The sequence below is a fragment of the Apteryx mantelli genome, chromosome 2 (genome assembly GCF_036417845.1).
Source record: "Apteryx mantelli isolate bAptMan1 chromosome 2, bAptMan1.hap1, whole genome shotgun sequence".
NCBI lineage: Eukaryota > Metazoa > Chordata > Aves > Apterygiformes > Apterygidae > Apteryx > Apteryx mantelli.
Window position 1 is genome coordinate 110,396,308 of NC_089979.1, and position 226,014 is coordinate 110,622,321.

Consider the following 226,014-nt stretch of genomic DNA (forward strand, 5'->3'; position numbering starts at 1 on the left):
ACCCCAGCTCTGCCAGGCACGTGCAGCTAAACAAGGTGAGTTGGAAGCGTCTCCTGTTTTAATAACTAATTCTGGCCTTGCCACACTTTTTTTTTATAACTTACAATTGGAAATCAAATAGGCTTTTATTAATGTTTTTCCCTGGTAATTTATTTTCTGGCTTTCACTTCCAAAAATGAAATTACCTTTACTTACTGGTGCCTGACAGTTCTAAATAGTTTGCTGTTTTCTGATGGGCACATCACTTCCTCATCAGAGCATTCAGAGATGTTTGAGAGTGCTCAGAAAACAGTAGCCTACTTCCAAATGACCATTTGTTTTGGGTGCCCAGTTCAAAACATATGTTGGGTATGGCGTTTTGATTCTTCAGAAATTCCTGACATGCCCCTCTGAAAGTCAGATGTCTCAGATGGGTCATCCAAGATCATTGGCTGCTTTTCTAAAAAAGTGAGGCCATGGGGTACCAGGAATATATTTAGTCACATGTGTATCTGCAGCACAGAAGAAATACCGTTCCTACCTAAAGAGCTTACTGCTGCAGACTGCTGATACAAAGGATGATCGTAATTAGTGACTGCAGGCACTGTTAGAAAGCATCATAAACATGCACATACAGAGACTTGCTTCTCAAAACTGGTTTGGATCTAAGTAACATCATCTTTTGTGCTAACTCAGCTGCGGACTATTTCCATACGTTTTCTGATCTCAGAAAGGGCACGACAGTGCAGAAAAAGGAAAATCCAGGTGGAAGGAGCAGATGAACAAAAAAACCCACTATACCCTGGTGAAAAATATGCTGTTGTACTTGCTGGGAAGAACCTCTCTGGCTCCTTCCTCAGGAAGCTAAAAGCTTTATCTCTTACTGAAAGAGAGCGGGAAGAAAAGATTGTGCTGAACCACTGAGAAAGTCCAAGTGGAGAAAATGATGTCTTGGAAGAAGTGATCTACTGCTACCTGGGACTGGTAGCTGGAAAGGCTCTGGTGTTGTAGAGCTGGACTCCCATCAACACTTCTGGGAATTGCACAGACAAAATCCTAGAAAGGTAATGTGTTGGGGCAAAGGGAGAGTTGGATAGACAACTGCTTTAGCTTTCCTGGATTTTGCAGGGTGTGAAAGGTCTGAACAAAGCCTGCGTGGGATCCCTGTGCGTAAAGTTTTGAGGAAAAAAAGTGGCACACCTTATACTTACTGAAAAAGTTTCTGACTGCAGAAATTAAGGTTTCATCATCACAATACTTCAGTCTTTGATATCATATATTGTGGTATTCACGGGTAACTCTTGAAGAAATATACAGTTGATAATGAATTGCAATTGGGTTCCCTCAGATAACTTCCCTTAACCTTTGAGCAGAGGCATATGTTGCCTTTGAATTAACCTGAAAGCAGGCAGAAAGGGAGGCTGCCTCATGAGATACCTTCCACAGCTTCTCTTGCAGCCCCGGGAGTAGCTCTCATAGGGTCCATGAAGCGAGGATCTGAGCTCAGCAGTGCCTCACCAGCCTTGCCTGCCCTGTGGGGACAACAGGAGCTCTGGGGCAGAGTTGGGCCAAGGGCAAGCCTGTCTCTCTATTTATTTATAAATTTTTCAGAGTCCTGAGCATCCATGCTTCACAAAACACAGGGCCATGCAGGTACTTCCCTTTGAGGTACATCTCGGGTGCTATTGTATGGGCTTTCTGCATGACACTAAAATCTTAAATAAGTTTTTGACTATGGTGGGCAATAGATTATAGTAGTGAGTATTCAGATACTAGTTTTATAGTGTTGTAATTCACATGGCAAAACTACAGAAAGGGAACGGATGCCCCTGAAATAGAAGAGTTTACTGCCTGACCCTTTTTAAAGCAATTGTTGAAAAGGACAACTTCCTGTTTTGATTTCATTTGAACTGAATGAATGTTTTTTGGTGGCTGATTCACTCAAAGACTGACCAAGGGTGCTTTACAGCTGAGCAGAGGAAATTTGGGGGGATGTGACTGTGAGAGCAGGAGAGAGCCCCCGAGAGAGTCATTCTCTTGTTCCAACTTTTCAGGCCTTTCCTCCTCAGTAGGTCTCCCTCAAATTGCTTTGTATTTAGCTTTTGGTCAAATCTAAAGTACATCCAAAGATATAACCTTTCTCAGGAAGAAGCGTAAGGCAAAGAACGGTTGAGCACTTGGACTGCAAATGTACAACTGCTTCATTTTATTCCTTGTGGGTATGTTAATCCAAACAACGTGTTAAAGAGCTGAGTGAGTTCTCACATATTTAATCATATGTCTTATTTAAGTTTCTGTTTTGGTGGTTTTTTGCTCTGCAAGTCTGAGCAACTCAATCTCACCCTTTTCCTGTTCATGCTGGTCCTGACTTTTTCCTATGAAGCATCTCTCCCTTCTGAAGTAAGTGGCACATTAAAGGGACTTTTCTAGCAGAAGCAGAAGGGCAAAAACTGTATCGTTCATCTTTATATACAAAATCAAACTCCAAAAGCACTTCTGCAGAAATTCTTAATATCTGATTGCTTCTCCCATCTTGTTTCCTTGGGTACTTTTCTTCAGAACTCCCCCACCCCAAGGGGATTGATTATAAAAATGCCAAAACATTGTATTCTTCTCGTACCACCAAAAAAGCAGTGTGTGTCCTAGTGATTATCTGCTTTAAGTGTGATACTTTAAAATAGTTTGCATACTACATAGGAGCAGAAAACCCTCTGAGAACATCTTTTGAAGTGGATAAACTTTTCTCCATCATTTTCCACAGGCTTTGGATCAAACCCACACGCCCAAAGATGCCTCCTTGTTGCAGTGGTGGCTGGCAATCATAAACTCGTGGTAAACTGGGTCAGCTTCTTTGGTGAAATGTGTTTAGTCACAGAGTATATCTAAAAGGTAATACAACTGCTTTCATCTTCCCAGCCTTTGAACTTGGAGCATGGAGTGGTCAAGGTTTGCTTTAAAAGTGTGTGCCCAAATACACATAATTGCATTTTAATAGCATAAAGCAAATCTTTGATTCTGCTGCACCCTTACTCACTTGAGTAGGATTTCACTCCACCAAGTCCTGCTCATTTTGATAGAGCTTTTTGTTGGGTGAAAAACTAAAGAATATGAGTAAGGCTGAAACACTCTGCTTCTGAACCTGTATTTTTAAATGTGTATGGCAGAAGCCCATACTCACAGAACAAACCATTATCACAGAATCATAGAATAACTTAAGTTGGAAGGGATCTCTGGAGATCCTCTAATCCAAAAAATTGGCTGGGTAATGCTTTGTTATCCAGTTTTAAACTTGACTCTATATTATTTTCCCAATTCCTAGAAAAACTCAGATATCACATTATTGGGCTAGACCATGAAAGTCAGAAAATGAAGATGTCTAGAAACTGATTAATCAGAGCTTATTCCCATCTGTGTTAGTGCTTCACAGAGTCCACTCACGAGACATTTTAGTGTGAGAACACAATAAAAAAAGGCAGTGATGAACTTGAACTGCATCAAAACATACCTGAATGGGCTGGCTATAATTCAGCTCCACCAGAATGAGATTGGAGTTTGGATCCTCTGAGAAATTACAGATGAAATGGTAATATTATCATTGTAAAAATTCTTAGCAGTTATGTTATTGTGTTCCACATGTGATGACAAATAACACAGAAAGCCCCTCTCATTTGGAAAAAATAGGTTTTTTAACTGGTATTCTCTATTTTTTGTGAGTATTTGTGAGCAAAGCCTTTTGTTGTGCTATTTAGCACGTATAATTAGAAGGCTGTTCTTGGTTACACTGTTGCAACCCGAGGTTTTTAGTGGAGTTATATTAGTATATCCAACAGATCTTTGACCTCAGTTTCCTGTCAGATGTACTTAAAAACACTTACTGTTCAAACAACAAGTGTAGCCCCAAATCTCAGATTTTTGTTCTAGTGCTGAATTGTCACCAGCAACTGCTGGGACATATTCCTTTGCAACCTGAACACTCCTGGGCAGAAAGCTTCATGTCTGCCCAGCCTGTGATTTTTTCTGATTCATGTGTGAAGTGCTAGAGGGGCTAACTGGTTTGATGGATGAGAGATGTCAAAGTTAGACCATATGGCCTGCTTGGTCTCTGCCTGTGTCTGCAAATGCAAACAAAAAATATGCTGGGATTTCTCTCCCTTTGGAGCTTCATTCAGGGATCCCATTACAGTGTGTGCTTTTATAGAGTCTATAATAATGGAGAGGCATTTTAAGTAAATCCATGGGGTCTGAAGCTGGCAACTAGAGCATGCCTTTATAAAGAGTTATATGTAATCTAGGCTTTCTTCCCAGGCTTGATGGCTTGACATCAGCTGAGGATGCAGCTCTTGTAGTCTTCCCTCCCCCCCCCCACGATTTCTTCTGACTTTCTAACCTTAGTTCACTCAATGATGATATCTTTGTTGCCTTAGGTCAAATTTTTTTTAATCATACATAGATCCCTCTGTCTCATGCCAGACAGTCGAAGTGTATTTAAAGGAGTTTGTTGTAAATAGCTGTCCAACCTCCACTACTTTAACTGGTTTGCAGCTTTTTAAGTCAAAAGCAGGCTTCATGAAGGACAGTGATGAGCAGACCTGCCCCCTCAACCTTAGAAGAGCTGTGGTGGTCATGAGTGGGGAGGCATGCCCTCAAAGGGGAGAGGGCAGGCTTTCTGATCATGTACACCTTCTGCAAGAGACTGGAATCAGTGGATCAAGCACATGAACATAAGCAAACCCTGATGTGCTCACTGAGATAGTTGTAAAACTCAGAACATTAGAAGCATTTATATGTCGGAAACTGCCAGATTCTGGCTCACAGTGATCTGATAGTTCTCATATGGTAGTGGCTCCTCCTTCTCTATTCTGATAGCTGTCCTACAGTGAAAGGAGGGAATGTATCACAGAATGGTTGAGGTTGGAAGGGACCTCTGGAGATCGTCTAGTCCAACCCCCCTGCTCAAGCAAGGTCACCTAGAGCACGTTGCACAGGATTGCATCCAGGCATGTTTTGAATATCTCCAGAGAAGGAGACTCCACAACCTCTCTGGGCAACCTGTTCCAGTGCTCTGTCACCCTCACAGTGAAAAAGTTTTTCCTTGTGTTCAGATGGAACTTTGTGTTTCAGTTTGTGCCCGTTGCCTCGCGTCCTGTCACTGGGCACCACTGAAAAGAGTCTGGCCCCATCCTCTCGACACCCTCCCTTCAGATACTTGTGCATGTTGATAAGATCCCCTCTCAGCCTTCTCTTCTCCAGGCTGAACAGGCCAAGCTCTCTCAGCCTTTCCTCATAAGAGAGATACTCCAGTCCCCTAATCATCTTTGTAGCCCTTTGCTGCACTTGTTCCAGTAGTGCCACATCCCTCTCGTACTGGGGAGCCCAGAACTGGACGCAGTACTCTAGATGTGGCCTCCCCAGGGCTGAGTAGAGGGGGAGGATCACCTCCCTCGACCTGCTGGCAACACTCTTCCTGATGCACCCCAGGATACCATTGGCCTTCTTGGCCACAAGGGCACATTGCTGCCTCATGCTTAACTTGGTGTCCACCAGCACTCCCAGGTCCTTCTCCACAGAGCTGCTTTCCAGCAGGTCAACCCCCAACCTGTACTGGTGCATGGGGTTGTTCCTCCCTAGGTGCAGGACCCTGCACTTGCCTTTGTTGAACTTCAGGAGGTTCCTCTCCGCCCACCTCTCCAGCCTGTCCAGGTCTCTCTGAATGGCAGCACAGCCCTCTGGTGTATCCGCCACTCCTCCCAGTTTGGTATCGTCAGCAAACTTGCTGAGGGTGCACTCTGTCCCTTCATCCAGGTCATTGATGAAGAAGTTGAACAAGACTGGACCCAGTTCTGACCCCTGGGGGACACCGCTAGCTACAGGCCTCCAGCTAGACTCTGCACTGCTGATCACAACCCTCTGAGCTCTGCCATTCGGCCAGTTCTCAAGCCACCTCACTGTCCACTCATCTAGCCCACACTTCCTGAGCTTGTCTATGAGGATGTTATGGGAGACAGTGTCTGAAGTCTAGGTAGACAACATCCACTGCTCTCCCCTCATCTACCCAGGCAGTCATTCCATCAGAGAAGGCTATCAGATTGGTTAAGCATGATTTCCCCTTGGTGAAGCCATGCTGACTACTCCTGATCACCTTCTTGTCCTCCACATGCTTGGAGATGGCCTCCAGGATGAGCTGCTCCATCACCTTTCCAGGGATGCAGGTGAGGCTGACTGGCCTGTAGTTCCCTGGGTCCTCCTTCTTGCCCTTTTTGAAGACTGGGGTGACATTGGCTTTCTTCCAGTCCTCAGGCACCTCTCCTGTTCTCCGTGACCTTTCAAAGATGATGGAGAGTGGCTTAGCAGTAACTTCCACCAGCTCCCTCAGCACTCGTGGGTGCATCCCATCAGGGCCCATGGATCTGTGGGTGTCAAGTTTGCTTAAATGATCTCTAACCTGATCCTCCACAACCAAGGGGAAGTCTTCCTTTCTCCAGACTTTCTCTCTTGCCTCCAGGGTGTGGGGTTCCTGAGGGCTGGCCTGAGCAGTAAAGACTGAAGCAAAGAAGGCATTCAGTAACTCTGCCTTCTCTGTATCCTTCATCACCAGGGCACCCACCCCATTCAGCAAAGGGCCCACATTTTCCCTAGTCTTCCTCTTGCTGCTGATGTATTTGAAGAAGCCCTTCTTGCTGTCCTTGACATCTCTAGCCAGATTTAATTCCAAACGGGCCTTAGCCTTCCTCGTCGCATCCCTGCATACTCTGACAACGTTCCTATATTCCTCCCAAGTGGCCTGTCCCCCTTTCCACTTTCTGTAGACTTCCTTCTTCTGGCTGAGTTTTGCCAGGAGCTCCTTGCTCATCCAGGCAGGTCTCCTGCCTCCTTTGCTTGACTTTCTACTCATAGGGATGCACCGCTCTTGAGCCTGGAGGAAGTGATGCTTGAATATTAACCAGCTCTCTTGGAGCCCCCTTCCTTCTAGGGCCCTCACCCATGGCATTCCTCCAAGTAGGTCCCTGAAGAGGCCAAAGTTTGCTCTCCTGAAGTCCAGGTTTGCAATCCTACTCAGTGCCCTGCCTCCTCCTCGCAGGATCCTGAACTCCACCATCTCATGGTCACTGCAGCCAAGGCTGCCCCTGACCTTCACATCTTCCACCAGTCCTTCTTTGTTTGTTAGTACGAGGTCCAGCAGCACACCTCTCCTTGTTGGCTCCTCCACCACCTGTGTCAAGAAGTTGTCACCAATGCTCTGCAGGAACCTCTGGGACTGTTTGTGCCTAGCTGTGTTGTCTTTCCAGCAGATATCGGGGTGGTTGAAGTCCCCCATGAGAACCAAGGCCTGGGATCGTGAGGCTACTTCCAGCTGTCTGTAGAAGGCCTCATTGACTTCCTCTTCCTGATCAGGTGGCCTGTAGTAAACACCCACAACAGTGTCACCCATGCTAGCCTGCCCTTTCATCCTTACCCACAAGCTCTCGACTCGCTCTTCATCCACCCCCAGGCACAGCTCAATACATTCCAGTTGCTCTCTCACATAAAGAGCAACTCCACCACCTCGCTTTCCTGGCCTGTCTTTCCTAAAAAGCACGTAGCCATCCATGACAGCACTCCAGTCATGCGAGCTATCCCACCATGTCTCTGTAATGGCAATGAGATCATGGCCCTGCGACCGCACACAGATCTCTAGTTCTTCCTGTTTGTTCCCCAAGCTGCGTGCATTGGTGTACAGGCATTTCAGGGAGGTGATCGAGCATGCAGGTTTCCCAGGAGGGGTAAAAGAGGATCCTCCATAGCCACATCCCATGCGCACTTCCCTGGCTGAATTCACCTGCTGGAGGCATCCTGACTTGAGCAGTCTTTTGCCAACTACCCTGTCACTATAACTCTCCCCTTCCCCTGTCTTTCCTAGTTTAAAGCCCTCCTTACCAGGTTGGCCAACCTGTTGGCAAAGACCCGCGTGCCCCGCCTTGTGAGGTGGATCCCATCTCTCCCCAGCAGTTGTCGATCTTCAAACATGGTCCCATGGTCGTAGAAACCAAAACCCTGTTGCCAACACCAGCGGCGCAGCCAGCCGTTAACGTGGAAAGTCCATCTCCTCCTCCTCTCATCCATCCCCCTCACTGGCAGGATTGAGGAGAAGATGACCTGGGCTCCCAGACCCTTGACCACCATGCCCAGAGCTCTGAAATCCTGCTTGATGGTCTCCAGTTTGCCCTTGGTGTCATTAGCGCCTACATGGAAGAGCAGCAGTGGGTAATAGTCCGAAGCATGGTCAAGCCTTGGCAGTCTTTCCATGACGTCTCTCACACGAGCCCCTGGCAGGCCACAAATCTCTCTAGACATGAGGTCAGGTCGGCAGATAGGTGCCTCCGTCCCCTGCAGCAGGGAGTCCCCCACAACAATCACCCGCCGCTTCTTCTGGGCGTTCCGGCAGGGCACAGGGTCTGTTGTCCCAGGTACTTCCCTGGCAGCCATGCCCATCCCCTCCTCAGTGGAGGGCACTAAACCTGTTCTTCAGCTTCAGGTCTTTGGGAGGAGTAGGAGCCTTTCCCCTCCCACGAGCAGTGACCAGTTTCCAGCCTTCTTCTACAGTGTTATGATGTACCGTTTCACACGGCACAGAGCCCTCTGGCAACTCTACTGCTGCAGGGGGTTGGGACTCCTGGAGCTCCACAGTCTCTGAGAATACCCTGTCTATCTCTTGCTCCGCTTCTCAGATGCTGCGCAGCCTACTGACCTCCTCCCATAACTCCCTTACCTGACGACACAGCTCGCCAACAGCAGCACACCTCCTGCAGGAGAGCTGACTGCCAGCCCAGGCCTCCCGGAGAGGCCCCAAGCACTCCCTGCAGCCTGAGACCTGTAGAGCCACATCAGCTATCAGAGGGTTGGTCTGGGTCCCAGCCTCTGACACAGCAACTCCAACAGCCACTGGGGAATGTGCTCTGCAACATGTCATGACCATACTTGAGGAAACCTACACCACAGGGAACAGAAAGGAAGGCACCTTCATGCACCCTTCTGCCCAAACTGCTGCACCCTAGGCCTGGCTCTTATATAGGCCTCTCCCTAGCACTGGCTAAGAGGGTGCTTGACCTGCCCTAATCAAGGGCCACCTGGATCAAAGGCCCCAACTCCCTCTGGTCAGGGGCAACCAAGAGAGCTCATTAGCAGCAGCCACTCCTAGCTAGAGCTTTTCCCAGGAGAAGTCAAGGCCTCCTGCAGTTGTCCTTGCCTAGCTTCCCCTTTCCTGTTCACAGCAATCATCTTCTAGTTCCTCGGGGGTCCTCAGAAAGCCCACAACTTCCAACAAGATCCTCAAGTTCTAGTCAAAGCCCTAACACTGCTGCCTCTGTTCACTGCGCTCTGTATGTATATATTTATTTATTTATTTATTTATATTATTTTCTATTTATTATTTGAGTGTTAATTTTCCAGATGCTGACTTGTGCGTGGTCCTCAAAGGCTGAGGCAATGTTTAGTGCTAATATAAAAGTCTGGGAAAGGGCCCAGGAACAGCGGCCTAGGACATCTGTTGTGAGATTGAACTGAGCAGTGCTCTGCCTACTCCAGAGGGAGATGGGATATAAAATACCTGCAAGAGCGCAAGGAAAATTCAGCTAAGGCTGGGCTGAGCCTTTCCTGCAGCCTGTCTCCTGCTGTTGCCTTCTCTCAGACATGAGGGGATTCTTTTATACAACAGAAATTCAATGAGAATGTATATGCACTGGCTACCATCTTGGTTAGCCCTACAGTATCTACAACCTTAAACTAAAGAACCAGGGCATTTTTTTCAGGGCAAAATAGGCTCATCTTCATAGTGGATTGGACTCCAAGAGAGAAATGGAGTGAAAGGGAATTACATGCATGTATATTAATTAGAATTGGTCATGCCATGGAGTAGTCCAGGAGAGAATACCTAATGTTTAACTACCATTTTGTCCAGAATGATCCATGTTTCATGGGCTCAACAGTGGTTCATAGCCTCAACAGTGGCTATGAACTGGACAGCAAAAAGATACTGCCTCAGTCTAGTTAACACCAGCCTACAGAGTTTTGCTTATGCAGGGGCAGGAGTCGTGCTGGGACAGAAGGATTAACTGAGCTCTGTAGAATTCCCTTTGATCTGCTCTAGAAATGCCCAGTATAACACCTCTGACTTGATTATATTTTAAACCTCAGTTCTTGGAACACTTGGGCGCTGCACTGTCCTCCCAGAGCAAGAATGCAAGCTCAGTACTTGTTTTGCTTATATCAGCTCCTTTATTTTAACATCAGTTAACTATTACCTGGCCAATCTGCTGCTGTGTAGTGTACCAAAAAGATGGGGCTTGTGCTTAGAGAGAGTGCTGTTTGTGGTAATTTCATCCATCACTTTGGCACTTATCCAAAAGACACAATTAAATCTCTATTTAAAGCATTGGGACTCTGGAACATTGATCTTTCACAGATCATTTCATCAAAAGCCTTAATGAACTAATTGTTTGTAAAGAGGAAGAGCCAAAGCTTCTGGTGGGTATTTGTATGCGTACAGAAGAACGATGCATATGGGATTTTCATGTTTTCACAGACAGACTTTTAAGGCTCTTCTTTTGTAAGGGGTTGTGCATATGTTTAACTTCATGTGTGTTTATATGCTCTTAGCAGTTCCACTGAAATAAAAAGCAAAAGAAAGTTTCAATGGAATATTTTCAGCCAGCTGTAGTAATTAAAAAAAAAAAAAAAACTCACATTTTGGTTCTTTAAAGATTACAAGTTCAAATAAGTCAACTTCTGCTACAGGAAACTGTGCAGATTTGGGTAAAATAATTTTTTAAATGTATTTATGAGAGGGGGAAAAGACTTCAGCAAGAAGAAAAAGTGTCTTCATACAAGAAACAAAGGAGTGGTTCATAAAACATCATTATATACCTGTGGTCAAAAAGAGTACCTCTTCAGTGTTTGTGTAAGTAACAGAAAGATGTAAAATGTTTTATTCTCCATCCCACTAGGTAGAGAACCCTTCATCACTCTCTAATAGTATGGAAATTTAATTTTCTGGTTAAAGTCCTAAGGCAACAAGTGGCCCTAATAACATTTACTCTTCTACACAAATGAGAACAGAGATTTCATCTGCACCCATATGAATGTATTTACAGAGTGACCATTTTCCTTGTGTTCCCTTACACAGTTCTTTCTTACACAGGACATGCTCAGTGCACATAAATGCATATATAGGCAGTGGTTCACAAAAGGCGTGAGCAAACACATGTGGAGGGTGTCTTCTGAGAATCAAACTGTTAGAGCTTCAGCCTCTTGGGAACTTGGCAATAATACACAATGCCTGACTGATCTATTTTTGTGATGGAAGTTACGCCCCAGTGCCTGAATGTCAGATTTATGGCTACTTTGTATACATGGTGTGATTAGGATCACAGAAACAATGAAATGTATTTACATGTGTGTATGTAACAATGCGATTTTGATCATGCGCAGTACAATCTTGCTGTAAAGTTCTTGCCATGTGACTGGGAGCTGGTCTACCTGTCACAGGAATGCAGCAGGGGTCACAACATAGTTTTCAAGTGCGGCACTTGGGGGTAAATAACATTAAGAAAGGACTGGTCCTAGACCCATTGTGATTTTTGTTTAAAAAAATGGTTTTCTTCACTCAAAACAGGAAATTTGCCACTGTCACCTTCTACTCATAGAAAGCCAAAGGTGTTGTACTCCATGCATAGCATTAGGAAAGTAAAAAGAGGGGAAACTTGGGAAATAATTGCTTTAAATTATTTTTAGAAAACATGGGGCTGAACTGCCAACTCTGGTGTTGGTAATGGATGAATCTTCAAAGACATGGAAAGTGGGTCTGCTCTCTGAGAGGAGAAGTGGTCAGAACTGATGGAGATTTGCATCACCTCCATGCAACTTCGCATCTCTTCTTTCCAAAGTGCCTTGCAACTCCACCTGTTTAAGAGGATGCCAGCAGGTATAGGTACAGAGAGGCATCCAAACTCCTAGTCAGTAGAGCACAAACCACTTAATGCCCTTCTGACCAGAAGATGTAATTGTCATTTTTTTGTGTTCAAAGTGTGTGAAGTAATGTAAAGACTGTCTTGTGTTCTGCCAGAGCGTGTAGCCCATGTGAGGGCATTTGTTTCACGCCCTGACAAATGGCAAGAGGGCATGTAGAGATGTTTAAGGGTATAAAACCAGTGTGGATGGTTTGGGAGTGTACTGCGCAGTGAAATTGGTGCAGTCTCAACTAGATTGGCTTATGGGAGGGACCCATCCCCCAGACCTTGGGAATGGTTGGTTAGAGTAGTCCAAAACAGAGCAAAGATGTAACTTAACAAGTAATGATTAAGGGTCTGGTAGTCAGGTTTGCTCCTGGGCCTTTTCATACTTAGCATTGAAAGCATTTCCACAGTATCCTTATCAGACATATTCCAAGCCGCTCCTTCTTGGACATGACAAAGGCCATGCTCTTATTACCATTGTCTGCACCTTTGAGTGTAGATTCAATTTCTGTCAGCCAGATGCAAAGGCACTTGAGACACAGCACTGTCTTCCTTGACTGGCCTGCCGTGATGATGTGCGTTGCTTGTGCGCACAGACTTCTTGTTCAGGCTGAGTATTCCCAATTCTGTGGCTTGGTTCAGTTCCCAAACCAAGGTTCAAACTAGTTACTCAACAGAATAATACCTCATTGTACTGAGTCTGTATGTTGGCTACCACTTTTAGAGCCTCTCTGAGATAGGTTAAAGACTTATTTTTAAAGTCACCTCCCTAATGTGTCTGGCAATTGGCACAAGCCATTTGACTCGCCAGGTTATCAAGATTACTTGTAAGGGTTTGGGGGAGGCTGCTGCTAATCTGTCCCAGGAAAGTCCCTGAGTTTACCTCCTCTTACATCGACACTATCGCATAGCCTAGGCAGTCCGGTCTGTCTTTTGCATATCTTTCGGCATGCCTATTTGAGGGGAGGAAAGGGGCAATGTTGTTCTTCAAAAAAGCTGACAACCTGTCTCTGGGGCATAGTCTGAAAGCACTTTGTGCACCAGCAGTTCTCTTGCTTAGATGCTCACTGATTACGCAAAGGTTACATGGTTTCAGGTTTCCTAACCAGAAGCCTTTCTGGGTTTACAGAGCCAAATTTTTGTCTTAGCCAGATTACTAAATTGCCACAGAAGTCAATGAAGTTGTGTGAGAGTAAATGAGGGCAGCATTTGATCTACTTCCCATTACTGATTTTTATTAAGAAAGTCATCTCTCAGATATTAGGTTCACGTGACTTTCTGGTTAAATACACATCTAAAGAACAGAAGGACATGAAAGCTTCTTAGTGGTTACAAAGTAACTTATTCAGTAAAAAACACCCTTTCTATGCTGACGTAAATCTGAAGAAACACTGCACGGTTATGCACCTGGAGATATCTTCAGACTCTTAATGAAAATTGGGTCCTACAGCTTAAGTTACTCAGGCTTCCCTCATGAATTATGATTTGCTTTGCAGTGAGCTAACAAAGCTCCATTACCCAAAATGTACATTAATAATGTCCTGGCTAAGTAATGATAGTCCTCTATCATCATGCTGACCTAGGTTTGCAGAGGGAACTTTAGAAAAAAGCTGTTCAACAAAGTGGAGTATAATGTGTGCATCTTTGGGCAACCTGTGTATGGTAGATTCCTGAAGAGAGAGTCTGTCACTTTGGTAACTTACTTTTGAATAAGAAAAGAAAGTAACTGGCATCCCTATGCCTCCTATACTTGCCATTTATTTTCCATCAATGGCACATATCTATGTAGATCCTCACAGTCTGTATGTGTAAAAATGAGTATGTATGAAAGAAAATAATAATAATAAAAAAAAATTGGAGTGTGATTCTCCAAAGACCTCTAGGTTTAAAGGGTACAAAGAAATGCTGTTGTAGGCCTGAGGATCTATCACATACCACCAATTCAGGACATGTATTTCCAGTTATTTCTGATCACCCAGTCTGGTAACTTTCATGTTCTTTCATGCTTTGCCTAAAGGGAAAAGATTATTCAACTATTTGGTCATCTCCTAGAACTGCCTTTCTTTCTCAAGAGTCCTCTTTTCCAGAAAAGTACTTCAGCCAAAGTTGTAGCAGATGTTCCTAAACTGATGAGATGATACTGCTCAGAAGCGTACAGGCAAAGCCAGCATGCCCTAAAACCCTGTCATGTCATAACACGAAAAAAGGCAACTTTATTTTGCAGTTGCTCTATGTAGCATCTCTATAGAGATTTCCTGATAGAGGTTGAATGGCAAAGTTTCTTCTCTGCCTTTTCAGGGTTTGCATTCACACAAGTATTTTTGTACCATTAGCTATTGTGACAGCAAAGCACTGATGAAGACAATAATCCTGAAAAAGGAAGATGTCCATTTAGATGTATGGATTTGCCAGACAAAGCTCTAAGATAGCAAAGAGGATTTTGTGCAGACTCTTATCACCAAGCAGACATGATATTGCCAAAAAGGTAATTTCTGCTCTGACCTTTAACCTCACAGCAGTACCATTTTAATTATAATAACTTTAAGGTTTAAAGACTAGGAAGAATCTTGCTGTGGCAATACTTTAGGATGTAGGATGTACTCAGTAGGTGTCATGCTTCACTCCATATTGATACAGCATCAAAGTCTGGTAGATAAACTTGTTTTCCTAAGAATTTTCTTCCTGCGCTACTAACTTTGCAGACTAGAGTAGCCAGATATGTATTGCTCCCCATGGTTTGGGGAGCAATACAGGAGACCAAATTTGGGTTATTTTTTGCTGGTTACTCCCCACTGGCTGTGCTGTCCACCGTGGAGCATGGCAGGAACCATGTCTCTGTCCGTAGCACCCAGAGCACTTCCAAGCTCCCTGGCATGGGCAAGATCTCCACCACATCCCGATGCTGAGTCCCAGCAGGACATGGGTGTACATGCACTCTGCCCCCAGCTTCCCCTTTCCTCCCGTCTCCACTCTGCTTTCTGTGGCAATATAACTTGTGTGTGCAGGCTAGAGGAAAGCCCTGGCCTGTCTGATCTAAAAAAAAACAATCAGTCACCAGCTGCTCTTTGGGACAAACCTGTTCTATTGGCTGACCCAGAAACCAAAAACTATTTCATTTATCAGTTACGGTTTTGCCTTTGTCCTGTAGGTGCTGTATGGTGATCACCTTTGAATCATTCTTTCTTAACAGGTGTCACTATCTGCGGCTGCACCCGTAGTTTCGGTGGTGTCTTTTTTTTAGTGTCAGAGCACATTGTGATTCCCTCATCACTTAGTGTGACAGTGTTAGCCTTGGATGGTGCAAGTTTTTGTGTGGGAGCTACATCTGGGGGGAGAGACAGGCAGACAGACAGACAGAGGGAACTGCATGATCAGCAACAGACATTGTCCTGATCCCTGACTGGAGTCAGTTTTGCAAGCTCTTTGTCAGGGCCCTGAGAGCAAGAATAGGCCTTAATAGCCCTGACCAGCCTCAGCTGGGGCCTCCACCCACACCCTCTGCCCACAGGGCCCAGGAGACCTATTTAGGTTTGGGCCTCTACTGCTTTCCTGAATGATGCTGTAGGTGTGCCTGTGCTCAGCCTTGTCTCCTGGGTGGACCTAGGACCTATACTGCAGGTAGCTTGTCTCCCACCCTGTCTCCAGCTGCTCCTGGATAGACCCTGGACCCGATTCACCAGCTTGCCCTGTATGGGGTTCTCAGTGGATCCTCTTATCCCTATCCTGGCTCTGCCAACCCTGTTCACACCTTGTGGGATGGCACTCCAGTTGGTGAAGGTACTGCCTGTGCTGGGGTTACCCTTGGCTCCTGGCTTATTCTCCCTTGTAGAGCAACTCCACTCTTGCTGCTTCCTGGCACTCCTGGATCTTGGCCCTAATGCTCATTTGAAATTTTGGGAAGGGGTTATCTTGCATGCTGTTCAGTTGTCTAATTAGCATATTTTTTAAAAAAAAAGCAAGTTGTGCTTATCTTAAAGCAATATTTCACCTCTTCTCCTCTTTGGTGATTTGATTTGCAAGGCCAGAACATTTCCTTCTTTCTGTATAGAGGCAATGGTATTATCAGAACAAGCCACTTCCATGAACAGTATATAGAAGGCCATGTTTGCTGGTCTAACTCTAGTCATCATTTTAGAAAGATAGAGCAATTCTTAGCTGCTTGGGATATGAGGGAGTGCTGCCACTTGATCAGTTGGTAGGACTTCTTGCATGCTGTTTTCCTGGTTGTAGCTGTCTGCAGATGGGTTGGCTGCTCTGCTAATTGACTGGAGTGGCCTCTGACCATGGGTGGAGCAGCCTGGTAGCACAAGAGAAAGTACAGTGTTGCCTACTGATTAGGAAATTGGAAGAAAGGGCATTTTAACACACCAGCTTATGCACAATATACTTATGATAGAGTAGTCAATATCTTGAACTGCAGGGCAAAGCAGAATAGAAAGAAAAGTTATGTATTCTATGTGAGTTACCTGTAGACTTAGGTTTATAGTAGCCATTGACCTCTAAGTTTTGCTGCTAGTGCATGCAAGGGGTGAATGGTCTTTGCTCTCCTTCCCTCTTCCCACACCATGGATCCATAGGTAGCGAATTACTGAGCTTCTTAAAAGGAAAGGAAAAGGGCGTGTACCATAAGAGATTAATATGCAAAGTATGATGGCCATTGGGCCTACAGCTGTACAGCTTTGTTGATGGGGGTTATTTTGGGGTGACTTGCTCAGCAGAGAATTCCTCCCCAGTGTTCAATAGGCTGCAGTGTCACAGGAATTAGGTTAGGTCTTGACTACCATGTTACTTGTCCAGGGCCATGTCTTGAGAGACAATCTAAACCTTAACCCTTACCTAGTTGATACCTAACTAGTAGATTCAAGAGCTGTGGAAATGATGGAGTCTGGTTTCCTATGGTTTTGTCTTGCAGTGTGATTCTCTGTCTAATTAGATGCGAACCCCTGTTGTGTTTCACTGTGACAGAGTACTTCAGGACATTTCTTCACTGTGCTCAGCCAGGGAATCTCACAGTGGGAGAGCCTGTGGGGTTTTCTCCTCTCTGCCTGCCTATTTATCTAGCTGAAGGACATTGAAACATTTGAGACTGCTGCTTCTCTGTTAAATTTGACTGGCTAGCTAGCACAAGCAAAGATTACTGGGAGGAGACTGACTCAAGTTATGTATACACACAAGCATATACATACAACATGTAATTACACTAGCCTCATTTCCTTGGGAAACTAAGTGATAAACAGCATGTGATAGATTAGGGTTGTATGAAAAATGGTGTTCTCCTCACCTTGCAAGACTATATGGGGAGTTAATTATGTTTGTTTGGCCAACTGGTTTAGTGACACTTGATTACACACGCTTATGTGCATGTGCATGCACCAACACTTCTAACAGCAGAACAAAAGGGGATGAAAGAAACCCACCTTGGAAAAAATACAGATGGTTACAAAATATTTTTAAATTGTAGGTGTATTTGTACTACAATATACATACACAGGTGTATTGAGTAGCAGATGATTTAAGGTAAGTAACTTCAGGCAGGTGGAATCACTTTTATTCTCCTTGTGGAAATAAAAACCAATATATTTAAGATTTGCAATGAATTATGTGTTTAAACCTACCTAGCTGAGTACTGTATTGGCTTTGGTGACCAGTAAGTCCATTCACAATGTTTTCTTTAAAAAGAAAAAATCCATTTTAAATGTCCAAAACATAACCATCTAACCATGGCCAAGTCAATTTGTTCTAAGCATCTCCTTAAGGATGATTATAGGCTACATTTGGCTCTGCTCCTCATTTCACATGGAACAAGATACTGTGGCTGCTCCTCTAACCTTTACGCTGTAGTAGTGGTCACAACATGGTTACAAAATTCCTCACTGCTCCAGATCTTTTGTGTGGATGTTAGATTAGGATAAGAGGCTGTTCCCAATGCCAGAGTTGTGCATCATGCCAATTTTATTTCTGGGTTAGTTGCTCAGCAGTGAATTCCTCCCTGAAGTTCAACAGGCTTCGATGCTGTAGGAGTCTTACTTTGTAAGAGCAAGGATGGCAGCATCTAGCTCTGAATTATGCCTGTGGAGCTATTTCTTCTCTTTGAAGTATAGGTATTGAAAGCCCTAAGTACTTGTGCACAGCTGAGTTCATCTTAGACACTTCTGAGAGCAGCTATGAATATCCTTACTTCTCCAGACTTGAAAAAGCCTCTTGTTAAGTGCAAAATATTACAAAGTCTGTGTTTTACCTTCTTACAGTTAGTTCTGATGTCTGCCTTTGGCTTTATGCTACCATGGAGTTGGCAAGTCACAGACAAAGCATTTTTTCCAGCTCCCAACCATATTCTAAAGTCAGCAGGCTTATAAGCAGCATGTACTCTAATGGTGTTTGCTAAAGCACAGAGTGGAAAGATGCCTAACAGTGAAAATGAGACCTGCATCTCTCAGACAAATTTAGCACAGACAATTGCTAATAAAAGAATTTTGCCATATTGTGGGAGAAAAGCTTTGAAGTCTAACTATCCTCAGATTGTCATTGTTCTAGTGCAAAAGCTGCTTTGAACTGTGCATGACAATCTGAGCCCTTACTTGGGACTGCTGCAATTTAGCCATGACTCCATGATATTCCTAGGGGGACCATTTGTGGCATGTCCTGCCCTCAGCACCCTCTAAGCCTGGCCTTCATGAAGGAGTAGTGCAGGAAAGGATAGGGGCATCTGCCTGAGGTGTTTTATGCTATCCTACAACTAAATCGAACTCTCTGCAGGAGCTGAAGAAGTCTGTGTGGAAAATGACCCAGAGCACCCAGTGCTGTGCTGGAGCCCAGGGACGAGGGACCACAGTCCCCTTCCCTCCTCCCCCTCCTTCCTGTCTCCCCAGTAAATGTGTATCTGGTATTTCAAGCTGCGGGCATTCACAGCTCTCAGACACAGAAATGATGCGATTGGTTTTTAGGAATCTTATCTTAATAAATGGGATCTGCTTCTTTGCCTTTTGGTGGTGCCTCTATGGATCACCTTTTCAGGCTTTAAGTGTGTTTTTTTAATGTTGAAGGGATGAGGATTTACTTTTTTCTTTTTTTAATGCCAATCACTTCAAATTTTTCAAGTTTTTCTCTGGCACCAATGGGCATCACATATTCTTTAAAAATATGGAATGGAATTTTCCCACAAACCAAGGTGGAGGATTTAAAGATATCAAATATCACAAGTTTATACTACAAGCATTGTTCAAATTATTTATAAATTTGGACTAAGTGATTCCAATAAACATTAAAAGCACCACACTGATAATGTATGTCACAATTGGATAGACTTCACAAACTGATGACAGAAATCAAATAATTCCATCAGAATTAAGTTAATAGTCACTTATCAGATGAGAGCATCATAAAAATGCACTGGCAGAAGGGTTTCAGGACCCTGGAGTACTGAACACCTGTGAAAAACTACAAGTTCACATGGAATATATGGAAACAATGAAAATGGTCAGAGCCTACATAGCCAAGGAGAAAGGAGTTGTTATGTGATACTCCAGAATTCACAACAGCATAAAGGAAACTCTGTAGTCAACCTGCAAAAGCTCATTTAGGAGAATTCTTCCTATGCCTTAATGTGCTACAGACTAGACTCAGCAAACAGCCCATCTTAACTCAAGACCCAAATGATTCTCAGAGGGTACAAATTATCTCAGCCTAACTTTAGTGCTGGACTGAACGCTGAAGTTTTAACAGTTTGTGCCATTTGAATGAAGTTCTGTGAATTCCCCTACAGCTGGCAGGCAGCTTCTCCAGTGTTCAAATCCTGCTGTGGAGGAGGACTCTGCTGGGTCTCCTGGGCTTTGGTTCAGGCCCCAAAATGATCTGTTACTTCATTTTTCTGCTGTCTGTTCTCATCTCAGGCTTCCGGAGCTGCGTGGTTCAGGGCATGACCACCAATACTGAACATGTGTGTCCAGCTCACCACAACCTTCTCAGCACGAAGCTGAGCAAGGATTAAATTTCCTCGGTGGGGCCAGTAGGGCTATCTGCAAGCCCTGTGCAAGAAGTGTAAGCATTCTTTATGCCTCATTCATATGGAAACGCTTGGCTTCTGGGAAGCAAATTATTGGTCTGGGCTGGTATGCAATTTCCTTTTAATTGAGTGACCAAGGCTTCATTTTTGCTTTTTGAAAACTCAGGCATGGTAATGAACTATAGTGATTCACTGAGAGCACTTTTCAGGTAAAGGTCTCAAGCAGCATATTTAAAGTTTCACAAAACTCTTGTGAGGTAAGAATTAATAACTGACTTTTCAAATGGGTATATTTTGCTCCAGGAAGGCAAGGGGCCAATTTCATATAGACGATTAGGTCCCTAACCCCATGGGTTGTTGGTACCACTAGACTTTGGCTAACAGCGGCCTCCGTGTTTTGCCCGCTGTGGCAGCACAGGGTAGCTGGTGCTGAAGTGGAACACATATTTTGCCCACTAGCCATGGTCTTTAGCCATTGGGCTCTTCTGTCTGGAGCAACTGAGTGCTGTGGTCAACGTTTACTGCGGTCAAGGTGTACTGCAGGCTACTGCACATCTTTTGCATAAGAGACAGGGCAGCCCAGGTTTTGTTTGCTCTTTTTCTTCAGATTGCTTTTCTTTGCCCAGGTCCCTAGCTAACACCTGGGGTTATAACAACCTAGGCAGTGAACAGAGTCAGGTACAGGACTCCTAATAGTTGCATTGGATTGAAAAAATATTGGTTTTAATCCTTCTTTTTGTCTGTCTCTCTACTTTCCAGCATCTGTAAAACCTTATTACTGAAGTGTTAAAATCAGCTGTTGGTCAAATATTTTTATGGACTTAAGCCATCTATTCCTCCTGGAGTGGGAGGCTAGGGAATGGTAAAGCTTTCTTGGGTGTTTTATAAAGGCAACAGCCCTCAAGTTAGCTATTTAAGAGTGAGCTGAGTTCTTTGCTAAGATGCTTAGCAGTGGGAAGTCTGTACACAGAGGGACAGCAGGCTGCAGATGCTGGTGGTCTCCTGCAGTCATCACATCTCTTGGAGCTTGTGGGCTTAGCGGTGGATCGGATGTTATTTAGGAGTATTTGGTTTGTTCTGGTTTTGGTTTTGGACTTGGCAAACACGCTTGCGAGTTCACTTGATTTCTTGTGTTGGTGTGTGCGGATTGTCTGCTTGCATTCTTTATTTCATGTTCACCATGTGATTTTCTTCTCATAGTGCAGTAAGCAGCTTGTCTGGTTGTATCACGTTTGTGCACAGGAATGAGGGCAGCTTTATTTGTCCAGACACAAATACTAAGTCATTGATTAAATGCATTTACAATAAAAATGGGAAATTACTTTGTGCCAAGGAGGCATAACTATAAAAACTGTTGGTAAAGTTGAACAGTACATACTAAAAAAAATAAAAATCTCTGCATAAGGACATTTATATTCCTATGTGGAGAAAGTCAGTAATATTTCCAGAGCATGCTTAATGTTTTTGGAGAAGATCTAACTCTTAGATGTTTCTTCTTACCTTATCTTTTTCTATGCGAAAAGTGATGTTCTCTTCAGTCACTCTTCTCATATATACAGGCTGAGTCATGCATTCAGGGAATAGAAACCATGCTCACATGCTGAGTCACACTGGCCAAATACAGAATGCCAAGCATCAAAAAATGCAGAGCAGCATTTGCTTCAAGGAGCTTGTGAAAATGGAATGTTTCTTAACTATGACAAGCATTTGTTGAGCAATTCTGACAAATCTGTAAACTCCTATCTTGGGGATAGGAAAAGGAGTAGTTCCAAGAACAGAGGAACTAATGAAACCCGATTTCCTATAAATTTCTATTTCATGATTGTGTCCTTTGGCACTTGAAGAGAGCGAGAACTTCATTTGAAACTTTCTTCATTTCAGAACACTTCTGTCTCTCTGAGGAGACTCTCTAGTATCTAGTAAGACTTCTGTTCCAGTCTTTCTGTGGAGGCATCAGTGCGGTCTCTTCCTCTGCCCAGACAGAAGTTGCTTGAAACTGATCAACACACTCAAAAGTTAAGTGAGGAAGACAGATGGACACAGCACCACAGTTAGCCTAATCTATGTACTCTCTTTCTTTTCAGAAACCGGGTTAAAAGAAACTCATATTTCTGTAACTAATAGTCATCAAACTAGCAGTGGTGCCTGAAGGGTTAGAAGTAGCAGGCAGGTGGCTGCTGAGGAGGAGAGTGCGGCTGGAGGAGAAACATGGGAAGATCCCATGATGTCTAATATGTTGAAAGCCGGAGCAATAAAGTAAGTCAGAGTGATAAAGCTGTTTGTCTGCTTATGAATAAGCTTTAAGTCTCCTGTGAGTCTGTTTAGGATTGGATTACCTGATAAAGCAGCAGTTTTATTCAGGGTCAAACTACAGCCTGGTAGCCTGCAGACTGGCTTCTTGTTTAAATACATAAAAATAAGAATTTAGTGAGACTACTTGTCTGATTATGGAATGACTGCAAGCATATTGAGATGTCTGAGTTCAGTCATTGATCATTATTTGGATGCTTTTGTTTTTAATTTTATGTAAGTACAACAAATAGCTCTTGATTTTTGAGCAGTTTATGAAGTATGACAGGTCAAAAATTATACAATAGTATTTATGTTCCTAAATAGTGTTTTTCATAGATGACTGAATTCATATCTGGGCAGAAGTACAACTAGACAAAATAACAGGAGTGAAGTATCTTAAGTCTCTTCTGGGCTGGAATAACATGTAGCTTATTACACTAGTCAGAAGACTGCAGATATAGTGATTCTGCTAGTGTTGTTTATTTGACAAAGAAAATGTGTGCTGATTTGCTTGGCAAGACTGGTGCAGATTTGAAACAACGTGTGTACAATTTGATAATAGGAGCACAGCATGAAGAAGTCTGGAGGAAGGACCTGGAAACTACTCAATCCATGGACAGCTGGAGTGTCAATATGGCTAGTTCTCTTAATAAAGAACAGTTCAACTTCAAAAGTTTGGAGCCCTCTTTGTAGATCACCTCGCAAGCAATGCAAGGTTCAGTTATGTACACACATGAGCTGTTGTAAGCATTGCAACTGTGAGGTGTATGTTGCTCAACAAAATGAGTTATTGCTCATATAAAGCTCCGAACAGAGCTAGCTACAGTGCAATGTACTCAGGATATGACATGCCTGTGAGATTTGTTTCTGATAAAATAGTGTTAGTAACCTGATTTCTTGTGAGGGGACCCTGGAAGTGTGAAAATTATGAGATGTGGAGCCATCTGGAATAAACTATTTTCAGGTCGCTTCTAAAATTGCATGTAAAATCAGGGAAATCAATCTGCCCCGCAACTGTTGCGGGTTTTCTTTTCTTTCCTATCTCTTCCCAAGGTTTTTAGATCCTAGACTTCCAAACATGGCGATTTAAAACTATATGGAAGAAGATAGGCCATTTATCGCTGGAGAAACTGTTGAACAAGGTGCATTTCTGGAAAATGGCCATGAGCTAGGCAGCATTTAAAGTCTAGCAAGACTTGTATTGTTTTCTCAATATTGCCAATTACATAAAGGCTTTAAAGGACATAGTGACTGTTTAAAAAAAGAAAAATTCTAATATCACTGGAAAATAAGATCACTGGAAACTTTCCTTCTTCTGCTGTGAATATAAGGCTTATATATATGGGAGAGGAGCTGGCAATGCTGTGTGCCAGTTAGCATCCCTGGGAGCTGCCAGCAGCTCCGAACGGCTCCAAGTGCCAAGAGCATCTGAGCTAGGGCACATCTTACAAAAAGGCTGGCTGGCTGCGCTCGCCTGTGTAGACCTGTACAAATATTCAGATACGTGCTCCTGTGAATACCGGCGGTATCACCCAGACTTCAGTCATTAGCCTAAAGTCATCAGTGCATTTCTGTGCATGGGAGTGTCTGCATTTAATGTGTTACCATGGCTTGTCTGGGTGTGTATGTATTTGTGTGTTTGCCCTGTAATGATATGACCTATCTTCTAAGTATATTTTAAAATATTTCATAAAGTCAGGGTAGATATCATTATCTGTAGCACACAGCAGAGAAAAGTGAAGTACAGGGCCAGAGGTTGTGCACTTTGAAGGATGCAGAGCAAGTCGTCAACAGGGATGTGACTGGGACACCAGATTTCTGATGTGAAACCTGCAGTCTCCTCTCAGCAGCATTACTTTTTGCACTTATTTAGGAAGCGTTATGAATTGTAGATTATCTAGCATGCATCCACACTGCTGTGTTTACAAGACCCCGTGGCAATGGAGAGAGGAAACTGTATTTCTTTACCTGAGGACTCTGCCATGACTTTTACTGCTGGCAGCCAAACTTACTCAGCAACAACTTACATCGACTAAAGCCTGAACTACAAATAACAGCTAACAGAGCAGTCGCGTGCATCCTTTAACAAATGTTTGGTGGGATGACCTGCCAAGTTAAACTGCATTCATTTCCAGTGACTAAAGCAGGTGGTCATGGACTCAATTACGATCTGGAATGCAAAATCAGAGTCCTGAAGAAGACCGGATCTGACAATTAGTCCAACCCTCTGCTTTGCCACAGGTTTACTGACAATATATTCTTTCTTTAAATGATTAGCTGTGGTTAGCAGGGTAGAGCTTAATGAAGAGCAGGGGGGTTTGGTTGTTCAGCAACTTCCAAATTTTAAAAATTTTTTTTTCTGTTCAGAAAAAAATTTCCCATAGCTTTTTCAGTAAAACAAAAGTGTAGAAAGAACGTCTTCTAGGGAGTCTTCTAGGAGTGACACTTTTTTTTTATAAAGTGTTTTCTTAATCTTTAGGAACAATATTAAAGGAAATCTAGAAACAAAAGATGTTCTGAGCCAATAAATTGAAGCATTTCAATTTCAGAATGTTTGAACAGGTCAGGAAGAATATTTTAAATTAAAAATCACAATTTCTGGAAAAATTGAAACATCATGGTGCATTTTTCAGTGTGGCCTGTTCTACATTTCTTACTGGCAGGTAATATTTACAAGAAATGTGCCCTCCTCCAAAGTCAACTCTAAACTGAGAGAACCAACCAAATAAATCACTTTGCAAGAGACAAATACTTTCCTTTGGTCTTTCTTTAGACTGCAAGGCCCTTAGGGCAGGGATAGTCTCCATTTTATATCGTCTATCAGTCCAACACCCTGCTGAAACTTAAGAAATAATAGTTTCTACCAGACTCGATTCATATCATAAAATCAGCTCGTGCCCTCTTGTTCACATCTCAGTGTAGGACAAGAACGGAGTAGATACTCAGACTGGATGTTTCGTTTCAAGTGGAGTTAGTGAGATAATATGTATAGACTGCAGAATATGCTCGTTAAAATAACATGAATTTTTTTGTTCATTTTTCAGATCTCTTAATCACTTTCTCACATCTTACTGTAGATTGTAGACTGTAAGCAATATAGGATGCTGAAGTAGTTAAAGAACCTAAGTATATTTTTGCAATATTTCCATTCAGCTAGTCAATATCTCTGCTGCTGATTAATGGTGTTAACGTCAACACTTCTCTACATCTAGGCTATGTAGTTGTCTAACAATTCTGTTATGTAGCAAAAATAAGGAAGATCTTTTTTCCCCTCTATTGTTTTTTTTTATGTGAAAAGAGGCAAGACAAGCTTGAAGCAAACTCCATTCCTTCTCTTTGCCTGCCCAAAATCAACTACCAACATAATCCATAAGGTTATAATCTGAGTTTGGTCTTTTCCTTTGTAGTGGTACCAGCAGGTAGGTTGGATTAGCGGGCATACTGAAGCACATGGCAGAAAATGTTTTCTGTCTTGCTATATGCTCTGTTTTTCTACAGCAAAACAATGTGTCCAAAAGTCTTCAAAGATAAAATGATGCTTCTCATCTTTCTCGGTCATGATAAATTAATATAGGGAATCTGCTGCTTGGTGTGAAGGAAGGTCAGACAACAAATGTTTCTGGTCTTGAGTATCCTCGTCTTTTATGAGACTCTCCGTCGGGATCTGTGGAAGCCATATGTGTGCCTATAGAGGCTAGTTTCTTCTCCTAGTACTGTTCATCATTGTCACACCTCTGTACATGGAGGTACATACAGACAGATTTGATAAGCTCTTACTGGAAAGAGGAGAACAATCTTTAAATAACTTGTTACTGTTTTGTTCCCGCAATTTGCTGTGAAATAAGATCAGGAGCTTGTCCTACAGCTGTGCAAATCAACGTGGCTCTATTGACTTGGACAAACTTTAATACAGATTAAAGTGCTCTGCACAGCTTTTCTTGTTTTGCTCATTGTTATTCAGTGTTTTCCTAATATTATGCATACCTTGTATAGAGCAGAGATTTAAATATTCAGTATTACTTAGACAGTACTCCCTATTAAAGGCCAAATTCCAAAACCTTTACTCACGATGAGTTGGTCCCTCCTCCCTGAATAACACCTTGGAGAGGTGAAATGAAGCGTTACTTAACATGGGGCCAAGCTTTAGAGCCTTCCCCTGTAACATTAGGGACAGATTTTCTCTCCTTCTCTGTCTCTGGGGTGACCTGATCCTACACCTATAAATTCTCGTTGGGTTTATATCATGCATGAGCAATTTGTGCAGCCAACAGCCAAAAAAAATGTGGGTGGCAGCATGATATCAGAGCTGAATCAGGGGAACTCAACCCAAATATCGCCCACCTCTAATGGATTTCTCAGAGATCTGGCAGTCCCTAGACCCCAGTCACTCTGCAATTATTTTCTGTAGATGGACAGAGCATGTGGCCCACTTCATGAGCTCACAGAGAACAGTGCTTGAGCTGACGCCAGGAAAATTAACTCTCTTCTGCTCAGAGCTAGCTCTGGTGGTGGGGAAGGAAGGCCATTCCCTTCCCAGAGGAAAGAGAAGAGCTCTTCAGCATAAGTAAATGCCCACAGGCAGGGAGCAGAACCTGAGGACTTTCACTTTTGCTTTCCAGGGTAAATTCAATGCAACAGGAGATCAGCTGTACTGTGTTGAACAAAAAATGATGCTTCCATGATGTTTCTCCTCCTCCGTTCCACCTGGCTCACAGCAGCTGTTGCAGTGTGAGAGATTTCCTGAGATAGAGATTGTATCTATCTCTGCAGAGATTGTAGAGAGTCCCTGAATTTAATAGCCCTTAGTGGACTTCTCTTTCATGAACATATTTTTTAATTTGTATATATAACAACATCCTGTGGCAAAGAGTTCCACAGTTAAGCTATGAACTGAGCGGAAAAGCACAGCTTTGATGATATAATGTTGTTACTGGCTGCAGGCTATATGACCTGCAGTAGAAGTGTCTGGTGACCTCTATTCTTCTCGGACAAGCATTGGCCACACAAGTTTCCCAATGTCCTGGCCCTGTCCCCAACAAAATTTATGCCTGTAGCAATGCTGTTGCTATTTAGGTGGGAGGTAGTTATCTGGGTAAGACACAAATTTTTGAAGACATTGAAGTATTTAATTCCTACCAGAATCAATGTTAGAGTCCTTACTATCTTTTTTAAAAAATAAAGAAAAAAAAATTCTTGTCTCAATTGAATATGAAGCCTAATCTGCCAGCTTTCGGTTGAGGCATATTGGTGAAACGTTGGAAGAGAGCTTGCAGGACTTGTTTTACTTGTTCTGTGATGAAGACAAGTCTTTCTATTTCCCAGACTTTCTGGCAAATTTTACAGGCACTAAAATAAACAAATTCCTTTCCTAGAGAAATGCTGCTGTTAACAATACTCAAACTGGATTTTTCTTAAAAGAATATATATATATATATATATTCATTCCACTCTCATTACCAAAGGCAGTGAATTATTTGTCTGTTTAGAAATTGCCTATAGGCTCGCATGAGACCATTATGCAGCAAAACCCATCTGAGGTCATCACCTTTTTCAGGCTAGGTTCTGAATAAGTGTAAATGGTCCCACATCAGGGCTGAAGGGGAGTTTGAAGCATCTCTACCAGGTGAAACAGTGGTGGTCCCTGTTCACAACTTCTTGTCCCTGTTCCCCCTGCCTGCTGCACACATGCAAATAAATAGCCTCCCCCAAACTCCTACCCTATTTTTAATCCTTCCTACAAAATGAAGTGTCAGGTGTTCATTCATATTAATTTAGTGGTTAAACAGCCTGTGGTAAGAACTCCTTACTGGACTGGCTTGATTTATACAGCACTTGTCACCACACCAGGAATTAAGAGCATCCAGAGTGGCATGGCCAATGCTGTATCGCACCAGCTTTGCCATCTCTCAATTTCAGGGACAAAACTTGGCTTGAGAAATGAGAGTGCAGCTGGTGTCTCAAGCAGCAAGCACCTTCTCACATATACCAAACCAAAATCATGGTAAAAGGACAACATTTTAAGACTATTTAACACTGCTAAAGCCTGCCCTGGCTCCCAAGTACTGTGTAGTTATCAAGTAGTTATTCTTAACAGCAGCTGTTTGTGCTACCTGTTATCCCCATTGACAGAGGGGAAGTTGGGCTGAGATAGCTTTATAGCTTGCAAAGCCCTGACTTATAATTCAGCACCTAATTTTCCAAACCACACAGAGAAATTTGCCTACTTTGAGAAAGCTTTTTCAAAGTGTAAGCCGCATGGGTCTCCCAGAAAGGCAATGACCACCTCCATTAGTGTTTTTGAGACTTTTTCATTTTAATTCTTATTTTCTTCCTGCCTTCTTCTCTACTCAGATAAGCCTGGCGGTCGTGTCTAGTCAATCTTCTGCCTCTCGAAGCACTGAGAATGAAAGGTGACCTCTGTGGTGTCCTTTCCCTAAGGAGGTCTGTGCCAGCCATCCTGCTCGGCAGGGAAGCCCTCCCACTTCTATGTGGGCTTGTTGGAGTAGGTCTGGCTTCTGCTCTGCTTAATGTTAGCTCCGGGGTGAGATACAGAGATAAAAACAAAGGTCAGGAACAGATCTGTGAATGGTAAACATCAGGATCCTGCAGTGCATATGCCTCTCCTGTTAGCCATAACTTCTTTCTTAACCTCGGACCATGCTGATGTTCTGATATGGTCTCTTTAAACTCAAAAAAACCTTGAGACAGAGAGTCAGAGACTCTGATTCAAATAAGATCTTGGAGTTGCACTCTTCTAAACCTGCCATTATTCCCAAATGCTAGCAAGGACATTAAGGGCACGTTTCGACTGTTTCAAGTCAGGCAGTTGCAGCTGCTTTCCAGCTCACTACTTTTCAGCTTGGAAGCAAGGTTTGCGCAGTTGCTCTGTCTGTCAGTCTCCATCCATGCTAACTAATTTTGACCAAATCCCACGGAAGAGTGGGGCTCTCGCAAGGCTGGTGAGACCTGGCGGTCGGCAGAGGCGAGAGCCTGCAGCCTCAGCAGCTCACTGTCCTCCTGCCATCAGCCCACAAGGTCAATTAATGCGTGTTCATCACCACACTGGCTCCTTCTCATCCTGCTCGCCGTAGGAGGGTACAAGAGGGTATTATTGCAGGTAACAAACAATAAAAGGAGAAAGCACAAACATTTGTAGGAAAGTGGGCTCTGCCACTGCTGCTGTTGAGAGAGCAAGGCATCTGTTTGCTTTCCTTCTGGTGCAGTCATACAGAAAGTGAACAAGAGTCTAAACTGCTTTTGCATTTGCAGATGCGCCTGCAATTCTTGCAAGACCCTGGGCCCAAATTAATAGGCAACGCGCATAATGAAAGAGCTTGTATTCAGCCAAATAAACTAGAAAAGACAAAGTACCATTTTGCATGAGTAAGTGCTCCCTGGGTGAGTGAGGACTAGGCAATGTAGCGTGAATACATGAAGGAAGAAGATTATTGAACTTTAAATTGATAAAACCTTGAGGAAGAAGCTTGAGTCATTGGTGATAAATTTCTGTGTCTTCAGAGGAAATTAATTTTAAAGGAAAAGGAGATACTTTAAAATATGTATTAAAGTATCAGATTACACATATTTATGCTTAAGTCACTTTCCCACTCCCACAGAAAGGGTAATAGAAATTATGGTCCTCGCCTCTTGGAAAACTGCAGCATCAGTTCTTTTACAGTCAAATAAGCAGTGAGGTCAGGAAGCAGGTCTGGAGAAGTTAATGCTCTTGTTGAGGGGTCTGATTTTTTTAAATGAATTGGGTCTCTAGTTCTGCAGAAGTGCCTGGGAAAGGAAGTAATGCATAAAATCAAATGAAGAGAAGCTTGTACTTGGGGAGCTGCCTATGAAGATGTGGTGTTGGAGAATCTAAAATAGCCTACCCAATCCGATCAGATTATTCTTTTTTTCAGGAAAAAAAATGGCAGAAGACAGCTTGCTTTATTCTCATCTATCTTTTGGCTGTTTTACAGTATGCTTTCTATTATATCAGGCTATTGTGTTCTTACCAGCGGTGCAGGATATCACACAATTGTAGCTGGGGGGTCTGATGAGTGTGCACATGGGACTGATTATAGGTCAACTTCCCATTGGCAGTGAGTCATGTGCATGTATTTTTAATGTTTGAACCTGAGTTTGGATGAGAGGAAGCTGTAGAGACAGATATATCTTCATTACCTCAGGAAGGTTTTCTGAAATGCTCAGAGAATTGCTCATCGGTCTGAGCAGAAGGGGAGTCACTGCCATCAAAGCTGCTGGGAGCTCAAGAAATAAATACCAGGAAGTTGAGATCAAACAGATATCCCAAGGTGTGTGGGGAACCATGTTATAAACAGGAAGGAACAAAAAGTGCAGGGCATTCAGGTGACCCCTTTCCTACCCATCTGTGTAGCCATGTTTTGACGGCAGTGAAGACGTAACGTCAGCCCTTGATTATCTGGTTTGTGGGTTAACTAACTTTCCCTGGCGTGCACCAGCAGATGCTCCCTGGCCTGCTGGCATGTGCGGCTGGACCCGCTCTGTGCAGAGCTGTCCAGCTGAGTTGTCAAAGGTGGATGTGATTCAGTCTCTTCTTTTCGTTACAAGCCTTGCGTATGTTTTGTATTATCCATGGTTTTACCTCATGTAGCTTATCTCACAGCATCCCTGGGGAACAGGGAGTTCTCAGCATTCTCATCCTACTACTATTTTCATATCGAGTGATTATCTAGGTAACTCATAAAAGACTGGGTTTGTTTATTCTGGCTTTGGGGTCAACCCAGTCTGGAAATCTCAGAGATTTACGTTCAGATCCAGGTCCAGTGTTGACTTCTAAAGACTCAAACTTCTGTAAGAGCTCAAATATTTTTTTTGTTTCTTTTTTCTAGAAACAGCAGATTGTGGTCAAGGGTATCAGCAAAGAGATCAGAGAAAGCAGGACAAAGGGAAACAGGGACGAGTGTAAAGAAAACTCAGACTGGAGTAGGGAGGGGATGAAGTGAACAAGGGTCAAGAAAACTTGGCTTAGGATGGAAAAGAGATTGTGGGGGAAAAAGAAAGATGAGAGAATATATCAGTGCAGCATAAACCAAAATGCAAAGCAAAGAGAAATAGTGGCAGATATAAGTGGAAACAGAAAAGAGAAGATGTGACCACCATGGGGAAAGAGTATAAGCTATCCTGATGTGTATAATCCAACAGTAACAAAACTGTGCCCATGTTATAGATGTTTTGCATTATGCCTACAGGGACAGAGTCCTTCTCATGCATAGTCCTGAGACTGTTCTGGCAAGGATGGTGGTCATGCATCCAAGACTTTCTCCTTTCCTCCTTCACAGCCATTGTCCTCTGCAAAAATTAGTTTTCCCTCTCAGTGATCAGTTTTGAGCTTTTGTCCAAAACCCATGGTTAGCTCTGGCTCCTTCAGAACTTCTGGAATTCCTCCCTCCTAAAGTCTGCTACGCTAGATAACAAAAATCTACTTCCACTGTAGGGCTAATCAAAATGGAAGAGTCCATTTTATATGCATTGCTTTGAAAACCTGCTGTTTTAGCTTTGCACTTCAGCATGTTTTGGAATCACAAGCTTCTAACATGTTCTGTGCTGAATATTTGCATAATTTCCTGGGGTGCATTTATATAGGCATTTTGGTGTGGATCAGGTGTGCTTTTTGAGGCTAATTTCTTGATCATTCTCACTTATGCTTTGATTCACATCATGGAGTGGTCCTGGGGTGTACAAACTGGATTTCTTCCAGAGGAAACTAAAGTTGTAAGATGTTCTCCAGGTGCTCATGTAGCACACTCCATTGCTAATGGACAGTCTGTCCATCAGGCCAGGCTAGAGGCAGTCTGAACTAAAATGCTCAGAAATACATCTGGTAAGGATGTCAGGTCCTCTGCACCAGCCGTTGGCTCTACAGATCCACCCCTCCAGCACCACATTACTTGCTAATGGAGGCACAGGCAAAATTTCAGTTCAATATTGTCATGGTCTATCTGGTACATAGACCAAATTTGCTGCATTGACCAAATTACCATGAGGCCTTCTGTGGGGGCATTTACATTGGCTCCTCCTCATTAGAAAATAAAGAGGTGCCAGGTTGGACACTGTGTGGGCTCTCTGGCCTCCTGAACCGGCTCTTCCAGTCGGTCACATTTGGTGACTCTTTACAGTATGCTGTGGAAAATATCTATTTGAGAAGAATTTGGGAAGTTGAGGATATGCTAAAAAGAAAAAGGTAAGTGGCTGCCTGGCTATGTTCCTATGGAATTTATTTCAGCTCTGTTGCAATATATCTGCGATATATTTTAGATTAATCATGTTTAAATGCACAGTGTTTGCTACTTATGTCTTTATTATTTAACTATACAGTACTGAATAAAATGTGATAGAATTTATTTTTAAAGCATTTTGACTTATTTTGCTTCAAAACAAAATCACCATCTATTCCATGATTAAAGTTTGGGGACAAAACTTTAAAATACACGATAAAAAAAATTCTTTTCCCATTCTCTTCAGTGACAGTTTTGCTCTTGGGCCAAGTTTTCCTCTGGAAAAGGCAATGTTTTCAGTGACTTATCTCTGGAGTCACAGATAGACAACAAGCAATGAAGTGTCTCTGATCATTAGCTTGCTTATTAGCCTATAGGGCTGGGAGGAAAGAACTGATGAGTTCAACATTATGGACACAAGCTACTCTGTGGCAGTTGGTTTACATTCTGGAGAAGGGCCCTGAAAATGTTGAATTTACTAGCTGAGCTAGCCTCTGTGTGTTTTGTTTTTTGTTTTTTTGTTTTTTTTTTTAACTTGAGTAACATATATAGGAAATAATGCAGCAAAGTGAGTTAGAGCAGAGATACCTCTACAATACAAAATAATGAGTCACTGTGTGGATAGAAGGGAAGGCCGACTTTTTCCATATTAGTTAGCCCAAATAAGGACTGGTAGCTGCAGTTGTTCAGGAGAATCACGGTGTTGCAATCTCTTATCTTTCATATCTGTGTCCTCTTTGGATGCAAACAGCAGGAGATGGCTGAGTTGGAGAAACCCCTGTCTGCCGCACCCTGGATGCAACTCACATTCTTTGCGTGTTGACTCAGGGCTATCAGCTTTCCTCCCTCTGTCCTAGCCATGCATTTCATGGCGCTAAAAACACCTGAGGAGGCAGTATTGTGAACACTCACTTGTTGTATTTGTGCATACTATTGAACTTCGGCGGGGGAGCTGGGCAGGGGCAGATCAAAGAGCTGCATTGACTGTGAAGGGCAGGGACGGGGCAGGATAAGTGCACCCAGCTCCTGCTGGCCGGCACACCTGAGCTCAGCTTTGGGGCCCTTTTCCTCTCCAGAAAGCAAAGTTTGGGGCACGTCCCCATGCCCCATGTCCCCTCTCTTTATTTATGTCTAGGACACGTGGGCTAGGGCAGCCTACTCAGTTGGGGCATGAATTAGATGAGCAGAGGTACAAAGCTCCTTCTTCACCAGTGTAGGAATGTACAGGGAGAGCAACCTAAGCAGCAGCATTCGTGTTAATAGCCGGTCACCTGCTATTAATAGTTGCCGGTCTTGAAAAATTATGCATTGTGAACTGGTGATGGTAGCGATGCTTCCACTGACATCAGATGTACTGACAGCATGTTCAGATTGTATTCGATGCAATCATATAGAGATGTATGATTTCTGGTTGAGAAAAAGAGTAAATGCAGCACAGGAGTATCAATGCAAGTCACTCTAACAAAGTACAGAAATAAGTCAGAAACTTGTTTCTACACAGGAAGCTACTGCGATGTTTAGTAGCAAAGATTTTGTATATAGCTTACTCCACGTGTGCCAATTTTTATTCTCATATTTGCTTTTCTGTTGCCTACTTCAGTTAGTGAATAAGCTGGTGCTGCAGATCCCTATTCAGAGTTTAAAACATTTAAAAATCTGGTTTTGAATGAGGCAAAGTTTCCCTGGAAAATGCAGCATTGATGCTGACTAAGGGAACTGAGGTGACAGGTAAAACCTGGGTGTAAAAATGATAATAATAATAATAAAAATGTAAGAACTCTCCTGAGATAATGCTACGGTCACATGTCAAAATACTGGAAGGACTGACGGTGGAATTTACTATAACTAAGGTTTAATTCCAGCATCCTTGTGTGTGTCTGTCTTGTCCTTTCTACATGCCACTGTACAAACAAACAGTGGAAGGGAGCAAGAATCAGAGTGTGTAAAAAATATCTACATTTTAATCAGGGAAGCTCTCTAGCAGCAGCATGATCTGAGGAGGTTTAAACACAATAGTTAGAATAAGCAGCTCTTGAGTGATAACCCCAGTTCTGCCACTAACACTCCGCCCAAGGCAAATTATTTTACATCTATAAAATGGAAATGATAGTTACTAACCTGCTTTACAGGAGATTTGTGAAGATAAATTAGTTAATGTTTGTGCAATGTTTTGAACATGTAAAGTACCATAAAGCTCAAAGAATTATTACCTCAGTGAGGAGTCATAGAATACAAATGATAATGCAAACTACAATGTCCGCAATCTCAAATACCTTGCAAATGAAATCTGAGCGAGTCAGATTTAAAAACCCTGCTAATTCAGCTCTACCTCATTTCTTTTCTTCCGAGAAGCCTGCCCTTTAAAATCTCTTGTGCAAAACACAGGAAAGAACAGCAGTACCATCCACAAGCATTCACTTATGAACTATTTTGGAGGGGCAAATGCCCCATTTATCAGTGGATAATTGAAACCTATCCATTTTTTGTTTTATTCTAGGAAAGAATCGAGCTACAGGGACTTCTTTGCTCTTGAAAGGATTTTTAGACTTCATTCTGTTTTGAGGGACTGTGGAAGGGATAGGAAAATTAATCCCATTTTTTTCCACCGGTAGGGAAGTCGGTGGTTCATCTTCTGTTGGTTCCTGCTCTCCACTCGTGGCAGAGGGACCAGCTCAGTGACACGGGCCACAGGTGGTGAGCAATCACGGTTCTGCTCTCCAACCCAGCAGTATCCTTATATGAAGAAACTCTCACTTTAGATGGACTTTACTTCATATGTCAGTGTGTTTATGCTTCATATCTAGAAGACAGGAGACATGTATGCAATATAATGCAAGCAAGTCGCAGAAAAACTGAAGAAAGATTTTGCATTTAGTATGATATTCTCACTATGAAATATTAATTTAAAGCTAGTGGTCGAAAGGCTGACCTTTGTCTTGTGGCCTTTGATTCATGCATGAATGCAGCTGGTAATAAAAGTTTTGCAATGTGAAGGAATATTGCATGCCCATGCTCAAATTTGTGTAGTGACATTAGCCTCAAAGCAGTTATACCAAATGTCATATTTGAAATTCAAACTGTTCCAGAAGTCATTCAGTTGTGTAGAGAGGAGCCAACAGAAGGCCTGAAAGACCTGAATGTGATCTTAAGCATCCAAGACCTCGGGTCTTACAGTCTCTTTATGTATCTTGTGACCTTCACAAGTAGAGGACAAATGTCATGAAAATAATACATTTGGGCTCAAAAAGGTGGGAAGACAAAAGTGATGGCAGATTGCTGCACAGCCCTGTCAATGGTACTGCAATGACACATCAGGCTAGATTTTCCTATAGTGGATTCTTGCAGTGTGGGAAAAAAATTAAAGGGGAATTTGCCTAGTCTTCCCTTGCCCATCATGTCAGGAATGAAGGAGTTTAACTATGATCAAATATTCAGTTTTATATGGATTCACGTAAGTACAGTGCATGATGGGAGGTGAAGTGAGTATGAAAGGTTACTGCTCAGAATTAGCAGGTAGAATCACAATTGCAGGAAAAATTCTACAGAGAAAATATTTGTATGTTAGTATGTTAGGACAGGACTTTGACAAGTTTTTCCATTCAATTCATGCACCAGAGATATTTGCTTTTTTCCTATAATTAGTTTGTTTTTTTTCAGTTATCACTCTGGTTCCTTTCTTTTTTCAGATGTCAAAAACTCCATTGCTTTCAACAATTGTATCTTGATACAATGTGTGTGTCTAGAGGCACATGTTTTTGTTTAATATTTATCTATAAAACTGATTTGAGGTTTGTTTCTATTATGTCTTAATTGTACCCCTTAATCGTGCCCCTTTTAATGCAAGCTGCAATCTTCAGTATTTTTTGAGGTTGCTTTGCAGCCCTCCCTCCCTAGAAGCTGATCTCTTTTCCTTGGCTTGCAATTTTTTAAAATCCTCCTATTTTTCCAGACAAATGAAAATCAATTGTATACAAATAATGTTTATGAGGCTGCACTGTGTGAGCATCTTTGAAGCAAATTGCATGAATATTGTGTTGAAAGACCAAATGCTGCCCTCAGTTACAGCCATGAAACCAATCGTATGAGCAGAGTTGCACCGATGTTACTAATGCCTGAATTTACTTCAAAGTACATTGCATTATTTACAAAATATAATCAGAACAGAATGTCAGCTATAGCACGCAAAAGCTGCACGGTGAGAAACTTGCTTGTAACGCAATATATCTTAACAAATCATTACAGGCATGATGGGGTACATGGTTAAAGGCATCTGTTCAAGCATCTTTCTTGTGCCATATTATAAGTAAAATGGGACAGTTTTTCTGTGTGTAGTTGGGTCAGGAAGTAGTTAAACTATCAGGAAAAGATAGTGCAGAGGAAGTTGACCGGTAGAACAGTAATGCAGCATAAAACATGCATCACAGGGGAAAGTCAAGATACACTCAGTGGCTCTTTTGCAATCTACTGTGTTCCAACATATTGCGATAGACAGAGGCACTTAGCACATCATCTCCCAAAGCCTTTGTCATTATGGACCTCAGTGCTGGAGTTCCCAGTTAATCATAGCAGTTCCTGGGCTTCGTATCCTACTGCCTGTGTGACTGAAGACACCAGTCCTCGCAAGAGCGTTATGAAGAAATTAGCAACAGCATTTAACAAGTCTGAATGCTGACTCAGGAGGCCGCAGCAGATCGACTCGGAGAGTCTCGGCCGCGACGAGTGACACTTCTGCGTCCCAATTACATGCCCGTCTGACGAGACACTGCTTCCTCCCGGTTTTCGGGAGAGGTGCTCAGTCAAACCAAGATACTGTAGCCATAAGCAACATGCCAATAAAAACTGCACAGCGTGCTTTGCCGTCTTCGGGGGGAATTGCTGTGGCGGCGGGGAGGCGAACTCTGCATGTGAATTTCCCTGCAGTCCCCCCTCGCCTCACCCCCACCCCGGCACAGGTGGCGGAGCCGCCCTTTTCCCACCTGGGCGGGGAAGGCGCCGTCGGTTCCTCCTCCTCCTCCTCCTTGCTCCCGCCCTATCCTCCTCCTCCTCCGCGGCGTCCCCAGAGGGAGCCGCTGCGCTCCGCGGCCGGGCGGAGAGCGCAGCCGGGCGCGCGCCCCGTCCCGCAGCCGGCCCCAGCCGCTCCGCCAGCCCCGCGCACCCTGCACGAGGAAGAAGAGCAGGAGGACGGGGAGGAAGGCCAGGCAGGCAGCGCGCCCGCAGCGGGGCACGCACGTGTGCGCGCCGCCCTCGACGGCTCGGCATGCTGCGGGGGGCCGCCGCGGAGCGGGGCTGAGCGCGGCAGCTCCGCGGGAAAAAGCCCTCCGTGCGCCCCAGCCGCGCCGCGCCGCGGGAGCGGCCGTCCCGCAGCATGGGCGGCCGCAGCCCCGCCGCCGCCGGGCCCCGCGGGGCCGCTGTCCCGGTGCTGCTGCTGCTGCTGGGGCGCGTCGCCCTCTGCTCCGTCGTGGAGGAGAAGAAAGGTAGGGGCCGCGCCGGGGGCCGCGGGGGCGGGCGCGGGGCAGCCCGCGGGCGCGCCGCTGCCGCCGTTCGGGAGCCGCGCAGGGAAAGTCCCAACTTCTTTCCTTAAAAAAAAAAAAGGGGGGGGAGAAAAAAAAAAACCCAAACCTATAGCAGCGATCACGCAGTCCGACTTCCTGATTCTAGGCTTGTTTTCTTTTGTGGGGGTGGAGGAAATAAAAGGGAATAAACCTTGGCACATCCCATCGGTTGTACTTTTTCTTTTTTTTTTCCCTTTGCCTTTTTTTTTTTTCTCCTTGCTTTTCGGCTCCCCCCCTCCCCCCCCAATTCCCGCGTTGCCCAGTCGCTCCGCGGAGCGCGCTACGGGCGGCCCTGGCTCGGCCTCGGGGCTCCGCTCCGCACCGCGCTGCCGCTCCCCTCCGCGCCGGGGCCGGACCCCGCGGAGCGGCGCGGGACGGCGCGGCCGCGCTGCCCCTCAGCGGACACCGCTCCGGCAATGCCGGCCCGCCGTCGGGTCTGTCGCCCTGACCTGGCGTCGCTGCTTGTCCCGCGAAAAGATCCGCACCTGGTGGTGGGGGAGGTAGAAGCAGGGAAAACTTCGTGTCGCTTCTGTTTCTCCCCGGTAAATAGGAGTTATTTATCCCTGTGCCTCCCGGCCCGACCTGGCCGTTCTTCGTCCCCCCGCGCAGTGGCCGCCCGGCCCCGCGGTGCGTGGGAACGGCGCGGAGCGGGCTGCCGCCGGCTCGGGGAAGTGTTGTTGGGTGTTTTTTGGTTTTGGGGTTTTTTTTGAGAAACTGGTTTACAGGGTGAGAAAACGTTTCTGACCGGTCAGATCCGTCGCTTTTTCTCTGTGTGCGCTGTTCTCTTTTGTGAATTTCAAGAGCAGGCCCCGACTGCTGTTCCAGGCAGAGTGCAGTCTTCTTTATCTTGGAAATCTGCCAGCAGCAAAAAAAGCAGGGTTTTTTTCCCCCTTTCTTTCTTTTTAAATATAAAGCGGGAGAAGAGAATTAGCAGTTTTTAGAAGGGCTGATGATATGGCTTAAAAACAACTGAATTAGTCTTTCATGACTGTGGACAGAAACACACCTTTCTAAAGAGCTAGTTGCACAATCTTAAAAAAGTCAAGAAATTCTCTTGTTCCAGAAATCAAGTTCATACCTGTTGTTGATGTAACACAGGCAGTTTTTCTTTCCCTCGTTTCTTTTTTCCTTTTACCCTTTGAAAATGATGGGAAGCAAGCTGACTCCATCTGCTGTGCTTGTGTTCAAAGTCTTTTGAAATGCGGTCTCAGGTGCATATGCCTTGTAGAATATGTAAAGTGTGAAGAGGAATACTTTGCTTATAGTGCTTGATACTGTATCTCGTAATATTATGAGGGTACCAGTTATTTGAGGATTACTGAATAACCAACAGCTAAGTGATAAACTCACTAGGGTTTATTCTCAGTACATTCTGTTAGTAAATAACTGTTTGTATGAGAAAAACTTGCAGCTCAATGGCAAAGATGAAGGCAGAACATAGTCTTCAAGAAGTGTGAATTAATCGATTGGTCTTTATTGCTCCCCACTTGAGCAAGAAAGTAAGGCAGTGGTACACAATGAAGTTGCATTTGAGAGTCATGAGATACCAGTTCAAAGTGGTAGGTCCAACAGGTAGTAGACCATCCACATATGTCTAGACCCTGCCTCCTGGGTCAAGCGATAGGATCCCGGCATCGGAATTTGTCATTAGTCTAAAAGTAAACATGTTGTAACAAACCTGTGTCACGCTGACAAGTCACCAGATAAAATTCTGTTGCTACGAGAAGTTCAAATGACTTAGGAATTTATACTTTCTGAAACTGCAGAATTTTAGCCTGATTCATTTGATCACCCAAAAGAAGAGATACCTCAAAGAAATAGTACTGGGGCAAATATTGTTCTTGATAGAATAATGTCAAAATCACCCCATAAAATCTGATCAACATAATGTTTGAATGGAAATTTACGTGCAGTTGTGTCTTTTTCAAAACTTTAGAATGAGATCTTTGAATATGGATGAAAGAAAACTAGTTTAGCTGTAACACCCTAGTCATTAAGATGTTAAGAAAAAAAAAATCCAAAACCAACTGGTGTTGTTGGAAATTGAAATACACTTTCAAGGATCAATACCTGCTTTATCTGCTCTAATGTTGACCCAGATTAATAACAGTGGAACTAATCTGGATTTCCTCTTATGTACGCAGGATGGCCTGTTAGGTGGTACCTAAGATAAATACACGTGATAGCGGGCATGCCGCTTATTGCAGAACGCGTTTGACCAATGTCCATTTTGTGTGTCAGTGCTCAGTGATAACACTGCAATTGAAGCAAACTGCTTTTTGTTGGTTTTATATCGTTTGTTTGGATCCGTAGTTACAGCCGCTGTGGGTTGGGAGCACTCTGCTATGTGCTGGGAGCGCGCATGCTAACATGCTGGGCAGCTCCGTAGCTGCAGAAGTTTTCTGTGGTGCCTGTTTATACCTAATGCTTTATACTGCTTTTTTGAAAAACAGAGGAAAAATAAGTTCCTTAAGGGTATTGAAATATTCGTGTTCACATGAAATAAAAAATGTCCATGTGATATTCTGTGTAGTGTTTACCTATGTACTACTACGTGTGTGATGATATTGTGTAACGCTGCCATTGAGATTGCAGGTTCTGCACCGTATGTTATATTTCGTACATGTTTACGACAGATGCATATTCACTGCAGAGGTGAATACAGTTATAGGTATGAATATCTATCCACTGATAGAGTTCAGTTTGAAATAATGTAATTAAGTAAAGTCTGAACGTAGACTGGTCTTGCTCCAAAGCCTCAATGTGTGAACGATTAAGAACAAAACCCAGACCCTGTCTTTCAGGATAGTTTCTGATAAGCAGGGAAGGGAAAGTAAAGTAACAGCAGTGCGTCTCTTTATTTGAGCAACCTGCAAATACAGTGTGTGCAAAATGCTACAAAAGAGATTGGTCTCAACAAAGTGCTCGTGTGTGGTGAACAAACTGCATACAGAACTGACAGTAGTAAATACTCTTGATGCAAGAAATAATACATTTGTATGTTAAGAGATTTGCAGATAACCAAGAAATCAAACCGATGCCCTGGAGACTTTACAATCGGAGCAGTCCATTGTAATTCATTCCTTAATTTATAGAGAGAGACTTTCAGGGAGTGTCACACAATGCCATTATGTTCCTGAGGGCTTACTTTTTGCATTTGGGTATCCATATATCACTGAAATCATTGGGATATGCTAGCTTTAGCAGCAAGATAGCTGACTAGCCAAACCAGTTCCTTCACAAAGTGTCCTTATCTTTCTTTAGCACAAACTGCATTTGTTTGATGGCTCTTCAGAAATGAGCTTAGTGAAAGGTTGACTTCATTTTAGGGAGGATGACAGTACCTTGATGGAGTGGTCTTGGATAGAAACTGTTGATGTTCCTTCAAAGTCCTGGATCAGTCCAAGTTTTGGGATTACATGTGCATCAGAGGGTACAGCTGCCGCCTTTAAGTGTTGTATCCAAGAGAGAACTAACATATATTCCCAATCAGTAGTCAGTACGTTATACACTTTAATGTTTACAGATATGAGAACTTACGTCAAATCTCATGTTAGACTCAGCTCTGTGTTGCAAACATGCTTGTGCAATGTAGATGTGGTTATACAGTGAGAGAAGTACTTTGACTTATCAAACTTTCCTTGGGGATTCAGAATCGGCTGTAGTGGCAAACACGTCCTTGGGCTGATCTGTGTTACAAGTGCTGGTTAGGGAAACCCAGCTGACAAACCTTTCTGATTTAGACTGGTCAGAATAGGGAGGTTCTTACTCTGTAAAAAAAATGACCCACTTACTAGAACAATTGTTATTTAGGTAGTGTGTAAATTGCATTAGAAGTCTTTTATTTGTATGTTTGTTTATTGTTCATTCTGCTGTTCAGCTCTCCTTGAGCACTTGCTAGGGAAAAAGGCAATTCTGCCGGCCAGGGCTCGGCTGGTGTGGGAACTGCAATCAATCCCGCTAGGGCTTTGCTGGTTTGAGCAGAAAGGGGAAGCTATTAGAAAAGGCAGCGGAGTTTTCATTTCTCCTCAGTGGAAGGTGCGTGCTAGTTTTTCCTTGCCCGGACTTGCTCCGCAGTGGTTGCGGAAGATATGTAGCCTCTGATGACTGACTGAGTAGTTACAGCTATGAGTAGGGTACTTCTCTGTCTTGCTCTCACCTGGAGCTGAGATGAGCACTGTGTCCTGCTGTAGCTGTAGACTGAGAAGCATTTGCCCGTCTGGGTGCTACACGGTGCTTCGCCCAGCACCGTCCCGCAGGCGGTACAGAGTGGGAGCTGCTGCTTTGCCCAGGTTGCGTGAGAGCTGGCTGGGGCTGACACCGGGGGGACTAGTGGAGGGGCCCTGCACCCATCAAATGAGGCAGATGCAATGCCAGCCGGGTGACCAGGGTGGGCAAAAGCCTTGTTAGATCTGACCCATCAGAAATCCTCTGCTCCTGAGCAGTGTTGCTGTTTTATCCCTGTCTGATCTGGAGAGCCCATGAAACGCATGGGACATGGGGAGCCGACATGACTGTTTGATCAGCTTTGCATAGGTGTGGGTAGAAAGCATTCAGGTACATTTTGCTTTGCGAGGAGCTAATGGTACACAGTGCGGGAAGCCACTATTTGATGCTTCATGCGGACTCTGACAGTTGTTGTTTAAATTAGTGCAGTACACGCTCACCCTGTTAAATGCATATCAATTTGATCTCCTCCTATGCACCTTCACTTCCAGGAATGCTTTATTAGTAGGTGCCATGTGAGGTCTAGTATCGTTTCTGCCCATGCTGGTTATTGATGTGTTGCTTCTTGGCTTCCAACTATGTGAAACTGGTCTGTAATGCTTCTTTATTTAGGGCTGAATTCTGCAGACCTAATAGTATTGAGTAATATATATATATTTTTTTTCCTTCAGCAATAGTTACAGAACATTTGGCATGAATATGGGAAGCAAAAGTAGCTCCTAAAGGAAATGTGGAAAAAAATTGTACTGCATGTACAGAGAAGTTGTACCAAAATACATGTCTATTCCTGCTGAAGCAAGGTTGTTATTTATTAGGACAGCTGTGACATGCCTGAGTGGTTTGTCCCATAGGGAGAATGTATGTATGTAGGTATGGGTCTGGTGCTCTCTGTTTTTTTTAAACAAGGTTTGCTGGCATGGAAGAAGCATGAGAAACCCACTTGTTAGTTTTCTCATTTAAACAGATAATCTTTCTGATGACCACAGTGAAAAGACAAGGCAACATCACTTGGCCCTTGAGCTTAGAAGTACACTTGCTACCATATACTTTTTCTTCTTCTTTTTTTTTTTTTAAGTCATTGCTAGGAGAGAGCAATGATGAATATATGTAGCCTGTAAAGGGGCATGAGCTTTCATTTTGAAGTTTGAGTGCAAGGTGCGTTTCGCCTGTGGACAGATCCATGCGAGGCAGCTGTAAGGTTCCTCCTACAGCTAGGCAGCCTTCTCCAGCACAGCACATCTGTGTACATGAAAGTAAACATCTACGTGTTTGCATGCATGTCTCAAGATGAGATTGCATCAAACTCTGGGTGGTTTTTGTTTCTTTCAGCTGCTAAAACAAAAAAAAAAAACTGGAAGGAAAAGAATAGTTCCAGTCAAACTGAAACAAAAATGTTGGGGTAGTTCTGGTGAAGCAAAGAAAAGAAGAAAAAGAAGGAGGGGAAAAAAAAAAAGAAGAAAAGAAAAGGAAAAAAAAAAGAGAAACCGTAAACCACCAACCAACTAAGAAACATAATTCTAGGGTAATCTGGAACATTTAATTTGACCCAAGACTATTTGTTTTCTTCTTAAGTTGGCTAAAAAGGAAAATTAAATGCTGTTTGAAATGAAAAGCTACAGGTTTGTTTTAAAAATTTCAGAGCATGACTTAATTTTCCTAAACCTCCTTCCCACTCAATTTTTTGAGCAAAGCACATTTGCTGAGTATGGCTTAAATTAATAAATTAGCTTCAATTCCATTCTTCCCACTGAAAAACTAAAGTTTTGGAGGGGGGCAAACTGTCATGGGTATATATGTAGCAAGCTTAGCTCCAGTCTGTATAAACATTATGTGGACATGTATGTACATTACTTTGCTGGTCTCAGCATCTTTTGCTGACCTGAAACAGGGAAAAAGGCTTCTCTACACGTGAGTGTGCGGGATGGGACTCGGGACCGGGAGGGCTGAAGGTGCTGTGCAGGAGCTATGCCCCAAGAGACGCGGTGGCGATAGCGTGTGGGTTAAAAGCGCCGGTCCTTTGTGCGGCGGGGAAAGCTCTGCGGTTGCTTTCTGCTGCAGAAGTGCTGGCTGGAAGCGTGGCGGCTCCGTGGCCTTGCCGCTGTAGGTGTGCGCGCTCCCGCAGGCTAGGGCAAGGCCTACCTTAGCAGTGCTTGCACTCGGCTGCACGTCATTCCCTTCAACCCAGCGCTCACTTTAACTTGAAAAAGCTGCGTTTTTGCCAGCTCCCCACGTCCCAAGCCAAAAAGGAAAAAGCAGTACCAGCAAGAGCAGTTTTGCCAGAATAACTTTCCCTGCGTGGGCGGTGTTGGCCAACACGGCCATCGGTGGTGGATGGCTGCTCCTGGCGGTGCCAGGGCCAGCAGAGCCGTGCAAGTCGGCGGGGCTGGTCTTAGGCTAGATGTTTTCCAGGGAAATGTGGAAGGAAGGAGGAGAGGATATAAACCAGCCATTCTGATGACAGGATAGTAGTATTTTAGCTTAGGCTTTTATGAGAAGAAAATTATCAGTTTGTGGGAATGGGGGGTTGTGTGCATTGTGTAATCAAAACACAGCGCAGCAGTGCTGGATTTTACTTCACCGGCTTCAGCAGCAAACTTGAAAATAACCAGAGAAAGCTCTGGAAATCAGCTGCACTTGGCATTGGGGCGATGCGATGGGGGAAAGTGTTATTTTACCTGTTGGGAGCCACAGGATCCGGGCTGCCTGAAGCAATGTAGCTGGCCACTGCCAGCGCTGGGTTTCAGGATTTTGGCCGCTAGCCCCGTGCCCTGACCAACACTAAGCGCTGCCTGCAGTTTGAGGTCACCCACTTCCTACGCGGGGTTTGTTCTCAAGCTTCGAGATGATGTCTCGTGCAGAGACGTCCCGTTTCATGGGGGCTGTTTTGGCGCGTCCTTTCTGGTGGGTTTCCCACCCTGCGAGGGAGGCTGGCCAGCCCCGAGCGTGCCGGGGTTTTGCCTGCAGTGGGATCCTGCCTGCCCGCGATCGAGGTGGGGTGTCAGCTGGGGTTTCCTTGTGACATCTGGGTTGTCTCCGCAATCGGTCTTTCCGTGTTTTTGCAACGCAGTTTTAATGACAGTTGTCCTATCCGCGATGCTCTCTAACTGAAAATGCAAGCAGATAAAAAAAGGCAAAACCAAAACCTATAGCTGCTGCTGTCTGTGGAGGTTTATGAACACCCCTTGTTAAGATCTGAGAAATGTATGTGTGCTTCTGAAAGTCAAATTTGACTCGAATGTAAGGTAATTAATACTTCTTTTGGAGATTTGCGTACTTAAATTCTGCAAAGTGCTATTATGGTTGCACGTGTGATTTCCTAATGCTAAGCAGTTCCCTGGTCTGGGAAATTCCTTTTTTTTTTTTTTTTTTCTTTGATTGCATGTAATTAATTGTGAACCTCTCCTCCTTTTCTTTTTTTAACCCTTACATTCCAAATCCCTTTGCAGAGCAACCCTGTTTTCTGAAGTTCACCCAGGAGGTAAGGCTGAGGAAGGAGGCAGGGTTCAAGGAAGAAGCTTGTTTTAGCAGTCGGGTCAGTTATTTCAACAGTGCCCTTAGCAAAGAAGCAAGAGGCCATTTGCACAAATCGGTAACTAGTTCCCATGATTCAGACTGAATCACACAGTTCAACTCATTTGAATAAATAAATGACTTCTAGTAAACGAGACAACCTCTGCAATTAGGATGGCATGCTGCATATTTCATGTTACTTATTATGTGGTTTTCAATAGATATGATTAAGCTGGGTTACACTTGGAGTGCTAGGTCACATTTCAACACAAGCCGCTTAACCAAAGCTTACGTTAACCTGAAATATGCATTTGTTTTGTACAGGTGGCATTGTGCTGCATCTTTGACACTTAGCTTTTCTTATTAGTTTTCCAAAAGCAGACGCTTAACGGAAAAGGATTCCCCTTGCCAAGTGCACTTTTTTTTTTTTTTTTTTTTTTTTTTTTAAATCGTATTGGAGAGCTCTCAGGCAGGTGCTTCCCAACCATTTGCCATTTGCTTCAGTCGTGGCTCTCCTGCCTGTGTTCCTGGGCCATAAACTCCAACAGATGCGGCATGAGCAGGGATGCAGAAACAGCTTTTGGAGGATGTGCATGTGGATTGTGTGTTATCTCTGGTGTTTCCAAGGGGACGCACTCCATGGTTCGCTTCGAGCTTCTGCTGCTGCGTTTGGACTTCTGATGAGAGCATCGTGGTTAGGAGAAAACAGGGAAGTAAAGGTCTGCTTGGCCTTTGTTTCCTAATGTTATCTATTTATTAGTTTGTATTAATTTTTAGTAGTTCTATTGTGCTATTGAAAAACCCTATGTGGTTTTGGGCGAAGGTTATGAAAGTGGTATTAAAAATATATATAGTCACTTAAGTACTCTATCATAGCTGATTATATGCTGTACAAAGTAATATTGATTAATTAAAGAAAATATCTAAGGCAATAAGCAGCTTTGGTTGATGATGCGCTTTGGGGATATGGAGAACAGGTAAGATATGGGGACCTACTCTCCAGATCATCGTCCCTTATATTTAACAGCATGCAATTCTAGGAGATTGGTATCGTGCTTATTTCCAACTTTTTCACTTAATATAACATCAAAGATACTTAAGAAACTGAGGATACCTGTTTGATAAAAGGGTCTTTCAGAATAATAAGATACTGGATGTTCTGTTGTATGAAAGTACCTTTTTGCATACATGATCACTGTTTCTTTTGCAAGTGGAAGTTACTGTTCTCTCACCTGAGTGCCTTGTCAGCAAACTTCCAACTGTTTGCACAAACTAGGAATCTGGAAGCCTAAAGAATAATCTTTCTCCCTTTTCTTTAATCATTTCACTGGGGAGGAAAAGCTGTGGTAAAAAGTAGATACAATTAATGTTTGACAAGCTTCCTTCTACTGTGTTAAATTTGGAGGTACAGAGATGGTCTACCAGGGATGTGAAGACACAACATCTCCTTCCCCCCCTCCCTCAAATGGAAAATGTCCTCAAATTCTCAAGTGAAAGCCCCCCCACTGGTTGACACTACATTGTCAGGAGCTGTTGAACAGAAAGTGGTGCTTTTAGTCAAAAGCTATTTTATGCGTGGGGTGTCTGTTTCTATTATAAGTTATTTCTCATAAATGAAAACTTGACATTTCCACTTGTTAAAAAGGATTCAGTGTGTTTTGCTGTTGTTCAGACTAGTTTTGCAGTGATAGCCTACCTTTCTTTTCCTGTTAAAAACAAACAAAAAAACCCCAAGCGAAAACCCAACAAAACCCGAACAAAACAAGCAGATTTTTTGGAAATAGAAATTTTAGTCAGCAAAACCCTGGCGCCTTGTCAGAGGGACCATGATTTAAGCTGCTGTGTCTTCCCATAAACACAGGTTTTGCAGCCACAGAGCAGCGCGTGGGATTCGGGGCCTTTGACTTTTTTGCTGAGAGGTGGCGTGCTATTGGGATGTGGTGAAAGTGTGACTTCATTCTCAGAGTCAACCCAAGGAAGAAAAGTCACTGCCTGAAAAATAAGCCATCAGAAAAGCTAGTAACAGCCCCATCTCCCCTCCTTCAGGTACTGGGTCAGGTCTTCCCCAGTAAAGGCCAAAAGTAATGTGAACAGAAGATGAATTATGGCCAAAAGGGCAAATTTTCCTCTTCAGGTTTGTAATTTGAACTTGGACTAGTATCTGATCACTCGCTGTAAGACTGTCCCTACCAGGGTGAAGTAGCCGAGAGCATGCTGATTGCCCATACAAGTGGAAGACATACCGTCTGGCTTTCTAAAGAAAACTTCACTAGTTAGTCTTTGTTAACTTGTACATGTGAGCTGAGAAAGAGCATGGGCTTTTATCTGAAGTTTCACTAGTGAAGCTGAGGAAGGCAAACGGATGAGATTTTTCAACTGTGTCTCTGTGCCGCAGCCTGGATGAGATGCGTATGGCTTGCGAGGTTATCTCATGTCCACGTGTTGCATTTATTGTCATGGCTGCAGCATCTGGGTAGCTTTTGGTGCCATTATTGCTTCCCTGAAATTACTGGCAGAACCTCCTTTTTCAGGAGTGGGAGCAGGGGCAAGTCCTCAGCAGCAGGTCCAGAGATGGAAACACACGGGCCAGGTTCATGCCACATGCTTGACTTGCTCCCAGCCTCAGGTCCACCTACCTGCCAAGGAGCATGAGTAGTTGAGTTGCAGCAACTTCAAGTCAGTGTAAAAGCAAGGATGGGATCCCTCCCATTCCTAATTCATAATTTGACTGCTTTCAGTGAGCATCTCTGCAGTTGGAGGTGAAGGCAAAGCTTCAGCATCTTCAGTTATCTGATCAGACCTGATCATTTCTTAAAACATCTGTGTTAGGATATGTGTCCAATTACTAGATGAGTTTGATATTTTTCTTTTTGTTTGGGTTTTGAAAGGATTACCATTGGTATGCTCTCTCGTTTCCATCTGGACTTCAGTAAGTAATTAGTTGTTGAGCAATGGTATTTTCAGTCTGTTTCCTTCTTAATAAGCTCTGCAAGGTGCACTTGTTAATGATTTTATTATTTCAAAGCTTCTTGTTCTCTTTCTCTCCTTAATGAGGTGGATCCCATAGGCAGCATCATTTTATCACAGTTGTCTGCGGCAAATTAACTAATCCAGCAACGTCTTTCCTGAAGTTTCTGCTCATCAACGTGTAAGATGTTCCCAACAATGTGTGGGTAATTCTCCTTGACACTTGCAAGATTTGTCAAGCAAGAAAAGGGAAGAACAGACCATTATCCTGAATGAGGGGTCTTTTTGGTTTGAACAGTAGGAGTCTGTTTTGCCTCAGCGAGCACATCGTATTCGGTGAATTAGGAGTAAAACTAGCTAATTAATTAACACAGTCTCTGTTTCTTTGTCTGGTCATTACTATGAACCAAATTAATTCCTGATAGCTAGGGTATCAAAGATGCTACAAATGTCAAGAATTGGATTCCTTGAGGTTCTTGAGAGGAAACCTTCCCTCTTTCAACGTGTTGCCTGTATCCCAGAGCTGCCTTCACTTATCATGAAGTTTAATACATGTGTGCTTATGTGCTCAGCTAATGTCTGCATCTTGTACTTACTAGGTATCATATGAAATGAAAATCTGAACTAGCCATTGGCACTTGAAAGGGACTCAAGTCTATTTTCTCCAGTTTTAATATGGTACTAATTGGATCCTGTCTATGAACTAAACTCAAATACTGAGTTTAGAGACCTGAATCATTTCAGGAATAGTAAGCATATGACTTCTGAGTAAGCACCCTGGCTGTAATAGATTGGATTAGAAAATGTGGGCCAACGTTGTATTATTGAGAATGATGATATCGTACTGGTAATCGTAATGTGGGACTTAATGGCCCATAGACTTTGATAAAAGCTTTTGTAAAATTGTCAGCAATAATTCTGTCCGTTGTTAGATTACCAAAGAACTTCTTCAGCCCCTGGAATAAATTACTTCCATCAACTGTGTTTTTGTAATTATACAAAATAACACTTTCATTCTGAAGGTGTAATAACTCAAATGAAAAAAATACTGTCAGCCTAAAATTAATGGATCAGATCCACAATTGCTGTAAATACCCAGAACTCTCACCTGGGCTGGGTTGGGGTAGCTTCACGTCTGAGTTTTTGGTCCCTTGTGTGGAAAATGGGTGCCTTTTAACTACCTCTGCCAATCACTCCCTTGGTCAGTAGAGCTGGAAAATGTCATTGCATATTTTGTCAGAGAGTGAAAAACAGTTGAAGTGCACTATGTTTCTATCTTGTTGATAGTTTCCTTTTTTATTCTTTTTTAGTACTACAATTTTTTAGAACATTGACATTGAAAAGGCATAATTACTTTCTTAGTCTTTAATATGCCATTCTAAAAAAATGCAGAAACATTTTAATTTTGTCCATAAACTATGCTGTCTGTCAAGGTATGGTTGGCCACATGCCTTTCAGATTTTTCCACAGCTACTAACTTCCTAACTTTTCTTTCCCCCCCTTTATCCCTTTCACATCATTGGTTAAATAAGTTATCAGCCGCAGAGTGATGTAAAATGGGCTGTAATCCATAGAGGGAAGAGAAGGAAGTTCTCTTAAGAGAAAACAAACAGCACAGGTTATTTAACAGTGCATTAAGCAATGGAGCTCTTAGACTATACTTATCATACAGTGATGAGAGCAGAAGAACACTGTATGCCATTAGTTTAGCCAAGCAGGGAAATGTTCTGGCTCCGATATCACTGGTGATATTCAACATATCTAAAAAGGTGGCATTGATAACACAAAGCGTAATAAAGTGCTGAACCTTGGCTTGCCAGCTCTGCAGCCTGGGATGCATAGGAAGAGGCTGCCTATCTGCCCAGAGGTGGAGTTTGATTTTTTGGACTCTAGGGCAGAGGAGAACAGAAGTATGTCTACTGCTAAATAGATGAAGGATCTATCCTACTAGATTTATCACTTGCCAGTGTTTAGTTGCTCAGTTTTCTTTAGGGAGTGGGGGCAGAGGTAGGAACATATCTTGGGGGAATATATTCTTCAGTCTCCACCCATGCAGCTTTCTGAACGCTTTACCCCAGAAAAATGCAGATCTTAAAATGATCCTGCCTGGCACACTAGCTGTGATGAAAATTTCTTGCTGCGATCTCCACCTTGCTAATACATTTGGCAGCGGTGGTAAAGCGGCGTTCAGGGAAGGCCTTGAAGAGAGTCTGGCTGTCTGACTTCACAGCGTGCCACTTTGAAGAAAAGCACTGCAGCTACATGCAGGGGAGTTTATGGAAAAGGTGAAATTATGGAGAGATGGAGGAGAAAGAAGAAAATCTGGATCTCTTGCTTCTCAATTACAGTAATGCCGCAGTAGGGACATGCATCTCTTATTGAGGCTTGATCCAGCAAACCTTAGGCATAATGTTCCTTTGAAGTCTATGGATATTTTGCCTGCCAGGACTGCAAGATCAGTTTTTTATTACTTTATTTGCCTAAGAAAACTCTTCTCATCTAGTTTAAAGGGAAAGCTGATATAGAATACCATGCTATGTTATGAATTGCTATGCCAAAAAGTAATTCTTCTGAAACAGAAGGTAAGATTATAAATTATAATCGCATCACAAGATGTTGTGGTGTCAGTGTCATAACTTTAAATGAGTCTTTTGACTGGATATGCTTAAAAGTAAGTCTGGTAAGTACAGATTCTGGTAATTGCCATTCCCTTTTCTTTTCCTAAAAGATTGGTTCTAGATATATTGTTGCATGTGACTGAGATGGGTGAATTCCTTGGCTGTGTAAAGTGATGTGGCTTCAGTGTTGATTTCTGCTAGCCAAAGTGGTGGTCAGATAGATTAGCAAAAAGGAAATGATCCTAAACTTGTTGGAATTAACTTGATTGAGTTGAGTGACATGTCACTCACATGTTGGATGTGTTGGACCTGAAACTTAAATAGGAATTCTTACGAAGAAATATATATTTGGCAGAGATAAAATGAATCATTTACCATAGCCCTGAGACAATATGTTGATATGCAATTCTTGGTTTATACAGGCCTCTGGCACTCTTGCTTTATAGTTAAGAAAAAATGGTGTTACCACAGCAACTGCTATACCACTCGGTACTTAAGCAGCTCCTGCCTATGTAGCACTTACAAAAGTACATTAGACAGACTTTTAAAGTGCACGTAATTAAAGCAAGAGTAGGAACTTAACACTTACTGAATGTTGCAGTTGAAGGAGGGCATGAATTTGTTGTTCTGAAGTGAGAAAAGTTCTTAATGGAAATAATTAGCAATAGCTCTGATTCAGCGAGCTGCTTTGGCAAATACATAATTCCGAGTGTACGTGCGATCCATTTGAAAGCAGCAGAGTTGCTTGTAGGCCTGGAGTTTGTACAAGATTAAAAGCCTTGGTTCACAGGGGACAAAAATTGCATTGTTTAAGGGAGTGAGGATTTTGAGATGCCCAAGCGGCGACTTTTGCGAGGGATGGCTAGTGAATGCAGATAGTTGGCATTTCCTGGAAATGAACCACTTTGAAGACTGTTGACATTGAAGTCATGAACAAATGGAAGTATCAGAAACCACTGGAAGTTTAGCTGTAGGAATGTGGATTTGGGACAACATTTCCTGTTACATTTGTATGTCATGTGTGTTTGATAGCAAACAAGTTGTGTTTAGGTGTGTGTATAATGATGTTTTACTGTCTATTAAACCTTAGAGTAGTACAGTATAACTGTTTCTGTACAATAAAATTTAATCCATATAGGGGAGGCAAAAGGCATAGGAAAGACTAGGGAAGTTTTTAAAGTAGTCTGTGCTCAATGAGACTATGCCTTATCAGTGGTAACATAGTAGTGTAAGGTCAATATGTTGTTGCAGAGTGTTCTTGTTAAGCCACTGTAGTATAGGAGGACCTTCCACACTATTTAATTGCCTATGTTTCTTCATATTTTTAATCCTTAGCTCTTAGAAAGCGCTGAGTTCTGTGTATTAATAGAATTATGTGATTAGAAGAAAGCGTATTTGGGATTATGTGGAATTATTTATTATTCTTACTATAGCACTGTACTTGCAAGAAGATTATTTGTTTGCTCTTCTCTCACTGAGTGTATTTTTTTTCTTCTCACAACTACTGGTTTTATGACTGGATAAAATAAAAGCCTGAGTGCAGTTTTCTGATTCTTAAAATAAAAACAGAAAAATGGCACACTCGGGCATACTATGCGCCTGGTCCCTTTCCCTGTTAATTCCCAGGAATGGTTGGATGGCGCCTTTCATTCTCTGAAAGTGTTTTGACATCACTACCTGGAAAAAAATTCACCCTAGGTGCTAATCCAGGTCTGTTTAAAAATGGGTCCTGGTCTCTGCAGCCTGAATTTCAGTTTCTTAATGCTGACCAACAAGTGATCGCTAATCACAAGAGACATGATGCAAGGGGCTGGAGGGAGCGGCTTTTCCAGTGGTCTCTCTCTGCTTCTGCTGCTTGATTCTGCTGTGTTTTCCCCAATATGCACCAGGGCTATTCTTGATAACCGACTGAAAAGCATGGAAATTCAAATATACTAATCATGAGAAACTGCCAGTTTTGCATGAAAGCTGAAAGTCTGCTGGCCTCTTCCCCTCTTAGATGGAGTCAGGTAGCCATGAATGCTGAAGGACCATTTTTTGGACAATTTTTTGTGCATCTTCTCTTTTCCATCTTTACTGTGGTATAACCGCCGACACTTGTGCTGATATGCCTTCTCCACGATTCCTGTTTTGATCTGATTCACAGACCCTTTCCACTGATAAGTATCTTTATTGTCATGCATGCATTAGGATGGTGAAGAATATTTATACTTGATAGCCACCCTACAGCCTCAGTAAATTTTGTTGGAGCAAATGACAAGAGGGCTTTAAAGTTCACTGAAGTTAAAGGCAGCAGCGGCAGTGGCTGTATCCTGGGACTGAAAGCTTTGCATCTTGGAGGTGCTGCTCAAAGGATAAGGAGAGCTGAGCAAGGGGGAGCGAGGATCCCCGAGACTTTTTTTTTCAATAACTTAATTGAGATGTGTTACAGATATGCCAGGTGGCTTCAGTATATGCAAGATTCTCCATGTATTTTGCAGAACTGTATTAAATAAATAGATTTTTTTTTTTTTAGTGAAGATGCCCAGACACATAATGGGTGGTAATTTGCCTGAAATATAACAAAAAAAGTCAATTTGTAGTCTTTCATTTTTGAAAGATGACATTTCGTAGTTTGTATTTAGTGATTTGGATGCATTACAGCAACTAGTAGGCAGGCAGTAATTTATTTCAAGAAGGTATGAACACCTTTAAAAATGCATCACCTCTCTGCCTGATTTCTAATTAATCACTCTCCTCTGATGAACTTGATGTTATGTGAGGAGAGCTTTCCAACGCTGGCAGGGTTTTGAAAAGCTGTTTTATATGTATATTAAAAACGCTTTTGGAGGTCGAGAGGCAGAAAATGGGGCAACTTGGCAGTCTGATGACTGGTTATCTGAAAGAAGTTGCTAGCAGCCCAGGAACCAGGCTCCTGTTTGCAGTGGCTTAACCACGACGGGGATTTATTTGGTAGTCCGCTCACAGATCCACAGAAGGACAGTCTCTGCCTTTACAGTTATCAGCACATTGCTTTTCAGAGGCTTTAAAAACACAGCTCGGATGTAGAATGAAACTTGAATTCCCCATGTGTGACTGTCTAGAGAGGAGGGAACGGGCTGCCTGGGGCCAGCTACCAGCCCTTCGCCCGAAGGCTTGGGCTCTGCGCTTGCGGGGGCTCAGCCCAGAGACACAGCTGACCTTTTCTTGCTCTGATTCTGCCTTCGGTCGCTGCCGACAGTAAGCACCAGGTGGAGGAGAAAATGTGCCCTGTCCGGCCTGTGATGCTGCATCCCAGTCGAGAACCTGCAAGCTCAAGTTGGAGCAAAGCAGCTTCTCGAGGCTTAAGGTTACTTTATAGGCGCAGTGTTTTCCTGTGCCAAATTGGTTTATGAAGTTTGGCGCGCCTCCTTTAAAAGGGGTGTATTCAGCTGCTGCCTTTTCTGATCGCACGCGATGTGGTACGTTTAAAAAGCAGCAGATTGCTGTAGCTACGGATGGAGTTAAACGCCAAAGGTGTCTGAAAGTCCTATGGGAAAGGAAGTTCGTAGTGTGGCTGGGGGGAGCTTCTTCCCAAGGGAGGAAGGGCAAACGTTCGCCCGGGCAGCAGGCAGCTGCATGGGCTGCTCTTATCTAAAGCTAACAGTGCCATTAAGCGCACAGGAATGGAGCGCAGGATTTTAAATATCAGCAGTGTAGTGCTATGAAAACACGAGGTCGCAGCCTGCCCTCGGGTAGGCATCCACAGCCCTGTTGAAATGCCGAGGCAGTACGCTTGCAACCGGAGGCACACCTGGGTCCCCAAACGGCTGGGAAAAACAGCATTCGGGAGCACGGGCACAGGTCCCTCGGGGTCGCTCCTGGGGTGAAGGGCAGGTGGCAAAATGGTGGTTTGACCTTCATGAGGTAAAGCCCATGTGGAGAGGTCCTCTGCAGGACTGTGAAAACTACTTTTCCATGTGTTGTTTGTTTTTTTTTTTTTAAGGCCACTGTATACCCACATAAAGAATTCTGCATAGAAATGACAATCTGCTTCAGGTATTGCAGAGAATTTTGGTTTAGCGTCTCAGCAATGCTTTAGTGCTGGAAGAAGTACAGCCAAGAAGAAATACAGCAAGGAAAAGCTTAAAGGCAGCCTGAATTCAAGTATCACATCTTCTAAGTGTTTTCGGTTTGGAGGGGGGAAGGGTTTGTTGGTTTGTTTTTCTTGGTTTTATTTTTTATTTCTTGACTGTGTAGGGATCAGAATAACGGATTTCCTGTGAGATAGTCGAAAGAGGATTATAAAGTCAGGATCTGTGTATTATAACTGTCTGCACTATTATATAGATTTGATATGGCTTAAACCCTTTCCCCCCCCCAACCCCCCCCCCCCCCAAACAAATAATTGCACATGAACATGAAATTATATCCTTAAATACAGGATGCATGGACAGATTTTTTTCTTTTTTTCTCCTGTGTTGACATAAGACAAGGGGCAGCTGAATCCCCAGTAAGGTGTAAATGCTAGAATATTTGGGTCTTGGCAGCACTACCTCCGGTGCGCTGCCTGCAGGCTGGAGCTGCTCTTCCTGGGGTCATTTACCCTTTGTATAAAAACTGATTTTTTTTCCAGGGGCATGGCTTCCCTGGCGCAGCCCTGTGTCACCCCAAATGCGTGCCCTTGCATGTGCATGCTGTTTGCCTCAGCTCGGTTTCTGGTATGCTTCACGTGTTGGGATAAACCCAAAGGCTGTGTTTGGGTTAGGCATGATGCACTGCGTTAAAACACGGCTAGGTGAATAAATACATAATCTATTGTTTCATTAAGGTCCTTTTAATTCATCCATCAGTCCCATTTTTCTTTTTGCGAAAGCTTGCCAACATTTATAAGTTGTGGAGCAACAGAAAACAAAAGAAAAAAAAATAAAAGAAATCTATTAAGCTTTGAACTACACCTTGTCTGCAAAGTGCCACTGGCAATGACTGCATATAAAGAAGCATTTTATTAGTTCACAGCTTTGTTCTAATTAATACTGAAAATTAATCTGCACTGTTTTCTGCAGCCTAAACATGAATCCTGCTGCTGAATTCAAATTAGATTTTTGCTGCAGTCCAAATGCATCTGTAGATAAATATTTAAATAAGGTATTTACGGTGTATTTGCATTGTGCAGTGGGCTTTGCAGGGGCGGGGGGGATCATTCTTTGGGGTGTTTTTTTGTTTGTTTGTTTTCTGATTGACAGCACTCACTACTGAAGCATGCCAAGGCGGCAGGTGGGATGCTGCATCATCTTTCTTGTGCTTTTTTTTTTTTTTTCTTTTTTTTCCGTTGATCCCATAGAGGCTTGGTAGCTCATAGCTTGTTGCCATCAGGAGAGAATTTGGTCCTGTTCTGCGTTGGCAAAATCTCAGGGTAGTAGCTGCCTTGCAGATCTTATGTAACTCCTGAAAACAAGAGAGCTTTGTTATGAAAACCTAGCCCTGCTCTATCTGGGGAGCCCATAAAAGGTGCTGAACAACTCGTGCACCTGATTAAAGCGTTACAAGGATATGTGGGAGCTGGCAGGCGGCAGAGGCTGCTCCAGCTGGGGGAAGAGCAGCGCCAGGCTTGGGCCTGCTGTGTTTGTTTTGTTCCCCTCCTGGCTGAGTCGCGCGTGCAAAGGGCGGTTTTCAGACCCTGACGCGATGCCCCTTAGGAAGGAAAAGCAGCTGTATAAATTAGGCTGCCCTGCAGCCTTCGAACTTGCTTGCCCACACGGAGTACGACGGATGAATTTGCCACCCCCACGTGTGCAGGGATATGAGGTCTGTATGCAGTCCTTTTCTTTGGGTTGAGGAAGGGAGAGTGGCTTCATGTGACTGCTGTCAGTCATGTGATCTCATTCTGCAAGGAACTCCCTGGACACAGATTACTTTTTATTTATTTTTAATTGAATTTTTGGTAATGTATCCTGGACAGGCAGGAAAAGTCCCCTTAGTCTGCACAGCAGTTTGAAAACAAGTGACAGAGAAAGCATGTGTTCTTCAAGCTTTGTTTTACACCTCGATCCTAGGCCCTGTTTTAGCAGCAATTAAAATCCATTAGGAGAGAAACAAGTCTACACAGATCGTGCCACATACAATAGCTTCGCATCTAAATTTGAAGTGTAATCATGCACAAACATTTATTTGACCAGTATTGCTTGTGGCTTTAATATTAAGTGGATAGTTAAAGGCTTAATGACCCTTTTGAAACAAAGTGCTTTATGTCTATAGTGTATTAACAATACTATGCAATTGGATTTCCTTCTCAGTGACTCTAAAAGACCTTTCAGCTACTCGCACTATTTGCCGGCTCCATTTCCAGTGCTAGTTAGGTAGAGCTGTTTGAATAGGGCATGTGGCCGTGTGCCGCTTCGGACGGCATGGCGAGGGTTTCTGGTGACGTTTGATGAATGCAGAGCAGCTTGTTCGTTTGCTTTCCTCATCATCCTGGCAAGAAGAAAAATTGCCAGTTAGATGAGAAATTTATGTGATGCAAAGGAAAATCCCTTGGGCCTTGAACCTGCGTATCTTTGAATATATCTTTGGTGAACCTAGTCCCCAAGAAGTCTGCTTGTAATGAGCTCTGTGGAGAAATTAATGCAGAGAGGCTGTAACACTGACTTTCCCCACTAACATATTCCATAGTAGGCTTAAAGGTGGGGAGAGCAAAAAATTTGCAAAGTACTTGCTTTTTAAATATCTGTGGCAAGTGAAAAAAATGGTGTACAGAGGTCTAAAATGCAACTGCCTGAAAAAGCAACTGCTTTGCGGTTCGGTAATGAAACAAACTGCTGGAGGCTTTAGGATGAAATATAGACACTCACTTTTTATGTCACTTAGTGGCAGTTTAATACAAGAGTTTGGTGCAAGCCAGTTGCTCCATTCTTTTTACTTGGGATTGCCTGCTTAACACTTTTAATCTTTTGCTCCTAATGGGCAAAAGTCTATGTCGCACCCTGGCATTTCCCGAGACCTTGGGCTGCTGAGGGAACATCTCCAGTTAAACGCTGAGGAGCCTCAACACAAGCAAACGAAGTTTTTGCACCTTGCTTTTCATAGCCTCTCATCCCATTATTAATTATGTTAACATAATTATAAAGGCAGCTGGTAAAACCAAGAGTGTACTGAACTTGGCGCCAGTCGTCTTATGCAAGTTTGGGACTCATAAAAGTGACTTGGACATGTGAGGCAGCACCTTCAGCGAGAGCCCCTGGCCACTGCCCAGGACAGCTGTCGCCCTGCCAGAACGAGGGTGCTGCAACATGCATCCACGCGCGGAGCAAGGTTCCTGCTAGCTCTCCTCTTTCCATGGCAAAACGTGTATCCACTTGCTTTTGGTGAAACTTCTGGTCGCGATGTTTGGTGTTCCCCGGAGCTGCATGTGTGTGACCACAGCTGCATGGGTCCTCGTGCAAGCGGTGAAGGTCTCCTGCAAGATCTCCCTCTCACTCTCTTGCCAATGTGTGGCATACCTCTTATTTTGGAGGAGACTTGAGAAAGTTTATGAAGTTCATGGAAAATACAGGTGAAAGGTAGGGAAGGTTGTTGGGCTTTTGGCAGGCCTGTTACCAAATAGGTTTCTGAACTCCTGTTTTTACTTCTGGGAAGCTTCTTCTTATCCCATTATGCAGAATGAGCTCTGCTTATTAAGAAATAACTCTCTTGTGTTTCTGAAAATGCACAGTGTGTCTTTGTGCTTGGATGTTTGATTCAAAGACCAGAAGAGCTACGGTTTCTTTAGAAATCCTGAATTAAAGAGTAACTTTTATTTTTCTTCTTAAGCTGTGCGATATGACCATTTGTAGAGTAAAATTCCAGAGAGGCAGCAAAATTGCTGTTGGCTTTCCCACAATAAATCCTTGACCTCCCCTACCATTTAAGCATTAGCAGATTCCCCACACGTTATATGGGAGTGGAGAAGGAAGCTGTGGAGTTACACACACGCACGCACACGCACACATTTGTTAGCATCTTCTAGCATGCAGCTTAGAAATACATGGCCTGAAATCTCCAGTCGGTGTTTGGTGGTTTTTTTTAATCCCCCTCCACTCCCTGTTGTTGCACAATGATGGCTGTGAAACAGTTATGTTGCAGAACATGCAGCATTCAATGCACATCACATTCTGTTCTGTGCTTCCCTCCTGTATAACATAGTTGTTGGTATGCATTTGAGTATCCTTCTGTGCCTGGTCCAAGTGGCTTCTGTGGTTCCTGCCGTAAGAACCTGTCTCTTTTGTTCCCCCATAGGTGCTCCATCGTGCCCATCGTGGGGCGATTGTCACTTAAGCTAAAACCTCCTCTGTGCGCTGAGATGCTTGGGCACGATGCTCATCGCTGAGATCCAGCGGGAAATGCATTTGGCCAAAACTGCCGCTCGCTTCAGAAACAGCTTTGCTTTGCACACGTTTTCTTTGCTCTAAATTTCTGTTAATCTCAGACTTCAGAGACTCGTGAGCTTTATATAAGCTGATAGATGTGAAAGGAGCGGTGAGCACTGTAGGTGTTTGCAAAACTGTTTGGGAAAGGGATGGCGAAGATGATTTCGGTGTTGCACACATCTGTTATCTTCATGCGGTGCTTGGAACAGAGCAGCAGGGGTTTTTTGACACTTTGGATTTTTTCAGTTCAGTTGCTCAATACCAGCTTTTGTTTTGTACATTATTGTAGTCTCACATTTTGCTGTAAATTATTCATCTGCTGGGCCAGAAATAGGAAGCCAGGAGAAAATACCAAACCGTCCATGAGTAGGTTGAAGAAAATTCAACAAATACTTGTGTCGGAAGTGATTACCTCCATGAGTTATGGTTTCACTCAAACGGAGCAGATGAATATTGCATGGCATGTCTTACTGCACGTTGGATCTCGGCTTAGACGTGACTGGTATGACTTGCATCTTTGGGCAGATCACAAGCCTTTACCTTTGAGACTAAACCAGACAAAACAGTGTCTGTGCACTTCTAACGGCTGAATGACATTATGAATTACAGAACACTTTTATACAGAGTAAAAATATGCAGTGTATTACAATTCCAGAGAACTATTACTAGTTACCCAGTTTCTCTAGTCTAAAGTTACATTCTGGGATGGAAAAATAAGAGAGCCTCCTTATTCTGCATGTTCTGCAATAACATTTTATCAGCAGGCAAACTCTCATTAAATACACCCCATTGGCTGCATTCAGGCTGCCAATTTTTGAGTGGAAACATTGTATTAACTTGGCTGTTCCCTGCAGGATATTACTCTTGGAAAATTATAACAAAGTGAACAATCCCAAAATCAGCATTTTTCATTTATAGCAGGCCATAATTTGCAGTACAGTATGGAGCTATGACTGCATAGAGAATTCCCTGCGTACAGTGGCAGGGAACAGAATTAATTTCTGCATTTGCCTGAAGAAAGAACTTGTCTTTTTACTTAAATATACATGGCAGCTTTGATCTACTTTGCCCCTGTGTTTCAGAGTATGTTATGTGTAATGAGTCACACTCAACTGTATAATTCCAGTTTGCACATCCCTTTTAGGGCCACAGTTTAACTTTAAGTGCTGTACGCCTCCCAGTACAAAAAGTAAAGTACATGGTTGTATTTCTTTACCTGTCAGATCCCAGCCTACAATAACTCATCTGAAGTGAAAACTTTCCAAGGGAAAGGAAAAGAAGCTTTTGAAATTCTAAATAAAAACCTAGCACCAAGCATTTTTAAAGGGAATTTCAGGGCACTCCAACCAAGAAAGCTGGCTCCTTGCACTCTAGGAAGTTCGTACATGTAGCATCTATAATTGTTAACTTAAATGGAAATATTGCATTGTCTTTATACAGTTAAGTTTCAGAAGCTTTAAGTAAACAATGTCCTGAATGTCTATGAAAAGAGCAGAAAATTTTGTGTTGCAAGAATGGGAGGAGAAACCCTTTTTTTGCCCTGTAAAGCTTTCTCTGTCAAAGTTGAGCAATTTATCAAATGTTAATAAGTACAGTCCTCTGAGTAGGCGCTCCCACTTATTTGCATAATATTTGTATCTGCAAATGAAAATATAATTCAGGCTATTGAGATAGGCAGTTTCTTTTAATAGATGGAATGCAAGACTAAATTCTAGCGTGCTGAAAAAGTTCTGAGACTTAAATCTGTGTCCCCAGAGGTGCGGGTGTTTGTGCATTTATGTATGTGTTTACTTACATGTATACTTGGAAATGCATATACATGTATATTCATACTTTCACGCATCTGCATAGAAAACTTGATTCTTGAAAAATATTGCCCATATATTTTTTCAAGTGGCCCTAGTCTAACTTGGATACTGCTGATATCAGTGGTTGCATTACAATCAGGAGGGAATTTTTCCAGTGCCAATGCTTTTGAGAATGGGTGTGCAGCTTATGAATATTGTTATACATAAAACAAATATTTACTTGGGGGTAGTACACTTTTCTCAATCCAAAACAAATTTTTTCTTTCCTGCTGGAGCAATTTGCAGGGGCTAGATGCAAAGGCATGTTTCCCATAATAACTTTATAGATGGGGGAAAAGGGGGCAGTTATGGTCTGTGTTAGATTCATCTTTTCCCATAAGCTCCAGTATGGCCTCTCTCTTTCATATTCAGTTTTATTTGACTTAATATTCCATTTCAAAAGAGAGCAATTAAACAAAAGGTCTGTGCTTCATGCCAGAATGTTAAGCCATCATGAGACTCCATTCCCAGAGGATGAAAGATCATTTCCAAGCAGGCCTCTAAAATTCCCGTTGCATAAATAAAGAAGTGGATGGTTTTACTAAATGACTGTATTTATTAATAATTGTATTAATTGGCCAGTTATATGAGTCTACACCCACTGATTTTTGCACTTTTATTCTGGTAATCAGTTCAATCTTTTCAACACCAGCAAGGTTAAATGCCTGGGTTTCAGTTCTTCTTTCCCCAAATTCTTATAGGAAAGGAGGAGAAAGCAGGGAAAATTGGATCTGCCCCGCACCCTGACTTCAGCACGGGAAGCAACCACAAAACGAACTTAAATACCAAAGAGAGTCCTGTGTACCTGCCTTGCCATCTCTTGTGCTCAGCAGGTATCTTTGTATGGAGGTATAGGTGCCTTACGTGGTTCACTTCAGCCCGTGAGGATGTGCGAGGGAGTACAGGATGAAAAGAGGTGAAGAAATTGTAGGGACTGACCTTTTGGGGACCACCAGGAAGTCATGTAACTTTTGTTATTGCTCTGTAGTCTTGCCATTAGAGTGAAAGGACCTCTCTGCAATTTTCTTTTTTTTCCTCTTCTTTTTCTTTTTTCTTTTTTTCCTTTTTTACATTAAATACATTCACCAAGACTAGCTTTTTCATTCCAAATTTGTTATTAAGAGTCAGCATATTTGCTGCCTTTGTGGGTGGGCTCATAAAACTTGATCTCACTTCATATTCTTTGCATAATGAAGAATAAAAAGTAAAACACCTCTGGGGGATTGTAATAATTGAAACCTAATCCTCAGGTATTTAAGCATATTAATGTCTTAAGAGCAGAAACTGTCTGATGGGAACATCCAAGGACTTCATACATATTTGTGGAAAAAAAAAAATCATAGCCTTTACAACCTGTGTGTGTGTGTTTTTGTTTTTTGTGCTTTTTTTTTTTTTTAATAAGGTCTTCTCATTGTCTTAAAGACCTCTCAGAAACCATAATTCAAACAGTTAGATTAAATAAGCAGAAGCTGCATATAAAATAAGGATTTTGATTTTCAACCTTGCCACTCACTGAGGGAAAGTAGATGCTTTCTTTGTGGTTGTCTCTCCCTTGAAATTCACTTTCAGCTACATGGCTTATTGAGAGAATTACTGAGATTATTGAAAAGGAGAGATACGTTTACTTACTTCAAAGGAGGAAGTGAAATGACCGGAAAGGTCCACACCAGTGCTAACCCTGTTAGGCACATAGACTATTCACACAATTATGCTATACAAGGTATTCATGCCTCTTAAAGATATATGGGATTACTAAATGCAGATAAGGTTGATAACTAGCTTAGCATAGCCTGTTGACAGCCCGATTCAAGCCTGCTATACAAAGAAAGGGGATAAGAGACTTTCTTTCAGAAGAAGGAGACTTGGGATGGAGATGACAATGATGTGACTAAATGCACAGTAGATTTTGTTTTCTACTTTTCATCTGAAAGTTACCTCTACGTTTTGCCTTCCAAAAATGAAGCTATATTGCTTTGATTAGTCAGTGGGTTTGATATCTAAGCCTCAACCTCAACCACCAGCAGTTTAATAATGTGAGTTATCCTATATTTAATAAGATATGTGTGCAAAATAGAGCAACTTGCTTACAGAACCCAATTTTTGACCTTCCTCGTGGCAAATCAATGAACTTCTCTGCCAGTAGAAGTGCTTTATGAGTCATAAACTTCTCATATACGTGTTTTAGGTCCTAATCCTGCGTTTGCAGCACCAATCTCAGCTTCATTAAGTGCAGTTAGGATCCAGGTCATGTTCAGAGTCGGGCTGGACTGGTTGAAGTAGTCCCATTTCTGTCCCAACCAGAGTTGCAGAGGGAAAGGTGCCTCCGTTGCTTGAGTGCAAATCTAACACCTTAGTTTAAATCACCAGTGAGCTAACTCCAGATTGCGAGCGACTGACATCAGTATAATGAAGTAAAAGCTCAAAAAGCCTAGGAAGGCATTTCAGGGTTTCCTATTTACATTCAACACAAATCTTGAAGTCTTAGTGTAGGCTGCATGAATTAGAGATAGTTAGCAGTGTTGCCTTTCATGGTATTGACCAGTTGCCTCCTGGAGTAACAGTAGGGTTAACAGTGCATAGGTATGATCAAATTGAAATGATCAAGATCTGCACATGGCATATACAACCAACAGTCAGTAAGAGCACCCCATATGCAGGGGCTTTTGTTGTGATCTGAAAGAAATCATCATGCTGATGTGCAAGAGCAGGTTTGGATTAATGTGAAATTGGAGAAAGAAGGTACTGTGTGCTCACCATACCTGAAAAGCATGATATGACTTTAAGAGCACAACTGAGATGGTTGAGTGGGTGACAGTGCACAGAGTTTACTTTTTATACAAACCTCTAGAAAGTGGCAGATTGGAGGAACATCTTTTATCCCCTCATGATGTTGCTCATGGATCATGTGCTTGCAGTGGATCTCTATCCTTCGTTTGATGGAGAAGTCATTTGCTAGGCTTACTGACCCAAGTGAATGTGCCTGCTAGCTGTTTTAAAAGCATATAGGATTTCTGGCACTCATAAGTATAGATAGGATTTAAAGCCCCTCCAGAAGGGAGGCAGGACACCAGCTAAAGAACTCTTGGACAACTCCAAATGCTGACTGACCTTTATCTGTCTTCTGCCCCACCCCTCAAAAAAAAAACTTTTTTTTTTTTTTTAAACTCTAGCTTTGAAGTTGTTACTGGTTGCTCACTGTCATGGTGAGTCCTTGGATTTCTCCTGATCTTGTATGAAAGCTGGATGCTTGCAGCTGCACAGGTTGGCGTGAGCCTTTCCCAGAGGGTTCTTACTGAAATATCAGATATGTTAAGGCAGTTCTAACCCGTTGTTGGGATGTCTTCAAGCTCTTGTAGATAACATGGTTGAATTCCATACGTTCATCTTTGGAAGAGATTTCTGGGTCCTTTCCCACATTTCAAATTGGTATTTGCCTGCATATGGTTGAACGCCCGTAGCCACCACTGTGGACTGTTAAATCCCTTCTATGTAAATCACATGGAGGTCTAGGATGTAGACCTTGGTTGGGGGAATAAAGCTATATGTTCTGCTTGTTTTGCCTCATTTCTCAGCGCTTGCAAGAGCAAAGGGTTTTGGGGGCGGGGGTTGTTTTTTGTGGATTGTTTTTTGTATTTTTTGTTTGGTTTGTTTTTTTAATGCTCTTCCATGATCAGTTGATCTGGAATATGGAATCTGTCAGACATCTCTCATAACAACCCTACTTCTTCTCTATTAGCATTGGGAGTTATCTTTAGGTTTTTCAAAATGTCTGCCCTGAAGTCAGAGACTCCTAAGGCTGTCTGTGAAGAAGATTACTGTAATCAATCTTTTGTGAATGGGAGAGGGAGAAGTAAGGAGCGAGACTCTTACTCTTCTGGGACAGTTACTGGCTTTTTCTGTCTTTCACTGGAAAAACGTATATATTGTAGAAGAATGATCTGGCCTCTTGTGCCGAGGTGGTAGATGAGCAAATTACTACCTGGCAAGATTGTTGCGTGCAATTAGGAGCTATATTACTACTGCGGTGAATGCTGATTGTCCTATTTTGTTACATGTAATTGTACAGTCTTATATACTTCAGCTGAGTATTTCTTTTAAGGTTTACTGTTCCTGCGTGTCATCCTGTTTTTTCATTTAGTTCCTTAGAGGTAACATAATGTGCTGTGTTTGCATTACCAAGCAAGCATGAACTTTCCTTAGACCGAATCCATGGCGTAAGGACGGGGTGTCTGCTTGTATCTTTGGACTTCTGTAGTCTGAATGGAAAGTCTGAAACCAAAAAAGGTTTCAGACATTGTGGTGGAGGAACATTTTAGAGGAGACGTTTCAGCCCAGCCAGTCATTACTCATCCAAATTCGGTGGTTGCACTCAGTCCGTGTGGGGGGACGTTGCACTTCCGTACTGTAGTGAGGAAGCCCAAATAAAGGATACTGCCCCAGAAAGGAATTTAGGTTATTTTTATAGGGGAGCTGTATGTCTGGTGTTGACCTGTGCACTTCTGTAGCCTGTGCCCCTGATAAAACTGAAGGATGCAACTCTGATTATGTTTGACTTCAGCAGCCCTGTTTGCATGTGTGTGTCTAAATATTAATCTCTCCCTGGAAAAAGGAAACATGGAATGCCAGGCTTGAAATTTTTTTTTGTGTGTGTGTTTAATTTTAAAATGAAATTATAGGTAACTTTAAAGAACTGTTTCTGCGGCAGCTTCATACCCTGAATTCTCTGCTACTTTCATGGACACAGATCTAAAATCCATTCCAAGTTTCACCTGTGCTTTGTGAAAGCTTTGGGATCCTAAACACTTCTGAAGTTTGTTTAACGTATTTGTTTTCTTGAAGAGCTTAAAATAGGATATTGCATTTTCAAATGTCTTAAGAGACAGAAGGAGGAATGGAAGATAGAATTACAAAATGATTAGAAAACCATATGTTTAATGATGAAAACAGAGCCTTTTACATGGAAGCTGTGATATATGTAGCAAATGGCCATAGGTAAAAGTGACAGGTTGATTTAACTAAGATAGGAAAACCTGTCTTTTAAAAAAAATAATAAATAAATAAAAGAAAGCTGTGATGGGCATGTAGAGCAGACACGTCTTTCACTTCCTAATGAAGAGTTCAGTCTGCTTAATGTATAAGACTGGAGTGACTTTCCATCCGAGCGGTACATGCCAGGCCATGTCTGAGCAGGAATATTTTCTTTTGAGTTAATAAGCATTTGTTCTTTGCCTCGGGTACCAAACCACCCCGTCGTCCTGTTCCGCCATGCGGAACACCTCTGCAAGGTTTACAAAGGAAGCAAAAAATCCCAGCTGGGCTGGGTACAACGCCTCGTGTTTATATTAAAATCTGGAACAAATACACATTCCTCCTCCTCTATCTTCAACTTCTTGCGTGGCGAAGCTGCTCCCTGTGTTTCCTTCTCAGTGTCAAGTCGAGACAGTTTGTCAGCAGCAGCCGCTGCCGAAGCTTTGACTCCAGGATTCCCGGCAGGAATGTTGGAGGCGGGAGCCGATGTTTCCTTTGGATGGGTTGGCGGCATGAGGACCGAGCGGCCAGCGCGGAGAGTGGTGCCTGCAGCCCGGCCGGGAGGTGTCTGAAGGAGCCCCTGGCCTTCTGACCTCTGTATTTACGTTAAACGTCCTCGAATCTCACTACCAAGTGCTAGCCTGAAAAATTGTACGAGTTCGCCAAGGTGTGAATGTAAACCGATCAGTCAGTGTAACTTCATGGGTGGGCGCAAATCCTCTCTCAAAGGTTAAAGCAGATTAGAAAAGCCAAAAGCTGTCTATTTAAGGGAGAGCAGATACTTCTGAAGAGCGCAAAGTGTGGGTGGTGGCGTTGCAGAATAGGAGTGTGCGCATGGGAAGCTACTCAAGAATAACTCCATGTAAAACAGCATCCAGGATTAAAGCCTACGTACTAATGGATTTATTCTACAGCACTTAAGAAAGGCTTTCTCTGTTATTGTGGACATGGCACTAAGGCACAGCTGATACCATATACAGTGCTTTTGTCATTTTTAGCAGCACACTTTTCTGAAAAGATATTTTCTAGTTGAAAGAAAAGTAAGAGAAGGAGAAATAATTCTACAAAGCCATTACTAATGTACTGACTCTTTTTTTAAACTGCTCATGTCCTGCATGATGTGTAAATACGGCACACAGTTTAACATCTGTTGGGAACTTGTATTTGTTCCTTTCTAAAGAAGACAAACCGTGGGTTGATCCTCACTGTTAATTTAGGTGGAAGGCTTGAAAAAAATCAATGTTACACAAACTCAACAAAAATAATAAAGTTAATGAACTTTACAAATGGCACAAGTTTAAAAAGGAGCAGCTGCTCATAAACTTCTAAATATTGGTGAATCATATCCACTTAAAGTAAATTCAATTATGTCTTCTACCCTGGCGTCTCAATGGTAGAGGTTTAGGTTAGGTTATGTTGCTGTAATTCATATTTAGAACATAAGATAACTGCAGTTTTAATAGAACATATAAAAGCAGTTCACTTGAGGGTTCAATTCCAGTAATAAACTGTGAGTGTCTGCTAAGAGCATCTTAGCGTTGTTAGAATGAACTATGCTCTTTGTCTAGGTATTTTTTGTGCCTATAATAACAATAATAATAATAATAAACCCTATATTGAGAAAGATGGCCTGGTTTCACTTTGAATTGTAAGATGGCAGTTGGTAACATTATTCAAGAAAACTTAAGAATGAGGTGGTAATGTTTGGATTCTGGTCAGACTCAAAAGGTCCAGTTTGCTTCCTTGGCAAAGCTATCAAGACAAAAATCAGAATTTTGATGAAAAAAAATGTGTCCGCTGCAGAATGTAGAATATCTGGTTGAGCCCTTTCTGCATTTATTTGACAGCATTTGACAGAGGCGATAGGGCATTGGTATTTGGAGCAGTGTTGCCCTTCCCCACCTCATAAAGTGAATTTTTTTAGCGATTTAGATCGGGAGAGAATGTCCCTGAGGCTCCAGGGCAGCATTTGAGAGCTACATTCCCCAGCCCTTAATTTCGTGACTGCTCTGGGATGCTCAGTTGCACAGAAATTATCACGTTGGGTAGAAGCTTGGTGGGTTTTCCCCTTAAGTTTATTTACAATGCATCTGGAAGCATTTGAAATCTAGCAAGGATTTTCTGGTTGTGCCCCAAGCTCTGCGGAGCAGGGGAGCATTAGGGTTGCAGAAAGCTGTTTCAGCCATCAGACTTAAAGTAATTTTGCAGTGTATTTAGCAGTGGGAGAAAGATTCCTTCTCCCACTCACCCGCTGCACTCCCTTAGGAAGTTCACTTCGGGAATTGTATTACTCTATTTGGGCAAGAGAACCATTCTCATTATAAAAACATCCTGAAAATGATCCTTACTGGAATTTTGTTGCTATCTATCTGATATATATTTTTTTGGTTAATCTTCACTGCAGTTTCTTCTGAAATAAGATTGAGAGTTGAACTTTTGCCTTTGCTCCATGCCTGAGTTAAACATCACTTAACTCCTTGCTGTCAGATCAATGCTCAGCCGTTAAGCAGAATTTAAGCTAATTGCTGTGCTGATTAAACAGCAGTTGTCACCACTCCCCAAAGTGAGTTGCCTGGGAGATATTCTTGTAAAGTGATAATAAAACAAGCTCCCAAAAAGCGGAGGTAAATTAGCGTGCATGTGTGTAATTAAACATAGTTATTATGAAATCTGTAACATGACCACACTTGAATTTGTAATTTCACTAGAATGTATTTTTCTTATTCAGGTCTTTTCCAGTATTATTTTACAAAAGCACATGGATTTTATTTCTACAAAATTTGCAAACAGTATGTTTTGTGCTTGCTTGTTTGAAAGCAGATGAAATGGCACATGTAGTCTGATCATTTGCACGTGCAAATGTTTGAACAGAATGTGCCCATAAGGGGTGTGTTGGCAGTTGCACACATTCCTGAGTTAAAAAATCTGGCCAGTGGTTCATAAATACCACTTGCATCTCTCAGGATAAAAGATACTGGGTAAACAGAATTATTTTTGTAATTGCTCTGCAGTGTGGCAAAAAAGTCATTATCTGCTAATACTAAACAAGGGAATGCACTTAGAAAAGCCAAAAAAAACCAGAACTCTTAAACCTTCTGCTCTTCTTTGCTCTGTGTCACCTTCTCAGAGCAACTCCATGAGCACTCCTGGAGAGCTCTTCTGGAGGGCTTGAGGCCCTGCCTGAAGCGGAAGTTATTCATAGGTAAAGGTGGTCTTTTTCCCTGTAGTTACGTGCTTGTGACAGCATTAATTCGGGCTGCCTTTCCATAATTTCCTCCTCCTCAGCTCAGGGGAAGTTCTGGCAGTAGGCGGTCCCACCGCTTTGCTCCTCTGCCGTGTTTCCCACCCGGGTGTTTCCCACCGGGGTGTATCCGCCACACTGTGTGTGGCATTGTGCTTTGAACTGAATCACTGCAAAACAGTGCCTTAAAAGTAGTCCCTTACGCAAACAAACGCGCGTGAGCGTGGTGCTATGCCACCACGGGTTGGGGCGCAGCTGAGAAGGGTGCTGGAGCAAGAGGGCTGGGGAAGGCATGCAAGGACTCCTTGAAGTTCAATAAGCCGCCCTTGGTGTCAAAGGAGGGACTTTTTATATGTGGAAGGTGCTTGCATTGGGGGTAACACTCTGCTTTTAATTCAGGTCAGTTTTGCTATGAAGGAGAGGCTAAAGAGCTTTCAGCAGCACTGGGACAGTGGCTGGTTTATGTAATAGTGTCATGCAGCAGCATGTCCAGGGGCAATGGGGTGAGTTAAGAGTCTGTCTCACACTCCAAAACACTCTCATTTGGCAATTTTTTCATGTGTCATGATTTCATGGGACTTTTAGTTTAGTCGCACTCAGATCTCCAAGCATCTGCTAAGAGTTTGTTCTGTACAGTTGTATCTCAAGTACTGTTTGACATGAATCCCTCAGAACTCTTTTTCTTTGGTAAAATATACCAAAGAAATCTCAGATATAGAGCTCCCTGTGCTGTTAACAGGTGTCTTCGTGACTCTCCCAGTGTAAAGTTGATCAGGTTAATAACAGAGCAGGTTTGGTGTTCAGCTCCATAGGAGTGCTTTCAAATATTTTTCTCGGAGAGATTTTTCAAGTCACTTTTTTTTTTGATTGTTTTGACTACAGGAAAAAACACTGTACAGCAGAGTTTTGAAGAAAGCATTTGCAAACCTTTATAGTTGCCAATGTCCCGAGCTGTGTTTCCAAAACAGAACCGTGTATCAGCAGAGGCTTTTTTTGCCAAAAGGGACTTGGGTGACAGGCTCTGAGCTGAGACAGCAAAACAGGTGAATGCTTAGCGTTTCATGAAGAGGGCTGTTCCTTTGACCTCTCTTTGATGCTCTCTACCTTGCTGTGGGATCCAAATTCCACTGAAATTCATCCTTCTGCAAGTAGCAATTTAACATCTCCTTGAGAGGCCCCAGGTTGCCCAAGGCCATAACAAATACTGGGGCACTGACAGTGCCAAACGTTGTCCAAGGGTGATTCTTCAAACGTTTACCCACTTGCTTTACTTTAAGCATGTGAGGAATCCTACTGAAACTTAACTGGAGTGTAAAAGTTTGCAGGACAGGTCCTTTAATCACCCCTCTCAGCATGGCTCTGTGTCTCTAATGAGTTTCTTCCTGTAAGAGGGGTCGAGAGACAGGCCCATGCCTTCCCTTTTCAAAGAATACGCCAGTGTATTTGGGTTTCCTATTTTATAAATACCACTGTATTGGAACATTGCAACAGTACACTATAGTCTGTGCCATGAATTTGACAGCTGTATTTGAAAGTTATACTTGTATGAGCAGTCTCTTTACAGCAAAATTTTATTTAAAGCCTGGAACTCATTACCACAGTGTTTTGTGCATACCCAAAGTTTATGTTCAAAAAACAAGTAGAGAAATTTGCTGCAGAAAAATCCACCAGGTGCCATCAAACACAACTGTGCAACCTCCGGCTCAGGAGTTTGTTCAGGAGCAGGTTGATGCAAAAGAGAAAACCTCAGGAGAAGCATCCCTTGTTCTGCACCACTTTCCTGGGCACTTTCCTATGGTGCTGACCACTACTGGAGCAGGACACAAGACAGAAGGACACATGGTCTAAACATTAAGAATGATCTTACAATCCTGGGCTGTGCTGAACTTGATTCATTTCAGTTCTGTGCAGGTTCATGGGTATTTAAAAGAAGCATGTTTTGAAGCAGAAAAGGATCAACAGAAACATCCTTATGGATGAATCCAGTACTGAGTAAAATTGCCCTTGTCTTTTCTTCTCCATGAGTAGTTGTTAACCCATTTTTAGTATGGTAGTTCCCATGCACATTGAAACACAGGCTGTTTCATCTTCTAAGTATGTGTGGACATCAGGCTGGTAGATGACAGGGTGATTTGACAGCAGGAAACAGATGATCAAAACAAAGATTTCGAGGACCGATGAAACTTTGTGATGAATGTCAGAGAATTTTCAGAGAAGCCTTCTTTTTTTTTTTTTTTGGAAATGAAGCTCAATCTATCTATGTGAATGCTGTTGTTAAGTTTCCACCACCAGCCTGTCATATATCTATGCTATTTATAGGACTGTGCTTTTTTGGTTCTGCTGATCTGTAAAGCCTTCCATACAATCAGTCCATCTTAAAATGGTTTATAGTTAACCAGGGCATTCCTGAATGGGCTAGAGGCTATTAACCTGCAGTCCTTCAACTGGTTTGATGTGATCTGTGCTGATCTGGTGGTGCTGGCTAATGCAGTCTTCTGACCTCTAGAAGCTTCATATAGCTGCACTAAATGGCTTTGTAAAGCAGCTCCACTGAAGTTACTGGTATTCCCAGGAACAAAAATTCCTGAAACAGTTTTAGTTTTTCTCCTGACAGCCATATCCAGGCAGGCAGAAGAAAACCTTGCTGCTGTTATTGCACTCTTTCCCTTTTAGCACTGTGCATTTTTCTGTGTCAGTGGTTTCGAACATCTAAAAGGGGAGTCTGCACATATCCTTATTGTTCACTTGTGGAGCTCCGGGAGACCTTCTCCAAGATGATCATTCTGCACCTTTCAGCCAAAGCCACTTTCTTGGAAGAAAATCTTGATCTTCTGTGCACTAGAAAATCTCCAGGGGTGCTCGTGTGCTTGTTGTTTGCTTCAAATGCCTCCACTCATTTTTGAATGAGTGCTAATCACTCGAAGGAGCTGGGCAAATTGCCACCTTCTCATTTGCAAAATTCAGTAGATGCAATGAAGAATCAGCAGTACTGATTTAAAGAACAGGTCCTGCACATTTTTCGGTTCACTGACATCTACAGTTCAAGGATTTTAAGGCAGTGCATTTAGTTGTACATGAAAGATACCATCTGCTGTTTTCTAACAATAAACTGGTCTTATTATAATGGAATTTTCAGCATGGGGGTTTTGCTAAAAGCTGCTGAGATCAGTAGGAACCTTCTCTGAATTTGATATAGACCCCTGCATTTTGTCTCTATAGGTCTGATGAATCACAGAGTCATTTAATTAACTGCAGTAATAGCTGAGGATGCAGATACTGTGGAAATCCTGTGGATTTCAGCAGCACCAAAGCATCTGTGTTAAAGCTGCATTCACTCAAAACCAAACTTTACTGATAAAGTGAACTTCTCTTTCAAAAGTATGAAAGTCGAGTGTGTCACGGAAGTATTATCTGTTTATTTACTAACAGTGTCCTGGCTATAAGTACTTAAAGAACATTTAAAAGTGCAAAATACAGCTGTTTCTTAAGGCTTTCCTGGGGAGGATTTAAGTAACCTCAGTTCACATTGATTTGAAGATAGCAAGTCCATACATATGCGTGTGACTTTTGGGATCAGGCCCAGAACTTTGTAAATCAGATGTCTCCAGTATATTAATGAGTATTTACTTTAGTGTAAAGAAATAATGCAATTGTAGCATACTTTTTTAATCTCCATAACAACTTTTTTCTTTTTGAGGCATTTGATAAAGACATAGTTGGTGTGGCTCCAAAACCCCTATATAAAGTGAGACTTGAAGATCTGTTACAGTCAAATTAATGTTTAAAAACACAGATTTTTTTGTAATGCCTCTGCTGATGCCTGCTCCAAAACACTTGGGTTTTTTTGTTTTTAATAGTCAAAGTTCATGAATTGTTTGCATTTGCTATAGTGGTGGCGCTATATGTAACCGATGAGATGCTTCTTTGCATAATGAATGTGGTGGAAAAATCTGATCTGCCAGGCAAGTCACAGTTGTTCAGCTGTGTATTTTAACTATTAACTTATGTCCCTGTGGGTACCCAAAAGCCACAGTGAGGAGTTGGAACTCAAGTGTGAAGTGTACGTCTGTGTCCGAAGGCATGATTCCCCTTGGACAGAGGTAGGAGGCAATCGAATGCAGTCATCAGTGACAGAGACGGCAGTGCTATATAATGGCAGGAGAGGAATGTCATTGATGAATTTTGCAATCCGAACTCGTGACATCAGGACAGCTGCAGGAATTTTGTTGTTTTCTAAGCTGTGTCCTGATTCCAGTCCCGAGCACATGCCAATTACATTTTGTCATGGGACGTCTTCCTAGAACTATGTGGAAAGACACACGTGGTCTGTCAATGTGACAAAAATGACTCTTTTTGAAAGGTCAGCTAGTGCCTCCTTTGCTCCAGCGCAGGAGGGTTACTGTGCATGCGATACACTGAACTTTAACACGGCAAGTGTCAGATAAACACTGTTAGAAGAGGGCTTTGCTATTTTTGCCAATGTTATTGGAACGCATGATTCCTGCAGTTCTTGTTGTCTCCCTTGGTTCTTTTGAGATCTGTCACTGTTTTTCTAAAATACGTTCCCCAAAACTTTCAAAAAGCGCACAGCGGTCTCTGGTTATTGAGAGCTTTCAGATACTGATTCATACTACAACTGATCAGTTAATCTCATGGCCACTAATTCCTAACTTGTTAAAAGCTTTTCACCAGTTCATTGAGAACAAGATAAATAGTGTTAAGTGAATCCTTATTCACATAACTAATTACTGAAGGAATGCATTTTGGGTATTTGGCTCCTCCAGTTTGAAAGCTGCACTTGCTAATAGATAGACATGAGGTTGGATTTCCACAATTATATCCCTAAACCAGTAAATCCATTTCACGTAGCCACCTCAGAATTTATCAGAATGAGCAAATTGTTTACCTGAGTTGGAAATAACCTCAAATGTCAATGGTAATGAATTTGTGGGAAAAACAGCATGCATGTACAAGGTAGTTTACATGGTGTGGTGCAGATACAGATTTAATCTCAGCCGGTGACTTTTGGGCTTGCAGTGATGGTAGTGGCTTGTGGTACAGAAGGATAAATGTGTTTGCTCAGAAGAGAGCAGAAGGGACTAAAGTTGGCTTAGCCTCTCTGGTGCGTCAGGACTCCTGGTAACTTCAAGTCACAATGGCATCGTTAGCGTCCTCCTTTGATTTTAATCTCGAGGTTCGGTCAGTGGCTGGATTAAATGATGTTTGCAGTCATTAGGGATAGTGATTATTATGTTTAGTCTTACTCCAAAAAAGTAAAGGTAAACCCGTCTCATTCTTTTTGTCTGATAGTAACGACTAATGTTTTTATCACCATTTGACTTGGTGGGAAGAAGGGTTTTGAGGCTGGCTCTCTCATAAAAGTGCTAAAGTGTGTACCTGAAGTCATGCCTGACAAGGGTGGGCGGATGTTGAACCTGTGAAGCTTTGACTCGATCTGACGTACAGGTGAGAATTTCTATATTTATTTTCTAAACACTGACTAGTGCAGGGTGGTCTGTGTGATTTTTCTCATTGAATTACACTATGTGCCATGCTCCTGCTTTTTTCCCAAGATTTTCATGAATTGGGCCTGGAAAAAGGTGTGTAATAGGAGGCCTGTGAAGGAATAAAATGTGTTAGGGTGCTTGTCCTGCACCTAGGTCCTGTGAGGAACAGCAGGAATTGAGCTCTCTTCCTGATTCACATGCCATTTGGTCAGTCAAGACCTCTCTTCCTCTCCCTGTCCCTGTGTAGCTATCCTTCCCTCCAGTATGTGCTTTTTCCTCTCTGGGAACATCAAATAAAGTATCACAGATAAAGATGTTTTTTGTCTTGATGAACTGCACTATTAAATCTCCAGACGTTTTGCAGTGGAAGAGTTTTCTGTGGTTAATTGTCTTGAAGAAGACCCACTGATGAGTGAAGAATATAGGGAATCACTTAGAAATGCACTCATATGACAAAATATTTCTTTTGCTAATCTTAGTCTTTTAAAGTATCAACGTGGTAGCACACATGCAGTTCTGCTCTATATACAGTGGGAGAGCTCTTAGTGCTGTTTGAACAAGGTACAAATCACAGCTCTAATGCATTGATGTGTTTTGTCCTTGCCAACAAGATAAATACAAGCAGTTTTTGTTCCAGCGCTATTGAGCAAATAGTGCTGTCTAACTGTAAATTGCTTGAAGGGGGAATCAATACGGTGCATCCACTTTTAATAGCCCATTCACCAATGTTTTTTAAAATATATATATATATATATATAAAGTTTGGGCTTGGATGATTATTGTTCATTGTACTTCACAATATATTGTGTGTAACTAATGCTACAGTTCAAGGGCACAACAAGAAGGTCATGAGGATGTAAAGAAAATGACAACTGTGCATGGCAGAGGAATGCTTATTGTTTTACAGTGATTTGTAATTAATCTTAATAGAATTTTGCTGTCTATAAAATAGCCTGTCTTTTTTGAGTTGTTATGCAGTGACTTTTACCTCTGAGCACCCTTAAAGCACCTTCTTTCTATCCTTCTTTTATAAATAAAGTTTAGAGAAGAATAATTACCTGACAATGCTGCTTCCTCCCTTGTAACTATATATTTTTGCTGCTCCCGCATTTTGGCGTACCATTTTATTGCATGCATTTCCATTGCAAATACAAAGTATCAAAACATTTTTTCAAACTTGATTTTGTATCTTGTGTTTCTTTCATAACTTGCTGCATTCAACAATTGCTCCTGGAAAATAGGCAGAGATGTCGTTTCATCTCTCTATTTTTGTGGACGCAAACAAATCTCACTGGAGTAAATTCTACTATTGTTTGATTTTGTTTGTTTGTTTTGTTTTAGTAGAACTTGCCATTAACTTTGGCACCCTGTTGAAAGCAAAACAGAGTTTCTACTTAAAAATTGATTGCCTATTTAGTAAAAATATTTGTTAGTAACTGCAGGGTTGAAAGGGAATGCTCTGGAGGCGTTTCTCTGCAGGGTGGGCATGCTTGGCTGTTTTCAATTTCCACATGCTAGAATTTTGTCTTTCCAGAAAATCTAGTTTCCATCTATACTGATTGAGGCTTTTTGTAGTATCTGGGGGTTTATGGAATCTAGTGAAATATATCTGACATTTTTTTTTCTTTTTATGAGCTCTGTTTTCCCAGAAAAGTTTGTGATGACACTTAATGTCTGTGTCCCAAAGCAGATGGATGCAGTTAGATATGGCAAGAGCTTTCTCAAGGACCTGATGCTGCAATGTTTTGAGCCCATGTCTCTCTTCTGTGCCGAGAGCGGAAGTGGCAGCGATGTGCAAGGGGGGGATGTTGGCATCGCTGGCCGTCACGTAGCCTGGGAGTACGTGCCACACCGGCCAGCATGAGGAAAGGGGCTAAGCCCTTCCTCCTTTCTGCTTAATCCTTGCCTTCTCTTGGTGGCCTTGTTTGTGTTTATAAGAGCTGTACTTCAAAACAGATGTACTGTTCTTGACCAATTTCACCAGTGCATTCAGAACAAACAGATTTTTCCTCCAACATCTGTCACGTGTGTGTTTTCTATTTTATTCCTTTCTTTCAAATGTTTTTGTTATGAATCGGGTGATGAAAACTTCCTTTTTTTTTCTGAGCCTGTTTTCAGAGCTGGGTACCTTTCATACAGTATCCTAGGGGAATAAATCACTGTGTTATATGGTTGTAACCCCAGAATAGGACACCAAGATAACAGGGAGGGCTGACTGCCTTGGTCCCAAAGAGTGCGTGGGAGAAATGTAAAGGGCAACTTTCTGCGTTGGAGGGAGAGGTTACTACACATAGGCTGCGGGCAAGACTTGTGAGTAAAGGGAGTTCAGGACCTCTGAAATCCAGATTTGAAAGAGTGTTTGCCAGTGGAGCTGTTTTGTCCATACAGGTTTCAGTCAATACGCTTGTAGCTATTAAGAAGTCAGATTTCTAGTCTATGAACCTGAAAGCTTGTACTCAAAGATGACCAGTTTAAAAGCAGACTGTAAGATGGGCTCCTCTGAATGGCAGTGAAGAAGTGGATGCCTTTATCTGAATAAAGACTATGGCCTCATCCAGTCAGTGCTTCGGGTAGCTTCAATTTAACTCTATAAAAGAGACCTGGGAGCATTTGGCCATTGTAATGGTATGCTAAATGAGAACGTTATGTTGCAGAGTTGCTAAAGGATGGCTACAGATTTTCTCTTCCACAATGTTTAATTTGAAGAGATTTCAAAAGAATAATGGATATAGATTTTTTTAATATATATTATTCTTGGTTCATGACTTTTTCTGTTGTTGCAAATGCTCCATGGTTACCTTCAAAATTCACAACAGCAGCAGCGATGGGAAAGTGCTTGCAGCTGTGCTAGAACTAGCCTTCACAAGATACCCTTGTGCTTCAGTGTTTAATGTTGGATTATATTTGTTTTGTTCTCAATTCTGCTGTCAGTTAACTCTTATCCTACATGTCTCTGCAAAAGCAGATTGCTTGTCTCATGGCTCTGTTATGGTATTTCGTGTTGTGCCTTCTTCCTCTACTTTTTGGAACAGTTTATTGAGATGACTTTGAATTGCCAAGTCTTGTGGGAACTTAGTTCTTAAACTATGGCCCATATTCTCCATTCAGGGTTGAATGAAAAAAACAAATGGGGTCAATTTACACGTGAATAAAAAATTAAGAAATAAATGAACAGGAAATAACCACTGTACTTATATTGCCTCTTGCTAATTTCTGTTTTTTTCCCCCCTTACCACTTATTTCCCTGTGGTATTAAGTCTGGTTTGGGTTTTTTTGTGTTTTTCTCTTCACCCTAAGTACTCTCTCTGTTGAAGTCATCAACTTTTGAGTCACCATAGGTAGAGCTACATAATACCTTGCCACCTTCCTTTGCAGATTGATGGACAGGATGTTTTGGACAGTCCTTATAAAAGATGTGGGAAATAGGCTGCAGGGGGAAGGAGACTATTAAAAAAAACCCACCTGAGATCTACTTCATTGCCAAGCACTTTCTGGTCTGTTCCTACATGGATCACTCAGCTGTTACTGAGACATTGCTACCTCGGGGGAAGCCAAACCTGGTAGCCAACACTTTCAGTTGGATTGTTACAAAAGAAATGGAAAAAAAAGAACCTATCCTGCATAAAAGAGCAGGGAGAAATCACAGGTTGGAAAAAGCTTTTCTCTAATTACAATCTTGATTTTTCTACAGTAATATTCTCCTCTTGTAATGGTTTTAACCTCTGGTCTAGAGTTTGCTTCCTGCCAACATCTGCCAGCATACTAAGTGCACATTTGTATTAGGAAACAGGGATAAACTGGTCAGCTCTGGATTAACTCTGTTTCCCTTCTAGCACTTTCTGCTCAAGGAATACTTACTGAACAACTGAAAACATCTGAAACTCATGCTAAAGCTCAGTTAACCACCTGAAGATTTCACTACTAAATTTAAGTGGGGCTTACATTTTTTACAGGGCATCTGTGATTTTTAGCCCAAAATTCCAAATGGAAAAAGCATCATTTTAATGTTATCTTCTTAAATGTTTTTTTCAGTGCTGCTTTGCAGGTGAGAAAGGCCACCAGGTTTCTTAAATATGGCCCCATCAAAGGAGCTTGGTTTAGTGCTTTATGGTAAAACAATGGAGGTCTTTAGACCAGCAGTTCAAAAATACGAGGAGAAAAAAAGGAAATCATTTTAAGACAGATACCTTTCTCTTGAGTTATGTGAAACTATAGTACATTTGCTGTAATAAGAGGATCCTTTCATAAAATACAGGATATTTCCAAACATTTATAAATATTGCGCATGTAAATGTATTTGCATTTTGCAGTAAAGAGGCAGACCTTCACCAAAAACCTGGATCAAACTCTGCAGTTCAGGTTCATCACTAATTCAAATGCACAAAAGGAGAGTCCTAGGAGTTGAAAACTGTGACTATATATCTTGTCCCCTTGTCACTTCAGGCATTCTTCAGCAATGAGGTTGTGCTTTCAATTTGAAAACAATTGGTTTGGGGGCACAGAGGGGATTCCTCCCAGGCTAAGCCTTCAAACTCCTCTGTAGCGTTCTGTGCAGCTGTAGGAATCTACTTGGGCAAAATATGTACTTCCATTTCCTTGAGGATAAACATCTTCTTTCAAAGATCGCTCAAAGAAATGACAAAGTATGTTTAACAGAAAAAAGGTAGTTGATGTTTATGTTGTGCCTTAGGTTTGAGGCTCAGCAGTGCACAAATGATTACAGATTGCTTCATTAAACGGAATTATTTAACAGCTTAAGCTAAACTGAGGCAGAGGTGCAAATGATTTTACTGCACCAGTTGAAATAGGAGGCTCTCAAGTACTGATAGGAGAGCTTTGCTTCCTCAGCAAGGGATTTTGCCACCGATTTATTTTTCCAGAATACTTTGGAACAAAACCCATACTGGAACAGCAGAGTAAGAGGTCTGGAAATAATGCAAATGTGTCCATGGTGTGGAGGACCACGTGTGTACCGCGGTCCTCTGTCCCTATGCAGTGCTGTCCCGCTCTGGTCCTACCTGGCCCACGGTGGACCATGGTGTGCATGGTGGACCAGCACGTAGCACCCAAGAAACTCCCCCTTCCCACAGCTGCCAGTCCCGCTGCACGCTCACCCTCCTCAGAAGAGGTGTTGTAGCTGGCGTGTCCTACCATTAAGAGGGAAGAAATTTGGCAGGGCATCTCCCATGGGGCATCTAGCTGCACGTATGCCCTCAGCATGCTCTTGTTGACCCATTTGGCAGGCAGAAAAAGTCAGATTTCTTGTGGGAGGCTTGTGAGGAAGGATGGGAAGGCAGAGGTCAGGTACGTTATTAAATGGTTGTCAAGCCTGACGCCTGTATTTAGCCTATATTATGTAGACCCCACTGCTTACTATCTTTTACTGTCATGGCTGAGTGATAAGGTAAATCTCGCTTCAGTGTTCACATCCAGTTTCAGATTTCTTTAAAAAAAAAAAAAAAAAAAGGATTATGTAATTCAGTACCAGTTGGCTTTGTGCCTGATCAGATATTGCCTGTTTTTTCTACAGCTGGCATGAAGGTGTAGTAGTAAAAGCACCAAGTCAAAATAAATATATCAGGTGCTCTGGTTAATCCACCAGGTGCCTGTGGTGGATCCCAATGCTGCATGTCCTCCTGCGGGATGCCCACCACAGGTGCTCCAGGAGACATGGCTTTCCTTTACTGTCATAGTCTGTCGTTTTACAGTGGATTTGTACACAGCATGGAGACAATACCTATAGCATGCTTTCCGTAGGGTAACATTACCAGATAATCTACAGTCTTCCAGTGTATTTTTAGCCTGATGTCAGCCTTCTTATGTGCAATTGATAATGTATCCTTTTAGCTGTTCCCGCACCTCATGTTTCATTTCTGAACATCTGGCTCTGGTATCTCCTCTTTAAAACATATTGAGGGTGGGTATGCTGTGGTTTTTGAAGGAAAAATAAGTTGCTGAAATATTGCCTGGCTCCTGAACTGTAATCCACTGAAATTTTGTGGCAAGTTGGTTCTTGAGTGAGGACTAAATAGCTAGGCCTGGGTGGGGTTGTTCTCTGCCTTTGACTTCAGAAGTAATATGAATTGTCTGTGAAGCGCCAAGTGATTTTTGCTTCTTTGATGGGGTTTAGACTCGCCAAAGGAGCACCAGCCCTAAGAACTAGCCAGTTCTTGACAGCCTTAATTCTTCCTGTGAAAAATGCATTCTGCACTGGCACAGTTTAAAAAAAAAAAATCCTGAATTAGGCTTTGTTTCAGAGGTGGTTATACTCTTTTGTGATGTGAAGTATCTGGCTCTGGTAAAATAAACAAAACCAGTGACAACAAGAAGGCAAAAAGAAAAAGTCTGTTGCCACTTGGCTTCCCATTTTTGACTTTGCTGTCTGCCCTGATTACACTGCTTTGAGCCATCGTTGTCCCTGGGAGCATGTCTCCCGTATGCGTGGTGGATGCTGTAGCTTTCCTTAGGTACCTATGGGCGTAGTCATAAACCTGTCATTTCGGGGAGGCCCTCTTTAGCAGCAGTACTCGTTGCTGCTGCTTGCAGTATTTTATAGGAACTAATTTTGACTTTAAAAGAGGGTTAGAAAACTCTGCAATCTGATGATAGTGTTTTCACCTTCAGTGGTGTACCTCCAAAGTACCCTCCAAAGACCTCCAGGAGGTCTACCTGAGAACACGTTCATCTGTGCCATTGAGCTATTTAAGTGTGAAATGTCTTAGTGAGTTAGTATGTGCTTGAAGTTGCGCTTTTTTTGGGGGGGGGAATTTTTATAGAGAACAGCAAATCAAAAAAAGTTCCCTGCTGATCTTCAGCCCTCAGTTGATGATACATTATCTGACTGCAGTTCAGTCTAATGGCATGAAAAGCAACAGTAAATGAAGAGAAATATTAAAATTGAGATGAGAAAGAGACTTGCAGTACTCGTTTTTTCAGTCTGTGAGCTCAGGAGACGGTAGGGTTTGGGTAGGTATCTATCTTGCTCTTAGGAGAGAGCCATATCTCCTGTAAAGGACTCTTTTGTATGCAAAGTGCTTTAGTGAATGGTGGGAGTTTTCTACTGGAAAAGACAGAAAACCAAGGTCACTTCTACAGTCAAAAGATAATACGCTTTTCTGTTACACTTAAGGAAAAATCTTACTGAGCTTTCAGTCTTCATTTAACTGATTATTTGTGTATGGTCTAACTTTTTGTGCTCAGCTGATACTAGTTCTGCTGCAAGCTGAGCAGCTCTAGATTCCTGCAGTTCCTACTCCAGAAGATGCACCCCTGTATGTATGCACTTCCATTACACATTAGTGCAGTATGTCTGTGCCGTTTCCAAAGGGATTGCTGTACCTGTGGTTGAGAGCAGGCTATTGAAATTCCTACTGGGCTGCCATAATGGTGCAGGGTCAGTACTGAATGGGAGCTTTCTTGGCATCCCAGCATAATTCTTTGTCTTGTTGGTCATTTAAAGACATTTCTTTTTTTCCCCCCCTATATTTAGTATAGTGTTGAAATTTAAGCTAAGCTGGAAAATTAACAGCAGAAATATTCACAGTGCAGCTGAAATAATTTGTGTTGTTAATACAAAAGTAAACATTTCCAGTAAAGGATTGGAAAGTATAATTATATTTCAAAAAAACAGCAAGTGTGTTCTTTCTCTGCCATCCTCCAACCTGTCACTTCTGTTTGCGTCTCTCAAATGCCACTGACTGTTTGCATGTTTATTTAGATTAAATAAAACATACTGCTATCTGTTTCATTCTGGGTCAGAGAGCATAATTGGCACAATATGTAAAGCGTAAATGAAAAATATAAATATTTTAACAAGTGAGCAGCTGCTGCATTTCCACTTCTTACTGCCTGTACTGCTCTTGAAGGGAATGGGGAGGGAAATTTGACTGGAAGAGAAGTGGGGGAGGAGAGATGGTATGTAAAGAGAGAATGAGAAAAAGCATTAAAATGACACATCCTGAGAGAATCTGTTTGAATGGTGGAGATTTACAAAGTTTTGTTCTACTCCATAGCAACTTGGGTACACAAATTAAACATGCCATTGGGGTAAAATAGGGCAGGTGAGCCCTGTGCCAAAAAAATGAGGGAGAGGGAGAGATGTGAGGGGGTGGGTGAAGCAGGAAGATTTGTATGACCTCTGTTAGCTGTAAATCAGCAGCAGGCGCAATGCAGGAGTTAAGGGCAGTTTGGTGCCCAGCATGGGCTTATGTTTAGAGATTTCATTTGCAAAAAGTACACTGTTACTGATTTTATTTTTTGGCCAAAACCTTTGTAACACTGGATTAAAGCAAAATAGATCTTTGTTTGGTAATTTTGCTTTAGAGATGCGGCTCGTGCTTTACTTCCCTTTGGTATGACACGTATGTCCAGAATATATTACTCCACGTTGATTTGCTGTTCATTTTCCAGCAGGGTCTAAGATTTGTCTTTCACTTTGGGGCTTCTTTTCATTCTTGTATCTTTATTTTTCCTAATGTGTCTTGACTTGTTTATGCTGTGCTAGCACTGAACACCCCCCTGGCTGGTGGCCTAGACACTGTTGTGTCGAAACCATACTGAAATGTTCATGTAAATTTGGTGCTTAAAGGTCTTTTTGAGGAACACCAAAAGTCTTGAATCATTTCTAGTACTTCATGATTGATGGGGCCTCCCTTGAAATGAAGCTACAGTGTGAGATCACACTGCGAGAGCACAGATTTCTCATGGCACCTTAGCGTGTTCTCATCTCAACATAATTCCTGAGCTTGTACCACTCAATATATGCCATTATCTTAACTCAGCAGGTCTATCTACATGGACAGATTAAAGACAAATTGTCTGGTTTTGTTTGGTTTTGTAGTTGAGTGTGGGAATACAAAAAAAGATGAACAAACTTTTTAAAGTAGTCTGTATTGAAGCTTCATGTTCCCTGTGGCTAGAGAATGCCCATGAACTCAAGTGGGAAAATACTGCTCTCCGTGAAGCTGCTGGAGCTGGTGGATTAGTGCCACGGAAAGAATTGATGTGTGAAACTGCTTGCGTAAAATTGAGTCTCTCTCTGCTGTCTGAGAGTGAGGCAATCGGGAGGTGAGCTCCTGTTATGCTGATTTCTGGGGTGGATTACCCAGTGTGTTTACCATGTTCTTCCACTTGTTTTCTTTGCTGCTTTTGTGTGTGAAGTTTGGTCCTTTATCACAGCAGGTGTGAAAATGGTAACTGGTCATGAACTATCCTCAAAGCTTTTCATTAGGTGCCTGGAATAACTGACTCCGTTTAGAGTCATTCAGTTATGACTCTAAATTCCAATGGGAAAAATACTAAAAACAACATTAGTTCTTTAAAACATTAAGTAATTACCAGTAACAACTCTTTTTTTTTGCCCTAACAGAAAGGCAGAGGAGCAAGCTGGGCCCTAAGGACAATTATTTTACCAACCTTTCCTGCCCCTTCACCTGGGCAGTGCCAGTGATATGGAAGAGAATGTTTTGCAGCTCAGGAAGGTCCAGCTGAAGTGCGAATTGATGTCTTCATTTCTTTGTTGTTGTTTTTTTTTCTTTTTTCTTGAATGCATCATAATTTAAACAAATGACCAGAAAGAGCAAAAGATGGTTTTGTCTTTCTCTGAAATACATTGAAGTCCTTGGCTTATGAGAGATGCAGCATTCTTGCTCTATTCAGTAGCAACTGCAGAGACTAAGGCAGCTTTTAGGCAGTGAACAGGTGGCTGATGTTAAATGAAGAGAGCAAGGATGGAGACCGGCGTTAAAGAAGGACTGGGTAAGGCTACGGCACTTTTGCCAGGTTCTGCAAGTGGGTTATCATTGTTTAGTCTACACTGCATCCAAGAAGGTTCAGTCGTCTTATTCTGGGACAGACCAGCTGCTCAACCCCTTAATGTAGCAAAGTTAGCAATGTTAATCCAGAATATGAATGTTTTGTAAGACCGGTGAATGGGCTGCCTTGTTTACGTAAGTTTTTGTACCCTTTTCATATACTTTGAACAAAGTTCAGGTAGCAGATCAGCAGGGTGTCTTCTGCTGCCTTCCAGCAGGCTCACTCCTCATGAATGAGTAGCATCGTCTTTTTATAGTTGCACTGTGCTTTTGAGCAGTTAATTTTTAGCTGAATGAGACTAAGAGGAGGCATACAAGACGGGGGCAAAAATTGCTACAGCTTACAGAAGGAGACACTCTGCCTACTAAGTGCTTCATCTGAACGACTATGCTTTTTTTCCAAGTCCTTTAGCAATAGTTTTTCCCTATAAGAAAGTGAATCGGTTCTTTTATTTTATTTTATTTTTTAATCCAAAGCAATATTGTTCTTTTCAGTTCTCACCTTGGTCAGTTTCCATCAGATTTACGGTGGCTTGAATATTATAAATAGTAGGAACATTTCAAAAGACAGGCTGATCTCAGCCCCTTTGTTTCCTACTTGACCAGGAAGGACAAGTTACCTCCCATGCTACTGCTTATTCAGAAGTGCTGTGTGGTTGGGGAACTGTCCAGGATCTCTCTGTGACCGGAAAGGTAGCGGGGCTCGCTTACGGCCGGGCAGAATCAACAGTTCTGTTAACAGTGACCATGGAAAAACAATAATTATTTCTGCCTCTTCCTGTTCTTAAGAGTGAATGGGTTGGGCGAGAGAACACACAAGCTCGTTTCCATGAGAAAAGCATCCGAGTTGGTCCCAGCTGCTGGTTCCATCTGCACACATCGAAACTCCAGGCAAGGCAGGCTTGTCCCCAGCAGTCAGCGACTGGAGAAAGGCAGGAATTCAAGGGTGACTCAGATTTGGGGAGGAAAGTGAGAACAGCAGGGCTGACTCATTCAGTAGAGCTGCAATCAAGTGGGGTTGTTGGTATTAGTGTAATAGATGGAGGTACCTGTCAGCCCTCCTGACTTACTTTCATAGCGAGTGGAGTGGGAGCGTTGCAGCATGATGGAAGAAAACGTGATATATCATTGCTTGCGTTTTCCGTCAGAATTTTCATTCTTATTCAGAGCAATTCACTGGATTATAGATATAGATTAGCTTTGAACTGTGCTCTGCACAGTGTGTTGTAATTTGATACTGGAGTTGTATCTCCTTGCTCTTCCTTCAACAAATGCACAAAACTTTCAAGCTCTCAACACCAACAAAAGACAGCAAGCAAATAAATTTGCATGCATATTTAAGTGTGTTTTCTGGAGTGTGTTTTTAAGAGCAAAACTTCGTTTACTAATATTGGTCAAAGCCAAATAGAAGACGCTGTCCATGTTTGCAAATCCATTTTTTCATTGTCAGCACTGTCAACTAATGACACTTGACATTTTCTTTCAAGTCCAATGTCCTGGAGGCAAGTGGTTCAATGACAAAAGGACATTTAAAAAAACAAACCCAAACCCAGCCAAGCCCACCCAAAATGCTGATTTTATTCTTCCTGCTTGTAGAGAATGTTTTGAAATAGGACATCTATGCTTCCTACAGCTTAAAAATGTAAATAAATACAACTATACCCACATTCATTATCATGTATTTATTTTTATAAATCTCCTTTCTGGAAGCCTGTTTACTTTACAATTTCTGCACCAAAGAGACTGTACTGATCTTTATTCAAAGAGGTAGGTGGTTTTTTTGTTTTGTTTTGTTTTTTTGTTTTTTGCTGATAAAGCTTAACCAACTCCTGTCTTAATAGATGTGTGTGTAATTCTAATTTTTTTTTAATCCATATAATAGCTGCAGGTTTCTTTTTAATGGGTTTGAAATTTCCCCATATGAAATTAGGTTTATTTAATTATAGCTGGATTAGGCACAGGAGAGCCTATTGTGGAGCATGCTTGGAGGCAAGATTTTTGTCATTCCTGGTGGTGGTACTGAGCAGCAGGTAAAGCGAGCTGGAGCAGTCTCTCCTCCAGAGAACTGGTTGCCTCAATGCTATAGGCTGTGCGAGTGCCTCTGTAAACTCACTTTTTGCACTGCGTTGAAGATGACTGCCAATTTCTCTTAGATTGTTTATGGCTTGAAGTTTGTATCAGATCTAAATATTTTCTCTGATTCCCTGTTATGCTCAGAAGAAGGTAAGCATGCAGGGATGGAGATGGCTGGAGAACGGGGATTGTTACTAAGGGAGTCGAGCCTGGTGTTGGACTTTTTATTTTCCTTTTTTTTGGCCAGCTCCAGGGCTGCATGGATGAGAGCAGAGCTTGGCAGCTGTTCAAGGATAATGTGCCAGACTGTATTTTCCTTTCCCAAATTAAGCATGCTGGTAGCAGGTCTGTGAGAGGTAGTGGTGGCTCCTGGCTCTTGCTGAGTTTGGAAATCACTGGAAATCAGGAGCTATTGCGTGCCAGTCAAAACTGGCCTTTGTACCGCAGTGTGCTGGCTTGGTTTAGAGCATCCTGGAAATGATGGAGAGCCCTGTGTAAAGGCTACTTTTTAAGCTGTTTTTCATTGCCTCTTTTCAGACTTCTCCATTCCCTGTGAACTGTTAAGTAATTCCTATAGTTGCTCACTTAATGATAGCATGCTTTTCTCTCCAGATTTTTCCCCCTAAAATAAGTGTGCAGACATTATGTACACCTCTTCCTCAACCCACCAAGGTAGTTATTCAATGAGCAAGTACCATGGTTTCCGCCAAGTCTGACAGCAGACTGACTCGCTGTCTGCAGGACGCTGCAGAGGTGCTTTACTCCCAGCCATTTCCAAATCCACATCCTGAATCTTTCTAATTGACATGCTCATACTTTTCAGCCTTTTTAAAACTTGTGGTCTTTTAAAAAATTTTCTGTAGAGGAGGTGCAAGCCTCCGGAGTAATCTCCAAACTGCCAAGGTGTCACGCCACTGTCCCTTCCACCCGTCCTTTTTGGTGATGCTAGCAGGTTGTGATGCCCAATCTCTGCAACCAGTGCAGCTGCTCCTGGGACTCCTGGCTGCTTACAGATAAACAGTGGAGCCGGGATCTTAATCGCAGTTGTCAGCCCAAACCTCTAATTACTTTGGCTCTGAGCTATGCCCTTTCACTTCTTCTGTCCCTGTTAAACCTGTGGTGACTAGAAGCAGTTTGGTGGATGCTACTGCCGTCCTGTTGTTATCCAGGATGAGTGTTCAGATTTATGTTGCTGTGTTGATTTCTCCAGACCAGTTCTGAATGCTGCATCTGGCTGATGAAGCACGTTTTGGTCTCTGCTGCGTAGCCAGCTACAGGCTGTACCTAAAATCTTTTCTGTGTTTTTCTTTGCCTTTTGCTTTTGATTTACCACTGCAGCAGACGTTGGTGGCAGTCATTGATTTGCAGCTGGTTTCCTTTTATTCAAATTACGTGTATAAATTAGAAGCAGTAGTAAGTGTAAGTAGTGAGATCATGTGAATTCTCACAGCATGAGAACTCACTGAGCACTTTTCAGGTTAACAAAGCATAGTCTGGTTACTATTTTTGTAAGCACTCTTCCATCTGTTCCCATGTTCTGCCCTCAAACCCTCTGAAGTTTAATCCAAGCAGAAGCTACTTCTTTTAAAGCTACCTCTGAAGTTCTGGGTTATCTTTTTCCATACAGACTTTGTCAGCCTCTTCAGTAGCCTTCCACAAATAAAGACAGGAATCAAATTCTGCTCAATTTACAAGTAGGTCAACCTCATTGATTTCAGTGGGACTTCAGCAGACATAAGTCAGCGGAATATTTGGTCCATGTTTTGCTAAGTTGTTGGCAGAAGGCAAATTTGTGTAAGCTCACCAGAGCAGAGACTGTCCTTACATGAGAAAAATAACACTTTGTACAGCGGTCCTTAATTCCGTTTTCTCAGCGATGCTGCAATAACAAAAATGCTAGCCCCAGTTACCGGCACTTAAAAGGATAACCTCATCCATGTTTCTTCACACAGATGTAAGTGGAAGATATATTTAGAATAAAGTAGGTTTGTAATAAGCACCATTTCCCCCACTATCACCACATACAAACAAAGCTTTGCAGTTGTAGACATATTTGAGGCAACATGTGCAACTCATTCTCACTGGGTTTGGTAACTGCTTGGGAACACAGCGGGAACAGCTTGGAGGCAAATCCACCAAGACCACGTATGGACACTCATGTGTCACCTTTGCAGTAGGAGCCTTCTGGTCCAGCAAACTTTGGCTTTTGTAAGACCCTTCTAACACTTGTGATCCAAAAGAGAGAGAATTAGCAGGTAAAAAGAAAAAAGATCAAAAATCCTTCTCCCTTTTCATACCCCTGTGTGCCTGAGGTTACATGCTGTCCTCTTGTAGATGAAGTCACCAAAAGAAGAATGGGCTGTGGAAATTCCCAAGTTAAAATTCACAAAACTTCAGTTTTTCCCCTCTGCCTAGAACCACAAGAGAGACTTGGAGATGCCCTCCATGATCTTGGTAGCTGTTGAGTATGCTTTGGGAGCCCATAGCACTGATGAGGACCCCAAACCAGCCCTTTTTCTCCCACAAAATCTCCTTCCGGTCTAGGGCAGCACAACTCTCACAGGAAGTTACTCTGACAGTGGATGTCCTCCTCTTAAGAACAGGCTGCAGATAATTTCTGCCATTGCCTCTTCAGCAACTTGGGCAGTAGCAAAGGATTTGTACAAGCCAGAAATAGCCCTGTGGGCTTAGGGTAAAACAGGGACATACTGGACCTCTTGATTACTTTCCATACTTCTTCCCCCCAAATTAGATGAAAACAGTAATTGATTTTTTTCCCATTTATACTTCCCCTTACCCTAAAAGCAGGCCAACACTGAAGGCCAAAATTCATATAGATTATGCCCCCTGTCCAATTAGTGCCCTGATGGGTGTGTTGCACACCAACTCAGCATTATGTTGTTATGTCCTCACATGCTACAGCTGCCCCTCCACCCCCAAATTGCAAAACATACTTTGGAATTGGATTCTCTCTCCCCCCGCCCCTGACAGTTCAACTTGAGTAAATAACATTAGGCTAAACTCCATGTAAATCAACTGACTGTCAAAAGCAGTTCTTGCTGATCTGAAAAGGCCATTAAATTAGGTGCTGTAGCTTACAAATGCCTGTGTTCTCAATATGCTGCTGCACAGCCTTTCTTCAAAAGGCTGGTAAGCGTATTATGTGCTAATCCCAATTAAACTCAAAATATCCCTGGGTGTTTACCACTGTCACCCTCTCTTTTTCATTCTTAATTGCATTGTAGCTGAATAATTCTGTATCCACATTGGATTATTCATGAATAGCATATTGAGTTGTACTATTTTTGCTTCACAACAGGGATCTGCTTTTATATGACTGTTATAGTCTGAAGTTGAAAACTAATCTATGTATTTCAAGTCATTAACTTGGTGATGAACCAAATAACAAGAGTTCTTTGGTGTTTTTTTCCATATAATGTGTGGTTTCCCAGTGAGGTGCACAGCCTGTAGAACAGAAGCACTGTAAACAAGATCTGTGACCAATCAATATTGATTCTTCAGATTGTTTGAACATCTGCTTATGTCACACGTACATTATGTACTTACGTACACTGATGCTTTGCGGAGGGAAATAGTTTGCGTAAGACAGAGTCAAATTCTTTTGGCTCCAGTAATACCAATGGATGGCGTAGGGAAGGAATATTGGGGGGGGGGGGAATGCCTTCTTTAGCTTGTCTTGTTAAATCTCTAGATTACAAGTTCAGCCCTAAGCAAGATTATCACTGGCTGTTCAGGTGTCCAGCCTACGGTGGATGCCATTAGCATTGTGGTTAGCACTGCTCATTACAGCTGCCTTAGCGGAGCAGAGGAGTGGTCCTTGCTCCCAAAGCCAGGTCCTTCTAGCCCTGCCATGGGGCACGGTGGCCCAGAAAGCCAGGAAAGCTTCTGCTGAATCTCTCCTTTGCGGTTGTTGCGGAGATAAACTGAATTTCAGTTTCTGCTGCTATTACGATCTATCAGGTGTTACATAAGGGATTTTTTTTCGTTCTTTCTTTAACCATCCCCCGCCCTGCCCCCCCCCCCCCCCCCACACACACACTTTGCTAGTATGTGTAACTTTTAAAGAAATATTTGAAAGTCTGGCTTGTCGTCTTGTTACCCTATGGAATTGGGAGGAGGTTTGAATACAGCAAGTCTTCAAAATAAATACTGTGGGTATTTTTGTCAGACTGACTGGTGGCCATTCACATGGACGTGTCTCCAGTGACACTAATGAGCAGCACGCATTAGGCAGGGAGAGCAGGCACATCCACAAGTGGTGTGCAGACTTTGAGGAACAGAAAGAGCTGCTGCCTGGGTTAGCAATATTAAAACAACACCTATCAGCTTTGCTTTTCATTTATGGGTAAGACTAAGCTGTTCTCGTAAGCAGGATGGAAGTTGAAACTCCCAAGAATCTTGCAAATCTCAGTGCACTTTGGGTTTTGAGGGGGGGTTTTAGAGGAGGAGGATGGTTTAGTTTATTCTTGACTTCTAAGTCCTTAGAGAGTCCTTCGTCTGGTATGGTGTACAGCTGGCGTAAAGGATCTCCTTTCCGACTCGGGTGCTTTCCCATACTGTAATGGGGTTTATACTTGAGCTTCTAAAATGCACCTGTGAAGCGACCGCTAGTGAGTAGCACCATGGAGAGGCTCTCAAGACAGCTTTGGCTTTGTTGGGAGGGGGATGTTTTTCCCCACCTGCTCCAAAGTAAATACAGTGAAATTAAAAGGGCAAGGCAGTGTGTGCTGGCTCATGCTATCACATGTAACCACACACCTGGGACGCCGGTGCTACCAAGCTCCAAAGGCATGGGTGGCTCAGTGGAGCATGGGTGGACTCTGTGTCCGGTCTGCTTTAGCTGGGGCCGAGGATTTGAAGAAAAGTGTCAAGCAGGTTTTCAAGGTCATGCAGTTATGTGTTGCATATTGAGCTGTGTCTGGTATTTGATTATTGCAAATTGTGGTTTACAATGATAGGTAACAGACTGTGCTCCTGCCAGTGCTGATGGTGTATAGTGGTATAAAATCAAAAGTTTCTAGCAGTGGCTTATTTGGATTCTGTTGCTTAATGTTAGTGCTTAATACAAATTCTTCTGCTTCCCCCCCCACCCCCCATCATCCCCATTAGATAAGTCCCCTTTTTAAAAGTTTCTTGCTGCTTTTCATTTTAAAATCACTCTTGATTTAATGGAAGTTGTTTTCTTTTTCCCCTTTTGATGAGTGTGGCTATGTTCCTCCTAACTGAGTGGAGGAAACCTTTGCTTCCTACCCAGGCTGACCCTGGGTAACCCTGCAGCAGCTGTTCACACAAAAAGGCTGGGATTTTCTCATTAAAAGCTGAAAGACACATGCAGGAAAACTTCTTTTTTTTTTTTTTTTTGCTGACTAACAAAAACCCACTGGGGAGCTGGAATGTTTCCCGTTTGGTTTAGTTATGGAGGTCTAAGGAATTGCAAAAGTTAGAGGAGGAAGAGTTCTTTAAACAAATCTCAACTCTGATTTTTTTTTTTTTTTTTTTTTTTTAGATCAGAGTGTTTCTGTAGCCTAAGCAGTCAGGAAGAGAAAACCCTCTCAAGTGAGAAATGTAGAGAGGTATATCAGTGTATATTACTCCACTGAGCTTTAACCAAAATTAATCAGAAGCATCCAGGGGAGACTGCTTATATGGAAGAGAGAGTCTTAATTAAATAAGCTCAATTACTTAATTTAAAATGTATATGAATAAAGTGTATGAAAAATTGACATAGACAGTAGAGTGGAAGATACTGACAGTAAATGAAATGCCAATAGAGTTTGTTGTATGCATTTATTTAAGAAAGTGTTTGCTTCAAAAAGTGTTTTCATCATCCACAAATCTGGCTTAGGAAATGCTCGTCCTTGGCCTCCGTCCCCTCATTCATACCCTTGTGCTGTAGTTCACCACCACCACACTGTGTCTGCACAACTGTTTGTAAGGCTGTGCTAGAAATCAGGTCACTGGTCATTTGATCAGATTATTTGCTCTGTGTTTTAAATAATAATAATAATAATAGTTTTCTTTCTGGAGAATGGGGATGGGCTAGAGCATAGCCCAGGGAGGTTTTGCGCATCAGCTGCCCCCAAAATAAGCAAGAACTGAAAGTCTCGGAGTCCTTGCAAAATCCGACAGTGAGACGGCAAGGCACTGGCTGGAGTTTGGGGAAGGTTTGCTGGTGGAAACCAACAATTTTCGTTTCCCTGGTAGCCCAGCACTGCCCCTTTCTCCCTGCTTCTCTCTCCCCTATGCTCCCGCTATATACAAACACAGGCATATAACCTGCCCATCTTTTTTTCTCTCTCTACATGCACAAGTGTATCGGCTTACAAAGCTGAGAAAACCAACACAACAAGCACAGCCAGATGTAAGCAATATTTATTATTTATTTATTTATTTATTTCTCCTGTGCTGTCTTTGCTGTAGCTGCTACACACGCTGCTGCTGGATGGAGAGATTTGAATTTCCCAGTATCCTGTGACCTACTTATGGAATTGGAGTAGCTTATAGTCGCGATCCATTATAAAGCCGGGTTTTAATATCCAGAAGAACATGATGACTAATGCAATGTAATTTATATAATAGCAGTTGCTGATATCTGCAATACATCACTCTTGTCTGTGGAGTAGTGTTTCTGCCCTACCTTATAGTGTGTCCTGCACTCTCAGTTGTGAGTGCCCTTTGACAGCACTTAGTGTTTATCCGACATCTTCTGCTTTTTGATTAGACATAGCTATATTTATGCATTGATATACCTTTTTAGAAACACAGCCAGCAGTCTTTGATGTTAAATATGACTCCTATGGAGAAAGCTCATCTTTGTAATAGAGTTAGTTTTGTAAAAAGAGACCCAGTTTGAGAGGTTGCTCTTAAAACATGCCCTTTGCCCTTGGTAATTTCATGATTACTGTGGTATCCACAACAGTTCCTGTAAGGAGCGTTGAGGATAGCTAGGCAATATAACAGTAAAATTAATAAAAGGCAAATTGCGCAGTTTACAGAAGTGCTGATTATATATTGCATTTCTGGCAGAGGTTGCCATAAGCTCTGCAGGTCTGCTTTGCCAGGCAGGATGCCAGCTAATGCCCTTGCTGCTGAGAGCACCTAGGATCCAAATTTTCTTCTGGACTCACCTGTTCTTACTTTACTTCTTTGCTAGCAACAACTTCCTTAGCATTGACAGTAGAAAGTACGTAGAGAGAAGTTTATTACAACAAAGCAACGTAGCCTCTTAGGCTTCCTTCATTACGAAATTAGCCCGGTGTCTTTCATCGACATTGCACCTTCATTAGGATCGTTCTGGTACAAATACTGTGAGTGTTATTTTTGGCACCTCTGTTGTACTTTTATGTAAAACAAATAAACAAAAGCCTTCTGTAACACCAGAATAGCCTCATCTTTGACCTTGGTGGTAGTTGAGAAGAGCAAGGGGGAAGAAAACGGCCCAATGATGCAACTGATGCGCGTTTTCCTTGCATGTATTATTTGACATTATTCACGTCTCTGGTATGAGGCAATGCTATTTCGGACTGTGCAGTAGTTTTTGTTTTCCAGATTGCTTGGGTTTTGCAGTGCCTCATGTACGCCGACACCTGCTTTTGTTTCATACCGTTTCAGCTCTACTGTTCCTTCTTTCCTTCCCCCTCCTCTTCCTTCAGAAGTGGTAAAGGCCAGATGAAATAGCCGTTCCCATTCACTCAGATTAAAATCTCTCAGCATATTAGTGCACGGGGACCCTTTCCAAAACCTTAAACGGGTTATTGGCAATGCCTCAGCCTGTGCAAATCAGCGCAGCACCATTGATTTCTCCGTGGCGCTTGGCCAGCGTATACCAGCTGAAGGTCTGGCTGGGAAGCATAAATGATTTCTCATACTTCATTTCACCTTACTGTTGTGTCTGAAAAAGGTTTAATTCGCAATTGAAAACCTCCTGGAAGAAGGGAGGTCCTAAGAACTGGTCTGCTCCAAGCTGTACGTAACTTGTGGCCTTTTCTTAAGGAGAGCTAGCCCAGGCGTGTTTCTGCAGAGACAGCTAAGTGAACCAGCAGCCTCGAGCAAACAAAAGCAACTCTGCTGCCAGGCTGCTGGGGTTTTGGCCATATGTGGTGGATCAAGCGTTTTGCTGCTGAATTGCTCTATTCCTGTTAGACACATTAAAGACAAAAAACAAAAAGCTTCTTACCATGAGTTTAGGTACACTGAGGGTCTGATTTACAATCTCTGACCAACTGAGCTGGGATCACTGTGTAACTTTCATGCCCCGACTGCCCTTTAGTGTTTGCTGTCCCTATCACAGAGGTGGTAGAGGTAACGGCCATTGGGTTTTCAGCCCATTCGGCTGCCTGATCCTTGAGCGTGGTGATACTCATCAGTCAGCTGTCCGTGGGCATCAGCCATCCCGGCTGTCCCCTCTGTGAGGTGGTATCACAGGGAGGATGGGCCAAGAGGCTGGTGAGGCTTTACTATTACCAACCACCACAGTGAAGTCTTCCAGGGGATTGCGAGTGAGAGCCCTTGGTTGTTTTTTTCCCAAAGGAAAGGAGACTGGAGGAGACTGACTACCTTCTAGAAGTGTGTTTAACAGATTGCAGAAGTCTGTGCGGCTAACAACTGGAATTTCGGCTCTGGAATCAATACATTCCCAGAAGTTTGGAGTTGCATGACAGATTGCTTGTGAATGAAAATCCCTCCAAGATAAAGTGATAAATGTTCAGGCAAGCACTAGGTTTAGAAAGAGAAATAGCAATGAAAGAAATCCCTCTATGCTGCTTGACAGCCTTACACTGGTCCCAGCAATTTACAGCCTGGCTAGCATTATCAAAGTGCAGAGTAAAGTCCTAGCTGTTCCTCGCTATCGTCTTAGCAGAACCAGGGTTTAGGATTTTGGGAATCAAAGCCGACATAAGGCTCCGCCAGCATCTGGTTTGGCTTCTGCCTTTCTTCCTCTGGCTCAAATTCTGAGTCTGTGGGGAAAAAAACCCTCACACGTAGAGCCAGAGTGGCCGAAGCAGTCCAAAGGTGCAGCCTGCCCCTTCGCCCCAGCACGGGGTGAACACAGCATTAGCTGTGCAGTGGTGGTAGTGACAGGGACAGACTGACAGACGGGGCGCAGGGGTAAGTTCGGTCACTGGCTTCCTACATGGAGTCAGCCAACTCTATGTAAGGTAAAATTTGAGGTTGAATGCCATGGCGATGGATGGCATTTTAAAATTATAGACATATAGCAGACAGATGTTGAAAGCAGCCTGGAACGTCTAGGTTGCTATTAAATGCTTCACTCTTTATAAAAAGTGAACAAAACACATTGAAGTGAACTGCTATTTTAATTTCTCCAGCTCTGATAATGGAATCAATAACCTATCTTGCTGGATTTTCTTTTTAATAGCCTTGTTTTTCACCACAGAATAATTCTGCTCCTTCGAAGTGTTCTGTTGTCATTTACATTTACGGTCTTCCTGGCATTATGCACTTCCAGGCTGTTTGGGGGAAACTTCTGTGACTGTGAGTCACAGTGTAGCATGTTTTCGTTTTACCCCATCCTTACTAGTTGGCTGCGAGCAGCAACAGAGCAGCTGAAGGCAGAACTCGTAGCAGGCTCCGTGCTTGCAGAGCGCCTTCCTCCCCCTTTAGATGTATGAAAGCTAACAATGGAGAAAAATCATAGCGACACCAAATAAACTCCATTAATTTGCTCAGGGTTTCCGTGAGCAAATAAACATGGTGGAGCTAGAGATTTGCTGTCCCTTTTTAAGTTCAACCACACTGCATGGTGTGGAGATCACACGATGTGCAGGGATTTTCCTTTTCAGGAGTCAATGTTTATGGAGCTCTTAGTAGCTTCAGATGCCACAGGAGGAGCTCCAGACAAGGGGGACTGAGGAAAATAAAACTCAACATTCAAGTAGCGTAGCTTGATACTTCAGTCAGCGTGCCATAGGTTTGGACACCAGTTTTTGTTCAAATGTAGCAGCCAGTTAGCTTTGCAAAATCCAGGTCTAAATTCTGGCCTCAGTGAATTCAGAGGGAGTTTTGCTATTGACGCGGGTAGGGCTGGGATGCCATTCTTTGGACCAAAGATCAAAATCTTTACTTGTAGAATATTTTAAAATGCTTCCATGAGGACTTTCCCATGAAGAGTAAAAGCTGAGTAGGGACCTCTTTGTTATTCTAGGCTTTATATCAGCATAGACTACTGGAAGACATTATAGGGGAATTGGACTACGCTGGGGATAAATGAATCAAGCAGGGACCAATATTTTAAAGTAATAACCTTTAGTCCTGAAGCACAAAATGTTGCTGCATTAGAATTTACTGTTTTACAGCCCAGGGGCTTTAAGTTGGGAAAAATGTTTTATTTAAATCTAGGCTTTGCATGAGGTCAGGTTTTGACCTTTAAGTTGGTTGGAGGAATTTGCTACTCGGAGCTCTGTTTCAGGGTTTACTAGGTAGCATTTTGATAGCATACAGAACATATGCAGATGACTACTGTATGTGTGTTCAATAATGAATGTATATATCATCCTACCTGGATCAGCAGAAACCAGTGTGTAATAGATGAGGTCTTTTAAAATGTCTTTTAAATATCCATACTGATCTCTAAAGGTTCAGCACCCCATTTACCTTGATGTGTAAAAAAAACAATAAATATTTTAGTTCAACTACATTAGCAAAAAAAAAAAAAGGCAGTAGTGAGACAACTCTGAATTTTTCCCCTCATGTATTTTGAAAATCTCTTCCTCTTCCAAAAAGCAGAAAGAGATGTACCTCCAAAGTGTTGTATACTAAGCTTTTAAGTGATAGGCACTTTATTTTTCCTCGTAAAACTGCTCCTGTGGTTAGTAATGCCAGTTCATTTGACTGTGTCTTTACTCTGTGTCTGTGTGTTGCCAAATACAATGTATTTTTCCACAGCAGCTACTTTTAGACAATGTGATGATACAAATAATGGTCATTCCATGCCTGAATAGCATTTGATGTAGTGCTTGCTGGTGCCAATCCATACTAAAAATTAAGGAGGAAAAAAAAAAACCTACTAAAATTCTCTGCCTGGCTGGCTTTCTTTCAAGAGTTGGTAATTTGTTTGTTTGTTTAAATGGCTGTTTTCCTAAGTAGAAATTTAGAAGTTTTAGGAATTTATAATAATTTGAAACATCTACGTGAGCACAAAGGCTGCTATCTCTCCAAAATCAGGCTGTCCTAAAGGGAATGATAGACAAAGGGGCCAGTGTGAACTCTAATGGGAGAGAAAGTGAGGGCATAATTTCATTTGACAAAACCTTTCCTGATGTTACTAGCTAAATGCTTCCTCATTTTCCACCTGCCCTTGCCATGTGCTAATGAGTGCCACCCCCTCAGTTGTACCAACCACGTTGTGAATCAGATCTGGGAATTTAAAAATAGCCTGACAATTACTTCTTCTTTTTTGCTTTTTTTAAGCTGGACCTGTTAGTCCGGTTCCCAGAGCATGGCTGCTCAAACAACTGCGCTGGCGCGACGAGGGGGCGGGTGGCCCACAGCGTTGTGGGGACAGGCAGGGACAGGGCAGCGGCAGCACAGCACGGTCTCCTTGCGAGGGAAGAGTTCACCTGGAGGAGCCACGGCCACAGAGCATCCTCATTTCCTGCCTCTGCGCGGTCCCCATCGCGGTCCCCAGCTCTCTGGTTGAAGACCCCTCACCATCCTTTCTGAGGTTACACACCTGACCGTGTTTCTCTAGTTAGACTGCAGCCCAGACTGGTTTTGGGGGTGGCGACTTTTCAAATCATCCCCAGGCCACTTGCCTACATACCATCTGAAGAGGTTTATATCCAGGGAGAGCCATAGCCATTTCCATACCAGTCAGCCATCAGCCTGGGACCCGTGATGAATCACACAGATGTCTCTTCGTCCTGTTGGATGGGTTTTAAAAAAAAATCTATGCTTTTTTTTTGAAGTCAGTGCAGCAAATTAACAGCCACTTGTCCAGTTGCTAGTGCATAACACCCTCATGTCTCAACAGGCTTGTACTGAAGGCGAGAGGTGCTGGGGCACAACCAGGCTTCGGGGAAGCCCAAACTCCTCCCATGCACTTGCTCGTCTCTTACTGTGTGATGGGTGAAACCCCTGGTCTCCCCTCCCCTTTCTGGTAGCTCAAATGCCCACCAACCATGCTGAATTAGCGTTGAATTTCTGGTATGTGAGCAGAAAGTTCTGAGCAAAACAGGGCTGGACCCTAGGTAGCGTCTGCTGGTTTTGCTGCATGTGTTGACGGAGTGTGGGAAAACAGATGGAACCAACTTTACCAAATGCAATTTGGAAAGCATGTAAGCATGTAGGAACGAGCGATGCAGGCAGCTATTAATACTTGAAACACTGTAGTTAAATAAGACAGCTTTTTTTTTTTTTTTTAAACATGCCAGGGTTTTTTTCATAGTACCGCTAATTGTTAGAACGCACTTGAAAGGTGTTTGACTTGCTCCAGCCACTTCATAATGGCGTCTTTCCTACTAAGAAAACCTGAGGGAATGAGGCAGACTTGCCCACACAAGCTTTTTTTAAATTTAATAGTCTGTAGTTTGTTTTTCTGTTTCAAGATCTCATCAGTCTTTCACATGGTTTGCAGTTTGTATGTTCTGTTGCTGCCGTGCACTTAAACTGTGCTGATACTGGTTTGCATGGTTCCCTAGCAATTTGTAGGGTTTTTAGCTGAGCATGTTTAACATGATGAAATGAGATTTCTGTCTTGCATTTCCTTTCTCCCTGCCCTGAAAAAGCATGGCAGTACTACAGCACTTCTCACCTGAGGTTGACGAGATTTTTAGGTCAGCTGGTTATTTCATAAAGCCTCAGCTATGGAGGAGGAGAGGTGCATTTCTGCAGCTGAGCCAGTCATCTCTGTTAATAAAATATTAATAACACTTCTCAGCTATGATCAATGAGTGCTTTGCAAATATTAGTGAATCTAATTTCGACTCAAGTCTTCTGTGTCTGGCACTGCTAAGAGACAGGGAGAGTGATTTACTTACCCCAAGTCATGCGGGAGATGCATCATGGGGCCCAGACTGGAACAGAGTTAACGCTTCCCCATCCAGATCATTAACTAAAGCATTTCAGCTACTTTTCTACTGAGGTTGCTTAGAAAGAGGTGTTTCTTAGCTGTGAGAATAGTAAGGGGTCACACTGGTGCAGGATCAAAGCAGTGTTTGGACATAGGATGGGCAGGGAAAAAATAAATCTTTGAGTTGGGCTAGGGATAAGAATATGCTTCTAGAGAGATGCAGAAAAGACGGGGTCCTCAAAGGGTGGGTGTTAACCATACTCTGTCAGGGTAAAAAAAAAATCTGTTTTTTATACTGTGTAAAATCCTTTTGTTGCATAATTGGAAATGTTGATCAGAGCTATGGCTTCATTGTATTTTAGACTTGAAGTGAGGTGTTTACCATTCTGGGTGGTATGAAGTGCCTTGAGTGGGAGAGCAGTTACAGCGGGGAGAATAAATAAAACTCACACCCTTAACCCAGTAACCCCAGAGTCCTCACATGGGCTTGTGGCAAGAAAACAGTGGAAGAGCGTAAAACCTGTATTTTGTTGGAGAACAGGTCAGGACTTTAAAACACCAGTGATTCAAACTGACACATTGCCACTGTGTGGACAAGCAATCAGTAGACGTATAAACCATCTCTTTGCCAAAACTGGCAGTCTTATGTTGTTAGAGTCAATAAACCCTTACATTCAACATGGTCTGCAAAAGAAGTTTTCTCCTTTGGAAACAGCAGGTGAACAGTTTCATACTGGGGAAGTTTAGATAGAGGGTGAAGTCCACTCCCCAAAATATTTGGGTGTTGTTAGAAGCCCGCTGTGGCTGCCTTCTGCCCCAGTGGAGAAGAGGTGGACCAAGGTTTCCCACACTACCGAGCAGGCAGCGGAGCCCTCTTCCTCTGCTGAAAGTGGGTTAAGCAGGACTGAAACAAGTATAGTTTCTTGTTCACAAGTGTTCAGGGACAGGGATTTTGACTGTGATGGAAACTAAGGGATGTTGTATGTATCCAGGCATCAAAAGAGAAGCAATCTGCAAACATACCTCATATTCTTGCCGTATTATCTGACACCCTTGTCGTTTACCCTCAAAAATCTGGCAAGTGTATTTTATTCAGTTTTACAAGTTCTGAACTGAATCCCAAGGGGCCCTGAGCACTTGCATCTCTCATTGAAACTATTCATATGTACTGCTGTTCTTTACTTATCAATAACTGGGTCTGCACTTTTTTTTTAAATGCTGTTTCTTAAAAGTGGATGTGTAACGTGTTTCAGCTTTTTTTTAGCTGCCTTCTCCATGAGAAATATTTCAGATTTGTGCTTTTGAGTCAGATTTGTGCAGAATCAGTGAAAGGACTATTGAAACCTTCTGCAGCCCTTCCCATTACGATTTTATATTCAGAAACTTGTTTCAGGTTTTACATTCCTATCCAGTTTCTTATATTTCCTTTTTCTTTCTTCTGGTAATAGTATTACTTGGTGAAAACTAATATTGGGAATCAACTTCATTTGCTAGAATTATCTAGGTAAAGTGGTGATTATCCTGTGAAATAGGATACCTTGCCACTGCTTCAGTGGGCTGAGGATAGGAAAAGGAAGTATGTTGATCAGATAGCTTGAAACAAGAAATTCAAGTAAAACTTAGGATTTATTTCTTTGTTCATACATTTTGGGCCAAGTTGCTTAGTTATACACACTAATAGAACTCAGTAGAGTACTTTATTTTCATTTAAATGAGTGTACAGGTAAATGCATTCAACCAGAAAAATTTTATTATTAGCCAGTTCAAACCTATTTTCCTCCTACTTTTCTTCCTTCTGAAGTCACTAAGCTTTAGCAGTGTAATGTCAGAGCACTCCTCTTAGTGGCATTTAAAAGAAATTTCATTCTAAGTTCATATGGATGCAAAGCTACACAAAAAAATCCCACCCTACTGATGTGCTGCTCCCAGAAGTCAGGAGAGAGCACATCCTGCTCAGGTAGGTCTAAAATTGAACATGGAAACTAACTTTTTTTCCTCTTCTTAAGCTGAAATGCTTGCATCAAGAAGGTATGAGTCTTGCTGAAAACAACAGCTCTTTCTGAGGTCATTTCTTCCAAATTTGTTTATGCCTTTTCTCTGTGATGAGATTTTTGATTCAAAATATCTAGAGCTGCTGTCAAGTCATGATGGATGTATTCCTTCAAGACTTGAATAAATGGGCAACTGTCAAGGTAGGCCTCTCTGATAATCATTTACTGTGATAAAAGGCACCAACCCTTGTACTACACTCAAACATAGTAAAGGTTCTCATCTTTATGGAGTATTTGGTGCCACTCGTCTTCACAGGGATGGATTACACCCCTTTCCAGTGACCCCGTATTGCCCGTACCATTGAGATATCTTTAGAAGAGCAGTTTAACAAATGGCATATGCTCCAATATGCATTGGCCAAGCACTGGATGTGCTGTGTCTGTGTCCTGCAGCTCACACAAATGCTTCTGGCTCCTCTTTCTTTTTTTTTTTTAATTCCTCCTGCCGCAGGTCCATGGCTTATCAGCCAACTGCTTCATCGTAGATACTGTACGAACCCGTTCAAACCGCAGGCCATGTTGAGGCTTGACCCAAACCTACGTGACACTGTGATCATGCTTTTCACTAACCAGCTTCTGTTTCCTTTCTTTCCTCACCCATTGCTCGTGCAAAGACTTCGTTTTGGCCAGCAGGAATGGTTTATTTGCCCTGTCGGAGTGTCCCGTCGAGGTTGGTCATTAGGGCCCAAGAGGAACGTGTCAGGCTTTGGGTCACCTCCGACACCATCCTTATGTCTGTCAGGTTGGTCATCTGAGGAGCTTCAGGAATTGTCTCTTTGTTTAGACATGAAAGATATCTGTCTTTTAGTGCATGAACTCTATTGTTTGTTTAATTACAGCCTTTCTGAAAAAAAATTAAACAGCCACTAACAGGAAGAAAATTGTTTATGATCACAAGGGCTCCTGAATTACCTCTTCTCAATTCCCAGAAGAATGCTGAAAATGGGGAAAGGAAGCTTAGCCTTTTTTTTTTTTTTTTTTAGTATCTTAAAAGTAAATTAACATCACTTTTTCCAGTCATGCAGAATGACTTTTCTACCTCTTAAGGTTTTGGATGAGCTAAAGGCTAGTGAATATTTCATGCTGGAAGCTTTCTAGACTAAAAGTGCAAAATTTGCTTTTTCTCAGTTTTTTTCCCCTTTGGATGTTCACTTTCTGATCTAGATGCAAAAATTTTAGGTGGAAAAATTTGGGCGGAATATCAGAAAGTAGTTCTGAAAAATCTGATAATGACTATTTACACCAGAAATCTGATTAAGAATTATTTTCATCTCATCTGCCACAGGCTCACTTTGACTTTTAGGCAGTCTTCCCACCTTCTCTCTTTCTTCCGTTCCCATTGCTTCCACACAGTCTCCTGGGCCAGGAGCTTCTTTCCTCTCCTTTACAGTTCTGTTTTTATGAAACATACTTTCTGCTTGAGTGAGAAGCAACACATTAAACCCAGTAGGCCAAAATAGGATGCTTTGGGGGTTTGAGGGTTTGGTCAGTTTTTGAGGTTTTTTTGCTGTTTTGAGAAACGTACCAGACTTTGAATATTTGACCACCTGTATCTGCTGTTTGTAATGTGTGTGTCTGTGTTACGTGTGCATTTTCTGGTCAGTTCTAAGCGCGTGGAGATTTGAGGTCATTGCAGCCTTGTCTGTAGAGCTGTCCCCTTAACTCCAGGTAGAGATCCCTACTTTCCAGTCTGATGTTTCTCTTTGGTCGTCAGCATCAGTCGGGCTGGTGGCCATTTGTGAGATGAGACATTGAGCAAAGTCCTAAGCAGATCCATCACGCACTGCCCGTACCAAAGAGATGGTTGCTTTCTTTGGGGTTTCGTAGTGAATGCTGCAGGAGCAAGGCTTTGAAGTGGACTGTTGGAGAAGGAATGGGAAGTGTGTGCACCAGTAAAGAAAGTAAATAAAGCAAGCAGTGAGAAGCTGGAGAACTGAAAATTCCCACTTAAGTGAGTGGCTTAAACAAGAGCATGAACAAAACAAGGAATGGGGAAATACGTGGAAAACATAGGCGTGGTGTGACTGCATGGTGGCAGAAAGTGATAGGTGGAAAGCTCACGTTTGGTACAAAAGCCGACGAGCAGATTTGGCGGGGAGAGCAGCATTGCCCGAGAGGCAGCCTCCTAAGGTTATCCTAGTTGCTCCATTTTGTAGCAACTTTTGTGTAGCCCGAACAAGCTGAGCAACCAGAGCTGGAGCTTGTAGCAGATGGGGAGGACCAGATGGGTCAGGAGGAGGTGGAGAGGAAGAGAGAAGTTTTTGATAATTTGGGAGAGGAAGGCTGGCTAGGGCTCTGAACCTAAGCCACACCATCTTTCACACATGGTGTTGAGTGATCTACTTCTCACTGCTTTCACCTTAAAAGAAAGCAGTGAATACAAAAAAGCACGGGTTAGTGTTTTCCTGACAGTCCAGAGCATATGGTTTGAGCCCGAGCAATTGTAATTATACATTAGGTGTTTTCCTAAGTCTAACAGCTTTAGTGCAGCAGCAATATCATATATGCAAGTGAAAAGGTTAACAACACTGAAGATCCTTTGCTGGGGTGACTTAAGTGAGGAATTACCTTCTCCAAGTTCTGAAAGTGTGAAATGTCCTTGTGCAGATAGGCAATGTGCTGAAGGGAGAAAAGAAGATACAGGGAAGTGCAAAGAGTTTTTGTACTTGCCGACCAGTTGTTTCAATATAAAATTGAGGGGACAAAAACTGAACATACACAGTATGCTTTTTTTTTGCTTGCTTATTGTTAAAAATTACTGGATTTCCTCCAAGAGCTGTTTTTTTTTTTTTTTTTTTTTTGCCTTTTAGTTAACTTGACAACCTGGGATGCTCCTGTGGTCACTGTGGTCGCTGCCGCCCTTTCCCTTCCACCCAAACGCAGAAGGGCCACCGGGGAGCCGGGGCCATTGTCCCAGCTGGGCTTTGGTGATGCGGCACAGCCGCGGCGCTGCTGCGCCTGGATGCTGCGCACCGCAGCTGGGGCCGGCCTGAGCAACTGGCAGGCTGCGCCGGGTGCCTGTTCAAAGGGGGAGTGTTTCGTGCCCCGCTATAGAAAATTCAGGGAGGTTTGCAAGGGAGGAGTGGTTTTGGCCAAGTAAACAGTGCATTAAAAAAAATAGTAATAAAGAAAGAAAGAAAAAAAAAAGAGAGAGTAAGAAAGAAGGAAGGAAGGAAAAAACAGAGTTTTCTGTCTCCATACTTAGCACTCATCCTTGTTTTTCCTTTCCTTGAGCTAGGAACAAGAACTGTCTCTGTTTTTCCAGGCCATTCAGGAAGTCTTACAGAGCAATAATGGCCCTGTTATCTAATGGTCAAAGTTTATTTAGGCTTTCACTGCTTCCACTGCCCACTTGAGCCTCCCCCCGCTCCATGCAGTTTGCTGGGCTGCTTCAGCCTGATTTCAGTTTGACAGCCAAGTGGGGGAGGGAGGCTGCTGCCTGCATGTCATTTCCATTACACTCGCACATATTTTCATCTGGAAACTTCCCCCCCCCCCCCAAAGACAACAATAACAACAGGAAAAAAAAAAGACTATGGCAATAAAGCATCCTGTTTTATCTTCTCAGCGGAGTTTTGGAGACTCATGCATATGGGAAACGGCTGAAGCAATATGTGTGTGTTTGAACATAGCAGCACTGATAATTTTTTATGATGCTTATTGAAGAAGTGTTCATCAGTAGGGCTGTCTAGAAGTTACAAATATCAAATGACTATATTACTTGTATATCTTTCATAAAAGAGATAATCAGATAAGAACACTTTATTAATCATTGAAGAAACCCTTATCTTTTTCTCATTCGGTACTTTGAAGCATGCTGGCAATATTATGATAAATTTAGATTAGACAGTGGATGATAAACCCAAAAGGGTGTTTTGATTGCTTGCTGTGTTATATTTGCTTATAAGTTGTCATTCAAGTGTTTTGGGTGCTTAGAAGTAGTAGTGTATTGGGAAAATAGCTAATGCTGACTATGCCATGTAGTAATATAGGCACGGACACTGCACTAAGCGAAAAAAGCAAACATTCAATTATTTTCCCAACTTCTCTTTAGAATCCACTTATTGCTGGGTAAACTGACAGGATACACTGATCTACCACAGCAAAAAATGAGTCAAGAGTAATTTGAATCTCGTTAGCCCTAATTCCTTCCTGACTGTAATTACAAACACCAGAGCAAGCAAGTTTGGCTCTGAGAATTGAGGGCGTATTGTATAAAGTCTTGGAAAGAGCCTCTAGGTTTCTTTTTCAAGAGGGACTTGCACACTTATGAGCTTTAGCCTTTTGAAGTGGCAGTGGGATTTGAATTCTTACATCCCTAAATTGAACTTGATAATTTTCTCATCTTCCATTTTATTTCTTCATGCAACATAAGGATGGTGCTTGGCCAGCATATGATGCACACATTCCAGTGGCTTCTCTTATTATTCCATTTTCAAGATAATTCCTAAGTTTTCAAGCAGTCAGTGAGTCAAACAAATGTGTGGCTAGTCACATCAAATGAAGAAAATTTCACTGCAATTTCAAAGTGAATTGCAGGTCTTTTTACTTTAAAAATAAAATGAGAAGGTATTATTTTGTTAAGGTAATACTACATTATAGAGTAAATTATAGTACAGTGGAACACCTTCGGGCATGTGACATTTACAGTAAGGTCAAGTAAGTGCATTATGTTGTGGACTACCCCTGTGATTATCACATCAGTTGGCACTTTAAAGAAATCTTCCATTATGTCTGACGTGAAAGAAAATATCTAGTCCACGCCAATATGCTGATTAGAGTCTTTGCAGAGCTAAAATTTCAACTCATCTTCTTAAATGCTGGCATTATTGCGGTATTTAGATTATCCTGTGAAAGGACTACTTGGCAAGTCAAATATACAAAGGAAAGTGCAGGGTCCTGCACCTAGGGAGGAATAACCCCATGCACCAGGACAGGTTGGGGGTTGACCTGCTGGAAAGCAGCTCTGCAGAGAAGGACCTGGGAGTGCTGGTGGACACCAAGTTAACCATGAGGCAGCAATGTGCCCTTGTGGCCAAGAAGGCCAGTGGTATCCTGGGCTGCATCAGGAAGAGTGTTGCCAGCAGGTTGAGGGAGGTGATCCTCCCCCTCTACTCAGCCCTGCTGAGGCCACATCTAGAGTACTGCGTCCAGTTCTGGGCTCCCCAGTACAAGAGGGATGTGGCACTACTGGAGCAAGTCCAGCGAAGGGCTACAAAGATGATTAGGGGCCTGGAGCATCTCTCTTCTGAGGAAAGGCTGAGAGAGCTGGGCCTGTTTAGCCTGGAGAAGAGAAGGCTGAGAGGAGATCTTATCAACGTGTACAAGTATCTGAAGGGAGGGTGTCGAGAGGATGGGACCAGACTCTTGTCAGTGGTGCCGAGCCACAGGACGCAAGGCAATGGGCACAAACTGAAACACAGACACTTCCATCTGAACACGAGGAAAAACTTTTTCACTGTGAGGGTGACAGAGCACTGGCACAGGTTGCCCAGAGAGGTTGTGGAGTCTCCTTCTCTGGAGATATTCAAAACCCACCTGGATGCGATCCTGTGCAATATGCTCTAGGTGACTCTGAGCAGGGGGGTTGGACTAGATGATCTCCAGAGGTCCCTTCCAACCTCAGCAATTCTGTGATTCTGTGATTAAAGAGCTGTAGCTTCCTTTCTCTTCCTTTAGAGCCAGTGAGCTGTTGGGAAGTTTAAATGGCATTTCTGAGCTCTCTAAAAAATGCAGGGGATTGTGGCGTTTGTTTTGCAGTATTTCTATTAAAGATAGTAACCACCCCGTGGTATTAATCAAGCCAAAGAATGAGAAGGGTAGTAAAAAAAGGAACGCACAGCAGAATTATCATTTGTTTGTTCCTCCACATTTTTTGATCAAGACAGCAAGGGCCTTGGTTCTCAACTGAGAAGCTTCACCAAGGGTTTTTCTCCTGGATTTCCATGTCATTCCCATGTATCTGGAGCCAAGGTGGCCGTGGGCAGGACCCTGAGTTCCACTGTGCCGCAGGGCAGTGCAGAGGTTTGCAGTCCAAGAGCTGAACAGTGGCAAACAGAAACTGTTTTTTTTTTCTTAATTATTATTTTTAGCACAAAGGAAGACTGAAAATCCCCTCCTCTCTCTTCTCTAGTATTTACAAGATGTGTCAATGGGTTATGAAGTAACAATACTAATGATTATCCCCTTTTGAGGGTGCAGTTGCAGTATCTCTTTAAGATGTAGTAATGGGAGAATGTGAAAACTATTAGCAATAACCTCTTCAAAGTCCTAAAGCAGGTTTTGTGGAGAGTGTGCGCACGGTCATGGCAGGGTGGTATCAAGACTTTGTTAGCATCCTTTTGGAATAACTTGTGTTTTTGGTTTTGCCATTCAAAAGTAATGTAGGTAAGCCAGGCACTAAGTCACTCGTAGGTGAACCTTTAGAAAAATTTTCGTATATGAAACAAATCACAGTATCCAGCTGTTATCAGGAACTTTGTGCTGCTTATTGCAGAAGAGAAAGAAAGGAGGAGTAAGTTATCCATGTTATGGCAAATGGGCAGGAGAAATAGTTATATGATCTTTGAACCCTGGTTTGTGTTGTTCTAAAGTGGGTTTGGGTTAAGTTGCTGGACATCTTGCCCTTTAAAGCCTTTGCTAGTACATGAGCGCACATATGCTCCATCTCTTATTGCATATGTACACCTTTGTGTCAACCATGCAAGTAAGAAAAGCTCTACTAGACAAATAGGGTTTTTTTTGTTTGTTTTTTTGTTTTTAAATTATAGACCCTTGAATGAAGCTAGTGACTTCTATGGTAGCTCAACACTTCATTTATACAAGAAATTAGTTAGATTAATACTGGCTTAAAATGTTTTGAAAGGGTTGCGTAGAAGAGAAGGGGCCAGCGAAGGATGTAAAAGAATGAATCCCTCCCTTCCTCCCTCCCTTCCCCATGCGCACTGAAAGTGGGTCAGTAATACGTACATGGCAAGAAAGCGGCTGGTGCTTTGCCCCGGCCAGGTCCTCGGTGGTGAGGCAGTTCCGCTCCTGGAGATAGCCTGATCCCATCATGTGTCCAAAACCACCATGAGCTGCCGGGCTCTCAGGCACCTGGCAGGAGACATGATCCCTCTTAAGGCAGCTTTAATTGTCTTAAAAAGATATGCTTAAGAAAGCTATTAATTAAATTCTTACTGAAAATGTTTTGCAAGCTAGGCTGAACATGAGGCCGTGGAGAAATAGCCTTCTTGGATTTGCAGATCTTTCTACTTTATAGCACTCAAACCCATCTGAAGTACCAATAATAGAATGACTACAGTCACAATTGCCGTTATATTATTCTTAGAATTGGTCTTGCCTTTTCTTAAACACGTCCGGTTACAGTAGTGAATCCTCTCGTGTTCATAAGCCATGCTTTAGGATTTTGATAAAGCCCTCTGTGTGTATATAAAGAGAATAAGGTGAGAGACGCTTCAAATGCAAATCCTGTCATTTATTAAATGTGTTTTTCAAATCAATGAGAGAACATGCTGTCCACAGTGCTTCCAGAGATGCCGCATACTCAACAGCTTTCCACATTGCGAGAGGAAAACATAATTCCTGAGGCTGTGTCCCAGGGGGTGATGTCTGGTGATAACATTTATTCGTTTGGAGCTTTTGTTTCTGTACAAACGGCAATTGCCATTGATGGAAAAAATATATTGGTACAGTATCAAACTGCACACCCACTTAGGACATAACTCATTTCTTCTATTACGCAAGAATATTGTTACATTTTTGGATGTCTCCTGGAAATGACGGGCTTCACAATTCAGGGAAGATTTGGATTATTTTTACTGAACCAGATGCAATGATGAAATAATACAGAATTCATGTGTTATTGTACTTCAGTCAAAGTGATATTAACCACAGCCGTCTCCCAAGCATGAGTTCTCAGCTCATTGCTTAAAGAACATAATTAAATTTTTAAAAATGTAGTAATGCTTTTAATTTAAGTAGTGCTGAGTAGCATGCAATAATTCCTAATCCAGGGTAAAAACTCTGGGATATAAGCGGTTTGGTGCGATATGCTAGACTGAACTGCCAAAGGAAAACGTGTAGCACAACATTAACAAGGTGGGATGTGTAAAATGTGTGCTGCTACTCTTAGAGAGTATTTGCCCTGTGGGTTTATTTCATACCTGATAAAGCTGGAAGAGCATTGACGAATGTTTACTTTTGTCCATCTGCTCAGTGCATTTAAAAGAACCCGATTTTAAAACCGTAAGAATTTAATGTGGAAATAACTCATCAGCTATAAACCCTAGATTATCTAATGTTTGCTTAATAAAAATAAAAACGCTTATTTACAAGGTGACCTGGGTGCCATTTGCCAGCCTGGAGCCTGTTCTGATGAACTGGATGTTCTTACACTTGCCAAAGGAGCCTTTTATTTTGGTTTCCTGAGCACCAGAGTCTCTGTAACAGCAGTTGCATCTGCGCTGCAGTCCAAGAATGGGAAACTTTGGGAATACAGAGCAGCAAATGGGCCTCCTGCGCTTGAACAAATTGACCGCAGTTTGATTGTTGAGTCTAATCTTGTCCTTGGTTTAAGCCAACAGGAGATAAACCTGCAAAGCAAGGGCACAAATGGACACTCACAAGTTTCTGCAGTGATAAATGCTCTCTACTTTCTTTGATTTCAGAGGGAACTGGAGGCTTTTGCTGTCGGAGGCCAGAGTTTACAAGCCTTATCATCTTATACTCCACTTCACTTGCTCCCTGAAGTTCAGAGGACTATTTAAAGCCTCTAAATCAGGCAAATAAGAGCTTGCACACAGAGAGCAATAACATAAATTCAGACATGTGAATAGCTCCCAAAAATTTGTTCAACGTACACGAGTTTTCTTTCTGTAACCTGTTTCTCTTTTCTTATCCACCTGCCAATTACAAGTTTCTCCAAACTGTTTAAGCGTTGAGGATTTTTCTTCACTTCCTTAACAAAAGAACAGGCATAAATTTTGAAATGAGGTCTGAGATTGGTTAGTTGTATTGTTTCTATTCTCTACCTTGATTGCATATGTAAGCAGCCAGTAGACCACAGATTGCAACTCTCATGACTATGCAATTACCTGAACAATCTTATTTTAAAACGCTTTGTAACAAGTGCTGTTACAGTGATGTTCCTTTGATTCACTCAGCTGTGAACAGGATTGTCGTCACTTGCCATGGTTGCACTATTTTCCTTTCTTAGAGTACTACTTATTGTCTCTTTATTATCTACCACATGCCTGTGTCACACACTTCACAAAAATGCTGTTTCATTTTCTGAAGTCCCATTGAGTATGCAGCAGGACCATGATGAGGTTGCTGTATTTTTGGGTGCTTTTGCAGTGATTTAATGCGCCAAGTTATCTATTGTTCATTTGCATTCTTGCCTTGGCTTTGCTGCTGTTAACTACAATGGTGGTGACCATGGCATAACGTTATCCCCTCCTGGAAAATAACCCCCACTGACCAAACGTTCCTGGGAGGGATGGAAAGATGGACCGGTGAAAAGTGCGGCACGTGCCGGCTGTAGGGAGATTCATCTTATGCCCCCAGAAAATGAGGCTTTCATTTTGGTTGGTTTTCACCTTTACAGCTAGTAAAGAGATTAACATTTTTCCCTTTCTCTAATTAAAATTTCACCTCCTGGCATGGGGGCCTGAGCTAAGGCTCAATTGCGGTAAATGGACAGGCTCCCGCCAGCATCCCTGGGATTGGATGGAACCTGGAGCCGGGAGGCGCCCTATCTTGCATCCCGTGCTTCTTGGCTTTTGGGGGGAAAGCAGCATCTGACGGAGGGCTTCCACCTCGGTGTCCCATCTTCTGCTGCTTTTACTTTCTCTCTCTTCTCCCATCCCTCTCTGTCTCCAAGCAGCAAGGACAAAAGTGGCCCTAACGGAGGTGACAGGGAGTAATGCCTTGTGCCTCCCACCAGCTGAGCTGTGCAGCTGGAGCAGCCTTGGAGCCGATGGGGTTTCTCTTCTCCTGTTTAAGCTAGTCTGTCTGGAAGAGGGCTGGAACTTCAGAAAGGTGAAATGCATCTCATTAAGTGTGAGACTGAAACTTTTTTTGGAAACATTAAAAAGAATCTTTTGGTGTCTGATCTTTATGAAAAACAATGCTTTGCTCAAGCCTGTGTTTTATTAAAAAATTATACTAGTGGGTGTAGGATCTTGGAATTACATACGTACTGTTTCATTTGAGGAACTGTATCCATTTACTTCCAAAATTTCCATGAATAGGTTCATGCAGAAAGGGGAGCACCCAGGAAAGAGCATCTCCTCTTCCTAGAAGGTGAGCCTTGCTCAGGCTCATTGAGTTCACGCTGTTAGTAGGGGAACTGATAGAGGCAGAAAATGAGGATCTGACAGCCCAGCAAATAGTTGGTTTAGGTTTTCCTTTTAATTAAAATTAAAAGGATTTTCCTTTTAACTGCTTTTGACTTGTATTTTTGCTGCTATGCTTTTTTGCTTGTAAGGTTAGAGAGGGGTTTTTTTTGTTTTTGTTTTTTAACCTGTAAACCAGCAGCTGAACTTGACACATGCTTTCATGTGCTAAAAGGCTAAAAGAGGCTGTTACATCATTCAGAATAACACAGACCATTTAACTGCATCCAGTTACTCCTGAATGCATTAATTCCTAGATTTTGTTTTTCCCCTCTGAAGGTTACTTTTGAGCACAAGCGACTCTGTGAGTGGCGGAAATAATGAAGTTTATTCTCTTTGGGTTTGTCCCATGTCTCCTGAATGCAGTAACCCATCGCGGTAACCCTGCCTGCCTTCCCTGTTGGATTCTCGTGATTTCCCTTTCCACCACCACTGGCTTCCCTTCCATAAGCTGTAGCTTGCAGCTGACCAGGAGATGGTTTGTTCTGTTTGGCCAGTGTTATAGAAATGGAAACGGCGTATGCAATCTCCAACCTTACACTGGTGCCCAGGGAGAGGGAGGTTAAAATTCTCACCCAAAGTAAACCAAGGTCAATAGTAGGTTTTTTATTCACTAAGTAACAGGGGGAAAAATTGAAAAAAATGTCATGCGATGCTATGCCTTTTTCAAGCCCGTATGTATGTATGTTTTGTTATTACAGTAAAAAAAAGAAGCCCTGTATGAGGTCACATGCAGCAAGCCTTGCACTCATGTTTGGTCTGCGTGAGTGGCTTTGAGTGGAGACTGGTTTCTCCATCATCTTTGTTGTTTTTTTGCTTGTTCTGGGCAAGATGCAGGCAAGTAAACAAAAGTATCACATTTTCAAGTGCTCTCTAGCTTTGAGTGTCTTTATTGAATGAGTTTTCAGATGGAGATACCAAGAGCTGCTTCTTTCAGATGTTCTTTCCAATGCTACTGACTCGGTGACTGAAGCTGTTGGAAGCAGGCATCTTGGAAAATTGAAAGAAAGGTACCTGAAGCTGGGCATCTAAATATAGAAGCCTCCCAGATAGTGACTGTGTTTGAAAATTTAAGCTGTACCATTTATAAATAGAGGAGCGATGAAAGCAGAAAACTTGCAGCCAAGGATCCAGGGCAGAGCTCCAGACTTAATTGTCTTTGGCTCTTTCAAACCCATGCCTGAATCGGTTAGTATGTATTTATGAGTCTTCCCTAAGAGAAAACTCTGCAGTGGCTGAAAAAGTGGTCCCTGGGTTTTTTCCTTGTGGACAATTTATTAAAAAATAAATAAAAATAAAAAAAATAACTTTAGCTACTCAGGTTCTTTCTTACAGTAATATAAGGTCCTCTTTATTTAAGATTATTCTCCAAATGGCATTATTTGATACACTGGACATCTGAAACATAGCAAGAAAATCCATAAGCAAATAACAAGCTCTTTTCCATATTTATCCAGGAGCTCTTATTTTTCTTTAGCCTTTTGAGCTTTTTGGTGGGTTTGTATTTGTAGAGGACAGTGCAAAGAACAGTCAATATTTATTCTTGTGCAACTGATAAATAACTGGGTGATTCAGGGAAACTTAGTCAGAACACCCTTGCCACGGTCATTGCTGACGTCTGAAACATGACAAGTTTATTGCTTATTAGGTTTTTGTAGGAGCCAGTAATAAAACCCCTGAATATACTGAGAGCTCCCAGTATAGGAGCTGGGAGTGGAGTGCATATGGAGAGACTCTGTGATTGCAGAAAGAGAGAGGCAATGGATGGATCGGAGGTTCGTGGTCATGGCTTAACCTCAGCACTTGTCATCACCAGAAGTGATTCGGTGTTTGTAAGCTGCTCTGCTTTGCACGGACTGTACACCTGATTGCCTCCATAGCTTTTTAATTCTTCATCGAAAAGGCTGCCACTCCCTTTTGTACGTGTTATTCTTCACGCACCCACACGAGCAGAAAAGTTGGCATTTTTAGTACTTTCATTTAGTATACCCTTTGCCAAAGGAAGTTTGGGAAATATTAGCCCTCTGGGATTTTTTTTTTAAACTAGCTGTTTTTCTGGGTTTTGGTTTTTAACTAGCTGAAGCTTTTCAAGCAAGCTTTAACTGTTCCCTTGCCACCACCACAATTCTTTCCAGCCCTTTCTAGCTGTCGCCCTCAGCGAAGTACAATATATTCTGCTAGGCAATCTGCTGGTATCCTGAAGTTCCCTGCACTGAAGCTGCTTTGATTTCAAACAGCTGAGCTTCTAGTATGTGTTAGGTGCAGTTTTATAAAGCCGAACAGTGCCCTGGAAATTCAGAAGACTTAATTATAATGGAAGTTTTTCAGCTGTATCGAGACAATATAGTACAGTGGTAGAAGCTGGAATGGCCTCATTAGAATAGATCCATGTTTGAAATAAAGCTGCTAACAACTTTGGTGTGTAAGTAAAAGATGTGTGCCAGATGGTGTATGTTTAGTGCTTCTTTTCTCTAACGATATTTATGGTCCATACATTGAAAAAATAAATCTGTGGCTTTTTAGTGCAAAACACTCTGGTTATTATTTCTATTTGTGGTATATTCTTCAGCTTTTAAATAGCTCTGTGTTTGGCAGAGGGAAACACGATCCTGTTATTAAAGATTGGTTTTAGTCCACTCAGCTTGATAAGTACCTATTTGTAAAAATCATGTTGAAATGTTCTTATGATATTTTTTTCAAGAGTTTTCCCATGGCTTATATCTTTAGTAAAGAAGAAAACTGTGGTATGCAAAATGATAGCTCATTGCCTTCCTGAGAGCAAGCGATTACTCAGATTGCCATACCTTCCCCCCTGTCCTATTGCATATCTTCCCATGTTCTTGATAAATATAAACCTAAAGCTCTGGATATGGGTTGTTGGGGGTTTGTTTGGTTTGTGGGTTTGGGGGGCGGGCTTAATAAAACTGCAGCACATACTAAAATATGTTAACAGCGCTTATTTCAACTTGTGTCACAGCTGAGGGCTACCAGCTGGCATCCCACACTCAAATACAGTTTATCATCAGTTTCCATCCCACTTATGAATGATTTGGGGACTTCCACGTGCTCTTGGGCCCTGAGGTCTGCAGGGTCCTGCTGGGTGCTGTGACCAGACATGGCACGACTGGCCCATGAAAGTGCAGAAGTGTGGCAAGCCCTGATGCAGGGCCTTAGAAAATCATAAATGTCCTCAGGGTCAGCGCAGAGGCACTGCTCTGTCCTTCCACCTACATCTTCTGGCAGTCATCACATGCCTCGGTTTAAATTAAATTAAGAGCAGAGTTTCCTCACTGAAAGAGAACGATGTTCATATCTGGAGAGGGCTTATAGTCAGAGGAGTAAATTGTGAAATCTTTTGCTCAGATTTAACTTAGTCAAGGGGGACCGTTGCCTCAAGGTTAAAATTTGTAGCTTTCCAACAGAGGGCACTCAGGGGTGGCAGAAGGCTGATGCAGAGAGATTTGGGGACGAATATTTGCAAGCAGGAAGCCTGTGGCATGGGGAGAAAAGGCAGGGGGGGACTTCTCTGTCTTGGTTTGTCTTTTTATTCTTGAATTCTGAGTGAAAACCTAATGATTTAAAGGGTTTGGCCCCAAATTTTTAGGGGAAACATGAATTAGGGATTTTAGAAAAGCAAAACATATGTATTTTCTAATGTATGCCAGAGCTTCTCAGTTGTTATCCTTTGGCAGAAATATGCCTTTCTGGAGCAGAGCGGGAGCTCGGTGCTGTTCCCTGGGCAGACTCCTTCGTTTCCCATTCCTCATCATTAAATTCTGCTTCCGGCTCTAAGCCTTAGAAACAACACTGAAATTTTATCCAAATACATTACTAACAAGTACGGAAGCATTCCTGGAAAATCACTCACTGCCTATAAAATGTCACCTGACTTAATTCATCTGGTGAGGCATTTTCATAAAGGTTAATGAATACACTTGTTCTCAGAGATGGCTTTGGCAGTGGCTTCAAATGGCCCAAGCGGTGATGAGGAGGAAGAGGACTCAGCAGGGTGACGTAACAGGTTTGCTGGCGCATGGGGCCTTCAGTCCGGCAAATGCAGGCTCATCGTCTTAACTTTCTCAGCAAACCCTTCAGTGTGGTTATTGCTCCATTCTCTGACACGATTGCATGGACCATGTTTATGAGCAGTGGCTGAAAAAAGTTATTAGAGCGCAGGGGTGCTTTTCTCTTTCCTGCTTTCCTGGTCTTCCTTTTTTACTCTGATGTGTTGGGCGCTTGAGGTTGCAGGACATGACGGTTTTCGTGCAAGGGGGCAGGTTTCCATGCCGTGCGTGAGCTGTGGGAGTTTGTTTTGTGTTTGCACCAAAGATCTGCATGGGGATTTGGATGGGTTGCTCAACTCCCACCCAAAAACATAACAGGAGTTGCCTGGTAACTCCGTTATCTCCAGAGGTAAAATCCAGTGTGTAGCTTGCACAAGGCCTGTGCAGCTTAGGCTTTTAATGTGATCTGTGCCCCGTGAGCCTTGTACCATGCTGGATTGCAGGTTACCCTATGAACAGAGTAGGGGGAAGGCATTCAGCTTGGTTTTGGGGTAAGCTGCAAGTGTGTCCTATCCTCAAACCCTCAGCTTCCTTCTCCATGGTGGAGAAAAGCTACCCTGGAGTCCTCTTGTTCAGCCTCTCTGCTAGTCATTCTCCATTGTTGCACAGCTGAGCTACAAAGGCGCCATCATTTTTCTGTAGAAATATTTGGCTAATTATAGTGTCTTGGTTGCAAGTGCCTAAGAGAAAGCTTTACGCTGTCCTTTTTTTGCAGTCGTAGAATAACAGCAAGGAAAGCAAATCCCTCCCATCTGGAAGCTGAGTGGGGATAGAGCCATCAAACGTAAAATAAGAGGATGTGCTCTGTTTTGATTCCTGGACATGTACCAATGAACATACTTTTTCTCTTGGCATCGAGCAGTCTCCCTTTTTATTTTTCCAGGCATCTCCCTCCTTGAAGGAACTGCTCATGAGGTTTCTCTTTGCGTTGCTACATTTTTTGGATGTGTGTGACAAGGAGGAAGGAAAAGTTACAGTATAAGAGTTTTCCCCCAGCAGGCAATAGCATGCACATCTGGTTTACCCTGGTGCTGTTTAGGAGGAGGAAATCAGGGGGTGGAGGGGTGAGGTTTTGTTTGTGTTGCTTTTTCCTTTGGCTTCTCCTGTCACAAGCAGCCTCAGCCCCTGCCACTTGAATTTGCCAGGCCTATTCGGTCTGTAATTACATTGTTAAGGTTGAGGTCGTTGAGCAGCCGTGTGATTCAGTGACAGAAACATTTAAAAGCTCCGGTGGCTGGCTGCTGCAACAGGGGAAAGCTTGGAGCTTTTTTTTTTTTTTTTTTCCTCAAAATTTTTTGTGGAGGGAAATCTCAGAGTATTTGTAAGGCAAGAGTGCATTTTTTGGTGCATGTCAGATTGAGGGCCATCACACCACAACCTTAGCAAGCCCAGGAGAAATGAAGAGATGTAGTGGGTTGTGCAAAATGCCCAGTTTTTCTTTAAAATATATAGATGCAGATACAGAGACAATACGCCTTATTTTGCAAGTCTGAATAATTAGAGAATAAGGTTAGTAAACTCTAAAGAGAGGAAATCAAAAATTCTGATTTTGCTGTGTGTCAGATCTGAACTTAAAATGCATCAGCAAGCAAAAGTCATCCTTCCTGAAACTGTGGAAGATTTAGAGCCATCCTGATGAAAAACACAGGTATGGGTAAGCGCTGCTTGGGTCTCCCCATGTTCCAGCACAGTACCAAAAGTGTAAAATTAGTGAGATATCGGGATATGCCTAATTTCTGCTGGTTGGAAGGAAAAAAAAAAAATGAGTGGGGTTTCTGTTTGGGGCAGTTGGGAAGGGAAGGGTCCCCGAGAGGGATTCCCAGCGTGAACCAAAGTGGTTGACACCAGAAGCTTTCTTCAAAAGTGCATTCCTGAGCAGACCTGAAAACCAAACATAGACACACTATTTAAAGGGAGACCTATTCCTATCCAAATACTGCAGTGATTTGAAGGTATCTCAGTGGTTCGTAAGGTCACAGAGTGTGGTCTGTGGCTTTGCTATTAAAAAAGAAATTTTATAAACTCTTCACTCAGTTGGGGCTGCTCTGGCAACCCATGACATAAGCATATATGGTTGGCCCTGCCTGTTAGTCCGAAGTGTCTGACCTTCTTTTGGGAAAAGGATTTTCTCATTTATCCCTACATAACCCTGAGTATTTTGTTAGTGTTTGTTGTATAATACCACTGACTTGTTTTTAAAGGTCAAGCTTTATGAAAAGCCACTATACATGTGTTAGGTTTAATGGTGTGATGTTCAAATAAGGAGGGGTTGGTCTGGAGGCTTTTACAAGGACTTAAGCATAGGTCAAGCATTTCACTTTTTCCAGTAACGTTACTTTGTCATTTATCAAGATACTGGTCCTTGTGCTTGAAGCAGTGCAAGTGCTTCAGCTCTTTCTTTAAGCAATGGGCACATTATCGTGGCCGTTGCTGAGGCCGAACACATTAGTGTGGCAATCGCTTGCTTTCCCAGGACTTGTTTTCAGTCACGCCTGGTTAGGAACTGTGTGTACTGACCTTCTCCTGTTTTTTTTTCTTTGTTTTTGGCCGGTGCCCGACCTCACAGCTAATCACGGCTGCATCGCTTTGCTTGGGAGAAGGACAAGGGCTGTACTTTGGCCACGTGGTTTGTCGGCTCAATGGCAGAGGGTAGCTGAGGAGCGCCCTGTGGTCTGTTTTCCTTCTGCCTTCCTGCTCCTTTCAGACACTGCCAATTCCTTTACAAAACTGTGTTGCACCGGAAAGCATGCTACTCAAAAAGCAAAACCTGCCAAGAAGTCTGTTGCTTTCAGAGAAGAGCTTTGTCACGCAGTACCTCTAGTGCATGCGGTTAAACCGAAGGTCTCCCGTGCTGAAGGCCCCATGCAGCACAGCAAGCAGTCTTCTTGCCTAATAAACCCTGAGACCCAACTAGCCAGGCATCTTCTTTTTTATGTTTGCCTTAGATGTAAATTGAATCTTGATCACTTCAAGAATTTTGTGTAGATGCAAGCTTTCATCTGTAGATCATGAGATGGTAGTTGTGAGGCCGCCCAGTCTCAGCTGGGTTTTGCACACAGGGACTGCGTTTGGTTGTACAGAGGCTTTCAACAAACTGTTATCTCAGAGATAACCTCATAAGAACACTTGTTATAGTTTGCAAATCATTTTTTTTTTCCTTTTTTATCCCCAGCAAGATAAAAGCCGATCTGATTTGATGCATGAAAAGAATGTTGGTCCTAAACCAATTGTTTATTATTCTTTCCAAGCTGATGCCTGTTTTTCTTTGGGGTGTTCCTTCAGCATCCTCAAAGTCTCTGAATTTCTCCTTGGATCCAGCTCTTCTTTAAGATGAGGATAACACCTATCTCATAGAGTTCAGGGTTTTGGGCTTTTCTGGTAAAGTGTCAAAGAAAAGAGGACATTTTTGTTTATAATTAACATTTTGTTGCTGTTACACTTTATCACTGTGAAATATGAAGTATCTTAAAAGTGTAAGAGATTCGTTTCCAGCTGCACAAATAGATATGTTTAAATGGAAAATGGAAAAAATATCAGCTGTGGTTGTGCAGATTTCATGAATGTTCTTTAAAATTTATTTTCTGTTTGTAGTCTGTTCTTAGGATAACTGTTCTAAGAACAGATATGTAAGCACATCCATTTTGTGCTAAACCATTATGAGAAAGGCAGCTTAGTAAAACAATTTGAAGCTTCAACTCATAATGTACACGCTAGATGTACTTCTTACAACCAACTCCTTTATAAGCAGAATTATTAGACTCTCTATGAATGCTTTTTTTTAGTTTAAATTGTATTAGATGGTCAGGCAAGATGCTTAGCATATATATATGGGTGAAACTTTGTCGCTCATCATATATTGTCTAATTCTCCTCTTCTGAAGTCACTGGGGTCTTGGCTGTGTGTAAGATTTAAGTACAGTTATGAAGCTCTTGTGTATATATTTAAATATGTGTCTGATGAGACTCCTGGAAGTTAATTCTAGTCCTTGTTGTTTGGTATAAGATAACCTGTTGTGCTGTGTGCGTACTTCATGCATCACAATAAAAGAGTCAAAATAACACACCACTATCTGTGGAGCCCTAACCGTAGCAGAGCTTACATCTACTGTTTTCTTTTGCTGGGTGCTAAATTATGACAAACTCAAACAAGCATGAGCATATAATATCAATTCAATCTAGTCTGCAAATAACATTAACAAGGCAGAGAAAAACTGGTTTGTTTGATGGCAGTTTTGATTGCAGTTCTCAAATGGGCATAGTGGCTTTTATAGCTTGGTAGGCCTTTTTCATTATGACATCTGTATAGTTCAACCTTTGAGAAAGGGTGGTATGAATAATACAACCTTTTGAAGACTTTTTGTGTGTTGACTTTTAAAATATTCTATTGCTAAAATCTTTTTTTCTTCTTTGCAAATTATATTGTTTATGAAGACATGAGGTGATCACATACTTTTGTCAAAACAGCTTTTTGGGGGAAACTGGCTACACCCCACTTGTAAGCACATCTTCAGCCCCCAAACTGGCACTGGTGTGCCTGAGGTCAAAATCAGGTACAGATCTCATTCTGGGCAGTTTTCATTCTCTAGGATAATTGCATTGATAACAATAGTGTCATTGATTTGGGATTTTAATAGAATGTTTAGGTGATTTTAAGGGAACAATATAAATTTGCAACAACTGGAAGCATAATATTTGTATTCATTTAATGCAGTACACCATAGGTCCTTTTTAATTTATGTGGCCCCAAACACAAATTGTAGTTGGGAAGCACAAAGAGAGGCACACTCCGTCTTCATACTACAACGTCTTACCCTTTGGCTGTCCCCTATATATATATATATATATATATATATATATATTTAATCCATCCTGGTTTAATATAAAGTGTATTAACATAAAAGTCCTGTCCAGTCTAAGAAACCAGACCTCTGGAAAGCCTGGTTTGTTCATTGTCACTTCAGTGCCTTCCAAAAAGTTATTTGATAGTGAGTGGGGAAAAGAGGGAAAGGATGTTTATCAGCCTGCATATTTCATTAAGTTTAGGTGGAAAAGATTTCAACTGAACTTCTAATATATAGGACAAAAGCAAATACTGTGAACATCCTCTGGGTACTGTAGAGTGACGTGAAAGGCAAAAGAATAGTAGAGGCAACTTCTGTTTTTCCTTGCAAATGAAAGATCACATATACCAACTTTGAAATGCTTTGGGAAAATAAGTGATTGCCTTTTCATCAATTCTCAGGCCTTTGGGGAACTTTTTAATTTTGTTAGGCTATGGGGTCTACTGTATAATGACAGGTAATTTCTGCATACCAGCGGGATGTGAACTTTCTTTTCTTTTAGATGGAGTAAGAAATGCAACTCTGTATAATAATATGAGTGATGCAAAAGAGCCTGTATTTCTGGTTTTGAAGATACCATTTGACCCTATCTGAAATACTGTGCATTTCGGTACATTTCAGCAGAGTTATTCCCCTGCCTGAACTATGGAGTTTCAAGTGGATTTTCCAACAAGTTCCAGCTTGATCTGGAGTAATGATCGTCTCGTTGGACAGTAGGCAAATGCGGCCATTTGAGTTCTGCCCCTGTCTAGAAGCAGAGACTGGCCAGGACCCCAGTTCCCCAAAGTCAAACCCGCAGCGCGTGGGAGAGGATGCTCAGTTGACAAGCCTGCACTTTGCTCCTCTTTCTGGTCCAGCAGAAACTGGAGCTCGTTGGCCTTCAGGCTACAGTTTGGGCCTGTCTAGCTGCAGAGAGAATGCTAAGAAGAGACGGAGTATCATCACTGGGGGGAGGTTTTTGAATCAGTCAGCTTGTTGCTAGTTTGATAATTGGTAATGCTGTTCTTTAATAACTGGTGATACACACCCCGTGATGACCCTAAGCAGATGACGGAAATGGTAATTTGACAATTTGTTAGCTTTTCAGGATTTTTTGGTCAGTTGTTAGGCACACAGAAGTCGTCTCTCAGTTCCACTCCCAAGGCACTGACACAAGGCAATATGCTGCATTTGCTCATGTGATGACTGCCGGCATGTAAAGGCTGTAGCAAGTGACGTATCCCTCAAGACCAGGAGAAATGAATGGATTTGGATTCACCTCCACTTTAGATTAGATGCCTGCAATGGGTGCTTCCTAGAGTTTGGAGAAGGAAAGAATAGGAGGACCTGCACCCATGGTGAGAACAAGGGCAGTGGTCCCAAGAGTATCTCCTCCCAAGCTCCATTCAGAAGTGTGCCTCCATGCACTGGTGCAGTTTTGGGGTGAATTCTTTCCAACAGACTTGAGCTCTGGGGCATGTGTCTGGCTGTGTAAGTTGAGGACTTCATAGATATTAAAACAGGCCATATCCTTTCTGGTTGACTGATTTAACTGAGTTAACCGTAGTTGTGTTGCGGGTAGCTCCAACAGCTTTGTTTATTTATTATGTTTAAGGAAAATTGGGATCCTTTAGCCCAAGCTCTTTGACGTAGAGTGTGTTTGTATGTTTTGTTTAAATATCTTGTTATTGGGGTTCTGGCTTTGGGCTACTCTAGGAACATCAGTATGAACAGCTGGAAGTATAAGCACATCTGGAATTGGAATTTCTTGGGGTTGTCAAGTCAACCTGTTAGAAAACAGTAGAAAAAAATCTTGTCTTGACAGATGACTTACAAGAAGGTTTAGAGCCTGCAGTGCAACACTTATGTGCTTTCCAGTATCTGACTATGTTCAATTCGTTTTATCAGGATTTTAATTTCTTTAACAGTAGCAAGTATTCAGCTTTTGTTTTTCTAGGCAAAGAACAAAATCAAATGCTTACTTCAGTACTGAAGCCCAATTTCAGTATTCACATTTATCATGAGCTGAACCATGAACATTTTGCACCTACACTGGCTTTCTGTAAAGATGGACAACACAGTAACCCACAAAAATAAATCTTTCCTATTAAGAAAGAGGAGAGGGGGAGTTATTTTCTCATTAGTATACTTCTGAGATTTTCCTTTAGCAGAAAAAGGAGCCAGCAGGAAAGCTTAGGAATGTCTACCTCAGAAAATGAAATTGATATCACCTTAGTGGGAAATTATACTTTGATTCACGAGAGAAGGCAGAAAAAATCATTTAGACATTTACTTCTTTGGAAGTCATACAGGGCTGATTTTTTTGGCTGATTAAATGCAGCCTTTTAATAACCCGCTGAACACTGATTTCTCTTTGTCCTTTCTAACAAGGCAAAACAGTAAGATGATCTGTCCGTCATCTCAAAGTCCAGCATGTGGCTGTTGGAAATTATCACTGCAAATACTGTGTTACAGCACCTGTTGGGCTGATCCTCGCTCTGTTAGCCCATCTGAATAAGCCACAGCCAAAATGTTTTTTGCTTCAACAGATCTGTCTGTGTTCAGGGCTGGGTTTTGAACAGGACTCATTGGGACAGAAAGCAGCGTAGGTGTAATATAAGCATCTTTTGAACCTTGTTCTCTTTATGTTTGTGCCACCTGAGAAGACAGTACTGTTTAATGTGCCACCCAGTAGTATCAAAATGGTATTTCATTGTACAAAATGGGCCTTGGCTAAGATTTAAAAAATAACTAAGAAACTATAATCAACTGTGTCCAACATGTTCATGCAGGAGGGACATACAGTTTGGATAGGAGAGAGTGGACAGCCACATTAGACTTCAGTCTTCCATTTAAAGCTTTGGCCACTAAGAAGCAACTGTGAAGCTGGTTTGTACCTCTCTGCCTAAATAGTGCAGATAAGGTGGAAGAAATTAAAATCTGGGTGCTAGACCTGTTGCACCACTGATAAAAAGTCCATCAGTGACTTTAATGAGGGAATCTCTTCCCTGCCATAACTTTTCTTAGTGTGTGTGTGTTTGGTTTTCGGTTTTCTTTTTTAAACATCTGGTTCACTCAAGGCAAGAGAAGATCTCATTGTTTACACAGAGCAGTTCATATTGCGAACACAGACACTTTAAAATAGTAGCTCTTTCTTTTGGTATGTTGTTCATGGAAAGGCTTTATTTCTGGCATGAAATAAAAGGGAAAACTACGATAAGCAGCTAATTATTGAAAGAGTATTAACAGAGGAGTAAAAGCTTGGACCCTCCTGCTGGGTTAGGTTGCTAATATAAAAAAATGGAGCTGAATGTCTTTATTTGAAGTGTATTATTGTTGCTTGTGAGTCATGAGCTCCTATAGAGTTAAAACAGTACAAATCCTGTTATTTCAGGTGCTTGTGTAAACTGCTTAGTTTATGTATAATTCTGCCACTCTTAGTAAACATGAGGGAGAGAGGAGAACAGGAATAACCACTAGTTTTACTCAGACCTTCCCCAGTGAAATTCTATTTTTATTTGAGAATATCTAGCCTGAGTGTTTTTGTTAGGAAAAAAAAACATACAAGATAGTCACCTTTTCTTCCCTTCATGCCCACCAGACAGATCCCTGAGGCCCTGAAACAAGTCCCCAGCAGGACCTTACCAGGAGGCAGGATGGACTGTTTGGGAGCTAAGAAAAATATTTAAAAGCTATGTAAATAAACAGCGCATCAGTGCATAAAACCCCCATGGTAGCAAGATGCTGCCTTTCCGTCCACTCCGCAAAAGACTCAAAAGGACGCATCTGCCTGTGACGTAAAATGAAGAGGCGGTGGAGGTGGCTCGCCATCCCTTTCCCTGAATACCGTCTCTCATGGATAAAACCACTTTCAGTGGTGCTCGGTAGCCGTTTTGACTGCGGCAGGGTTGGCATCCCGTGTAGCCAGGACATATGTGTTGAATTGCAGCTGAAAAGCCGCACTCCGTAGCGTCTGGCTGGGCACGCCAGAAGCTCTTCCCTTAGCCCAGGGCCAGTCCCCGCACAGGCGGGCAGCCCAGGCGTCTCTGGGGCTGCTGTGGTGGCTGCAGAAGTGTGCCCTGCTAAATCATTGCATCGTGAATAATTTGCCCTTTTGAAGGTGTTTTCGTTAATATTGCATGCGTCATTGCAAACATGTTCATGGGCTGTTGCGGACATATTCATGTGCGAGCCCTTCTACTGTGCTATAAAAGAAAAGGCATGAACTTTTTAGGAGCAAAGACCTCCCCCCGCCCCGCCTCCAATTTCAAGAGCAGATCTCATGATTTTGGTTTCAATAACTTTTCATCCATCCCAGAAACATGAAGGAACTTTTGTCCAAGCAGAAGAGACAGGCGAGCGAGCGGGCCTATGCCAATGCCTAGGAAGGAGGATTAGTTTTGCCACAGCCCATGCAAAACCCCGTCTTTGCGCTGAGATGGGCTGTGGCTCTTCGAGGAAAAAAAGGTGGTGATCTCAGATGACTTTTAAAAAGAAGGTGGAGTAATGTGCACACAATATCAATTGGTTAATAATTGTTCCCTTCTTTACAAGTAATGAGTTGCAAAGCAAGAAGGGGCAGGTACTGGAAAAGTAATTGGGAGCTCTTGCTATTTCCCAGATGACTCAGACTTCCTGGGAATGCTACCTTTGCCATTTATGCAGATAATCAGGAAAAAAAAAAAGTAAAATTTAAAGGAATACTGTCAGGTTTATGTGTGGATCTACTGTACTTTGAAACCTGCTTCATAGTGCCCCTTACTATGTTCCCTAATGTAGCTTTTACCTTGCAAAATGCCTACATTGTCTATTTTTCTAATGCAGTCCTGGAATTGGACCGCAAAACGTGTATCTGGTGCCTGATGGGCATTGGCTTGCAAGTTTGGCCTGGCGGTGAGGGCCCTCTGTGTCCAGACCCATCAACCCCAGTGGCACTTGAGCATCCGCCTGGTGGGAAAAAACTTCCCTTGGCCCCACAGCCTGCAGGCTCCCTGTTTCATTTCCTCCAGCGGCTGGTGGCTGCAAACTTGCCTCCTGCCTTGCAAGCCTTGGAAGGAATCAGTTAAGAGAATAAAAGCAAGTTGGGGCAACTTTCCGTGTCCAAGAGCTTCGTGTTTGCCCGAGCATCGCAGACCCAGGCAGCAAGTCTCGCAGAGGGGCTGTGCCCGGCCGTGCAGCACTTTACGGCACCACAGGCAGGAACACGCTGCCAAGTGTTGGAGCGAATTGCTGATAGTTTGAGCAGGGCAGTTTCCCATAGCATGTAATTCGGAGAGGTTTGCTCCGGGGCACAGGCAGCTGCATTTGTTGTTGCTGTTGCTGTACGCTGTGGACTATGTTCTGCCCCACGTTTTTATCTCTGCAAGCCAGGGGAGAGTGTGTGTGAGGACAGAATTTGGACTGATAACTCCAAGGACAAGGCTGGTTGTACTCCTCACTTCATTTTGCAACAGAGAGGGAGTATTAAGGAAATCATTCCATATGGAATAGTTTGCAAAGTATTTATTTCTGCTTCCGGTGGCGCAGCACCGGAGAGTTACAAAAGGAACTGCACTGTCCTCCATGGGAAAATTCAGGTATATGCTTCATAATGCCAGCCACGCTTGCTTATGCTGGAGTCCCCTTTTGACGATTTGCAGCCTTGACCAGTATGCAAATAAGTCCTATGTGCTATAGTTCTGGGTTGTTCCTTAGGGAGATCAAAGACATATGGTAAACTTGTGCAAGAACGCTGCCATATTTCTACACTGTTATTTTCTTCTCCCCCGGTTTTATACATTCGCGTCCTCTGGGCTTCCAGCTTGTGGGTTACCTGGAGGAGAGGACGGGGGATGGGATGTGCAGTTCTTCCTCAACGTGCCTCTGTCGCCGGGGGCGTCTAAATGGATCTAACATGTCTTTTGGAGGGGCCTGAAGAAGCTGTAACTTACACTAGCCTTAGACTTCCTCTGAATTTGGCACCAAGTGGACCAAAAAGTCAACTGTGTTTCTTAATAGTAAAACAATGTGTAACACCAAATCCTGCGAGTAATTCCAGTCTGGCCTTGCACAGACTTCCTGTGAGGTGTACATTAGTGGTACCAGCAGCGGTGAAATCTTGGGCAATACCTGAAGCGCCGCTGACTCAGCCCTTACTGGACGTAATTCTGATTTGTAATGAGATGCAATGTATTTACGGAGGACCTTGGTTATCCTATCACATTTCTAGCGCTGCCCTGGATCGCGGCCAGTGACAACAGAGCAGAAGTGTATCTGCAGGTGGGAAAGCAAAGGCCATTGTGTTTCTAAACTGGTTTTGTTACCCTCCTTTTCTCTTATTCAACAAAATGTAAAAATCAGACATGAGTGGGCCACAGATGCCAGTGAAAAGTCCATCCACTGAGTGGGTGGCTGGAAGTTCCTCGTGTGTATAATGTTTTGCTGCTTGTGGTTTTAATTTTTCTGTTTATACCCCAGAAAATGGCTCAGTAGCCATGCAAACTTTTTTTTTTTTTTTTGAATTATTGCCTGCTGGCGGACAGCCAACTGCACCTACTGCTTGGAAACTTGGGCTGTTTGCTGCTCATTCCCCTTCTCTCCTCCCAAATCCAATGTACATGACTCAGTATATTAACATCTTCTTTTTTTTTTTAAACATATCTTGCTGCATTATGTGCAACACTGCATTGCAGCAGAGTGGTCTGGCTTCCCTGCTCCGTCATCCCGTGGTTTTGGGACGGTAGGAAGGGAGTTGCTACAATCCACAGTCACTTTGCCTTCAGACAGCTGCCAGGCAAGTCCTGTCCTGCTCTGCCCTCACCTTTCAGTCAAGGTGGCTGAGGCCCAGCCCTGTCGTGTCAGTCACGCAGGAGCCCGGCTGCCTTACGAACCGCCATGCTGCCAGCAAGGCGGCTATCGAAACTGCAGGCAGGACCAGCGGCGGAGAGAGCTCCCGCTGCCACCGCCAGGAGCAGATGTCCCACGAAACGGTGGCCTGCAGTCACCTGCACAGATGCTGCAACCCCAACAAAATGCAAGCAATTATAGGCAATTACAGCCAGGGCTGTAACAAAGGATAAGAAAGGAGCATTTTAGTAATTGGATAGGCCCCTGGGATTTTTCTCCTAAGTACTGGCAGCAATCCTGTCTTTTTAACAATACCCACGCAGCAAGGCCGATGCGCTTTTAGAAAATAGCGCTGCTGCTTTGCTCCTGGGAAGGCTCTTGCTGCCTTACTGCACATCGGAGAGGACGGCCGAGTCCCGCGGTCGGGGCATCCCGGGGGCGGCTCGGGCGGCAGTGGCCAGGGTGGCAGCAGCCCTCCCGTGGGAGGGCTGGCGTTTGGGGACAGTCCTAGTCCTTTCGGGTGCAGCTCTCGGCCACGCTTGCCACACAGGATCAGGCTCGTAGCCGCTCCCCTGGGCGTCAGTGGGGCGGCAGGCTGGGTGGCTGCAGGCACACAGGCTTTTCGCCTCCTGGCCCTCACCGAGGACTCTGGCTCTGCATTTCCTTATAGCTGTCGTTAAGGGAACCATCACCTGCTGAAAGTAAAATATGCTGTAAACCTTAGTCGTCTTGCTTTTTGTATATTTTGCCACTTGTTGTTTTCGGGGGGGGGGGTTATTTATTATTTTTCCTTCAGCTAGGAGAACTAAAAAATCCAGTCATTTCTTTGGTTGTGTTTGTGAGGGAGTTTTTACTTGCGGTTCCTGGAAATTGGCACTTCACTAACGCCTAGAACGGGCTTTGTAATATCAGATAGTGGCAGGGATTCGCTGTTTGTGGTCACGGAGGAGATTAAGCACCCCTTAAAGCAGATAAGCACATGTAATAAAGTGACAGGGCACAAGGCCCCACGGATTAACAAACAATCGCTCGGCTGTTAGGTATTAAAATTACACTGAGTGAATTCACTCTGGGAACGTCACACTTCCGATTTTCAGATAGCAAATGCTTTTGGACAGTGCAGGTAACCACGCGAAAGGGTCTTGCTTTTGAGGGCTTGCAGGGGAGTGCAATTACCTGCAAGTCATTTTGCATAAAAGATAAAAGGAAAGCATCTCTGACATGCTTGATGGAGGTTAGCATCTTAAACAGTGGGAAAGGAAGCGGAGGCACTGAAAGGCAGTGTTGACTTTGTCAGGCAAACCTTACAGTTATGTTTCATTAAGATATAAGTGGAGTTAATTCAGTTAGAGAAATGGTCTTCGTATTATTTTTTTAATTCACTGGATTTTAGAAGGATTTTCAGAAAGAACGAAATGAAAAGCACTGAGTCTGGATATTCTGGGGCATGTGGTTCATTTTATGTATGTATATGAGCTTTCCCCTGTCTCGGGGAAAGAATGTCTTCAAATGTACATTTTTTCACATTCCGCCTTTAACACAGCTTGATCGTAACAGATAAATCACTGCTCGCTGTTTATGTTATCACTGTGGAAAAGCTTGTGAAATCACAGATTTGGCAGCACGATTTCACAAACATCCTCAAATAGGAGAGCTTGGCCTGGGAAAAGCGAAACATTGCGTTACACACAGTGCTCTCAGCTTAGCTCTCTGCCATATCTGCCCAAAATACCTCCAACCCTCAAAGAAAGGTGCAAAGAGGAAGGCTGATCTGTGTGCACGTATGGCATTATTCATCTCAAAGTCTGTCTTGCAGCTTTATTTCGGCTGTAGCCTGGCCTATATTTGACACCGTTAGCATGATTTATTAATTTTTTTAACCTCCTCTTGTTTCTGCCAGTTTTCAGACGTGGGAAAAGATGAACGTTAAGGGTACAGGAACAATGTGGATGTGATGCTGATTGACACCTGCAGGGCTGCGGTGTCCCGTGCCTCCTCCGAGCACCGCCAGCAAGTGCCAGCGAGGGCTTTGCGAGAGAGGCAGGAGTTGTTGGTAGGGTGCCACGTCCACGGCGCCCCAGACATGTTGTGCTGATTACTGCTCAGAAGCAGAAAGTTGGAAAAAAATTAATCAAAGCCGGTCAGCAGCATCACGGTAAATTTTGAAATGTTTCCATTGACTGGCCTTGAAAGCAGGTTTTTCTCCCTGAGATGTGTAAATAAGGAATGTATGTAATAAATGGGTAGCCTACCCTTGTGCAAATAATGCTTGCAGAAGGTCAGTACTAGGCTGAAAATTTTGCTTTTGATCTTCCATTTATCTACCTTTAATTTGTAACCAGAAAAATTTAACAAATTACTGCATGTGGAAGCAGAGCCTTATTATTCCCCCTGACCTCCCTGCCCTTGCTGGAAAAATATTTGCATTTGGCTTACTGAATAAGTTTTGTTTTTCTGATAAATATTTGGCTTGTTTGGAAGAAAATCCATCAGGTTAATTGTGGTTAATAGGTAGTCAAACAGTGGCAGGTAAGTAAACAGAGCTTTACAAACAAGGTGTACAGAAGGCAGTGCTGAGTATTTTTTAAGGTATTACACAAAGCTAATTTATCAGGTACAGCTCACAGAGCCACAGTGACACAAATATGACTGTCTGGGTTTTTTTTTTTAATCATATTTGTCCTTTAAAATTAAGTTGGATTTAAAAGGCCCACCTTCCTTATTTCTCTGTAGAGGGTGTGAACATCAGAAAGTTGCAGTGATTAAGGAGGAAATGAATCAGAGGTTAATTCTACATTGTGTCAGTTTTAATTTTGCCACCATGAAATGTGTTGTGTGATACTGGAGACACACAGCGTGTTTAAATGTGCAGTAAATGTTATGAGGTCAAGACAGTGCCTGTATGAAAGTAAAAGTAAAATTCTTAATTATCAATGGAATTTCACAAACTTAAATCCTCACTGCTGGAAATGTTTCCAGTTTTCCCATCAGTTCCCAGTCACAGCACACTTGGGTCATGCTTTACATAAAGTTCCTGTTATGTATGTTTTATAAGGGTAATAAATACTTTATTTAAAAAGCAAGCAATTTAATATACCAAGCATAATTCAGAATGTCTACAGAATAAAATGAGGTCCCCATATTTTCAAGGAATGAAAAAGCAACATGGCTTTGGAACCATTATTCTGGCTTTGACACTATAGAAAGCTTCAGAAAGTGTTTTGAAGGAGAGGAAAAATTAAAGATAATAAAGTACATGGAAAATAGTCAAAAGCCTCAGTTGCATTACCAAAGAGCAATCCTGACAGACTGTCTGTCTTGTTAAGAGATTCGTGTATTTTAGGGAGATAATTACTTACCTGGACTTCAGTAACTCACGTAAAATAGCGCCACAGTGGAAGTTATCGCTTATCTTGAAGGAGGTGAAGTTTAGTAGGAGAGCTTAAATTTGGATGAAGAGCTGATTAAAGAGGGCACAGCAGATTGTATCAGAAAGGGTTTGGAGACAGCTTTCTCCTGGGTATCCTTACAGATCTTTCTTGGGACTTGTCTTATTAAATATTTTCATTAAGGATCTTGGGATAGGACATAAGTTTGCCCCAGTGAAATTTGGTGGCGGAAAGCTGAGAGATACTGAGAAGTCAGAGGAGGATCTGGGTGGCATTTAGGTAGAATTGGAGGACTTCTTTAAGAAGTGAAAAACAAGTTAGATAAAATTGTACAGAGCCCAAGACGATGTACTTACTCTGCTTTAAGTAGGGCAAATCAGAGGAGCCCTTGTAGATGTGAAAACATATGGATAGGCTGTGCAAGAAGGTTCCAGTAGAGATAGAGAAGCATCAACCCCATTGTATAGTGCATTGGTAAGATCTCACCTGGCACACTGTGTACACTTCTGGTCCCTAACTTTAAAGGAAGATCAATTTTAATTGGAAGGGATATAGGAAATAGCTAAGAGGAACTTCAGGCAAAATACACTTTTTTTATGAGAGAGGGCTAAAGAAGTCTGGTTAGTTGAATAAATCAAATGAATCTGGGACTCGGTGTATAAATTGGAAAAGAAAATACCAGACTGGGGAATAAGCTATTTCAAAGTGTCAGACAGTGCTGGCACAGGAGCAAATGGCGTAAATGGTAACACCTGAATTTAGGCTGCAGATTAGAGGCAGCTTTCATAAATGTCAGAGGAGTGAAGGTCTGGAGCAGTCTCCCAAGAGGGATGTAGGGTCTCACTGTCTCACTGGAGCTTGGTGCACAACATGGCACAGCTGAGCATTATGTAGGCGTTGGGGTTCAGGCACCTAGGTTTTTCTCACAGGCCTGTTTTGCTAAATAATTAATGAATGTTACATGTTGTTATAGGTTCCCATGGATAAGTAATTTGCTTACGGCTATCATTAACGTTATTCATTTCTATTAATCTACTAGTAATTTCCAAATAAATAACTCACATGCAGGTTAAGTCCCATTATAACCCAGATGTTTGTAGTAATATATGATTTATGGTTTGTCACTACTGAAATCTTTTGCTTTCTGCAAAAAAAGAAGTATTTGGTATCCTATGCAGAGGGCCAGAGTAGTTCTTGGGATTTGCTTATCTCTCTCCGTTAACTGTAAAGAGTCTAGCAACAGCTAGTGTAGCTTAGTCCTTCAAAGGCTGCTGTATCTCTTGTTTCCTTTTCCCGGGCTTGGATGATTCAGAAGCACCTAGTCGATAAGAGCAGTAAGTTTGTGGGCTGACGTGGAATTTATGCCACTGGATGGCAGGAATTGGGCCTGAACAGCAGGCAATGGTGGGAGTTGATAGAGGTTGCACATGTGTACAGAAGTACGGTTTGGCTTAATATTTGTTTGCCATAAGGTCTGCATAATGATAGCCGATCACTTCCTTCATCTTTAATGCTTTGCGTAGTGTCCCTGTTGCAGTCTGTTTTGTGCTTTTGAGAGGGGAAATACCTCTTTAGCTGTTCATGTCCAGTTAGCAAACACATTCATTAAGGGACCATGTGCTAATATAGCACAGTCGGAGGAAGTGTCAATTTTTAAAATTCTATGCGAGTGAATCACTTCAAAAAATACTTCAGAGTCTTTAAGAATATTTGTAAGATTGCAAAATCTAGATGTCCTTTGCAATTAGAGGGCACTGAACCTCTCTGAAAGCATGTGGTCTGTGTCAAAGTCATATAATCTTTAGATTGTAACTTCCCTTTTGACTCTTTAGCCCTCTTGAACAAGAGATTTCAGGCTATTCAGTTGTCTTTACTGATCTCTCATATATTTGTAGCATGTGTTCGGTAGTAAGTATCTCCTCTCATAATAGAACTACAGGATATCTTGTGCTTTTCTCAAAAAAAATTCTCCCTTTTCTTTTTTCCTGATCAAGACAGGAGAATAACCCCACAGAAAAAACACTGGCAGAAGAACTCACACTTTGTCTTGAATCATGATACAGTGCCATAAAGGATGAAGTACCCTGTTAAGTAACGGATACATACGTTAACTACTGTTATTTATGGACATGCTGTTACATGAGTGCTAATAAGTAATTATTGCACTTTTTAACTCAGGCATTTTTCCTAGAGGAACATGAAAAAAGCAACCATGATTTTCCCCCCACCTTTTTTGTGAAGTAATCGTTGAACAAGGAAGGAAGCTCTTCATGTCATAGGAAGCAAATAGCTACCGAGTTTGGGTTATGTGATGATAAACTTCTGTGGAAGCTGAGCCAGCATTGGTTTTTCCCTTGCAGCCTTCTATGTGTTAGTATCATGTATAGCTATAAAATATACTGAGTTTCTGTTCTTACTTCTGAAACTGTTCCAAAGCACTTATTAGCACATTGTGTCTTCAGCATCCAGATTTTCATTATACAGTTAGAGTAGTGTTTATGCATCTGATCTGTAACTTTAATTGTTCTGTATAAATTAAACCTGATGACATACATTCCCTGAATGTAAGGGAGACAGAAATGACAGCGACTCTGCGGGGGGACTCTTGTAAATGCACATGCACGATCGGGAGTATGTGTGTGTTTAAGGGGTCTGTGCATTAGGACTGGAGGAAACCAGGAGGCAATATCTCTGCACAGCTGACTTGGGGAGAGCTCAGAAATCAGCGTGTGGTGATTTATAAAGCCTTGTCTACCCCAAGTCAAGGGCCTGGGGCAATTCCACTTGGTGGAAAACGTCTTCAGGCAAAGCTTGCCGTACATGGCTATTTGTGCTATATACCCAAGCTGCCCGGCTTAAGTTTTCCTCTTAAGAACTGCAGTCCTCCCTAAGAGAAGAGAAAAAAAATATATATGTATATATATGTTTTTAACTGTGCACCATGTCTCCAACAGGCTGCAAAGTCAAGCTCCTATATCATGGAGCTGTCAGCCACATTTGAGATACATATTTTTTAGGGCAGATCTGCTCAACAGGATGTAAATAGCCTCTTCACCTATTGCTGATTTCCACTGTTGCAGACTGAAGAGTCACCTTGCCTCTGCAATCTGTTCCTGCATGTGTTTCCTGAACAAGAGAGGTATTAAAACATGATAAGGAGCATTTATTACTGTCTGGCAAAGACAGAGTGCTTAGCAATGCTTTTTCGACAGTAAAACATGCATTCTCTCTAGCTGGCCAAACTCCATGGGAGCAGAGGTATCGTGGGGGGAGTGGGGCTGTCAGGGTGCCGCAGCAGGAGCTGCAGCCATGGGGGTAGCGAGCAGCGGCTCCGGCAGCTTGTGCCACTTAAATGGAGCAGAGCTGACTGGCTAGTAACTAATTTGTTTACTCCCCACATTCAGCATTTTATTTTTAATCATAATTAGGCATGTGTGCCCTCTTTGTCTGTGAAATGAGAATTTAAACGTGTGGTCCAAGCTTGAGAATCACAAGTTTAGTCTCTTGCGTAAGTACTCCATCCACTCTATCTGTCTGTCTATGTACTTACTTATTATTTGTGTGTGTGTGTGTGTGTGTGTGTGTGTAAACTGCAGGGGAGAAGGAGTTGCTTTAAAGGAACCCACAGCACATTTAGAGTGGGGCTCTGCATACCGGTGTTTTCCAGCCTTTTCCAATAAGCAGGCTCCTACAGTATTTCTCAGGGCAAGGGGGCACAGACCTTTGTCTCGGGAACTTAAGCCTACTTCCCCTATTTACCTTTCTTGGGCATGGGAATAGCCTGGGGACTCCCAGGGACATGCGGAGCACAGGTCAAAAGTCACTGGTGTGTGTGATAAGTGGTGAGGAAGCCCTTTAAGGGGTGACTTGGAATGCATGAGATTATACGCTTTGGCAATGAAAAGCGCAGAGCCCTAATAACATCCTGCTACTAACACACAGGCGAAAAGGAGATTTCCAGTGCTCTGTTTGAGAGATGTCACTGCTTTTGAAAGCATATTGCCTCTCCCTAAGTTGTCATCTAATGACTACTGTGAAATGCTTTCAGCTGAGAGATGGCCTTCCAGCTCTGTGCTGAAGGCAGTGAGTACTTATATCCAAGTCTGGGTCTTAAAGTGAGCTTGATGGAAACCACATTTCAAGATAAATGCAAATAAATGGAAAAAGAAAAGCAGGCAATTTTGTATGCTTTGAGACATGTTATTAGGAGCAGGTGAATGTGTTTGCTATTTATGAGCATCCCCCCAGTCCTGGGTAAGATCACTTCCTCCTGAGAACACGAGCTCGATCTTTAGATTTTAGAAAGCCAGTATTTTATTGTGTCCCAGCTTCCAGTGGCGCTTCAGTTGCCTGGTGCAAAGTGCAATCGCGTGGACTGCACACTCCATTCCTCTGTGCGACTTCTGCTCAGCTTCAACGTTTGCAGAAGAAAGCAACACCCTGCAAATGACGCCAGGTTTATTATTGGAGCCACATTCTCTTTTCTGGGTTGTGTTAGCAGCATATTATCTGGAATAGCTACACATTGACAGAGCTTCTTCCCTCAAGGATAAACTATATTGCCATTTTTCGGAAGAGTTCAACAGAGTATAGCAGAAATTTTCCTTAGACTGTTTTGAGACTTTCAGTGGAAACTCATTTTGGCAAAGTTCTCAAAATACTCAATAATTTTTGTTATGAGATCCGAGAGCTAAAATACAAAATCCTTCTATCAGAGGCAGCCTTGTAAAAACAAGCCTGGTGACAGTGGAGACATCCCATAGCTGTATAAGATATTCAGATCACAAGCTAGCCTTTCCCATGGGTATTTGCAACTCCTGTATCAGACCCTTTGGGGAACTTGTAAGCCGAGTAAGGATATAATGCATCTACCAGCAGCTGGTTTCTGTCGAGTCTAAGCCCATTTTTTTCTTTTTGTCTTTTACCACCATAATTTTTAAGGCTATGCTGCATTCTGCTTAAAAATGAGGAGACCGCTTCAAGGTATCATAGCCTATTGCAAGTAAATGAAATCATTTTAAAGTGAGGCTTTTGAAATGCCCTAATACAGCAGTGATATCAAAACTCTAATATTGGTATTTTAGACAACCTTTACACTCTCATTACTTCAAAAAGTTCCTTCCATGGAGGCGTAGCAAGTTTGGAAACTTACTTTTCAGTGGCGCAGTTTCTGTCCTTGCTTGAATAGTACTGATCTTTTTTAGAAAGGGGATTTTCAAAAGCCAGTTCTGATGTCCACCTCCCACCGGTGTGCAGTATAATTTGTGTGCCCAACTCCTTTCCTCCTTTGGAAAAATTTTTTTTAAATGCTTTGTCATTTAGGTTTTGTAACACAGACCTTTATTTCTAGTTTTGGAAAGAGGGTTGTTTTGTTTTATTTTTATGACATGGCCATACGGTACCATGTAGTGCCATGTTCTCACATTCAGCACAACAAAGTACTTTTTTATTTTCCAGCCTATGGGAGAAATAGTTTGATTTGTTCAGAATTTGTGTTTGTTTCCAAGTTTGTGTGGGGGTGAGGAGCAGGGCAAGTGAAAAAGGGACTTTCTATCATGAGAAGCACTTTTTGAGAAGAAACCGCAATGAGAAGATTGGGAGGAAAAGCTTGTATGTGTTGAAGTTAATGACACAATTCCCGCTGATTTTGGTGAGACCAGCATTTCCTTCTACTTTTTTGCTGCTGTAGCGAGGCCGGTCTGGAGAAGCTAACATTTAAGGCTAGCAGGTAAACAGACCTGATTTGCCTCTCGCTTTTACTCACTCGGATCAGGAATGACACAGACACCCGTCATAACCCAGGAGGAGATCCAGGTTTAATGATGGTGGAGCCTGTGCTGGAGCAGGGCTGCCAAGTGGAAGAAGACCTCTGAAGCTCCTCCTGCCCTGTTTTTAATCTCTCTGTTTTTGCATGATATCAGGAGGCCAGCAGAGCTTTGGGGCGAAATTCTTCTCCTTGGGGTGCACAGGAGGCCCCCTCCTGCAGACGCAATAACTCTGCCTTTGCACAGCAGAGAGATGCAGAGGCCGAGCCCTTGCTCACCTCCCACTCGCTGACATAACTTTGAGATCTCTTAATTGATTGTAAAGCAGCATTTGGTTCAGCCCGTGTAATGTACCGGGGGTGCCGTTAGCATCTCTTCAGCACAGGGCTGCTTTGCTGTGCAGCGCCAGTAGCGGTCCATCGCTTGCAGCAAGGGGATTTAATGGTCTGTGCACAACAGCAGCTTCAGTTCTTCCACGGCAAGAGCAATACCGATGGGAGACTGCGAAGGCATCAAAGGCAACTCAACAGACCCACAGCTTTAAAAACTCACTAGGTGTCATTTTTCCAAGATAAGATGGCTTGGCTTTAGTAAGGCTTATCAGGAGTTAGGTAACGCAGGGCGCAGCTTTGCAGTGGAGTGGGAGGGCCTGAAGTGTGACGTACCTGTTTGCTCAGAAGGCGGCTGTTTTTGCAATTTTGAAAACTTTCGGGGATGTCATGGCCAAAGCTGGGTAGTTCAGAAGTTACTGTCCCATCGTGGAAAAATGAATGTGATTTTTCAGTTGTGGTTCATAAATCCCTGCCTCGTGTAATTTTTTTCTGGTATTTTTAGCATGCAGTCAAAGTCCCTGAATGCTTAAAGATCTGAGTGTGCAAAGCCTTAAAGCAGTGATTCTCAAATTTTAGTACTGCCTATCTTTAATTTCTCCACTGCTTGCCACCCCACCAATTCTGTTCTTGTTTGAATTTCCACCTAGGAAATGGGCTGGAGAAAAAAAAAAAAAATAATAATAATAAGCCAAGGTATGCTGTGAAGCATGCCAGAATGGGATTTTAATTCTCCTGATAAAGAAACGTCCCAGAAAAGAAAAAAAAATGAGGTTGTTGTGGTGTTGCTGTGAACTTGGCAAGGCCCCTTTGAAGGCAAGGAGTAGCAGGGATGTGAAGTCCCGAATGGAGCTGTAAGTGGCCAGGGCTGATCCGCGACAGGGAATGGGCCCAAATGGTGCCGTTTGCGAGCTGCCTTTCAGCGGTGCCAGGCAGAGCTTTCCCCACCCTGTAGCCAGCATCTCTTTATAAATTGTTCAGGCGTCTTGCCTGGCCCACCGGTGTTGCTCAGCAGATGAAGTGGCATTGAACGCTGTAGGAGGGTTGCAGGGTGTATCTCTACGGCGCGCGCCCTCGCCCACTCTTCGTAGATGAGCCGATAGCCGTGCGCTGGCGGTGCCATCCTCCCACAGCTGTGATGCTCCGATCGCCAGCAGGCGTTGGCTCCCTGCGCCGGCGTGCCGCTGCTCACCTCCGTTTCCTCCTGGCAGACGAAACGGGGGGAGCTACGACCCATCGCATTGCTCTTGTTTGTGCTGCTTCCCGGCCTGCACGGTGCATGCGCGGCTGAGGGAGGTGAAGTGCGACCCGCGTTTGCTTCCCTCTTGCGCGCATAGGGGGTGATCGCATCAGTGTCCAAGGGCGTAAACTTCGGCAGCGGCTGTGAGTTTTGAAGCTGCCTCTCATGCCGCAAGATAAAAAAACGCAGAAGTAAATCTGTTCTAGGGAGAGAGCAGAAGAAGGAAGAAGAAACAAAACCCAGTGGATTTAAAAAAAAAAAAGAAAGAAAAGCTCTAGCCATCAAAATCCTTGAATGCAATCTTTTGCAGAACAAATGTTGCAGGAGTGGAGCAGCAGATGGGAGCAGAAGTGAATTAGATCAGTTTTACAGTAAAGCTTTCATGTCTCTGCATGAATGTTGCTGTACTAGTAAAAAGTTTATTTTTTCTCCCCTCAAGACATCTTTGGCAAAGATAAGCACAGTGCGACTGACTTCTGTAGATAACATTTTTACGTTCTCTACTGTAACTTACATTGTAGCCAATTTAACAACTTTCTGAATAAAAGGGGTCATTCATTCCCTCGTCACTGAGCTGATGTGACGGTTCTTTCCTAGCAGCCTTTCTCCAAGGAGTGGAATGCGTTAAAGTGGGTTTATGGATTTTCTATAAGGGCGTTTTTTTTTTTTTTTAATCTGCATGTTGTCTTTTGGATTTTCATATTTGCATGTAGTTTTTTGTGCTGGAGAAAGCTATGGGGAGTTTTGCCTGCTTTGTCCATTGCTTAGGTCAGGTCCTTGAGGAACGCAAAACCTGGAACATTCCCCCAACTGTGGGGACAAGGGAGTTTCAGAATCAAATTTAACAGCTACATTCATCTTCATAATGATTTTAAACCAGAGCACTTACAACTAAAGAGTCACAAATTCTGAGTAAATTTGAATTAATAATCTGACCTAAAAAGAATGATACAGGATAATGCATCTGCTTTTGGCAAATCTGTACTTTCATGCATTTTAGAAAAGAAAATAATTTCATTTGCCTGTTTGTTAATACATTTCTTTTATTACTGTTTCCAAGACAATAGATGAAATAATGGTGCCTTAAAAGTCTGCCATTATAACAATTGTTTTACAGGCTTTTGTGCAGCCCATTGCATGCATGGGCCTCAAAATACTTCATGCAGAAGCAGAAATGGTACTTTTGCACAGGTGGAGGAAAAGCAGCATGGGGAAGTGGAAGGGTTACTTTGGCAAGGTCGGGGAGAAATAAGACCTGCGCCTGTGCCCTATTCTGTAACCAATCAAAGCAAAAGATTAACTCTGCCATCGCATCTTCTGTGACCTGTGCAGATCTGCATTAGGAAGGTGCAACACGGAGAGCATGAGCAGAGGTTTAGCTAGCATAACCTTTCTGGAGTTCAGACTGCCAAATTTATGAGATCAGTACTAAGCCATTGAACATTTTCTTTATTAAAGAAGGTGGAAGAGCCCGAGGAAGGCTGGGTCTAGTCAAGCTCAGATTGCATGGCAGAGGTTAACAGTGCAGATCACAAGCTTGAGAGAGAACGTTTTCCCAGTTTGAACAGCATGTAACGTACCATATTGTACATTTCAAGTACATTCGAAAATGTTCAAACATGTTTACATTTCTGCACAGAACTAAAATCTGGCATTAAATGTGGCTGAGATTCCATTTTGCTAAATAAGGCCAGCTCTCAAAGCAGCGCACTTGCTGCAACATGCAACATTTGTAGTGCCAGCAACCAAATTCAATGCTTTTTCTTCCCAGACTTTTGAAGATAAATTGGTCTCCATCTTCAAAACTTACCCAGGTGCTGTTAAATCACTTTGTGGCTTTTTAGCTGTGCTTTCAAAAAGTAATTGTAGTTCTCCTCCTTCCAGAAAAAAGGGTGGTACTAAGTCTATTTACCTCATTTATTGAATTTCACACAGTTAAATTTTAAGTGAAATAAGAGCTTGATTCAGATCCCATTGATTTCAGGAGCAGTCTTTCCATTGACTTTCATTCAAGGCCTAAATGAAGATCAGAAAGTGATCCAGAGCTCATTTACATTTAATGTGCTCTTCAGCTATTCCTTTTAAACCTAAACATTATTGGAGGCTTTTCAAACCCTGCAGCATGTATTAACTTGCTCACTTGTCAACATGTGCAAATATCTAAATTTCTGCTGGAAGCCCTAATGTAAGTGTGAGCTGTAATGTTCATTCCCGCGACTGGGTAGTAGCTGGATACAACCTTTTTGAAGAATCAACTTTTACTTGTTATCTTTAGTTAGTTGGCAAGGCCTGTTTGCTGCATTAGTAGAGATAACCTAATATCACCTTTATTGTCTAGAGCAGCAAGCAGTGTTTCTCTTAGTGCTGTCTGTATTTTTTTGTCTTGTTTTAGCCTTGGTCAAGAAGTCTGGTCTCATTCTTAAGGGACAGGATGTCTCCCAGGGGCTTTGGGGGCATGAATCCTTCCTTCTGCAGGTGTCCACCTTGAATCCATATGGGATCGAAGTTACAAAATTAGTTGCTATAGACTAACTTTGGAGGGAGCGTGGTGCGGTGAAGCAGCTATAGACACCCTGAGGCTTGACCTGGCATCCACTGTGGTTGCTGGCAGTGCTTGCCGTGACTTCAGCGGGCACTGGACATGGTTATCGTGCAGGTGGACATGCATAGTTTTGAAGGCATCAAACAAAACTTGCACAGTTGCTCTTGTGTTTTCAGCTGTCTTCCAGATATATTGCAGTCTCCAGAGATGTCAGTCTGGTAGCCTGAGGGAGCTGCAGACATATATATATGTTTATTGGTTAAAAATGAGAATGTGTTGCATTTGTAATAGCAAACTTTCAGTCTGTCACTTGGAATCAGTTATAAGGGGTTTCTCTTACCATTTCTGAATCTGTGTGCGAATGCTTATGTAGAATTTAAACCTCAGGGGATTTGTGAATCTTTAGAAGCATATACGTGAACACCATAGCTTGCTTCAACATACGACTTGATTTAATATAAATCAAGAAAAACATGCAATTTCTTTTCATCGGAAAGCGCAAATGAAAATATGCAATTGCAGTGTCTTAAGAAATCCCACACGGTAAAATGTTCATGGCATAGTTTAATGCTTTTAAATCTCATTTCTCAAAGTTTAGCTCATTTTGAAACTATCTTAAACAGTCCAGAGCTGATGTAACTAGAAGCTGGTCCCACATTTTCGTAGGCACACGTCTTTAGGTTCTTTTTACTGTGCTGTAAAATCTTGCTGATCCACAGATGTTGCCAGAGCAAACAATATGAAGAACGTACTTACTTACAAGCTCACATATCTGTTATCATCCACTTATTTTCCCAAATATCCAGGTGCAGCTCTCGAAACGCCACACCCCTGCCATACGTGCCTCCCAAGACTGTAGACTCAGTGAGTTATGGCCGTTTTTGGAGGACTCTCCATCGCTTGCAGTCATGCTTTCTGCAGATTTTTTTACAACGCTTGCAGTAGCACAGAAAAACAAAAGGAGGTGGTGGTGTTGCCGAGAACCGTTCTGCTTTGTAGAGCCATGTCGTTTCCCTCCTGCCTGGTGGCCCTGGAGCAAGATGCCCATGTGCCCAACAGCAGGGCAGCCCTTCTCCCACACTGTAGAGGGCATGTTGCCTGCTGGGCCTGCCGCTGGCATCTTTTACCCCTTCCATGGCCTAATATGCAGAGTACAAGTGAAACTTGCTTCAAATAGTCCATAGGTTTAACGTGGCATATAGCTCACTGCCTAGAGACATAGCTGGGATTCAACGTATAGGTAAGGCTTGCCCTTGAAGGACCCAGCATAGGGGGTGGAAACACTTCCACGCAATGTCGCCACCGCTGACAGTGCCCTTCTTCCCTGATTTCCTTCACAGCAGCTCCCAAAGTTTCCTTCCTCTTTCTAGCGCTTGGTGTTACTGTGCTGTACTGCGTGCCGCATAGGTGTGGGAGCTACGGCTGGCATGTTTTGACTTGAAGAGCTGCATTTTGCGCCTTGACACATCCTGGGCTCGATAGATTTGCAGGGCCAGGCTTGTCACCGGGTGCCGTCAGGCTCGCGCGGAGAAACTGCTCTGAAGGGGCTTCAGAGTCCAGGTTGACTTCAAATAACATGTTAAGTGTTCTTCTGCAAGAGGCCTGAATTTCTGCAAACATGGTGTAAAAAAAGGGAAAAGGTGGGGAGAGGTGTGCCTTTGTGTTCTTTGTTATAAAATTTATTACTGCTGAGTACAAACTTTATAAGCTGTTAACATTTGTGTGTATGTGTGTGTGCATGTTTGCGCAGGGGTTGATAGATATAAAATTTTCTTATTACTCTATTTTCCTCTCTAACAAATGATAGGAACGGCTCATTATTTGAGTTTGCTGGGGACTGCACATGCAGTAGGCAAAGGTTTTTGCCCTGCTACGTGCAGAAGCCAAGTCCTGGGCGGACAGTGTGGCTTGGCAACCTGCATCCAACGCTGGCTCCTGAGCCGCACTGGTTATTCAGCAGCGTCCCTGTTAACTTTGAGCAGTGGCTCCCCGGTGAACCTGGGGGAAAAGTCCCACGCAAGCTCTTAATTTTGCTTAAAACAGCCTCCCCAAAGGGTGGCGGTTGTGAAGGCAGCCCAGCATGGGAACAGGCCTGATCTGGGCTGCTGGTGAGCGTATGTTGGGGAGCCGTTACCTCCCCACCGGCAGTCCCATTAAATAGCCTCCAAAATTCAATGAAAAACACCCCTGCAGCAGTTCCTGCCAGTGTTGCGGGGACACAGCCTGAGTCGCAGCTTGGAGAAACAGTGAAGGGTCCAGGTTGGACCTTCGCGGTGCTTGAAGGAGCTTTGCGGGGGGTGGAGAGCCCTCAAGCGTGGAGGCCGCCCTTCTCCGGGCAGATCGGCGCCACTGCGCGTACACGTCCTGCCCCGCTCCATGTTTTTCTGCCTGTGAATCCAGGGGCTGCGGTTTTGTGTTATGCCGAGCACCACTCTGGCCACCCGTGAGTATCCCAAAGTCCTTTTGACGGCGATGACATTGCGGGTTCCCGCTTTCTATCCAGCACATGCTCCGCGGTCTTTGATGTCAGACCTTGCCTTTGGCTGCCTTTCAAGGAAATGTTGTTCAGAGGGTTTGTTTTACTGAATTGTACAAATCAGCCTGTTCAGCTCAACCATCCCTATTTATTATTTAGAACTGCAATGATGTTTGTATCGTCTGCAAATATTTTTGGTGTGATTTTTATATTTTCTTACAGACCCCTGACAAAGCCATTTGAAGAAAACTGATCTAACCCATATATTTCTCAGGACCCTGCTAGAAGCACCCCCCTCAAAAAGTCACAAATTATTATTTACATTTTGAAGGTAACCTGTTCCCAAACCATAGAAAATTGTATGGTGACAATTTTCATTTCTTTGAAATTCTGCTGGCATTTACAGAAAAAGCTTGTTTTGTGCCATATCCCTCCTAAAATGGCCTCATAAGGCATTCAAAGGGGAAAGCTCAGTCTCTGCACTAAACCACAATGTCATTGCAGTTGCTCCAAATATACACCAGCATCAGTGAGAGGAGAATTTCATTCCGCAGCCAGTTTTATTGAAGCCAGTAGAAAGACTGATTTCAGCACATCCTGATCTGGCCTTAATCTGCAGGATTAATAAATATACATGCCGAATTAAATAATGGCAACAGAGAAGAAAAACAAAAATATTGCTTAATGATATTTGAAAAAAAAGAAAAACTAGGGAAATAATCAGTCTGAATCCCTTACTGTCAGAAATGTGCTGACTTTGGAGAGGTCTTCATTCAGGAGCAAGTGGGGTTTTTTGATGCAGTTATGTATTCGTTCAGGTAGACACTCAGCAGTTAACAAGCTCCGACTGTCAAACTGCCTCTGTCCTTGCAATTTAGGATGTGGCTTTTGCCATGGGAGGGCAGGTCTCCACTCCCGGCTGGAGCAGGCTGGGCAGAACTGACTGCGTGGATTGTGTTTGGGAGGCAGAAAGGAACATTTAAAATCAGATATAACTGAAAAAATTACTTTCTTCAAATAAACAGAAATAAGAAGGCTTCGAGGAAAGTTTTCTTTTAAGGCATAGTCTTTTTCTCCAATGTGGCATTAGTTTTGGGTCACTTTTGCAATTACAGTTCCCATCTAAGTACTCTTAAGAGCTGTGTCATTGTTTTTTCCCAGTGTGTCTGAAAATCTGAATTAATCTCAGGAGCTGCTGTATTCCAAACCGCACTGTTTGAGCAGGGACTTAGAACAGCCACACTGGGCTATTTTTCATGGTATTTGAATATGTGCAAAAATGATTGCCTTCTGTGGCAGCATTTTCAGTGCCTGAATGTTGTTGTCATTAAACTGCAATTGTTCTTTTGAGGTGCTGTGTCATTTGCAACCACTCTTCTCAAGGGAAAACATCTGTCAGTGCCTGAGCACTATTTGTACTCTTAACTTGTTTTCTAGATTTTCCTTTCCTTTCCTTAACTTTCAACAACAAATGATAGCAGGTTTTTTTTTTTTTTACTTTCCGTATCGTGTGGACTTTACCCCCTTTGAAATTCTTACTCAGTATGTAAAATACACTCAAAACCCAGTAATACAGAAGCTTCACCATCACATCTCTCTCCAATGTTGAAAAATTGCTTGATACGTAAAGTGTTTCTATTTAAACAGTTAGTCACATATGACAAGACTTTGCTACTTTCTTTTTCAAACCTCTGACATTTCATATCCTGTTTTCTTTCTTTATACAAAGCACTGTATGGTTCTTTCCATCAGAAATTGTGTTAGTCATCGTGACAGATGTCCTCTTTGCTCTAGTACTTCTTAGTCATCTTAAATGCCATTATTTTCATTGCTGGACAGTACTAGCTGCACTCCTCTGGTTTCCCCCATCGTATGGAAATAACCCTATGTGGATCTGTCTGGTAGTTGTATGGGAATGTTTTGAGGCTAGATAAATAATATCGGATATATAGGGCCTGTCCCCTATAGCTTACCCTCAGCTTTGTGTTCGAATAATACAGGATTTGGGTTTTAAAGGGAGAATGAGTGATGCCTGAGTTGGGAAGGGGGGGTTTTAAATGCAAGGTTTGACAGGAGAGGCACTGGAGGGATCCAGTGGCCAAAGGAGCGGTTTTGCCCAGGCTGGGGAGGGGGACAGGGACGTGCACCCCCTCCGCGCGTGGCCCCGCGCTGCCCGAAGTGCCGGCCTCACCCGAGAAACCTCCGGGCTGCAGTCAGGCGCTGGCTGTCAGTTCAGTCCAGTTCGTACAGGGCAGCCTGGCATCGCCCGCTCTTTGCATGCAGCAGCTTGGGAGCGTGTGGCAGCAGCAAAGGAAGGAGGAAATCAGGAATCCCCCTTGTTTAGTCTGGCTTTAACCGCTTGCATTTATTTCTCTCCCACCCCCTCGCGGATTTTAAATAGAAACCGGTCTAACTTTGCTGCAAGCCTTTTGACCATCCCCTTCCAAGCTGTGGCGTGGGCTGGCCCCGGCTGACTTTGCTCCTCTGAATTGCACTGAATTTAGGTCCCCAAAGCGCAGTGCCTGGGTGTCACTTGAAGAATGGTGTAGTTTAGCGCCTTTCTTCCCTCCCTTTCCTCCCTCTCTGCGTTATATATATTACTTCAAGTATGATTGTAATTTTAAATCTGAAGACCATTTATTAGCTGGTGAGTGGTAGGTTTGCCCAGTGTGTGCATTTAAGCATATGTTGCATAAATAAAATGTTTAATTTTTAGATCATTGGTCTTGCTTGAAAAGGGGCCAGTACGTGCAGTTTTGGAAATGCAAATAGTTGCGAACCCAAATGATGTAGTTAATGTGACTAGCCGTTTCGTGGACTCCATGTTAATCGTAACCAGCAGACCAATTACAAATGAATGAAAAAAAGAACTTTTCAAAAATAAAAAGGGCACCTGTCTGCCTGCAGGAAGGCGCAAACATCTGTACACATCAATCGTTAGTATAACACAAAACCTGTGTGATTGCCTATACATACCCATGTTGAGCAGTATTTCTTACAAAATGTTTCCAGTCCACTTGAAATATTTTTTCCCATGCCCTGGTTAAGATGAATTGGTTGCAGCGGCACTGATTTTAGGACACTAAGTACCTTTATCTCTGCTGGCCTTCAGAGGCAGCTCTGTGTCTGGTACAATTGCCTGGGAAGGTACAGTTGTCCCATGGAAATACTGGAATGAATCAAAGTGAAATTGCTGCAAATGAGCAAGGAGACAGGAATATTTATAAATATGCTGGCAGATGAGACAAGAATCTGTTTTCTGCAGGTTTTGCCTTATTTTCAATGATGGATGGAAAACGTGCAGGAAAAGTATATGAATTTATTATTTCAGGTAGTATAGCATTATAGGTAATATATCAAGCTTGGAAATGGGCTTGTGTGTCTCTGAAATTGCCTTGTTGAGTTATTTTGATGCGTATGTCAGAGCTGCAGGGAGGATAACACATCGTGCAAAATGCAGGCAGAAACAGCTGATGGAGACTGATGGTAACTTGGTTTCAAAGCATTCTCAAGGGTTTTTTCAGGTCTGGGACAAATATGCACAATAGGATTGGTGTTACAGTAACTGTAGGTTTTCTCGGGAAAAAAATAAAAACCAATTTGACTTGGACCAGGGCAGTTGCCTTAGGGACCAGTTTTTTTAATCTGAGCTTGAATGGATTTGAGGCAATGTATTTCCTGAGTCGGTTAGCATTACAAATGGATGCTTTTCTGGGTCCCTAACATCACCTGCGGAAAAGGTAAGTTAGGAAAAGCTTTGGTTTCGCCCCAGGTCTTTGTGCAGCTGTGGGATCAGTAGAAATTGGCACCCTTACTGACAGTCTTCACAGGTTGAGGGGTGGAGGGTCCTGGAGCTTGAACCTGGTCGCATCACCTAGAAATACTCCTTCAAAGCCAAGCTTCAGGCAGGGAAGGGAAACAGGCATTTTACTAAGTTGGTGGACGGAGAGAGGATTTTAGTATCCAAGGCTGTCAACCCCATACGTTTCATAAACACTAAAATTTGGTTTACATCTTGAAGAAGAAATGTGCATATCAGTAGAGCATGCCTCTTTTTTTGGCTGTTTCACCACTGCACTCTTATAAAGCACCTGATGCTTTGCATCGTTTCAGCAGTATCTGTATTTTTAGGCCGTTTGCTGAGGGAATACTGTGACTAATTAAAGACCACATCACTTTGGCATTTAGAAAGTGCAGCGAACCCACCAAGAACAGCATCATACAGAAATAAATGCCTGGTCTGCCAGCACTTGGGGTTATGTCCGTGTCCCGGGACGGGGACCGGGGCTGGTGAGTCACCCCGGTTGGGTTAGGAGAGCACCAGGCTCCCAGGCTGCATCCCTCATCATAGTGCTGCCACAGACAGCTGCCTCCTGGGAAGATGTCTCTGTGTCAAAACTTTCTAAGCTGATTATATTTTTGATATATGAACAGAACAGATAAGAGCAAAGCTGGGTTCTTTTCGAGATTAGCCCGTGCCCCGAAGTTCAGATCTGGATCTCAACTTCTCTGCTGCTTGGGGTTGTTCTGACCCTGAATTTTGATAAGGAAACTTCTCCGGTTTCTTTACTCTTGTATAACTAAAATGTGCGGCAGCCATGTGTAAGTGTCCACATGTGAGCTGCATAAAGAAGCAGGTGGTGTATATTATCATGGTGCCCAACAGTACCATGGAAGTATCCATACCCATCACTGACTCTTAAAACTGGATAGAGCTGTATGTGTTACTCATTGAAACAAAATTGTATAGTGAATGAATATGGCATCAAAATCTGTCCTTTAGAGGGCAAATGCGTCAAGTTTAATGGGGTTAAATTATAACATAGCTTGTCCACCCACTTATGCGCACGCATCCCACTTAAATCTCTGTGGAGAGAGGCGAGTGCTGCGCTGGCTGTGCTGCTGTTATTTTCAGTGCCTACGTGGCCGGCAGAAATGCAGCGTTTCATAAGCCAGACAAAATTACCTGCCATTATTACCTGAAACATGCGGAATCCCATTCTGCATTGTTTGATTTTGAAGAATTGATTACAGTGCAGTTTGGTTTTTTTCCCCTCTAGCCAGAACAGCATTCACACTATAGCATTATATGCAAGTAATTATACTATTTATCTTTTCAGAACATAGTTTTCGTAAGCAAAGAAATTGCAGGAATAGTATTAATCATCACATGCAGCCAAACCATTGTCTTTTCTTTCAAAACGTTTTATTTGGGAAATTATTCAACACCTCTGCCTGAGTTCAGTAACTCTACTGCATGGGCTTAGCTTTTTTTGTTTGACTTGGTTTTGTTTCCTCAGCATATGCTGCTTATGACCCAGGTTCTTCTCCAGTAAATATTGCTGTGAAGAGGTTGTTTTTTAATCTACTTAGAACTGCAGCAAACGAGGATTTAACACTCTATCTCTTTGAGCAAACAAAAAACTGTGCAATACAGAGAACCGGGTGGCCCTGTCTGACTGTTGATAGCTGTATACTGTTGAGATCTTCTTTATAGAAGCAACCTGTTTTATTCTGCTCCCCGGATCTTAACTACTGACCCACCTGCATCTTCTGCCCCCTGTGTAGAGGACACCATGAGCCTGATGGAGGGGACACTGCGTTTTAGCACTTTACCTGCTTCTGCCTCGTGTTTGAGTGCATTTCAAAATCACGCCATGTTAGAGGTTGGATCTGAGACCCTCAAACTGAAAATCTGAGCTGAGATTTTGACTGAGAGTCTTTTATTACTGTGTTTTGCCTTGGCTGGAGGATAACATGGCTTAAAATTCATGAAGATCTCTGGGAGGATTTTGTACTTGCCCAGCCAGTGCAAAGTCTCTTCGCCCCCATCCCCAATAGCAACACATTTTCTGGGACAGATCAGTATATGGCAATCTTTCCATCTTTCTGCCTTTAAAATGTGACCACTCCACAGAACAAGACCCCTTTTGTGACTGGCTTGTCATTCACAGTCCTCCTACTTGAAGCAGAAGAACTCAAATGCACATTTTTGAAATGTGAACTTATTGGAACAGTTAAGTTTGAAACTGGAGGAGAAAATCCTGCTTAGGAATTTCTCATCCTTTACAAAAATTCAAGGCAAATATGAAAAGAGTCATTTTCTACACTTGATCCTCATGTAGTAACAAGTGGCTTAGGTGGTTAAACTTTCCCCATTTCCTAACAGTTGCTGCTCTGATCCCAAATTCCATAATGTTTCTGTTGACTTGTAATAAGAAATCACTGTGGAATGTGAGTGAATAGCCTGTTTTAAGCATGGACGAAGAGTATTTCATTTGTTACCCCTGTAGCTCCGTAGTGATGATGACTGTACTGAGAAGTAACACATGTTCAGTAAAGGGCTTTGATGATTGATGATTATATTTTCATCACTGCCTATTAAGTTATTTTTTCGCCTTAAAAACATTGGCTGATAAATCTCCAACAGGTGTCGTCTTACGTTGCTGGCTCTGAAACCTGTTTCCATAGCTTTGTCAAGAGTCTATGTTATTTGCTTTGTAGTGCCCCATGCAATGGTGTTCTGGTTTGTGATTGGTGCCTCTAGGAATTACGGCTGTGTGAAATAAGAAAAGAATTATCATTTTGTTTGTTTTTTTCCTCTAAGTTAAAAGAATGCTATTCTTTCAGTGTATTGTGGAAAGGCATGAGGTCAGGCTTGGGTTTCATTACAGAAATGATGAGACAAAGGCTGACTCTTGCTCCCACTGAAGGGCAAATCTCCAAGCTGCACTGAAGCTTTCCACCTGGAAGGTGCTGGGCTGTGAAGTCTTTGACTGTGTTGTCTTGTGTATCATTCTCCTTTCTTCCATATTAGCATAGCACAGATATGTTTTAATTTTAGCTATATAGGGGTAACCCAGGGAAAGACTGGATGAGTACAATGTTTCTGGGGTTTTGGGGTGGAAGGCACTATTTAAAGTAATTTGCATACTGTTCTTCTGTTGCAGTCAAATGTAGTGGTGATAATTTTTGACAATTTCACTAGTTTTGACAAAGCAGAGTAATAGAGTTTCAGATGGGGGCTAATTTTTCCATCCTGCCGTTGTAAATATTTGTACTCTTCAGGGTGCTCCATGTGGGACCACTTTATTCCCCACTTACGAAGCAGGCTTCGGTGGATTTATATGCCAAAGCTGAGGAGATCTCTTGAGTCTACCATACTACCATATGTCAGAGCAGCAAGAGATGTGAGAGCCCTGGAGGTTCAGTTTGCTCTTCAATCCCAGACCTGTAGCCTGTGGGGACTGGAAGGAAAAAAACCCTTCTCCTCTCCCTCCCACCTGCTGGCCTTCCCTGCAGACCTGAGGCCACTGAACTGTCGTAAACGGCTCCTCAGGGAAATCCGTAACATCTGTAGCCATCACCTTGCAGAGCAGGGTACTGCTCTGAATAGCATTTGATGGCACTGTATCAGTGCCCTCTCCTCAGAGTTTGAGTTGTGCTTGTGGTAGAGCAAACCTAGTGCTGCTTACAGATGAAAGCCTCGTCTTGTTTTTTTTGTTTTTTTTTTTTTAATGTCAGAAAGTGAAGGAGGGTTGTTCCAGCTATTTCTGTGCCTGGGAAATATTGGGTACTCCCTACTCTATTGCCATTGGGGTGATGCAGCATAGAGACAGTGCTGTTTCTTACAGCAGTCTGTGCTGATGCTTCACTTACGATGATGCCTATGAAGATGGATGGACAAGTGTTTACTCTGTACTTATTCTTGCTTTCCTTCATGAAGCTTTCTTCTCTTCTCCACAGTTTGTCAAGGGACAAATAACAAGCTGACGCAGCTGGGTCATGTGGAAGACCATTTCACCAGCCTGCAGAGGATGTATAACAACTGCGAGGTGGTACTGAGCAACCTAGAGATTACATATGTAGAGCACAATCGTGATCTCTCTTTCCTGAAGGTTAGTGTTTTTGAACAGTGTGAATTCTCCTGCTAAAGGAATCTTAATTCATTTTTGAATGCAAAGAATCATCTGTGTATAAAATTCTATGGAAAGCAGACATGCTTTCCAAAAGCATAGTTAGATATTGTAAGTTTGAGAAATCACAGATTGCAATTTCAATATACCTGTCAGCTCCAGGATATGCTGAACTCAAAAATAATAAATCATGTTCTTTAAGAAATAGCTTCTGAAGTCCCTACTAACCTGTGTTGGCTGCCATGCAGACATGCTTCTTCCTTTTTGCAATTATTACCTGCGTATCCCGTTGCCTCACTCCTCAGAGGGCAAAAGGCTTTGTCATAATGTTGGCCAGAGCAAATCGCAAACTGGGTGGCAAACCACTGATGGCAGTTTTTGAAGCGCAGAGGCCCTTGCCCTCCAAACTGCAACTCGTTCTCTTGCCGTGGTGGTGTGTGACATGTTTAAAAGAGGGTATTTCAAATGCACTGCTTTTGGTGTGCCTAGTTGTCAGATTACAAGGTTTTCAAAGAAAGAGACAGGAGAGGAGAAAGCATTTTTCACATGGTAAGTGTATATCTGGTGTAAAGAGCTCTTGTACAGCAGATGTGAATAAACAGGCTAGTCCTCTGAATCTGGAGGAATAATCTCATCATATGACCTTTCCTATTCAGGGAATAAAGAGAGGGGAAAAGGCATGTCATTATAGTAGCAAGCAAGAACATCAGGAGAGAGTGCAGTTTCAGACATATGAGTTATAAATATATTGGTATTGCCATTTTTCTCTCCAAGCGTAACTTGACCATGGAACTCATGTCCCCAAGAATGTAACAGATCTCCTGAAAAATCACTGGTAGTCTACAGAGAATGGAAGAATAGTCTACGTGGTAGTTTGAGGATTTTTCACTTACAGTGATTTTTGTAGCAGGTAGAAATGCATACATTTCACAATACTAGGCAAGCACTGATTAATGAGTTCATCTATATCCAAGAGCAATGCCTCACTTGTCTTCTAACTGTTTATTACTAAAGCGAGAGACTGTTACCTGATCTCACCCTCTGCTGAGATTGGTAGATCCAGTAGGAAGGGGCATAGCAGAGAGAGTGCATGAGCCTCAACCGGATGAAGTCCCTGTGCTGCAAACGGTTGGGAGAATACTCAGGGGAAGTATCATACAGGGTTGCCACATGTACATGCTTGCCCTGTTCCTGTGCTTCCCCTAGGCATTCGCTCATGCCCTCTCTTGGAGACAAAATACAGTTAGCTACGCCTTTGGCAATGACCCTGTGGTAGCTGCTCTCAGATTCAGTTTATACCTTCTCAGACAGCAAAGTCTATCAAATGCAAAATACAAGTAAGCATGAAGCTGGGTTTCCTTTGTGCTGTTTTTCACATAGTCCCTGTGGCTCTCTGATTATATTTTGCTTGATTTTTCTTTTCATGGGATTACATGATTTGTTGTTCCTTAAAATTGAAAAGTGCTGGAATGGGTGGTGGTAGGGCTGGAAGACAACTATGTCAAGAAGAGCAAAGCCTGGTTTGTAGCAGAGTACTATGAATTAAGCATCTTGTTTTTTCTGTTGTTCCTTCAGACCATACAGGAGGTTGCAGGCTATGTGCTCATTGCACTTAATATGGTGGACGTAATTCCCCTAGAAAATCTTCAGATCATCCGAGGCAATGTGCTTTATGACAACTCTTATGCTCTGGCAGTTTTATCCAACTACCACGTGAATAAAACTCAAGGACTCCGAGAACTGCCAATGAGACATCTATCAGGTGAGAGAGGACAAGAGGTGGAGGTACCTGTAAAGTAAACTTCAACTGTTAGATTATTGGTAGCAAGATCCTGTTGAAGATCTTCTCCCAAAGGCATATGCTGTCAGATCCTGCTTTAAAAGCAATGATCTGAGCATAATTTCCAAGTTTTCTACTTGCTTTCCTGCTAGCTAGCTGTCCTCAAAAGGTGAATAAAGTTCCTAATTTTCCATTGGAAAAAGGTCCAGAAAATCCAAGGTATCAACAGGGCAGTGAGATTTATTTGGGTGTTCCAAAATGACAAAGAATCAGTCAACATTCTTGGACATATTTGCCACTTGTTATTTTGCATTATTTTATTACAGTGCATATGCTTCATTATTTTCTATTAAATACCAGTGAGAGTTGTTACTATGTGAAGGGCTGCAGAGCCAGGGTCTCGCAGGGTCTCTGGCTGATGGGCTGTGGCCATACAAACCATCAGTGCCCATACATGCCCACATCACCCTCTGCCAGAGGTCACAACACATGTAGCAGAGGCAGCAAAACTGGCCGTATGTCCAGTCTTCTGCCACCCCAGTTCACCCGGGCTTGGTAGCTTCACACATGGAGAAGAGAGCATTTGCACTAGGAAGCAGGATGGTGAGCTGAAGTGGGTAAGCACAAACTCCCTTCTGCCATCTCTGCCAAGGGCAATGGCCTCAGGAGGTGGTGCCAGGCAAAACATAGATTTAGTGGCATCCTACAGCAGCCAATTCTCCAGAACCGATTTGTCTGAGTCTGGTGTTAGTTATGCCTTCAGGTGTCCTGGTGCCTTGCACATTGTCCTTTTCTGCATAGTGTGACCGGGACGAAGAGATCTGTGTTTTATTTCCCTTTAAATGAGAGAGAAGACTTGCGCAGTTTGCTTTGCTTATTAATTTTTTTCCTTCCACCATAGAAATTCTCAATGGAGGTGTTAAAATCAGCAACAACCCAAAATTATGCAACATGGACACTGTCCTGTGGAATGACATCATTGACACAAATAAAAAGCCTCTCACAGTGCTTGATTTTGCAAGGAACCTGTCTTCTTGTAAGTATTAATTTACCAAAATGCTATGTGCTTCAGAATAGAGTATGCACAACCCATCTTTTATGCTGTGGGTTCGAAGTCTACCAATTCTTGCATGCATGAGTGTCAATCCCTGTTGTAAGGGAAATCATTTTCACCACTGACATAAGATGTAATTTTTCATCACAGTTGGGTCCTTGCTCATAGTTCAGCCAAGATCTCAAGAAAGCTTTCCTTGGTTTCAGAAAGTCCCTTATGTATGTGTTTCTTCCAGGACAGTGACACAACTCAGAATGAAGTGTACCTATTTCTTTTCCAGTAATTTTAAATTTACAGGGTAAGAGTCCGGGACTCATGGATGTCCTGTGGTGCTTAAGCTCCTGTTTGTGCTAAGGCCCAAGTTGCTTCATGTGAGGGCTGTGAAACTGCAGTATTTCAGGCTGCACAGACAGGCCTTGCAAAAATAATCATCACAGTCAGATAAATATGATGCTTTAGATCACCAGGGAGATGAGGATGTATTTAAAAGTTTATGTAACTTATCTCCATGCTTAGAGCAGGCTCAAGCTATTACTTCTAGTCGCTTGTAAAATCCCCAGTCATTTCACGGAAAGGAGAGTTTATTTTCATTTCTGAGCATTTCATTTCTGGCGCTATAAATTGGCGGAAAGCATATTTTCTTTATCTTCTTCCAGTTGTGTAATTGCCTGAGAGCTAATAGCCAACTTCTGTCTTGACATATATTCCGTGGAACCCTAGTATAATCAAGGGCTTGCAGGCAATACAAGTCAGCATAGCAGTCTGGCTCTAAACACCATAGAAATGTTAACCTTTAACTTTTAAAATTAAAAAAAAAAAAAGTTCTTTGGTCCCATACCAAATCAGTCAGCTGTTGGACAAGCACTGGCATTTATTCAGCTATCTGAAGGGTGGTGAGGGGGAGGGAGAATCACGTGTGATTAGCAGGAGGAAACACTCTAAGAGGAAGTGCTTCTTAAGTGTAGTGAATTACAGATTAGTCTGTTTAGACAGCCATTTACGTTTTTAATAATGATCCTGTAATCTGAAATGAGTCGTTTCTCTGGGGTTTTACTTGTCACTAAGAAACAACAACAACAACAACAACAAAAGGAAACGAGCGTGCGCGAGAGGGAAGAGGAAGGAGGGAGGGATGGCAAAGGACTGATGGGCGAAGAGAGACCTGTGCTGAACTTTAAAGGTCACGTCAGGTGCTCATCCTGCTGCATCTCCATTGATTGTCCGTCTGCTCTGTAGTGCTGTGCTGAGCAGGAATTCTAGCTGAGGGCAGGAGCAGGGCACAAAGCAGACAAGTCAGATTACCCTGTGGTCAGGATAACTGCCAGTTGCCCGCGAATCCCGTTGGTTTTGCTTTCTTTTTAGAAGCACGTTGTTCAGAAATGTTGATTTTCGTATGGCCTTTAACAAGTAGCTGTCAGGGGCCCCATCGCAAGCCAGTTGTGACTTGCCATTTTGTGCAAATCCAAGCAGCGAGGCCAGTCGGCCAGTTGCTGAGATTCCAGCTCCTAGCAGAAATATGTCCATTTTATAAGCTTGATTTGCTGTGTATTCAGCTTGCTTGCTGCAAGACGTGGGGAGCTGCACGTAGGAAACTAATGATAAAAGAAGGGCGAGGGTTTGATGTCCTGCTCTCCAAATTTATGAGTACCAGCATACAGGTGCTTCCTTTGCTGTTTTACTGAGACTAACAGCTCAGACTTTCTTTTCGACAGCTCTGAGGCATGTTGATGGCGTTGTAGTCCGGGATTTCATTGACAAACGTTTTTATAAAAACTCCACTCTCATGTTTTAGGTCCAAAATGTCATCCAAACTGTACAGAGGATCACTGCTGGGGCCCTGGTGAAGAGAACTGCCAGACATGTAAGCCTACAGATCAATTAAACAATATCTTGGATGCTACAAACCAAAACATACTAATTTGCTATTTACCAAATAATTTACCTGTCAAGTGAGAAGTAGGGACACATGTTTTACGCTCGTCCTTTGCTGCATCCTGCTGTGCGGAGGCTCCTCAAAGCCTGCTATAGACATATGTGGCCTGCTTCCCCTGCATGACAAATGGCAACCAAGTCTGAAGCTCACCCCTGGTACCGTGTGCATGCCCACGTGGGCTTCCCTGGTGCAAGAGCGCGGTGGCAGGGATGAAAGCTGTGCCAGCTCCTCCAGAGCAGCTCTGCTACTGCAGGACAAGCCTCTGAGCGATTTGCCTTGGGTCTCGGTTTCCCTGCAGATGCGGTGTTTCGCCAGCGCTGCAGAGACTGCAGCTGTTTCCTGAATTGAAAGCTTTTGTCTGCCTCCCTCAACTTTCCTCCCTCTGAACTTGAGAACATATGTACTTTTAAGTTAGTTTACCATATAAAGAGGTAATGCAGTAGCCGCACGGTGAATTGTTTGCATTGCTGCTGTTTCCAGCAGAGAGCCTCTGCAGGCTATTTAACAATACTTTTAATTGATAAAAGAAGTAACAACATAGCCTGATTTTTGTTGGTTTTAATTCCTCTTTTTGGCATCCCCGTAGGTTTCTATTATAAACACGAACTGTCACCGTCATATGGCTAATAAGACCTCACTGTACTCAGAAGACCTTTTGAAGGCTCTGAGAAAATGAATAGCCATTTTACAGTCTTTGTAAATGGAGCCTTTTGGGATTAGGAGGTTGTTCAGTTTTGTAGCATGTACTTTACTATAAAATTTTGCATTTAGGATGCTCACCTGATACTAAGAGAGCATTCAGAGATGCTTTAGGTTTCGCAAGGCTTTACTTCTCCTTAAGGAAAGGTTGAGGAGGAACACCACCTCACATTTTCTGATACTTCATTATTTTCTTTTTTTATAATAAATGGGAAAATGCATTGTTTCTGATCCTTGTTTCCTACCAGTTTTGTGTGAGTGTAACTCTGTAAAGAGTGGACTGCTGGTCCACGCTTACACAAATGAAAGCAACGTCGTCTCTTAGGTTTTCCATTGTAAATAATTATTAAAGCCTGTAAGTCTTATACAGCTTCCAGATCTTAAGGAAAAAATGAATGTATCTCCTCTCCCTCTTCATTTACTACGAGCTTTGGTTTTTCCCAGTTGGCTCTGCAGATTCGTTCAGCAGTTGCCAAGCGCGCTGAGCTCCCTTCGAGGTGGACAGTGGTTGCACACACAAAGCTCTTTCTAGGTTGATCCCCACTGCTGACACTGCACAGCTGTCCCATGGGCCTGTGAAACTCCAGGTCTCAATCCTGTGTTCAGGCCCTTCAGCATTTACAAACTTTCTTTGCCTTCAAGAGTATTATTTGGAGTGCCTAAAACAAAACCATTTGCCAGCTCTGGCTCTCCTCTTAAAACATTTAAGAATCCAGCCAACTGCAAATGTATCCCACATTTCCATACATGGGAAAGTTTGATGTGATATATATCTGTTTCTCCTTGAAGGAACTTGGGATATTCTGTATGAAATATAAACATTTTCCGTGATATATGTTTCCAGCAGGAAGCTTTAGTCAGTTGCTATCAAAGTGATGAGCTGTTTTACTCCCCTGCTGATGCTTATGAAAAAATAATATCAAAATGCTGTTCATGTAGAACAATGTGCCTTTTATTCCCGTTTCTGGTTCAATGGAGGAGCTGTTATCAGAGAGGCTAATGCATATTGTGGAGATAATCTGTTTCCTTAAAACTGCAGTATCTTGCTTACAGGCCTACAAGAAAAATGAAATAATACAGCTTGGATACATAAGTGTGTAATGGAAAAGGATAGGAAATGTGATTTAAAAAAAGAGCACTGTTGTATCCTCTGTAAACAGGTTACATTTTCTGATAATTCTCTGTTAATTAACAACGATCTGTTTCTGAGTTGCAGTAATTCTTGATGATATTGTAACTCGTTTGTGCCCAACTGGGAATTTGATAGCAGTTATCATAGGGTGCATCCAAAATGCTCGGAGTGCTATAATGCAGCGGATTAGCATTCCGGTTCCCCTGACCAACTGTTCAGGCACCGATCGTCAGAGCTTGCAGGACAGTAATTTTTTTGTTGAGAACACACAGTCTGACTTTGGCCTGTGATACAAACACATGCTAGCCATTAATTTCTGTTTTTTTTAAATTCTTCTGATTATTATATTCAAATTCAGATGATTTTGTTTCTAACCAAAATCTTGCGAGCAGTTTTTGCTTTCCTGCAAAAAACTGATTCAGGGCCAGTTTTTCCTTGGAATTGCATTGGTGCAAACCACATGGGAGTTGAGTAACAAAGATAAAATTTGGCCAAGGAATTGAAGCCTAAATAAAAATAATACACTAAGCATATGAAATTAGTTTGCTTAGTGGGTCCCTTCTGTCTGCAAATTTCAGAAATAATCTTAGTTTACTGAAGGGATCCTAACGTCACACCAACTATGTACTATTTCCTGTTATAGTCCAGAGTCCTGGCAGTTCTCCTGTCATGTTGTTTTTCCCAAAGCTAGCACCAATAATAGCAGATTCTCTCAATAAAACGGAGCCAAATCCTGCTGTACTACCCAGCTGTAAAGTGCAGCCACTCCATAGAGTTTTTGTGAGTTTAGGCCTTGATGCCACAGGCACCTGACTGCTCTCGCTAAACAGCGGGTGATCTGCTGTCTGGGACCAAAGTGCTTAGCACCTGGCTAGATTTGAGCTTTTATCCCCAGGCCATTAACTGACCGCAGCACCTTGTCTCTCAGACACCCCTAGGAGAAGTCTCAGCTGCTCACACCGGGCCTCACGCTCCCCTAACTTTGGCCTGATCATGGGGACAGAATACTCCATCCCATGGAGAAACTCTAGTACATATTATGTAGCAGGCATTTCTCCATATTGTTGATCTCATTGTAGCAAACACAGTTTAGAAGTACTCTAATTCCTGTTTTTTTCCCCTCTATCTTTCAGTAACAAAAGTCATCTGTGCCCAGCAGTGTTCTGGCCGGTGCAGGGGAAAGGTGCCCAGTGACTGCTGTCACAACCAGTGTGCTGCTGGGTGTACGGGACCTCGGGAAAGCGACTGTCTGGTAATGACACTACAACAGTTTGCTTAAAGCCATGGCCCAACAAGGCAGACTTTCAGCTGGATGCCCTGTAACCTTCTTTTATCTGAGAAGGCTGTCGAGAGATGCTAACCAGGAGAACCTCACGTTGCAATGGGAACAACCAGGGATTCCCCATGCGCTGTAGCGAGTGTGTGGTCAACAGTAGGGACGAGGACCAAATTTTACATCATTCTTAGCTGATCTTTACTAATTCTCCAGGTGGACACTCCTAACACATGCCAAATCGGCATTAGTGCCTTTGAAAGCCAAGAGAGCTCCAAGTGTCCACATGAGAAGTTATTGCAGAGCAGCTAAGTGTTTACTGTGGATCAGCTTCCCTGTGTGCACAGCTCCTGAGATCCTCAGCTGCTGTCAAGACTCAGTACTTTTCCATGCCCGCGCTGCTTTGCCATGCGTTCCTTATGCTCCTCAATAATAATCTTAGATTACTGAAACAAAAACTTGTAGAGGGAATTAAATATGATGGCTCTTCACCTTTTTTGCATTTCATTCAACTTTGAACATGAAATCAAGACTTCCCTTTCTGATTGTCACTTGCCCCAACAACACTGTTTTGGAGGATCCTGGTGCTGAGGCGGTGGAGTGGGGCGGAGCAAATGGAGGGTTTGGTTTTTTTAGGAAAAAATTCCATTGCTTTTGAGGGTTTTGGTACACACTGTGTTTTTAACTCCTCCCCACCTTTACACTATACTTCTTTCTGAATTAAGTGACATTTGAGTAATTGCCACAGAAACAGTACAGTTTGTGTTTTGTTGTTGCTATCTGCATTCCTGGCTGTATTCCTTATAAACTGCATAGCTAGAATGCTCTTACTGGCTCTCAGAAAAAACAGTTATTCTCTCTGATCTGGAAAGCCAGGGAAGAATAAAGGGAGAAACATAGAACAATTATTAATTTAATGCAGGATTAGGTTGGAAGAACCAACATGTCCTTCATAAATACCTGCTAAATTGTTCATTACCTTCAGCCAAATATAATGGTTTCAGTTTAATGCCTAGCCACAAATGTCAGTAATTGGCAGGAAAGAACTTGATTTATGTTATTAAAAAGCGGCTGGCCAAGAAAACTGCCATTTGTCTTGATCTGGTTACTGCTTGTAGGGGAAATTCTTCTTTCTGAGGCATGCAGATTCACCCCTGTTCCCATGTGAATCCCAGCAGCTCTCCTCCAGAGTGCCAAGGTTTCTTCTTCAGATCAAGAAAACCTCATGTTCGCTCTTTTTTCAAATATCAAAGTAGATTGCCCAACCTGATGCAACTTTCCACCTTCCAAGCACAAGGGACCAACCCTGCTAGTGCTCATGGTTTCCATTAGAGCTAAGTGTGAACCAAAGCAGCCAGTAAGAGTGTTTTTAAAGAGCTAATATAAAACCGTTGTAGGTTTTTTTTTAAATAGGAGATAGTTTAATGAACATGTATTGTTCAATGACAGGCATGTCGCAAGTTTCGGGATGATGCCACCTGCAAGGACACGTGTCCCCCATTAGTCCTCTATAACCCCACCACCTATCAGATGGATGTCAACCCTGACGGAAAATACAGCTTTGGAGCCACGTGCGTGAGGGAATGTCCTCGTAAGTTCATTTTGACTTGCAGCTGCTGGGGGAGATGGCGGGTTTGAGGGAGGTGGGCAAGGGAACTGTCTGTGTCATCTCCCTGCTTTACATCCAAGTGCAGGAGCACTTTCTTGATCTTCCCAGCTGCAGTGGAAACTGGGAACACATGACAAAAGAGAGAGAATGGCTGATAAAGAAGACAGCCTCTTAAAACTTTCTGCATTCATCACCTTCCCTGATTTTTAACAATTAAGTTTTGACTTTGAAAGATGTTCTCTTAATGGGGAGAAAAGCATCTTGTGAGAATTGGCAGAACAATGGCAAAACAAGCCATATAGGATCAATTCTCTGGATAATTAAAGCAGTATCAACTCTTAACTGGTTCTTAATGGGGACTCAGGAACTTACTGTTTTAAACAATCCCTCTCAGGTTTTATGATCATTGCCTCCCCCAGAGATGCTTGCTTTGTCTTTTATGCTATTCCACATTGATGGTCTTTTTCAACACCAAGACTTATATGTAAGAGAGAGTTCACCATATAGAACTGGTGTCCCTTTCTGAGCTTCACTGTTGCCCTTCTTGGGCCTTTGGCCTGGAAGAATGAGTAGCGATTAGGAATCAGAAAGTGCCAGGTATTGACCTGGATTATGGCAGCGCTGCATGGTCTGTTTTTGGCAATGTTGCTTTACCCTTTTGGTCAGTTCCCCTCTCGGTAAAATACTGAAAACAATGTACGTCTATCTACCTTCAAAGGATGTCATGAGAGTTAATAATTAATGCATGTGCTTTGCCTAAGTATTCCAAAAGGTCAAAAGCCTTTTTTTTCCTTCTAGCATTTAAGTGTCTGTGCAGCCCCCAGTGCATCCCCCTGATATTTCAATGCCCTTGTCATCCTTGTTTTTCCAGACAACTATGTGGTGACAGACCATGGCTCCTGCGTTCGCTCGTGTAATACTGATACTTATGAAGTGGAAGAAAATGGTGTTCGGAAGTGTAAAAAATGTGATGGATTATGCAGCAAAGGTATAAAAAGCATGGAATAAAATAGTAAGGCTTTGAACCAGAAGGTAATTTATTAGAAAAAATACAGGGAGTGCTCACCTTAATTTAGATCTCAACGTGCAAATTCAATATAAATATCCGTTGATAGTTTGGAGGTCAAGACAAGTAGTTTGATCAGGAATCCATGGCTCTGGAGCACGCTCTCAAACTGGGATACTCTGCAAGTGCACTAGGTAAACTCTGCTTCCTGTGGACGTAAGGCTTGCACATCAGCCTTCTCCTTAGTTTGTCCTTTCCAGGATCTCCTCAATGGGAATAAAATGAAAATGGAACAGAGAGAAGTGTGTGTGAAAGAGCCTGTGTGCTGAGGTGCTAGGATCAATGCTGCACAACTAGGCAAGCAGGAAGCATTTATCCTTTGGTGCTTTTGGATATGCAAAAGTAGACAAAAGATCTATGAAACTGATTTTACAGTGGTAGGTTTGACCATATGGGAATGCTTTCTGGACTAATATAATTTTTTTGTTTGTTCCCTCACATGTGATCATGCTTAACTCTTCTCCCCCTTGACTTCTGTGTTTCCATTTTACCAGTGTGCAATGGCATTGGAATCGGCGAGCTTAAAGGGATTCTTTCCATAAATGCCACAAACATCGACTCTTTCAAAAACTGTACTAAGATCAATGGGGACGTCAGTATTCTCCCAGTCGCGTTTCTAGGGTGAGTTGCCCGCTGATCTTTCAGCGTTAGAGGAGGGGGGCTAGGGAGAAGTTCAAGCTGACCCTTTCTTCTTCCAATTCCTCCTTCTGTTTGTTTCAGTGATGCCTTCACACAGACGCAACCTCTTGACCCTAAGAAACTGGATGTCTTCAAAACAGTCAAAGAAATATCAGGTCAGCAATATGTTTTAAGCATGAGATGTTATCTGATTTGTACTGCCAAAAACACCAAGGGAGACGAGGAAATTCTTTCAAGCTTGTAAAGAGAAGTGCGAGGAAATAGCTTCTGCCCCTGAGCTCATACGGGTCACTTTTCACAAAGGTGGTCAGTAGAGTTTCGCTAGCTTTATGCCCACATAACTCATCCTGGCCTCTTATCCAAGGTGTGTGGTTTTGCCAGACCATCCCTTCTGCTGAATTGTCAGCCCTAGTGAAGAGTAAAAGCAGAAAAGATACTCAGCCACCCAAGAAGTATGTGATGATGCAGAGGTGTGCCACTCTGGCTAAAAAAAACCAAGTGTGTTTCTATTTGTGGAAAACCTTTTAGCAGTTCCTTAGGGAAGCGTGATCAGTGGCTTGGTTCATCCTGGTAGAGACACCCTCTCCAGCCTGGAGAGCTGTTCCCTGGAATGAATGCAGGCTCTGAAAGAGTGAAGTGGTCAGCAGGGTGCTCGGCTTTGGTCTTGCACAAGCATCAATTAAAAGTAATTGTGTTCAGTCAAAGAAGTACATTCCATTATGAAAGCAGTGTAGTATCAGAGCTGGGCCCACAGACATGTTGCCAGTTCCCCTTTTCTTTCTTTCTTTCTCTCTTTTATCTCTCTGGCTACCTTAAGGGTAGCAATGTCTAACCTCAGAACTTCATCTAGCAGAATACAGTTTTCCAAATTCCTTTCCTCCACCTGAACGCCTCATCTGAGCAGGGAAATCTGCTTGTCTTAGCAGATACCCTCCGATCTGCTGTCTGTTCTGCTCTGTTTCTGTCTTCTGTTCGTTTCTTCTGTTCCCCGAAGGCAGCTCACAACGGGGACAGAGCAAGGCTTTTCTCATGCTGCAGTGAGACGCAGAGCCTCTCAGCCGGGATGGCTGCTGACAAGAGCAGGCACTGGTGGCTCAGTGTGGCAGGATGTGCAGCTCACTGACACACCATTCTCTTGCACTGCTGAGCCCTCATGGTGGGCTAAAAAGTAAACTGTTTACAAGGCAGTGTTTAAAAATATCTTCCTGCTCCCTAAAATGTCATGCTTCACTTTGAAATTCTCAGGAAGGCATATGGAAAGTACAAGTGGCTTCCGCCAGCTCAGGAGATGTTGGGGGCGAGAAGTTCCACTTCCAATACTGACTAAGTTTTCATTTTTATTTATGTTCTTCTTTTCTTCATTTCAGGATTTCTGTTGATTCAGGCCTGGCCTGATAATGCTACTGATCTCTATGCTTTTGAAAATCTGGAGATTATACGAGGCAGAACCAAGCAACAGTAAGTGAATCACGTGCCAGACTCAGTGCAAAAGAAACTGTTTAGAGCTGCATTTGTCTGAGCACACCAAGGTGCAAAGGTCTGTGAAACTCGGGTGTCACAAAAAAGTTGGGCTAAATTGGAACAATCCTGCTAGGAGTCAAGCACCTTTTTTGTGACAGTAGAGAATTTGCCCTAACAGGATCAAATCTGCACCTCTGTACTGCTTTTAGAGGCCTGCAATGAGCCTGTTCTCAGGACCAGGCTTTCCGCCACAAGCCTGTCGGCATGAGCAGCTCATTGGGGTCTGGGGCTTGAGGGTGCCAGGCAAGTTACTATGTGATCAGAAACACTTTGGTTTTTGAGGTAGCTGGGTAGTAGTAAAGGGAGACCACAGCTTCCAAGTGGTGTAGACACAGGCAGTGCATCCAGACCAGCCTTGGCTTACCTCTCAGAGGGAGATAGCTTTGTGGACCAGTGCAGAATAACTATTCTATTTGTAACTATTGTTATACAGCATTTACTTGATAGAAGGCACACGTGCTGCAAGATTTAGCTTAAAATTCCCATACAAAACCAGATATCAGTATTGCAGTTGTTTTACAACAGGTATGTCATGTACCACATCTTAAGCCTAGTGAACCAGATGATGCCTTGTTTGAACAAAGTTCAGTTCACAGCAACACACATAGGCCTTTGAAAACCAAAAGAAAAACGCACTGAGTAAAGCCCTGTTTAATCATTCTTTTTCTTCTGTGTGTTTTCTTTTTGTCCGTATCCATTTTAGTGGCCAATACTCCCTTGCAGTTGTTAATTTGAAAATACAGTCCTTAGGGCTGCGCTCCCTTAAGGAAATCAGTGATGGAGATGTTGCCATTATGAAGAACAAGAACCTCTGCTACGCAGACACGATGAACTGGCGTAATCTGTTTGCAACTCAGAGTCAGAAAACAAAAATTATACAGAACAGAAATAAAAATGACTGTGGTAAGTCAATGATGTCCTCCTGTCCTACTTGGAATCTCGTGCTAAAACACAAAAGTAATTTAAGCGCGACATTTTTCTCTCCATTCCCAATTTCAAAGTCTGTTGAAGCTCATGTTCACTCATGCTGCTGTTGACTGCAGTCACTCCTGGGCCAAAATCTAATTATTTCTCTTTGCAGAATGTGAATTTGTTATATTTTGGAAAGAAATCTCTTTTGGTCCTGATTTAGCCTGATTATGTGGCTGTTAGGCAGCCACAGAGGAGCTCATTTTCATTTTGAAAAGTCAGAAGTTGCTTTTAATTTCAGGTTTTGGAAATTAAGGGAAGCATGATTATTCCTCTTCTGTACTGTCAGGATCATTAATGTCTGCTTTCGAATAATTTGGAAAAATTGGCTCTCAAAATGGAGTGCTGCAGTACTGTATTTGCTCTCTCCTGCTTTGAAGTTCATGGCTTTTTTTTTTTTTTTTTTTTAATCTCTTTTTCTCTTAGCTGCTGCTAAGCATGTTTGTGACCCCTTGTGCTCGGATATAGGCTGTTGGGGCCCAGGGCCCTTCCACTGCTTCTCCTGCAGGTTTTTTGGCCGCCAGAAGGAGTGTGTGAAAGAGTGCAATATCCTGCAAGGGTAAGGCGTCTGGGGGTTTCAGTGGTGATATTTCAATTTTGTTTTTGAGAACTTCGGTGGTTAGCAAGAAAGCAAAAACTGGGGCTCTGGTTGCGTTGGACTTCACCAGCACTGCAAATAAGTTAGTTTGAGCACAGCACCTAAACAGGGAAAAGCTGGGAGCTGGGTGGCGAGGCTGCCCTGTCCAGCGTTGCTGGGGAGCCTGCTCCCGCCAGAGCAGCTGACACAAGGAAATCCCCTCAAGCCTGCCAGGGGACGAGCTGGAGGCCCGAGGAAGCTAAGCATTACATTTCCTTCCCCTAAGAAATAAAGGAGCTTTTAAAGCCCCTTTGAAAATCCGAGCTATGCCTGTCATGCTAAGCCCATTGGGCGAGAGTTTGAGCTAGCTGCAATCACAGGGAGCTTGGTTCCCCCTCGAGCCAGGGATTCGCCCCTCAGGAGACGCCCTGGCTGCCAAGGGACTCTTCCGCCTGCTCAAAATTACACGCAAGCGATTTGCTGCATTGCAGCCCATGTTTCGGGAGGTCAGAGTCTGCCCCGGGGTGCTCTGGAGAGGCTCCTGTTGAAACTGCAGGCAGCTCCTGACAAAAGTCCCGGGCAGAGCTTTGCAATTTGCAAAGCTGTAGTCAAGGGAAAATTAACCTTAATATGAAGAGCACTTGGAGCAATAATTTCAGGCAAAATTATTGCTTCAGCTTCACTCAGGATAAGCAAAACATCTTGATGCCTCTCCGTCAGCGCTATGAATGTGGTTTCCCTCAGCACAACAGGTGGTATAGGAAGGAAAGGAAAGGCTAGCACCAAAAATTATGCTGATTTTCAGCAATGTGCATTAAACACAAAAGGTTTTCCCATCCACAGATTTATTGGTGCCAATTTTTGTCTTTATTTTGTTACTAAATCTTTCAAAGTTGGACTTTTAAAAATCGTTAGTATTATGAAAGTAATTGACAGTGTGCTGATGCCCGTGATGTTTGTATTTGTCTAGCAACTTGCAGTTCAGCAGCTGTCTTTTTTGTAAGTGAATTCCCTCCAGCAGTTATTACGACCTGAAGGGCAGATCTGGGCATTTTTTGTGTCAAATGATGGGTAGGTTTAGTTTAATTAATAACACTATCACTTGAAGTGGAACAGCTTTATTGCTATTGAAACCATCTGCTCCCAACTTTCATATTTTAATGATTCATTGTGTCTTGTAGGGAGGGCATGAATTTAATTATCAGTGCATTTCTGTTTAACTTTCCTAATTATTGTTTGGAGCCTTGGAATCACTTGAACTGTTTTTGCTGCTCTCTTTGCATCCCTACCATTTAAAAGCTTTTGGAAATCTTTGAGGATATTCTCTGTCGTTAGGTTAAAATGGAAAGTAAACTAATTTTTAGTGTTCAATCTGGAGTGCCATGTGTTCCCCTGTCACCAAATTTCCCATACTGCTGCCTCCCCCTTGCTGTGCCAATGTGCTGCGACTAGCCAGGACCTTCTCCCAGTATAGTTAAACTGAAAAAGTCAAAAGAAGGAGGGTAGAGACGTTAGAGACTGACAAAATTTATCACTCGCTCATCAGCATTTTGCCAGCTTTTTTTTTTTATTGTTTCCGTTTTTTATTTTCCAGGGAGCCCCGGGAGTTCGAAAGGGACTCGAAATGTGTCCCGTGTCACCCAGAGTGCCTGGTGCAAAACTCCACCATCTACAATGCCACCTGCACTGGACCTGTAAGAGCAGATCTGCCTTAGCAAACCTCTACACGCAGGCAAATTAGACTGTAACATGCATTTCCCATGTTGAGATCCTGCACATGCCATGAAGAGGGCTGGTACTTTAAAACAAGTCCAGGACGAGGCTGAGATGGGGGACTTAGAGGGCAAGGTCTGGGGACAGGGACAGGGGACAAAAACAGGAAAGGGGTCTTCAAGGTAATTTCTCTTTCGTGTCACCCATCATACACATAATCCACACTGCCTCTCAGCCACAGGCATTGCAGGGCCTTTCCTGGTTATGTCTTTTTACAGCAAAGTTTAAGGATTATATGTAGGTGAAAATATGGGAATTTGGTGACCATTATAGGAATGTGTAGTTACCAAACAGCCAAATTAGTATGAACAAATTGAACTTCCTTATTCAGAGGGAGAAGAATAATTGTTAAAAACAGTGGATCAATACAGTAGCTTTTCCATTTTGAAAAACACAGGACAAAGTTGTGATCAAAAACAGGTGTTTACTGGAAAACATTCAGGAAGCAGTTTTTACATTCCCTCCTCTAACTAGGTTAAAGTAAATACCTATATTATAGTAATTGCAAGTATAAGTTGTGTCTGGAAAGTCAATCAAAACAAAATGAATGTTTTTTTCAAAGTTGTTTACATTTTCCGGATTCACATAAAGCTCCTTCTACAAAAGTCAATACACTCTACTCTTGCCAGTCATCCAGAGTCATCTTCAATTTTGTTCCTCTTCCATTTTTAAAATGCTCCTTTATGAAATGTCTAGTTTGGCAAATGTGAGAAATAATTTCATTTGAATACTTGTTAGATCAAACTCACATCTTAATTTTAAAACTCTAATTCTCATGAATATCTGGAAGGGTGCCATACTATTCTACATCTGCAACTGAATTTGGTCCTTTACCTTTACGTGAGAGAATGCAAATGCACTTCAATGCAACTGCATCCTCTGTCTCGGAGAGCATTTTTTGATAATTGAAATCAAATCTCCTGTTTCTGTCACAGATTCTCTCCTCCCCTCTGTGCTGTTAGCCAAAATATTTAAACACCTCTTGCCTTCTTCTGCAGCCACTGCATGTTTGACTGTTGCCCTTCAGTCTGCAGAGTCACTGCTCAGTAATGTGAAGTATTTCCATCCTCCCTTCTAGCTCAGACCACCATGGCCTGAGGGCTGCTATTAACGTTATAAGCTCCTTCAGGCACTGACCATCTTCTCGTTCCATATTTGCTCAGCATCTAGTAATTAATCTATTATTGTGGCCCTTCAACATGACAATAATTAAAATAATCTTCACATAGCATGTCTCACTGTAGCCCTGCTGAAACCAGCACTGGATCTGGCCTGTTTGTTTTTCTGTAGTAGAATTTGATCCAGATTTGCTGCTTTCCCTGCTTCAAAATACTTAGGGCAATCTTAGTGCTGCTACGCTCTGAATAAAAAACAGCAGTTGAATGTCGAATACATTTAGATGTATCTTCTGAATTTCCTCTTGAATAGGCCAGTATACAGGTGTTACAAACAAGCTTTCTTTTTCTTGGCTTCTTTGCAGGGCCCAGACAATTGCATGAAATGTGCCCATTTCATAGATGGCCCTCACTGCGTGAAAACCTGCCCTGCGGGGGTGCTGGGGGAAAATGATACCCTCGTCTGGAAATACGCGGACGGAAACTCTGTTTGTCAGCTCTGCCATCCAAACTGTACCCGCGGGTGAGTAAGATATTTGTCTAAACAGAAGAAGAAGGAAAAAAGAAAGAAGAATAGCTTATTACTCCTCTTGAGCTCTTTCCCTTCCTGACAGTCCTGTTTCAAAACACCACCAACAAAAACCAGCAGGAAGTGAACGAGGTCAGGAATATGCAGGTAATGTAAGCAAAGTGCAGCTGACTTTGTAAATAGGAAAAGTTCAGTGGCACTTCTTCTTTGCACAGAAGGCAAAAAAAAACTGGAAAAATGTTTTAGGGGATTTAAAACAGGTTTGTTTTTTTTTTATTTAAAAAAGAAACTTTCTGGAATTTTACAAAACTCACCTGCTAGTGATGCACTGCTCTTTTTTTTCCACCCGGCTGGGTGCTCAGCCCTGGGTTTTGGAGAGGGACGGTGGTGACATCTGGTGGAGGCTGAGCTCCGGGGGCCTGCACCGTAGGGTGCGTTTCTCCCTCTCCATCAACATGGATGGAGCAGTGTGAATGGCTGCTCCCATTTTCCTCTGCAACTTGAATTTTTCAGGAGGGAAGTCCCAGTGGAGTGCCTCAGGCATATACAGCGATTTTCTGCTCTCTTTCCATATGCTAGCACCAGGTCTGAGTTTAAAGCCTTGCCTGCCTTAAATATGAATTTAATCACTGGGAATCACAGCAAACCCAATCCAGTTCCCTGTATGAGCTGTTTTAAGCCTTTGTCTTTATTTGGGGGCATGGTGAAACCACTGCCTATAATGAGCTGTGAATTTAACTATATTTTACCTAAGTGACAATAGGTAACAGGGTTGCAGCTGTGTCCTCTCCTGGCTTCCTCCCTGCAAAGGACATGGGATGCACTGTAAGAAGTGGAGTTTGGGACCTGGTTGTTGGATGCTTTCAGAGCAAAAGACCCTTCTTTGGTGTCTTTTCCCTCGCAGGCCTCTTCCCTGTAGCCTGCAGGATCTGCCTGGTCCAAAATCCTTCTGCAGTATGCCTAGGAGAGAACTTGTAATGATTCCTCTCAGTCTAACCAGGCCAACCTTCATCCCATCATACATTCAGCTATTTCAGCTGCCAGGTCATTAAAATATAGAGAGCCCCCACCTTCATGGCCATAAAGGGCTAAAACAGCAAGCGACTTCGAGTTTTACCACCCAGGTGACCACAGACTGACTTTGTCATGTTCCTCAGCCATGGCATGGTAAATTCAGTGCTCAGTTTTTCAGATGGGAGCTGTAACACCAGTGTGGATTTGCCGTGATCTGCAGTGATTACCCTGTGTTTCCTCACCATCACAGGCAAGGCTTATCAATGCTTCCCGTCACACTTCTGTTAACGACTGATCTCAGCTGAAAAAGGATCTTAATAACTTTGATCTTTCTTAATGACCTCAGTGACTGTGATCATTAGTCCTTACTGATCCCAACTGGCCACAGTGAACCAATATCCTTCTTATAACTGGCCACATGAAAATGTGGCTGATTATTTGAGTAGCATAATCGGTAACCACATCTGAACAAGGCTTTCAACTGTGTGGCTGTGGTAGCAAGATCAAACGCTAAGCTCGAATACAGACTTGGAGAACATAATTTGCCAGACGTGAATGCAACTGCAAACTATGCAGTGGCTTTCTGTGCACAAGCGAGGCCTCAAAGCAGGACTGCAAATTGTTCCCGCTTGCCTACAGTGGGTGGGTGGACCGAGGGAGTCGGATGGATGGAGGGTAAGGAGAGATTATTGAAAATTAGGGTTACTGAACTTATGGCTCAGAGTATTTGACCCTATGTTATTAAGGTATAACGTAAAAAATGATATCTATTTCATCTCTGATGCAAAAGAATTGGACTAGATTTGCCATTGTTATTTATTTATATCATGAACATGCTGACTGGCCCTGTTCAAGCTGCTGCCAAAGTGTGGCAAAAGAAAGAGGCTGTACCCTTGAAGGGTTCAAGAGAGCTGGAGGAAGGTTGCATTACTATTTTTGTTTACCAATGGGACATTTAAGTGCAAGGGCATTGGTGGGTAGGGAGCCAGTGGCAGAGGCCTAATGTGGGAACAATCAGTCCAGGGCAGCGTTTTCCCCATGAAGGCCACCGATCAGTGCTGCCCACTAACTGCTGTTCACACCTTCCCCTTGTGCCGTGGGAACGCGATCGGTTCTAGCAGCAGTGGGTGGAAAACATCTGTCTCGCAAAGTTTTTACATCCTTAATAACCACAGTCTCAGCAATTTCTGCATGACAAGAAACAATTTTGTTATTGCTGTCCCTGTCCAATTTCATGTCTAGAGCCCATAAAATCTTATCAGCATGATTAAGTGTTCTGACTTCTGTACTCATGCAAGTAAGGGTTTCCAGGATCTGACCCTTTGTTACTTATTTGAAGAAGCTGCAAGTAAGCAGGACTTTTCTTCCCAACCAAGCTTTGTCACAAATTTCATTTTTTTACTTTAGGTGTGCTCACTTGTAGTGCATCACTTTCTTTATATTGCTGTTAAGAATCTCATCTAGTTTGGTTTTCTTTGCCAAGTCCCTAAGCTGTAGTTTGTTCAGCTTTCATTAGAAAACAGAAGGGAGGTAGCTGTCTTCTGTTCAGCCCAAATGACTCCTTCTCTCCCATTTCCCTTGTTACTCAGGATTTTTGTGCCCAAACTTCCTTTTAGTTTGTCTCTACTATGGCTGAGAAAATACACTCCATTTGAGAGAGATGTCCCAGAAGCCCTGGAATTACCCAGTTTATACCTCCAGCAACTAATGAAACACACTAGTTTGATTAATCTGCGCTGCGCTCAGTGGTTTGGTTTTCCCATGTTATTTTCCCAGAGCAGCAGAATTAAATTCAGTCATAGCCAGTGGGGCAGAATAGCAAGAAAGAGAGAAGGCATAACGGTAGTTAATAGTCCTGAGTCTCATGACTGACGCATCCTGCCTCCAGAGTCCATGTGAACCCTACATGTCTTGCCATCCTTCATGTTAAGTGCCACGGGATTTTAAGATGGGTGGAAGGAAGGCAAGGAGGTCTGAGAGGGAAGTCTGTGGCAGCATAGCACACATTCAATGCCTTCATCACATTTTGAAGGTTAATGAGAAAGAAAGGGCAGAGGAAAGTTCTCGTAAGGCTTTACAAAGCCTAGTGGTTTTCCATTTCTTTTATGGCTCTGAAGTAACTTAGGCTGTTATAGTCTGAGTCCCCTCTGAAAGGCCATAAATCATAGCAACCTGGCTGTATTACATCAAATTAGGAACTGTGGGTCGAGGAGAAAGTTGTAAAAATCTTGATGGATTTCAGAAATAAATAGCTGTGTCTACACTGAGACAAGTAATATTTACGCAGACAGATGAAATGCTGAGTTCAGGATGCAGTAGTTTCAGGGACTGTACACAGTGCTAATTTTCCAATAAGGGGATGGTAGAGAAATGCTTCAGAGACTGTGACTGCTATTAGATTCCATCTAATATATCCATAAGATCTTGAGGCAGTTTATAATACAAGGTCACATTTCTCATTTTAGTTTCTGTAAGCAAAAGAAGAAAAACGATACAGGAATGGAAAAAGCGATTGTTTAGATTCCATAAAACCTGGGTTACTTATGTTGGGTGTCATCCTAAAATTCCACATTAAGAAAGATGGTTATATTTAGTCTCAGATGGATATTTGTCATAGGCTTTGTTTCTTCTTTGACTTGCAAAATGAATCGGAAAATCACATAGGGTTTGAGAAGCACAGGCTGATCTATCATTTTCTTCCCAAACACCTTTTAACTTTATCCCACTAGGCTTCGTATTGATAGATTTATGTGGGAAATAATTTAAAAAAAAGGCACAGGTGAAAATCTATGCCTCTTCTTCTGCCTTCACTTTCTAATCTAGGAAAATGACGGGTTGATTATTCTTCAGACTATAGATACTATCCCCTTGGACAACTTTTTTGCTGTAGGAAGTACACAGAGGGTTTGCCATCATAAAGTGTCATGGCAGACCAGAATTTTTGGAAAGAGGTCATTAAAAGGACCACAGTCACATTCTGGATTGCTGTGAGCTCTTCTAAGTTAACATCTTAATTGGAAGAAGCTACACATGCTTTGCTGCATTAGTGTATAGAAGTTCACACAGAGGTGTGTTAGGATGTGGTCTTGGGTCCTAGATCAATTCTCTGTTAAATGCTCGAAGAGGGAGGCCTGTTGCAAAGTTAGATACATCTCCTGTGACCATGAGCAACCTTGTGGTTCTGCTGTACATGTGCAGGCTCTTTGTGCTTAGTTACTCAACTGAGCAAACAAAACAAACTGTAGGCAGAAAGAAAATGCTAACAAAGCTGGGCGCCCAGGATCCGGGAACCAGTATGCACAATGCTTCCAGCGCGCTGAGGACGCCAGGATGCACATTCTTGCATGGGAGCCCAGTGAACTCACAAGACCTTCCAGATGCTGGGTCTTGGAGCACTCTTTTGGCACAGAAACAAGGCAAATACACGAGGGAAGATCAGAGTAAGGAAAACAAACAAACAAAAAAAAGACAATTAAAATGAGTAGTAGCTTCCCCTCTTCCTCCCCCAGAGCTCATTCAAGTTGTGGGATAAAATCTCCAGCTCCACCTGCCATTTTGAAGTTTTTCTGGTTCCTCCTCTCGGCGAGAGGGAATTTGGAACACGTTTCCTGGCGCGGGCTCACTCCTTAGCCCCTGCTTGACCTCCTCTGGAGCTGCTTGGGAATGATGCATTTCCTTTAAGTCAGAGCAGGGAGCGGATACCACAAAGTGGACTTTTCTTCCTGCTCTGCTCTGCTTTTCAGAGGTGATGCAATCCCTTCTGTAATGCTCTCCTTCCTTGGTAGGCACCACAGAGACCACAATTCCCATGAAGACCATACATCTCACGGCCCAGCAGCACATGGGGAGTGCACGGTGTCTCTCGTGCCCGTTAGAACATCAAATACGCACAGTCACTATATTTTTATCTGTGTTGCTTTTTGCATCAGGCTGCCAAAATGAATTTAGGGCATTTTAAACTCAAGTGGAGGCTGAATGACTTACTAGAAGCATTCCTGGCTCCCTGGATAACCCTCATACTTCAGCATAAAGGCCACGACACGATTCAATCAAGTACCAGTAATATAAGCTCTTAGGTCCTGAATTCAAAATATCAGGGACACATACCAAAAGACTATAGCAAAAGGGAGGGCTATCAAATCCTATTTTCTGATGGGAGCATGTGTCTACTACTGAAGTTTTCTATTGCAATGGAAAGTCCAGAAATTGGAATCTTTTACTGAGCTGAGAAACAAGGATTATGCAGGACTATCTTCATGAATGCATTTCCACGTAGCTTCCTGCCCCTATATAGGGAATTACTTTCAAGGAGGGGTTACTTTTGTCTTCAGCTGCAGTCAGCCCTGAGCTTCTGTGCTGACACAAGTGTCTGCGCAGAGCAAGATCACTGGCTGCCCCACAGCTGTCCCTGTTGCCAATTACTTTGTGCAGCCTCAGGGTGTGAATGAACAGATCAGTTGTTCTGGAGCTGATGGATGGGACAGCGCTTGCAGAAACTGCAGATATATTTGAAAAAAGAAGTAGGGAATCCAGGGTTTGTTTGAACTTTGTGCCTCTGTGTCTTGCCTCCGTTCTACCACATCACAGAAAGATGTTTTAAAATACTCTTTTTTACTGAATGTGCAGCATAACAGCCTCTAGATAAAATGTTCTGGAACAAGATATTTTATAGCATGTATGATCATTATAAATAACTATGTTAAAACTTAGCCTGCTCTAAAACACATACTTTTCATCAGTAGCACTCTTCTTAGCTGGAATGATGGGAGTATGTATGCCAGAGCTAATGTGTGTGTAATATTTATTTGTTTTTACAGGTGCAAAGGACCCGGTCTTGAAGGCTGTCCAAACGGGTGAGTATTTCATCTGTTACAATTAATGATAGAGCTGGAAAGAATGCATGCATGTTTGCTTTTCTGTGCTGTTCACTGCAAGGCTAGGCCTAAAGCTAGGACTTCAGGTCTGCATAGGGAAGTGACAGATTAGTGCGGGCTCAGACGTATACAAATGACTAAAGAATTGAGAAATGCTCCTAATGGCAAAAGACTCCAAAAACTTACTCTGCATAGTTTGTCAAAAGGAAGGTTAAAGTGAGACCTGGGGTCTGTCATGGGAGAACAAAAGGGGGAGTGGGAAAAAGAAAGGATAATCGGCTAGAGGCAGAGTGAGAGATGTTCAGGATTGATATGGTTACCTGCATTACAGGAGACTCTTCCAGCCCTGCGATCTGTACATCTCCAGCCCTTCCTCCATGCATACATGTACATTCAGTCTTCACACTAGATCTTACTTTGCATCATTTAACCTTCATGACTTGCTCAAGATAATGCCACAAATGAACAGGGCTTCTCTGACTAAGAGGCAGGGATTCAACTTCTGGCCACCAAGTCATGCTATAACAAGACAAATTCAGCCTAGGCATACTATTAAAAAGTAACTTTTAATAGTAATTTCTGGGACAGCTTATAAAGAGTTGTGATGGATTCTCTAAGTACAAACCAAAAGACAACCTTGGAAAAAAGTTTTTTCGTTTCCATTTAAATTTGAAATGAACCAGGCACTAACAAACAAGCAGGCAGCAGCCTGTACTTGCAACATGGATAGTTCACACATTACCTGACCTCAGACACTTTGTACTAGGGGAGGAGGGTGGGTTATCTGAAGTACATTGTGACCCATGCATGCATCAGGGCCTCTCCACAATGATGAGATGTCAGCCTTGCTGATGGCTCCTGCATATGCCTTCTTGGTATCGGCTTCCTTTCCATGTGCTGCTTGTATCTGATGCTCTGCTTGGCAGGCATATAGAGGCATCATCGATTTGATGCCAGTGCACCCAGCAGGTTTGTCAGAGGAAGGAGAAAACCCTTCACAGTGTGAGAAGCCTCTGCTATGAGGATCAGCTCCAGTTGTGAGTCTGAGGGAAGAGTGAAGACTTGTAGGAGCAGATTATGCCCCAAACGTCAATACTGAGCATCAGAAGAAAAATCTTGAATTGAGGAAGGAAATAATAGGAGAAGATTTCAACATCCTCTCTCTCTGCATACCTGGATATATGAGCAGGCCCTTCTCTGCAATGCTCGGTTCCTGCCACTTGGCCACAGGAGCAGTTTTTAAAAAAAAGTAAAAGTGCCTTGATTTATTAAAGGGAACCTTATGAATATGGGGCTGTCACGCTGTAAAGGTTCAATGGTAACAACTGAGACAGTAACGTAATAAAAAATATGTCTATTTCCACATGCAAGCTCTTGGACTAGTAACATCAATTAAAATAATGCGATTACTAATTTAGAAAGGATAACGCAAAATCATCAGTTACTGCGCTGTTAATCGGAAGTGCTGCTTATCCGTACTTGGAAGCTTTCTTGTTCACTCTCCTATTGAGAGGACTCTCAGCCTCAAGGAGTTACCTTAACCCAGCGTCCCAGGAAAAGGGGAGGGGGGGGATGCGGTCCAGCCGGAGTCACGTTCCAACTCTCCTAGCTCCCAAGTCTCTTCTTATACGGCTGGGGCTCTGGGCAAACACTGCTTTTGCTGACCTCTGCGAGTTTCCCAATCACAGGACTGTTTGCTTGTCTGCTTGGAAGGACCCTGCTAGCGAGGCAAGACCACAACACCTCCGTATGGCTTCTCCCCTCCCTGTGGGTCCATGCAGATTCCCCAGCTTTATCAGATGGCAGAGTTCTTTAGTCCTGTTAGCTCTTCACTCGCTCATCAGGGGCAAAAGGGCAAACGCGGCAAAACAAACAGCACAAAACTGATAGGTGCAAAACTCTGTGCAGAAAGAGTATGCAGAGGAAGGAGGAGGTGGCTAAACAATGGAGGAGAAATCTCCAGTGCCAAGCACAGTAAAAGTCAGGGTGGACTCATATCAGTGCAGTTCTGAGAGACCCTGTTTTTTTCTTAAACACCCCCCCCCCAACAGTCCTTTGGATGAAGAACTCAAAAATACAGATACCTAGGGTTTTTTTTTAATCTTACACCTAAACATTTTTTCCCTGTCCACACCCTCTCTTGTCTTCCAGCTCCAAAATCCCGTCTATCGCAGCTGGTGTTGTTGGAGGTCTCCTGTGCCTCGTCGTGGTCAGCTTGGGCATCGGCCTGTACTTGCGGCGGCGCCACATTGTGAGAAAGCGGACCCTGCGCAGGCTGCTTCAGGAGAGGGAGGTGAGCGCTGCGATCACAGCCAAAACGCCCTGGCCAGCCTCTCGGAGTCAGCTGCTTTATTCAGGGCGATGCTTTCTGGCCTCCTTGCACCAGCAAATTAAGGCACCATGGATCTGCTTTGTAACTCAATAAGTCCTTGGGTTGGCTGACACAGGGTTTGTTGTGCTGGTCAGAAAAGACGCAGTTGTGCGCATAACACCTTCTCACTTAATCTTAAATCTAATCTCCATGGATATAATTTTCAAAAGCTTTAGAGGATTTGGAGGACTAAACCCCGATGAAAATCACTGAGATTGTCTACTCAGGGAAAAGACTAAGCCTTGAGGGTGAGGTATATTGTATTTGCTGTTCTGTACTACCTTGCTCTTTATATCCTCGGTATTGAATCATTTCTCACTCCAGACAAGCCTTTAGGCTGCTATGGCAACTTGGGAACTTTTGAGAATTTTACTCCCTTTTGCATCTGATTCTGATGAGAAAAATGAGAAAGGATAGCAATGAAAGGAGTGGAGGAAGTGTTTGTGCTTGTTTTTGTTTGTTTTTAACACCCCCATAAGGGTTACAAAGCCATCAAATTTAACCCTGCCTTTAGTTATCTCCTGCCACCGTGTTACACTTTGTAGTCCTACTGCTTGTTGAAGCTGGAGCTGAGCCGTGATGGTAGAAGTCTTTTTCATTACTACAGTAGGTGCAGCCCAGGCAGTGCTAACCTGAAAGTTTAATTAAAATCTGTCATTCCCCACATGCATCACTGTCCTGAACGCAGCACTCTCCTCCCTTTAGGCCACTGCAAAGTGAATGGTTCACCCTGTTGGGCGTGAGCGAGGTTTCTACACTGTTTTTCATTTTCTGTATGGTACAGGTTTCATGTGTGTTACAGAGTCACCCTCTGGGTACCTCACGTATGAAATGGCAAAATTCATTATCTTGGATCAAACCCATTCATTTATAATGAGTCCCTTCTCTTTCCAGTTCAGTTTTAGCAAATAACTAGCAAATTGTATTTAGCATTCCACTAAAAGCCCAGTTCCAGCTTCCTTCTGTGCTCACTGGCTTTGCAGAGTCGAGTGGTAAAAGCCTTCCAGCTGCCTTGCTTTTCAATACATTACCTAATAATATTACACCTTAGTGTATAGTTATAATAGCAAAGTTCAGTTTGCACTCAGCTCATATTGTACCCTTTGTACTCATCAAAATGAGGATATTTCATCACAACAGAAAGGTTGCTGGCACACTTGGATCAGATTGTATCTAGCCAAATATGGTCTTACTCAAAGGAAAGGTAAAAGAAAATGACTGAGGGAAAAAGCTGACTTAAATATCAAAAATGCCTTAAATGTCTGTATTTGGAGAGCATTAATGCTGTTTGCATTTGGTAAAATATTGCAAAAAAGCTTAGATCAAATTTTAAGAACATCGCTAGTCAATTTTAATGTTGCCTTTTGTATTGATGAAAGAATTGTGCTCAGAGTTTAAATTGCTGTTTGTAATCCCTGTTGTCTGGGAGAACCAAGTACCATGGGAATTTCGTCTAGTTAAACAAGAGCAAACCTGAAAGGTTGGAGGTGATCCCGGCATATTATTTAAAATATTTTTGTAATTTATTTGTAAGTTCAAAAAATTAATCTTATTTAGGATCTGTGGTAATTACACTGTTCTTCTTGGCATGGGTTTTAAGGCTTTGAAGTTTAAGTCTTATTTGAACAGTAGTAGTCCTTCATTTTCCTTCAAAATGCTGGTAGCCATGCCAGATTTCATTCTGTGTTCTATAAATGGGGAGGAATAGTATCACAGAGCTCGTTCTTGATTGATTTTACATCTGCAGTAACTCTACGGAGTGAAATTTGGAGTGACTCCAGATATTTATTGTTGTAAGTCAGGAGTGGAGCTGCCCTCACATAAACTTCATGTGGGATAAACTGCGCATTATTTAGAGCAAAGGTGTTACTTGCCTCCGCGCTGTGTGCTGCTTGCTTGCTTCCTGGACTGTATGTCCTTCTAAAGTCTTGTTCTGCTGTCTCCACCAGCTTGTCGAACCTCTGACACCCAGCGGGGAAGCACCAAACCAGGCTCATCTGAGAATTTTAAAGGAAACAGAATTTAGAAAGGTCAAAGTTTTAGGCTCTGGAGCTTTTGGCACTGTTTATAAGGTAAGATCACTGTGTTTCCTTTCCTCGCTTCTTCTTGCTCCCACATGCAGAAACCATCCAAGCAAAGCATGAACTGGTTGCTGAGAACACTGTTGTAAGTTTTTTTGTTAGCTCTCATAGTATGTGTATGTTGAACTGGTAGGAGGACTACTAAATCATCATTATTTGATGTATGAATCAGTATATGGTGATAAAATGGGAAGTTTTACATAAGATGTTATCAGAGCCATACTGCTGAGCCTGGGACAAAGATCTCTGTTTAAAAACTGCTGCAGCCAAAAATACCCTGTTGTGAATATTAGGAAAAAAAGAAATTGCACTCTGGTCAGCTCAGTGCTAAGCAATTTTTCTGCCTGGTTTAGGGTTTCTGTAGTCCTCGATCACTCTTCCTCAGTCAAACAAACTGATTCAGAAGTGTAGAAAAGAGTCTATACACTTTCATTTGTATAGTTCCACTGTTTGGGGGGGGGGAGGGGTTGATTTTTGTTTTTTTTTTCCTTTTCATTTCTTCTTGACCAGGTCCCATCTTTCTGTACTCCTCCTGTCCAACTTATGTGTTCCAGGCTTTTTTTTTCAATTATTGCCAGTGGTACCAAAATATAAACTGTAGATTCATGCATTTGTTTACAAAGCTCTACATTTTGGAGCAGGCTTCCAAATGTGTTCCAAAAAACAGCATGGGCACATTGACCTCTGAAAATGCACGCCTATGCTGCTAGGTACTTCAGCAGAGCCTCCTCATAGCACCACGTGCTTCCTCTGCCTCCTAACTGAGCACCAACGCAGCTGGACATAAACATACCTCTCACTGTATATGTTTAGGGCTGGAGCATTTGTACAGGAACATTGCCATCTCATTTCCTGTGAGAAAATCCCAATTCTTTTCATGCTGCAGTTTATAAATTGGAAGTGGCAAGGTTTTGCGCATGTAGTTGCCATGATGCTTAGTGTTAGTTAGGTTTCCATCCACACAGGTTGCTTTTTGTGCATCTTTTGGGCTATTTACACAGGTAAGGTAATGAACATGGTTTTTAAATATATATAGTAAAGGTGACTGAAAGAGGCATACTACTCCATTAATTCCCACAAGACACAATGGTTATTGTATATTACTTGCTCTATTTTTATTGTCTGCTTTGCCTTCCCATTGCTCAGAATATTTAGTTCTACTCAGAAAATGTAAAATGTAGATGTAATTGTGAGAATTAATATATTGGATATGAGCTTGAGTAACTCTTTGAACTTCTTTTCATAGGGACTTTGGATCCCAGAAGGGGAGAAAGTTAAAATTCCTGTTGCTATTAAAGAGTTGAGAGAGGCTACATCACCCAAAGCCAACAAGGAAATACTTGATGTAAGTTTTTGTGGGTTTTTTTGCCAAGTTTGTCAGTGGTCTCTGAATTTTCATCTTGAACAGCAGGACAGATTTCAGGACCTTGTGTGGGAAGAAATACTTAGCACCCCAAACCAAATTCTCCGTACAGAAGTATTGTGCTGCTTTGCAGCCATTGCACAATTGTCTGTGAAGTGTGTTTCTGTCTTCAGTGAATCCCCTTGTTCGCAGTCCAAATACTAAATTTTATACTCAGCGAGCAGGAACTGGCAGGTAAGGAGAGGTCAGAACCGTACATTTACAGCCAAGATTGTTTGCTTTATTATGATGTTTCAGGCCCTATACTATGGCATTCATTGCCGTTATGGCAGTACAAATGGAAACAGTAACAACAATATCTGATTATCTAATCCTGACATTGCAGATTGTCTTAAATTAATTGCTTGGTTACATAGGATTAAATTCATTATAAAATCAAAAGAACAAACCCCAGCTGTCTGGTTTCTCTGCCATGAACAATAAGAAATTATATGGCTGCATGAAAGAGATGCAGGAATTTATGTTCTTCCTCGGATATATCTCTTCACCTCCAAAAAAAGGTGGGGAAAAGCTATAGGATGCTATTCCTTATACGCTTTCAGGAGGACAGAGATCAGCAGTTCTCGAAGAGAGCTGGCCTGTATTAGCACCCCAGGACACTTCCCAGGAGTTGCCAACAGCTGCGCTCCAAGGCAGCTCACTGTACGGTGTATTGCTTTACATGGCCACAGGAGGTTGGAAGATGGAATCGAACTCCCAGTTTTTCTCTGTTGACTTCTGGGGCCAGCTTAACTGTAGTTAATCGTCCCTTGCTTTAGGGATCAGGCCAGGCTGAACACAGCCTGTGTGTGTACACATGCCAGTGTTTGACTGGTGTAGATGCGTGTGTGCATGCATGTATATATGCATCCTAATGTCCTCCACAGGGGTTTAAAAATGCGTACATTTACAACAGAGAAGCCAGAATCCCAAATCCAAAGCTCCTTGGACTTGGAGAACAGTCAGGAATGTCTAAAAATCTGAACTCTGTCATAACATCTTAATCCATATAACATAAAACACTGAGGATGTATATTTATATACAAGGAAAGAAAAATGCTGAGAGTGCAGAGACGAGCACTCAGTTGTTCAGTGTAGCTTCGGTTGAGCCTTCCTGTGCTTCTGCACTGTGATTCAGTCCTTAGTGACATGAAACATGTTGCTCGTATGAGTCCTGCTCAGCCCTCTGAACCCTGAGCTGGAGCCTCCTTGGTCGCTCTGGAGGACTGATCAGCACAGGGACATCCCAAAGCAATGGAGGGTATGCCAGACAGATGAAATCTTCAAAGGTTCTTCTTGCTGTTCCCAAATGAACATGTCTATTGAGTGCTTGTTCACAGGGACATCCCTGGTATGTGCCAATTCTACCTGCAAATTGCGAGTCTGTTCCACTGCTTGGAAAGTGATAGGTGCTGCTAGACAAATACATGAATCCTTCAGCCATGGGGAAAACTACATGTATTTTTTTCTTTTGGGATTTTTTTTTTTTAATCCAGGAGGTAGACACCACAGGTAGAAAAGCTCATCTCAAATGGCTCAAGTTGGCCAAGATTTTAACAAAAAGCCAAGTCTCACAGAGAGAAGTGACAGGATGAACGGCTGTGAATAGACCACTACTTGTGCTACTGATAATAATAAGGCACATTGGAATTTTCAAGTCACCTGAAATAAGCAGTTTTCTTCTAATGTATTACTCTATTTTAATGGATTGTGTCTTATGTACCACACGATTTGGTACACACATTTCAGCAATGCAAAATAAGTGGTCCGGCTCAGAACCAATACATGAAGCAAAAGCCGTCCTGATTTTAGTTAGTTAATTATGAGCCAGCTGCATGTTTACAAATGCCACCCAAGTGTTTTTTCTCTAAAAGGCAGGCGCAAACTGTACAGTCATACTGCATAACCCTGCTGCAAGGAAACCTGTTGCTAAAGGAAAACTCAGTGACATTGTCAATGCACAGACTTTCTCCAAACCCCTCAGCCTGCCAGTGCAGAAGCATGGAGATGGGTTTGCCCTTCTAGCATTACCCCGTGGAGATAAATAGCATGCTCACCTCTGGGCCGCTTGAGCTCAGGATAAAACACAAGGGTGTGTAGACCCTTTGCCTCCCAACCCGGTTCAGGCTTTCCCCAGTTTCCTCATACACATGCTCAGGGCCTCGGTGATCACTGTCCCTCGCTTTCTAGCTTTATACAATCAGCAAAAAACCAAGGCTACTGAAGCTGATGTAAACAGTGGTGAGAAGGATAACACAGACTTCATAAAGGATGCTTTGGACTTAACTGGATTAAATTCATGTATATTGAAGCTCTGTTCCATAAGATTAATTAATAGGTCTATAATATTGCATCCCACCTTCAGCAGATCAAGATATTCCCATGGCAGGGCAGGAGGTGCATGGAGCATACATGTGTGCTCTTCAGTGATATCAAAGTACTTTCTTTTGTATCATATCTCCACATTATCTTTTTTTTTCCGTGGAAGCAGGATGCTTAAGAAAAGGTCTTGCTATTTTCAGTTTGTTCATTTTTTAGATGATTTGGTTGGTGGAATGCATTCTGTATTTCAGAGGAAAAGAAAACCTGCAGAAACAGGGAAAAAAGTTGAAGGGGGAGGGGAACACCGAAATCTCATTTCAAAAAAGATTTTACTCCACAACCAACTTTTCAAGCTTGCTGAAACCTCAGAAATACTACTGTCCAATTAAAGGTCATTTGTCTTACAGAAGCACGCAAAGTATAGAGCAAGTCAAACAGCTTTAGTTTGTGTAATCCAGGCAAGCTTTCTTTGGCTTTATTAGGGTAGGGCTAATTCAGAAGATTGTTGTTGAATACCATGCATACTTGGAGCAGGTCAGAGCGTACCGCCAAGATTTCCAAGATAAACAGTCAAAACAAAGGCCCGCTTCAGTGTCTCAGGCTATGTAGAGGGACCCGCGGCTGCACAGCGGGTCCCTTCTGCTTTCCTCCTATTTTACTTTGCAGTATCGAACGTGACAGGCGGTCGAAAGCTCGGTGGCGCTGCGTACACCCGTGGGCTTATCCCACTCTGCTGGCTCCCGGGTCAGCCACACGCAGGCGGCGCAGCACATGGGCAGGGGCAACAGCTCTGAGGCAGCAGATTCTTCCCTCTGCCAAAATTAATACAAGATGGATCTGGATCCCAACAGGAAACAGTGCAAGGAGCAGAGGTTCTTCATTGGTATGATTGCCTGGTTTTGCAGCAATTGAGGAAATGAGCATATTTTGGTCTCTACTTGCAACTGAGCATCATTAAGCAGGCTCAAAAGAGTCTCTAAAAAAAGCTGCCAGAAATACCTACCTAGTTTATTAGTACGTTGTATTCTTCCTTTATCTTTTCTCAAGCTAACCTACAGAATCAGTGCTATCCTTGACAGAGGATTGCTTTTCAATTAGCTGCTCATATGATGCAGTAGGCTGATGAGCCCTTATCCGGTCCTGCTGGAGATGTTCTTTAATCTGGCTGCCCAGAGGCCTCTTTCATCCCATAGGCTCTAAAGCAAAGAAACCAAAAGCAGAATTAGCACCTCCGAAGAAACTGCGCAGTGTCTTAGCATTACACCATGTTTTGCTTAGGCTGGCATGTCAAAACAACAATACCAAGGGCAGAAAGTGTTGCTTAAGAATCAGGGATGTTTATTTCTTGAACGTCATTGCTTTAATATCTTAATTTAATAATAGTTCTTACCAGCTGCACAGCTATGTGACATCTGTGGAAAGCTTTTTAGAGGATGAGTAAAGTGCTATGATATTTTATTTCTTAAGCTCTTATAAAGTGCAGATCTTCTCCCTTCCCCTGTCACAGTAGTGTCTTGACTTGTTTTATGTTTCTTTGGGCTGCTAGCCTAATGCTGAATTGTCAAGGGATGATTAGTTGGTGTCACTCCAGATGCTGAGCTAAAATACTGGCCTAAAAGCTCGCTGCATGGAAAAATTCCCATTTATTTCCTATTGTGCTCATTTTCAATCAAATGGCTTTAGAAGATGACTAAAAGTGAAATACTGTAAATCAGGCATAAACTTAGTGAAAGAACTTCAAATCTGATTTTTTTTTTCCCCATTGGTATTCATTCTTTGAACTGGCACTTGATAGTGGATGTCAATATAAATATAGATATCAAATTTAATTCTGTGAGTAGTTTTTGCATGCAAAAATCCTTAAGTGTGGGGGCTTTTTCCCTCGCTGTGGCCGTGTTAAGAGGTGCACTCACTGTGTCTGGAACATACTGCACCAGCCTCAGGAGAGGTTTCTCTCTTCCCTTAACTGCAGAAAGAGCACAGAAAGAGGTACCTTGGGTACCTTTGATAGGTGCCTAAAGGTACGTAGGATGAACCCAGGCTTGAAAGAAGAGTTCCTCAGATATTGATGAAACACAAACCCCAAATTCCTGTTGATGAAAGGGCTTACTAAACACGAACTCCCTCCTTTTAAGAAAATTATAAATACCTTTTTGATATCATTTACCTTGCTATATGACTCTAAAACAGCTTCTCCAGTTAGGGGCAATATTTTCACCAGTGTTCATTAAAGTAAGACGGGTATTCACGCTTTTAAAGAGGTGAGCTGATTCTTAACCTGTTTGGTTTGGCTTTTTAAGAAACATGGCTTCTTTGACCATGTTGTTCATCTGTCTGTCAGTCCCATCCTAATTGACAACTTTTGACTTTTTGGTCAGTAGTAACCTTGACAGAAGTCTCAAAAAATAAGACACAAAATGTTCCTAAGTTTTGTTGCCCTTGCAATTACATGTTCAAAATGCCGAACTGCCATCAGCTTCCACTGATGTTAAACTTAGTAATTTCTCTTAGGTCTCTTAAGTTTTTTGCCCCAGAAATTTATGTCAAACATTTGCTTGGTGTACCAAAAGTGGGAGACACTTCTGCTGCTGCCATCTGAAGCAATGCTTCATGTTCAAAGTCTGGACCTTCCACCGAGTGGAAAAAATTTTGTCCACTGAATGGGAAATAACACTTCCGCATGTGATATGAGGCATGTTGTTTGCGTATAGTATTTTAGTAACCTATTAAGCGATAAACTTATTTTATACTGCCTCCAAATGTTTCTGTCACTCACCAGGGAGCGTTTCACATTGCTTTCTTTCTTCCCTTCTTTCTTCTCAGGAAGCTTATGTGATGGCTAGTGTTGACAATCCTCATGTTTGCCGCTTGCTGGGGATCTGCCTCACTTCCACTGTTCAGCTCATCACGCAGCTGATGCCGTATGGCTGCCTCCTCGATTACATCCGCGAGCACAAGGACAACATCGGCTCCCAGTACCTTCTCAACTGGTGTGTGCAGATCGCAAAGGTAGGCTGTCCGGCCATCGCTCAAAAAAGGCTAAAGCAGACTGTAACAAGGAGTGCATTTGTTTAGCTACCTGTCTGTGCAGGTCTTCATATTTCACCAGTCCCTGTGGTTCCTAAATATTTTATATGTGGCAGGAGATTGTTACTTTTTTAAAAAACATTTTACCATTTTCAAGCAACAGCAAAAACCTTAACTCTTCAAAATGTTCCTACACAGAGTATTCTCACTGGCATGTCTATGTCCAAACCAAACATTGAGAAATAAAATGAAATAAATGAATCTGTGGCAGAGAAAGGAATAGAATTTGGCAATTCTGATACCAAAATGCTGCTTTCATCAGTGAATTTCTTTGGGCTGTGCCCCAGGGCAGACAGTGATGCTGTCAAATACTCCCTGTTTTGTCTCTGAGAGCAATGACCCCGATTTTTCAGGCTGAAATCTCTGAGGCTGGGGGATTGAAACTGTTAATTGATAAATACCAGCTCAGTTCTGCTGCAGGCTGGCTGAGGCTGAAAGACATTTGGGCACTCTAGGGCTGTTCTGCAATTTATATGCACTGAATTGGTGCACATAATCTAATTATAATGGCCATAATGCCAAATAAAAGAATCATTAGTACACCTGGCACTGGGTGCCTGCTCTCCGTTAAACTCGGCAAAGAGCCAAAGGAGAAGAGTAGCAAAGGAGATTGAACTACAGTCGCCAGCCCCTAGCAGCAATATTCTGTGTTTGAAATATGGTTAGGCATTTGCAAGCATGGCAGAATGGGGCAAAAAGAATAGCTGTAGTTTGCATGAGATTTACTGTATGAGATAGCAATACCAGCAAAGCCTGGGTCCTTTAATGCTACTCTTTTCTGTGATGCCGGTCTGTAAGTTAACCACGCACTCACTGCCTTATCGGTCCCTCGAGACCAAGTACACCAACCTTGCCTGGCCATGGCTTGCTTTTGGGAAACGTGCTGAAGACCTCAGAAATGTGTCCACCAAAAGAATACAGAGCACATGTCAGGGTATTTTTTACAGCAGATGCCACAGCAAGTGAATTTTAATCTTTCTATCCACCTGTGATGCGAACTGCTGATACTCTAACTCTCTTTTGCTGTCTTGTTTTGACATCAGTTACTGCTCTGTCTGAGTTTCATTCCCTCTGTAGGAAGGTCTGGCAGCCACATTTCCCTTCTCCTCTTCCTCATTAATTTTTAAAGTGGCAGAATCGGTCCCTAAATCAAGCCTTGGGGCATTGCACTTGTCTGAAATGTTGCCATTCACAATTGTTGGCTTCTGTTTGATTTTTTTCATGTCAATTAAACATTCACCCATAGCAACCTCCAGCCTCTTCAGTGCCGCTTGACCTTCACCGTACGGCTTTGTGTTGCTCCACACTGAAGTTCTCCTCAAAGCGCTCATAAATAATGCGCGTGGCTTTTTCCCACCAATGTGTCCAGTGTTGTTACTATGATGAAGTCATGCCCAATCTTTTTACTTTCTCTGACTCTTTAAAACTGTACTTTTTGGCAGTGAGGGGGAGAATCGTAGCAAATATATTTGTGTCTGGTTACCAGTAGGAGACAAGTTCCCTGAGAAACCTATTTTTGTTTCTGTTTTTGCAGCTTTGAAATAATTTTTCTTTGTACCATTTATAAACATTATTTTTCACTGGGGCACAGAGTCATGTCAAAATGTTATAACAGAAAGCATATACACTCCATGTGCAGAAACATTGTCAAGTAACTCTTTGAACACATTAGCCCCACACTTAATAATCAAAAATGGTTTAAATCCCAGGCCTGCACACAATTATAGATCTGCTGAACTTTCTACATGAGCAGTTCAATGTCTTCTGTGTACAGTTATGCATGTGCACAAGTGTTTAGCTATCAGAGTCTTAAATATCTTAATGTGAAACTGATACTCTGCTTTTCAGCAGCTTTGAGGCTTAACAAGCCTCTGCAGCACTACATGTTTAGCAGGAAATATTTTGTTCTACTGGGGCTAAATTAAGTGATTTTTTGTAACATAGTCTGTTTTCTGTCGGCAGCTCAGGATTTTTTTGTTTCAAAGGCTCTGTTCATTAAAGGTATATTTATATAATTAAATTCATGCTCATAGCGGCCTTGTGCCAGTTTGTTTGGGTGGTTTGTTTTGGCAACATCCACAGCTCAGTGCACGGGTGAAGCTCTGCTCAGAAACTTTGGGGAGGATTTGATGGTGGTCCAGGTTAACAGGGGGCTTGGGAAGGGGGTGGAAGCTGGAAGAGCACTATTCCCTCCAGTGCTCTGTCATCACATTAATAAGATCATCTTGTTGTTAATTTTGTAGGCTAGAAGTATTTTTTTGCTAACTCTCTCTTCAGAAATGTACAAACAAATAAATCACCACCAGCAGAAACCTATCAGCCAGGAATAATTGTGGTTTTTAGAAGGGATCTTGCAGGAAACTCAAATCCTGAACTTTTCATATGTGAAGAGATTGGAGTTGAGGGAAAGGAGAATAATCTCCGTGGTCAGAAATGCAGATGTTGGGTTCATGCCTTAAAAGTCCAACCAACACAATTACCATTTTATCTGTCTGAGAGTTCTACAGTCACTCCAGAGAAAAGTCTTATTGTTCCTGCAGCAGCAGCTGTATCAAAAGAGCACGTATGCAATGGCAAATGTAGTCTAATCAGGGGAGGTGGTGAAACTGGTAGAACTTGCCTTTTCAAGCAGAACCTGAAAATAGATGCAACTCTGAACTCTGCCATAAAAGGAATTTTTTTTTTTTTTCCTTTTATCACCTCCGCAGTGGGCCGCCTAATTTTTAGCAGTTAGAAGACAGAGTGCACTATAACGAGACACAGAATCAGCAGCTCAGAATGATTAATTCCCTTTTGCTTGGACTCTCCTCCCAGGCCATTAATGTCAAAATACTCCCTGTGAATTCGGCTTGTATGCATATTGAAGGTGATAGTTAAATTCTGTGCTGTGCTATCCTCCAGCCACTGAGGCTGCACAAGGATAGCAGGAAACTGGATTTGTCCCCTTGTTTGAAAGCCCTATCCTGCATTTAGGTTTCGTGGGTGAAATCCCAAAGTAACTGCATCCCTTGCTACACCAGCTGCAAAACTGCCCCTTTTTTCTCCATCATGCCAATGGAATATGGGCCCGCAAAAAGTTCCTGCAGCGGTAATACCACAGGCATCAACTTCTCCATGTGTAAGTCCTCACCCTGCAATAAACATAGTGTAATTCGAAACAGCTAACCTGGGGGTTTTTTTTGGAAAGAGGCATAGGTTACCACATGTTTATGGCAGTGCATGTGCAGTTATCACAGAGCAGCTGAAGTTTGGTGACTTGACTGCATGTCAAAGCCCTGAGCGCGCGAGCAAGATGCCTACCCAGGGTCTGTTGTATTGCAGGGAATGAACTACTTGGAAGAACGTCGCTTGGTGCACCGTGATCTTGCGGCTAGGAATGTCCTTGTTAAAACTCCTCAACACGTGAAAATTACGGACTTTGGGCTGGCAAAACTGCTTGGTGCCGATGAGAAAGAGTATCATGCGGAGGGAGGCAAGGTAAAACGTGCCAGCGAATGAACTGCTGCATATTCTTGGGACATTGGTGTTTGTGTGTCCATGTGAGTCTTTTAAAAACAGGAAAAGTAGAGTGGGTTTTTCAAAGGGCTCAGCTGCAGTCGCAGCTTGCTGCCTTTGAAGCCTGTGGGAGTCCTCTGAATTCAGCCGAAGCAGCGTCAGGCCAGCGTGACTGCAGTGGGAGCAGAGGTAGCAGAGCAATGCATGCTTTTGAAATTCCCACCCAGAATGTCTGGGAAAAACCAAGATTATTAAAAAAAACATAAAATAAAGCATGTCTGAATACACCAGCGTAGCCAACACCAATAACATTGTGTAGTTTATGAAGAGAAAGGGAATGCTGTATATTTTTAGCAGAAGGAAGGACCTGTCAGACTTGGTTCAACATGCCTTCATGTTGTACTACGTGCTGATGGAGGGAATGTGTCCTGCTGAGAAATTAAAGAGAAGCTGCTTGCGAATATTATGGAGACCATAAATGGAAACTATATGAGCACAAATCAGTCTTCGTCATACAGCCTGGGTTTGTGTTTGCGTCATGTTATGATAGGAGAACATTAAAAAATAGTAACTTGACTGTTAAAGATATTGCAAAACTAACTTATTAGAGATATTTCTAATAAGCTGAATATTGCACAAGTTCCCAGCTTCAGCATAGGAAATGAAAAAAATAATAAAAGGCTTAGAAAGTTGCCTGCTCTTTCTTTCAGATACTTGTGTGTTTTTTTTTTTTTTTCCTTCTGCAACCAAACTATTGGTTTAAACACCACCTGCTGGCAAATACAGCTAATAAATTTTAGGTCAGTGTCTTACGGCTTATTTGTAAATCTTCCTAGGTTCCTATTAAATGGATGGCCTTGGAGTCAATTTTACACCGGATCTACACTCATCAAAGTGATGTCTGGAGTTATGGTGAGTCTAACAACATAGTTATAATTATTGTGAGTGGGTTAGAACAATTGCAGGATTTGCTAGTGACTCTACACAGCTTATTCCCTTTTTTCTTCCTATTATCTGAAAATTGAGAGATTAAACATTAATAATGGGCCAAAATCACCTATTTAACAAAGTAAAATTCCCATGAAATTGAATGCTAGTGAGGTGTAAGGTGATTAGCAGAATATGTTTTAACATCGTGAGCCCTTTCCTGAAAGGAGCTGCAGGTAGGAGATTATGCTGCATTTGCTGAAGTTCTGCTGATGCTTTTCTTTAGCACCTTAGTGTGAAATATATATAACTGGGCTGACAATAAAGCAGCATAACTAGAGGGAAGACTTAAAACCACCGGCCACACTGTCCATCACTGTAGCTGTACTGTCTTCAGCGGCACTACTTTAGGTGAAGACGCAAACTTATTTTGTTGCAGTGATCTGTGCTTTAGCCTAAAGTCGTTACCTGCCTGTGCTTCAGTACAAGAGAGTCAGTAGGATGTATGCAATCTCAGTATACCTGAGAGGACCCCGTTAAAAGGGAAGTAAACCAATAACCTCCTTAGAGAATTCATTGTACACTTGGTATGGTTCATAAGCCAATCTCAAAGAAAGAACAGTAAAAAGGAAACTTTTCAGAGCAACTTATTCCATAATTTCCACTCATGGTCTCTTATATTCCTGGAAAATATTTAGTGCAGATGGTCAGGTCCCATGTCTTTTTAGACAAAATACAGCCTTTGGTCCTGCTAATTCATTTATGTTTCTTGGCATCCAAAATCCTGTTTTGTATCCTAAGCTACCAGACAGTCACAACAGCTACATCACAGAGGATATGGGATGTCAGCAAAAGACATGGAGGCAGCTGGTTTAGAAATCTTTCAAAAACTGCTGTTGCTCATCTCCAAAGAGATTGTTTTAAACAAAAAGACAACTTCCATTTTTAAACCACTTCCTAGGTTGGAGTAAGAAGTTGGCAACCTATATTTCCCTTCTGTGAGGCTGGGAAGTTTGTTGGATATTCAACACTGAGATATTAGTTGAGATTTAAAAAACTTCGAGTAAGCCATGAAAGACGTGCTCTTGCTCCCCATCTCCCACCGCAGTCTGCACCCAGGCCAAGCACACCAGCTCCTGGGATAATCTCCCGCACTGTCTCCTTTTTCCACCTTACAGGTGTGACAGTTTGGGAGCTCATGACATTTGGGTCCAAGCCATACGATGGGATCCCTGCCAGTGAAATTTCATCTGTCTTGGAGAAGGGCGAGCGTTTGCCTCAGCCGCCTATCTGTACTATCGACGTGTATATGATCATGGTCAAATGTGAGTTCAGTGCGTTTTGTCTGCAGTCCAATAAGGACAATTGCTTTAGTTATGCTGCATTTATATATGCTGTATTCTTGATGCTTGCGTGGAAACATTATTATGTGAAAAGAGTGATGACATCAGAGTCTGTTCCAGGACCTCATATTTCCATCAGGATCACAGGATTTCGTTTTGTTAGTCACTAATTCAGCCAACTAAGAGAGTCACAACAGTTTTTCACTATTCACACTGCTGACTGATATTGTCACTTACTTCAAACAGGGTGAGACTGTCAAGCAGTATAAATTGTGTAACACCATCCCTTCTACCTGATATTCTGGTTTAATATGTCTAGAAAAGAAAATTAATGCTAACTGCTCCTCCAAGCTCACCCTTAGTTCGGTGATATGCTTCCCCCAGCATTCACACCCATGGGTTATGTGCTCCCTTTGCTAACTGAAGGATGTGAGCAAAGACACCACAATAACAGCAGACGGACATGAAGGTCCTGAGGTCCTCAGTGCATCTCTTCCCCATTTTCAGATGTCTCCTTTTCGGTGCACAGCTTTTGCAATAAAGTAGCACAAGAGTTAGGGGGTTTATGAAGCACTTTTTTGCTGTTGTTTGGGCACAGCAAAGGGCTTTGGTACCCAAAAGCTCATCCCCTTTTCCCCCTACAGCAGCCACTCCAATGTCAGATTCTTATTTTGCTTCCTGTGTACATCTCTGCCACCCGTTCGCATTAGTGTTTCTGAGGATGCTCGTAGGCAGCCCACTAGGTGGCATTTAAAGACCTTCTCAGTGGAGCAAAATGCCCCATTCCTGACATGGGGTGATGACTCCCTAAGGCAGTACTTCCAGGGAGTCCCAGCTGCCGGCTGCTGCTCCATCGGGACAGGCAGCCCCACGAGGAGAGCCTGATCCCATTCTCCCCAAAGGGAGCAGGAACCACATCCAAACGTGTGCACCTAGCCTGGGACGTTCTCATGGCGGGAGTGTCCAGACCCCAAACCACTGTCTGGAAAAACCCTTCTCTGGACGTAAAAGCAAGAGCATGGGAATCTGGGGACTGATCCTTTCTTCTGCCAGAGGATTCAGCTGCACATCTTTCGCTGCCCTAGTCACCCTGTGTTCACAGCTGCCGTCCCTGCTGAAGCAGTGCTGCTTTGCCTAAAGGAATTCAGGATTGCCAGCCATCACTTTTATAAGCAGAGAGTATAAATTGAAATGTTCAGAATTATTGCGCTACAAGTTTTTACTCTTTTTTTTTAATAATGGTATTTAAACATATGCAATTCAGAGATAAATTGAGAAATAGTAGGTGCTGTTTCTGCGGCAACAGTCTCCCAAATGCTCCCCTCTGTCTAAAAGTGAGAGGAATTTCTTTAATTGGTAAGAACTGCATTGGAAGAATTTAGCAGGGGATCATATTGCTAGCGTGGCAAAAAGCCACTTGCACTGGTGAGATTTTGTCTAAAGCAGATTTTAGACGACATATTATCACTTCATTCGTCCATAACTGTGGATAGGCCATTTCTTATGAGTTCTTCTAGACACACTGAACTTAACCTTTATTATTTTTAATTTTCAACACAAGAGTCTCTAGATCAGCTCTTCTTTTAGTTGATACAAGAAAGTCTGGCTTTTCTAAGTAATCTCACATGTAAAAACACCAGTATCAATATTAGAAACCTCTTCTATCATTGATCCACACTAAGCTGTAGGATTTGCTTTTGTTAAGTCCCTGTACTAATTAAATACAGCTTGGATATGGTTAATCTTTCAGAATGTCCCCAGTTTGTTTTTTTAGAATTTTAAAAGACATCTGGTACAAGAAGTAGAAAAATACAAGTATAGTTTTTGCTTTAGACGTCCCCTGATTTCATGAATGTAGTAAGGCATAGATGCTCCAGTCAGTCAGTCTGCAGAGGCCTGCTGAAATTAGTTTGTTTCCCTTCCTTCAAGAGCTTTTTCAGAGCAGTTTTAATGTGGATTGATCCAGGCTGGTCACCCACTAGTTATCCTCAGGATTGGTACCTTTTTATTTTAGTGGGACCTGCCTGCCCAAGCTGAGGTTGGTCCTCAGGAGAGGGGACAGCCCAGCCTGGAGCTTCCCCAACTGTGGGGTTGAATTACCTTCTGCGTTCTTCCAGGACCGACAAGGTGTTCATTTTAAATGCTAAAATTCACACTAGCTAGTGGCTGGTGTGAATTAGCTATTATGGTGATCACTTATGCGGTCAACTGCTTGCTTTGTTTCATGCTTGACGCAGTTATTTCAGCAGTTACATTTTGTTTTAAACTCCGTGTTTGATTGCCAAAATGACTTTATTTGTGCATTGCTTTCCCTGTTGTCCCTTCAGGCTGGATGATTGATGCTGAAAGTCGTCCCAAGTTTCGTGAACTGATAGCAGAGTTCTCCAAAATGGCCCGTGACCCTTCACGCTATCTTGTTATACAGGTACTGAACACAATGGTAGGGAGATGTCCAATGGGCACTTAACGTGATGCCCAAATGAATTAGTGATGCATATAAAAATATACTCCTGGCCTGGTCAAAATACCAGGTTTTCCTCAATTGCTCAACTACCCCATAAACAAAGCCAGATATTATGGGCCCACAGTATGCGTCAAATGTGTCCATTCTCATGGTGTGCCTCCAGTTCAAGCAGAATGATTTGTTCTGCCTAGACCATTTCTGGGTGCTGCAATGAAATCTTTAATATATTGGCATTTTCTTAAAACTGAAAGATCCAGTACAAAAATGGCATAGAGAATTAGAGAAGTAGATCTGTTAAACTGTTTATCTTGCTTCCAGTGAAGGATTATTTCCTATTATGTGTTTGCTGTAACTCGATGTGGAAAGAAAAACAATTTAGGAAAATAAGAGCAGTTGCAGAATAGATCTTGAACATCTTCTCTGGCTTTGATGGTAAAAGGAAACAGAGCAGAACTGTGCTCTGTGGAATGACAGAGCTATTTCATAAAACCCACAGTCAATACCATCAGTATGAGTTGAGGAAATATATTTCCATTAATTTTTAGCTCATGTTGATAATGTAAGGCCAGATTTACTGGATGGGATTTACTTGAAAGACGTCTGAGAGTCCTCTCTCACGGTGGTTTGTCTGACAGGGAGATGAAAGGATGCACTTGCCCAGCCCCACGGATTCGAAGTTTTATCGCACCCTGATGGAAGAGGAAGACATGGAAGATATAGTGGATGCAGACGAATATCTTGTTCCACACCAGGGATTTTTCAACAGCCCCTCAACATCCCGGACTCCGCTCTTGAGTTCATTGGTATGAAACTTTTCATCTATGAATACAGGCCAAGCAATTTTCAAATGAACTATTTCTCATGTGATGTCTGTATTTTCTCTCTCTCTCTTTTTAAAAGAGTGCTACTAGCAACAATTCTGCCACAACCTGTATTGACAGAAATGGGGTAAGTGTGATGACTTCTGCAAAAGCAGTAGCAGCATTGGGAGATCCTTCTCCTTTCAAATCGCTTCGCCTTCCCTTTTGTTCACTCATTTTTGTGGCTCAACTTCTACAAAACACTCCCTTTAATACTAATTTTCTGAACCTGTGCTTCCAACCTAGCAGGGACACCCGGTGAGGGAAGACAGCTTTGCCCAGAGGTATAGTTCAGACCCAACAGGTGCCTTCTTGGAGGACAGCATAGATGATGGCTTCCTGCCTGCTCCAGGTGAGTACTTCTCCTGTTTTTCCATCCTAAGGGCCATTCATTGGCAACCCATGAGGTTAGATCTTTGAGGATTCTTGCTTGAATATAACCATTTTCCTTCCTTTTCCATAGAAAAGAAACAACCCTAATGCTCCCTACCCTTTTTTTTGCTCAGTAAACAGGAAAATGGATGCACCTTTGGAAAATGCATGCACATTTCCTTTTCTTGCACTTTTTCTGGCTGCTTCTGACTGCCTCTCACTTCAGTTACTTCACCTGCTAGATTCCTCATATTTGCTGTGTGCGCCATCTGGCCAGGGATTTTGCATATGTGTGTATATATTTAAAGTTTTCTACTATTCCTGCACTTCAGAAAATCTCCTCTAAAAACTCTTTTCACCCCTTAAACCATTTCTGCAATATAAAGAGTTTTGTTTGTTTCAATGCTTTCAAATGTTGATACACCGAGGGAAGTTCACAGTTTGACATGAACTTACGGAGTGGGAGGTCAAAGTGCAAGGCGGTGAGCACTGAGGGAGCTGGTGCCAGCTTATGCACTCACAATGCCTTGTGTCCATACAAAAAAAAAAAACACAAAAAACCCCACACACAATTGAAAAGAGAAGACAACCCAGCAAGGATTGGCATTTAAGTGAGACGTGGAGTCTCTGTTACTGCCCGTCCTGTATTTCCTAGGCGTATTCCTCGTCTCTGAACTTTTTTCTATGGAAAGAGCTTCTGGCAGCTAAACTCCCTGACTGAAATTTCAGAACAGTACATGGGACTTAGCCACCTACATGTCACTAAAATCAGCAGTAGCTGTCTAGCTATCTCATGGTCGAAGTCATCTTTCTGCTGCTTTGCAAATTTAATTCCTGAAGGCTGGCTTCAGAGCACTGCATTTTGTGCCATGAAATGGCAGTCACTGCATTTGGCTCTCTCCAAATCCTGGTGCAGAGCTAGGAAGCTGTGTGTGAGAAGCAACCTGCACCTGGGTTAAAGCTACACATCAAATCATGCAAGTAGCCACATTATTTATATGTCTTCATTTTCATTCTCTCTCTTTTTTTAATTCCAGAGTATGTAAACCAGTTGATGCCCAACAAACCACCTGTGGCAGTGGTCCAGAATCCAATCTACAACAACTGCTCTCTTACGGGAAACTCAAAGCTCTCCACGGACTCGGGCTACCAGAATTCCCACAGCACAGCCGTGGACAACCCCGAGTATCTCAACACCAACCAGTCTCCTCTGGGCAAAACAGTCTTCAAGAGCTCTCCGTATTGGATCCAGGCGGGCAATCACCAAATAAACCTGGACAATCCTGACTATCAGCAGGACTTCTTGCCGAAGGAAAACAAACCTAATGGTCTCTTGAAAGTTCCTGCAGCAGAAAACCCGGAGTACTTAAGGGTAGCAGCACCAAAAAGTGAATACATTGAAGCCTCAGCATGACCATAGAGAATTTCTTCTTGCAGCGAGGCAAGCCAGACTCTTGCTGAATCATCTGGCTGCTGCAAGAACAGACTCTGCACAGAGCAAATGGCAACTGCAATGCATCAACGAGCACATCTTTCCCTTCCAGCATGTGGGCTGAAATCGCAAAGCTCATTTGACAATACGATTTGGGTGTTTTCTTGCCCATTTCCTTGTAATAACTTAGGCCCATACGCTGCACTTGGATGCATGTTGGAATAGAGTGAGATCTTCCTGTACATAAAAAATAGCGGATGCATTCCTTTCATTTTCAAATGGTAGCATTGTAAGAAGCCATTCTGTGATGAACTTGAGAGCTGCACACATTGCACAGTCAAATTCCTTTCTACAGTGCATATTTTTATAAATGTTTCTAACAGAATTTTTGGATCTTTTACAAGATCAGATGCTTGTACCGCTGGTCTGTTATGTGGTGCTCAGATCATCAACAAGGAAAAAAAATATATTATTAAATACTCTTGAGAAGAGTTTTCCAAAAGTCCTGGAACATAAATAGCTATTCCAAACCATTGAATTTTTTTACAAATTAGCTCCATATACCATTTCTTGGCATAAACAGGAAAAATGCGTCTGGGGGATGTATGTACGGGAGATTCTGTTCACAGAAGTATGAAGTGGATCACTGGGGAAAACTAGCACAAGGACCGAATGGCAAGACACATCATCTTCTGACCACTATTGCTAAAAACTGACAGGAGGCACTCAGCTCAAAGCCCTTTATAAATGTTTATAAAGTGCTCACTAGTCTGTTTTCTGATGGTCAAACATGAGACATTTTTTCTGATCCATTATGCAGCTGTAGAGTTGTCAAAAATGCCTTTTGCTTTTTTTAACAAAACCGTTAAAGACGTTGCCATAACTGAAAAATGAAGTGTCAAATAACATTTAACAGACTTTAATTAAATGTCAAGGAAATGCAAATGGTGGCAAATTGGAGCACTCATGAGACAGACAGGGCTGAAAGAACTACACTGAATAAAACTTGACTAGGGCAAGAAACACAGGTAGCTCTATCCATGCAGTTTTATTTCCCTTCTTAAAGTGGCTCAGAGCAGGAATCGTTTTCCTGCCTACATCCGGCAAAGAAAAGGGGCACATCAGCACTGACCTCAAGGCAGTTGCTGCCAGTTGCTGTATCATTGGAGGGCAGGGGCCAGAGCTGTTTGCCTGACTGTACCTGTCCCGCAGGGGTAACCACTTATCCTGGCAATGCGGGAAGTGCTGGGAGAATGAATCAGGGAAAGGAAGAAAAATCTGGGATGATGGAAAATGTCATCGTCCTCTTCTGAAGCACAGGGCTGTCTACTGCTCCTTTAGATAATACCTGGCCTCATCTCCTGTTATCACAGTGGAATAGACAGACTAGCCAAGGCAAACATTTCAGCTTAATAGGATAAATATACTGCGTGCTGACGGTGTGTAAATCACAGCAGCAGAAGAAGCTGCTCCTTCGAGGGGCCTGTGTTAGGGAATGTGAAGGCCTTTCGTCATTAACGTTTCTTATGAACGTAGTGGGAGTAAAATGCTTCAAGCGTGAATTTAGTGAGTAATTTAGAACAATCCCACCACCAGTTTGGCAGTAGTATTTTAATCAAATCATTAGATCAGAAATGAAAGGTGCATTTGGTGATTTTTGTACTAAGGCCCTTATCTAGCCAAGTGTTAGGAATTTGCTTGAGGTAGGATAAGCAGCTGAGCTGCAGAGGATATGTAGTATTTTTTGAGGGGCAAGAAAATGTCAATTTTATGCTGCCAATATGTTTTGAATATTGCAGTATGTACTTCAGTTTACATATTGCATCTGGAGTCCAGGATCAAGCAGAAAATCCTTAGAAAACCCTTCGTTTTTGCAGATTTATTGAGGATTGATGGAAAAGAATGATCTTGTGAAATGACCCCTTTAAAAGTAATGCATTTAAAAATTTATGGCTTCTATGCGTGCAGTAGTTCATCAGCCACACAGCGGTCTGGGGTAGTGCAGTATATTTAGTCAAAATCCAAAGGTTGTCCTGTTGTGCTGTTTGGTACATCTGTGTCACAGTGACCAAGTCCGCATCACAGCCTTATGAAGGATGCAGTGTTTGACTTTGATTATTACTGGCTGGTATTCAAAACATAAACTAGAATCTAGTTCCCACGTCCAGTTCACGGCAGATTTCTCCTTGCATTCCTGAGAGCAGATTTGTTGTGCTGCTCTCTTCAGTGTGCAACATGTCCACACAGGCAGTGCCGCTTCTCTCCCCGCACTGCCCCAGAAAAAGTATATATAAAATCCAAAAATATTTTAATGGAAATCATGGAAAATTTATCAGTTTGCTAAATCTGTTACATCTCCAGGCAAAACACTAGAAGATTATAGCGTGCAATGTTTTCCTACAGAATCTAACACTATTATGCAAAAAAAATTATTTATATTTTAATTATTTGAATCTGTTATTTAAAACAAAAAAACCACTAAGAAGTAGCAGTATGTATCACCAGCATTATGTAGCATGAAAACTATTTAATACAGAATAATAAGCTTGCCTTTTTAAAACAATTTATGAGGGATTCATGAACAACTCTTTATTAGAACCACAGAGACTCATTTAAAAACTCAGAAATGTAAGTCTGAAAAATCTTCCTTTTTTGAATGTATTGTCTGTGTTGAGAAATGTAGGAGAGAGAATGCAGAAGCCACAAGCTCTTGATATGAATGTACAAGAAGACTCCAGATTTATGGGATTAGCAGCACTGTAAAATAACTCTCATAAATATGCATCCTCTAAGCTGTGATTTGCAAATAGGCAGCTCAGTAATGATTCGAAAGCCAGCAAAAATAAAAATTGGGCAGTGCGCTGTAGCCTGTGGGGCAGTGCCTCCGGGGCAGGCACAGTGGTGCTGGGAGCGGAGGGACTGCGCAGCAGCACGGCTCTGGCTGGAGGCATAGGGGCTGTGCTGGCTGGTGCTAGCAGGGCTAAGAGACATTAGCAATGTACCAAATTATTTCCTCTGATGAAAAAAAAATCAATACGCAGCTGAAAGGATCTGTTTTTCCCGCTGTAGCTCACAGAGCGTGTCGCAGCAAAGAGCCCACTGCAGCTCATGGGTGCTCAGAAAGACCAATGCAGTTACGCAGCGGTTTTGTGGTGCTCGTGGGATCTTGCTGGCGCAGTGTTGTATGGATTTCAGGCTACTTGAATGGGGCATGAATCTTGTGTTTTTACTAAATGAGCAAAATAAACATGCTGCATCTTGAGATCTTACATAAATCATCATCCAAATAAAAGTTGAAAGTTCTGCAGTTGTCTCTCAGGAGCTGTGGGTATAAAATACTGATTTTTAAAGTACAGCTAAACAGGGAAATGTAGCAGGCCACAGCCACTTTTAAAAGCTATGTCTTACCAATAAAATAAAAATTTTCATTTTTACTGTATTTCTCATGGAAGACAAAATGACACAGCTTAACAGTAAGTTATAGTGTTTAGCATCTCTTAATCATTGTAGTAGCAATTAATAGGGAGCTATTTTTGTAATAATAATTTAAGTGCTACAGACTCAGAGACTTTCAATAACTGCAAAGTACATGGAAATAAGTCATGGTCTTCATACTTCCTTGATGTTTTTCAGTGATCTGTGTACTTTACTTCATTTGGGCCTTAGGTTGTTTTGTTTTGCTCTAAAGGGAGTTGGCTTGGGAAATTTCCTTCATGTTGCAGTATGTCTTGTAGAGCAAATTCATCTGAGAGTCCAGTAGCTTGCTCTTGCTTTCAGCTGACAGGCAGCAACATGATGAGGTTTCTAGTGAGAGTTGTTTGAAATAGAGGACATGCTTCATAGATTTGGAGTGCCTGAAGGTAATTTACTGTCCCCTCATGTTATATTCAGCTAGTCACATGAAGCCCTGACATTAGAAAATACCGTCAGGCTCTTGTAGGGAAAACACTGCCGGGGCAGGGGTGCAGCCGTACCCAATACAGATGCCAAGTTTGCCAAGGGATGTCGGTGAAGTCATTGGCTTTTTCTGCAGAGCAGAGGTGGGAATAGCTGTACAAATGGCTCTTGTTGCTACAGCTGGCTTGAAGCTAAATCTGCTGCACTTCTGCAGAGATTGCTGTGCAAAGCCCAATGCACTTGGTCTTTGTACTACAGGGCGAATTTCCCCCCGTGCCTGAAGGACACTGCTAGCAGTATTGCAGTGCAGGAGGACCACAGACAGTTTAAGCAGCTCCCAGCAGCGGGTGCCTGGGGGGGTCCTCGGTCAGTCTGGGGGTGCTTCAGGGTGTCAGCGAGAAACTTTGCATTTCCTGACAAGTGCTCGTTTTTCAGCTTCGGAGTTCAATATCTTCTATTAGCATGACTGCTGCCTCTCCAAATGAGCAATTGCAGTTACTCTGGCTTTTATTTCCCCCTGCATTTCTCTGCGAGAAAACATTTGAATCAGGACAAAGTATGAAAATATATCCTCCTTCCTGATGAAAACAGTATATTGATGAAATTGCAAACTCCATGTATAACACTTAGCAAGAATGCTTTGTAATGTTTTATCACCACTAATCCAAATTTTTATATTGCAATCCCATTTTCTAGCTTTGTTTTTGTAAGTTTTATTTGTTGACATACAACTGACATACAACTTTTTAAGGAGCCTTTTTAAAAAAATAAATTAATAGAAAAAAGTTTATACTAAAGGAAAAAAAAAAGATACCTTCAAGTAGCTTTTTAAATGGGCTGCATTAGGACCAAAGATATAATGTCTTATTTTCTTGCTTTAAAGTAATACGGTGTTGATCACCACTTCCACAACATCCCATTACAGGAAAAAGCTATAGATCTCCATTCTTCATTGGGATCAGCCCAGAGCACCACTAAGCCAGGAGGCCTTGACATGAGGATGAGGCCTGTCCATTGAAAACAAAACCAAAAATCAGGACCTGGTATTTCTTCAGGGCTGCATCTGGAGCCTTTACTTTGATTCATTCTCTATTCACACAACACCCAAACAAGGACACAGTTAGGGAAAAGAAAAAAAATACATTATGTTTGAGCTTAGCATCAGGGAAGAAAAAGCTGTGAAGATGATACGTGATTAGATAACTGCATTTTAACTGAGGAAGTGTGTAGGCAGGCAGTGAGACTTTAAGATGATAACACTTCTGGTTATGTATTACTTGAATTACGTGGGGGAGTTGAAATCACGACACTTTCATGACTGACTTTACTTCCCGCCACATGCTCTGCCTACTTTCAACACTGTGTATTTCCAGAGCATCTCTATTACCATGGCCTTGTGGCCTGAGACCCGTGGTTCATTCGTGTCGGTGAGGTACCGCATACGAGTCCTTCATTTTTTTACCTGAGAAGCTGAATGCAACAAGGAGAGAAGTGCGGAGGAGGTTCTAGGCTGTACCTCAGTTAGCTGTCAAGCAAATCCTCGGTAGCGTCAGAGAAAAGGGTTTCCGGAGCAAAAAGAGAGAATGGTGGACCTAGCTGGCAAAACCCATGTTACTTCTTACGCCACTGAGGTCAATGGCCAAACACGGTCAGCCAAGATTGAGGCCTTCATGTTTGCTTTCATCCTCGTATGTGTTCGGCTTTGTCAGAGATGGGGCTGTCTGGACACAAGGCTGCTTGGGCTTTGTGGTCTCTCTGTAGCTCTCTCTTGAAGTAATGTGTTTTCTGATTAATAAGGTGAAAAATCAAAAATGAAAACCATAGCTGTGGACCTAATGGCTGGACTTGTGGAGGGTTTTGTTCCTGTGTAGCTGATATGGTACATTATTTTCAGTCGCTCTGGAATTTATCCAAATCAGCCTCCCAGTCTCTTATGATTTAGCTGAAGAGTGTGGATTTTCAAACACCATCAATGTTATCCTGGTATTTTAAGAAAGGGAATATGTGAAGTACTTGCCTACAATGGTAAGATATTTGGCTCACATACCTGGAAGGTTCCTTTCTAACCCTGTGTTCCTAACATCGCTTCCCTTGAAATTAATAGAAAGTTTAATTTGATTTCATTCAGAGTATAAAATGAGGCTAATGTTGAGTGATTTTGAAAATCCCTCACAATAATCAGAGATCCTATGGATCCACTGCCCATTTTAGGCTGCTTTGTATTGATGCAATCAACTAAGCATAAGGAATAATGTCTTGGTTTTAATAAACTGTCAAGCAATATATCCATAGATGCAGATGGTACCCTTGCAGCATTGTAAAGTTATTCAACTATGAAAGCACTATTTGTACAATAAGAAACTCTTGACTTTTATATGGTTTAATGGTTTATACTTTTGATCAAAGATTGTTTGTATATTGAGCGATAAAAATTAGGTGTATATTATTCTTTTTAATTGTTTTTAATTTTTGGAGAACATTTATTGTAATATACTGTTGTATTTGGGAGGGGAAGAAATCACAGTGGCTAGCTTGTAGGATTTTTAGCCAGAGAACTCATGTTAACGGTTCTTTACTGATGGACATAGATTTTTGTAAAATTTGTCACCTTGGGGATTTATCCAGAGCTTAGCAAAGGTAATAACAGGACTCTTTCCTCTCTCCAAGACTCTTTGGATCTCTCTCCATGCACTGTGCTGGAGTTTCATAATGTGAGCTATAAAACAGCTAACAATTCTGACCATTGGAAGTGCAATATGAAAGCCCAGGTGCTGTTTATCAGGGCACTAATAAAAGCTGCTCTTTTGAAATGCATGGCAGGTTCTCACTTCAGTTTTATGATGAACATAGAAGCACAGTCAAAGCAATCCCTCAAGTTCAGATCCACGTGACATTTGGGTTATAAGGCCATTCTTTGGCCATTTGTGAATTGTATAATTGCAAATTGTACATCAGCAACACAGCAGGACTCCTTGATAAGGAAAGGCAAAATAACAAGATCTCCACCGCAGTCACACTCATGCAAAATGTAGATTGTACCATTAGAAGCAAAGGAGTACATGGGAATGCATAGGAAAGCTATGAACTTTTAACTTTAATGCAGTATAGGAAAGATGTGTGGAAGAACAGTTGTACTACACTAGCAAGAAAGAGAAATTCTGTCAGCAAAGCCAGTCAAGTGAAGCCCAAGGGTCCCCTGAGTGTTGGTGTTTAATAATCTAACAGGTGGAATTCATAGCAGACAAAGATAAAAGGAATTACAGGGTCCTAAACGTAGCGGAGATTTCTGTGAAGTGTCTGGGAGGAAAAGAAGAGTTATCTCTCTGCTCTCTAGAAGCAAAATACATTGGGTTGACAACACAGTAGAAAGAGAGGAGCTGGAACTGTCAGTACACATTCAGCCTGGATAAGTCCCTGGTATCGTGATTAGTAAATTAAATCTTCTTTGTCTTTATAGATGAACTTTGTACACAGAAAAAAGCCACTACAGCACCTTTCTCATTTTCATCTTTCCATCCAGTCCCTTCCAATACATAGGCTGCATGCTTTACCAACTCAACTTATTTTATGCAGAAATGACGTAGTCTTAATCTTCATATTACTGGTTCTCAGAAATGTCTAATGCGTATTAATGCATGATATTTTTATTTTAATAAAAGTAATTAAATAAATCTTTGCTGGTTTGAGGCAAGTGGTTTTTTTCCTCCTTGGTGATCTCGAGTTGGCTTGTGGAGGCTCTATATAAGTTAGTACCATGAACTTGAGAAGGAAACTGGAATATATGTTGTACTTTCATACGCCTCCTCTGTGAAGATCACAAAACAGCTTACAGGTTCAAAAGTCATCTTTATGAGACAGGAAACTGCTATTCTCTATATTTCACAGATAGGAAAACAGAGGTACAGCAGTGTCTCTATACTTACCTCATAGAGATGGAGACACTGGTGGGGATAAATCCCACAGTCAAAGCACTGAAAGAGAGGAACTTAAAATCAAGAATAATATAGGTATAGAAATGTGTGGATATTTGAGGAGACTGAGCATCCAGGAATTCCACTGAACTCAGTCTTGTCAACTTAAAATAACTGAACTGTAAGAAGTGGCAAAGGATACAAAAGGATAAAAGAGCCAAAGAAGCAAAACTGCGTTTTAATTCCCCCCCTATCTGCCTGTGCAGGATATGATAGGTTAAGAAAGATAGAGAAAATTACTCTATAAATACAGCAGAGGAATACTAGACTCTTTCCCATACTTCCATCGTTATCCTCAACAGCCGTAAGCAAGCCTTAGCCTTGCCTTTTAGTGCTTCTAAACTCAAAGGGGGGAAAAAAAGTGAGCGAGCCTTCAGGGAACTAATCTGAAAAGATAATAAGATCATATAAAAAATTTCCAAAGCGGTCAGTAAGAAAAGCTACACGGTCTGATGAGGCCCACAGCCATAGTCCAACCACCTGCCTGGGACAGACCTAAATGCCCGTTGAAGCCCTGTAAATCGAAGCCCTTGACTGAGCCCTCCTTCTGCCTGGGGTGACGTGGCTGGGCTTCCTATCCAGTCAGGGAGGCAGCTAGGCTGCCCGCTTTAGGGGCTCACGAGGGGAACAAGGGTTAAGAGGATGTCTGACTAAGGTGCCTAGTATAGGAGAAAAGTCAGCAGTTCCTCTCCAACCTAGACCCAAAGCTACAAAGTTGGAATATCACTAAACCATGAGTTACCTTGGGTTAGGTATGTGACTGTGGTCCAGCTCTCATCTCCTGTTGCTATGCTGTTAATGCCTTTTACTACACCCACAGTGCAGTGCTGCTGGTTGAAGCATCACCATTTTCCACGTAGCGTCAAGTTTCTCGCTTCCTAACCCGTTGCCTGCTGCCATGCAGGACTGGAGGCACTTTCTGCCTGAAGCATGGCATCACAACAAATATGGGTTGCTGCTCCTTGCATTGCTCTTCAGTGCTGTCACATTTTGGCAGTAATTTGTCACAGCTGGCCTTGCTCATTCCTGCCCTACTGCTGGTAACTGGGGCAAAGCTTCCAAAGCAGCATTTGGCTAGAGGTATTGGTACCTGGCATGAGTCTGGCAGTAGGAAGAGGCCTTGCAATTACTAAAGGCAGGTGCAGGTATCTGAATTTGCTGTCCTGAAGTTGCATCGTGTTCATTGACAGCTAAGGGTTCGGCTATTTTAAATTCTGGGCAGCAGCAGGGGAGCATAGTTCATCCCGTATGTCGGTGCCTCCTGGAGTTGATCCATCACCATTCCCCAGGAGCAGCACCACTGGCCTGGCACGTGCTGAGGGATGTGTCCTGCTCAGGGTCCTTCACCTCGGCAGCCCCAGTGGGTGAGCTGCATTGGCGAGCGGTGCTTGGGGCTGGGTGGGCTTCCCCGGTACTTCCTTGGCCAGGGCAAGAGGTGACCTGTTTGGAGCCCACCCTTAAGTATATATTGTGGAGTGAGCCCTCAGTCCCAAAATATGGATTATTGCTGCTGTTTAGCTGGGAGAGGAGCTGAGGCTGGAGCTCAGGCAGTGTTTTAAATTGTTTGCAGGGAATTGAGCTCTATCCCCTAAGCACCATCTGTGTGAAGTTTAACACCAGACCTCTTAGTGCAGAAAACCTTTCACTTTAAAATCTTCTTTTTAAAGACAGCAGAAGGAACATTATTTGCGCATGTATTAACCCCAGAGACTCCTGCTTCTGGTGAGTTATAGCACCATGAAACCAAACTAGCACAGAAATAAAGCAGTGTTTGTATTCTTTATCCTGTACCCTACGGGTTGGTTTATACTGTGATTTTTTTTTTTTTTTTTGGTCACAGATTTATGCATTACACTGGACTTCACTGGACACTGTCACTCTCAGATAGGAGCGATGATGACGTAGGAGATGGCTATTCTTGTCTCACAGATAGCTTTTCTTTAACTGAATTTGTACTGGCACTCTTTTAGAAAGCCAAAGTACAGCTAATAAGGGTCACAGCTGGCTTTATCAGTTTCCATCTAGCTTTTGGAGTCTGTTAAATCACCAAAAGCAGAAGCATTTCATGCAAGCTTACTGCTTGTGGATAACGAATGCAGCCGTGTGCTCTGCCATCACCCGTGGAGACCAAGCTACGCTAGGACAAGGCACGCTGGGTTAGGCACAAGCATGGCTAGAAAACAGCTCTTGCATAGCACACAGGTAAGCTCCTCTGGCGCAGCAGTCTTCCCTGCACACAGACCTGCGCTGCAAGAATTGCAGAAGGCATGTGCAGCTACATGAGCTTTGCAGAAGGAAGCCAAGCTTGCAAAGTCTCTGTGCTTTCTGGTGCCTGTACTTCTAGCTCCCTAGCTCAGTGCCTAGCAAACACCCTGCCCTTACAATTACCCTCGTTTTGGAGAGAAGTAGAAGGAAAAGTAGTAGTGCCCTCTCTTGGAAGAGAAAGAAACTCCATACAGAAAACACATGGTTTTAAAATAGGTGATGTATTTATAATGGCATAAAAAAAGGGATACAGTCTTGTCCCATTACAATCAGTAGCCAGATTCACCACATACTCTCCCAGCAAAAAGAGCAGAAAAAGCCAGTTTGCACAGCCAATTTACTTTCCAGTCCATTTGGAGTACAGGCTCATGCTACATTTAATCCGACCTAAGTATGGACTGCTGCTGAAAAGGGTCAATTCACTGATCCAATGGAAAACTAATCTTTCTCTTTGGTGGTTTAGTTCCAGTGGACTCGCAATGCAATTGCACACACAACAGAGCTGACATGTGACATGGAAGCATGTCTCTGAAGGACAGGATTGTACCCTTTGGTGACCACCTATAATGGTAACAAATGTGACATCTTCCTGCCCTAAGAAGCTCTTGTGCATGTTAGTGTGAATTACTCCCTTTCCCTAATACTCAGTTACTTGCTTTCTTCATGCCTTGTAAGAAAAGCAAGTCCTCATACTGTGCAGATAATGCTGTGAAAAGTCTTATAATACTGTAGACAGGCTGAGTCAGTACAGAGATTTGGGTACATTTTTTGGTTTGTGATTTTTAAACCACTGGTGGGAAGTAGACTTTGTTCTATTTTAAAAAGTAATCTGGGCCAGCTTTTCTTTTTTCATATGAGAAGGCTCCAGCACAGATTCATCCTATTGCAGAATAAATATAGGCTATTTTTAATGAATGGCAGCTTATAGAAAAGTCATAGCCTTGCCTAATGCAAATAATGCCTCCACACATTTTTAAAAATTAGTATATTGGGCCCTGGGGTTTTCTAAGGCAAAATTATTTCAGACATTTGTTTTATCAGTTCAGAATGTAATGGAGATTTGCTTACAAAATCTGGACATTTTGTGCTTTGCTGTTAATGAGGATGCTGGAATCAACTTGTAAACAGATGAGACTGAATTTTTCTCAGTTTCAGTGCTAAGCCAACAAACCTAACACCCTTCACACAGCACTTGTTTAGGTGGGCAAAAATAACAAAATGCCTGTGTACCAAAAACTAAGTTCTTTGGCACCTCAGCTTTCTTTTGTATTTGTACAGGGCAACAGATGTGTCCAAGGCACATCTTCACAAGTAATAAATACCACTGTAAGAAACTGAGCAGCTGCCTTCCTCTTGGAAGTCAGACTGCTCTCTCCCCAAGAGTCAGGTATCATATGACTGGCATATAGCAAAACCATGCTTGTTATATTTTGGCAATACTTTGAAGAGTGCAAAAGCTTGAGATCACTGCCAAGGAAGTCTTTCTACACCAGTGCGGCATTACTCCACTGCAGAGTAGGCAGAGGCAAGGCACTCCTGGATGGTTGTTTGAAGATCAGGCTAATTCCAAGGGGCATTTGAAATCAGCACAAAAAGGCAGGCAGCCAGTTCCTGTGAGAAACAGTGATCTACACATGATTAAATAAAACCTGATTAGGTAATAGCTCTTAGAGGTTGCACTGATCCCAAATGCATCTTTCTAAGCATCCTTGTTAGAGTGCTAATTGCATTGGCTTTTCTAATGCTTCTCTTCAAAAGAAGCTGGTTCAGACCAATAGGTCACATCTCCCAGGGGGGTGGTCATAGGGAAGTTTAAAATCATTATTTAGCCAGAGATGAACCCATTCAAATGATGTTGGCTGGTCTGGCGCTGAGGCTTTCCACCATGTTCGTGACAGTGGGAAGTGGGTGGCAAGAGGTTGGAGGTGGCACATTTGGACTCCCTGAGGCAACTGCGCAGAGACCTCCATGGTGGCACCAGCCTGCTGCACAGCCTATGGCACCTATTTAGCCTCACGACTGTGGGAGGTAGAAAAGTATATTACACACAGATAGGGAACAGAGATGAAGAAATGCAAACTGGACTGGTGTGGGATGGTCTAAAGGGAGGGAGCAAATAGAAATAGGTGAGGTGTAGCCTCATCAGGGAGGTTATCAGGGAGGAAGAAGAACAAGGTTTTTAAGGACAGAAGGAAGACTTGGAGGAGGGGTGAGGTGAGGAAAGATATGTCAGCAGCTCTTTGACTGGCCTGGTGGGGAGGAAGGAGTCCATGCAATGGAAAAAAAGCAGTTCAAACCTCCAGTTCCTTAGAGGGGAGCAGAGAATGTGAGGATAGAGGAAGCTGCGGCAATTCAGCCTGCAAGAATTACTGCAAGGGCTTCCCCACAGGTGGTGAGAAATCAGTGCAAGATTAATCTGTAGTGAAAATTTATAACATAATTTCAAGAAAAATAGGGAGAATTATTTATGTGGCATAAATGCCTTCTCTCCAATATTATATTACTTCACAATAAATATTTCAACACTGGTTGGGCTAAAGAGCCTTCTCAGCTGTGAATTTGCTTTTTGCTGGGAAAACGCACTGTTTTTTTCATTTTGCAGGGAGTTTGTCCTTTAGAAAATGCTCACTCTGTAAAGTACCTTGGTTCCTCTCAGTACAAAGTGTCTTAATAACACTGCTCTTTTGCTGTAATGATGGTTTTCTGTCATAGTGCTCTAGATCCTTTTTACGGGGAAGATTCATTTCATCCTTGGGAAAGGGCAAGCAAATGAAGCAACAAGCACCCAAGGAAATAGCAGTGGCTAAGATGAAGGCCAGTGGTTGCTGTGTGTGTCTTCTCAAGGCAAATTCATGTCTTAGCTATAAACAATTCAAATTAAAATATCAATATTCAAATATGTAGATGCCCCAAAACATTTCTACTAACATAACTTGTTTCATAAACCTCCTTCTGTTAGGTATAAAATTTTCGAGTACTACAGTGGTTAATAAATTAGGCCCATCAAGATTGCTGGCAAAATAGCATTAGCTGATTTTGTTGAATATGAAAATATACTCATAATTCAACTTGTGTCGTGAAGGAGACTCCAATGGACTTTAATGTTACAAGCAAGGAGGCTTTTCCACCTGACCCACAGTGGTGTTTCGTGGTGTTGCCTGGCTTGGTGTCTGACCCCAGTCTCCTCCTGCCTCACCAAGCAACTTTGGCAGTGTAAGTCCGTGGGAGAGACGTTAGCATAACAAAAGGCACCACGTACACTCACAAAGTGGAGTCAGTAAGCTCGCTGCTAGAAATTTGGCAGCAAACTGGACTCACAGTAAACCACTTCAGTGCACCATGCAAAACAAAGAAACTGCCAGAAATCCCACCTTCATAATCATCAGCATATTTAGCATTAAAAAAAAGAGAGAGAGAGAGAGAGAGAGAGAGAGAGAGAGAGAGAAAGCTTTTCGTCTTCAAAGTCCTTTACAAACATTCACTAATTAACCTTCCATGTCTCAGCGTGGAAGCTATCGTGGGAAGGGCCCGAGGGAAAACGGCAGTAAAGGTTCTAAATATCCCTTTCAGATGTAGGTTGAAGCACAGATCCTTTTTTTTACTCGCAGCTGAATGCTAAGCACTTCTATAAATACTTCAAATAGCATTAACAATGCTATTGAAATTTATATCTGTGTATATAGCCTGTGTAAAAACTTATGCGTGAATTTCTCTGCTTGGGTCTGTGAAGAGTTGTGTACATGCTTCACTTTTTAAAGTAGTCCCACAGAAGCTCAGTGAAGCTGTTCCTCATGTAAAATAAGTGGGCAAGACCAAAGTTGTAATGATGGGCAGTTTGGACCATTACTCTTGTTTGTATAGGCAGACTTTTATGCGCAGATAGGTCCTTCAGTCTTGCTGTGGTTACTACTCTCAGTCAATTTTTCTGAGTATACTGAAAGGGTATAAGGATGGGGAGGCACGTTGGAGGCTCGCTTGCAGGCCCAAGCTAGAGTTTGCCCCAAGAAGCCTGACTGCAGTGGGGTTCACTACCATACCTTTGATAAGAGCAACAAGCACTTGTGCATATTATAAAAGCTAAGTTCAACTCAGTATTTGATGATTGTAATCCCCAGAGTAAAATTGTAGTGCATTTATATTTTTAAATTATAAAGTTTTGTAAATATTTCCTCTCAGATTTATGGGCATCAAAAATACTTTACGACATAGTGTGTACCCCTTTATGAAAGTTCAGAAAAATAGACTTCTAAATGGCTAAGTCTCTTTTAAAATGGGATTTAAATAACCAGATCACTTAGGACCTGATTCTTCAAAGTGTGCATATGCTTAGAATTTAAGACAGTCTCCTAGAAAGGATTACCATTGGACTCTCACTCTTTTCAAAATGTGGTCCTAATTCATTTATGGAAATTTTTGCTTAACCACTCATAAGCTGTTTAAGGCTCCTAACCTCTTGCTATATTAGAAAAAATGGTTGTATAGTTTAGTTTCTGATTCCAGACTACTGAAATCTGAGAATCCACCTAAAAACAATTATTGAATAATCTGTTCATGGGAGGAGTTTCTTCCTGCTCCTGTCTAAACTCTAGTTGATTTATGATTTTTTCATAGATTTTTTGTGGTCTGATGCAGTTGTGAATGATTTAGTATCACATTTGCATATAGCCTGTATTATTCAGTTAATTTTGAATGCAGCTTTTTTAAAGGCTCTATGATGATGAAGTCCAAACATATCTGGGCTCCTGTGGTGACCACTATGACAGTGACAAAATTAGTGTAAGCAGGCATCATTACCAATTAAATATGAGCAGCAGGTTTTCCTATTTACTAGTTCAGTTGCAATTTTTGGCAGTTTCAGCAGTTTCAATCAGTAAAGTAAAATTGTGCAAGAAGAAAACTAGACCTATAAAGTTGTAGGTAAGTAATTGGAAATATCAGAAACTTCACTCATGGTTTGCTAATAGTGTTGGAAGCAAAGTAGGATTGTTAGAATGGGATACATTTTACATTTTGTGGTGTGGAAGTGTGGAAATGGTTACAAGATATACCAAAACAGCAAAAGAGTTATTATCAATGGGATTTTTATCTTTAACTTTCTTGGCAGGAAGAAGGGTACATCTGTTGATACAGATGAAAGCTTGCACATAGTGACCTCTAGGTTCATTACCTTCACTTTCTGAAAAGTATTCACTGATGCTTTTGTCTCAGCTTCACACAAGGCAATGTTCACATCTTTCTTTTCTTTGAGGTACATAACTATCGATTGCTTGACTCATACAAAGGGTTTCCTCATCTTTATGGGAAACTTTCAATACAAGAAACTTCAAAGAGAGCTTGAATTCACTTTGCACTGTTGAAGGGCAGCTCCTTACCTCATACAAATTCACACAATTCCTTCCTTCTAGAAAACTCTGCTTGACTATTGAAGCTCCTAGACTACCATCACATTTTCCTGTTATAACTGTTTTCCACAGTGGGACCATTCTGCATGACTTCACAGGCTTAGCGTAGAAGTCAACATTGCTAATTTATACCAGTTGGTTATCTGGGGATAGCTAAGAGGAAACTCCCATCCTTGATGTATTCCATTTAAAACTTTTGAGCTTTGAATGAACTTGAGGGAATGAACCCATGTAGGTTTTGATCTGCTGACTGTTTCAAAACTGTTTCTGTTGTTGCTTTTGGTATTGCACCAAAGATTATGTCCATTTCCCAATGTGTGACAGGGAGCAAAACACAGCAAAATACATAGTGCCATCTTCACTTTTTCTTCTAAATATAGCAAAATTCAGAGTGATATCTTGGCTTTTTCTTCTAAGCATTTTGTTATCAGACAAATGCTAGCCCAAGCATTGTGTGTTTCCTTTTGTATAGGTGTCTCATGAACTTTCAGAATCTCACATTATCTGTATAATTTCACTTTTTTTTTTTTAAAGGCTCACCTTCCTTTTTTTCCCCTTTTTCTCCCTCTTTTAGTCCCTGAAGTGGTAGGTGAATGCTTACAGTCTTCAGAATCCTTAGCAATTTTTCAGTAGTATGCACTGACACACACACACTATGCACTGCTATGCCCACAGTAACATTGCAAAAACAGCCCACATAGGAAGCAAACAGTCTCAGTAAAGAAATGAAACCAGTGCTAATTCTGAAAAATAAAGGTTCAATAGTAACAGATGAGAATAGATAAGCTTCTTAAGAGCTTAGTTCTTTAAGCTATTGAGGTCATTTTATCCGGGTATTTACCAATAGCTAGAAGCCACACAACACTCCCTTTTTATTATTTTAAACCCTCCATTTGTTTATATACAAAATCAGAGATAGAAAGAAATACAAATAATAAAGAGATCTGGAAAACCCATGGAACTGGTAGGGGGGTAGGAAGCATTTCTAAATTCATGGTACATGGCTGCTTTGAATTAGTGTCAGCTGAAAGCTGACTTCTGATGACTGTTTGACCTATGTGGAGTAGGTAGATGGGTTGTTTAATTTTCACAGGAAAAAGGTGACACCACCAAAATGTTGGATTTAATCATCATGGAGACATATCTATCCTTTTATCTTACAAGATAGTCCTGGGGGACCTTAGTACCACAGAAACTTGCAATACCTGATTGTACCTGAACATGAAAGATTTCAGCCTCTGTAGCTAACAGAATAAAACTTTCTGTGATGATCAAGGTCAACAGGTTATCAAGCAAAGCATACCCATAATGGCCACATCTGGGTTGGGAACAGAAGCATCAATCCACTCTTTCTCTTCTCCCATCCTGCAACAGCTTTTGGTCTCAGAAATATCTGAAGCAGTGCAAGGAAATGGTTTTGATATGAGAAACTTAACTTTCCTCCCCATCTAACCCTGCCAGATTTGCACTATTAAATTTGTATCACTCATGTCAGCTCTAACCTTTTCCACTTGACATCAGTGCCTCATCTGCCTTTATAATATTTCAGACGTAGCCTGATATAATCCTAAAAGCCACTGTCTGTCTTCTTTATCATACTCTTGGAGCAAGCAGTGCCTTTCCATGAAAGCATCCCAGGGCCACTCAGACTTTTAATTCATTTCTCACACTCCACTCTCACCACTCATCTGTGTTACCACCAAAGAACTTTTCCCAGCCAAAGCTAATAGTTTTCATTTTCCTTCACATCCTTCGACTATTTGCTATTTAGGCCATGATCATCTTTTCCACCTTCTGGGATCCTGCACCTTCTCCCTGCCTTTCCTTCATCTCTGCAAAGCATTTGCCCACTCTTGCGCTTTATGTGCCTTCCAGCTTTCTGATCTCAGTCCTGTGCTCTTTCACTGTAACACATAGCAGTGATTAGCACCACAAGCTCTTAGTGAGGCAATATCTGACATAGAGCAATGCAGCTACAAGGACTCTGTATCCTGCTGAGGAGGAAGATCTCACAACTAAAGTCTGTACCTGTCTCTCTCCCGTCAGCCACTGAATTTGTTACGCTGATGCTGCGTTCTCCCTTCAGGGTTTTTTTTTTTTTTTGGAAGATTCTTTTTTTTAATCCAAGGAAAGCTGATAGCTTAACTTACTTAATAAAAAATTCTGCAGCCAGATGATTGTGATTTATTCTGCTTCCCAAGTGGTTTAATTCTACATTGGTTATCCTTGATTTGTCAAAAAGGAGCACTAATTGGAACAGGAGACACAGTGACTGCTTTAGATAAAATTATGTAAGAATTCCCCACAGTGTTCACTCATGCCCATAGTTTTCTAAGCTTTTTCTTTTCTGGCTGTATTATTCCTTTCTCTTTTTCCTTTTCTTTTTCTCTTTTCCTTTTTCTTTTCCTTTTCCTTTTTTCTTTTTCTTTTTCTTTTCCTTTTTTCCTTTTCCTTTTCCTTCTCCTTTTTTCTTTCTTCTTTCAGTATCTGCCAAAAATGTTTACTACTTCTGCTGAAAGTTGCAGCAAAAATAGCTCAGCTGTTTGGAACAGGAATGTTACTTAGGAGAAGGAAAGGATGGAAGGCATTTTGTGGGTAAAAATAATCTCACACTTCTAACAGTCCTGAAAAATAAAGCAGTGAGCCACTGAAGCAGGCTTTCCTTGTCAACTGTGCTTTTAGATATCATGAGATAAATTGATTTTGATTTAGTACGTTCTTTTGCTACATTAGTAAGTTGTGTGCTTCAGGAACCATTCACTACACTAGATTGGATGTAACATCCTCTGAGCTGTGAAGTCCTATCAGATACTGTCAGGGCACTGAGGGCTATTGGAGAAACCTTCATCCCTCATAAAAAAGAGAATCTGCTAGCATTTCATAAAGGTAGGTGGGGATACAGAGCTGTCCCCTATGAACACTGCTGTGCAAAATCTAAAATACATCTTCAGTAACACATCGCTGTTGAGGGGTTCACTGCACATAAATAAATTTCTCCCTTAGAACAAATCAGCACTGCTGACTGGAGTCTGGAGACCTTAGATTGCTTTCTGATGGGCTGATTCTGGCATAAGTGAGTCAAACTGACCTATTATTTTTCATCAGATTTGACTGTTCCACAGAAGTAGAGCTTTAATTATGTTCACGGTCAAATACTTGAAGACTGAAATACAGGTCCAGTATTTCACCTTATGACCTTCTTTTCCAGTCTGAAATTTTCATAAATGTCTAACAGAGAAAGTATCAACATGGGTCAATGTGCAGCTTCTGAAAACCATTGAACACTTTCAATGCTGTGAAGAATTCAAGGTTGCTTATCTACCATACTCCTATGTTGTTAGATTGTATTTGGCATTGCATGAATGCTATAGATAAGGGAATGGTTTTATCACAAAGCCTTCAATTTGCTCTCACATGTACTTGTAAGTCTCTACAAACCACTTCCTGATGCCAGGCCCATATCTCCCCTAAACCTTGGCTCATCTATCTGGGAGACTTCCTATCTCAGGATCTCACATCCTCAGCTCTGCCAAGCACCACAGCATGAAATCAATGGCTCTCCCAGCTGCCCTTGGCCCCATGTACTCCCAATAATTTCCCCAGTGTCCTAGTTCTCCCATGGCTTCTCAATGACAACCTTTATTAAGGTAAGGATCTGGTAGTATTCATGATAATAAAATGACTGTGGCTGAAAAGCTCAAATGCTACAGTTAAGTGCTGGTGCAAGGATATGAGCATGTGAAATTGAAGACAAATGAGAATTACTAGACTAGTATATTTGCACCTTGCAGAAGGCCTGGGTAGGGAGGAGCACAGCACCTGCATGTCCATTTATGTCAAGATATCTATCCTGCACATGGTATCTCGATGGTATAAGATTAACCCCACAGATTCAAATGGTAGTAATCTCAACAAAGAGGGCATTTTCCTTCCCTGTGACAAAGTGTTTCCCAGCGATCCCTATGAAATTACATGGCTTCTGACCGATGCTATATCCAGTGATACTATTGAGCTTTGCAAGGTTTGCAACCAAACTCAGATCCACTCATCTTTTGGTCAGAAAATCCTCAGAACAAAGGAAGGCTGAACTGCAAAAAGAAATGTGTTCTGATCAGATATCTTTTATTAGCTTGACTATGACTGTATTGCCATTCAGCATGGTGATGGTAGAACACATTAGGCAGAATCCACTTGAACACTGGGTGTAAAAAAAAAAGAAGGAAAAAAAAGAAATTTGGCAAGCAGAACATATCTGAAAATTCTGTTAAAATATAAATCTTAAGTTTTGCTCCTGTACTTCTGTGAACGCCTGACCTGAAGGAAGAACTGAATATGTGTATTCCCTAGTATGCTATAAAACCAGTAAGTCAATTTAGTCTGGGCTTGAACATGAAATCTATTCTCAGATGATGTGCCTGTGATTCTTTTGCATCCTGAGGCACTTGGCAAGAATCCTGACAAACAAGGTTAAACTCAAAAGAGACTCAAAATACCTGAGGTAGCAGGTTTGTAAGGTTTGATCAACTGGAAAAGAGGGAAATATTTCTTTTTTTTCAGGAAGAGAAAAAGAACAAAGAGAGGTCATTTAAGCAATGCAAACTCAACACAGATACCAAGAGTGAAAAAAAAACAACATTGACAAACCAGGAGGCAGTAGGCAGAAAATACCTCATTACTGATGTTGCTAACAGAACCAAAATAGCACAGAAGTGAATCTCCACTTCTGTGGAGCAAGCAAAGAAAAATCTGGGGATGGCAGTGACTATAACTAGCTTTAGCAATCAGTCTACTCTGATTAGTCATTAGTGATATCTGTTTGGTATTATTTAGAAATAATGGTTCCTCTGAAGGAAGGGATTGCTACTAATTTCAATCTTTTCCACTAAAGAGGCAGATCTTTTGGAGAACAAACATCAATTTTCCACATTTTACTTGATGCAAATTCTGGGCGTGTCACAAGCACAACACTTCCATAATTTGAGCCCAAACTACGGGAAAACAAGCTGCTTCTCTTGTTACATGAGTGTCCTTCAGCTTTCACCCTGGATGAGATGGTAGCATTGCAAGGCTGTCTGTGTGCCCATTTCTATCTTTGCTGAGATTGCTACCAGGTGAAAGTGTGAGTTAATTAATACCATCAACATACCATGAGTAAAATGGGCATTTTAACCACTGTAAAGTTGACATATCGTTTATTTAGGAGGGGAATAATATATATGAATTTCAGTTAAAGATATTTCTGTTGCTATATTGAAGCACTAATTAAAGCCAGAACACTCGCAGATGAAGACTGAGACAAAAGGGTACTTAATCTGTTCTTCTGGCAATTGAATAGTATTTATAACAGAGAGAAAAGCAAGACAGGATGTCTTTCTCAAATATGCTATAATTCAAAATGAAGTTCTGCACTAGATGTAGAAGTTGCTGGATGATGCTCTTTGGTTTGCATTACTTAGGAAGACTGACTGCACAAAGGTCCATTTTAGCCTTAGAAAACTCTGAATCTCTGAGCTGAATTGATAATGCCTAAAGCAAAAAGAAGTCATGAAAAAAATCCTACTACATCAGAATACATTAAAATTTCTGAGTCTTACCAATTCTTTCTCACAATATTTTTAGTGTGAGCAAAGTCAGGAAAGTAACCATATATATAAGGTTTCTTTATTATTCAGTTGGCCTTATATGTACATATATTCAGAATCGTCTATGCTGACTGCAAGATAAAAATACCTTTTTTTTGAATCTTAGTCCTCTGAGCTCCAAAAAGGCAACGCAGCTAGGAAAGCACAAGCTAGACTCTACTTTGCTTTTCATCAAGAGAATTGTTTAATTAAGTCCCAGTCAAAAAAGTTCTACACATTACAGGCAAATTTTTATCACTGGTGATGAAGAGCAAGACAGGAAAAAAACCAAAACACTCAGGTTTTAGATACCAGACTGAGTTTTTCAGGATTTGCAATTAAATTTGTTATAAATTCAGCAAAAGATGCTCAATTTATTGTTAGACAAATAGGGACACTCACACTGTTTCAGAGTCCACTCTTAGAGTAGACATCTGCTTTAACATTCATTTCAACAGTTCATGATATGAGGAAGATATGCAGATCATGTTCTCTGGACAGTGCATTGCTGAGTATTGACTAAATCTCTACCCATCTCCAGGAAAAGGTGAACTTAACTATCTGTAGCACAGCTTGCCTCATTGTGGAATGATAAGAGTCCTTGATACAGTAAATAGAGGTCACATCATTGCATATTAACTTTTATCTTTTGGGATGCTTGAAGTCACAGATTTCAAAGCCTTGTTCTTAAATTTTGCTCTTATTAATTATTCATTATTGGTGTAATACAATAGAAAGCATATCCAAAGTTTTAGCTGGACACAATGCATACATCCTTTATAGAGAAATAAATTGCACTATATACTCTAGGTCTTACCTATTTCATTGTAGCTGGTCAATGAGATCTTAGGCATTACTAGCAGAAGAGCTTATCAGCTATCTATATTTCCTTCAACTAATTAAGACACCATGTTTCTTTTCTTACAGGAACACAGTTTTGCTGTCATTTCCTCTAAGCAAAAAAGCCTGCTGTTAAGCTCCTAGCAGAGACAAGATAAATGATTGCCTTGAATGACACTTTAAAGCCTCAGGCATTAGAAAGTAAAGATGCTGACTTTATGGTTGCTTCTGTCTCTGCGAAAATCAAGTGGACACATTTAAGACTTAAGGTCACTGTACCTCAGGGTCCAGCTCTGTTTCATCCCCAACCACACACCATATGGTACTCCTGAATGAGTGTAAACTAGAAAGTAGACATACTACAGATCCGATATTTCAGGCATTCTGCCGGTCTCAGTTAGACACAGAAAACCATGATGTTTTTGTTCCTTTCTCAGTAACAGTAGGGATCTGTTTAAGAACAAAGAATTAAAAAATTCCACCTGCTAAGGATTGCTACCTTCCTTACATGATCCTTACTGTCCACTATCTATTGCAACTCCTCTGAGGTGCAGGTGAAAGTGTGTGTACATTTGCACAAAAGGGTAAAAAGGGCATTTGCAGTCACTGGTCCTCAAGGATAATGGCTTCAGATGAATAGCTGGGAGATTAACGTGGAATAAAGTTAAAACTCATTCAGACTTAATTTCCTTTGCTTCTGAAGCTTTCTCAGAAGGCACACTTCCCTTAAAACAGTTTCTTCCTTCCCTCCTACTCTGTGCCTTTTGTAAATAGCATATCTCAGCCTTATATATAACAGGCATTCAAAAACCCAGAGCTTTTCTGATCAACGCACCCGTCTGCTATCGTTATCAAGCTATGTCCTTTGCTGCTGCTTTAGAGACCTGAGCACTGGAGCAGTCTTTATATATAGATCCTTCATTTGGGGGAGCTATAGTGTTCTCTTACAGAAGGAGCAGGACTGAAGTGAAAGTACCAGTACTCTGGTCTTACATTCTCAGCTTTCCAAGAGGATCAATGTCTTATCTTTCCAGTGGTCATTCTATCACTATGTTACTAGATGACTGGAGAAATGACTGGAGAATACAAATGAGTAAATGACAACTTTGAAAGCCTTTACAGTCTCTGTCCTGGTTGATAAGCACAGAGTGGATTTTGTAATTAAACAGATCAGTGATATTTCTCTGTTATTGCTTCCAGTTCTAGAAGTCTTCAGGATTCCTGCAGCCTGCCCTCATCTCTTTGTTGCCTTTCAATTTCTTGTGTGGTTGGTCTTTCACATTAAAAGTTTGTTCTGTCTTTTCTTCCATCTTCTCTTCCAAAATATCAAATGCCATAAGAATGGTCTTTCAGGGTATGCTCAATTAGTCTAATTTCTGCCAGCCAAGTGACCAGCTCTGCCTGCTGAAGTCATTGGGATTTCACTGTATATACTATATTTAATTCTTTACTGACCTCCCAGAGTTCCTTAATTCCATCTTATTCTCCACATATCATTAATTCCTTAACTGGTCCCAAATTTAAGTTAGTTCTTTATTTAAAAGAATATTTCATCACATTCCTTTCTTACTTGTGATTGTCTGTCTAACATCCGTTTAAAACAAAAGAGACCTTATAATAGCCTTGTATATTTGTAGCTTGGAACTGAAAATTATCTGCAAAGATAGTAACAATCAAGCCCACTGTGTTCCTGGTCTCTATTTAATAGAATAATTGAAATGTAAGCCTCGTGAGGCCTTCCTGGAATCACATACTTCTTGCTTCAGCTGAAGGAGAGGGTTATTTTACCTAGACCATGTGTAATACTTTGTCTAGTTTGTTCTTAAAACCCTTCAATAAACAATAAACAGTCCTCCTCTACTTAGCATACCTAGGCACTGCACCGCAGATGTTTCCTAATACCTAACCCCAAACATCTCCAATGAAAATTCATTGAGTTCATCATAGTCTATTCACAAGGGTCTCTGAGAACAAATTACCACCTTTCTCTTTACCCGGCTTTTGCATATTGGAAGATTATTATTACATCTTACCTTTAGTCTTCTTTTTCCTAAACTAAACAAAAACTTTTCCTTCAATCTTTTCTCACAAGTCATGGCTTTGGGTCTTGTTTTCTGGTCATGTTTTCTTTACCTCCTACCTTTTTGTTTGCCTTCTTCTGGACTCCTCCCAGTTTGGCAACACTTTATACAAAGTGTAGTGCCCCAAACTGTGTTCAGTGCCAATTTTGGCATCTCAGGGACAAGCAGAGAATAATTACCTTGCATATGTTATCTACAACACTTCTGGTTTAGTACCACACAGCATGAGGTTTGCTATAATAGTATTGTATTACAACAATTTCATTTAACTCCATTACTGCCACCACATCTGTTTATCTCCCATTTTATAACTGTTTATTTAATTTCTCTTTCCAAAGGGTAAGTATTTCTATTTGACTTTATTGAACTTCCCCTTGTTGGTTTTGGGCCATCTATGCTATTTCTCAAGACAGCTGTGAACTTTGATCCTGGATCTCACAGAACTTGTAATCCTTCCCAGCTTCATGTTGTTTTAAAACTTTGTGTGTTTCATGATTCAAGCTATTAATGAAAATATTGAGTATAAATATGATTTCTACAAAACCCTGCTTTCAGTGCCTCCCCAGTTTAGCATCAAAACATTTGAATATGTGCTCATTTTATCATGGGTAAGTAAATACTTCTCATGTTTCCTTAAGAGAATATTAGGTGAGACCATGTCAAAAGCCTTATTAGAGTCAAGACATATCTTCTGCTTCTCCTTTATCTGCGATATTAATTATCCTGTCAAAGAAGGAAACGAGGTTAGTTTGACATGATTTGTTCTTGACAAATCTACTCTAGTTGTTTTTTATTATCTTATTATTCTCTAGGTACTTAGAAATTGTCTTTAAAAATTTAGTCTTGTATATCTTTCAGAATAGCAGAGAGAGACTGACTGCTTGTTATCTCCCTGAGCCTTTCTTTTCCTCTTTTTAAAACCCACCTCCTGTGGTGATTTTTTTTCTAGTTCTTAGAGAACTTTCTCCTCTTCTACTACTAATGACTGTTAATGGTTCAGATATTGCTTCAGTTTCTTATATATTTTAGGGTAAATGGCATCAGGCCCTCTAACTTTGAATACATGTAATACATTAAATATTTTCTAACCTGATTTTCCCTATTATGACTCATGCATCTGGGCTCTTGTTAAAAAAAAAAAAAAAAAAAAACACCAAACAACTAATTGCTTTAGGCATTTGCTCACAATTTACCCTTCTGTTATGCCAAAAGCACAGGTGTCATTGAATACTTTTGTCTTCTCACCACCGTCTATTGTTTGCAGTCCTCCCCTATTAAGGAATGGGCCTGAATTTTACTTTGCCTTTCTCTCCTCCTGTAATGTTCATAGAATCTTTTCACATTAATTTTTCTCACCCCCTATAGTAGTAATTCATTTTGTGCTTTAATCTTTCTGGGTTTGAGCCTACACATTTCAGCTAATTTTTTTCTACTCAGCTTTAGCCACATGTCCTTGTTCCTAGTTTTAAATAATTCCTTTTTTTAATATTTGAGACTTTAAAGAGCTTCTGCTGCAGCTATTCCCATTTCTTACACTGATTCCTTTCTCCATCACAGCACAATAACCTGCTGTTGTAACAGAAATACAGCTGCTTTTAGTAATTGCCACCTCTCCTGCCCTCCTTTATCCTTTGGTTTATCTTCCCAAGAGAATTGACTTACAAATTCCCTGCATTTATCAAAGTCTGCTTTACTGAAGCCCATTATCTTTATTTTGCTTCTCTCATGCTGTCCTTTTCTTAAAATAGTGAACCATGATCAATAGCTTTACAGTCATTTCCTTCCCCCTAGTCCCTGGAATCTATCATTTTTGCAGAAGTTGGACCAGTGTGTTAAGAAGCTTGAGTGTCTGAAACCTGTGATAGTTTCTGGTCAAATAAAAGATACAGCATCTCCCTACAGAGCTTGCCCTGCTTAAGCAAGGATGCAGCAATGCTTGTACTACTTGATAATGGCCAACATCACTCCAGAAATATGCAAAGGTGATCTGCTTAATTCTGAAGTGACGTGGCAACCGAAGTACAACACAAACACAGAGAAGTAATTTTAATCCATTTTGTAGTTAAGGAAATCTAAACCAGTCAATAGAGTTATCCCAACAGAAATGAGATTTTCCAAAGTGTTAGCAATTACCACTCACATTAAGCTTTATAGGCATATAAGTTTTTAAACTGTGTTACTTATTCTTAGCATCTATATCATCCCTTCATAACTGCAAAGGTATATTGCATATTGTCAATATTACGCCCTATGGTGAACTGCATCCAATCCAACAGTGATGGAGAGACTATATAACAACTCAGTTGTTTCCTCACTCTGAGATGCAGAATACTGCTCAAAGCCAGAATACCTGACGGAGAAAGGGGAGCACACCCCATATATCCCCATTCTCTGTACAGTTTAGAAAAATTCTTAATTTGGCACTATTAATAGCCTGTTTTATGTTGGACTGACAGATTTCAAAGGTCTTCCAGGAGGGCACCACTTTCACATTTCACCTGTCTGTCTACTCATTCATTGTTAGCCCTGGAAGCTCAGTGCTGGGCGATAGAAATATTTGTGCAGTTAAATATAAGGAGAGGGATACAGAAATAAAAACACATGCCAGGAAACTGTCTGAATGGGGAATTCACTTCAGGCAGAAAAATCCCTTCGAGTCATAAAATGGGAAGCTGCCTACATCCATCCTTTTCTAATTTTACACTCTCTTGCCTGTTAGCCCAGTGATCTGGCTTGTCATTCCCCTGGAAGAATTTTAGGCAGGTTTAGATATCTGCTCTCCATCCCCACATAAACAGCACATGTACAGGACAATTAGACTTTAAAAGACTGCTGTAGGAACTCTGACTCAGAAACTCAGTGAATATTAAAACCATCTCACTTGCCAATTCATCTCCCTCACCAGGAAGTTTATTAAGGGCAGGAAAGCCTTTGCTCTCTGAATTGCTGGCTGCTAGAACCTGTCAATGGATAAAGAGAAGCACTTTCATGTCCCCAAAGACCACTGCACTTCATTGGACACAGCACTATAAGAACCTTGGTTTACTGGTTCACAACAACCACAATACACCATTTTTTCGAATTGTTTATTGAGTTTTTTCTAAAATGCCTCACTGAAAGGCTGTTCTAAAACCCCACTCCTCTCATAGTTAAAAACCTTTTCTTTCTAACCTGAATTTCCTGACGGGCAACATATAACCATTTTTTTTGCAGTGGCAAATACGGTCTTAATCATTCTTTCTCCTCCCTGGTATAGATACAGATCTATATTTACATCTGCCTGGTACTTATTGACAGCAACTATATACCATTTCAGCCTTCAGTCTGCTGGGCTAAAAAAGCTAGAGTGGCCTAGGCCTTTCTCACAGATCAGACTCTCCATTCCCATTCTCTGCATCTGCTCCAGTTTTAATGAACATATTTGAGCATGACTGACTAGCTCTACTGCAGACAGAGAGTCACTACGACCTTGTACTGTGGTTAATACACCTTTATCCTTATTGAAGCTACTGACTCCACGTTCACAGCTGCCCATTTCCATAACTCTCATTTTCAAGATCACTTAAGTCTTCCAGTACAACATTCTGACCATTTGCTGTATCACTGATCCCTCCCATCAGCAAAACTAACTAGTTCTTTTTCTTATTTTCTGTGCTAACACTGTTAATGCAAATGTCTCTTAGGATCAGCTCCAAGTCTACTCCTTTACAAACTCTACTAACTTTTCTCTTGCCCGATACACTTCCTTTGACAATAGCACATTTTCACCTCCCCTTCTGCTAGATCCTTACTTACTGCATAATAATTGTATTAATCTGCTCTTAGGCTACAAGGGGAAATTACTAGTTATGCTGTTGCAACTGTCCAGGTGAGTGACAACTGCTGAATGTCCTTAAGCTACAGAACTGTTTTTCTCATCAAAGAAAAGTAGTGTTTCTCCACTGCAAGTTATGTATTACAAATCTTTGATGTATTTTTTTCCCATTTCCATTTATCTCCATCTCCCTAGTTAATTTGTTCTTCAACTTTCTTCAGTTTCTTTGTTCTAAATCTTTGCATCCTATTGAGGTCATAGCAATTGTTGGTTATGGACTGGTTCACTATT

General features: G+C 42.2%; 1 protein-coding gene across 1 annotated transcript; it reads left to right on the plus strand.

The window, feature by feature from the left end:
- The first annotated feature begins 37,957 nt into the window (after window positions 1–37,957).
- On the plus strand, window positions 37,958–199,496 carry EGFR (epidermal growth factor receptor). The gene is made up of 28 exons (XM_067291209.1): window positions 37,958–37,984; window positions 151,950–152,101; window positions 153,695–153,881; window positions 154,801–154,935; window positions 156,746–156,814; window positions 159,851–159,969; window positions 161,440–161,581; window positions 162,471–162,587; window positions 163,160–163,286; window positions 163,386–163,459; window positions 164,672–164,762; window positions 165,529–165,728; window positions 166,221–166,353; window positions 167,966–168,065; window positions 169,625–169,782; window positions 175,620–175,655; window positions 177,828–177,969; window positions 179,997–180,119; window positions 181,375–181,473; window positions 186,676–186,861; window positions 190,261–190,416; window positions 191,271–191,346; window positions 192,540–192,686; window positions 195,032–195,129; window positions 195,804–195,971; window positions 196,069–196,116; window positions 196,275–196,380; window positions 197,438–199,496. Exons 2-28 carry the CDS (start codon window positions 152,021–152,023, stop codon window positions 197,812–197,814), a joined length of 3,495 nt encoding a protein of 1,164 aa, XP_067147310.1. The 5' UTR covers window positions 37,958–37,984; window positions 151,950–152,020; the 3' UTR covers window positions 197,815–199,496.
- The last annotated feature ends 26,518 nt before the right edge of the window (window positions 199,497–226,014 follow it).

Bases quoted from the DNA above. Each gene is read 5' to 3' on its own strand.
- EGFR (XM_067291209.1), top strand. From the start codon at position 152,021: ATGTATAACAACTGCGAGGTGGTACTGAGCAACCTAGAGATTACATAT. The intron at 163,287-163,385 runs GTGAGTTGCCCG...TGTTTGTTTCAG, and splicing joins CTCCCAGTCGCGTTTCTAGG to TGATGCCTTCACACAGACGC. The intron at 190,417-191,270 runs GTAAAACGTGCC...AAATCTTCCTAG, and splicing joins ATCATGCGGAGGGAGGCAAG to GTTCCTATTAAATGGATGGC.